Source organism: Macaca nemestrina, chromosome X, assembly GCF_043159975.1.
Source record: "Macaca nemestrina isolate mMacNem1 chromosome X, mMacNem.hap1, whole genome shotgun sequence".
In the NCBI taxonomy this organism is placed as follows: Eukaryota; Metazoa; Chordata; class Mammalia; order Primates; family Cercopithecidae; genus Macaca; species Macaca nemestrina.
Window position 1 is genome coordinate 120,378,674 of NC_092145.1, and position 284,661 is coordinate 120,663,334.

The following is a 284,661-nucleotide window of genomic DNA, read 5'->3' on the forward strand; positions in this document are numbered from 1 at the left end:
AGAAATCAGCTGGCACCACCTATTCTGTCACTTTCTCCTCCTGCTGGAGCAAGGGCCTGGGGCTGGAGATATGGCAGCCACTGCTAAGGCTGGAGGAGGGGAAAGACAGAAAGACCCTGGCTCCTTCTTGGCCTTCGTGGACCACCATTCCAGACCTGGACTGTATTAGCCTGACTTCTCATTGCCTGAGATTATATGATTAAGTCCAGTTAAGCCACCACCATTGTTGGGTTTCATGTACAGGCAACTGAGTGTCGTCTTGTGTGATTCAGAATTATGTAAGTCTTCCTTTACCCACGTGACAAAATGCCACCTTCCCAAGGAGCATGGAAGAGGACGAAGCCTCAGAGGACTTGAACAGTGGCCTGGGCTACAGATCTGAGTCAGGGTGGATGAAAGTGGTTTTAGGACAGCTAAATGACTGTGGGAGGACTGCTCCAACCTTATTTTAAATTTTTTTATTTTTTAAATATTGAGTTATTTTTTTAGAGATGAGGTCTTGCTCTGTCACCCAGGCTGTAATGTAGTGATGCAGTCATAGCTCACTATAACCTCAAATTCCTGGGCTCAAGCGATCCTCTTACCTCAGCCTCCTGAGTAGCGGGGACTACAGGTGTGTGTCACCAAGCCCAGATAATTTAAAAAAATTTTTTTAGAGACGGGATCTCATGATGTTGCCCAAACTGGTCTCAAACTCCCAGCCTCAAGGTATCCTCCCACCTCAGCCTTGAGAGTAGCTGGGATTAGAGATGCAAACCACCACACCAGGCTCAAGAAATACTTTAAATGAGAATATCCGTATCTCTGCCAATCTTAATTCTCATAGTAAAAATATTCAGCATCCAAAGAATTGTCAAGATAATTAACCTGTTTAATTCCTGGAACAGTAAGAACTGCTTTCTGTTACAAGACATAGAAACCTCCACTTATTGGCCTTTGTTTTTTTGTTTTGTTTTGTTTTGTTTTTGAGACAGGGGTGTCTTGCTCTGTAGCCCAGGCTGGAGTGTAGCGGTGGGATCCCAGCTCACTGCAGCCTCCACCTCATGGGTTCAAGCCATCCTCCCACTTCAGCCTTCCAAGTAGCTAGAACTATAGGCACATGCCACCACACCTGGCTAATTTTTGTAATTTTTGTAGAGATGGAGTCTTGTCATGTTGGCCAGGCTGGTCTTGAACTCCTGAGCTCAAGCGATCCTCCAGCCTCGACCTCCCAAAGTGCTGGGATTACAGGCGTGAGCCACTGCACCCGGCCCCTGGCTTAACTGTTGATTGGAGGATGGATTGGTTCACATGACCTAAAAGTCCAGAGGTATATCTCGCTTCAGGCAAGCTTTGATCCAGCGACACCATTAAATCCCCAATGGCCTCATACCTCCTCATTTCACTGCTCTACCTTCCAAGGCTCAGGCTTCATTCTCAGGTTTGCTACCTGAGGCAGACACTATTGATGCCCTGTCCCTTATCCCCTAGGCCTACTGGAGTTTGCCTGCAGTTGTGATGGACAATTTGCTGTACTCTGACAACTTGCTGCCTCAAGCACCCACCTCTCTCTGATGCTCTGCCTGAATGCTTTCTTCTGCGTCAGGGGAAGTGGTTCTACTGAACGCGGGGAATTGATGCTGGGGAGACATCCCCTCTCCCTGCAGCTACAAAAGTGACTTGCATTATATCTCTGTTGGACAGCACTGCTGTAGATTCTATAGCAAACTACAGCCTGTGTGCCAAATCTGGCCAGCTGCCTGTTTTTGTAAATAAAGTTTTATTGAAAAATAGCCACACTCATTCTTTTGTTTGTTTGTTTTTGTTTTTGTTTTCGTTTTTGTTTTGAGATGGAGTCTCGCTCTGTCGCCCAGGCTGGAGTGCAGTGGTGCGATCTCGGCTCACCGCAAGCTCCGTGTCCTAGGTTCATGCCATTCTCCTGCCTCAACCTCCCGAGTAGCTGGGACTATAGGCGTCCACCACCACGCCCGGCTATTTTTTTGTATTTTTAGTGGAGACGGGGTTTCACTGTGTTAGCTAGGATGGTCTCAATCTCCTGACCTCGTGGTCCGCCCGCCTCGGCCTCCCAAAGTGCTGGGATTACAGGCGTGAGCCACCGTGCCTGGCTCATTCTTTTATATATTATCTGTGGCTGCCCTAGAGCAGCAGAGTTGTATAGTTGCGATAGAAACCATATGTCCTGTAAAGCCTAAAATAGTTATTCTCTGAACCTTTGCAGAAAAAGTTTGCCAATCCCTGGTAGAAAATATCGACCTTAAAAATACCTCTAGGCCAGCCAGGCAAGGTGGTCACGCCTGTAATCCCAGCACTTTGGGAGGCCAAGGCAGGAGTTTGAGACTAGGCTGAGGCCAGGAGTTTGAGACCAGACTGGCCAACATGGCAAAATCTTGTCTCTACTAAAAATAGAAAAACCTAGCCACAGGCATGGGGGTGCACATTTGTAGTCTCAGCTACTCAGGAGGCTGAGGCACAAGAGTCACTTGAACCTGGGAGGCAGAGGTTGCAATGAGCTGAGATCGAGCCACTGCACTCCAGCCTGGGCAACAGAGACTCTGTCTCATAAAAAAATAAAAATAAAAATAATTTTTTTAAAAACGCCAGGTGCAGGCTGGGCGCCATGGCTCAAGCCTGTAATCCCAGCACTTTGGGAGGCCGAGGCGGGCGGATCACCTGAGGTCAGGAGTTCAAAACCAGCCTGGTCAACATGGTGAAATCCTCTCTCTACCAAAAACACAAAAATTAGCCAGATGCCGTGGCACACACCTGTAATCCCAGCTACTTGGGAGGCTGAGGCAGGAGAATCGCTTGAACCCAGGAGGCGGAGGTTGCAGTGAGCTGAGATCACGCCATTGCACTCCAGCCTGGATGACAGAACGAGGCTGCATCTCAAAAAAAAAAAAAAAAAAAAAAAAGGCCAGGTGTGGTGGCTCACTCCTGTAATCCTAGCACTTTGGGAGGCCGAGGCAGGTGGATCACCTGAGGTCAGGAGTTCAAAACCAGCCTAGCCAACATGGTGAAACCCCATCTCTACTAAAAATACAAAAATTAGCTAGGTATGGTGGTGAGTTCCTGTAATCCCAGCTACTTAGGAGGCTGAGGCAGGAGAATTGCTTGAACCAGGACCCGGGAGGTGGAGGTTGCAGTGAGCCAAGATCACACCACTGCACTCCAGCCTGGGCTACAGAGCAAGACTCTGTCTCAAAAAAATAAAATAAAATAAAAATAAAAATAAAAAATCTCTAGGCTGCAAAATTATTACTGGCTTTTAGAAAAGAAGAAAGTTTGGGGGTTTTGGAGGAATATATGAAAATATATTTAATAATTGCATGTGCACATGTGACTAATGTGTACGTGTGTGTATTTGGGGTGGAAAAGGGAAGATGGCAGCCATGTTGAAATTAATGCATACAACAACGTGGACGCTTCAGTAGGACTTTGAAGTCCCTGCTTCCAAGTGGTGGCTGATGCAATGTGATTTTTTTCTTTTTCAACTTTTATTTTAGATTCAGGGGGTACATGTGCAGGCTTGTTTCCTGGCTCTACTGCACAATGCTGAGGTTTGGGGTATGAATGATCCCATCACCCAGGGAGGGAGCAAAATACCCAATAGTTAGTTTTTCAACTCTTGCGCCCCTCCCTCCCTCCCTCCCCGCTCTAGTAGTCCCCAGTGTCTATTGTTGCCTTCATGTCCGCGAATACCCAATATTTAGCTCCCACTTATAAGTGAGAACGTGCAGTATTTGTTTTTCTGTTCCTGCGTTAATTCACTTACGACAATGTGATTTTCAACTAAAATAAAAAGTGTTTCTAACAAGCTCTTAACAACTTGCCAAACAGGTATAAAAAATATTGTTATTGGGCTCGGGGTGGCAAAGTAACTTTTCGAAAGTGACACAGCTTGTAGGTAATGGAGTCTGGTCTCCAGTCTTCTTTTACAGAAAACCATCTTAAACCTCCAAAGAAACAATTGAAAACGTTACTAAATAAAGTAGAGGTGATAGAATGTGGCTACTATTTTAGCCCGCACAGAATATCATACCTCTTCTTTTGATACCACCTCCATCACCCTTGGGGAGTGAAGTCCAGTCATGGGGCTCTGGTATGGCTGGCAGTAATGACATCCCCAGCTAACCCCTCAGGAATTAACACATCCTGAGGGGTTAACAAGGAGCATAAGCTATAGTTATCCTCCTTCCTGGACAGAGCTATTGTCTCAAGGGGTTGGCCTGTCATCCAAGCTTGGCCAATTGAAGAACTGTCCCAGAATTTTCTTTTCTTTTTTTTTTTTTTTTTTTTTTTGAGATGGAGTCTCGCTCTGTCACCCAGGCGGGAGTACGGTGGTGTGATCTTGGCTCACTGCAACCTCTGCCTCCCGGGTTCAAGCGATTCTCCTGCCTCAGCCTCCCGAGTAGCTGGGACTACAGGTGCCTGTCACCACGCCCAGCTAATTTTTGTATTTTTAGTAGACACCATATTGGCCAGGCTGGTCTCGAACTCCTGACTTTGTGATCCGCCCACTTTGGCCTCCCAAAATGCTGCTGGGATTACAGGCGTGAGCAACCGCGCCCAGCCGATGTCCCAGAATTTTCTAAAGAGGAAGTGGAGGAGTAGCTATGAGGATGACATCCTGGGTTCTTTTGCTGTTGTTGTTGTTGTTGTTGTTGTTGTTGTTGTTGTTGTTGAGACAAGGTCTCCCAGGCTGGAGTGCAGTGGCACGCTCATAGCTCATTGCAGCCCCAAACTCCTGGGCTCAAGTGATACTCCCACCTCAGTCTCACAAGTAACTGGGTCTATAGGCACACGCCACCATGCCCAGCTAATTTTTTTTTTTTTTTTTGTAGAGACAGAGGTCTCATTATTTTGCCCAGGCTGGTCTTGAACTCTTGGGCTCAAACAATCCTCCCATCTTGGCCTCCCAACATCCTGGGGTCTTTATTCCACTTACTATTGCCCTGTGACAAATTATGTCAAAGCACAGCAGCATGAAACAACCATTTTGTCATGCTCCTAGATTCTGTAAGGATCAGGAAGCCTTACAGGGCACACAAGGAAGGCTTGTGTCTGCTGCCTAATATCTGGGGCCTCCGCAGGGAGGAGCTGAAGGCCAAGAGTGATTGGCTGACCAAGGGCTGGAATCATCTAGAGGCCTCTTCACTCACATGTGGTGGTTGATGCTGGCTGCTAGCTGGGGCCTCAGCTGGGGCTCTGGGCCAGAACACTTTCATGTGGCCTCTCCATGTGGCCTGGGATTCCTCACAGCATGGCAGCCTCAGATTTGCCAGGATGCCAAAGGCAACATTCCAGCAGACAAAGCAGAAGCTGTTTCATCCTTTATCACTTAGCCTTGAAAGTCAAATGGTGTCACTTCCACTGTAGTCACCGGCCCACCCAGATTCAAGGGCAGAGAACTCAGACCCCACAATGTGACTTGGAGTGTCCAAGTCACATCGTAAGATGAATATCTGGGATACAGGGGAGTCTCTTACTGCCATCTTTGGAAAATGCAATCTGCCATTCTCTTGGTAGCCACGTCCTCTGTAAGAACAAGGCCAACTGCCTCAGGGAGACGGTATGGAGAGAGGATCTGGCAGGTGTGTGGTCTCCTGTGCCAATACCTGAGGCCCTGACTCCCAGACTCACTCCTCAGATTTTAGAAACTACCCCAGAACATCCCCAACCATCTGACCCAAAAGATTTGTTTTTTGCTTAAACAAGCTTAGGTGGGTTTCCAACACTTGCAATCATGAGTTCTGACTGAAAAAAATAACTGTTGATTTTGAAACTGAGAAGATTTAATTCATTCATTCATTCAACAAATAGAAAGGAAATATATAACAAGGTAATGTGCTAAGAACTAGGGAGGGAGACAGCACAATGAGTAAGACACAGCCCTAACCCACAAGGGGTTTGCAAGCTGTATTAGTCTGCTCGGGCTGCCATAAGAAAATACCAGGCCAGACACAGTGGTTCACTCCTGTAATCCCAGCACTTTGGGAGGCCGAGGTGGGTGGATCACTTGAGGATAGGAGTTCGAGACTAGCCTGGCCAACATGGTGAAACCCCATCTCTACATACAAAATTAGCCAGGCATGGTGGCATGTGCCTGTGTTCCCAGCTACTTGGGAGGCTGAGGCAGAAGAATCGCTTGAATCCAGGAGGCAGAGGTTGCAGTGAGCCGAGACTGCACCACTGCCTGGGTGACAGAGTGATACTCCATCTCAAAAAAGGAAAGAAAATGCCAGATTCAGGGGCTTAAACAACAGACATTTATTTTCTCATCGTTCTGAAGGCTGGAAGTCCAAGATCAAGGTGTCAACAGAGTTGGTTTCACCTGAGGCCTCTCTCCTTGGCTTGCAGATGGCCGCCTTCTCGGTGTATCTTCACATGGTCTTTCCTCTGTGCAGGCACCCCCCGGCATCTCTCGTGTTACCAAAGTTTTCCTCTTATAATGACAGCAGTCATATTGCATTAGGTCCAGCATTAACAGTCTCATTTTGACTTAATCACCTCTATAAAGTCCCTATCTCCAAATACAGTCACACTCTGAGGTTAGGGCCTTAACATATGATGTTTGAGGAGACCCAATACAGGGTTCAAACACTGGTAGCAGCATATAGCCATTCTTATATTTCTGATAACCAGCCAGGATCCACAGGCTATTAGGGATGATAATTACAGGTGATTGGAGTATCGTTCAACAAATATTCACTCCCCCTCCCCTCCCTCTTGGTGTGTCTCCCTGTCCCATTGACTTTGGGTTTGACTGCGTGACTTGCTCTACCCAATGGAACATGAGCAGGTGCATTACCAGCATAGGCTATACATGTGCTTGCACAGTTTGGCCTGCTTTTTGCTTTCCATTGATCTTCCAGAAGAAGAGAACGGTCCAGGAAGCTGCTGGTCCAAGGCAAAGGACGGAACACGTGGAGAAGACATGGACTCAAGCCACAGAGTGCCGCCAAACTCCGCTGAGAGCAACGGAACCCCAGCAGACCTTGACACCAAGGAGCAGGAATTCCAAGCTTGAAGTCACTTAGTTTTGGTGTGTTTAAAACTTTTGTTATGCAGCATTATTGTAGTAATACTAATTTAATAAGTAATAAAATAAATGACGAGGGCCAGGCGCAGTGGCTCACATGTGTAATCCCAGCACCTTGGGAGGCCGAGGCAGACAGACCACTTGATGTCAGGAGTTCGAGACCAGCCTGGGCAACATGGTGAAACCCCGTCTCTACTAAAAACACAAAAATTAGCCGGGTGTGGTGGTGCGCGCCCATAATCCCAGCTACTTGGGTGGCTAAGGCGGGAAAACAGCTTGAACCCAGAAGGTGGAGGCTGCAATGAGCCAAGGTCGTGCCACTGCACTCCAGCCTGGGCAACAGAGTGAGACTCTCTCTCAAAAAAATAAAAATAAAGGGAAAAGTGACTATACCATATAGACAAAAAGCTTTTTTCTATATGCTGAATTGTATTTTATGAAAGATTTTAAATAGACAGAATTCCTTTTTTTCTAATGGCTTAACAGACGAGTCATAAATTATTTTGATTCTCTAACATATTTGACAGGGAAGGGAAGTTTTTCCCAAGCACATTGCATATGTTTTTACTCTCAAGAGGATTACTACTATTCCTAAAGCAGCAGGATCGTGCTAAGTGCTGACCTGGGATCCCAGGAAGTGCAGTTCATGCCCAGAAACCTTAATACTAGAGTTACCCAAGGACCATCAGGCACATGAGGTCATGCGCTAAGAATTTTTTAAATATGTGAAATAATCTAGACTAATTGTGTGATTATGCTGGTGATTAAAAACCCCAGTTCACATATTGTCAATCTCACGTATGAGTCCATACATATTTCCAAACTGAAATTTCTCAGAACTTGTATAGCTCTGGGATGTCCAGCTTCTCATTTCTAATCCCATGAATCTGCTCCCCAAATCGGAGATGTGTCTTACACCCAACAGGGTTCAAACACTGGTAGCGGCATTTAGCCATTCTTATTTTTCTGATAACCTGCCAGGATCGAAGATTTATAATCAACTGCATGGTATTTTGAACATTAGTTGAAATTACACTTTATATGGTCTCTAGATCATCTGTTTTATTTCATTTGGGTTCGCCCGTTTCCATTGCATCTATAAGCAAAGGTCACGACCTCTTTTGAAAAGGGCTCAACGGAAGAGAAAATAGCAAGTCTACGTGTTGAAGTAAAAGAATTTGGTTCATAAAATAAAACTAAGGCGACAGAAGGCAAAGGGAGTTTCCGCTGTTTGAAAAGGGGCTTTCTCAGCACAAGCTTGGAAAAAAATGTTGATGATTTATGCAAATTAGAGAGGAAATGCGCCCCGAGGGATCTTGGCACAGAAGCTCAAGTCGGAATTCTGGATTCGAGGCTGGCTGTGTCTCTGATTCACTCTGTGACTGGGGCTGAGCCATTTAACCTCTCTGTTTCTAAATACCCTCATCTATAAATGCAGGCTAACAACGCTGTTCTTCCTGCCCCTGAAGGGGAGGCAGTAAAAATGAATGAAATGTCGGGGAATTACTTCTAAGAGCCATCGATTAGAAAGAGAGCATATGGTCTTAATGAGAGCTTGTTTCTACCACAAATTTTTCCCTGCTCCGTATGATCACTACAGCTAGAGTGCTGCAGAAATCAACCTCTCTCTTCAGCTCTCTTCACATGCCGCTCATAAAATCACAGAGGTCTTTAAAACAGAACTCCTGCCTGCCCTGGGTGTGTATTACGAGGCCGTGGCTCCTGGCTCTCTTCTATGCAGAGCCACGCAGCCCAGATTTGTCGAGACGGTGGGGATTTAAAATATTCTGTCCCATTGTCAGACCATGTGTCGGAACATGTGTCAGATCACGTGTCTTGATCGTTGCTTCAGAAAATATGGTCGCTCACACCTTCATGGGAAAGGAAGCACCTGCTTGCTGCCTAAAGTCCTCTTTGGAAATGGATGGGAATAAGCAATAAAGCTGTAGCGAGACCAGTTGATGGATGGAGAAGTAGATCTATAAATGCGGAGTGGGGAGGAAGAATGCTCATTTGACTCAACCATTACTGTGTGCCAGGGTGGTGCGGGGCCGCTTATCTATTTATTAAGTAGCTAAACTGGGTTCAACACTGAGGATACAGAAGATTATAGGACAAGGTTCCTAGTACAGAAAGTAATAGACATCATCCCTGGCCTCAGCAGCTTGCAATCTAGTGGAAGAGAAAGATGGGTAACAGCTGACAAGCTGAGAGCATGATTTTGTGATGTAATGAGAGAAAGGACAAGTGAGAACTCTAGGAGGGCTTCACAGAGGTGGTGACACTATAACTGAGGATCAAAGGATAAGCAGGAGATCAGCAAGGGGATTAAGACAGAGTAGGCGGCCAGGCTCGGTGATCCCAGCATTTTGGGAGGCTGAGGCGGGCAGATCGTTTGAGACCAGCCTGGACAACATAGTGAAACCCGGTTTCTAAAAAAAAAAAAAAAAATTAGCCAGGCACGATAGTGTGCACCTGTAGTCCTAGCTACTCTGGAGGATGAGATGGGAGGGTCGTTTGAACTTGGGAGGTTGAGGCTGCAGTGAGCCGAGATTGCGCCATTGCACTCCACCCTGAGTGACAGAGCGAGACCCTGTCTAAAAAAAATAAAAAAGAAAGAAGGAGCAGGCTGCTGGGCATGGTGCCTCACTCCTGTAATCCCAGCACTTTGGGTGTTTGGGGGGCCGAGGTGGAAGGATTGCTTGAGCCCAGGAGTTGGAGAGCAGCCTGGGCAACACAGCAAAACCCCGTCTTTACAAAAAACTTTTTTAAAAATTGGCCAGGCATGTTGGTGTGAGCCTATAGTCCCAGCTACTCGGGAGGTTGAGATGGGAGGATTACTTGTGCCAGGGAGTGCAAGGCTACAGTGGGCCATCATCATGCCAATGAACTCCAGCTTGGGTGACAGGGCAAGATCCTGTCTCAAAAAAAGAGAGAGATTAAAAAAAGGAGCAAGCATTCCAAGCAGAGTGAAGAGCCTGTGCAAAGCCCTCGAAGTGATCTGTGGTGCCCACCCATTTCCCTCCATCCACTCTGGAAGGCACCTGGAAAGACTTCCCAAGTACAACAAGGACTTCCAGCCACTCCATCTGAGGATGTTCTCTTGACTCAGAAGCATGCTCAGCTAGACACCGTGTGTGGGGGCAGATCCTAAGTGCTCAGCTTCCCAGAGATAACCCTCAACTCATGAGGAATGAGGGCAGTGGTGTGCTGGGGCAGCAGTACTAGCTCTGAAGAACCGGATTGTTAAATATTTGGAAAATTTGCCAGCCAACTGCTAAAACTGATAGCCTGGAATCAGCCCCAGTAGCAATATTTATACCACAACAATCAGCAAACACTACAAATTGGAACTTTTAAATTCTACCAGAAAGCTGGTTTACTAGCACGCTCCTGTGTGGGAGTTGGTGGATAAATACTCCTGCTTCCTCACCCCTTGCTGGGACAGTCCTAAAGGATGTGCTACACAGGACCCCAGAAGGTCACCGGCAGGATTGAACCTCAATTGCCCACATAGGTAACCTGTTCACAAATGCACCCTTTACTGGCCTTCCTGCCTGCCCTGTCTCAATTCCCATTCCCTCACTGTGCTTCCTGGGATCATCTCACTTATGCTCAAAAACCCTTGGCTCAGAATCGGCTTGTAGAGGTACCCAAATCAAGACAGGCATGGAAGTGAGAACATGGCACATTAGCAGTGAGCAGCAGAGTGATCATGGGGGCTATAAGACCACTGCACAGAGGATGTTAAACTTAGTCAAGGTGTCTCAAGGTCTTGAAAGAATTTAAACAGGGAGAGGATGGCAAGATCAGCTGTGCATTTTAGGAAGGTCACTCTGGGGGCTGTGTGACAGATGGATGCAAAGGGAACAAGACCGGAGACAGGAGAGCTAAAGACTAGGTCAGTGAGAGTCCAAGGAAGAAATGATGAAGGTGTCAGACAACCACAGGAGATGCCATCCACACAGAACATGAAGGAGCTGTGCTTGCCACAGCACTGCTTGTGGATAGAACCCTAAGCATGCCTGACACTATAGGAGCGGACACCTGAACAGGAGACTGGGAAAGGAATCTGGAGGGTGATTAGAAGGACAGGACACAAGGAGAACAGTGTGAAGGAAGCCAGAGAAAAGACAGTGTCAGGGAAGAAGAGTGACCAGTATCACAGGCCAAAGAGAGGTGGTTGTGAGGAGCAAGTAGGTAAGGGTTTAGTATCTGATATAAATTTCTCATTGAATCCTCACAATAGATCCTCTACATTAAATTCAGTGACCTTGATGAATCCATGTATTATTTTTTCTGACAAAAATGCTATTCAGAATGAATTCATTTATTAATTCTCATAGTTGAATTGTAGGTTACGTTTTCTGTGTGCACAACCATACCATCTGCAAATAATGACACTTTCATATCTTCCTTTCCAATCAGGAGGCCTTTTATTTCTTTTTCTTGCTTTATTGCAGTGGCTATGACCTCTAGTATAATCATGAATAGAAGGAGTAATAGCAAGCATTCTTGTCTAGTTCCTGATCTCAGGGGGAAATTTTTCAATATTTTACCTTTAAATGTACTGTTTGTTGCAAGTTTTGCTTCTTACACATACTCTTATCAGACGTAGGAATTTCCATTCCCTTCTAAGTTTGCTAAGCGCTTTTACCATGAACGAATGTTAAATTGTATTTATGGCTTCTGTGTGACCTTAGAAAAGTTACTTAAAACTGTAAACTGTAAAATGTCCTACTGCTTTGGTGTTAGAAATATCTGGTTTCAAATTACAGCTGTGCCATTTTCTAGCTGTGACTCTGGGCAATTTAATTAAGCTTCCTCTTATAGAAAATAGGGATAATTATAGTAACTCCCTCATAGGAATCTGAGACTTTTCATATGTTCAAGAGCCCAGAGGCTGGCTTTGAACCAGGACTAAGGTTTAACATCCAAAGCCCAGGCGCTTAGCTCTCAGATACTCTGCAGAGGCTGATGTTCCCCAGAGCCTTTCCATCTCCTGGTCCTCACTCAGGATTTATTGGAACCCTTTCGATGATGAATGGGAATGGATCTGAACTCTCCCATCCACAGTCACACTTTGCCACCCAGGACTAAAGGCACAGACTTTATGAATGATCAGTCCACTGTGATAGCCAGTGTCCAAAGATGCCCCTTCACCAATGACCCATGCCTGTTGGTATTCACACCCTTGTGCAATGCCCTGATTTTAAATATGGGTGGGCTTGTGACTCTTTTGTAACTAATCAAATCAACAGAAAAAATACTGAATGACGTTTAAGGCTAGCTTCTGTCTTGGTCTTTCGATTCACTCTGCAAGATCTGGGCCACCATGGAAGATGTGCTGCTACCCTAAGATCACCATGCTGGAGAAGCCACTGATGGGCACCACACTCTACAGTTCCACCTGGGCCCAGACTTCCAGCCTTCCCCACCAAAGGAGCACACATGTACATGAGGCTGATTTGGCCCCGTCCAGACCACATCCACCACCTGAGTACCACTGAGTGACTCCAGTTGACCCTATGTGGAAGAGAAGAATCATTCATCTTTGTCCTGATGCAATTCCTGACCCATAAGACCATGAGATATATTGACATGGGTGCTATTGTAAACCACCAAGTTTTGGGATTGTTTGTTGGGCAGCAATAGATAATTGGAATATCTACTTTATAGGTTTAGTCCATAGTCTAGAAATGCACTAAGCAAACCTGTCCAGTGTTCAAACATATGACACCCATCTTATGCAGCCCTATTCTACCTACTGAAGTTAACCATATTCAAATAAACAGTATTTAAGTATCGGGAAAACAGTGCGAGAAGGAAGTCATTTCACTCTAAATGTCCTGCATGTTTTTGTGCCTTCAATCCTTCTATTAACAAGAAGGGACCGGGTGCAGTGGCTCACACCTGTAATCCTAGCACTTTGGGAGGCCGAGGAGGGCAAATCACTTGAGGTCAGGCGTTCGAGACCAGCCTGGCCAACGTGGTGAAACCCCGTATCTACTAAAAACACAATATTAACCAGGCATGGTGCCTATAATCCCAGCTACTCGGGAGGCTGAGGCAGAAGAATCGCTTGAACCTGGGAGGCGGAGGTTGTAGTGAGCTGAGATCGCACCACTGCACTCCAGCGTGGCAACAGAGCGAGACTCTGTCTCAAAAAAATAAAACAAACAAAACAAAACAAAACAAAACAAAACAGACAAACCTCATCGCAGTTGATAACATTGGTACTATTATGCCCAGTAGTTTTTTAAGGCTGAGGAAACAAAGCTTCAGAGAGAATAACTAATTTGCCTAAAGTCACATAGCTAGTTAAATGGCAAAGTTAGGGCTGGAACTGCAAGCCAAGCTCTTTCTTTTTTATTTTGGTCTTGGTTAGGAAACTTTTAGTCGGCAATCAGGGAAATCCATTCATGGTAGCACAAGGAAGAGAATGGAACTGACTGGAAGAACACAGGAGCAAAAGTGCAGCCAGGCCTCCCAGGGCCAGGACCCAGGCACTGAAACCGTGTCAGGAGCCTATGTTTGCCCCCTCTCTGGAGCCACATGTTTCTGAAGGAGCCCTATTGCACTTTGGCTTAATTTTTCCCTGCTTTTCTGCAGACTGGCTTTCCCTGGCCTGGCATACATAGACTCAAACACAATGACTCTGTGATCAGAACAGACTACATAATCTGCAGAGCCCAGAAAAAAATTAAAATGCAGGGCCAGCCAGGCACTGTAGCTCTTGTGCCTGTAATCCTAGCACTTTGGGAGGCTGAGGTAGGAGGATCACTTGAAACCAGGAGTTAGAGACCAGTCTGGGCAACACAGTGAGACTCTTGTCTCTACAATAAATAAATAAATAAATAAATAAATAAATAAATATTAATTAGCCAGACATGACAGCATGTGCATATAGTGCCAGACACTCAGGAGGCTGAGGTGGAAAGATCACTTGAGCCCAGGAGTTCAAGGTTGCAGTGAGCTATGATAGCACCACTGCACTCTAGCCTGGGAGACAGAGCAAGACCTTGTCTCAAAAATAAATAAATAAAAATAAAAATAAGCAGGGCCCCAGGCAAAGAAATCAATCTCCCCTTCTTCCAGGCCCACTGCCCCAATCTATAGCAGTCAGGCAGCCTCCAAGAAATCACAGCCTTCGTGCTGGGACACTGTGCACCTGGCGCAGAGGTTGGGGAGAGGCCCCTGCCAAATGTGTGTGGCCTTGCCAGCCTGGGGAGGGAAGGCTACCACCTTGTCCCACCCCAAGATGCCATGAAACATATCTGACCATGACCCTGATCTTCCCAATTTTAGCACCGAGGACCCTGCCCGGGACAGAGGGCAGTAGCAGTCCCAAGGCTAGGGTGGTGTGTGGGAGTCTGGGCAGGGCACAGGGCCTTCCAGGAACTGGGGAGTGGGCATCTGAGAACCCATCTCAGGGAGGTGAGCCAGGAAGCAGCAGGAGGTAGGTCCCTGCATGAGCAGAAGCACCAAGATTCTGGTGTATGCCTCGTTGTCTCATCAGACTTTACTTACAAAACATAGACATCATTTTACCCAGAATTTCTTTTCTTTTCTTTTCTTTTTTTTTTTTTTGAGATGGAGTCTCACTCTTGTTGCCTAGGCTGGAGTGCAGTGGTGCGATCTCGGCTCATTGAAACCTCCATCTCCTGGGTTCAAGTGATTCTCCTGCCTCAGCCTCCCAAGTAGCTGGGATTACAGGCACATGCCACCATGCCCAGCTAATTTTTGTATTTTTAGTAGAGACGGGGTTTCACCATGGTGGCCAGGCTGGTCTAGAACTCCTGACCTCAGGTGATCCACCAGCCTCGGCTTCTCAAAGTGCTGAAATTACAGGCGTGAGCCACCGCGCCCAGGCTTTTTTCCCAGAATTTCAAGATGGTAGCTACAGAGCAATAACCCCAAGCATGGAACCCATGTGACTGCACGGGTCCCTTGCCCACGGAGCCAGCCCTGTCCTGACTAACCAGCCTTCTCTCTCCCAATTCACCGCTTCCAGGAGAAAAAACAGAACTAGCTCATCTGGTGGTAGTTACAGCTACATAGAAGCTGTCGGCATCCCAACCCCCAGCGACAGGGGTGTGAACCAGGACTAGACCCCAAAAGGTCTCTGCTGAATCTTCTCCACCCACATGCTTAATGTTCTCATACTCTCTGTGAGACTAGGAGCAGAGGTGGCCAGTTGCCTACACCAGTATTCATTCCCCACTCTTCCTTCGTAATTTGAGATAACAACGTACCCAAGCTAAAAGACGACATTTCTCAGTGCCATGAACTGAATGTTCGTGTCCCTCCCAAATTCGTATGTTGAAATCCTAACCCCAATGTGATGGTATTAGGACATGGGGCCTCTGGGCGATAATTAGATCATGAATGGTATTAGTGTCCTTATAAAAAAGACAGGAGAGCGTTTGCTTCCTCTCCCTGCTCTCTACCATGAGAGGATGCAATGAGAAGAAGACCGCTCCAGCAGGCCATCAACAGACACCAGATCTGTCAGCACCTTGGGTTTTTTGTTGTTTGTTGTTGTTGTTTTTGAGACAGAGTCTCACTCCATCACCCAGGCTGGAATGCAGTGGCGAGATCTCGGCTCACTGCAACCTCTGCCTCCTGGGTTCAAGCAATTCTCAGCACCTTGATCGTAATCTTGGACTTGCAGAACTGTGAGAAGTAAATGCTTTTTTTTTGTTTGTTTAAATCTCCCACACTGGTAATTTGTTGTAACAGCCTGAACTTACTGAGACATGCAGCCTCTTTCTTGCAGCAAGAGGTGGCCAGGCCGGGCACAGTGGCATATGCCTGTAAATCCCAGCACTTTGGGAGGCTGAGGAGGAGGATCGCTGGAGCCCAGGAGTTCGAGGCCAGCTAGAACAACGTAGTGAGACCCCCGTCTCTATAAAAAATAAAAAATTAGCTAGGCATGGTGGTCCCAGCTACTTGAGAGGCTGAGGTGGGGTGATCACTTGAGCCCAGGAGGTCAAAGCTGCAGTGTGCTGTGATTGCACCACTGCACTCCAGCCTGGGTGACAGAGCAAGACCTTGTCTCAAAGAGAATAAAGAAAAGAGAAACAAAGAGGTGACCAATGAGATGTCAGTGGAAACCATTGGGTGGGACTTCTGGGAAATCTTTATAAAAGAGGCTGATGCAGCTGGGAGCGCCCCTTTCCCTCTCCTTGCTGCTAGGACTTAAAGCAGTGAGTGGAATGATCAGATAGAGGAGATGAGTTTGGGAAGGGGTGGGGCTCAACTGTTTATTGAAGAGTCCAAAAGGATCTGAAGGGTAGTTGGATGAGGAAGAGGACAGGATAGGTATTAAGAAGATAGACCGTGCAGGATTTGATGATAGGGGCTGTATCCTCTACCCTGTTTTCTTGTGTGCCAAGAAAAGTAGAATGTAAGCTCCATGAGGGCAGGGGCCATGTCTCTTGCTTACCATTGCATGCCTAGTACAGTGCCTGGCACAAAGTGGTCAATCAATAAATGTCTAATCAATGTAGAATGAAACATGCTCCATACATCCCTTGGGGGCTTTACTCCTAATTGGAAGCAGGTTCAAGGGGTCAAGAACATCCATACCTCAGGGGCCCCTTGGACCCGGGGAATAATTCCTAAGTATGGTTTCTCTTGCATTGTGTGCACCCATCATCCCCACACCCAGGCCCAGACTGGAGTTTCTCAGGGCCTAAATGAGCCATAGGAGTACCTGCCTGCACTGAGTTTTTCCCAACTCTGGCTCCCGTGTGGTTCGAAGGCCAAGTTAATGTCACTGTTTCCACAACATCACTTCCTCTGCAGCGTGAGAAAAGAGGAAGAACACTCGCTATGTGACTCTCCTCTTCCCCCAGGGAAAGCACAAAGCTGTTGGAAACAATAAAAGCAGCCCAGTGTAAAGGGGAGACTTTTGTCTGTGCAGTCAGGGGTTGCTGCGCCTGCGACTTCCTGCAGGGATATTCGGCAGCTTTGCAGATAAATAAATGCTCACATTCAGAATGACCAGCCTAGAACACTTTTATGAGCCTTTTCTCCTCCCCAGGCTGTACACAGATAATACATCAAATTAGCATCCCGAACCTCTGGTTCAGCATCACTTGACACCAGCCCCTCGGCATGAGGGGTGGGTTTTGGCAAGGCTGTTCTCAACTACAACCCAGCAATGTGGGATTGAGGCTTGTGACCTCCTTGGGAATCATCAGATGCTTCCAACCTGGGCTGGCCACAAGTTGAGGTCATGAGGTCTTGCTGGTCACTCCAGACCAGACTGTAAAAGAGGCAGCAGAGGCTGGGTGTGGTGGCTCATGCTTGTAATCCCAGCACTTTGGGAGGCTGAGGCAGGTGGATGACCTGAGGTCAGGAGTTTGAGACCAGCCTGGCCAACATGGTGAAACCTCATTTCTACTAAAAATGCAAAAATTAGCCAGGCATGGTGGTGCACACCTGTAATCCCAGCTACTTGGGAGGTTGAGGCAGGAGAATCGCTTGAACCTGGGAGGCAGAGGTTGCAGTGAACTGAGATTGCCTCATTGCACTCCAGCTTCAGTGACAAGAGCGAAACTCTGTTCCCCCCCAAAAAAAAGAGGTGGCAGAAACCCCAGCCTTATAATAAAGATTGGGTTGTAACTTGGAGAAAATACACATTTTCATTTCTCCATTGATAATCATAGGAATGTGAGCAAAAATATGTAACTATGAGGATGGGGAAAGAAAAAAAGAAGGAGTGAGGGAGGGAAGGATAGTAGTCAATAGATAGTGAATGGATCAAATTGGAAAGGAAAAAGTTCACTTTCAGGTAACCTGAAGTGGAATTTGGCCTCATTTCAGGTTGCCCAACTAGTAACACAGGATAACTGGTAAGGTTTAGAAAATGAAGTAGGGAGAGGGGAGATTGTCTAAACTTTGTACTACTTACTCCCAATATATGGTATGAAAATCTATTCTATTGAGCTATCTAAATATAAGTGTTTTTAATGCATCCTTTCTTGGGCCACGAGGAGGAGTAGGACAGCACAGAGCACCAGTGGCAGCTCTTCAAATCACAGATGTGGTCCCACTGACTGGGATTGCGGAGCTGTCAGTTAAAGTAGATGACTGCCTACACTTCGAGATGCAACCTCACAGCTGGTGAGGGTTGAAGCCAGCTGCACAGGGTGGTCCGTGAATTAAAAAATAACCACAGAGCTATAAGCCATGCTCCCCCAAACCCCCACCAGCCGATAGAAGGGAAGCCAAAGAAGCACGTTTGGTGGGTGTACCCTCATCCCCTGTTGCTTATGTGTTCAGAATCATGTCAATTGCAGTTCCTGGCTGCCTGACCCTGAGCAGAATCCTACAGAACAGTAACAGGGTGGGGAAAAAATGGCCGGGACCAAGTAGAAGCTGCTTTGGCTATGTGTCCCCAGCAAGTTCAAATGACTACCAGGATGGTTGGCTAGCAGATAGGGGTAGGAGGTTAATATATTTTTGAATAAGAGTTTCCTGTTACCTGCAAACACTCAAAAAAGAGCTAGAGGTTTTTATTCTTCTTAGGAAGAACAAGGGTTCGGGCTGTTTTCTCTCATCACTTGTCATCAATGATTCTGTCAATCATTTATTCTGACAACCATTCATTCCACAAATATTTATTGAGTGCCTACTATATGCCAGCCACAATGTTACACACCAAATATACAGCTCTCAAGCAAACACTGGGTTTTGTAGACAGGTTTGTACTATTGATACCAAGGTATGCACTGTAACATACTTACAGCATGTTTAGCCACCCTGAACTCAAGAGACTTGGGTTCAAATCCTAAGTCACTTACCTAGCTGAGTAACTGAGCTTTACCCAGTTTTACACGATTGACCTTTCCCTATGCCTCAGTTTCTCACTCTGTAAAGTTTGAGGGCTTGTGAAGAACTTAGCACAGACCATGGGAGTGGGAGCTACCATTATTTAGCACAGTCCTCCCACCCCAGCTCTGCCTGGTGCCACAGTCCACCGCTTGGTGGTATTTCCGAAGCTGGCCAGGCCCTCTGCTGCTGACCCTGGAAGTCGGATCACACTAGACAAGGCTGCATGTGCGGGGAGAAGGCGGGGCGGGGGGGGGCTCCTTTGCACGCGGCTGCTCGCGTTTCCCCAAGGCCTCCAGAGAGTCTAAAAACTCACCTCGGAGGAGGGGAAAGAGCGTGAAGTGGCTCTTTCGATCTGAGACACCCCCTCCCGGAGAACTCGCCCCCTCCCCCCAAGCCCAGTGCGGAGTGAAATCTTAGAAGCCGCGGCTGCTGGGTTTGAACGGAATGCCGGAGTCAGTGGAAGACGGAGCTGGTCGGCCCGAAGGTCAGCGAGTTGTTTTGAGTTCTCCTACCCGGAAGGTAGGGGGTGGGGTGGGGAGCAGGGAGTAGAGGACGCCAGGGCCCCCGAGAGACCCCGCGTCAGAGCAAAAATTGTTTGTGCTCCGGAACAGTCAGCTCAGCGGAAGCCGCGACGGGGGCGGGTCACGTGCGGCGGTGGCGGCGCAGCTGGCGGGGGAGCCGGGCTGGGACAAGGGCCATGCCGGGCGGGGGTGGCGCGGGGCGGCGGCTCTCGCAGCCGAAGGTGGAACCGGCTGACTCTGCTGGGAGCGAGCGGCTCCCCGAGCCCGGAGCGAGGGAGGCGCGCTAGTTATGGAGGGACCCGTGTGGGAGCCAGGGCGCTCGGAGCTCCGCGTGGTGCGGCACGGGCGGGACGAGGAATCGTGGGGGGGCGGGGGCAGGGACACGGAAGCGGGCTCCCTGGGCGAGAGCGGAACCGACGCGGAGGCTGCGCGGGCGTCTGAACCCCAAGAATGGAGGCGCCGCTCTTGTAGTCGCCGGCCTTGTTTTCTTCTTGAACGCAAATCCCGGAACGACCGGAACCGCCATCCCCGCCTGCGTCCCAGGGGCGCCCCATTACGCATGGGGGAGGGTGGGTCCCGCGGGGCTACTCCGAGAGGGGATCCGTGAGGCCGAGGCCGGGGAGGGCTGCGAGGTGGCTCGCGGGTGTGCGAGCTGGAGCGGGGCTGCACACCACACAAACAGTCTCCCCTTCCCCAGGAAGAGCGGGCTAGGGAAGACGCGGGCTAGCTCTGGGGGCTCACCAGGAGTGTGGGTGCCAGGCGGGGACCGCAAAGCGGGAGGGGGTGCTGCAGAGAAACCATCGACTCCACCTGGAAGACATTGGCGGCCTCGTGGCCGGTGGTGAACGGTCTCACGCTTCCCCAAAGTGGCGCGCGCTACTCCAGCGTGGGAGGGAAAGGACACAAACTTGGCCATCTGCCAGAACCCTTGAGGACGCCTGACTTTGGTGTCCCCCCGCCCCCCGCAGTGGCCCGAAATGTACTCTCCCTCCCATAGTCCACGAGGTTCAAGTCCGAGGCCTGGAAAAGTAGGGTCGCGTGGTCTGGCCTCGGATGGGAAACCCACCCACGTTATTCTCAGGTGCCACGCGGGGAAGGCGCGGAACAGTTTTCTTGCAAAGTTTCCCGCCCCTCACCCCAGTCGAGGAAGGGCGGCTCTTCCGGAGGTGGGGGCGGGGAACGGCCTCGGAGCAGGGAGTGGTGCTAGTTCCTCTTCCCCGCGATCGCTCGGGCAGCCGGCGCGTTCGCGTCCCCAGACGCTGCACCCCAGTTTGCTGCAACGTCTGCTCGGAGTCGCGGCAGCGGGTGCTGCGCGGAGTCTAGGACGACGCGAGACGCCATTTGCATCCCCCCTCCCTCCTGCAGGTTGGCGGGGGCGGCGGTGTCGCCCGCCGCGGAAGCGTATTCCTGGCAGTGACACTGATTAGATGCTGTGTCGATACGTGCACAGAATCGGGGTGGGCCTTCACCTCTCCTCTGCGCACACACTTTCTGTTGGAAAAGTTGCGGGTTTTTTTTCTCCCCTTCTCGCCGCACAGCTGCTGTCTCCAGGGCGGAATTAGGCGACCACGTTTGCTCAGCCCGAAGGAGAGAGAATCGCGCCGGCGCTGGGAGGCCGCCGGGCCCGGGCCGCGAAAATCCAGCCCTGGCTTTGCGTCGAGCTGCTGAGTGCCGCGCTTACGCGCGCGGGGCCAGCCGGGGCCTGGTTTCCATCTGCCCCTTTTGCCTCCGTGTTAAGTTCGCCGGGGAAAACCCAACGATCCGTGCAGAGCCCCTCGGAGGAGAGTCCCCGCCCCACCCCACCCCCAGCCCGATCCCGACCGATGGAAAAAATGACAGTATAGGTTAGAACAGGCTGCCCGCGAGTATTAATGCGGGCGGCCTCCGTTCCCGGTGCTTGGGGAGGATGGGCGCTTCGCCAGGAAACCGCCGAAGGAGGAGCCATGAGGGCCGCCTGCCTCTTCCCGGGCTAGAAAACGTGGATTCTCAGAGGAACCAGACAAATGTGGTCAGACAGCTGCAGGAACTTACCCCATCTAAATACAGGTTGCCCATGTATATTCCAACCAAGATCATTTTTGTTTCAATCTAATATACGTTGAGTCAATCAGAAATACTGTGAGAACTGGTCAAACGATAGATAGGAAACTTGCTCTTTGCCTGCTGTTAAATGTATGCTCAGGAGGTGCGGGGCTGAGCACTACCGGCGCAGCCAGTCTGTGTCCTCAGGAGACAGGGTCCCCTTTGCGTTCCACCTTCAAAGACCTTAATAGAACTTGAAGAGAGGATTTATTTTAGTTGTAGTTTCTATTTGGGGGTTGCTTAATCCTTGCAAACTCCTGCCTGGGGTTGTTGGTCGTTAGTAGTAGATGGTCCTGCGTTTTGGCTTTTACAGTCCACGTTTTTCTCTTGGCTTTTTCTTTTCCTGTGTACACGCTGCTGGGTGCGGGGAGGGGGCTGCCCAGACGTGTGCTGCCGCCGCCCTCGGGCTCTTACTTGCGCACCACGCGGCCTCGGAGGAGGGGAAATGTGAACTCTCCGGGTGGCGCTCGAGAACTGGAATTCTGATATAGGGCTGCGGGTTTGTTCCGGAGGCTGGCTGGGAGCGGCTTGTAGGGGCCGGAGGCTGTGAAGGGGAAGCCCCAGAGGTGACCCTGAGGCCTCAGGAGCAAACCTGGAGGCGCCCGTGTTCTTTGTCTTTCTCGGGGCTGGCAGCTTGGCACGCACAGTCCGATAAGGATCTACTGAGAGCTAGAGCGCACTGCCAGCACATTTCAGTGATTAGGCAAACGCCGGTAGCCACTTAAGGCAAAGGCCATTTGCGTTGTCTTTGAAAAGGAAAAGGCAGCCTCACCTAATGAATTATGGGTGACCCTGGAGAGGCCAAGCAGGGGAGGCCGAGGCCTCCTTAGGCTGTTATACGCCGCAACTCCTCCCCTTTGTGCCAGAGTCCCCATTTCAAAGGTAATGGGAAGCGTTTTGAAATTAGAAGTCTGACGGATTCTGTCTACAGAAGTGGTATTTGCATCTGTGCGTCAGTAAAATGTGGCCCGCCAGCAGCCCAGGGACAAGGCCTGCCATACGCCAGCCCTGGACCAGTGTTAGACCAAAGTACATCCCAGAGGACATGGCTTTTGGCCAACTCCTCGGAGAACTGATTTAAAGAGGTGGCCTTCAGCCATCAAAAAAGGTGGCCTGGAAGAGTAGGCTGGAGGTCCTGGAAACCGGCGCTCTTCCCCAGGGCTGCAGGGAGAGAGTGGGTAATGCTGCCTGAGCCCTGACGGAACTTGCCATTAATCCAGTCTAAATGAGCACCATTAAAGAGGACTCTCCCTCCTATCCACCACCACACACACAAGCCTTTACGGGAAGGTCTAGTGGAGACAGTTTGAGGGCATTTGGCCTTCACTTTTCAGTGGCCATACAATAGTGTCCTTTCCACCCTGCCAAGACCACTGGCTCCATGTAAACCTCCAGGAACTTTAACCTGGACCTTGTTCTTTACTCCCTCCCCATCCAAAGGGAGTACCAGATTATAGCAACAAGCACATGTAGTATTGTTCTGGAGGCAGCGTTCTAAGCGCCTTATGTATGGAGGGAGGCATGTTATCCTCAGAACAGCCCTACGAGGTAGATACTAGTATTGGCCTTGTTTTACAGATGAGGACTCTGAGGTTCCGAACTGTTAAGCGGTTTGCCCAAAGCCGCACAGCTTGGGATAGGGCCTGATTGACCAGAGGGAGAGAGAGGGCTGTGTTGCCTCTCTAGCGTTTTATAATGAAAGTGAGCTGTTTGGGAGGTGTTTCGAGAGGACTGCCTGGACCCCAACCTTCCAAAGGAAAATATGAAGAGATCAGAAGGCCCAACATTTGGCCTTTATTTTGCAAAACAAAGGTCTGTAGAGTTGTACAGTGGCATGTTACTGTGACTCTTCCGCGGCAAGGAAGAGGTCAGGGAAGGCAGTGCAAAGGCCCCCCTGGCCCACCTAGCCGCATAGCATCCGGCGGTCACGTCCGCCGGAGGTGACTGGGGACTGGGGACAGCCGATTGCCGAGGAACTCCTTATCGCCTAGTGTCAGTGCTCCCGGGTGCCGGAGCTAAACGTCCGCTTGCGGGGGCGGCTGGTTCACACCAGTCCCCTGGCTCCCGACGCGCCCCAGGGCTCCTCCGGCGGAGCTGGCTAGATGCCCGGCGGCGGCTCCGAAGCTCCGGGCTCCCCGCCACTTGCCCAGCCAGCCCGAGGCATGAAGCCCCACGGCCCAGGATTGGAGAGCCCAGTTCCTCAGTCCAGGTTGGGACTGCTGGTTCTGGGTTGCTCACGATCACTCTTCCCTCAACACCCGTCCGGCCGGGGCGCGCGCGCAGACACACAAACACAAACGGCTTCCAAGCGCGCAGCCCGCCTCCCGGGCCTCCGCTTTTCCTTCCTCCTCCCCACTCGGGCGCTTCGGAAGCCCGTGGCGGTTGTGTGCTGCGCCAGGGAAGAGTCCGGGTTGGGGAGACCGCGCTGCCCTCTTCCCCCGAAGGTCTGCGCGCACGCTAGTACCCTTGGGAAGCACAGTCAGGCTTGTGGGTTCCCATCTTAGCGAGAAGTGACGGCTGCTGGCGAGGACCTGTTCGCTCCGTGTTTCGCAATGGCCCGGGGATCATAGGAGAGGGCCGGGCGGTGGGGCCTGCGCGTGGATGAGGGTGGCGGTAAATCCCCTCTCCCGCGAAGGTGGCTGAACCTCCGGCCACCGCTAGTAGGGGTCTACCCTGCTCGTCTTGCATTGGCCGCAGCTTGACTCCCCTGCGTGCCGCGGGCCGGTGTGGGTGTCCCCACTCCCTCAGGCCTTTACTTTCAGCTCGCGAAACCCCATGGATCCGCGGCTGGGCTGGGCAGCGCAGACGCCCAGCTGCCCTCGCCAACCCGGGGCCCGGAGGGGGCCAGGCTGGCCTGGGGGCTGGGCGGCCCTGCTGCACTTGCCGGTGTTGAGAGAGGCTCTGTGAGCCCGAGCTGGCCGCCGAGCCGAGGGAGAGGGCGCATCAGTCCGTGCGCCTCCAGGCAGAACACACGCCTTTCCCGGAACCTTGAAACCCAGGGGAGCCGCTGCCATCTTCGCGTGACGAGCAGCGAGACGCCGGTGATTAAGTGTTTCTTTCCGGCTCTCTCCCCGGGTTGCGGCTCTCCTCCTTTCCACAGGGCTGGAAGACTAAAAACCTGGGGAAAAACCACACACAACTGCGCTCTGGTCTCGATCGCCATGTAAGCACTGGTTTCCTAGGGTGCACCCACGCGGGGCGCTCCCTGCCCCCCTACTCCACGCCTGGCCGGGGGTCGAGGGCTGCAAACCTCGGTTTCCATCCGCTCTAGCTCAAATCTCGGAGTTTAATGGGGAGGGGGGCACACATTGCTGAAGCCCCCAGACCCCCATTCTCCTTACGCCCCCCCCCCCCACACACACCATGGGGATTAAACCTAAACACATGAATCCACCACCCACACCCGGGACTAATCCAGCCGCGCCTCCTGGGATTAACTCGGCTCACAGGTCCATAAAACACTTCCGGCACGGCCAGAGGGTCCGTCTGCAGAAACACTTTAAAAATTGTCCTCCCGGGTCTGGAGTCAGAATTGACTGGGTGGAGGGAAGTGAGTAAACAGACAGTTGTAAGAGACAATCCGTGAGGTTTGCAGGCTGTGGAAAGAGCTGCCTAAAATATGGGTTGTCGGGGCTGTCTTCCAGCAGGAGGGTGGCCCGTGTCCTAGCAGACAGATCCCAGAAAAGGATGCAATATGTTCTAAATGACATTGACCTGGAGGAAGGAGGGTGTAGGCAAGAGCAGGCAGGCTTCACCTGGTTCAGTGAGGAAGACTAGCTTCCAGAAATTTGTGGGGGCGAGTGGCCAGTCTCTTCATCTGTAAAATCAGAACAGTAACACCTATTCTACCCACCTCGGATGGGTTTCTGAGGACCAAAATGTGAAGGCACTTTGTAAATGCCGCTCAACCCTTCCGCTTCACTGTGGTCAATGTTCCGTCTCTCTTAGGTAGAAAAACCAGTGACTTGCTGATTAGAAAACAAAGTAAAAATCAGCCCTTTCTCAAATCTACGCAACAATGTTCGAGATGAAGGGAACCCAAAAGCAACCTAATATTTTTAACCTTCTTTTACATCATTTCAAGATAAGTTTCTGAAGTAATGAGAGAATGTTTGAAATGTTCTAAGAAAAATCTGTCAAAAACTGGGGGTTAATGGGGAAGAAAGGGAGGCTTTAAATTGAGTCAAATCACATTTTAAGAATAAGGCCGGGCGCGGTGGTTCACGCTTGTAATCATAGCACTCTGGGAGGCGAGGTGGGTGGATCACCTGAGGTCAGGAGTTCGAGACCAGCCTGGCCAACATGGCGAAACCCCGTCTCTACTAAAAATACAAAAAATTAGCCGGGCAAGGTGGCGGGCGCCTGTAATCCCAGCTACTGGGGAGGCTGAGGCAGGAGAATTACTTGAACCTGGGAGGCGGAGGTTGCAGTGAGCCGAGATCTTGTCACTTCACTCCAGCCTGGGCAAAAGAGCTAAACTCCGTCTCAAAAAAAAAAAAAAAAAAAAAAAAAAAAAAAAAAAAAAAAAGGAGAAAACCGGAAGAAGAATATAAATTCATAGTAGCTTCCTGGCTATATCCCCTTCTGTTAGTCTGGAGAGGAGATGCCTTTGGTAGCCACTCCCCCAGTCCCAGGACCGAAGGCGGTCTTGACTCAGGTTTGGTCTGCGAGGTACAAGGTGGGTGGTGGCGTCTGGGATGGGGACAGTGAAGAAAGGCGATCATTCTGCTTTAAATGAACATCAGAAGACCCAGGCCTGCTACTGCGTCTTGAAGGCCTGGAGTTGTTAAAACTGTGTGGGAGGGGGTGCCTCCTGACCTCCTTCCTCGCAGATGGGCTCACGCAGCGTGACCGGCCCCAGGTGGTGCCCAGGCGCGCTGGGGATGGAGGCCCAGGCTGCGCGTTCACCCTGCCTCACAGATAGCGAGCAGGGGCCTCCGGCTGGACCGCCCACCGGCCTTCCTCTCCCTTCCCTGGCCTTGGGGCCTTGGACCAGGGTTAACCCTGGTCCCGCCTCCACGCCACTGCCCCTCGTGCAGCGCCCTCCCCGCCCTGGCTCCCGGCCCAGATCCCGAGGCCTCCCTCGCCTCGCAGTCTCGGTTCTTCCCCCTCGTGATTCATTTAGCAGCGGTGCAGAAAGCCTGTTTACCTCCGCAGCCCTGGGCGACTCGATCTGCGTAAAAAGCCCCAACGCCAGCGCCGACCAGTAGGGGGGGATTGTCCTATAGATTATTTCTCCTGGTTTTTGTTTTTGTTTTTTTTAAACCAGAAGGCTTGGTTGAAGAGGGGGTGGGGTGGCGTGTTGCTGCTGTTTTTTAAAACACCGTATTTGAAAGAAACAAAAGCCACACAAAAGCCGTTTAGGAGGTACCAAGACTGTTTTTACATATAAAAAGTGCAGCGAATACCAAGGGGCCCCCAACAGTGATAAACTAAATGGTTGGCCGATTTCGACAATTAGCAGTTAATCTGTTATCTGCGATCAGCAAACAAGTTTTGAGGCTCGAAGGACACCGAATTCCTGTTTCCAGTCGACAGCGTTGTACTCGAATCCGTTGAGCACATCAGATGCTCCCGGTTTCTCCTAGAGCGAATCCAGCTTTAGCAAACATGGGTTTCCCAGGTTGGAGGACCGACTTGAGACAGAGAAAATTCTTGGGCAGCTGAGGAGCTTCTGCCTGCATCGCCCCTCGAGCCCGAGCTCGTCTGTTTGGTTCAGATTTCTCCAAATTGGTTTTCATCCCCTGATTTCGCGGACCTCCTAATTTTGAACGTAGTAGGCCTCCGATAGATGTGTACTGAATGGCAGAAACTAAAGTGAGGCCCTCGGCCTGGAAGACGGCCTGACGCACGGCCTCACCCTTGGAACCCCATTCGGGTTCCCAGAGCCCCCGGGCCGCCGCAGCCTGCGCGCAGCTTCGCCCTGCGCGGGCCAGGGCGGGCGGGGGAGGCCAGGAGGCACGAAGCGCCTGGAGCCTGCACGATGATAAATATTGCGCAGACAGCCCATAAATAATTTGCATTATGTTCAGCTGACAACGCGGGGCGATTAATTTTAATAGCTACATATTTGCCTGGGCTGCTGCTTTCGTAGGCCCTGTAATGAAAGGCGAGAGGCCGCCCTGGCTCCGTGCTCGCCGTCCAGGAAGGCAGCCGGGGGTGCGGGAAGGCCCGATGTGGCGTCTCTTCCAGGCAGCCCCCCGGGGAGCCCCTTCCCCTGGGACCCCCTCTCGCCCTCCGTGCCTTGTAGAGGTGAGGTGTGCGCGCACCGCCGGAGCACCCCCGAGGCCTCGAGCAACAGGAGCCACCATAATGACACACTGCACATTTGTCTGTGTGGGGAAAGCCACTTGTGGACTGGGAGACCCTCCACGTGGCTTTGTGCCCCACCTGGACCAAGTCCGGTGTTTCAGGTTCCACTTAGGCTGGGAGGGGGGTGTTTGCCGCCGCCAGTTCGCCAGTGGGCCCAAGCTCGGCCGAGGCTTCTTCGCCCTCCCGAGGCAGAGGCAAGAGACAAAACAAAGCCCGGCTGCCCACGCGTCCTCTCCGCGCGTGTAGGGTCCTGATTTCTCCCTCCCAGGAGCTGTCCGGCGCTCCGCGGAAGGCCCCCCTAAAATGCTTCCTGAGCTCCTCTATGCAAAGGACTGCACATATAAAGGACGGAAGAAAGGGTCTGGAGGAGCTCTTTAAAAGAGGGGGCAGGGAAGGAAGCGCAGCGAGGAAGGACGCGGCCGCCGCGGTCCCGTTGTGGCCGGGTGCGCGCGTGTGCGTGTCTGTGTGTGCGTTCCGATGACAAAGCCCCGCCGCCGCCAGCAAGCTCCTGGCTGCCAGAGCTCTGGTGGGGGAGGGGAAAGGGAGGAGAGGCGACAGCGCTAGCGTAGGTAGCGGGGAATCGAAGCTTCCCAGGAGAAAGAGTTCATTCATGAGCTGTAGGAGGCCTCCCGGCCCGGCCAGGTGGAGCCTCCTGAAGCCAACACCTGTGTATTTTCCTTTTTTGAAACAGGCGAGCCCATCGATCATTACCATATTTTAATTGCCTTTCGTAAAGGTCATCTCTAATTATGGGTTGCGAGGAGGGTTGGCCAGGAGTCCGTGGCCCTTTATTATCTGTGTGGGTGTCGCCGCAGAGACAATGCGCCCAGCTCTTATCGAAATGCCAATCCGAGGGTGTCCGTGCGCGCCTGCGAGGCGGTCACGACGTGCTGGATCCACGCAGACCAGGCTGCGTGCACAATAAAAGCCGAGCAGGCGGCGGAGGGCCGCGCAGACCCACGGGTTTTCTTTTTAGAAACAGTGGTGCGAAGAGACTTGACAATAATAACACGCAGCAGGATTAAATCAGGGCGGGAATAAGAAAATGTATTTTCGTTTCTAGAATCGCGGACTGTGTTTAACCCATCCGATCCTTCCCTCCCCAGAGCGTTTTGTGCCCACGTGGAGTTTTGCGCAGGGACAGGTGCCGGGCACAGAGTGGCCTGGGACTGCCCGATGATGTTCCAGGGCAGACACGTTATGTTCATATTAATCTCTTCCCTTAATTCAGCATGGTTGTCAGTTACAGTGACGTGAAACATCCTTAACGATGTCTGTTTTACGGGAAACAATACCTGGCTAGTTGAAAAGGGGAAAGCAAACGTTGAGGTTTTTTAACTTTTGAAAGTCTGCATTTCCTTAGTTTTTATCACTTTCAGAAACTCTTGTGGCAAAAGCTTATTGTAACTTTCTCCGAGGGAGAAGAGCAGTGGAGAAGGTAGATGGAGGGTCAGGGGTTCTTGGGAGGATATTTTGGAGATGGAGGGAGGTAGAGATCAGTGAAGAGCTGTGGGTCGGGGGTGGTCAGCAGCCACTCTGAACTTGATTTTCTCAAAGGAGCCTGGCACTTCTGAGCCACGATGCTGTTTCTGGGAGTCCAGCCTGACAAAGCCAGAGGCTGGGGTCAGGAGCCTCAGAGAGTTGGAGAGTTTTGTACTGGTCCTGCTTCCTGCCTGCCCCCACACCTGGCCTCCTGGCCTCACCAGCAGCCAGCTCTGCCCTGAGGAAGGCAGAGCCAGATGACTGGTCCAACCCCCCAGAGACCGCCTGGCTTTCTCCTCCCCTGTAATCATAACCAGATGCACTTAAGCGCCTTTCATCAGAGGAAGCCCAAAGCCCTTTAACAGGCTTCAATAAAAGCCTTCCGAGGGCCTAACCAGCCTGCTCAGCGTTGGGGCCCCTGTGCCCATTTCCCAGCTGAGCCAGCCTGGGGCTGCAGTCAGGGTCTAGCCTCTACCCTGGGGCCCCAGAAGCCAACGAAATCTACTCAACTAAGGCAGCCTCTCCAAGCAGGTAAGGTGCCAAGATTCCTGCCAGGTGTGTGGGTGCAGACCTCGTTAACAGGAGGAAAGAAAGGCATGGGAAGGAAGCCAGCAGCTAGTGCCTATCTTAAGGAAGGACAAGAAGGAGCAGCCTGTGAGAAGGAACCAGAGGGGCTAGGAAATACAGCCGGGGTGAAGGGGCAGTGATGATGGAGATATTCAGAAAGGCTCCCATGGTACCTCCACCAACCCAAATTCAGAGGTCAGAGCTGCTGTCCCACTGTGTTGCAATCTGTCTCCCTTACTAAACTGTGAACTCCCCAAGGGGAGGGACTATCTTATTCACCTTTGCAGGCCCAGCCCGGGACCTGGCACAAAATAAGTAATCAAAATGGGAGATCACAAGCTATGACGGAAAACTCTGAATCAAGACACATCTAGGCTTAAGATGGGAGCTCTGCCCCCAGTGGTTGTGTAGCCTATCTGAGCCTCAGTTTCCTTATCTGCAAAATGGGTATCAGAATGCCTACATCAAAAGATTGGAGAAAGATTCGATGAAGTAGTTGCAGGTGAAGTACCAGGAAGATGATAATAAAGTTTTCAATAAATACTGTGCCCTAGCTGGGTGTGGTGGCTCGGGCCTGTAATCCCAGCTACTCTGGAGGCAGAGGTGGGAGGATCGCTTGAGCCCAGGAGGTCGAGGCTGCAGTGAGCTGAGATTGTGCCACTAAGTGACAGAGTGAGACTCTCTCTCAAAACAAAACAAAGCAAAACTAGACAGACAGACAGACAGATAGATAGATAGATAGATAGATAGATAGATAGATAGATAGATAATCTCATGCCCTTGCTCTAGAAGGAGTGAAGAGAGGATTTGGGCTGATATTGTTTGAATTGTAAGTAGGAAGGTTTGTGTTACACCCTAGCTAGGCACAGGTCTGGACTGGGATTTGGATCAGAAGAAGGAATTGCTTCTAAACTGTGTGAATTGAAGCCACAGGACCCCACTGCACTGTCCAACAGGGCAAGTAGCCCCAAAGCTGTGACCTTGGGAAGACATGCCAGCCTTGGTCTCAGGCTCTGGGGAAGGGGCAGGTCCTAGACCCTTGGACTCTTCCTGCACAGGGCTGGTTGTGGCTGGGACCTAGTTGTGCACTGCGGGCCAGGCTGCTGGAGATGAGTGGCTGGCAGATAATCCCAGTTGGTGCTGGCTTTCTGTGGTCAAGAGGAGAACTGCCCCTTCAGCCTTGACCTCTGCTCCAGTAATCATGGCTGTATTTTATTTTTGGCCGGTTCATCCTCTGGCATTTGGCAGGGTGGGGAGGGGAAGGAGGGTTGCCTTCGTCTCTTTGCTGTTCCTTCTGGTCTGCTCAGTAGTTCCCTACCTCTCACCCCCTCACCCCGCCCCACACAATGTAGCCTGGTTTTCTCCCCATTGCAAGCTGCTTTATCATTTCTGCCTGTTCCCTGGCTGCTCTGCTTGTTTGAGAGTAGGGGTAAGACCTGGGCTCTCCCCATTCTCCTCCTCGGTCCATCACATTCCAGATATCTTGCAGCCCCTCCTCCGGTCTCCCTGAGCTTGGCACTTCCCCAGGAGGGCAGCCTGAGGGTCAGGGTCCGTGGGCCGCCTGGGCATCAGGGGCCTGTGAGTGCCTGGCTCAGAGAAGGAGGAAAGGGTGGGGGACAGAGGCCAGCTGCACTGCTGCCCATTCCTAGCTTTGTGAATGGAAGCTCATGCATTTGGTGTGTGACACAAGTCTGGTAGTTGGGGTCAGAATGAAAAGGTGTGGGATTTGTGGGGGAATTGGGAAGAAACTGAAGTAAGCTAACAGTTCTTGCATAATTCATCCCTCCCTATCCTTGAGATGAGCACCTTCCAGGAGAGGCAAGAAAAACAAGAGAGAAAAGAAGACAAGAGAAGGGAGAGCAAAACCAGCCTGGCGGAAATGCTTTGCCCCTCTCCTTTCCTGCCTAGGGAACTGGCTCCCTTGTGCAGCCAATGTAGGTCAGGAGGGGATAACAGTTAGGGTCCTTTACCCAGATCCTTCAGGGAAAATGTGAGATCAGATTTGAGGAAGACACAGGTCACTGTCCTACAGGGATTTCAGAAAGAATAAGACATTGTGTTATCGAAGGTGAGGGATTTGGGTTTTTATCAGAAATTTCCTTTAAAAAAAGAAAATTCCTGCCCATCACACTTTTGTTTTTAACCCAGTTCACCTTCTTCCGTGGATTTAGCAATATGTTATGAAATTGATCTCCCCTATAGCATGTCAGCTGCAAGGGAGCTCAGAAACAATTTAATTCTGCTCCTGGAATCTGTGGGTCCTGAATTTGGTGGAAAGACTCAACAGCTGGAGGCTGGAAGCATCCGGAGGCATCTTCACTTGCATGTCTGGCTGTTGGCTGGGACCTCAGCTGTGTCCCATAGCATGACCACAGGGTTCTCCATGTGGCATGGGCTTCCTCACAGTATAGTGCCTTCGCCTTTAAGTTACAAATCGGCAGCTCAGGGCTCCAGAAAACTGGCATTGCAGTAAATAAGGCGGAAGCTGCATCACCTTCCCCCCACCTGCCCCGAGACGGAGTCTTGCTCTATTGCCCAGGCTGGAGTGCAGTGGCGCCATCTCGGCTCACTGCAACCTCCGCCTTCCGGGTTCAAGAGATTCTCCTGCCTCAGCCTCCTGAGTAGCTGGGATTACAGGCACACACTACCATGCCTGGCTAATTTTTGTATTCTTAGTAGAGACGGGGTTTCAGCATGTTGGTCAGGCTGGTCTCAAACTCCTGACCTCAGGTGATCTGCCCGCCTCGGCCTCCCAAAGTGCTGGGATTACAGGTGTGAGCCACCGTGCCCGGCCGGCTGCCGGATTACAGGTGTGAGCCACCGTGCCCGGCCGGCTGCATCACCTTTTCTAATCCACCCTTGAAGTCTATATTCATTGGTTGTGATTGTGGTCACAAACCCACCCAGATTCAAGGGGAAGGGACAGAGACCCTACTTCTCACTTGGGAGGAGAGTCAAAGAACTTGTGTCCATGGCGGGGTGGGGGTGGGAGGTGGGAAGGTGGTAGGGGAAGCCATACCAGGCACCTTTGAGAGCTAAGCTTAATTAGCAGTGGCTCTAAACTAGTCTACATTGTAATAGGGGTTTCTACCCTCAAGAGGCCTCATAAATTATATGGGGAGCAGGGGGACTCAGCTAAAATTAGGCCATGGTAAAAGTAATAGAGCCTATAAAGCAAATATGGATTTTAGGAAAAATAGAAAATATATCGAGACAGCTGTCTCTATGATCTTGTCCAGTGTGGGAAGAACTGAGGGAGAACTGAGTGGTGGGATCAGATGGGTTTCAGGCTCTTCTGCATTGAAAGGAAAGCAGGTAAAAGATTAGCATTCTATCTGCCGCCATCTTTAGCCTACTGTCTTGGGGAAGATCTGGTAACCCTTCATTGCTCCCAACAACATTATTTTCACTATTGCCTTACAAGTCACCTCCCCCTCTACCACCAGTGTACAGCTATCTTTATATGGTACAAAGCTAGGAATGTAGTCAATGCATTTCCTGAAGTGTGTTTGGAAAAAAAAAATTAATACTTACTATTTGTGCCCTCCCCGAGGTGTGGTTTTAAATATCCAGCATGGATGGTGTTGTGACTGAAAGGGCCTGGGTACATCTCTAGGGCCCCAGGTTCCCATTATCCTTGTCTCTAACCCCTGAATGGAGAGTTTGACTTCTAATTTCATGCTAGGGGTTTCACAGGCAACATAATTGTATTTGCCTCTGCCTTTGATCTGCTATTTGATCTGCTATTTTATTGTGGTTCGACTAGGAGACAAAGATAGAAACGTGGTGGAAAACATGATTTCGTTTTGCTTGGGAATTGGCAGTTATTATTTTCTGTGGCTCCCTTAACATGACACATCTTCGCTAAATCCAAAATCTCATCATTTTCCCATTTTTGAAAATCCAAAAGGCATGTGTACCCTCTGGCCTGCTTTCCTCTTCCCTCCTGAAGATTTCATTTTCAGCAAGACTTTGGGGGCATGACGTTCAGATGTTAGATCTCAATGCAGATTGGAGCCCTGAATTAGTGTAATACACCTGGGTGAACTCTGCCACACCTGCCCCTTTCCTGACCTCACCGCGACTTCCCAGAATGTATCTGGTTCACCCTAGCCTCCCTTGAGGTGATTTTGGGTCTGCAGGGCCAACTCCTATCCTGGGAGTTGCAAACAAAGAAACCCAGATCCAGCAGGTGGGTCAGAACTAAGCGACATTCAGGGGGTGGCCCTTGAAATAAGCTGGCTTCTCAGGCAGGGTCACTGTATTACATTGTACAGTTTGTGTACTGCACAAAGGTCCCCAGCCAAAACACAGACTAGGCTACTGGCAACTCTGTTCTCAGGGCAAAGGAGAAAGAGATTCTGTCTCTGATCCAGAAGAAAAGAGAAGGTGACACAGGACAGACAGGTTAAAAGGGTCTCTTGGGAGCACAATGGATCAGCCTGACTGGGCCAAGCCAGTGTTGACCCAGCATGTTGGCGCAGTAGGCCTATATACACCCTCTTTGTTTTGTTACCTCTCATCTGCAGGTACTGGTTCATAAGTTATTGGGTCCCTCCTAGGCTTTATTTGGAGTATGGGTGGGAGAAGGACAGGAGTGTCACCCTGCTTATGTGTCTTGTTTAGCCAGCAAGGTGGGATTTGTTTTTTATTTCATAAATCAAAGGGAGTTTGATTTATGAATATGAAGATTTTAAGGCATGCTGTTCACTGCAGACCGTTATGTACTTAGTGTAGGTGTTTGAGTGTAAGGAGTAAGACCCTAACAGGGCTGGGTGCGGTGGCTCACGCCTGTAATTCACGCCTGTAATTCCAGCACTTTGGGAGGCCGAGGCAGGCGGATCACCTGAGGTTGGGAGTTCGAGACCAGCCTGACCAACTTGGTGAAACCCCATCTCTACCAAAAATACAAAATTAGTTGCGCGTGGTGGTGCGTGCTTGTAATCCTACCTACTCGGGAGGCTGAGGCAGGAGAATCTCTTGAACCCGGAAGGCGGAGGTTGTGGTGAGCCGAGATCGCGCCATTGCACTCCAGCCTGGGCAACAAGAGCGAAACTCTGTCTCAAAAAAAAAAAAAAAAAAAAGGGCCGGGCGCGGTGGCTCAAGCCTGTAATCCCAGCACTTTGGGAGGCCGAGACGGGCGGATCACGAGGTCGGGAGATCGAGACCATCCTGGCTAACATGGTGAAACCCCGTCTCTACTAAAAAATACAAAAAAAAAACTAGCCGGGCGAGGTGGCGGGCGCCTGTAGTCCCAGCTACTGGGGAGGCTGAGGCAGGAGAATGGCGGGAACCCGGGGGGCGGAGCTTGCAGTGAGCTGAGATCCGGCCACTGCACTCCAGCCTGGGCGGCAGAGCGAGACTCCGTCTCAAAAAAAAAAAAAAAAAAAAAAAAAAACAAAAAAAAAAAAAACAAAAACCCTAACAGCTGGTACAATAGAGTTTGACATCCTTATAAGCTACCTGTGAACTAAAATTCACACTAATGTGTGATGGATGAGGATAAATTGCATTAAGAAGTGGAGAATCGGCCGGGCGCGGTGGCTCAAGCCTGTAATCCCAGCACTTTGGGAGGCCGAGACGGGTGGATCACGAGGTCAGGAGATCGAGACCATCCTGGCTAACACGGTGAAACCCCATCTCTACTAAAAAATACAAAAAACTAGCCGGGCGAGGTGGCGGGCGCCTGTAGTCCCAGCTACTCGGGAGGCTGAGGCAGGAGAATGGCGTGAACCCGGGAGGCGGAGCTTGCAGTGAGCTGAGATCCGGCCACTGCACTCCAGCCTGGGCGACAGAGTGAGATGATGTTTCCAAAAAAAACCCAAAAACAAAGAAACAAAAAACAAAAAACCCCAAAAAACAAACAAACAAAAAATTAGCCGGGCATGGTGGCATGAACCTGTAGTCCAGCTACTCTGGAGGCTGAGGTGGGAGAATCGCTCCAGCCGGAGAGCGAGAGGTCAAGGCTGCAATGAGCCCAGATCGCACCACTGCACTTCGACCTGGGCAACAGAGTGAGACCCTGTCTCAAAAAAAAAAAAAAAAAAAAAAAAACAGGGCCGAGTGTGGTGGCTCACACATGTAATCCCAACACTTTGGGAGGCTGAGGTGGGCAGACTGCATGAGCTCAGGAGTTCACGACCGGCCTGGGCAACATGGTGAAACCCCGTCTCTACTAAAATACAAAAAAAAATTAGCTGGGTGAGGCGGAGTGTGCCTGTAGTCTCAGCTACTCAGGAGGCTGAGGCAGGAGAATTGCTTGAACCTGGGAGGTGGAGGCTGCAGTAAGCCGAGATTGTGCCACTGTACTCCAGCCTGGGCAAGAGAGCAAGACACCATCTAAAAAAAAAAAAAGAGAGAGAGAGAGAAAAAAAGTAGAGGATCATCTGAAGAAATTCCAATCAAAATTAACTCCAAAACGGAGCTTTTCTAGTGTCAGTAATGGGCTGGTTGAGGAGGTCTTTGGGAGCCTTCTTTTTGTTGATTGACTGATTTTTTTTTTCTTTTGAGACAGGGTCTCGCTCTGTCACCCAGGCTGGAGTGCACTGGTGTGATCTCGGCTCACTGCAACCTCTGCCTCCCGGGCTCAAGCAATCCTCCCATGTCAGCCTCCCGAGTAGCTGGGACCACAGGTGTGCACCATCACACCTGACTAAGTTTTGTATTTTTATTAGAGACGGGTCTCACCATGTTGCCTAAGCTGGTTTTGGACTCCTGAGCCTAAGTGATCCCTCCACCTCGGCCTCCCAAAGTGCTGGGATTACAGGCATGAGCCACTGTGCCTGGCCTGTATTTCTTTACAAAGTCACACTTGCCCAAAGTTTATGAAGCCAAATAGTATGTAAAGGCCTGGTACAAAAAAAGCAGTCCCCTGTGGGCACCTCCCTCTTTACCTGTTTCTTCTGGTAGATACTATCACCATCATATTTCTAAATAACATATAGATGTGGCCTTCTTTCAAGTAATTCATGCCAGCTGGGTGAGGTGGCTCATGCTTATAATGCTAGCATTTTGAAAGACTGACGTGGAGGCAGGACTGCTTGAGAATAGGAGTTCGAGACCAGCCCGGGCAACACAGTGAGACACTGTCTTGATAAAACATAAAAAAGGTGCCGGGTGTGTTGGTACATGCTTGTAGTCAAAGCTACATGGGAGGCTGAGGCAAGAGGATCGTGTGAGCCCAGGAATTGAAGGCTGCAGTGAGCTCGTACCACTGCACTCCAGCCTGGGCAGCCAAGCAAGATACAGTCTCAAGAAAGAAAAAAAAAAAAGTAGGCTGGGTGTGGTGGCTCACCCCTGTAATCCCAGCACTTTGGGATGTCGAGGCAGGTGGATCACTTGAGGTCAGGAGTTCGAGACCAGCCTGGCCAACTTGGCAAAACCCTGTCTCTACTAAAACTAGAAAAATTAGCTGGGTGTGGTGGCGCACGCCGGTAATCCCAGCTACTTGGGGAGTCTAAGGCATGAGAATTGCTTGAACCCAGGAGGTGGAAGTTGCAGTGAGCCGAGATCGCGCCACTGCACTCCAGTCCAGCCTGGGTGACAGAGTGAGACTCCGTCTCAAAAACAAAAAAAAAAAAAAAAAGGAAAAAAAAAGTAATCCATGTCAACCATCTGATCGTGGAGGGGGATTTCAGATCTCTGTACCATACTTTCCCTTCTCCATTCTTGCCATAGCACTAGAGCACAGTGTCTTACTAAATTCATATCCAGTGTTTACTTTGTAACCACGTATATATCATTCATTGCTGAGCCAAATGAGCTTCAGTGATTGCAGTTCCTTTCTTGTAAGATTTTCTGTTTCCTGGAGTTAGTAATTGCCTCATTTTTATATTTGCCTAATTTTCTTTGACCTATGACTACTTTCCCCATACTTTCCAACCTCTGTACAATTAATCTCAGGACAATTTTCTGCATGTCCAAATCTTGAAGACCATCTGCAAATGGGCTGATCTTTTTTTGTTTTGTGTTTCTTTTTTTAATCCCTATTTTCTTTAAATCTGAAACCTTTTTCAAAAAGTTTCCAATCTTCCATTTAGTTTTGTTTTCTGAAACTTATGAAATGCTGTGGGAGTTTTTACTGATTTCAAATGGGGTATCGTGTTTTGGTGGAAAATTGTGTCTCTCCCACCCAGCTAATGTCAAGAGCTGAGAAATGAATCCAGAGTTTCTGATATTTGATATTTTGCTTAGCTGAAATAAACTTTCATCATTTTTCCTAAACAACAACCTTTCAGAAGTAATGACTGTTAGTCCCGGGAACCCTGGAAATATTCAGTATTTGTACCCTCCCCTCTCCCCGCCGAACTGATTCTACATTTTTAGAAATAAAGGTTATTTTAAAAATAATTGGCCTTTACCCAGACCGTTTACTGCAAGATTCATGCCCTTTATTTACGTTCACCTCACGGTGCCTTTTATTTGTGTTCAGTCATTTACAAGTATGCCTTTCCAACTAGATTGTAAATTACTTGAGGGGGCCAGAGGTGTCTTTAAAAAATTCACTTCTGTACTTTTGGATCCCCCTAGGTCCTAACACAGCGCCTCGCCCTTAGCAAGCTCTCCATAAATGCATGTTAAATTCAAAAAGTGGACAAAAAAAAGTTCCAGTCTTTTCCAATCAGGAGCCCTAAACCGTGGTGACTCTCAAATCCTCTCTGGCCCCAAGAGCGCCCTGTGAACGGTGGGTAGGCCTCGCCCCCCACTCCCAGCTGCCTCCGCAGGTTGCTGCTGGGGACCGAATGCTGGGGTGCGCGGGAGAGGCGATAACACGTTGACCATCGCGGGAGTCCGGGAACCAGAGGTTGCTTCTCAGGATTAAGATCCGTTCCAGCGTTTCGGGGAGGGGCGACACTACAGGCCTCGCTTTCACCAGGGACGGCCGCCCTATCGCCCCCGACCTGGGGTCAGCGTGGTCCGCAGCGGGGAGGGGGGGGCCTCGAAAGGGAGCGCTCCCCGGCAGCCCGGGAACAGCCGCGCGGCAGCCCCGGCCGGGCCTGCGGCTCCGCGGTCCCACCGCCGGGGGCAGCGCCTCCTGCGCAGCCCGGCCAAGATGGCGGCCGGCGCGCAGCCGCCCGCGTCCGGGGGAGAGGCGGCGGCAGCCCAGTGTCAGCCGGGGAGTGCGCTGTGTCCTCCTTTACTCACGGGGACCCCGAGGGCCCGGTCCTGCCACTTCGTCCTGACAGGCCCCCTTCCCGGAACCCTACCTGGAAGGGCCCCGGCTGGGATCGGGACGGCCTGGAGGATGGCCGCCTGGCTAGACATGGTGGACAGGGGACCAGAGGGGACCACTGGGTGCCAGCCCCACACCCAAGCCATTTCCTCCAGCCCTGGGACACCTCTGGTGCGCAATTCGACGATTTTAGTAACTGCAGGTGGGCTTCACGCCCCGTAAAGACACAGGGTTCAAAGCTCTTGAAATCAGGAGTGTCTTGGAAAATCTGCTGCTTCTGGTTGTGAAACCCACGGTATTCTCTAGTAAAGGCTACAGAATATGTGCGGTTCCTCACATTTGCTGTGACATCGGTATGCGCGCTGTGTAGGCTGCCTGCCTCCTAGGACACTCCAAAACCTGAGGTCCAATTTACCAGAAATGGCATTGATGAATGCGGTGCATTCTAAGTGATCTCCCGCTGGGCTCAGATTGGGAGGTCAGAAGGGCCCCTAAAGGGAGCAGCTGATGCAGGTAGAATCACAATGGTAGAAACAGAGAAGTACCCAGAAACGCTTCCCCATTACCCTTTGTAAACTGGGTTGACACCTCCCACTGGTTCAAGGTTCCATCCAAAGTTTGCATGTTGTTTATCAGCTCAGCTTGAGAGGCAGAATGTGAACTTTTTGGTTTTGTTTTGGTGAAATAGTCTTTCTGCATGACATTTGCACCAGCTTGTTATTCTTATGGAAAACACTTCCTCCACCTACCCTGGGCAGCAGCCACACCAGCCTTTACTTCCTTGTGCAGGCCCTCTTTTAATTACCTCTCTCTTGCTCCAGTTTAGGCAGCCTCCGGCACTTTGTTCAAGTATAGCAATAAACCCAAGACTGGGCCTAATCCTCTGTGGTCCTGACCTTCCCCACAGCGGGCCTGGAGTCTGGAGGGCCTTCCTGCTCCCCTGATTAGGGCCAAGAACGCAGCTTGATGTGTTTTGTGTTTTCTCCCCTCTGCACACTTGGTACTTTTCAGAGTGCTTCACTAAAAAATCAGATGCAAGAAAAACTTCAAAGCAGCCCTTTGGAGCCAGGCCTCCGTGAGCTGGGGTCACCCGACCACCAAGCCAACCATTCGACTTCTAAACTGTAGCCAGGGCCAACGGGTTACCGCTGACCTTTTGCACACCGAATTCCTCTCCTAGCGCTAGCTCGGGTGGCCAGGGAGCCTCAGCTGCACCCACCTCCTGCCCGGTCCAGTCCCGATGCCCCTCCCGGGAGGCGCGGTAACCTTAAACGGCAGGACAGGCGGCTGGCCGAGCTGGTTCGGTGACGACTCCTTGGAGACAGCGGCTTCGAGGAGCAGGCCCGGTCTGCAGCGCAGCTGAACGAGTTAAGCTGCCCCAGGCGTGAGCGGACCAGGGTGGGGCCTGGACAGGAGAGAACCGGCGGGGGGCCCTGGGCCGCGTCAGCCCAAGGATTTCCAATTTGCAGGGGGAAAGGTGAACCTGACTCTCCCTTCCCGAAGGGCTTCGTGGGGGGCCCAGAAGACCTCTGTCAGGGGTTGGGGAGGCGCCTCGAAGCGGGGCCCAAAGTGAGGCTGCAGAAGGGGGGGTTGTGGGGGGAGGCGGTGCGCCCTCAAGGCCACCTGGTCAGTAAAGGCGCTTCTGCGCCGTACGAGCAAGCAAACAGCTGTAGCATCCGCCCCTCGGGCTCCAGCGGCCCACGGTGCAGGCAGGCAGGCAGGGGAAGAGTGGCTCTGCGCGCAGCCCCGGGTGCCCTAAGGCCCATCCGCTGCTGTGCTGCCCCAGCCCTTCGCCCCCTCCCCAAAAAAAACCCGGCCGCGCGGGCCAGAACCTAGGCTGCACGGGCTCCTGACCCCGGCTCGCCAGGCTCAGCCCAATCCGACCCCGCCTCGGCTTCACAAAGGCCAGTGCGGCCAGGGCGGACAAGGAACGGCCACGACTCTCAGATCTTTAATTACGCTAGGAGTCCCTACCCTTCCCCCCAACCCATCGCCGGCTTCCAGCCCTTTAATCAATTTCACGATATTAAATATTAATTTCCTGCCAGCCACGGTTTCTCGGAGGAGGGGGAGGGGATGGGTAGGGCAGCTCCGAGACTGGGATGGCTTTGCAGGGTGTGACCACGATAGCAGGGCGCGGAGGACGCGCGGACTCCTAAGTGACCTGTGCCCGGGAACTCGGAGCCACTGGGTTTTCGCTCTGTAGCTGGGGAACTTGGAGAGTTATGAGCGCCTGGGTGCAGGCCTCCAGGAGGGGCAGCGAGGTGCGTGGAGAGTCCGGGTCTGCTGGGCGACCGCCTCCTGCTCCGCGCCCCCCCACCCCAGCCGCGAGTCAGCCTCACGCGGGCCCGCGGCGCGCTGCGATGATGGATCGCGCCTGGCGGGGGTGATTTGGTGTTGATCGCACATTATCACTGGCAGGTTGGACTGGTTGCTGATGGACGACTTCTAGCGGCGGAGGCAGCGGCGTCTTCAGACGCCGCGCTGGGAGTCGCTTGCTCGGCGAGGGTATTCCCCCCCGACACACCCCCTCCCTACTTCCAGGCGCCAGGAGGGCCTGGGAGTCCGAGTGTGGTCTCCTCGCGCCCAAGGCCGCCCGCTCCCGTCTGGGTCCGGGTGTGGGCTGTTGGCCGGGTGAGGAGAGGAGCCAGGACGCCTCTCCCACTTCCTCCCACTCCTCCTTCCCTTGCCGCCTGCTCCCCACCCCCTGCCTGCTTCCCCACCGCAACCTGGAGGCCCTGGGTCACTCCGCGGGTGATATCCACGCCGCCTGACCCTGGCCGCGGGGGTGCGGACTCTTCCGCCCCGCAGCCCCCGACCCTCTCCCCCGGTCGCAGCAGCCGCGGCACTGCGGTGCGCCCCTTCTCGCCTCTTTTTCTAAAGTGCCTGCAGATACAAAAGCGGTTTCGTAATGCCTTCCGTCTGCGAGAGCCGGAGGACCTTGGCTGACCTTTCGGAAACTGATTGCAACTGCCTGTTAACAGCCCGTACTGACCGCACTGAGCGGAGCGGAGGACAATCATTTAAATGACAGACGGCGAGGTGGCCCCGGCTCAGTCGAGCGGCCTGGTTAAGCCCGCCCCGCCCCTCCTCCGGCCCACCCCCCCGCAGCTACTCCCCCAGCCCCGGGCGCACTGCGGCCCGCGGCGGGGCTCGGGCAGGCGGGGAGGACGCGCGCGCGCGTGCGTGTGTGTGTGTGTGTGTGCGCGCGCGTGTCCACGATTACCGGCCGACGGGTTAACCCTTTCCCGAGCAGCCGGTCCCTTTGAGGCCGGGCGCTGCCGGCTTAATCTGCCATCTGCAGAAGAGGAATAAAAGGGCCGTCTCCGCCGACTTTCCCTAATGGGTAAACTGTACCCTCTTAGCGTGACCCAGGCTGCGTCCCTGCTGCTGCCAGGGAAAGATCCGGACCCTTGGCTCTTCTGCCGCGGCCCTGGGTCCCCTCCCTGCACTCCCCTTCCTCTGCACAGACAGACACAAGGAACAGCACGAGGGGTCCAAAGGCTCCCAGAGACTCGCGATGCAGTGGACGTGGGTGTTCCCGGTGTTTCCTATTTTGGAAACTGGAGAAAGGTGGGGTGGGGGGGGAACGTAGCGAAAAGCCGGAGTGGGGGAGGGGAGGCTGGTGACAGGGCACCTCGGGCTTCGCTCGCTCCCTCTCTCGGGAGAGATCGCCAGCTGCTCTCCAACAGGCAGCGCCCTGAAATCTATTTAAAGAGAGGGAAAGGGGAGGAGAACAAAGGGGGAGGAGGGGGACGGCGAGAGGAGCCTGGGCGAGAGCGAGCGAGCAGGGAGGATCCGCCGCTCCGCGGGCACATCAAGCGCTCACATCTGTACACTCCGCGATCGATGGGGAGAATGGATAATATTTGTCAGCTGCAGACCTTTCTCTTCCCTGGTTCCTGGGGAGGGGAGGGGGCGAGGAGGGGGAGGGGCGGGCAGGCCAGGCGAGAGAGGCCGCCTCAAGGACAGCGCGCTTCCCGCTGCAGCCACACGGAAACCCAGAGCCATGAAAGCCGGGGGATTTTTCTCTTATTATCATTATTAATTATTTTTTATTATTCCACAGCAGCCAGCGAACGCTCGGTGGCGCCCCTCCCCCGCTCGCCCGCCGCCTCCCTTTGTTGATTCTCAGATGCGAGCGCGGCGGGCCCGAGCCGCCGCCGCCGCCGCCGCAGAGCACGATCTGCTCTTGCGCCCTCGGTCGCAGCTGCGGCCCAGGAAGCCGGGGCTGCGTCCCCGCCCCCTGCCCCCCACGGCGCGGCAGCCCTCGCACCCCCTCCTCGCCTCCCGCCACGAGGCCAGCCCTGCCTCTCCACTGCCTCTCGCTGCAGCTCCGAGTCCCCAACGCAGAGCAGAGGCTCTGGCTGCAGCGGCCCCGAGCCTCCGGCCGCGCGGGGTCCTTTGCCACCCCCAACCCCCGCAGCTGCACTCTGATGCCGCCGTCCTCACACATGGTCTTCATTTTGCACACTAGCGGCGTGCTTCCTCTCAGCTCCTCTCCTCGGGGCTTTTCGGAGCGAGGAGGGAGGTTTAGAGGAAGTTAGAAACCTAGCGAGCCCAGGGGAAGGGGGAAAACCCTCGCTCTCAGTCTCAGCTTCCGAGGCAGAGGGAGCGCCCCGCGGGGGGTGGAGTAGAGTTTGGGTGCCCTCCCCTTCCTTGGATGCGGGAAGGGCTAATTTAGGGGTGGCGGTCGGAGGAGCGACAGATTTGCTTTTGCTCATCCACTTGCCTGCTCAGACTGGCCTGGGTAGCCTTGACCTGGCACCCTCGGAACGGCAGAACCCGGATGGGAGCAGATCCGCCAAGCGGTCATCAAACAAGACCAAAGACATCTCGGCTGTCCCCCACCCTTGGGCCTCGAGCGAGGGTGGGGGTGCCCCCTGGGCCTTGGCTTCCCCGCGCACCCCCAGGTTGGAAGGCCAAAGCCGACGCCTCACAGACCCGGGGTCCGGGCACCCGTCTAGGGCGGAGATGTGTAGAAAGCTCTAGTCCGAGTTTATTTGCGGCCTGGCTACCCCCTCCCCCCGCCGCTGTCCTGCGATTCTGAGCCAGCCTGCGGCGGCGTCCCCGACTGCTCCGCGGTCCTGGGCAGGGCAGGAAGCTGGCACGGCCGCCGGCTGGGCAGGCGCCACTTGGCCGGGCAGGCTGCTCGCTGGAACTCGCGCGGCACCTTCGCGCCGTGTCGGGTTCCTGGGTCTCCAGCCCGGTCACCCTGAGCGGTTTTACCCTCCACTTTGACCATCGGCCTCCCGCAGAAGTCTGTCTTCTCCCGCCCTCTCGGCTTTTCCCTTCCTCATTCTGTCTCGGGAGCTCCCTAACGCAGTCAACTGCCCTTCCCGAGATTCAAAAAGAAGTTTTGTGTTTCCCCGGGGGTAGCCGCCTAATGCTTCTCTTGTTTTCCGGAACAAAGCAGACATTCAGTGAGGAGGGGGCAGGCGCTGACTCCCTCCCCGCCCCGCAGCACCCCGCACTCCTGCAGGTTCGGAACGCTGGGTCCCCGGCCCGGGCCCGGGGGGTAGGGTGGGGACCCCCTTCCCCTAGGCTTGGCCACAAAAGCCTCGCCCGGTAGCCCGAGAGAAAGCGGCGTGGTGTTTGGGTGAGGTTCCCAGGCCGGGCGGGGAGGGCGTGCACGCGGCTGTTTACAGTGTGCCTGTGCTGCTGGAAGCTCACCCGCCGCCGCTTGACAGCGTGGGGCACCCTCTGGCTGCCAGCTCAGAGGAGATGCGCAGCGGCGAGCCCTCCGGCACTCCACCCGATGCTTCCGCAGCGCCAGGGCCAGCGCTGGGAAGCTCCAGGTCTCCAACCTCGAGTTCCTTCGGCCCACATACCCCTCCCCGTAACAATGGCCTGGATCGGGTAGTATATCAAAGGGACGGGGTGGGAAGAGGTGAAGAGCGCACAAGGGACTCTCGAGGCTGTCGAAGCGCCTGGGTTCTGAGCATACCCCCGCCCCCGCCTGTCCCCTTGCAGGACTAAATTCCCCCGCCCGAGTGAGCGAAAGACAGATACTCTCGTGACTTGGAGTTATTTCTCCCTCCGGATAACCCCCTGCAACCCCATTAGCCCCTACCCACCCTGCCCAGTGGATTTCTCTCCACTCCACCCCGTGGGGACCGCTGCACTAGCTTTGCCCATGAGTGCCAGGCCTTCTCGTCGTCGCAGCGCTGCCTTAGATCCCGCTCCACCTCTTCCCCTCTCCTGGGCCTGTGGCCGGCCCCTGGCGCCTCCAGCGCGGCCTGAAACTTGATCCCATGTCGAAAGGACAGTGTGTAAACACCAGGCGCGCTCCGAGAGCCCGCGGGAGGGGCCGAGCGAGGGCCGCCGGGGCAGCTCCGAGGCCCCGCGCCCCCGCCTGCCTGCTCGCCCGGGGCACGATCGGCGGGGCCGCCGTCTCGCTCTCTGCCTCCCCAGTTGGCTCAGCTAATTGGAGCCGCCGCCGCCGCCGCCGCCACCGCTGCGGCCTCTTGTTGAATTTTCTAGATCGCAACCGTTCAGTCGTGGCTGCCTGCCGTTCCCCTCCCCCTCCCACAGCTGTTATCTCGGCCAGCAACTTGTTGGTGGTGGGGACCGGTCTCACAGCTGACCCTGGCCTCAGGCTCCGAGTTCACCCCAGCAGTTCCAGGGGGTGTTTTTCTTCGAGACGTGTGAAGGGAGGTAAAGTCTTAAGGGAACAGTGAGGCTTCGGGCCAGAATCCAAGGCTCCGGTACTAGCCAGAGGATCCTCCCGGCAGAAAGCCATGGTCCTCCCTGTCTTACACCAAGAGGTAGTGACAGTCCCGGAGGGGCTCCAGGAACAACTCTGCTGGCAACTTCTGTTCATTCCAGGAAAACATTACAGAAGGGTGAGGTGATGGGAGGCAGAAAGAACCCCCTCCCTCCTACTTGCCCCAAATCCCCCTCCACACTTGGGCATTTGGGACTAGGTGTGTAGGTTCCTCCTGCAGCAGAGTTCACCTGCGCCTTGGGCCTAACCCACCCACATGCCACAAGGATGCTTTTCCTCTTGGTTTGGAGTACCTGGTGGGTCCAGGGGGTACGTACCACCCTTAGTGGGTTCTGGAGGTACAACTCCCCCACGCTAGGTCAGTTCTAAGCTTGTACCAGGAGGCCCCCCTGGGCCTTGGTCCTCCCCCGCCATCCCCAGCCTTAGCCTCCTTTCCTCTTGGCCAGCTGTCTCCTGCTCTAGCCACACATCTATGCTAGCTGCAAAAGGTCTCACCTGTATGGATCTATAAGAGGCCCAGAGCTCAGCCCCATGGCTGAGGTGGGAAGATGTGAAGCAGTTTGCTAGTGCAGGAATCACAAAGATATGTTGATGATGCCAGAGCAGTTCCTGGTCTCCAGCATTGCCATAGAACGGCTTTTCCTCGCGGTAGAACTTTCGCTAGTGGTTTCACAGGCTCAGGGCCCAATCTTGTGAAAGTAGCTACACTCCCCAGCCCGGAAACACATAAATACACATAGGCAAACTCCCAGGAGGCTGGGTGTAGGAAGCACCATCAAGGGGATCTGTAGCAGCCAGAGAATGTCTGCTTTTCCTGTGACGGTTCTGAGAAGGGCGCCTGTTCCCTCCCTTTGATGGTTCTCTGACAACTGTTAGGGAACAAAGAGTGGAGGCCACAGGCTCATTAACTGTCATTTTCCACGTCTTTCCTCCACTTCTAACTTTTACCCAAATTACTACTTTAGAGTTTTCCTGAGGTGTTCTCTCCATCTATTTATAACCAGAGCAAGATTTCCAACTCAATCCTTATTGATTTAAACTATGATAAAAAATGAATCGACAAAATTATTATTATAATTTGGTATCTAAGATGACATTTCAGTAGGTCCAAGTTCACATAGTTTTTGGCATCTAAAATCCCCCAGGCCATTCCAATCAGATAACCTAAGTGTGTTTCCCAATGTCAGTTTCTCTTCCCTTTCCACAGTGGAAAAAAACTGAATCCTGTCAAAGATGTTTATTCTCCTTCACTCCTACCCCATCAATCTGTGAGAACCTTGTTTCTGTTTAGGGTAAGGTATATTTCTATGTTTTGATAAAGAAGAGAGTAATGTATGTTCCTCTTCAGGCCTGAAAAGATAATTATGCATCCTGGGAGCTTACTTTTCTCCTGGCTGTTTAACGGACAATCTGGATTCTGGCTCTGGAGCAGGAATCCTTCGATGTCCCAGCCTTCTCCTCATCCCCTTTCCTCTGTCACCACTCAGTCATCACCAGGCCTTTAGGCAGGTCACACGGCCTGAAGATTTCTGTTCTGAAGGTTCGGAGTGCCTCAGAAGACTCTGCAACTCAGAGCCTGGTATCATGCATTCACATTTTTTTTTTTTTTTACTGTGCAAAGCATATTCGGAGCCATTGGGATTCCTGTTCCATCTCTCTGAAAGCTTATGCCAAGAACTCCCCATGGGGCCTATGGTGATGGATGTCATGAGGCCCAGGAAGGAGCCATCATGGTGGAAAGAGTTGAGTGCCTGCATGTAAGACTCAGATTCGAACCAAACCAAAGTGCAAACAGCAAGGAAAAAAAGCAACTCCGCGCACCTGGCTGGTACCCTGCTTGGAAACAAACCGTACCTCCCCACTCTCCCATCTCAAAGCTAGTAGAGCCTAAGGGCACACCATTCCTTTGGCCTCCCTTTAGCTCGACTTGGGAATGGCGCAGTTAAGCATATCAGGAAGCTGAGATGCATCCACTACTCCTCTCTTCCCCTGGCGCTGGGCTCAGCTTGGCTGAACTTGCCGTTCCTGTCTTTTTAGAAGAGCTGGTTGTGTTCCCGAAGCAGGATCGCACTGTGCTGCCTCCCCAGGGGTCCTCAGCTATTGATTTTTAATATCCGTATTCAATATTGTGTATTAAACATTGAATCCATGCACAAGAGGATGTGATGCAAATCACCAGCCGTGCCTGAGACTTTAATAGTTGTTTTATTGCCCGGAAACCACAGTTGGACGCAAGGCATCCTGCAGCCGAGGCTGGGGGCGGGGATGACAGGCTGAGAAGAGGGCTGAGCGGAGCGGAGCAGAGGATAAGAGATCTCTGAAATCGGCACTGCTGAAGGCACAGCCAGGCACTAACAGCTCCCCCCAGGCAGGCGGGTGGGGGGCCGGCTCCAGGCTGCCCTGGAAAGAGCAGGGGCTGTTGTATGAGACCCGGGCAGAGGAAGAGGTGTGGGGCTGTGTTCTTCCTTCCTGGACTTCCCTAACTGGACTGTGCATTCCTGTCCGGCAGTCCTTCCCCTCCACGCAGATGCTCACCCAGACACACATACACAACGATGGAACAGGAAAGTTAACTTTGGGGCAGGAAACCCCAGGCCTCGGGCTTCTTCCACCACTCTTCGCTCCGTGACCTTAGCGCAGACCTCTCTCAACCCGCTGGGCCCCATTTCTCTTCTTTGCCAATGGCGGTGATGCTATCTGCCCTACTTCCCTCACAGCCCTGGTGGTGAGGCTGCCGCGGCACATGAGATAATATTCGGGGAAAAGGCTTTTGTAAACTGTCAGGCCCCACGTAGGCAGGCTGAGGGATTAGTGCTGGCTTTCCCTTTATACTCCCTCTCTCCTGCAGGCTGTGTCTCCTGGCTGCCTTCTTTCTCTCTCAGACATGGGCCCCCTCCCCCATGAAGGGCCCCCTCTTCTGCTTCCTCGGCCACCTCTGCTTGATCTCCCAGGCTTCCTGCCCTGCCTGGACTCTGCATTCAGGCTAGGCAATCAGGTTTGCAGGAGGCCCAGCAGGGAGAAAGGAAGGGTGAAAACGACTGAGTGTGTGGTGGGGGTGGTTGCAGCAAGTGTGTGCAAAGCCAACAGCCTCGGGAGGGAGGAGAAGCACACTCGGTGGCTGCGGCCGTGGGTTGCGGAGCCCGCGGGGAGGGGCCGTGAGTGGGGGGCGCTGATCGGCCCCGTGTGCGGACAAGCGGGAGAGGGGTCGAGGGGAACCTGAGTCTGGGAGTCTCTTCACGTTACACCGTTTCTGGTTATGGGAAGTCCAGCCTGAATCCCGATTGCTGGAAGGCTAGGGTGTGGGCAGTGCCTTCAGGGTATTGCAGTTGGGAAAGCCACATGGAAATGCGGTGGAAAGTGGCAGCCCTCCAGCGCCGCCAAGTCAGATAAAAAGTTGCCCGAGGTCCTGAGAGTGGAGGCACCAGCTCTCTGATGGCCTTGTAGGCGCCCTGCGAACATTCCGAGCTCCTCAAACCCGATACCTTTGTCCTGGGCTCAGGGAGGGGGCGGAAACTAGAAGGGCCCGGATTCTTGAAGACCACCCCTGGGGACCCCACTGTCTGCTGGGAAGGCCCCAGCCGACTGTAGGCCGAAGCCCTGGCAGGAGGTCATGCCAAGAGTTTGTGTCCGCGTCCTTAGGTGTGAGAATGGGGCTATGCCAGGCTGGGCCTGGCTGCGCACGCCTCCTCTTCGGGACTCGGGCGGCTGCTGCTGCCTGCGTTTTCCGGTCTTCGGCCGAGCCTCCCTGGGTCTCTCCTCCCGCTTTGTCTTGCTGCCAGCTTCTCGCCTGTCCTTGCCAGTCTCCTAGGTCGGCGGGTCGCGCTCTGCCTCTCTGTGTGCGTCTTTGCGCACATGTGGCGGTCTTCCTGCAACCTGGGTCAGCTCGGCCTCTTCCCGCGGGGTACTTGGCTTTGCCTTTGGATCGCTGCGAGAGTCCACTTCTTGGGCTCCCCTCCTCCCCACCTCGCCTTAGGCAGACGCATCCCGGGCGTGGCGATCCCCCAAACAGAAATATCCCCGGGTTTCTGGTTTAGCTCCACCAAAACAAACTCAAGAGGGATTGGGGTATCCTTTACTGCGTTTCTCTCTGCTCTCAGCCCTAGGCCGAAACTGGAGGGGTTTTTTGTTTTGTTTTTAATGAGACCTACTTTGCAGAGTTGAGGGGGAACATTTCTGCGGCAGACCTCGAGGTCTGTGGCGCGCTCCCAACTTTCAAGACTGTAAGCCGCCGAGAAAGAGAATTTGGGTACATGATTTTGCTGCTGATATGGGCTGGGACGAGGGTGTCCAGAGTGCACGTGCATGTGCGGATCGCAGGGACTCTCGGTGGATTAGCCGCCAAAAGCGGGGGAGCGCCGCGTATGGACGCTAGGGCTGGGGGCCAGCGGGGACCTACAAACACCCCAGGCGGCCGAGCAGGTGAAGGAACCATTCCGAGCCCGTTCCCTCCTCCCGGGCCCGCACGCCGCCGGCCATTGCGGCGGAAACACGGTCCAACTCCTTGAAAGTAAACTTGCCGCCCGGGGCGAGGGGCGCGAAGGAAGGAGGGGGCTGACATTGGTGTCTGCGTTGGGGAGGCCAGGAAGGCTTGTGTCAAATTTCAGCCCCTAATGACATTCCGTGGCGAGGTGCCAAGGCCCTGGGAACGGCGGCGGGGGTTCTGGGTGAGAGTGACCGCGCCGCGGGGCCCAACTTGCGAACCCCGAGGCGCCCGGAGGGCCGAGGGAGGCCGCGGGGGCAGGCGCGGCGAGCGGGGAGGGGGCGCTCCTAGAGCCTCCTGAGCCGAGCGGAGCGCAGGCATCTTCCGCAATCCATTCATGCACTGAAGCGCGTGCAGAGCTGCTGATCGCTGCCATTGTTACTCGCGGGCGGTGTGGGAGCTGAGCCTCCACTCTGGCGAGAGATAAATGGCCTCTGACAGCCCCTCCTCGCCAAGAGAGCTCCTCGGATTTCACCGCGCGGCGGCTCTCAGGTCTGTGCCTCGCTCGCTTCCCGGTGAGAACCTTTAAATCAGCCTCCCGGCCTTCCCTCCTCCCGGACACTGTCCCCCGCCCGCTCAGGCCCCGGCAGGGCCCCGGGCGCGCTGTGTGCAGTCTCGGGGGCCTCTCCCCACCTGGGGGTTAAACACGGTGGGGGCGCAGGGGGGACCTCAGGACCGTGGGGGGAGGCGCCGGGCTCCCCAACCCCGGCTCCGTGCCTCCGCGGGAGCGGAGCCCCGCGCCCCGCCTCCGCGCCCACAAGATGGATCAGGCTACCGTGCGGAGAGCGGGCTGTAAATATTTAAAAAGTCTCTCGCGCGCTGGCGGTAATGGCTTTCGCAGTCGGAATGTGTGCTGGGGAAGAGGAAGGGCGACGTGTACTGTATTGCAGGGTGGGGAATTGTTCCTACGCTTCCCCTTAGGTCCGGGGTGGGCTACATGTTCAGGCTTCCCGATTTCCCGCCCTCCGCCTCTCCGCCGCCGTGTCCCACGATAGCATCGAGAACGCCAGTCGACAGGGAACTTGAGCATAGCCGGGAGACAGAGGCCCGGTCGAGGTGACCCTGGAGCCACCCTCCCCACCCGGGTCTCCCAAGCTCGTAGGTTGCGAGTGGTCCCAGACCCCTAATCCAGGTCCCCTTCTCGCTGCTGCACAGGGGAGGGCGGGAAACGCACAGATTGGAGCCCCCTGAGTTTGGGTGGTCGCAAAAGCCTGGGCCGGGGTTTCTGCAGAGGGGGCCTAGACCCTGTGTGTGCCTTTGCTACCCTCCCCAGCCGCTCTTAAACCTTGATCCGCTCTCCAGGAGACCCCCACCCCTATCTGAATCTGAAAGTAGCTTTGTGGCTGCTGGGACCGAAACCTGGGAGGAGGCAGCACGGAGAGATTGGGGTGGGGAGGGGGTAGCCTCCAGGCTTAGTGGAGGTCACACGTGGACCTAAACGGGGACTCTTTTGCCTCTCTGGTGAGTGTGGGCCTGGGATCTTTAAGGCCGAGCCCTGCCGGATGGAAGAGGTGGGGGAGGGGGATTCAGCCTTCTCGACTCGGCTGGGAGAGGCTTAATGGGCCCACCACAGGGTGTGTGCCGGGTGAGGTTGTCGCCTTTGCCAGCGGCCACTCCCTGGCGGGGCGGGGGAGCCGAGTTGCCCAGAGCTGGGGCGGGCCGGGCGCCGCGTGTTCGCGCGGAAGGTTCCAGGGGTGTGGACCCAGGCCGAAGCTGTTCCCCTGCGCCTTCCACCCCGCCGGCTCTGGGACCGGCCAGAGTGTGGGTGCTGGCGGCGTGTCAGGACGCGCTGGGCTGCTCTCCGCGTTCGAGCGCTGGGAGCTCCCGACTCCTGGCAGCTCTGTGCACTCCGTTTCCAGGGGCTTGTGTTGCGCCCTTCTCGCTTGTTTGTCTCGTGTGAGTCTCGTAAACCGCCCTGATTTATTACCCAGACTAAATGCTTAATTTGTGAATATGAAACAGATTAAAAGGGGCGGGGGGAGGGGGGTTGAGGTCGGCATATTTTAGCAATCAGACCAAAGCAGCCCGGCAGATGTTTCAAATTTGTCGACATTTTCAGGCTCATGTGGAAAGCCAGCCAGAATGGTCAAGAGGTCCTTTCTCCTTCCTTCAACCTGAGAACTTGGCAGTGATCAAAAGGAGGTGATTAGTAGCTACAGAGAAAAGACACCAGCAGGCAAGGAGTTAACAGAGATTGAGCCGTTCACCTCCAGGATTGGGATTTGGAGGGGAGGGGGGTCACAAAGGCAAGAGGAATCCTGGCTAAAAAGGGGCAAGTCCTGGAAGCCAACTCTGAAGAACAAAGTAGAGGGTCCATTAAAAGTTAATTCAGTAAATAAACTTCATTGGTGATAAAACATATAAGAAAGATGGAAACTCCAACTTAAAATAGCCAAAAGATAATAAAAATAAATCGCTTTTATGTGGCCTGGACATGTACATATGTCTTTGGTCAGGTCCCGGCAATGATCCACCTAACACAGGCCTCTCCCGAGTACCCTCTCCCTTTGAAAATCCCACATGTACAGCCAGTGTTTCTTGGCGTTTGTGATTTTGGGGCAACTTCACACATCAAAGGCGAGCACCTTTTTCTTTTCAGCTCCCTGATTCCAGCCACCCAGTGAAGCAGATACAATTTCTATAAATTGGCCACCTTCTCCAGGTTTCGGTTGATCATCACCATATGAGATTATTGAAAGTCTAATGTCTTATTTCACTTTTTCCAAAGAGTGAGAAGGGGAACAGTTTATTGAAAGTCAGGCCACGTGAAGACTCTTGTGTTGTGCAATAGTAATTTCCATTAGCCTGGATTTATCAGCCTCCTGATACTGCCACGTGTCTCCTGCAGGTTCCTTGTACCACCTTCCCTCTCCCCCTCCAGGTCTCACCATCTGTCCCCGTTAACAGGTAGAGTTCAAACCAGAGCATTCCTATTGGGAAGGAGAAAATGGCTGATGACCAAAAATTAGGAAACAAAAGATTTGTTGTTGTTGTTGTTGTTTGTGAGATGGAGTCTTGCTCTGTTGCCCAGGCTGGAGTGCAATGGCCTAATCTCGACTCACTGCAACCTCTGCCTCCTAGGTTCAAATGATTCTCCTGCCTCAGCCTCCTGAGTAGCTGAGATTACCGGGCACGCGCCCACGCGCCACCACGCCTGGCTAATTTTTTTGTATTTTTAGTAGAGACGGGGTTTCACTATGTTGGCCAGGCTGGTCTCAAACTCCTGACCTCGTGATCTGCCCACCTCGGCCTCCCAAAGTGCTGAGATTACCGGCGTGAGCCACCGCGCCTGGCCAAAAGATGTATTTTTTAAACATATTTGTTATAACTCAAGAATCCCCTCTTCGGCCTTTGTTTCCTACTCCAAAGTTTTTTGTTCCCCTTTGGCCTCGATAAGATCTTTCGTTTTACTAAAGTTGATTATGGTTCCTCTGTCTTGTCCCCAGCCAGACAAAGGCTTAGGGAAAGTCAAAGGACGTGTTAATTATATGTTTCTTGTAAACCGACTTTTCATTTCCCCCTAACACATTTAGTTGGCTTGGTGTTTAGTTTAACACTCAATTGCTACAAATATGCTGCTTAAAAAGGCTGCTTTTATTAAAACAAATAAATGAATTCAAAGACCTTTCTAATTTCAACTCGTGTGGGCTAGAAACAGAAGAGAAAACCGAAAGCAAGAGAGAGGGAAAGGAGTCAGGGAGGGGAGAGAAAGGAGACCAGGAAACACACACACACACACACACACACACACACAGCATTCCTCCTGCCATCCCTCCGGAAGCCGTGTTAAACTGGTCCATACAATTGTCCCTGGCTGCCCCCTGCAGCTCGCCAGTCCTCCTGGATTTTCCATCACTTGGTGCCTAAGGCGATCATTAGCTGAGAATGGGCAACCTCCTCTACCTGCCGGCAGCTCATCACTTACCAGCCAGGGGAGGCTGGCCCCATTTGCTCAACCCGAGAGGGGTCCTTGGTTTTTGCCCCTGGGTGCATTGGTGCCTAATTAAACTCTATCCAGGGCAACGTGCACTAAATATACGTAGGCTGAGAGGAAGCTGGGAGGAAAAAGCAGTCATTACCTAGGAAAAGAAAGAATCTTCGGAGAGAGAGGAGGAAGGACCCCTGCGATGGTGCTTTCTGTTTACCCTCAGCAGAGCCTTGGAGTGCATGTTCACTTGGGTGCTGAAATCAAAGAGAAATGGAAATCGGGGAAAAAATCCATAGCCCACACAGACCTGAACAGGGCCTATGTCACCACAGGGCAGGAGGGAGGTCTGCTGTAGCTCCAAACAGACAGTGCTGGCTGCAGAAAAATGACTCAGGTGCCCTTGTGGCATCGGAGTTATTGCTTATGTGCCACGGCCCCCTCATGCAGGAGCTGGAGCTGTATAAATGGCCATGGGGACAGATAGGAACAGCTGTGTCAAGAGTCCAAGGACTAGATGTGTGTTGTGAAGCCAGACAGATGGTGGAGGAGCAGGGGAGAACCCTGAGCTGAAGACTAAAGACCCTGCTAGCACCTGGGCCCAGGCAGGATCGAAGTGACCCAACCTGGCGCTAAAATGTCAGCCGGTAAACAAGAATGTGTGCAGATGTCATACAAGAGCCACCAGGGCTTTAATTGAGCCCCATTTAACTCAGTGGAGGAAATCAGTTGAGAGGGTGAAAATACTAGCTCAGGGTGACATGTTAGTGGCAAAAGTGAGACCAGAACCCAGAGCTCCCAGCTTCAGAAAACAGCCAGAGGAGGAAAGTGACTTCTGGTTAGAGAAAGATCCAGAGTGCTCTTGGTCGCTGAAGAGGCCTGGTATTTCAGTCATTTGGCATTTATTAAGCACTTGCTGTGTGCAAAGCACTATGCTGGGCATCAAAGGGGGCTACCAGCACTATGAGCCCTCCAAGAACTGAGCAGGGAAGACCCTTCCCTTTATATGTGCCTGGTGACAAAGGCCATGAAAGACAGTGGGTGAAGGGGCTGGGGAATGGGAGGAGGAAGCCAACCATTTTGGGTTCCACTTTTGAAGATAGCGGCTTACAGGTGGGCATTGAGGCCAGAGGGCAACCTGTAGCAATGGACCCCTCTACGGCCTCCCTGAGCCAAACCCTATCTGGCTAAGCGTCTGCGCCTGTAAGATGATTGTCCTCCCCATGGTGGGAGTGCCAGAGAGGTCATCTTCACTTCCCCTTCCTTGGAGGGCCTGACTTTGTTGCCCTAGGCAGACCAGGAAACTTATTCTAATGCGAACGAAGGAGGCAACTTTTCTAGCTAGGAAAGCACACACTACAGCTCTCTCTCTTGCCCTGAAAAAGCAGAAGAGCACAGCTTATCCCCAAAAGCTCCTGGACAAATGTAGGCTCTCTGGGGGAGCCGGTAAGGGAATACTGCCTCCCTTAACAAAACAAACCTGAGAATCTCCAAGGTTTAGCACTGCACATGGAGTCTCCCAGCAGAGAAGGAGGCTGGCTTAAGTGCCCCCTGCATTCCACCTGCCCCTTGGGGCGCTCTCAGTGTGATCACAGGTGCCCTTCCTCAAGCCATCTGGCCTGGACCCAGTCTCTGCTCTTGGTTTCCCTAAGCAGAGGCGAAACACGCTGGAACCTTCAAAGCACATTCCTAAACACTAAGAGAGAGCTGTGGGGAAGTGAAAACAAAGAGGCCGAGGAGCGCTGGAGCAGTTCAGCTTCCAGAGTCTGTGGGCCAACAGGGCTGGCCCAAGTTCAGTCAGACTTACTGGCTCTGGGCCAGCCAGAGCTGGCAGCATGCCCTCTTCAGCCCACTGCTCAGGCCCCGTCGCCCCCCAAAAACCTGGGCACACCCCAGAGCAAGTCTAAGCCCCAGGAAGCCCTGCTGCCCCTTGGCAGCCCTCTCAGACCACCCCCTCCCCCTTCTGGTTGTGGGTTGCTAGTTCCAAGAGCCAAGGAATGGCTTCCAAAATCCCTTCATCCAGAGTTTCCCAAGAGTGAGTGGGTTGCCAGTGGGTCAAGACGGGGATCCCCCAGCCCCTGAGAGTGAACCGGGGGTGACCCAATTCCTTGGCTGGCAGCTTCAGGCCACGTTGGGCAATTGTGGACACTTGGTCACTGTTTAACCTTGTGCAACAGAAAAATACCACATTCTGTGCTGAGAATCACTGCTCACTTGTCGTAAGTGTGACATCCATGCTCCAAGGGTTACCCACACATACGAATAGAAAGGATATTGGACCACATGGTCCTTCGTGGATGGTGAACACAGCATAGTCAGTGATTCAACAAACGTTCGCTCAAGCCTCTCTTGTCTGTCCTGCACTGTGCTTGTGGCTGTTGGGGGTGGCTCGGGGAAACCCCCAGTTAACAGGACCCAGGACCCTCCTTAGAGGACATAAAGTCTCCCCAAGAGAGATAAGCCCCATGGAGCTGAAAACTTCATTGTGCTTACACTAAAACCAGGAGAAAGAGCAATCCCTGGTATTACTCCTCAGTCTTAGTTTTTCACTTTGTTTTGTTTTGTTTTGTTTTTGTTTTTCTAATGGGGTCTCCATCTATCTCTTGCCGAGGCTGTAGTGCAGTGAGGTGATCACAGCTCACCGTAGCCTTGACCTCCCAGGCTCAAGTGCTTCTCCTGCCTCAGCCTCCCGAGTTGGTGGGACTGCAGGCACGTGCCACCACACCTGGCTCATTTTTCTTTTCTTTTCTTCTTTTTCTTTGTAGAGACTAGGTCTCACCATGTTGCCCAGGCTGGTCTCAAACTCCTGGGCTCAAGTGATCCTCCCACCTCAGCCTCCCAAAGTGCTGGGATTACAGCCATGAGCCACTGCACCCCACTTAGGCATATATAAATATATATATTTAAGCCAAAGGGCTGATGGTGTGTTTCTGACCACTTTACACATAAAGCTGGGAAACTAAAGACTCCCTCAGACTCCCAGTGGCTGACCTGCTGAATGGGACTTGGGAGCTGGGAGTTCCATGCTTTCTCGCCAAAGGGTCCGCCCAGGTGACATCAAGTTCACGGCAGGTGTTATGGGTAACACCTGCACTTGGCAGAAAATTCTAAGGCTATAAAAGGATGTTTGGTGCCTCTCCTGCCCGCATTTCTCAGTCACTCAGTTTGCCTCTCTGAAGGCAACCACTGCTCCCAGTTTATTGCTTACCCTTCCCAAGATAGTCTATTAAGGCTGATTCTTTTTTTTTTTTTTCTTTTTTTCTTTTTATTTTTTGAGACGGAATCTCGCTCTGTCACCCAGGCTGGAGTGCAGTGGCACAATCTCAGCTCAATGCAATCTCCACCTACCGGGTTCAAGCGATTCTCCCGCCTCACCCTCCCAAGTAGCTGGGATTACAGGTGTGTGCCACTATGTTGGGCTAATTTTTTGTATTTTTAGTAGAGACAGGGTTTCACAGTGTTAGCCAGGATGGTCTCTATCTCCTGACCTCGTGATCCACCCGCCTCGGCCTCCCAAAGTGCTGGGATTACAGGCATGAGCCGCCACGCCTGGCCTATTAAGGCTGATTCTTTTAAATATATATATTAATTTTATTTTGAAAAAAATCCCAAACCCACAGAAAACTTGAAAGAGCAGTACAACGAACACCCATATATGAAGGCAGGTTTTCAAAGGCACTATATTTATTCAACACGCCTACCCTTGGAAAGAATTCAAAACCCCTTCAAAGATCTGAATTAGTTTAACTTTATCTTAAACTGTTACTTAGGAGTACTTTTCCTTAGTAGACATGTTGCCTGCTTGTTCATCCCCCTCCTCCCAGCCCCCAGCACCTTATTTGTGTGCCTTGTGCATAGCGGGCATTTCCTAAAGCTTGCAGGATTAAATAGCGAAGACTATGTCGTAGTTAGTATGGGGGAGCCAAACTGCCTGGGTTCGAAACCTGGCTCTACGACTTGACCAGCTGTGTGACCTGAGGCAGTTACTCTCGCCACCTGACTTTCCCCATCTTTGAAATGGAGGTTAATGATACAATGTATTTAATGATGTTGGGAGGATTAGTTGATGGAAGTAAAGCATGTAAAATAGTGCCTGGGCCAGGCACAGTGTCTCATGCCTGTAATCCCAGCACTTTGGGAGGCCGAGGCGGGCAGATCACCTGAGGTAAGGAGTTCGACAGCAACCTGGCCAACATGGCGAAACCCTGTCTCTACTAAAAATACAAAAATTAGGCAGGCGTGGTGGTGGGTGCCTGTAACCCCAGCCAGTTGGGAGGCTGAGGCGGGAGAATCGCTTGAATCCAGGAGGCGGAGGTTGCAGTGAGCCGAGACGGTGCCACTACACTCCAGCCTGGGTGACAGAGCAAGACTGTGTCTCAAAATAAATAAATAAATAAAAAAACAGTGCCTGGCATCTAGAAAGTGCTTAATAGGTGTTAGGGACACTTGAGACTGAAACACATTTGATATTAACTTTGCTTTGGTGATTGCATGTAAGTCATTTGGCCGAGTTGATGGGCTCCGAGTTTTCCTTGGTAACCGTCAGAGACCCAAGAAAACCAGGAATGTGACTTCATAGTCGTCTCTCTAGTGAGAGGATTGCCCACACTCAGCACATAAGTAGCAGGGGCTTCTTGTGACCAGTTTCCACTCATGGAGAGTTTCTAGCTGTGCTTATTAAAAAAAATATTTGAGGCCGGGAGTGGTGGCTCACGCCTGTAATCCCAGCACTTTAGGAGGCCGAGGCGGGCAAATCACCTGAGCTTGGGAGTTCGAGACCAGCCTGACCAACATGGAGAAACCCCGTCTCTACTAAAAATACAAAATTAGCCGGGTGTGGTGGCGCATGTCTGTAATCCCAGCTACTCGGGAGGCTGAGGCAGGAGAATTGCTTGAACCCGGAAGGCGGAGGTTGCTGTGAGCCAAGATTGCGCCATTGCATTCCAGCCTGGGCAACAAGAGCGAAACTCTAAAAAAAAAAAAAAAGATATTTGGAGGGAACGTCTTCCCCCATCCACTTCCCTTTTATAGCCCGGCTAGTTGCTGCCCTGCTAATAGAACCATCTTCGAAGAAAGAGCTAGCATTTGTTGTACCCACAGACCGGTAAGAAGATCTTCTCCCTCAGGGTGAAGCCTAGGCTCATGAAAGCCTGAGGTCAGAAAGTCAAGAAGGGTTAGACAGAGCAAGTAGGTGCAACCCCAGAAACCTCCACTGTCTGGCAAGTCAGAGAGAGTCTGACAAAGTTGTCTGGAATGTTCTTCACATAGGAAGCGTCGAATGGTGGATGTCTTAAGAGCCAGAGGCAAGAAAGGACTGGGAAAGATAAAGGAATTTGTTTATTTTATTTTAAGTTTTATTTTATTTTATTTTTGAGATGGAGTGTCACTCTGTCGTCCAGGCTGGAGTGCAATAGCTCGATATTGGCTCACTGCAACCTCTGCCTCCTGGGTTCAAGTGATTCTCCAGCCTCAGCCTCCCGAGTAGCTGGGATTACAGGTGTGTGCCACCACACCCGACTAATCCGACTAATTTTTGTATATTTTTAGTAGAGACGGGGTTTCACCGTGTTGGCCAGGCTGGTCTCAAACTCCTGACCTCAGGTAATCCACCCGCCTTGGCCTTCCAAAGTGCTGGGATTACAGGCATGAGCCACCGTGCCCGGCCAGGAATTTGTTTAAAGGTATACTTTGCTCTGTGCTATAAAATACTGCACCTAATGTTAGGCTTTGACGGCTATAATATGTGACCTTGACATTGTGGCGTATCTGCCATATAATTTAATTAACATGTGATGCTGGCACAATGCCAGAGAGTCAAACATTCTGACAGCTCTTGGAAGCCACATAAGTCCCTTTGAAGTTCCCCCCAGTGAACTGACACACAGAAACCTCCTATGGTTGAGGACAGCCCCTGATGCGGTATACGGAAATATAGCTGCGTGGTGGTTATATTGGATGTCACTGGCAAAGCCACCTGCTGGTTTGCCACAGTTCTGGAGGTCTGTTGTGGTTTCTAAGGGCCAAAACCATCAAGAGTGGCTCCTTGGGGAAGAAGAACTCATTCTTCATCAGGAATAAAATTAGGAGGTCTCCTGTTTGCAGATTTTGCTCCACAAAATGTTTTCTTCAGGCCGGGCGCGGTGGCTCACGCCTGTAATCCCAGCACTTTGGGAGACCAAGCTGGGCAGATCACGAGGTCAGGAGATCGAGACCATCCTGGCTAACACAATGAAACCCCGTCTCTACTAAAAATACAAAAAATTAGCCGGGAGTGGTTGCGGGCGCTTGTAGTCCCAGCTACTTGGGAGGCTGAGGCAAAAGAATGGCATGAACCCGGAAGGCGGAGCTTGCAGTGAGCCGAGATTGCGCCACTGCACTCCAGCCTGGGCGACAGAACGAGACTCCGTCTCAAAAAAAAGAAAAAAAAAGTTTTCTTCTTCCTCAACTTTGCTTACTGCAAAGTCATTAAGCTGCACACAGGAACGTAAATTAGATAAGAGGCATATGAACCAAGGAGAAAAAAGACCCTATACATCTATTGTGCACATAATTATTTAACACCCACTATACGCCTACCAAAGCTTTGGACATTTATAGCAGGAACAAAAACAGTATCTTGGACATCATAAAACTACATTTTACTAGGGAGAGAAAAAGTACATGAGCAATAAAAATATATAATATTGCAGGTTGTAATAAATACTCGGAAGAATTAAGAAGGGTATGGGGCTAGAGAGAGATGGAATGTTCTTTTATGTAGTTATTTCAATCTACAGCAGGTAGAACAAGTGTTCTTTTAGATGGTAGGTTGTGCAGTATGAGTCTTGGATTGACAGAGTAACGTGCTCAGGCAATGTATCAATAAGCTCTTGCCACAACACTGTTGTATCACAAACCACCTCAAAACATCAGTAAGCACTTATTTCTTACATACGTGTCCGTGGGTCACCTGTGGTTCACTGGTCTAGAATGTGCTCAACAGGGCTTGACTCCAAGTGTGGATTGGATCTAAAGCCGCTACACGTGTCCCTCATCTTCTGTGGACAAGTGGGCTACCTGGGACATGTTCTTCTCGTGACAGTGGCAAAAGTGCAACAGGGTAGAGTGCAAATGCGATGACTCTTAAGTCCGGAACTCAAAATTTGCACGCTGTTACTTCTGCCTACGTCTTTTGGCCAAAAGAAGTCATGTGACCTGACATCGGTGGGATGAGGAGACATGCTCTACCTCTAAAGGGTGTGGACACAGGGCGAGGTGAAGCACTGGGAAGAGTAATGCAATCTGAAACAGATGGTTCAAACCAAAACTATGTATCTCTAGCTGTGACATTTATATATACAAACACATATATCAAATGATAAAACGACCCTTGTTGAAACCTTCTGTTTTAGATTAAATTTGAATAAATCCATGCAATAATTACATTACCCACCCCGAGATGGTTTATGATGTCACCAGAGGCTTCTGGGTCATTGCCGCCAATCTCAGGAAACCTGGGAAGATGGACCACCGGCCATCCCAATGCTGAGAGACAAAAAGGCCATGAAGGGCCGGGCGCGGTGGCTCACACCTGTTATCCCAGTACTTTGGAAGGCCGAGGCGGGCAGATCACCTGAGGTCAGGAGTTCGAGACCGGCCTGGCCAACATGGTGAAACCCAGTCTCTGCTAAAAATACAAAAGTTAGCCAAGCATGGTGATACGCGCCTGTAATTCCAGGTACTCGAGAGGCTGAGGCACGAGAATCACTTGAATCCGGGAGCGGAGGCTGCGGTGAGATGAGATTGTGTCACTACACTTCAGCCTGGGCGCGAGAATGAAACTCTTCCCCCCCCCACCAAAAAAAGAAAATAAAAAAGCCATGATGGAATGGAGACCTTTCTTCCTACAGGGGCTTCCCTTGCAGGGAGAGTACAGATGGGAAAGATCAGAGGAGACCCCAGACCGAGCAAGTTTCCTTGCTTACCTCTAAGCATGTCTTGGAGTGGCACAGATGTGGCATAGGATCCAGGAGGTGTGACTAAAAGCTAGACTTTTAACTGGTCTCGCGGGCTGTGCAGGACACACCTTCATCTGTTGTATGAAGCTATGTGAGCTGGTCAAAGACTCCCTTTCTTCCTTGCAGCTCCTTTCCCCCCCTCAGTTCTGCCCACCTTTCTCTTGCTGTCCTTGAATAATGTGGGAGGGATTCCTAAGTGTCTCTGCAGAAAGTGATGATTTCTAATTTCGGGCCTCCTTTCAATGAATTCCTCCAGGGCTCTGCAGTCAGCCAAGTACTGGAACCTAGCCCTTCCCTTTAGGAAGGAAAGCTCTTGGTTCAATTGATTCCAATGGTTAATGGAATCTCGTCACCGTTGCCCAGAGTGATTCTAATCAAAGGAATCCACTGTCTAAAAATTCAAGGTAGCAGCATCAAGGTTTACTTCTTGTAAGCAAAGAGACTGGGGCACTGGGGCAGATATGTTTTATGGTGGGACCCCATGGGGATTCAGTCTCTAATTTGGGAGGATTCTGGCTCCTATCTCCAAAGGTGTGTGAGTTGATCCATCTTCTGTAAGTAATCCTAGCCTAGACCTGGAAGGGGGACTGCCTTTTTTAGTTTTTGGTATTTGGTGTTTTCCTTTTTGAGACAGGGTCTCATTCTGTCACCCAGGCTGGAATGCAGTGGTGTGATCATGGCTCACTGCAGCCTCAACCTCCTGGGCTCAAGTGATCCTCCCGCCTCAGCCTCCCAAAGTACTGGGATTACAAGTGTGAGCCACTGCACCTGGCCATGTCCTTGATCTATAAATGACAGTAGCTTTTGGAAACTGAGAAAATAAAACTCTGGATCAGGCTTCAAGTCCCCTGACCCCTCTTTGCTCTGGTCCTGGTCTTCCCCTCTCCTCTGGTTCCATAGCTGCCACAGAGCACACCCCTGGGGCAGCCCAGTGAGTCCCTCTGCCCACTCATGCCCTCCTGCTTGTTCTGCCCTCAGAGGGAGCCTCAGCCCCTGAGCCCCCTGCCTGGAGTGATCCCCCTGCTCACCCTGACTCCCAGCTCCAGGCCCCACCTCCTCTGCGGAGCCCCTCCCAAATTGCTAGGGAGTTACATTTTAGTCTAATTCTCCCAGATGCCTTTGTGCTTGTTGTCACAGCCACAAAACTTATCATTTGGTTGCTCTGAAACGACTTTACGCCTTATCTGCTCGCTTCAGTTGTAAGTTCTTAGAGCACAGGGACCACAGAGCCTAGCAAGGTGTTAACACACACGAATGTACTTACTGGTTGGATGGCCTCCCATCAATTTCTGTCTCTTAGTGGTGGGGGAGTAGAAAAGACTTCCCAGATGTTAGGGCCAAGAAAGTCGAAATTGAGGCCAGGTGTGGTGGCTCATGCCTGTAATCCCAGCACATTGGGAGGCCGAGGCGGGTGGATCACGAGGTCAGGAGATCGAGACCATCCTGGCTAGCACAGTGAAACCCTGTATCTACTAAAAATACAAAAAATTAGCCGGGCATGGTGGTGGGTGCCTGTAGTCCCAGCTATGCGGGAGGGAGGCTGAGGCAGGAAAATGGCATGAACCCAGGAGGCGGGGCTTGCAGTGAGCCGAGATCGCACCACTGCACTCCAGCCTGGGCGACAGAGCGAGACTCCGTCTCAAAAAAAAAAAAAAAAAAAGAGAAAGAAAAGAAAAGAAATTGAAGCAGATGACCTCAGATCATGAAGGATTTTCTGAAACTGCTATATTTTGAAGAAAACCTTGCCGGTCCCCTCCAGTTTTCTGTAATAACCTGGCTGAGCAGTGGGTTTCACTGTACAGTTCACACACTAACTGCCTCAGGGTCACCTGGGGTGCCAGTTCAGAATTCGGAGTCCTGGCCCCATTCCTGAAAATACTGACTCAGTAGGCCTGGGGTGGGGCCTGGAAATCTCTATCTTTAACACGCCACTGCTGACTCTGACGCACAGCCAGGTTTGGAAACTAGTCGAGTCTGAAAAGAATGTTCTCTTCTTGGAAGTGAGAAAATGTCAGGGGGCACCGTGAGAAGGGGCTATGATTTGGATTCTGAGAGACCAGGTTTGAGTTTCAATTCTGCCACTTACCAGGTGTGTGACCATGGGCAAGTTATTCAGCCCCTCTGCACCTCAGTTTCAAGTGGGAACACCACAGATCTGTTTTGATGACTAGTGCCATGCAACAAATTACCCCAGAACTTTGCCACGTAAAACAACTCTTTGGCCGGGTGTGGTGGCTCATGCCTGCAATCCCAGCACTTTGGGAGGCCGCGGTGGATGGATCAGTTGAGCCTAGGAGTTGCAGACTAGCCTGGGCAACATGGGGAGACCCTGTCTCCACAAAAATACAAAAATTAGGGTGAGAGGATTCCTTGAACTCTGGAGGTTGAGGCTGTGGTGAGCTGAGATCCCGCCACTGCACTCCAGCCCGGGTGACAGTGATACTGTGTCAAAAACAAAAACAAAGAAAACAACTCTGATTTTGTTCACAGTGCTGTGGGTTAGGAATTCTGGAACGGACTCAGCTGGGCACTTCTCACTTGGGGTATCTCATTCGGTTGCAGTCACACATCAACAGGGGCCGCAGCCATCGGAAGGATATCCAAGATGGCACACTCCTGTAGCAATCAGTTGATGCTGGCTATTGGCTGGGAGCTCTGCTGGGCTGTTGACCGCAGCACCTATGTTGTGAGTCTCTGCCATGGCAGTAGACTTCTTCCTGACTTCTTTCAGAGCGAGTGCCCCAAAAGAGCCAGGAGCAAGCTGCATGGCTTCTTCTGGCTTTGCCTTACAAGTCTCAGAGTGTCACTTCTGTTGTGTTGAAAGCAGTCACAAGCCCACCCAGACTTCGAGGAGTAGAGACAGAAACCACACCTCTTGGTGGGAAGAGTGTTGAATAACTCGCGGGTGTGTTTAAAACCACCACAGTATCTCATGGGGTTGTTATGAGGAGTCAGTGAGATGATCTTGCCGAAGTGCTGGACAAACATGAGTTCCCCTCCTCCTTCTAATTTGAGGCCTGGAAGCTCACAGGGTAAAGCCAGTGCCAGGCACCAGGTCTCCAGTCGCTTGCAGTTATTCATGTCTACTGGGCCATAGGGACCGTTTTTCCTTTTCTTTTCTTTCTCTTTCTTTCTTTCTTTTCCTTCCTTCCTTCCTTCCTTCCTTCCTTCCTTCCTTCCTTCCTTCCTTCCTTCCTTCCTTCCTTCCTTCCTTCCTCTGTTTCTGTTTTCCTTTCTTCTTTTCTCTTTCTTTCTCTCTCTCTCTTTCTTTCTTTCTTTTTGTTCAGAGTTTCGCTCTTGTTGCCCAGGCTGGAGTGCAATGGCGTGATCTTGGCTCACCACAACCTCTGCCTCCCGGGTTCAAGCGATTCTCCTGCCTCAGTCTCCTGAGTAACTGGGATTACAGGCATGTGCCACCACGTCTGGCTAATTTTGTATTTTTAGTAGAGATGGGATTTCTCCATGCTGGTCTCGAACTCCCGACCTCAGGTGATCCGCCTGCCTCGGCCTCGCAAAGTGCTGGGATTACAGGCATGAGCTACTGCTACTGGCCTGTTTTGCAAAGTGGTGGGATTATAGGCGTGAGCCACTGCGACTGGCCTGTTTTTCTCAGTTTCTAGTCATTTCTAGTCCCTTTGGATAGTAAATGCAGGGCTGCAGTGCGAGCACCTTCTCATTCTGACCAGCTCAGCTCTCTCAGGAGGTTGGGTCTGTAAGATTTGTGGTTCACTGTCACCCCCATATCAGCCTTACCCATGTGCCTGATCTCAAGTGCAAGCTCACTGGGCTCTGAATAGGAACACCTGGCTGACTACTGAGTGTTTTCAGGTCAGACAACCTGGTTTGGGGCCCAGGAGGGTCAACTGTTGCAATGGTGGCCTGACAGGCAGCTGGAGAAAGAGAGCAGCTTCGGTTGGCGTGGGTCTTCTGTCTCACGGTCATGCGTGGGGCCCCTTCTCTGACCTTGCTTTCTTTACCTCAGGTCTGAAGACAGTGGAGGAGCTGAGGAAAGGTCACATGGAGACCACTGGGGCCAGCAAGCCAGCTCCCCAGGGAAGGTGGGGGGTGACTTGCATGACAGATGCCTCAGGATGAGGGGCATGAAGAGGGCGGCTGGGTTCCAGGGGCTGCCAGAGTGGGTAGGATTTGCCAAATAGGGTACCCTGGGAAGGCAGGACACAAGAGGGAGGAGCCATTGTGTGCCTGCTGCAATTCACTGGCATTTGTGGAGGGGGTCGTTTGCCCCTCTGGCCCACACCCTTATTCCTGAAAAAGGCAGTTGGGCCTGTGTTTAGCACTCCGAGGAACCTGCTCTCTCTGGTCCTCTTCCTTTTCCTTCTGGGGCTCCTGAACCTCCCCACCGACATGACTCCCCTCATTACCACCAAGACTCACATGCAGCAGCTGCCTTGCTCAGAGCAGACGGGGGTAGGCTTGGAGCTGCACAGCGATGCGACACATGATGGGGCTCCTTCTTTGTGCCCCACGCCAAGCCAAGGGCTAAAAATGGTCACACGTCTCCATGATCTCGTTGACGAACTCATACCACCAGGCTGAAGGAGTGATGTGCAGGTCAGCACCCTGGAATCCCTGGCAGAGCAGGTCTCAGAGGACCAGGAAGGCCAGGGGAAACCTCCCAGATAGAGTCATTAGGCTAGGTCATAGTGCAGGCTGCCCTCCCCTCACGTCACCATGCCTCAGTTTCCTCATCTGTAAAAGGAGAGTAACTAAGTGCCCACCTCATAGTGTGGCCACGAGGAGGGAATTGGGGTGCACCCTTAATCAGGCTGCTTTCCACCTGTTGAAGATTTAGATGAAGAGAGACAGGGAAGGATGGCAGGTGCATAGGGAGTTGCTGGGGCAGGGGAGGCAGAGCCACGGAGGAGAAGGCCTGGAGGGTGGTGGAGGAGGTGCCTGCTGCACGGGTGAAGTCTGTTCTTTTTTTTAATTCTATTTTTGGACGGAGTCTCACTGTTGCACAGGCTGGAGTGCAGTGGCATGATCTTGGCTCACTGGTTCAAGCAATTCTCGTGCCTCAGCCTCCCATGTAGCTAGGACTACAGGCATGCGCCACCACGCTCAGCTAATTTTTGTATTTTTATTTTTATTTTATTTTATATGTATATTTTTTGAGATGGAGTCTCACTCCGTTGCCCACGCTGGAGTGCAGTGGCGCAGTCTTGGCTCACTGCAAGCTCCGCCTCCCGGGTTCATGCCATTCTCCTGCCTCAGCCTCTCCGAGTAGCTGGGACTACAGGCGCCCGCCACCACAGCCGGCTAATTTTTTGTATTTTTAGTAGAGACGTGGTTTCACCATGGTCTCCATCTCCTGACCTTGTGATCCGCCCGCCTCAGCCTCCCAAAGTGCTGGGATTACAAGCGTGAGTCACCGCGCCCGGCCTTAATTTTTGTATTTTTAGTAGAGACGGGGTTTCGTTATGTTGGCCAGGCTGGTCTTGAACTCCTGACCTCAAGCGATCCGCCTGCCTCAGCCTCCCACGCCTCCTGGGATTACAGGCATGAGCCACTGCATCCGGTAAGGAGTCTGTTCTTAGAGGTAGAGCCACCACTCCTGCTCCTGAGGAAAGGACAGTGAAGCAGCTTTCGCCCATACCCCAGCCCCCACCTACCTAAGGCCCCGCAGCTCCTCCCTCCCTCCGTCTGGACTGTTTCCCCTTCTCCCTAAGACATTTCCTGGAAGCTCTCGCCCACAGTTCTCCCTTCTCCTTACATACCTGGCCTGACCCTGAGGCCTGGCCCCCCCCATTATGTGACCAGCTTTTCCTGTTTCTGCTCACTTGGGCTGAGATCCCCGTTCTCCTCTGTCACCTTCCTTAAACATCACACCTGGGCTAAGAGGAAAGACTGTCCATTTGGGAGTCTATGCACACTAGCTCTGTGACCTCAGGAGAGCTGCTTAACCTCTCTGAGTCTCAGTTTCATGATGTGCAAAATAGGGTAATTTAGTTGTGACTAGTGCCTCATTTTCACCGTACTTCCATGAGGATTGAATAAGGGAATGCATTGAATGTGCAACAACTACATAGTAGGTACTTAATAAATGGCAGGTATTTCCATGGATTCTAGGCCTGTGTATCCAGAGAGTATTTGATTAATAGACATCTGCATGCCTGTAATCCCAGCTACTCCGGAGGCTGAGGCGGGAGGATTGCTTGAGGCTAGCAGTTCGACACCAGCCTGGGCAACATAGTTTTTTACAAAAAGCCATCTGAGGGTATGACTTGCATAGGGGGCCACTTATTATTGGAGGGCCGATATAAGGAGATATTCCTTTTCTTTCCCCTGATGATTCAGGCAAGGTGGCCCCTGCTCCCTTTTATCTACTGAGTTACATCTATGCTATGCCCTAGAACTGGAATCAGTAAGCACAGATGCCATTGGAGATTTTCCCCAATATTCTTTTTTTTGGAGACGGTCTCACTCTGTCGTCCGGGCTAGAGTGCAGTGGCATGATCTCGGCTCACTGCAACCTCTGCCTTCCGGGTTCAAGCGATTCTCCAGCCTCAGCGTCCTGAGTAGCTGGGATCACAGGTGCGTGCCACCAAGCCCAGCTAATTTTTGTATTTTTTGTAGAGACGGGGTTTTGTCATTTGGCCAGGCTGGTCTCAAACTCCTGAGCTCAAATGATCCGCCTGCCTCGGCCTCCCAAAGTGCTGGGATTATAGCTGTGAGCCACTGCACCTGGCCTCTAACCCAATATACTTTGGTTGTTGTTGTTGTTGTTTTTACTTTTATTTTTTTGAAACGGCGTCTCGCTCTGTCACCCAGGCTGGAGAACAGTGTCGCGATCTCGGCTCACTGCAAGCTCCGCCTCCCGGGTTCACACCATTCTCCTATCTCAGCCTCCCATGTAGCTGGGACTACAGGCGCCGGCCACCACGCCTGGCTAATTTTTTGTATTTTTAGTAGAGTCGGGGTTTCACCATGTTAGCCAAGATGGTTTCGATCTCCTGATCTCATGATCCACCCACCTCGGCCTCCCAAAGTGTTGGGATTACAGGCGTGAGCCACCGCGCCCGGCCACTTTTTTGTTTGTTTGTTTGTTTTTTAGAAGGAGTCTCACTCTGTTGCCCAGGCTGGAGTGCAGTGGTATGATCTCAGCTCACTGCAACTTCCTCCTTCCAGGTTCAAGAGATTCTCCTGCCTCAGCCTCCTGAGTAGCTTGGACTACAGGTGCATGCCACCACTCCCGGCTAATATTTGCATTTTTAGTAGAGATGGGGTTTCACCATATTGGCCAGGCTGGTCTTGAACTCCTGATCTCGTGATCCGCCCGCCTCGGCCTCCCAAAGTGCTGGGATTACAGACGTGAGCCACTGCGCCCGGCCTCTTTCCCAAGATTCTTGTTGCTTTTTTTTGAGACAAGGTTTTGCTCTGTCACCCAGGCTGGAGCGCAGTGGCACGATCATAGTTCACTGTAGCATCAAATTCCTGGGCTTAGGGGATCCTCCCACCTCAGCCTCCTCAGTAGCTGGGACTGCAGGCGAGAGCCACCACTCCTGGCTAGTTTTTAATTTTTTTTTTTTTAAGACAGGGTGCCACTATGTTGCCCAGGCTGGTGTTGAACTCCTGGGCTCAAGTGATCGTCCTGCCTCAGCCTCCCAAAGTGCTGGGATCACAGGTGTGAGCCACCGCCTAGTCAACAGACTTGCTTCTAAGACTTTTGGATGGAAACTCTTCTGGAGTATGTTTCAATGAGATATATCAGTTTACTATTGCTGTATAACGAAACACTCTAAACTATAGTAGCTTACAGCAACAATTTCTTCTGTCACAATTGGGTAAGTTGGCTGGGCTGTTCCTCTGCTGGTTACACCTGGGTTTACTCATGCAGCTGCAGTCAGCTAGCCAACAGCTGTGGGCAGATCCAAGATGGCCTCATGAACAGTGTGGCAGTTGGTGCCAGCTGTCAGCTGCAGTGAACTGTCACTCTTCTCCCTGTGGCCTCACATCCTCAAGTATGTGAGACTGGCTTCCTTGCGTGGCAGCCTCAGAACTGCCTGAGAGTGCGAAGCAGAAAGCTACAAGGTGTCTTAAGGCCTTGCCTCAGAAGTCACACAGTGTCACTTCTGGTGCATTCTATTGGTCAGAGCAAGTCATTGTGCCAACCCAGATCCCTGAGGAAGAGATGGAGATTACACCCTACATTAGTCTGCTGGGGCTACCATGACAAAGTAACATACACTGGGTGACTCAAACAACTGAAATATATTGTCTCACTGTTCTGGAGGCTGCAGGTCCAACAACAAGTTGTCAGCAGGGTTGGTTCCTTCTGAGATCTCTCTCCTTGGCTTGAAGATGGCCGCCTTCTTTGTTGTGACTTCACATGGTCTTCCCATGTGTGTGTGTCTGTGTCCTAACCTTCTCTTTTTTTTTTTCTTTTTTTTTGAGACAGGCTGGAGTGCAGTGGTGCCATCTTAGCTCACTGCAACCTCCGCCTCTCAGGCTCAAGCAATCCTCCCATCTCAGCCTCCTGGGTAGCTGGGACCACAGGCACACGCCACCACACCTGGCTAATTTTTGTATTTTCAATAGAGACAGGGTTTCGCCATGTTGGCCAGGCTGGTCTCAAACTCCTGTGCTCAAGCCATCTGCCCACCTCGGCCTCCCAAAGTACTGGGATTACAGGTGTGAGCCACTGCGCCCAGCCAGATGATTCCTTCTTCGTTGTTGTTTTCGTTTTTTCTTTTTTTTCTTTTATTTTGAGACGGAGTTTCGCTCTTGTTGCCCGAGCTGGAGTGCAACGGCACGATCTCAGCTCACTGCAACCTCCGCCTCCCAAGTTCAAATGATTCTCCTGTCTCAGCCTCCCGAATAGCTGGGATTACAGGCATGCGCCACCACACCCAGCTAATTTTTTGTATTTTTAGTAGAAATGGGGTTTCACCCTGTTAGCCAGGCTGGTCTCGATCTCCTAACCTCAGGTGATCCGCCCACCTCGGCCTCCCAAAATGCTGAGATTCCAGGCGTGAGCCACCACCCAGCCCCAGATGATTCTTTAGTGACTTCTTCTGTCTGCCTGTAGGCTGTGAGACATGTGCCCTCTAGGCTTACCATTAACTTCTGTGAACACACTTAGCTGTGACAGCTCTCTGGGAAGTCACCCACCCCCATATTAGTTATCTAATGCTACATAACAAGTTGCCCAAAAGTGTAGTGACCTAAATCAACAATAAAATGTATTCTATCTCTTGATTTCTGTGTGTCAGGAATTCAGATAAGGTACAGCAGGGATGGATTGTCTCTGCTCACAATGTTTGGGGCTTCAGTTGGAGGAGTTGAAGCTGGGATGCTGGATGATACATTTCCATCGTGGCTCATTCACTTGGCTGGGGGTGAGGGAGGAAAAATGTAGTGATTAGAAGAGACTGAAGAGGGCCAGACGTGGTGGCTCATGCCTGTAATCACAGCACTTGGGGAGGTCGAGGCAGATGGATAACTTGAGGTCAGGAGTTCGAGACCAGCCTGGCCAACATGGTGAAACCCCGTCTCTAGTAAAAATACAAAAATTAGCCAGGCGTGGTGGCGTGCACCTGTAGTCCCACCTGCTAGGGAGGCTGAGGTGGGAGAATCACTTGAACCCAGGAGACAGAGGTTGCAGTGAGCTGAGATCTCGCCACTGCACTCCAGCCTGGGTGACAGAGTGAGACTCCACAGTCAATTTCTCCCATAATCAACCACCTTCTCCAGGCAGCTGCTGGAGCTGCTGCCCCTAATACATCACTCCCTGGCACACAGCAGACTGCAGGGACCACCTCATCTGCCTTTGCCACCTATCTTCCCACTTGTTCAGCTGCCCTTGAGCGGACTGCTTGGATGGCCTTCCAGAACAGGACAAAGCAGGCTGACCACGTCTGCTTTTATCCCCGCTTCCCCACCCTCCCACCCCTGACGCCACACACGCCCCTCCCTCCTCTGTCTGACCCGACACTCCCCACCAGATGCCTAGAGTGTCTTTCCCAGGGCGGCCTCCCTTAAGGGTATGTCTTACTTATTTTCATAGCTCTGTACATATATGTAAGGGGTGTTTCAGAAGAGTTTGTGGGCCAGTCACAGTGGCCCTGTAATCCTAGCACTTTGGGAGGTTGAGGCAGGTGGATCACTTGAACCCAGGAGTTTGAGAAAATACAAAAAAAAAAAAAATACCCAAAAACTAGCCAGGTTGTTGTGGTGTGTGCCTGTAGTCCCAGCGACTCAGGAGGCTGAGGTAGGAGGATGGCTTGAGCCCGGGAGGTCAAGTCTGCAGTGAGCCATGATCTCGCCACTGAATTCCAGCCTGGGTGACAGAGTGAGACCCCCGTCTCAAAAAAAAAAAAGTGTTTGTGGAATATAATTGATTTTGGAACCTTTTTTTAAAAAATTATAAGGGCTAGGTGCCGTGGCTCACGCCTGTAATCCCAGCACTTTGGGAAGCCGACGTGGGCGGATCACTTGAGCCCAGGAGTTTCAGACAACATGACAAAATCCCGTCTCTACAAAAAATACGAAAATTAGCTGGGCATGGTGGTACATGCCTGTAGTCTCAGCTACTTGGGAGGCTGAGGCGGGAGTATTGCTTGAGCCTGGGAGGCGAAGGTTGTAGTGAGCCAAGATCATGCCACTGCACTCCAGCCTGGGTCACAGAGTGAGACCCTGTCTCAAAGAAAAAAAAAATTGTATATAGAGATGCGGTCTTGCCATGTTTCCCAGGCCGGTCGTGAACTCCTGGCCTCAAGTGATTCTCCTGCTTCAGCCTCCCAAAGTGCCAGGATTATAGGCATGAGCCACCCTGCCTGACCAGCAGTTCAAAATCTTTATGGTCCCCTTAAGTCCGTAGTTCACCATATTCCCCTGAGTTCTCCCAAATCCCAGAGTTGCAAAGAGGCCAGTGGGGATTCTGAAGGTTTCTCCTATCATAGCTTCTCTGGTGCTCATTCTCCCCATGAGCGCATGTCTGTAATCCCAAGGGCCCTGGCCCTTTCCCAGGATTCATTACATGGCGGCCCTTTCTCACCATGTGGCATCCTTAAAAGCATGGGGTTTGAACATTGAGACTGAGTTTTGCTTGCTATGGATTAGTGGAATGGTAGTGCTGGGAGAGAGGAAACATTTCTGCTTCCTCTGAACCCTCTTACGCGCGCGTGCGTGCACACACACACACACACCAGGAAACCTTCTCTTCCCCCAGCCCACGTCTCCTCCCAGTCTGTGCTCTCGCATTTCCATAGCCAGATAAATGGAGAAAAGACACAGCTGCAGATGTAGCCACCCCAAGAGAAATCAGAAAGCGTGGAAGAAAACAAGAAGGCCAGGCGCAGTGGCTCACACCTGTAATCCCAGCACTTTGGGAGGCTGAGGCAGGCGGATCACAAGGTCGGGAGTTCCATACCAGCCTGGACAATACGATGAAACCCCGTCTCTACTAAAAATATAAAAAACTTAGCCGGGTATGGTGGCACATGCCTATAATCCCAGCTACTAGGGAGGCCTGAGGCAAGAGAATCGCTTGAACCCGGGAGGCGGAGATTGCAGTGAGCCGAGATTGCGTCACTGCACTCCAGCCTGGGTGACAGAGAGAGACTCCGTCTAAGAAAAAAAAAAAAGAGGGGCCAGAGGTCAGGAGTTCGAGACCACCCCGGCCAACGTGGTGAAATCCCATCTCTACTAAAAATACAAAATTACCTAGGCTTGGTGGCGCATGTCTGTAATCCCAGCTTCTCAGGAGACTGAGGCAGGAGAATCGCTTGAACCTGGGAGGCAGAGGTTACAGTGAGCCGAGATGGCGCCGTTGCACTCCAGCCCGGGTGACAAGAGTGAAACTGTCTCAAAAAAAAAAAAAGTGTGCTTAACTGACTACTGCACCCCTACTGACTATATACCACACTCCCCTCCATACTGCTCTGTTGGAGGGTCCCTGAGACCCTTTCTCAATCCTTGTTCTCACTCCCCGCCACTGCACACAGAGTTTGATGGCAAGCCGAATATGGTATCTCCTTGAAAGTGAGAGAAGCAGTTGCATTTAGAAGGGGAATTCACCTAGCGGGTTAAGGAAATGGCCCAAACGGAGATCTCTAATCCCCATGCCCCTGTTTTGAAGTTGCCATTTGACCCACAGCGGACATCTCTACAGAAAGGCCAGTAAGTGCCCCAGACTCCCAGGCCTCCGAGCTGCCCCAGGGCCCAGGAATGAGGTGAGATGCGATAACGTCTCTGCTGTGGCCAAAAACTTCCATCATGCCAAGCAGTTCCAAACAGTCTGGCTCGTCAGGCAGGCCCAGGGCAGTGGTGGGTAGCGACAGTGTGATGCTCCGCCTTGCCCCAAAGCTTAAGCCTTTGATGGCAAAAGCACACTCCACTTGGCTCTGTACTGAGCTGACTGCCTGAAAATACTATAAAAAACATCTCTCCCCTGGCAGTGAGAGATCTAAGCCCCAGTGACCGGGAAGTTTAAATCTTCGGGACGGGTGACCGAAGGCTGCTAAGAATATCCAGCCACAGGCCTGACCACAAACCAGTTAACGCCCCGAGTGGCAGCTTCCATGGTCCTTAGGGCATGGTAAGAAGGAGCAGACTGGGCAGCCAGTGCTTGTGGAGTCCCTCAACTGGAATTGTGCAGACACAAAGTAAGGAGTAAAATAACATTAAAGAAAACCAACCACCTGATCATGCCCTCAAGGAATAATCTGAGAAGGGAAGACATTTACCTACCACGAGGTACTTACTGTGCGTTAACAGATCAAAACGAGGACAACCATGCAGAAGGGAACAGTCTCTGAGACACCAAGTGCCAACAAGGGACCCCAGGCTGGCTTCCCATAGCCAGATAGGGTAGTTCTTGTGGCCTGGCAGCTGGCCGCCTGACAGAAAGTCAGGCAGGCCCAGGGTACACATTCTACCCTCTAGCCCTCAGTTTCCTCATCTGCAGAGTGAGGGGTTTGGGAGTCCTGTTTCATCGACATTTTGGGTGTCTGAGGCCCTCTGGGACTCTGACGCATGCACCCCTGGCAAAGTGGACATGTGCACCGAGGGCCACCATTTTCACAGCATTTCCAGGGGTGCCCAGCCCCGAGTAGACAGCCCCAGATCTCAAGTGAGGGCTCTGAAGTTTTGGTATAGAGGAGAGAGTGTTCTTGGAGGGCTGGAAGCGGCTGGGAAGAGTTCATGGAGAAAGCAGGATTGAAGGATGGGCAGAAATGAGATGGCTACACCTTCATTCAATGAATGCCACAAGCTTCAACTGTCAGCAAGCCCAAGGGATGGATGCGATGACAGAGAGACCAGAGAGGGTCTGGAGTCGTGTGCAGCACCGTTTCCAGCTGGAGAGACAGCCCATTCTGCTCCAGCCATGCGGGCTGTCCTTCTCTTCCTCAGATAGTCCACGGTTGGTCCTCCTTCAGGGCCTGTGCCCTTGTTGCTCGGTTACCTGAAATTCTCTTTCCCCCATACTTAGGCAGCTGGTTCCTTCTCAGCTCAAAGTCAGTTTTTCAAGGAGGCCTCCCAAGCCATCCTGCCTAACGCTGCCTTCCCTCCCACTACTCTCAGCACACTGCTCTGTTTCATCTGTGTGGCACATGTCATAATCTAAAGTTAACTTGGGCCGGGCGCGGTGGCTCAAGCCTGTAATCCCAGCACTTTGGGAGGCCCGAGACGGGCGGATCACGAGGTCAGGAGGTCGAGACCATCCTGGCTAACCCGGTGAAACCCCGTCTCTACTAAAAAATACAAAAAACTAGTCGGGCGAGGTGGCGGGCTCCTGTAGTCCCAGCTGCTCGGGAGGCTGAGGCAGGAGAATGGCGTGAACCCGGGAGGCGGAGCTTGCGGTGAGCTGAGATCCGGCCACTGCATTCCAGCCTGGGCGACAGAGTGAGACTCTGTCTCAAAAAAAAAAAAAAAAAAAAGTTACCTTATTTGCTCTGTTTATGGTCCATCTCCCATAGGATAAGGACCTTGTCAGTCCTGTTCTCCACGGTGCCCTGGCACCCAGGACAGTGCTTGGCACAGAGTAAACAACTGCCAAATTCGCAATGAACCAAATGAAGTAATTATAGCCTTAACGCTAGATGGCTGTGCACTGGGGAAGCCTGTGGTGTAGGGGAAGGGCAGGGTGGTTTGAGAGGGTGAGGCTGAGCGACTAAACTGGTCTGGATGACTGTTTGGGGAAGGTATCTTGGAGGAAGTGCTGTTTGAACAGAGTTGTGAATGACTAAGTGAAGCGGGTGGAGGGATTGCAAATATAAGCCAGCTCCGGGCAACGCCTGGATGTGGGAAGGGGCTGGAAACTGAGAAGCCCAGAGCCAAGGTCTGAGGGGCAGGGCCCAGTGGGCTGGCTGAGGGCTTTCATCTTTATCTCAATAGTGAAAGCCACTGGAGCACCCTCACTCTGGCTGTAGGATCAACCCCCGCCCCTGCTTTTACCTGTCTGCTCATTCTTCCTCTTTTGCAATCTGAACACCCTAGAATCCTGGTTGTTCCTTAAACACAGCAGACAGTCTCCTACCACAGGGCCTTTGCACTGGCTGTGCTTCTGCTGCAATACTCTCACCCCAGAAATCTTGGCTTACTCTCTCAGTTTCCTCATCTGCAGAGTGAGGGGTTTGGGAGTCCTGTTTCATCAACATTTTGGGTGTCTGAGGCCCTCTGGGACTCTGATGCATGTACCCCTGGCAAAGTGGACATGTGCACTGAGAACATGTGCTCCGTTGAGTCTTTGCTCACATCTCACTTTCCCAAGGAGACCTCCCCTGGGCACCTTAATACTGCAAATCCTTCTCCCCACATCCTGCTACTTTCCTGCTCCCACTTTTCTTTCCATGGCATACATCACTGTCCACCATCCAAGGTAATTTTGTGACCTCTTACCTTTATTGCTTATCACCCATCTCTCTCCTTCTGGAATACAAGTGCCCCGAGGACAGGTATTTTGTTTTGTTCCCTGGGGTGTGTCGAGAGCCTGGAGCAGCACCTGGCACCCAGCAGCAGTGGATATTTGCGAGTGTGGTTGTGGCTGGTGGCTGGTGGCTGCTGTGGGGGCCATGGACTGCAGAGGGGTAGGAGCAGAGGAGGGGGCCCAGTTAGGAGGTCATTGCTATGGCGTAGGTGAGTTGTGCTGGGTGGTGCAGGGCACTGGATGTGGGGGAAATGGATGGACTCCTAAAACTGCACAGAGGAAAGAAAACGGATTTGGTGAAGGGTCAGGTTTGGGGAGTGAAGGGATTGGAGAGGTCAACGGTGATTCTCAGGTTTCTGGAATGTGTAACCAGGTGGTTGGTGGGGACCAGGGAGAATAAGCAGTTTTAAGCGGAGGAAGGGAGAAGGGGCATTCCTGCAGGGGGACATGCATGGGCCACAATGGGGAAAGGCTGTGTCTGTTCTGGGCATAGTGAAATATCCAATTTAGGTTGAAATGGAAGTTCCTGCAGAGAAGGTGAGGAAGACAGGGTGGGGGACTAGCCAACCCGTTAATGCTGCTGACTCCACGCTTTCACTCTGGAAGCCTGGGCCGTGCCTAGGACTGCCGTGATGAAATGCTGCCAAGCCTCCACACCAACACGGCGCATCTGCCTGGCGCATCACTCTCACCCTGCTCCTCCTCCCACCCCAACTGTGGAGCAGTAAGTTTGCTTCTATTCACATGATTTTATTAACAAAATTTGCTTCCTTGCTGTCTCTAGAAGCAGCGCACTGCCCTCTCCCCTATCCCCCGACTCGGCTCAGAGCACCCCCACACTCCTGCTATCAGGTCATCTGCCCAGAGTGTGATTGCAGTTTTAAGACTGATTCCTCCCCGGTTTATTGGTTTTTTTAGTTGCTATTTTTTATTTTCTGGAAGTACAGCACACAGAGAGAAAAGTGTACAAATCCTGAGAGTACATCTTGATGAATTTTAACACGCTGAGCACACCCATGTAACCAGCTTCCAGATCAACCTGCAGTGTTCCCCGCCCCCAAGGAGCCCCGCTGTGCTCCCTGTCTCCAAGGATAACTCCATCCTGACTCCTCTTCTTTTTTTAATGAGACACAGTCTCACTCTGTCACCCAGGCTGGAGTGCAGTGGTGCAATCACAGCTCACTGCAGTCTCAACCTCCTGGGCTTAAGAGATCCTCCCTCAGCCTCCTGAGTAGCTGGGACTACAGCACGCCCAACACACCCAGCTTATTTTTGTAGTTTGTGTAGAGATGGGGTTTCAACTATGTTGCCCGGGCAGGGCTGGAACTCCTAGGCTCAAGCGATCCACCCACCTCTGCCTCCTAAAGTGCTGGGATTACAGGAGCGAGCCACGGCACTTGGCCCATCCTGATTTATAACAACTCAGATTAAAACCTTTGCCCACTTTAAAACTTGACGTACGCCAAGTGCCACTGCACTCTAGCCTAGGTGACAGAGTGAGACCCTGTCCCCCACCACCACAAAAAAAAAAAAAAAAAGAAGAAGAAGAAAACACCCAAACTTGATGTAAATGGAATCCTATTGTTCATATTCTTTTGAGACTGGCTTCTTTTCATTTGCGAGGTGTTTTGTGTGCTTGCATCTTAAAAAACAGAGTCTCAGGCGGAGTGTGATGACTCACACCTTTAATCCCAGCACTTTGGGAGACCGAGGTGGGCGGATCACCTGAGCTCAGGAGTTTGAGACCAGCCTGGCCAACACGGCAAAACCCTGTCTCTACCAAAAATACAAAAATTAGCTGGGCGGTGTGGCACATGCCTGTAATCCCAGCTACTCGGGAGGCTGAGGCAGGAGAACTGCTTGAACCCAGGAGGCAGAGGCTGCAGTGAGCTGAGATCGCACCACTGCACTCTAGCCTGGGCAACAGAGCGAGACTCGTCTCAACAACAACAAAGTCTCCCAAGCAGCCTCCCACCTGAGGTGAGGGATCAGGGCCCAGCCTCAGGAGGCCCCTCTAGCCTGTGGAATACTCAGTAGAAGCGCTAGGGGGTCAGTGGAGACTTTGTGTGGGGCAGAGGACAACATTGGTGTTTTAAGCAAATGACATGCTAAGCATTGTGTTAGATGCTGCCTGGATACAAAAGTGGAAGATGTGGTTAAGAGGGGGTGAAGGGAATATAAGACTGGATCTAGAGTCGGCCAGGTTGTAAAAATGTCTTGGGCCAGGCACGGTGGCTCACGCCTATAATCCCAGCACTTTGGGAGGCCGAGATGGGCGGATCACCTGAGGTCAGGAGTTCGAGACCGGCCTGGATAACATGGCGAAACCCCATTTCTACTAAAAATACAAAAAAATTAGCCTGGCATGGCAGTGGGCGCCTGTAATCCCAGCTACTCGGGAGGCTGAGGCCGGAGAATAGCTTGAACCTGGGAGGCAGAGGTTGCAGTGAGCTGAGATCGAGATCGCACCAACGCACTACAGCCTGGGGGATAAGTGCGAAACTCCGTCTCAGAAAAAAGTAAATAAATAAAATAAATAAAAGAATGTCTTGAACCGCAAGAAGAGGAAAGGAAGTGGAACCTCACACCTGAGGGGAGGACAGAAAGGTCAGAAGGGTTGTGATTCCCCGCCTCCCGAAAAGATCCCCTCAGTGCTACCCTGAAAGTCACTTTCCTGAAAGGGGGCGGTCCTTGCTTTGGGGGAAGAGACAATTTCAGTTGTATTATCTCAGTCTTTCAGAAAGATTTTCTCTGTGCCTGTGTGTGTTAGAGAGAAGGGGGCGGGGAAGGAAAAGGGGTGAGGGAGGGAGCGGGGAGAAAGAGAAAGAGTGTGAGCATAGTGTACTTCCTGGGAACCTATCTCTCCAATAGTAGTTCTAGGAAGTCTCATGCCAGAGGGCAGTAGTGCTGGTTTCTGCCTATGATGGTGCCCTTGGACGTCAGAAAGAGGAGGGAAGCCTCAGGGATTGGCAGAGACATTTGAGAATTTCAGAAGCTGAAATCCAGAGAGGGTGAGTGACTTGCCCAAGGTCACACACCAAGAGAGCCAGCATTAGAAAGGGGATCAAGTGTCCCCTCCATGGTTTTTCCATGATCGTGTACCACCCTTTCACTTTACAAAGAGCCTAGTGTTGCCACCAAAATAGCTGAATTACCTCATTTTTGAAAGGCGTTATGAATTCACTTCTATTATGTGGAATGGGGCAGAGATGTTGTGAGCAGGAATGACATTATAATTCATGTTCCACTTCTTCTATTTATCTTTGCTGGGTTTTGTGTATCTTTGGAAGCAGCCTTAAATCATTATTGGAACAAAGTAGGGAGAAAAATAATAATATGTAATTACAAATGAGGAATAGACCGTATGATCCTATTAATTGCCTTCCCTGCAATCTTTATTTTTGGTATTTTCAGAATAATTAAAGGCTTAGGTCTCGATTGGTGGAGGTGGTGGGTTAGCACTGAACTCTAAACAGTAACATCACCTACTCCAGGAATGGCCCAGTGCGATCTGACACCTGGGACGCTTTCAGGGCAACACCAAGGGCAGTGCTCCAGTCTGTATTTACTTTCTTCTGAGGAGAAACTCTGGCAGCAGCTGGAAAATAAACCCCAAAGCAAGGAAGAAGCCGAAAAGAAGAAATACTCAAATACGAGGCGCATTAATCATCGGCGTCAGATCTAGAGCAGAGGACAATGGTTGGTTTGAAGAAAGACTGAACCTAAATTATCTTGGAGACTGATCTTCTCTCCTCCGCGTTCCCTGTGCCTGCAAGCAGGGGTCCCGGTGCAGCCACTGGCATGGAACCGACGGGGGCATCCACTGGCTGACCAGCATGCTTTGTCAGAGGACAGGTTAGAGATGACCACCTTCTGTCAGTGGATCATCCATAGCTTCTGCTTAGGAAGCTACAGAAGAGAAAAGGCCTCTCACGGGGACCTGCAGGACAAATTCATTGCCCATCGTGTCCTCAGGGGACATCATTTGCATGCCAGGGTGCAGTAAGGCCACTGCTTTCAGATCCCAATGAAGCACCCATGAAGCACCCAATTAGCATGAACTTGTGCAATTGGCAGAGTAATGAAGCTGACCACAGGTGCCTGGAAAGTCTGAAATTTAGTTGCCAGTGTTGCACCGTGATGGCAGGGGCCGTGATGGCATGAATAAGTCTGGGCTTTGGGAATGGGCAGTGAGCGTCCAGGCAAGCAGGCAAATTAATTATCCTCTAAGCCTCAGTTTCCCCATCTGTGAAATGGGGATAACAGTACCTTTATTATAGGACAGTTTTCTATATGACATGAGATTATTAATGTGTATAAAGTGTTTAGAACTGTGCCTGGCAGAGAGAAAGCCCTTAATAAATTCTAGCTATTGTTCTTCTAGGAGCTGAAGAATGTTAGTGACTCTCTTTTCCTCAAATCCCAACAGCTCTTCTGCTTCAGAAGAGCTGTGTGATGAGTTCTTCCCATGTTACCCCTTCGTGAACTACCTTTTCCCATGGTAAGGGCAAGAGTAGTCTTTATGGAAGCTCAAAACAGGGAAAAATGTCGCCCAGGAATATGAAAGGGCAAGGTAGCTTATAATCTCGCCAGACATTGAGCCATAATTTAGTATTGGTGGAGGTACAGGTATTTTTCAAACAATCTATTTGTTCTGGGGAGGAAGTCCTTCCGTTGAACTTCTTGGCCCCACACTTTTTATTTATTTATTTATTTATTTATTTATTTATTTATTTGAGACACAGTCTCACTCTCTCACGCAGCCTGGAGTGCAGTGGTGGGATCTCGGCTCACTACAGTCTCCGCCTCCTGGGTTCAAGCCATTCTTGTGCCTTAGCCTCCTGAATAGCTGGGATCACAGGCGTGCACCCCCACACCCAGCTAATTTTTTTATTTTTAGTAGAGGTGAGGTTTTGCCAAGTTGGCCACGCTGGTCTCGAACTCCTGACCTCAAGAGATCCGCCTACTTCCACCTCCCAAAGTGCTGGGATTACAGGCATGAGCCACCGAGCCCGGGCCGACCCCACACTTTTTCAAGGCTTACCTGGAAGGAAGGCAACTCTTCATTCAGATGATCAATTCTTAGGTTTCCATGGTGAACACAACAGATGAGCTGAGGCCTGCTGATCCCAGAAAGAAAGAAACTCCTTTTATGATACTTACTGCAGTTGGCGAGTTACCAGGATGGACCCAGAAGGATGCGATTGCAGAAGCTATGTAGGATCTGATCCCAGAAATAGTTTAAGGTTTGGGGAAACAGTGCATATGCATGACAGACAAACAATATACCCTATGGGAAAGGGCCTAGGTTTGGAGTCAGGTAGAATCCCTGTAGCCACACTCTGCTAGATTAGCCATGTGTTTTGGTGGGACATCTCTAAGGGCTTCAGTTTCCTCAACTGTAAAATAGTGAATAGTAATACCTAAGCCATAGGGTTATTTTGGGGTGTGAGTGAGATAACTTGGAAAAGTACCTGATAAAGTAACTGAAACGAACAAAGGTCCTTAATAAACAGTGGCTATTTTAATCACATAGGAATTATTGTTAAAAGACTTGCTTTGCTATCAAAAGCAGCGTAGGGACAGAGTTACTGTTACAGGTCAAATGGCATGGAATTCAGAAAACTCCAATTGCCCGTCAGCAGTGAGAAGAACCTACACTTCAGGTTTCTCAGGATCTCAAGGAGAAAGACAGTCTCAATCTTCTGCCACTAAGGACCAAATGATTGGCAATAGGCAAAGTACTCTGAGAAGACTCTGGTTTGGGTTTTGTCTTGCTTTTGGCTTTCTCATCTCCTGGGGATGATATTCTGCAGGACTTAGTTAAGGATAGGACTCCCAAGGCCTCCCTATCAGCATGCACACTAGGTCACTTGGCTTCTCCAGCAGAAACAGACCTGTACACAGGTCTTCCATACTCCCACGGGCCTCCCCAAAAGACAGTGGCTCCCCCAGCCTCATGCTTCACTTTCCTAATTTCTTCTGCCCCAATCCTCACCAGAACTGCAGAGCCACTCCCCACCAGTCCAGGTATCCCCTTTCCTATAGCACCCTCCCCACAACTGTCTTGTTCTCTTGAACCTGGTTTCTTCTCTGGCCAGGATATAGAATACTGATTCAGTTAGCAAAAATGTATTAAGTGGTCAGCTGCGGTGGCTCACGCACTTTGGGAGGCTGAGGTGGGCAGATCACTTGAGGCCAGGAGTTCAAGACCAGCCTGGCCAACATGGTGAAACTCCGTCTCTACTAAAAATACAAAAAGTAGCCGGGCGCGGTGGCTCAAGCCTGTAATCCCAGCACTTTGGGAGGCCGAGACGGGCGGATCACGAGGTCAGGAGATCGAGACCATCCTGGCTAACCCAGTGAAACCCCGTCTCTACTAAAAAATACAAAAAAAAACTAGCCGGGCGAGGTGGCGGGCGCCTGTAGTCCCAGCTACTCGGGAGGCTGAGGCAGGAGAATGGCGTGGACCCGGGAGGCGGAGCTTGCAGTGAGCTGAGATCCGGCCACTGCACTCCAGCCTGGGCGACAGAGCGAGACTCTGTCTCAAAAAAAAACAAAAACAAAAACAAAAAAAAAGTAGCCAGGCTTGGTGGCACACGCCTGTAATCCCAGCTACTCAGGAGGCGAGGCAGCAGAATCACTTGAACCCGGTAGCAGAGGTTGCAGTGAGCCGAGATCGCGCCACTACACTCCAGCCTGGGTGAGAGAGTGAGACTCTTATCTCAAAAAAAAAAAAAAAAAAAAAAAGTAAAAAAAGTATTAGGCATGCAATACTTCATTTATTATCAGATTATTATTTTTTTCCATCAATACGTGCTGAGCACCATGCTACACACTGGGAGGATACAGCCAGAAACAAAATTCTGAGAACATTATGGATATATGTACATTGCTGGACATTGATGCAAGCTTAGCACTTGGTGATGGTACACCGTACCGTTATGGACGATCCAGTCTTGCTGAGGGAGATGACCTCCCAGGGACCAACCTGCAGAGCCTATTCAGGAGCTGATAGCAGGCCTGTGTGGTTGGCCTTCAGAGGGTGAGCTAGACAGTGACAAGCAATGAAGTGGCCTTGTTAAGGCATTTAGATTTTGTTCTAAGTGCAGTGGGAACTAGTGGGGTAGTAACATTCAACACTTTTTTTTTTTTTTTTGAGACATGGTCTCCCTCTGTCACCCAGGCTGGAGTGCAACGGTGCAATCATGGCTCACTGCAGTCTGGACCTTCCAGGCTTAAGCAATCCTCCCACCTCAGCCTCCTGAGTAGCTGGGACTACAGGCGTGCACCACCACGCTTGGTTAGGGTTTTTTTTTTTGTTGTTGTTGTTTTTAAGTGGAGATGAGTGAGGTCTTGATCTTGTCTCAAAATAAATACATAAATAAAAATAAAAGATCTTTCTAGCTGCCACGTTGCAGGTAGACTAGACTGGAGGATAGCAAGAGTGGCAGCACAGAGATTGCTAGAATAATCATTCTGTGTAATAATCCAGGCCCAAGATGGTGGCCTGGCCTCAGGTGGCTGTAGGAAAATGGGAAGTAGCAGGCTTACTGGATGGACTATTTGGAAGTAGAATAGGTTAGCTTTGCCAGTGGACTGGAGGAAGGTGAGGGGGAGATGAATGAGAATGGGTCAAGAATGGCCCCCTAGGATTCTGCTTTAAGCACCAGAGTGGGTGAGCCATTTTCTGTGATGGGGAAGGGAGTTAGAGCAAAGAGCAGGTTCTAAGGGAAAAGCTCTTCTCTATCTAAGAGACATTTGTCCTGCTCACCACTGTTTCCCTAGCACCCGTACAAGGCCTGGCATTTATTAAATGCCCCCAAATATTTGTAAATTAATTCCTCTTTTAAGAATTCAGTTGTGGTTGGGCGCGGTGCTATACTTGTAATCCCAGAACTTTAGGAGGCAGAGGCGGGTAGAATACTTGAGGTCAGGAGTTCGAGACACATGCCACAAGGCAGTGTGGCAAAGTGATTAGGACGATGGACTCTGAAGATAGGACTGCCTGGATTTGAATCCTAGCACCACCATTTTCTAGGAATGTTCAGTAACTTCTCTGATAGTTTCCTCATCTGGAAAAAATGTACATAATAACTCTGCCTACCTTATAGGGCAGTTGTAAGGATTAATAGTTAATTTATAGAAAGCATATTGAAGAGAACTTGAACCTAACAGGTGTGATGTAAATGCTTGCTATTGTTACTAAGCTGAACATAGATGCCAAGTTGAGATATCAAGTTTGAAGTTTGATATGGGGATTTGGAACTAGAAAAAAAACAAAACAAAAAAACAAATGTAAGAGTCATCAACAAGTAGGTGGTATTTAAAGCCATAAACCTGGATGAGATTGGTGGGGAGGAGGGGGAGGATCCAGGCCCAAGGCAACTGGTAGAGCATAGAAAAGCCCACAAAGAAATTGAAAGAGGTTCTCAGCTAGGATGAAAACCCTGTGAGCAAGCAGCTCAAGGGAGCAGTGGTCAAGGCGTGTTAAATGCTCCTGGGAGGCCAAGGAAGGCAACGACTGAAAAACAATGCCACGCCCCCCCACCGCCCCCACTCCTGGCAACAAGGAAGTAACCAATGATGTTGAGCACTTTCTGCAGAATGGCCAGGGAGGATGGAGGGGCTGAGGAGTGAGATAAATGACCATGTGTCTATACAGTGAAATTCCACCAGGCTGGAAATTGACAAGGCCCATCTACATGTGCTGGTAGAAAAGTAAGATATAGAGATAAGTTTCATAGGTGAGGTACAGAACAGATTGTGCAGTGTTTTCCCATTTCTGAAAATAGACCAGAGGACACGCATGTGTACAAAGAAAATGGAGGGAAGGGGGCACTCCCCAGCAGTGTTGGAAATCTAATGCACACACAAATATGTGTCTATATTCCCCCCTACTTTGTTTTTACACAAACTGTAGCAGACGGTACACACTGCTCTGTACCTTTTTTTTTTTCCCTTAACTGTAGACCTTGGGGGTCTTTCCATATCAATACACAGAGCAGATCTTCTTTATTATTTTAACAGCTACAGAATATTCCATTGTATGCATGTGCCATCAATGTCACTGCCGGCTCTTTAGGTTGTTTATAATCCTATGCTGTTATAAACAAAGCTGCACTTATCCCAGTGTCTTAAAACAACTTCAAGACTAGCTGATTTTTAGAGTGAACTTGAGGTAAGCCCGCAGAAATTCCACATGGATGGAGACACCTCTTTCAATAAGTCCAGCTGGGAAACAGATAAATAGGGAACCAGCAAAGGAGATATGAAGTTAAGAAGGGCCATTCTGAAGATGGGGGATGCTTCAAGCAAAAAAGTGTAACAGGGGGCCTTTCAAGAAAGGGTATGGGGGTGAGGCTGGAGGCACCCAGGAAAAACCTCTAAGAAGGTGATATTTTAGCAGGTGTGAAACGATGACTTAAAACAGTGTGAGATCCTATGTTGGGCGCTGCGGGAACATCAAGATGGATGGACAGACACTGGCCTTCCGGAAGGTTCAACTCCAGCAGGGAAGCTGGGCTGTTAAACAAATTGGCTGCAATATTGTTAGAAAGTAGTTGATTCTTGGCCGGGCGCGGTGGCTCACGCCTGTAATCCTAGCACTTTGGGAGGCCCAGGCCGGTGGATCACCTGAGGTCAGGGGTTCGAGACCAGCCTGACCAACATGGTGAAACCTGGTCTCTATTAAAAATACAAAAAAATTAGCTGGGCGTAGTGGCGGAAGCCTGTAATCCCAGCTACTTGGGAGGCTGAGGCAGGAGAATCACTTGAACCTGGGAGGTGGAGGTTGCAGTGCGCCGAGATCACGCCATTGCACTCCAGCCTGGGAGACAGAGTGAGACTCAAAAAAAAAAAAAAAAAAAAAAAAAGGTTGATTCTCTTAGAGGTACAGGATCTACAAACTTCCCACTGTGGTCCCTGCTGGTGAAGTCTGCTCAGAGTTCCAAGAAGTTCCCTGAGTTCCTCATAAGACAGGAAGCTGGGGGAGAGAAGCATATTTTGCCTGAAATGTTAAGATTTTTTTTCCCCATAGGGATTCAATGACATGCATGCCCTGGAAGGTTTCAAAAATTGGAAATAAATAAGTAAAAATCCCAAGAAGAATTTATATTCCTGATGGCTATGCTGATGGTCTTGTAAATTGTATATTTAATCAAAGGCACTCAAATGTCTTTTTTTTTTTAAACTATTGAAGAGCTATTTAAATGTCAACATAAGTGATTCCCTCCCAAATAGTGCTGTTTATACATTACTTCCCCTAATAGACCATAATGATTCATAAGGAGGCATTTCTCGCCTCTAAATTGTAGGCCTATTGAAATATAAATTAAGATGATAAATAATTTGACCTTACCTGAGAGTACTAAGTATTTACATGTGTCAAATACGAAATTACCCTGAACATCATGGTCCCTAAAAAGGCAGCCTTCCTCTCCCGGGTGAATTCACTAAATGAAACGGGTTTATAAATTTCCCTTAGAGTGTGGAGAGAGAGGGGAACACACAAAAGAACCGGCCCGGGGACCCGTCCCCACCCTCCAGCCTTCCCAGGAGGCCCGGGGGGCCGCGGAACCCACTCCCCGGCGGGGAGAGGCGGGTGCAGACCGCCCCCGCGCGCTTCCCGCGCTCCCCTCTCCCCCTCCTTCCGCGACGCCGCTGGAGTTTCAAAACATGGAGTTTCCACAGGAACTTTGCCAGGCCGAGCTCGCAGCCTTCCCGGGCTCCCCGCAGCGGGATTCGCCGAGTCGGCGGCGCCGCGCGGCCTCCCCGCCCCCCCGCCCCCCACGCCCTCCGGGGAGCCGATGACCCGGAGGCCTCGGGCAGCTCCGCAAAACCGCTCGGTGGCTGTAGAACCCGGGGAGGCGCGGGGACTCCGGAGTTCTGCACCCCCGCCGACCCCGCCCGGGCCCCGGAGGGTGGCAGCCTGGCGCCCTCCGCAGGGTCCGCGCCGAGTCAGTCCGCTGGCTCTGTTTGCTTGGCTCCGCCGCCCAGGGCCGGGGCCGAGGAGCGGGGGTCGCCGGCCGTGGCGAGCGAGGCTGGGTGCCTGGGCAGCCGGCTCTGGAGTTTTGTTTTGAAGCCCGGCGTGGGGGAGGGGCAGCACCTTGTCAAGGAGAAATTTCCTGTTCGCAAGACTCTGCTTGCAGAGTTTCTCTCCTGCCCTTGACCTGACAAGTGGATCTCGACTGCGCGAGTCCCCGAGAGTCTAGCCAGCCGCGCCAGGAGCGCGCGGGGGTGGGGACACCCGCGCCGTGGCGCCGAGGCCCGGGGAGCCCGGCTGAGCGGGGCCGACGCCTGCCCTCCCGGTTCCCGGGCGCACCCGGGAGCGCAGAGCCGAGCGGTGACTAATCTGCGGCTCCGGGCCTCTTGGCGCGCAGCCCGGGCTCGCCTCCCGCCCCCTCGTCTCTCCTCCCTGCCGCCCTCCCAGCCCCACCGCGCAGCGCTCCGCCGAGCGAATCGTGCGGGCCAGCGCCGCCGCCGCGTTCCCGGGAGTGTGGGAAGCGGGTCGAGGCGGGTGGCTCGGGAGCCGTCTCCAGTCGGCCTCCTTCGACCCGGGACCGAATGTGCATGTGTTAGCTTTCCCTTAAGCACTTTGATCGGCGTTTTCTCCTCGCAGCCGAGGAGCCAGAGCGAACCGGGGCTTTTAACCCCCTGCGTGCCGGCCCCATCGTGGGCTCAGGGAGGAGGGTGCCGCTGGGAGATTGGTCGATACGGGGTGCGATCAGTTTGGTTTAGCAAGCCTGAGCCAGGAGGAGCCCGGCGGGATCCGAGGAGCTTGCCCAAGCGCGGGACGCTCTCCTGTGGAGAGCAGGCAGCTGAGGCCCGAGGCGGCTAGTTAATGTTCAAGCCCTCCCAGGGGCAGCGCCGTAACTCGACCTGCCTGGCCAGGCTAGGTGCGGGCTGGAAAGGCCCGGCGGGCGGAGGGGCCCAGGAGGCCGTGGCGGGACCAGCCTTCACGCACCCGGTTCGTTGGCGCGTGGATGGCTCCTAACCCGGAGGGGGGGGCTTTGCGCTCGCCCCGCGGACTCGGCTCTGGCCGCCGCTCCCTCCCCTGGCCCAGGCCTCGCCTGGGAGTTAATGATTGATTTACTGGCTCCGCGCGGCCGGCGCCCTCCCAGCTATTTGTCCAAGCTGAGGAGTTGCTGGCGAGCAGCGCAGAGGCCAAGAGAGCGGGGGTCGCCGGGGAAGGGAAGCCACGCTGCCGATGGGAAGGAGAGGCCACTAGCTTAGCTCCCACTTGGCGGCTCTAGCTGTGTCGGGGCGAACCCTCAGGAAGCCGGGCCCGGGCGAAGGGAGCATTGGGAAGCTCCACATGTAAATGGGTTGGCAGCTGGCGATTAGGCCGCCCGATTTTATGAGTCATAAAGGGCCGCCCGCCTGGCCCTCAACCTGCTCGCTGTGGATCCGGCGCGCTTGAGGCCCAAGTGGTGGACCATTCCGGCCGCGCAGAGGGTCATGCTTCGGGGGGCCCAGGCCGCCGAAGGAGTTGCGAAGGACTTTCTCGCCTTTCTTGTAGAAGGCAACACCAACACCCTAAATCAAACCGCTCCAACAACCGAACGCTCCACACAGACACATCAATAAGGATTTCGCCTCCCGCGTACGAACGCACAGAAACACTTGTCCTATTTTTATGCAAATGACACCACACAAATAGATCTCGCAAGCCCGGGAGAGGGGCGGGAGGAGGAGGGGAGCCGCCGCCCCAGCCAGGGGGCTGTGAGAGGGGAGGGACGCCAAACCCGCACCCCAGGGCCCGCGCCGGCTCCGGCGCAGCGGGGCTGACACTGGCCAGGCGGCCCGCCCCGCAGGCAGTGGCTCCCTGCCAGCGCCGCCAAATCGGCCGCGTCCCCAGGCTGCCTGCAGAGGCGGATTAGGGAAGGAGCGAAGCGAGCCTGTGACTAATCGCGGGGCCTCGGACCGGAGCACCAAGGCCATGTGCGACTGACAGGACCGACACTAGCAGAGGACACGGCGACGCCTCGCTTAATTGCAGGCTTAAAAAAATGCCGCCTGAGCAGCTCTGGCGCGGAGAGCCACGGCTTGCGCGTCGAGCTAGGGAGCGCGCGCGGGGGGGGAGCGGGGGTTTCTGCTCTCTCGCCCCGAGGATGGAACGTTTGGCGTCTCCTGGACCGAGGGACCTGGCCCTCGCGTCCCCCACTCTGCTGGGTCGCCCCGCCCCGCGTGCCGAGCAAGTGTGGCTGAGCCCGCCAGGAGACTACGATCCAGCCTCCAGGGCTGTTTCTGACCCGACCCTTTCCCCGTAAAGCCGACGTTTCCCCGCTTTCGCCCTAGATCCTATACAGGAGGGGGCTGCGCAGTTGGGGGTGACAGATTCCAACAAATCCTTAAAATAAAAACCGCACGCACGAAAGAAACACTTTCTCTTCCCTCCCCTTCCTTCTTCACCGACTGATACAAAGCCCCGAATGACCAAAGGGAAAAAGAGAGGTAAGTCGGGGCTGCAGGGAGAGAGGTCATCGAGTGCCAAAACCTCCGGGCTCACAGACACGAACCCTGGGCTCTTCACCCCTGGTCACAGTCTCTGTGGCCCAGACCTTCCTGGAGCACTGGGGCCTCTCGGGGGCGTAGGGAGAAGCGTTGGGAGGCCGGCGGCTCTGTTGGGGAGGGGGAGTGGGAGGGAGCGGAGAACCCAGCGAGAGAAGTTTCCACCACGCTCCGGTCGGCTGCTGCCAAAATCCCCGGACCCCTCCCCGCCTGCACCGCCTTCCGTTGCCACCACAAGTTTGGTTTAACGAGAGCTCGGGACAAAAGCAAACGTTTTCTATAGATCCCGAAAACAAAGGGGAAAGAGACGCCCGGGGCCGCGGAGAAGCGGCTGCTAGCGTAATGGTGCCAGGCCGAAAGCAGAGCATTAGAACTGCAAAAGCCGCGCGGGCGGGAGGAAGTGCGAGGCGGGAGGCGGGAGCGCGGGGAGGGCGGGAGGCGGGAGCGCGGGCGGGGGAGGGGCGCTGCGCCATGTTTCCGTGTCACCCGCCGAGTCGCCGGCTCTGGGCTCGGCCGCCGGCTTCCGCCTGCCTCCGTAACAGCAGAAAGCGTGCGATTAGCAGCCAGACAGGCGGAGACTCCAGGCCCGCGGGGCCGCCGCACACGCCGCCCGCGGCCCGGGCCCGCGCCCCCCCCGCCCGCCGGGTAATCATCCTCCTCGCTGCAGCGCTGTGTGCACTCTCATTAGAGCAGGGAGGCTTTTCTCTGTGCACTCGCTCGGCTCCCGCTGGCAAAACAACGCCTTCCCCGGCCGGGCCCTGGGCCAGGAGAGTCGGGGAGGGTGGGACGGAGGTGGGGGGTCGGTGAGGCAGGGCAAGCCTTGCAGGTCAGCTCCGCCGCCCGATCTCCTCCGGACACGGAGGAGACCGGGAGCGTCCATTGGCCCTCCCCTAGGTGGAGTGGCAAAGTCCGAGCCCCGCAGCCGACCCTACGTCCCTACGTGGGTAGGGGCGGGAGTGCCGGTGCCGCCATGACCTACTCCCGTCCCCCGCCGGAGGCTAGAGTAGGGCTGAGGGGGAGATGAGTGTGTCTGGTTTGGAGAGCGGGGGCGGACACTGGGAAGGCTCCCAAAACAGGTTTTGCCCCATCTGTTTTACGAACGACCTCTTCAGGCCAGAAGCCGGATCCCAGGGGTGGCGGCCCTTCGACCTTCGAAAGGAGACCCGGGCCCGCAGCAGGCCCTCTGGCTTCGCGCTCTGTCGCCCGCAGTGGGTGGGAGACGGGGGTGGCCGAGGCTTGGCTGCTCCTGGCCCTGAGCTTCGCAGCCCTATTTTCGCATCCGCGATCTCCGCACACAACACTAGGCAGCCTCTCAGAGCACCACGCGCCCAGCTGCAGGGCCTGGGAGCAGGTGTTCTGCCCGGCCGGAGTGGCGGCTCCGCGCCCCTCCCGTCCCAGCTGCGGAGCTGCGAGCGGTGCGGGAGGGCGTGCTTATGGTGGTAGCAGAGGGACAGGGACATCTCATCGGACCGCAGGAAGGGTCCTCCCGGCTTACACCGGGATACCGCAGGGCCCGGGCGGTCGCCTGGGACGAGGAGGGATCAAGGGTGACGCGCGGCCAGCCCTCGTCTGGAACTGCCCTGGGGCCAGCGGAGGCCGCTCGGGGCGGCGCGAGGGCTTCCGGTTCCCGTGACTGCGGCGGCGGCGGCGGGGCGGTTGCGAGGAGCACCCTCCCCTAGCTGCCGCCGCCGCGCGGCTCTCGGAGCAGCGCCCTAGGAGCCTCTCTGCGTCTGGCAGCGCTGCTCTCGGCTTGCGCTGGGATGGGGGCCGCGGGGTGGTCCCGGCCCAGCCCCCATGGGGAGGGGCGGGGAGGCGGGGGCCGGAGACCCTGCGGGAACGGCCGCGCGCCTCCCAGCCCCCCTCCTCGCCGCCGCCGCTGATATGGCGGGCACGTGAAGCGCAGCTCGGCGCCCCGGCGCCAGCCAGGGAGCGGCCTGCCCTGCCGGCTCAGCTTACCCGCGGGCCCAGGAACGCGGAACCGAGCCTGGCCGGGCCCCGCGAGGCCCGCACCCCCGCCCCCAGCTCGCTGCGGCCCGGCACCCCCTCCCCGCCTGAGCCCGGCCTTGGGGCCGCGCCAGGCGGCTCGCCCGAGGGGAACTCGGGCTGACTAATGGGACGCGTGTGGGCCTTACGTGAGGCCGGGCTGTCAGCGGATGCCCGCTTGCTCGGAGCTTAGACCGCGGCCAAGCTTTTCGGGGAAGGGCGAGAGGAGGGGTTTCCCCGCTGGGCGGTTTCGGCTCCCCAGGGACAATCCGGCCGCGGCAGGCCCCAGCCTTTGGATCTCGAAGCCTGGCCTGGAGACGGTAGACTCAGCACGTGCCCGACGCCACAGTGCCGACCCGGTTGGGGACGGGGTGGGAGCCTCGGGGTTGTGAGCTGGAGGTGGGCAGAGGCTAAGTCAGCTTGGTCTGGGGCGCCCGCCTTGAGGTTTGCGTTCTGGGGCTAGCCATTGGGCCGGGGGGGAATTTGCAGGGCGCCCTGAGGTCGTGGAGTCCAATACCAAAACCTTCCTCAACAAAGTCTTCCGGAAACCCCTTCGTGAAATTCCTGTGCCGAAAGAAGGATTTCTAAAACTCCCCGAGGGTCCGGTTCGGCTGGGAGCTTTCGGGTTCTAGGGAGTGTGATTTCCTTTTTCTCTCTTTATAGGGGCCTATAAATATCAGAAGAGTTTCTTCTTATTTCGCATTAACAACCACTTCATGTTGACATAGTTATATGACCCTCCCAAGTATAACTACCTGTTTAGTTTCAAGACACTGAGTGCGATGGCGAAACACAAACATCGACCAGTAACTAAGAGAAGGAAAACCCGGCCGCGAGCTTGGGTTGGATACAGGATAAATCCTCATCACGCATCCCTGGTTTTATTCAGCCTAATTACACTAGTAATCCTGCCCCCCACAAGAAAGCCTGAAATCCTGCAGTCGAGGTGCGACTTGTCCTGGGGAGCCCCGCCAATGGGGAGTGGGTTGTCGGTGGAGGGGAGGTGGGTTTTATATGTCACTTCCAAATGAAAATGTTTTCTTTCTTTCTCTTTCTTCTTTCTTTTTTCTTTTTCTTTTTTGATGCAGTTTTTGAAAAGAGCGTTTTTGCGAGATAAGAAATGACCGATCAAAATCGCTGAGGGGAGGTTGTAAGCAGCCGCTTTGCCCCAGCTTAGCGTTATCTTATCTTTCACACTTGCATGGAGGAAAAAAAAAAATTGGCTTATCTTTATCCCCACCCCCTTCTCGCCTTAATTGCTAAAAAACACTGGTGTGTTAAACCGGGAGGAAGGAGGTCTCTGGAGTGTCAGTGGAAAAGGAAGATTCAAAAATGTGGGCTCCCGGGGGAAGCAAAGGTGGCAGAATTTATTCTTTCCCCCAGGCCTTTCTACTACAACACAGAGGGTGTAGTCCACGGTGGAAGGCTGGATGGTTCTTTATTATTATTATTTTAAGAACAAAATCTGGGGTTGGCCTTGGGTCGTGTGGCTTCCCCAGGCCTCGCTTTCTGAACTTCTCCCCTCCATCTCTCAAAAGCTGCTCGTGGGTCTGCGTTGAGGCCTCTCACTCTGCCTTCATCCTCCCTCCACTAGACACATCCTCCTTTTGGAGGGGGGGGATGCAAGGCTGGGACGCATAGCCTGCTGGAAATCATTAAAATATATGCGAGTGTCTGCAAACACACACTTTTAAATCATGGCGTTTCCCTTCCACGCTGGTCTATTTAAACTCCAGAGCGAGCTGGATCTCCTCCCTCTCAGTCGTTTGTCTGTGTCACCGACAGGCCGCTAATGGCCGGGCTTCCAGGCGCTGTGCATTATGCATTAGCCTCCTCCCTCCGCCGCACACAGAAGGTTCTGTCAGGCCGCACCACACAAACCACCCGGAGCCCCCCCACCCCACCCCCCGCACTCAGGGCCTGGGGCTGCGCGGCTGCTAACGCGCTGGAAACGCAGGGATGGAGAGGAGGATGAGCACCGAGAGCAGAGTGGTTCGGAAAGTGGAATGGGAGCGGGTGAAATGTGCCGAAGATTACGCCGTTTGGAATCCCCAGCCCGTTGTCAGCCCCAAAACTTTGCTCCTGGCTGCGACCTTCTCGAGGCAACCATCCCACGCCGCTCACCTCTGTGACCGACTTTGTTGGGGGCGGGAGGGCAGAGGTATTTAGAGACAGATCAGCACCGTGTTCCCTTCCGCTGGTCGGTACCCACCTTTGTGCTGCAGGTGAGGGGCTGGCAGAGCCTTCTCTACCCCTCCAGTTCGGGAGTGGCACCGCGAAGGGGTTGGGGTGGTGCGTCTTCGCAGGGACCCGGTGGGAGTGGAGGAGGGAAGCTGGATACAAAATGGTAGGGGCCGGAGGCAGACACACTGGGTCCGAAGGCGAGTAGTTGGTGGTTCCCCGCCCCCGCTCCCGGCGGTTCCCACTCACTGCCCCCAGCCGGGTAAAATATCCGCAGGAGGCGCCTTGCTAAATAAGCAGCCGAGGCGGGACGTGGCGTCCGGGTTTATCTGCTGGAGCATCCGGCCCAGCGCGGCAGCGTCGAGGGCTCTTAAGCCCTTGCCGAGCGCAAGAGGCGGCCGGCCTCCCAGAAACCTCCCTTATTTATGCCCATTTGGTCGACACCCAACCACCCTGCGGGCCCCCGTAGTATAGATGCTAGTTCACCCACACGTGCCTGCGTTTGGGGAGCTCAGGGCCTGACCCAAATCGACCCCAGACTAGAAATTCCAAATAGTTGCTAGGAACCACGGAGAGCCTGCCCTTAGGGCCTTCCTTCCCCAAACACCCAATAACCCTCCAAAGGCCAGGAAGAAGAAAGAGCAGTCATGTTCAGCCTGGCGACCCTTAAGTCCAGCAGTCTTCTGCCCTGGGAGGCAGCTACCTTTAGATGTTTCCAGATGAGTGAAATCCTGGGAGGAGGATGCGCCTCCTGTTGTTACCTGGTTTGAGTTTCGGGGGAAAGCCAGCTGTGCCTTGTGCTTGGAGGATGGGGCAGCGGATCTTTTTAAAAGTGCCATTGGATAAGCCCAGAATTCTTGTACAAAGTGACCAGAAGACTGTAAGTGTGGGTGTGTTTTTAAAGAAAGTCTACCTCACATTATGTAAAAATACATTATCTGTACTCATCCAAGTCCCACCTGTTCCAGTACCGCGTGTCATCGCCCTGAGAACAGCCTCCAAGGAGGGCCATCGGAGGCCTACAGAGCTTTATGATGTGGATCCTACACATACTTTCTAAGTGAATCTTGCACACAAGGTTAGAAGGCCAGCGTCCCCCCCAAACACAGGATGCCTGGCTTTTCCCCTAGGCCAGGGTGGAGCTGGAGGTGTGTGGGAGAGGCCCTAGCGGGTCTTGCAGAATCAACCTGCCTTGAGAAGGGCAGCCAGGCTCGAGGCCTGCTCCTAGAAGCGCCAGCTCGATTGCCCAGTTGCAAGGCCTGGTTAGCCTGAGGTCGAGTGGTTTGTTATAATCAGGAGACCCTTCCATGGCGAGGGAGACTGGTGGCGGAGGGGCAGCCCCCGCTGCTCCACCTGCAGCACCTCTCATTTCGGCACCTATTTCTTTATTTCTCTGTGGGCTACACGGCCTCCCATCTCATGCACTCCCTTGCTCACTCACTCCTCCTCCTCTGTTTTCATTGAAATCCTCCCCTTGCTGAGTGCTGGGTATAGCGGCCTGACCCCTGGGTCAACTCCCGAGGGGCTCGTGGGAGGGCAGGAGAAGGGCCAAATCGCCGGCACACACTGCAGGCCCCGCGGCATCCCCAGCTCTCTGAGCCCCTTCTTGAGTGGGGACACAAGATAGGACTGCCCTTCGACAGCTTTCGCTTGTTTTCCCCAGAACAATTCAAACTAGTCGGGCCAGTAGGTGTAATCTCCCCTCCCCCCTCTGCCTTATAGCGCCTCGGGGAATCCCACATTTTAATTCCCAGTGAGTCACGAATCCCCCCACCACTCGTGCCTCTTAGGACTCCCTTAATAAGGTATTTTTAAAATCCCACGGAGTTGAAAAATGTATCCCTAGGAGATGAAGGAGAAACCCTTTAATCCTACCAGCCTACCGTGGAGGCAAGATCCCTAAAAAAGGTGGGGGAGGATGTTGCAAATTAAGTCAAAGGCGAATTTACTGGCCTGTTTGTCTCCAGCATCAAATTTCCCCCCAGTCAGCCCTCCCCGCGGCCCCATCGCATTTACAGCACCCCCATCCCCCATTCATTTTAAGTCTAGGACTTTCTTTTTTTTTTTTTTTTTCTTGAGACGGAGTTTCGCTCTTGTTGCCCAGGCTGGAGTGCCATGGCGCGATCTCGGCTCACCGCAACCTCCGCCTCCCGGGTTCAAGCGATTCTACTGGCTCAGCCTCCCGAACTCTAGGACTTTTAAAGTTAGACAAACAGGCCTCTTTGTCGGCAGCCCTGGGAGGCCGTAAGACTCCGAGAGGCTGCAGGTCCCGAGCTCGGTTCCTGGATTTTCTAAAAGTTCTGGACGTTTACATGCGACTTCGAACTCTGAGAAAAGCCTGTGCCTGGGGGCAGAGTTGGGGAGATGAGGGGAGGGGATAGAAGGTGGCTGGGCACCAGGCCATGGCCTCTGCGGTTCGGCCTAACCGAGCCGGAAGAGCCTGGCACGGCTCCACACTGGCCCAGGCCAGTTCTCGCGTCCAACCTGCAGCAGCAGAGCGGCCTCCTCGCCTGGAACCACGTTCAGAGTTTCCCCACAAATACCCAACTTCAGCCTTCCCGGTTATTTTTGACTTGTTTTGAATAAAAGGAGTCGCTTCAAAAAGGAATGTTGCTACAACACACAACCAGAGGCCTTTTCTCCAGCTGTGTCTGTAACTCGCATGCGTTCAATCTAATAACTTTTAATGTCTGGTCCTAAAATGTCTTTATAAAAAATAGTTTTACAGCATAATAGTCCAGGTGTCTTTCTGCTTGTTACCGGAGATTAAAAAAATGTGTGGGTTGGCTTGCAGAGATATCCACCCCCAGAAAGACCAGGAAGAAAAAGGCGTGCATTCCATTCTACAGGCGCTGGTCCTGGAAGCGTTCGCGGCCCAGCCCGGCTGGGCACTGCTCGCGGGGGCACTTGCTCGCCTGTCTTTTGCATCAGTTGTTATAAGCAGCTCTGGAGCATGAAGATTTAATTCTGCCGAAGTTTCGGGTTTCAAACGGTAGAGATGTTTCACTTCTGCTTTGAGAAGGGCTGTTTTTATAACTATGTGCTGAGAACTAAAACAGAATGAATAAAATCGCACCTAATACCAGTCCCACAGTCAGTAGTGAGTCTAATTTTTAAAAGGGAAAATATCTGCTAGCTGGAGCTGATTTTGGCCCTGACCTTGACTTAGTAATCAACTTGAGATGCTTTTGATTATTTTTGGCATGGGGACACTCCAGGATATTTTAAAAACTTTCCGTGTGGATTTACAAGCCACCTCCATTTCAGATTTATGTTTCATGGAGCCTGCACCATCTTGTCCTTAGGCAGAAAGAGACACCCCACCCCCTTCCCAGTATAAAAAGACCCTAGCGGGCAGCCGAATGGGGTCACCTTTGGCCGCGAAGTCCGGGCCCGCAGTCTGGGCGCGGTTAGTCCGGAATACCCCCTCCCCCACTCCTACCCCTTCCCGCCAGCTTCACCAACTAGGGCTTCTCGGCTCGCCCTTGAGGCTCTGCGCTCCGGGGAGGCCGGAACCTCGCTTCTCCGCTTCCCCCTCCCTCCCGCCGCCCCCCGCCCTCCCCCCGCGCCCAGCGCCGCGCCGGGTGCGCTGGAGAAGCTCAATACGTGTCAATTGAATTGAACTGCTGCGGGCGCAGGCTGTACGCCGCCGCCGAGCACCGATCAGCACGACGTTACCGAGTGGAAATTTATGGGGCGAACGGTGTAAGCCAAAAGTTGCTCCCTGCCAAGGAAAATAAAACGCGGGAGATAATCTCCCAAGGCCGGGGTGAGGGGCCAGGGCAGCCCCTCCAACCATCAGAGGTACAGACCGTGAAAATGCTCGAGAACCGGGAGAAATACAGGCGGATCTCCGCTCTCCGACCGCCCCCCACACCTCCCGGTGCCTCCACGGGCTGCTCCCCCCTTCCCCCACCTCCAAACAATTCCCACACAATTGAAACGTCCGGGGAACTCGGGCGCGGAGTTCAGGCGGAACGGCCACCGTTGCCTGGGGTGGTGTTTTCAGGTAGCTTTTAACACCGAAATGGGAAAGGGCTCCTCTGGGAGGAAGGGGCGAACTGGGGTGGGGGTGGGCGCGGGCGCGCACAGGCCACGCTCCGCTGGGTCTCGGAGGGGACGAGGCCGGGAGAGCGCAGCGCTGGTGGCAAGAGGCGGCGGCAGCGGCTGCTGCCGCTGGGGTTTGACAGCTTTGGCTGAGCGGAGTGCGAGGCGCTTTATGGTAATTGCGGTCCTCCACTGGCCTTCTGGGTAGCGAGGGGAGTCTCGGCGCGCGGCTGGGAGAGCCGCCCCCGCCGCCCCCATCCCCTCGGCTCTGGCTCTGCCGGCAGCCCTCGCCGCTGCCGCCGCCCAAGTCGGTCTCCGGCTCGCCCAGGACGTGCGCCCGGGCCGGGCGTGCGCAGCCAACTCGGCCCGAGCTGGGGAGGGGAGGCCGAGGGACGAGGGAGGGCGCCACCCAAGTGGTCCAGGGTTCGGATCCGGAGAGGCCAAAACGTGCCGGGCCGTGCATCGATGACGGCCGGGGAAACTCGGGCAAACCTTTCCTGGGGAATCACCCCTCCCGAAACCCCACCGCGGAGGCGCCGCAGCGGAGGGTGAGCGGAGACTGGGGTAGCTCAAACTTGCGAGAGCTGGAGGCGGCGGCGGGCGGGCGGCTGTCGCCCGAGCGCTGCGCCTGCGGGGGGAGGGGAGGCGGCTGTTGGGAGGGAGGGAGGGAGGGAGGTAGGGCGGGCGGGAGGGAGGACGAGCGGAGGGAGGGGGAGGAGGAAGAGGAGGGAACCAAGGAGGGGGGACGCGTTGGGATCGCGGCGTGCGGCGGCAGACGGAGCCTGGGCTCCCAGCGGCAAGGTGAGGCAGAGCTGCGCTCCTCGCTGAACGCGGGCCGAGCTCGGCGGCTGCGGGGGAGACGCGCCGGAGCCCAGACCGCGACCGAGAGCGGGAGCTAGGCAGGCGGCGGCGGCGGAGGGGGAGCCCGCGAGCCGCCGGGCGGAGAGCCCAAGCCGCGCTGTCGCCGCGCAGGGACGACTTGGCCAACACTCACACACACTCACACACACCCAGCCCGAGCGGGCGCTCGCTGCGAACCGTCAACATGGCGCTGGGGCTCCTGCCCGAGCGCGGGCGGCGGCGGCGGCGCGGGAGCTGCTGAGCCCGGCCAAGCCCAGTCCAGCTGCAGGAGCCCAGAGGATCGCACAGGGCTGTCGCCACCTGCCTGGAGGCTGCGAACCCGCCCCGCCCCGCCCCCACCCGGCCCAGAGCCCACCCCTCGGCGGGGCCGACCCCGAGGGCAGCCGGCTGGCAGCAGACGGCGAGGGAGTCGAGCGAGCGCGGCGCCGCGAGCGGGCTGCGGGCAGCCGGGGACTGCAAACTTTGCTGCTCGCCGCGCTTCTCCGGCCCGGCTCCTTCTCCGCTCGTTAACGTCGCCGCCCCCCCACCCCTCGTATCTCTCTCCACCCACCCAACCGCCCCCCGCTCCTCCTCGCCGCCTCGAGTCCGCTTGGGGGAAAACTTCAAAGCGCCGGATCGCAGGCTCCCTGCCTACTCCCCGACTGGGGATTTCAGGTCAGTGCCCGGAACACCTTTCCCCCGGGAGGCCGCGGACGGGTGGGCGGGCGCGCTGAGGGCTGCAGTCAGCCCACTCCCCCGGGGCCCCCGCCCGCAGCGTACCCCGCGAAGCTTTTGCCTCGCGCTTCCCTTTGGCTTCCTTGCTCGCTTTCGTTTTTATTTCATAGCTGTAAGTTATTAAAAATGCAGCCAACTTAAGCGGTCCCGCGTGGGCACCAGGGAGGGAGGGGGCGCGGCTGGGGGCCTGGCGCCCCCCCGGGGGGCCAGGAGGAGAGCAGGGAGTTCGCGGAGTGGAAGTTTGCAGCCTGTGTGTGTCTGTGCGCGGGAGCGCGGTCGCCGCTGAGCGCCGCGAGTCGGGCGGAGTGGGGGGGGAGGTGGGCTGGAAGCTGGGAAGCTGGGTTCGGCGTTAGCTCGCGAGCAGGAAGGGGAGGGCGGCGGGTTGCCGTCTGCTTTCTTTTTCGACTCGGGAAAGAACTGTAAAAACCCCCAGCCGCCGCCGCCTCGTCTCGCCTCTCCGGGGGCCGGTCGTTCCTCCAAGTGGAACGTCGGCGTGTGCGTGCGCGAGGGTGTGTGGCGAGTGCCTCGGGCTGAGCCGAGCTCGACCTGCCGCCGCTGCCCCGCAACTCGGGAGGGGAGTCCCGTTTTTTCTTGGCTTGCCCCAAAGCGCAAATCACGTGGATTTAAAAAGAAAAAAAAAACAACTAAGAAATCGAGCAGAGCGTGGGGTTCCGACTTGGCCCGGCCGCCAGCCAGGTCAGACGCTTTGTTTTGTAAATGTTCTTTTAAGATTATAATCTGCAACCCCCCTTCCCCGCTCCTCTCCCTCCGCGTTGTTCCGGGTAGGTTTTAAGTTATGAGCCCCCAGGCGTGGGTGTAGAATGTGCTTGTGCGGGGGCGGCGGCGCGGAGGGAGGCCGGGGGCGGGCGAGACCTGGGCCCTCCGCTGGGCGTTGGGGAGTCTGGTGGGTAACCCTGATGGGCGTGTGAAAGTCTGCGGCCGGAGGAAGTTGGTCCCACTCGGAGGGCGTGTGGCACGGAGGCTCCAGGCGAAGAGGAACTTGCGCACCGGGGCACGATGCTCGGCCAAGGCGGGGAGGGCGAGGCGCCGCGGGGCCCGCGCTCGGTGCCGGCGGGCGGCTGCGCTGCAGAGCCTCCGCCAACTCGGGGGCTCGCGGCGGCGGTGACGAGCGCCTGCTGTTTACGGAGCAAGCTTTGGGGCGCCGTGTGTGGAGTAGGGCGGCCGAAGTCACGCGTGGTCCCAGCAGGCTTCCCGCCTCTCGCACGCTCGAGTGGGCACGTCCCGGGGTCCCGGAGACGGACGAGTCTGGCAGCGTGTAGGCCGTGGCCGGGCGAGGCGTAATTTGCTGTTAATGAATCTTTTCCAGAAAGTCCGCGATCTCCAGCTAGAGGCTGTGAGTGCCCGCGCGCCAGGGCGCGCGCCGCCAGCGTCTGGAGGGTGGGGGTGGGGGGAATGGAAGAGCGAAGAAGGAAGGAGGAGGGTTATGTGTATTTAGAAACAAACCTTAAAAAGAAACCAACGCGCTTCAAATAGGTATTCGCACAGCCTCGCTGCGTCTAGACTAGACAGCTCGGGGTTTTAGCTGTGTTTTCCCCCCCTTTTTTCGTTTTGAGAAGAGGCTAGGGGAGGGGGAGTGTGGTATTTGGTTCTAGGGGTAGCCTCTTGGAGAAAGATCCTTAAAATGGCCTGGGAGTAAAGACTAGGAGGAAATGGCCCACCCCAGAAGGTGGTGGGTGGTGAGTGCAGACAGACTTGGGTATTTCTAGCCATCTGACACTTCCTGTGGCACTGGAAACGGACACCGCGGGCCGAAATCAATCCTTACGAAGTGTTGGGTTCGGTTTTGCCAACAGAATTGCTTGCGTGGAAGGCATTTTAATTGTCAGCCTCAAAGACTCCTGTACGTGGACACTTAGGGAATACGCTCGTTCCTCGACCCTTTCCACTCCACCCTCGACCTGTTATCTGGTCTGGGTTTTGCAGTGTTGGTTTTCGTGTTTATTTTGAGCACGGTTTCAGCGCGTAGAGCGGAGGGGGGCGGGGGAGAAGGCGATGATTAATATGCCATCCAGGTTTAATCCAAGGCTGGCCTTCAGTGTGAGGGTATACACCGCCACGCACACGAATTGCCTTGGGGTGTTTAGGGGAGCGCGCGGGTTTCGGGCAGCAGGCGCCCGGCCGGCAAGTCGCGGCTGGGGCTCGGCTGGCCCCAGCGCTGTCCTTTGAGGCGCTGTCACCAGTAGGTGACTGAGAGTTAATTAGGAAGTGTTCTCCGGATCAATGGGCTGCACAGCTCATTAGCGATTCTCTCCAGCCCTTTGCAGGGCCGTCCTGGCCTCCGCCTCCCACACAGGCCGGGGCCCCGCGGTCCAGGCTGCGGGGAGCGCCGCTGGGAAGTGGGGAGGGGCCGGTAGCGAGGGACGGCGGGTAAGCGAGTGTAACTTCGCGGGGCGGCGCGTTGCGTGCAGCGCCTGGAGGCTCGCGCAGCCCGCTCTTTCTTCCTGCCCGCGGTCGCCTCCACTGTGTCTTTAACTCGCTCCCGCTCGCGTCGCTGCCTGGCTGCTCCTCCCCGCCTCCCTCGCCTATCTCTTGTTCTCTAAGCACGACGCCTGTGCTCCCCGCCCAGTTTGGGATTAGACAAGATAAAAATAGGACTGCCCAGCGCGCGGAGCTGTGACTGTGCCCCGGCAGCCGGGCTGGTGGGAGCGCGGGGGCCCGGGGCTGGGGAGGACCCGTGGAGCGCTCGGAGCGGCCAGCCCCTGTGGGCCCCCTACCCCCACCCCGCAGGCGCCGTCACGCTCCCCGGGTTCTGTCCGCCGTGAACCGTGCGGACCGGGGGACCTGGGCAGGGTCTCCGCGCTCTCGCGGGTGTTGTTGGTGTGCCGGTGATAGATCGGTCTAGACAGGCATGCAGGCTCCCTCCCGGCTGAAGGACTAGAGGGGGGCGCGGAGACGGCAGCAGACTCCGTGAGCTGCGAGTGAGCGAGCTAGCCTCCGGGCCCAGCGAGCTGGGTGGAGGGAAGGCCGTGGGGTTTCTCTTAACCCTTTGAAGGCCGTGGTGGGGTAGTGTAACAGGGAAAGCGGGGGGCAAAGAGCCTAGTGGAAATTCCTGGAGGCAGAGTAGCTCGCACTGGGGAGGAGCTGTGAGTCTGGGCCTAGGGTTTTCCTTTCTCTTATGTGTGCACGGTCACATCCTGGTGCATCGGGCTCGATTTTTCCACAAACCAAACGCAGCTGCTAGATGATCTGGATTGACCAGGTAGTTCTCAGTCGGCGAGCTGTGAACACACACAAAGAACACCCTCACTTTAAAAACTGAGTTTGGAAGACAGATGTAGACTCAATGTTCCCAAAGAGAATTCATGAGGGTGTTCAAGGACGGGAAGGTCTGCACATAGCTATAGTCGGGTGGGGCCTCTGACCATGACTGCTGCAGACCAAGGACCAAAGCCTGAAATGCCCCGCTAGCATGTACAGGTATGCACTGAAGAGAGCAAAGCGGTCTTTGAGTTGTCTCTATATAAATAGACACACTTTTAACCATGAACTTGTGGGGAGTTAGATATGTGCAAGGAGACAGCCTTCAAAGAGGAGTTGGACACTGATGTGTTATGAGATCCATCATTTGTGTATATATATTAGGGGCTAATACTAAATTGGTCTAAAATTTTAATACACCTTCGCAGACATTTATCTAGTTCTTTCTAGAGCTCGAAATGGGCGGATGGGTTACCCTATACATAAATAACTTATTACTAACATTCCAATCTCCTCCTCCCTCCTCTTCCTTTCTTTAAGAGTTTGTGGTCTTAAGGGATCCTCTGTTTACAGTTAAACTGCAAACCCATATTGGTCTGGCCTGGGAAAGAGCCATGTTACAGGCAAAGCAAGAAGAATGGAAGTAGTAGGAATGCTCAGATTAAGATGTGCTCCTGAATGACATGTGCTGAGACAAATCAAGACACTTGGGCTCCGATGCCCTAATGGAACAAGAGATAACATAAGAGATAAAGAACTGGCCAAGGGGAATGTAAACATGGGTATGCAAATACAGAGATGTATAGCGATATTCTGAGAGAAAAATCCCAGACTTTGTTGAGCTGGAAACGGGGGCAGAATTTCTGTAAGTGCGTTCCAGAGACAATAGCCCATTTAAAGGTGTGAAGAGGGTCACTTGGAAACACAAAAAGCATTCATATGCATACATCCATGCTTAGATACACAGGCTGAATGACAAACACTCCTCATTGCCTCACGAAGACTTTCCTGCCGAGTGAGTGAGACCGACTTGGGTATGGAAGAGTGGGCCACACAACCACATTCACACACTTATTCACAGGGAAATAATGTGTCTTTGGCTTGAAGGAAACTGATGACCAAGCTAGCAGCCTAAGGATGGATGGCGTGCAGTGAACTAGGATTACCTCTGGTTATAGTTTATTTCTCTTCTAGGGGTGAGGTGGAGTGGGCAGCGGGTTGGTGATGAGCAGGTAGGAGCCTTTCTGAAGAGATTTTGAGCTCCTGATCTTGAGTGGCTGGATCGTGCAGCCACAAGAGGGGTAGCTTTCCACTTTGTGGTCAGGAGGAATGGCTGTTGCACTGCTGGGGTCCAATTTGCTAAGGTGGAGCAGGGCCCCAGTGGGCTGGGAAGGAGAACAGGAAGAAGTGCGGCCTCTGGGAGGAATAAAAGGGAGGTATGCTTGCTTGCTTCTTTTTTTTTTTTTTCTGGAGGAGACCGTGGCGGGGACAGCCTGTGTTGGGTGGATTATCAGGCGCCTCGGTGACCCCAGACGCGCATGTGAACTCCGGCTAGGGTATGGCTTGCCCGCGGCGTCGATTTGCTGCCGTCCCTCTTTGTCTAAGACCAGCCGGGAATTCCAGCTTTTATTGGGAAGACCGCACTTGGGTGGGGCCCGCGCCAGGCCGAGTGGGGCAGGGTCGGGCCGCGCTGGACGGGAGGCTCGGAGCCGGTAGAACGGTCCTCCGGAGCGGCGGGCAGCCCTGGCAATGCCACCCCGGTGGTTTTCTCGAGGGCACCGGGCCCGGCGGGGCGGAGAACTTCGTGGGTCCATCTCGGCCGCCCCGCCCCACCCCCTCCCTCCGGCCCGAGGCCGAAAGGAGCTCAGAAGGCCCTTTGTTAGGCCCCGAGGTCACACTCGTGCCCCAGGGGCCGCCGATGGGTGGGAGAAAGTAGTGCAGCGGGTCAAGAGAGAGCCTTCTTATTGCCTCGGTGCCCCAGCCCATCTTCTGGATCGGGCCCGGTGGGGGCCTCGCCCAGATCTGGGTGGGGAGGCCTGGGCCGGCCCTGGCCCGCCCCGGCTTCTTTGCCAGTGTTTATGGCCGACGGGATTCCGTCTGTTTGCAAAACCGGACGCGCTGCTGAGGCCTAGGTGGTGGAGCCAGGAGAATCCGCCGGGGCGGGAGTAAATGGTCTCCCCGCGGCCGCCCGGGTGGTAGCCGAGCCGCGTTTGTCGCACGCACTTGGCCGGGGGCGTCCACTGGTCTCCAGCCCTGCCCGACGGCTTTCTCTGGTTGCCCTCAACGTGTCCCTCAGGAAGGGATATCTGACTTTTTGTTGGGTGGAGTTCATTAACGATGCCTTTCTGCGCTATTTCTGTAGAAGGCCCCCTTTTGGGGCGCAAGCTCACCTCCAAGTGTTTACAATCGAGGGTCTCAGAAACTGGGGTCTTCACTCCGTCATTGTTATAGAGCTGTGTCTCCCCAGCCGGCACCCACGGGCTCGGCTTTCCATGATTAGAGAAGCGGGGAAGTCCACTCGGAGAAGATACTGACAGCATAAAAAATAATTTGTGATCTAAAAGACAGTTTCCAGTATAATCTCATTATGCACCACAGACTCCCGATGTTATTTTGTGGAAGGCGGACAATGATCAATTTACATTGACCCGGGGCTGGGCGAGCTTTTAGATGGTAATTGCCATATTGATTTGCATGCAAAAAGGAGACCTGCTAAAATTAAAGACCGGAAGCTAAATTAAACTAAATTTATTGTCTAGGTGCAAACCAGGGGAACTGTTGGGGGATGGGGTTGAGTCAGGTCAGGGTGCCAGGGGCGGAGCGGGTGAGAGGCCCTGGAGCCTCGGAAGGTCGCAACTTTGGAAGCGATCTTTGCCCTTGTGATTTCATGTGGGGAGGGGGGATGTGTTTAGGAAAAAAGTTATAAAAAGACAATTTTGCATTGAAGTCACTAGGATCTTTCAATGCTAATAGGAACTAATAGGGGGAGGAGAGGTTTATAGGGTTATAGGGGTCTTCCAGCACCATTTCCGGCGTCCCCCCTCCATTTCTATTGTTCTGCCTGGCCAGGCGCTCGCAATCGTGCTAGGGACACCAAAAAGCTCTTGCATTTGAAGAGTTAAAAAAAAAAAAAAAAAAGCAGCCCGTCCCCCCTTCCCGCCTCGCTCTCTCCCCCCCTCCCCCTTCCCGGAGCGATAGACCTTTCTGAGAGAGCGCACCGCGGGCAGGCCAGGACCGTTGGCGCTGTAGGGAGTTCCTCCCCGGACGCTGCGGTCCCAGGCTTGGCTGGACGGCCATCGCTTCGGGAAGCCGTCCTCTCCAGGTGGCCAAAGTAGGCGGGTGTGGGGTGGGGTGGAGAAAGGCGTCTGCCCTGGCCGCAGTCTAGCGGTGCCCGGGACTGGGGGGGGGAATCGCCTCCCCGGAGGGGTTGGGAGGGCCAGGCACGCCCCGCCCCGCCCCGCCCCGAACTGGGTGGGGGCCGGGGAGGGCTGGAAACCCTGCCCGTTCGCCACGGCCGGAAAGTTTAAAAAAGAGAAAGAACGCCACTTGCAGAGGGCTGGCCTGGAGCCAGGGGCGGCCGGCCTGCGGGGGCGTGCTCAGCTGGCTAGCGGGGTGAGAGCCCCGGCGCCGCCGTCTCCCCTCAGTCCCTCCCGCCGCCGAGGCCCCTGCACACCCGGTCGCACTGCGGAGCCATTTCGCACATCCGGAGCTTCAGCGTCTGGAGGAGTAACCAGTCCAGGGCCGGGAAGTCCGAGTGTCTGGTGCCCCTGCCCTTCCCCATCGAGCAGAGCCGGAGGTGGCTTTGGCAGGCTCCGCGGGTGTAGGTAGTTCCCGGAGCATCTGAAAGCCTGGGGCAGACCCGGAAATTGGGGATAAGATGGGGAGGGGATGTTGGGCCCTGAGGTTTGCCGCCGGGCGCTTCTGTGAAGAAAGGTTGGGGAAAGGACGAGATAGTCCATCCCCCGGCTTGCGCTTTTGTGGGGACTCTGGGTGGCCCAATAGAACATCTTGCTGGCGTCTTCCATCTTAATTCCCTCTGCCACACTACTTTGTTCCCTGGGGTTTTTCCTTTAAATCCTAGGAAAGGTAGATGGAGGAGCTTCCTCCAAATGGCTTTTGCTCTATCTAGATAATTTGATTTATTGCTTTATGTGGCAAAACTGGGGTGGCAAGCCTAGGTCCTAGTACCAGTAGTCAGCACTTTTCCCAGAGACCTGAAAGGAGTCGACCCACCTACCCCTGTCTATTCTGGGGTGCTGGAGGGATGGGAAAGGGGAGGCTTGTTGAGTGCATTGGCCTTACACCAGCGTATAACAACGTAGGGAGATTTGTAGGATGTAGGGGGAAATGGTGAAAGACTTTGAGTGGACCAGGAGATGACTAGATATAGGAGAAACTGTGTTCGAGGCTCACTGTAGACCAAGTAACGTAAGTGTTAAACACTCTTTATCTCGTTCTTGGGTACATAAGGCCTAAGGAAGCTTTTCAGAGGAGACAGTATGTGAAAATCAGGATTTCAAATGGCACAATTAGACCAATAATTGGCTCCTCTCCGCAACTCCAGGACTGAGTTTGACCGTGGCCCATTTTTTACTAGCTGTGTGACCTTGGGGGCAAGTTATTTACGGCCTTTGAGCCCCAGTAAGTTTTTTCATTTGTAAGACTAGGAATAATTATCCACCTTTAGGATCTAAATAGAATACTTGGCGCATAGTAGGCCTCAAGGATGAATAATTGCTTTGAATGACTTGTCATGTTCCTATAGGTTGCTCCTCCATTCCCTGCTGCCCCTGAGACCCCCTGAGACTTGCTAGGTCTGTGTCCTGGGACCCAAGGATGCAGATTTAATCTCCCCTACGAGGGTATTCTAGGTCCGTCTTCCTGGGTTCCTCTTTCCCTTTGTTACCGTAGTTTGCATTCTGCCTTTTAAAGGATTCCATATGAAAAGACTTGCTTCTCCCCCGCCCCCCAAGTGGGATCATTATATGGTTAGGAACTTATTTCAGAGCCAGTATCTGGGTACCCTTTGGCAAGGCTTCCTGGCATTATTTCATGGGGGGAACGATGGTGTCTAGAGGGGCAAGACCTGGTTGGAAGAGGTGAGAGGGGGTGGCCTGGTGCAGAGGCCAGAGGTGCTGTGGTTTGTTTGATAAGGATTAAGTCCGGATGTTATGAGTGCTCAATGTGGTTTTCAACAAAGTCTGCCAGGGATTGCTTCTTTTATATCGATATGTATTTTAAAAAATTACTAGCATGAGAAGAAAACCAGACCTGTATGGATCCAGGCCGGTAGTAAGCTACTGTGATCAGGTTTCCTACTCGACTCCCAGAGGGAAAGTCAGTGTTTGATTGAAGCTACACTTGGTTCTTGACTCTCAGGGGATGCCTGCTCTGAAACAGGAGCCCTCCCTCCCTTTCTCTCCTCCTCTCCCCCTCCTCCTCCCTCTTTTTCCCTTCTTCCCCTAAAAGCCTTTGTGCTGAAAGAGCTTCAGTAGGCACGAATCCCTGGTCCCTCTCTAAAGAATGCCTTACAGCCTTTGCTGACATTGTTTTGTGAACAGTGGGTTTTACCAGGCCAGCAGTTTCCCCCCGATTTTAGCCCACGATTTTAAAGGTAGTCTATGGACAAGATGCGCCTAACTGCAATGATTGCCTCAGTGTGTAGCCTGGGCCGGGCTTGGAATCTAGAGACGCCTTAACCTTTGCCCTAGGGGCCCTCCTGGAGAGGGGGGTGAAGGTGGGGAGCTCGAGGACTGATTGTTTTCGAGGATCTGTTTGTTCTCCAGCCACCGAGGCTGAAGGTGGAGTTGGGCAAGTCTGAGTGTATGTTCCAGCTTTGGGTCTGATTTTAAACTTGGTTTAATTGGAGAAACTCCTAGGCATTTAACAGTTCTGTACAAATGCAAACTTGAAATAGCTCGAGGCCTACGTCATTTAGGAAAGAATAAATGAAGTACAGAAATGTCCAAACTATGTAAATCCTAGCGTTGTCTGCCCTCCCATAAACACATGACAAGTGCCAAGGCATTTCCAGTCAAAACACCAGTGGAACCAGCAGCCTCCATCCTTTGTATTTATTATTTTATTAACAGCATTTTACACAGCATTTAACAAGCACAGCCTGCCCGCTTTGCACCAGGACTCTAAGCAGGCAAAGGGGTGGAAAATGGATGGAGGTGGTGGGGGAGTAGTGGTTGCTAGAGGACATCAGCTAGAGAAATCTCATCAGATGGGTAGGGAAAGCAGCACTGGGGGTTTATTTCTACTGGCCACAAGGAAGACAGACATAGTGCTTTGGAGGAAGAAATCCTCTCTCCCATCCCAGGAGGAAAGTTGTACCGCTGTGATATGTCTGGTCTCAGCTTTGATTCCAGAGGGTAGAACAGGGTATGTTTCATGATACTCTGCCCATCGGTTATTGGTGATTTTCAAAGAATAAGTATTTGTCTGCTATCGTTATTCGATATCCTGGTGGAAAGTTTATAACGAAAAGTAATGCCTTTCTTAAGTCATAAAATGAGCCTTGTATGCTTATTTAATTAAAATCTATTTAAGGACCGATTAGGCGTGTAATTTGCACTAATAATGACGATTATGGAAATGTTCAACTTAACCAAAAATCATAAAGGAGACATTTTGATCAGTGGGGCGGCCAGTAAGTATTCAGTGAGTTGGGCAATTTCCGAAAGACAGGAAGCATTCCTCTGAGGGCTGCAGAAAGCGCAGACCTGTCTGGCCTCTGTGACATGGCATGGAGAGGGGCAGACCTCCCTGTCCCGGCCCCAGCCTGGCCAGACCCCACTTTGCTGAGCATGGAAACCAACCCTACGAGTCTCCGTAACCTTTATTCTCATGATGCTTCCCTGAGCTTCCAGAAGGAATAAACTCTCGGAGAGGGCTGATGAGCCACACGGAAATCTCTGCGAAATGGCGGTGCTCTTTTGCTTTAACAAACAGCGCTGACAAACGCATGCTTCCTTGGCTAGCCTTGGCTGGAGCCTGGAGGGGTAGGGGGAGAAGGGGTCCCTTGTTCCGGAGAAACCTGCCAGCTGCTGGGCTTGGTGCGAAGGCAGACACAATGCTGCTGTTGTTGGTTTGATCTCTAACTGTGGATTGTTAGTCTGGCTTTAACTATGTGGTAAGGGGGGAATGTGAAGGCTGTTTACAGCGAGTGCAAATAATGTGACAGCTGTTGGCGCGCGAGCAGCGCTGCGCCTCCTCAGCACTTACACAAAGCGCGCACTATGCAGGCCCATGGACGAGCTGCAGAGGTGGCGGCCACTTTCTGGCCAGCGCATCCCCAGATGAGAGAAAGCTCCACGGCACACCCACCCCCCATCCCCAATACACATCTTTATGACTTCCCAGGATTGTGGTGGGGTGCAGGATGGTTTGTATGTTGTGGTTTAGGGAACTTGTGGTGAGGCAGAGGTGGCGGGAGAAGGCCCACGGGGCTGTGAGTGTCACCGTGTTGGTGGGGTTTGGCCAGGATCCGTTGAACTGGGTCCTCAGCTGTTGGTGACAGAGTTTTTAAGATTTGGGAAAATAACTTTCAGCCCTAAGTAAGCTTATTGGAAAGAATGTGTTATTAACTGAAAGCTTTCTGGAAATTGCAGAGGCTCTGAAGGCCGTTGTTCCCCTCTGAAATGGCCCTGTTATTCAGACAAGTTAGAGACAGGCGGGTGCTGTGTTCTGTGCACTCGGCACTGTTTCCAGCTTGGAAATGCAAGTGTGCAGGTTCAGTACCCTGAAGGGGGTGTATTTTGGGGGGAAGGGAGGTCAGATTGGCTTTTGATTACCCACATGCCTTAACCTTTTCTCCCAAGCCTTCCCGTTTTCAAGAACACATTTGCCTTCAACTGCAGTACGCAAAGGTGCGTCCTGAAGCCTGCCCACAGCACCACCTACTCTGACTTCATCAACTAGATGCCCACAGCCACAGGCTTTCTCTTGAGTTCCTGGTACCCTGCCAGGCCCTGCAGAGAGGCGCCAGGGTGGGAGGGAGAGCAGTTGGTGGCGGCAGTTACCCACTAGGCCAGTCCTGGAGGTTCGTGGCTGGCCCAAGCAGGTGGACTTAGGATGGCAAAGAATGTGGACCTGCCTCTGGACCGTCCTGGGGCAAGCTGGGTGTAAAAATTCACTCCTCTCCCCCGTGAATCCCAAGGTTGAAGCCTTCCAAGCCCTGGCACCTGCCTGGTCCTCCCTGCGTTTTGGAACATCATTTAGGGCTGACTTAATTCTATATTCTACCCTTCCGCATGACTTTGGCCTCTGGGTGTACAGCCTACAGGGTATCTGCAAATCTAGTTCATTCTCTCCTCCCCCCGCCCAGCACCGCCCCCTCCCCAAGTCTACTCTCTAAGTTTTAACATGGACTTCTACATCTAGTTGGGTTTCCGATGGGGAGCTGGGAGATGCTTCTGGAGTGAGACATGAACTTCGGTGCCAGTTCTATAAATTGGTCTCTTTTTATGACGTGTGCCATTTTCTGTAGGAATGTTGCTTGCAAAACGAGTTTCGCCTTGGAGGAAAGGCGGAAAGATAAACAAGCCTGCAACGCCAAAACACTGGCAGTCTTTCCCTCCTTCCAGCTCTCTTAAAGCAGCCGGGCTGTATTTCCAGGATTAGACTTGTGCATGTGAGGAGGGACTCGCGTTGGCTTTTTTTCCCCCAAGCAAATGCAAATTAGAGAAAAATAATTTTCTTTCAACGATATGCAATGTATTAGTCACTTGTTATCGTGCTCCGAGGCAGGCCTCATTTGCGCGTCTGCCAGCTCGCTCACATCTGCTCGGCGCTGTTCGGGGCATTTTAACCTTGGCGGTGTCGTGTCTAGTCCCACGGATCAAGGAGGAGCAATTAAGCCCTGAACAGCTACAAAAATTCATGGGGCCCCATCTATACCGCAGTTGTTCCATGGCTTTGTTTTGGGTGCTCTGAGTTCCATGACTGAGTAGCAGACATGGGATTGCTATTGTTCCTTGTAAAGAAAGTGGGTGCCCCTCTCCTTCTCTGACCCTCATCCCAGCCTTTCTGGGACTCCCAGGCTCTGCACAGTCAGCGAGAGACTCACTTGCAGATCGCAGGACCCCTGCCTTTTAGGCATCTTTTATGCATTAAAAGTTCCTTTGTGCTTCCTCTGTATACTAATGATAGCTGTTGTTATTAGCCTTACGGTATAGCTTGTTCCCTTCGGTGGTGGGGGGGCGGGGATGGCGGCGAAGGCATTCCTGTTTTACTCCTACAAAGCCCTGGTGAAAACAAAAGTTCATTGACACAGTCTTTGGAGGCGTGGTGTGGAACATTTATTCTGGATTTGCCCCCAGGTTGTGTAGACTCCCAAGTGGGGACCCAGTTCTGCAAGGACTAGACCAAAGGGGGCAAGTGGTTTCTTTTTGCGTGGAGTGGGGAGAAGAGTAAGGAGGGATTCCTGGCTTTTGACTTGGGTTTCTGTTGCTGGGTGGCCTCCTGTGAGGGGACACCTGTTTCTAAATTCGCCCTCTCTTGAATACACACGTGGTTCCCTGACTCCCCCTGTGGCAAAACCATGAAGGAAAGTGAAAGGAACAAAAAGCTGGTGGGGTGGCCTGGACAGATTGCCCTGGGAGAAGGGCAAGTGTCCCCCATTGGCCTGTGAGAGAGAGGTTGGGGACACCTGACCCCGGGCCATGGGCTCTGCCTGGAGGAGGGGAGTGTAGCGGGCATTACAGGCTCGGCAGCGACCCTTAGGGGTCAGTCCCTGCAGATTACACCCCGGACCCCAATCCCCGAGATTCGCACCCCTCCCACGTTACAGTAGGCGACACTTGGCTCACATCTTTGTAAGGGGAAGCGTCCAGAGCAGCAGCGTTCTAGTATGATCGGAAGGGAACCCAGAACGATTGCGAGGAGGGGTCTGCCGTGCCCATTCCCCCGGTGGACTCGGCGGCATTTCCCGGGAGGTCTCGGATTCTCCCTGCGCCCACCCAAAGTTTCCTTTCGTCAGATTCGTTGATGGGGACAGAAGGTGCGGCGGGGCCTCGGGAAGGGGCACCACGGAGAGCGCGCCAGATCTTAGGGTCCGAGGGGTTACTTAGGGTCGGGAACTGGGGAGGTCGGGCCGCCTCCGGGGAGCCTGCTGGAGTTCCTGGAAGGCTCGGCGGGGGCGCGCCGCGAGGGCGTGGGTGTGTGCCGTGGTGCGGCCCCGCGCGCTGGGACCTCCGCCGAGGAGCGGCGAGGAGGAGCGGGCGAGCCCCGAGCAGCACGGGTGTGTGTGGTGGGAGAGAAAATCCCTTTGTTGCCGACCGATCACGCTCCGGGCTGAAGCGCCTCAGCCCGGGGAGGGGGCGCCCCTCCCCCTTTCTTCTTCGCCGGGGCCAAGTTCGCTCCCAGCCGATGTGGCTCTCCGCTCTGACCCCGACGCCCCGGCAGGAGGCCGGGAAGGTATCTGGGTGCTCGAATGGTCCGGGCCAGCGAGTTTCCCCTTCCCCCTCCCTCTTACTAGTGCAAAACTTGGAGGTGTGGGCGGGGATGCCCTTGCAGGCTACGGCTGTGGCTTGGAGTGTGCCAAAAGGCAGCACCTGGGCCGGCTGGATCACTTCCCTCACCCCCAATTCTCTCGGGGGAGGGGCTGGGACCAGGCCAGCCACCTCCCTCGACCACACTCCTGGAAGCCTGCGGTTTTGCCTCCCAGGGACCTGGGGGGCAGCCTTGGGGTCTCTTACTCCCCAGCAGACCTGGAGGACCCATGCCACACTGCACATCCGGAAGAGCTTTTTCTTCTCATCTTCCACCCCCACACACCCCACCCCCACCCCTCACATCCTAAAATAGGAACTTCTTCACCCGTCCCTTCCTTGAAACCCGGAGCACAGCGCTGCTGCTGTGACGCAGTCTGTGTTTGGAGCAACCCCAGGAAGGGCTGGCGGGTGGTGAGCTTTGGGCTTCTGTAAAATCTACACAGTTCTGCTGAAGGTCCCTCCCTGCTTTGACCCCCTCTCTGTTGCTGCCTCTGTCTCCCCCTCAGGATGAGGTGGTACTGCCCCAAAGAAACAGCGATGTGATTCTGGAGCTTACTACACAGTATGTTTAGTAGAGTCAGATGCTATTTAGTGAGGTTAAACGTGGCCAGCACCAGCTATTGCCAGGCAAAACTCAAGTCCATAGTGCAGCTTAATCCTTTGGAAAACACAATGCCAAATATTTACAGAGGGGACCAAGGTTGGAGAGGTTCGGCCACCTGCCCAGAGACACGCGGTGGGTAAGGGTGGGAGCCGGGAGGCTGTGGTGACCATGTTCTCTACAGAGAACCAGCCATGCAGTAGCGAGACCCCTCCCCTGAAGAGTCCTGGGCCAGAGGACCCCAGCACACTGGCTGGGAATGCCTGCCTGGCCACCTGAGCTGGAAGCCCTTGCTTGCGAACCTCTCCAGTCCTTCTGGCCATTAACTGCTGGATAGCTGCCGGTGGGGACAAGGGGAACCTAGTGAGAGAGATCCCAAGAAAAGACCCTGAGATGGGCCACCCTCTCAGTGCCTGTGTGGACAGCAGGGAGGCGTGAGCAGAGGTAGTTTGGTGGCCATGCTTTCCATATTGTCAGTGCTACTTGACAAGTGTAATACGCAGACTTTTAACTGGTCGCCGCCTCAAGGGTGGGGGCAGTGGAAAGTGGCCTAGTGCAGGAGGGGGCGGCGGTGGGGGGAAAGGAAAGGGGCCAAGACTTGGGACCTGTGGTCTGCCCTCACATCTTTTCACAGAGGGTGGGTGTGCCCCTACTGAAGGATGCCGAGGTTGGAGTGATGGCTTATGATCTTGGTCCCTCGACTCCCTTCTGCCAATCAGGCCCTTCTCCCCAGTGTCCAGGCCAAGCTCAGTGCGCTCATGATAACCCTTGGCTGTGGAGCGAATGACTACTCAAGAGTCTGTCGAGGGTGACCCAAGCTCTCCTATGCGTTCCATTTCCTTGGTGCTAAGAGCTAGAGACCACGCAGTGTGCAGTGTGCATGCCTGCTTCTCGCAAGCCAGCTCTCTCCACTTGGCCCTGGATGTTCCAGCAGGCAGCTGGAACAGTTCCCAGTCTGTTCTTTAGAGACCCACATTCTCCCCATCTGACCTCTTCTCAGCCCTCTTTCCCCTTCATCCCTATCCAGCACCTTTATCCACTTCTCTCCACTACTAGAAAAAGGGGTTAAAACCCAGATCCAAGGTGCAGCTTCGCAGCTCACAGTGGAACAGGTTGGTGCTTGTAAAGTGCTTTTCATGAGTGACTTCACACATCTTGGCACTTCTGGAAGCATAGCCTGCATTTGGAAGAAGTGGGGGGTGGAGGTGGGCATTGAAAAATAAAAGCAAACGAGCTTCATCTATAGCTGCAAAGCACCCTGAGGCACTGTTTGTCATTGAAATCAGATCATTTGCCCTCTCCACCGTATTCTGCTGCCAAGGGTCAGCAACATCAGTTTCGAAGCACTTGGCCTTAGAGGTATAAAAAAAGGCCCCAGCTATTTCAACAGCAGCTTCTAGAAGTTCAATGTCCCTATACTTTGCCTCCGAGTCTCTTTTTGTTTCTTACCGCAATGTCCCCTTCATTGTACATGCCAGAGAAACCAGGGTGGGGTGTAGGTAAGGGTGACCCCTGTTCTTCAGTAGAGGTTTGGTGTGAGCTGTATGGCCTTTGCAAAGGAGGCCCCTGCTTTTGTGGGTTTGGACTGCTCTTTGTCACCCAGGAGGAGGGCCTCCTGCGAGCCAGAGCCGTTGCTCATTGGCCCTTTCCACTCCTCCATCTTTGGCCAGGAACCCGAAGAGTTAAAAGTCTTTAGCTTGTTGCAATGAAATTATGGCTGGCAGTGGCGCCGCTGTTTGTTCAACAGACCTCCACTTTTAAACAGTTCACAAAAAGTTCATGGGGCAGCTAAAGATTATAAGTGTGTGTGTGCGCGCGCGCGCATGTGTGCACAAGTCCATAGCAGGATCCAACAATGTGTTCCCCCCTTTTGCTTTTATGTTCAGCCCCATCCTCCACCCCTTTCCTCCCAAAACACATACACACGCAAACACACACATGACAGTGAACCGCTCTGCTAGCCTCAACCCTCCATCTGACCCTGTGCATTTGAGAACACTTCGTTCTGATGGCTGGTATCATTTATCTCTGCGCCATAAATATGGAAAACCCCGAAGGAGGAGCCCTGGAGAAGGGGAGATGCTTTGAAAGCACCCAGTAGGTCCAGGTGCCTGTAAACCGCAGTCACATTTCTGCTAAGTCCAGGTGGCCTTTGCTGAAGAAAGGCCCTTTGAAGGGAAGCAGCCGCTGGCCTTTTCGGGGCTGGGCCTCAGTATAATGATTCTGTTTCCCAAGAAGGTGCCAGGAGGTCCTTTGCACGAGGTGTCTACTTAAGGGAGGTGGGTAAGAGGCAGGTTTGTTTGTTTTTTTTTTGAGTTTTGCTCTTATTGCCCAGGCTGGAGTGCAGCGGCACGATCTCGGCTCACCGCAACCTCCGCCTCCCAGGTTCAAGCGATTCTCCTGCCTCAGCCTCCCTAGTAGTTGGGAAATGCAGGCACGCGCCACCACGCCCAGCTAATTTTGTATTTTTGGTAGAGACGGGGTTTCTCCTTGTTGGTCAGGCTGGTCTCAAACTCCTGACTTCAGGTGATCCACCCACCTCGGCCTCCCAAAGTGCTGGGATTACAGGCGTGAGCCACCTTGCCCGGCCGGAGGCAGCTTTTTTAAAGGGGAGGCCAATTTTTAAGAACGGGGACACCAGAAGATGGAGGCTCATTAGGCACACACTTCTTCCCTCATCCTTTTCTTGGGGGTTTGATTGAGTGACTCTTTGGTTCATGATGTAATGTCTGCATTTCATCATGGCACAGTGAGGGGATGGCATGGTGCAGTCCCACTGCTGTAGCCTGATGACGGGGACACACTGGCACCCGGGAATGATGCTCCACCTTCTCTGTTATCCTACCCAGGATGTCCTCCTTTTGTTAGAAGGGGCAGCAGGGGCCGGAGAGGGGACACTGCCACTACATTGAATGTGCCTTGTGGTCTGCCCAGCACTAGTGGTGGCCTTCCCCACTTGATTTGTGTATTTGCAAGATGGAAGAAAAGCCCACGAACCCTTATAGAACCTTCCCCAACAGCCGAGTCAGTCTTTTGGGGGCGCTATGGCTAGCCCACTGGAAGAGCTGCTGTCTGGAGACCCTTCCTAGGGAAGTAGCTTTCCAGAACCCCATCATGCCTGATGCCTCTGCAGATTTCTGCCTTTTTCTTGGACCCTTTCTCTCTCTTCCAGCCTCATTGTTGAGCTCTAACTATACGTGGTGTGTCGGTGTATGTAGATTTTGATTAACAGACGTTCTTCTATGGATGGGGGCCCATGGGGGATGCTGGTGGACAAAAGACCTAGTTAGGACAAAGAAATGAGGAAGTACAGACCGGCTTTGGGATTCCATCCCCCAGGTGTCCCCCTAACCCCCACCCTCAGTCACTCTCACAGAAAAGTCCCCGGACCTGGTGCCTCCAACCCAACCGACCTGGCAGTCTGCTCCGTGTGCTAAAGTGTAAAAGCAAGCATTTGCATATTTTTTCCTTCTAACAAAGGAAATGTGTCGACTTAGGGAACATTTGGGCTTTCGGAAACTGTGTGGGTGGGTGTGTGAGGGAGGAGAAGAAAGTTCCCCTGATGATCTGCACACCAATTATTTCACACCCAGGTTTGGGTCCCGTGGAAAAATGCCATGGCCAGTCCGGACAAGGGACACTGAGATGTGTTTGTGAGCAGGGAATTGCCGAGGGCCATCGGTCCCAGGCATTAAAGGCTCCCCTACTTATTAACCCAGCATTTAACAGCAGGATATGGGCTGAAGCGCAGTCAAAAGAAACGGCTCAACCTCCAAAGAGCAATTAAAATCCTGCACGAGGATAAATCACGCGCCGTGATAATCCTGTTAATAAAATGCAGCTTGTCCTGACCCTTCACTCATGCAGCAAACTAGAATGTGATGTGGGTGGGGGCGGTGGGCAGAGGAGGTAAGAGGGGGTGGGAGGTGGTCTGAGCTCCTCTGCCTTGGCAACCTCCCCCTCCCAGGAGGTGGAAAATGGGTGGCTTCTGCTGGCTCCCCATGTGCCAGCGGCTTGGAGCCCATCAGCCAGGGCTGCTAAGACTTCTGTGCTCGCTAATGATTTCTCGTCCCCAGCGAGCAGGCGTCATTGAATTACTCAGCCGCCTCCCTCTGTAGCTTCCAGGCAAAACCACCCGGGTTAGGTGCTTAATCTAATCCAGGGCTCCGGTGGGACAGGTCACCAGCCCACCGATTCTTTTTCACCCTCAATCTGTAAGTTGCACACATGACAGCCTTGGAAATTCAGCCCTAGAAACGCAGGTAGTTTGAGACCTGGACTTGCTGCTCACCTCGCTATTGTGCCTTTCACCCTTCTTGCACCCTTTTGGCCCCAGGAAAGATCAGTTGTGTGCCTCCCAGTGATGCAGCATCCCTGAACCTATTGTCAGAGCCTCCCCTTGTTGAATCAAGTCTTCTCTACCTTCTTTAACAAGTGGCAAGAATGAATGACCACTGTACACTTTGAGAGGAAAGGGGGTGGGCGGGTGCTGTGGTGTGTCCTGAATGCATTCTGTGCCTTGGATGAGGCTGCCTGTTTCGAATTAAACTTCTTCCCCAGCCCCAGCACCTCCTACCAGGGAAGCTGCCTGCCCCTTCGCTGTCCCTTCGAGTCAGGTGTCTGTCCTTGGCTCCCAGACCACTGTAGACAGCAGGCACAGCCTGCCTTCCCGATCTGCATCCTGTATGAATCACCTAGAAAGAAGCGCCCTGTTTGGCTCTCCTTTACTGAACCTCCTGGGATTTTTTTTTTTCTTTCCTTTAAACAGACTAGACGCTTGAAGCAAAGCTGCCATCCCAGAAGACGACATGCTCTCAGCAACCCCCCTGTATGGGAACGTTCACAGCTGGATGAACAGCGAGAGGGTCCGCATGTGTGGGGCGAGCGAAGACAGGTGAATGCGCCCACCTGGGCCAGGCCTGAGGGGAGAGTGGGCACCTTCCTCACGCTCCTGAGTGGAGCCCATGTCCATGCTGAAGCCCCCCTCACCTTCTCACAGCCACCGTGGGCCCAAAAGGGGTGGGAAAGAAAGAGCTCCTGCCTAGTCGGCCGCTCTTGATTTACAGTTCTAACAGGCAACCTGGCTCAGCGAAGCATTGCCGCCCTTTTAAAGATTAGCCCCTAAAGCGGCCTTTCAGTGCACTTTCGTCCTTAATTTATTATTTCATATTTATGAAGGAGAATTAATCCCAGTCTATATGCTGCTTTAACTCTAAATGTCAGGAGTGTGGGCCCAGGTGGAGCAGCATTCGATGTGCTTTTAAAACAAATAGTTTGCTCAGTAATAAATGGGGAGAGAGCCACCCTTTTCCTTCATTGAAGCCCAGGATCTCTCATTGTCCTCTGCGGCGTGTTCCAGGAGGCCACTGGCACCTGCTTTTGGTCGCCAGACAGCTCTGTTATGCTTCCTAATCAGTAATTTTGGAGTGTGGGGTGGAGGCAGCTAAGCAGTAGATGATTGAAGCTGCTCTTTGGGGTAATGAGGGAACTTTTCCTCTGCTGCTTGTCAGCGATTTTTGTCCTGGGGATTTGGAAGTTGGCACCAAGCACTTTCTTTATCGATGCTCTCTGATAACAAGTCCCAGGGCAGCCGCAGCAGCCTGGCACAGATGTGCAGCTTCCTCTTCAGCCTGGAACAGCTGACATTTGTATGATACTAGCGTGTATCCCCCTGTCATTTTGACAAAGGCAGTCAAATACGGCTTTTTTATCACCATGGAAACCGGTTTCCATGGTTAGGACATGGTCCCTAACTTTGTTTTGGGAAAAGTTTTGAAAGCCTACCGTCCTGGGTAAAACGGAAGTGGTTGAGGCCACCAGCCCGTAGACTCCAGCCTTCCAGCCCCGTTTGGTATTTGGCTGTGTTACCACTTCATGTCTACCCTCCAGGAGAGTTTATAAGGGTTGGCTGGGACAGCCGAGCTCCAGTTGGCCTACTTGACCTCTAGAGAAAAAGATCTTGAGGGAGAAGTGGTTTTGCTTAATTTCTGGCTTACCTACCTTGGGGACATCATATTTGTGATTCATGAAAGCTTTGCATTTCCTTTGTTTTTCCTGGTCAAGTTGAATCACCATTTGGGGGCAACTTTCAATATGGGCCATTGACAGCTGGTGGGGACGGAGGGTTAAGGACAGTTTTAAGAATTGGGTTAGTAGAAACTGGTCTGTTCTGGGGAGATCTGTGAAAGATAGATTTAGTGAGGAATGCTTTCATGAAGTTGGTATATCCTTTTAAATAGGAAAATCCTTGTAAATGATGGTGACGCTTCAAAAGCCAGACTGGAACTGAGGGAAGAGAATCCCTTGAACCACAGCGTGGTAAGAGATTAACAGCTTCTGTTGATGCCATATCTGCATATCAGTGATCTGTAATCAATCGTATTAATTTGCAGGCCTTTAAAGGGTGGGGAATGGGGTAGGGGTGGCGGTTCAGAGCAGGGCTGAGTCGGAGGCCTCTGCGACAGGACAAGGCCCCCACCCAAGCTCTTCCTGTCTTGCCTTCCTGCCTCGCCACACATGTCCCTGTCCCCTAGTGACTGGTGGGATGTGTACTCTCTTTTCTTCCATAAGCTGAATGCCACATCAGCGTTCCCAGCTGGATAAATTTCCAGCCTCCAAATAGCCCCTTAGGGTTTACCTTTCCAGTAAAATAAGAAACACAGGACCGTCACTTCAGACACAAGGGAGAGGAAGTCAGAAGACACAACCACAGTTTGACCCATGGCCTCTTTATTGATTTAGAAATGAGGCTGCTAAAGTCTTCTGTTCCTGTTGTCCCATCGAAGATTGTTTCTTGTTCTGTTAAGTCATGCCTTCCTGCACCCAGGGGAAATGAAGTGAACACCCACCCCCAAGCCTAACAGGCCCAGGGAGGGTTAGTGTGAATTCTGTACCCCATGAGGGTGATGCTGAGAGTTTTGGAGTTGGTGGCTTCTCAGTTGTAGCAAATAACTTTTGCTGAGAAGGTAAAAATCTTTAGACTTTTTAATTTTTATTTTTTAATTTCGATTTTTCTAGAGACGGAGTCTCGCTTTGTCACCCAGGCTGGAGTGCAGTGGTGCAATCTTGGCTCACTGCAACCTCCACCTCCCGGGTTCAAGCAATTCTCTTGCCTCAGTCTCCCGAGTAGTTAGGACTACAGGCGCACACCACCACACCCGGCTAATTTTTTTTGTATTTTAGTAGAGGTGGGGTTTCACCCTGTTGCCCAGGCTGGTCTTGAACTCCTGAGCTCAGGCAATCTGCCTGCCTTGGCCTCCCAAAGTGGTAGGATTACAGGCGTGAGCCACCGTGCCTGGCCAAAATCTTCAGACTTAATAGATGACTGAATTAATGTATGGGTCTCCAGTCCAAAGGGACCAACGTTTTCCCTGCTTCCAGGATACTAGTTGAGAGGTGAGAAGGCAGGCAGCAAAGGGGTTTGGATAAAGGGAAGGGGAAACAGATCCCCACCCCCTGAAGCCAGTCTTTAACCCTTTCTGCTTGAATGTTAAGGCTGATGGCACGTTGAACTAGTTGGCAGTGTCTTCGGGTACTGCTGCCTTGAAGGAGTGCCCCAGTAACACCCGTGTTGTTCTTCTGCAAAGGTGGATGCGAGCACGGCCCATAGAATCGATGGCCTGGCAGCACTGAGCATGGACCGCACTGGCCTGATCCGAGAAGGGCTCCGGGTCCCCGGAAACATCGTCTATTCTAGCTTGTGTGGACTGGGCTCAGAGAAAGGTCGGGAGGCCGCCACGGGCACCCTAGGTGGCCTTGGGTTTTCTTCGGAAAGAAATCCAGAGATGCAGTTCAAACCGAATACACCCGAGACAGTGGAGGCTTCCGCTGTCTCTGGAAAACCCCCAAATGGCTTCAGTGCTATATACAAAACACCGCCTGGAATACAAAAAAGTGCTGTAGCCACAGCAGAAACACTGGGCTTGGACAGACCTGCCAGCGACAAACAGAGCCCTCTCAACATCAATGGTGCTAGTTATCTGCGGCTGCCCTGGGTCAATCCTTATATGGAGGGTGCCACGCCAGCCATCTACCCTTTCCTCGACTCGCCAAATAAGTATTCACTGAACATGTACAAGGCCTTGCTACCTCAGCAGTCCTACAGCTTGGCCCAGCCGCTGTATTCTCCAGTCTGCACCAACGGGGAGCGCTTTCTCTACCTGCCACCACCTCACTACGTCGGTCCCCACATCCCATCGTCCTTGGCATCGCCCATGAGGCTCTCGACACCTTCAGCCTCCCCAGCCATCCCGCCTCTCGTCCATTGCGCAGACAAAAGCCTCCCGTGGAAGATGGGCGTCAGCCCTGGGAATCCCGTTGATTCCCACGCCTATCCTCACATCCAGAACAGTAAGCAGCCCAGGGTTCCCTCTGCCAAGGCGGTCACCAGTGGCCTGCCGGGGGACACAGCTCTCCTGTTGCCTCCCTCGCCTCGGCCCTCACCCCGAGTCCACCTTCCCACCCAGCCTTCTGCAGACACCTACTCGGAGTTCCACAAGCACTATGCCAGGATCTCCACCTCTCCTTCAGTTGCCCTGTCGAAGCCATACATGACAGTCAGCAGCGAGTTCCCCGCGGCCAGGCTCTCCAACGGCAAGTATCCCAAGGCTCCGGAAGGGGGCGAAGGTGCCCAGCCAGTGCCCGGGCACGCCCGGAAGACAGCAGTTCAAGACAGAAAAGACGGCAGCTCACCTCCACTGTTGGAGAAGCAGACCGTTACCAAAGATGTCACAGATAAGCCACTAGACTTGTCTTCTAAAGTGGTGGATGTAGATGCTTCCAAAGCTGACCACATGAAAAAGATGGCTCCCACAGTCCTGGTTCACAGCAGGGCTGGAAGTGGCTTAGTGCTCTCCGGAAGTGAGATTCCGAAAGAAACACTATCTCCTCCAGGAAATGGTTGTGCTATCTATAGATCTGAAATCATCAGCACTGCTCCCTCATCCTGGGTGGTGCCCGGGCCAAGTCCTAACGAGGAGAACAATGGCAAAAGCATGTCACTGAAAAACAAGGCATTGGACTGGGCAATACCACAGCAGCGGAGTTCATCATGTCCGCGCATGGGCGGCACGGATGCCGTCATTACTAACGTTTCAGGGTCAGTGTCGAGTGCAGGCCGCCCAGCCTCTGCGTCACCCGCCCCCAATGCCAATGCCGATGGCACCAAAACCAGCAGGAGCTCCGTAGACACCACACCATCCGTTATTCAGCACGTGGGCCAGCCCCCGGCCACTCCTGCCAAGCACAGTAGCAGCACCAGCAGCAAGGGCGCCAAAGCCAGCAACCCAGAACCGAGTTTCAAAGCAAACGAGAACGGCCTTCCACCAAGCTCTATATTTCTGTCTCCAAATGAGGCATTCAGGTCCCCACCAATTCCCTACCCCAGGAGTTACCTCCCTTACCCAGCCCCCGAGGGCATTGCCGTAAGTCCCCTCTCTTTACATGGCAAAGGACCTGTCTACCCTCATCCAGTTTTGTTACCCAATGGCAGTCTCTTTCCTGGGCACCTTGCCCCAAAGCCTGGACTGCCCTATGGGCTGCCCACCGGCCGTCCAGAGTTTGTGACCTACCAAGATGCCCTGGGTTTGGGCATGGTGCATCCCATGTTGATACCACACACGCCCATAGAGATCACTAAAGAGGAGAAACCAGAGAGGAGGTCCCGGTCCCACGAGAGAGCACGCTACGAGGACCCAACACTCCGGAATCGGTTTTCCGAGATTTTGGAAACGAGCAGCACCAAGTTACATCCAGACGTCCCCACCGACAAGAACCTAAAGCCAAACCCCAACTGGAATCAAGGGAAGACTGTTGTCAAAAGCGACAAGCTTGTCTACGTAGACCTTCTCCGAGAAGAACCAGATGCTAAAACTGAGACAAACGTGTCCAAACCCAGCTTTGCAGCAGAGAGCGTTGGCCAGAGCGCTGAGCCCCCTAAGCCTTCAGCTGAGCCGGCCCTGCAGCAGCACCGTGATTTCATCGCCCTGAGAGAGGAGTTGGGGCGCATCAGTGACTTCCACGAAACTTACACTTTCAAACAGCCAGTCTTCAGCGTAAGCAAGGACAGTGTTGTGGCAGGTACCAACAAAGAGAACCTAGGGTTGCCAGTCTCGACTCCATTCCTGGAGCCAACTCTGGGGAGCGATGGCCCTGCTGTAACTTTTGGTAAAACCCAGGAGGATCCCAAACCATTTTGTGTGGGCAGTGCCCCACCAAGTGTGGACGTGACCCCCACCTACACCAAAGATGGAGCCGATGAGGCTGAATCAAATGATGGCAAAGTTCTGAAACCGAAGCCATCTAAGCTGGCAAAGAGAATCGCCAACTCAGCGGGTTACGTGGGTGACCGATTCAAATGTGTCACTACCGAACTGTATGCAGATTCCAGTCAGCTCAGCCGGGAGCAGCGGGCATTGCAGGTGAGCCCCCCCCACCTGAATTTCAGTTACTTTACCGGTTGTCAGTTTTTTAATGTGTAAAGAGGACTGGGGGAGTATGGTAGGGCAGGGCACCAGGCAGATTTGGTGAATGAAGCTTGTGGTAATTTGAATGTATGCAATGTGGCCAGTAAGAGAACGTGAGCGGTAGCACTGAGGCGTGTCTGGATGCTTTAAGTTATTCTGTAGATTATAAGGGAACTCCACTCAATTGCTGATAACAGATGTTTTAATTATTGTGAAGGGTATCTAAAGACTGCATGACGTTTACCTATCAATTGCTTTGATTTCTCTGCCTGTAAGATAACAAATATACCTAGAAGTGCTGCTTAGAATGCCTTACTTGATACCTGGTGATGTGTAGCAGCCGCATGTCTGTGGGATTCATGCAAATTTTTCACCAAAAAGAAAGGAAAAAAAAAAAAAAAGGTTGCTTAAAGGGATACAGTGTGTATTTAATTTGCTAGTGAATTATGGTAGATGTTGTATAGGAATTTCCTTAAGATATTTTACTTTTAATTAAAAGATGAATAAAGCCAAATTGTTTTGCAATGTTAAGAAAAAAATTGGTTTATGCTTATAAAAATGGATGAAGTTATCTAAATGATCCATTGAGTGCCCATTTTAATTACATAGATGGAAGGATTACAAGAGGACAGTATTTTATGTCTACCCGCTGCTTACTGTGAGGTCAGTTCTTCAAATTTTTATTACTAGAATCTTACATAAACCTTTTGAGTTAAATTTCATTTCCAAATATACAAAGGGAAGTTTGTGGGCCATGGTCGTCTTTATTCATTGTGTATTTTGTTTCTTTTCTGTTGTGTTTTTTGTTTTGTTTTCTTTGCGTTGTGTTTTCGTTTTGTTTTATTTACCTTCAAAAGAGAATGTCTGTCTGTATGCAATAGTGTATGTGTGGATATACATACACACCGCATATATATCTATATACACATGACTTTATGAATAAAGAATGTGTGACTACTTACATATAGATACTCTTAAGTTTTATCTGTTAAACTTTAAAATATCTGAGTTACATCTCATAAATTGTGGTTGGTTTTGGGCACTTTTCTTTGAAAATACTTTCCTTTAAGATAAGGCAAATGAAATAGCTTTTATGGTAAGGTGTTGTTTTTTTTTTTTTTTCCCATCTCCATTCTCTTTCTAGCGTGCAATGATGCGCTTCTCAGAGTTGGAGATGAAAGAAAGAGAAGGTGGCCACCCAGCAACCAAAGACTCCGAGATGTGCAAATTCAGCCCAGCCGACTGGGAAAGGTTGAAAGGAAATCAGGACAAAAAGCCAAAGTCGGTCGCCCTGGAGGAGTCCATTGCCGACCAGAACGAAAGTGAGAGATGTAAGTAAACCTGAGCAGTTTGCTGTGTTGGCGTCTACTCGGAGAAATGGGCTGCTTTTGCCATGCATGGAGTGAAGGGCCGACTGTCCTTATGAATGGTGGCAACCAGAAATGAGGCGTCTGTGAAAGACAGTTTCCTGGGACACATCTTTTTTTCCAAAGAAGCACTGGTTCTAGAGCTGATAACAGTCCAATGTAACACAATGTAGCAGAGGTATGACAGTAGCAAATTTGGTACAGGGACAGGTTGTATTTTGTAGCAGTGGAATGACACTTCCCAGCCATCTCCTGCCCCACCCCTGTGGTGACAGTCTGATGTGGAATGGAGAGTCCTTATATTCTCCCTCCAAAGGCATAGATGTTGTTGAAGTAGAATGAACATAGAACATAGAATGAAGTAGAATGAAGTCACCATAAAGAAGAGCATGATGATTTACCATAGGGGGTGGGGGAGAATTGGAGAATTGGCCACAGAATCCAAGACAGCCTGGCATGCATTAGGGGGCTCTTCTCACCGGACAGAGGGCAACTTGCATTTTGGAGGGGAAGTGATGTGAAGAGAAAGCTAGTATCTTCCTCAGGACACTCCCTTTGGTTCTTACAGCAGGTCCCGTCCCCACCGCTCCCCCAACCAACAGGGTTGACTTTGGGATTTGCCCAGGAGTCTTCCAGGGTGGTAAGGTGTGTCGGTAGCTTTTTTAAATGTGCAAGCTTGAAGCTTTAGGTCTGCTTGCAACATGAGAAACCTCATTGGGCGAAGGGGAATTAGGGTGTCTGGGTGAACTAACTGGAGGAGTGGGTGCAAAGTCCTCCTGAGACAGGACACTTGAAAGTGTTGGGTATGTTTGAGAGCTCCCCACCATGGGCCATCGGAGGTTTGACATTCACAACGCAGTTCATTGGTGCCCGACACAGTTTGGGAAGAATGTGTGATCAGGGAGAGTGTGCTTCTTGCTACTTGGAGCACACACCCCTCCCTCCACTTCCAGCTCATCCCTGGGAGCAGACTAAGGCCACCTGCCAGGATCCTGGGTAAGCTAAACCAGGACTGATTTGTTGTAAGTCATTGCTGAAGAAGGTAGTTTCTGTTGCTAGTAGGTGGTGGCCTTACTCAAGTGACAGGGACTCAATGTACCTGAAGTTGTTCACTCTTCCTCGAAGGGTGGCTACAGGGCGGCGGCAAGTCCAAGCCACTCTTGGGTGAAGTGGCAAAGAAAGCCTTGCCCCTCCCTGATGATTGCTGCCAACTCGCAGCCCCCCTTCTGAGTTGCCTCAACACCAGCTCTTGGGAAGGTTGTCAGAGGGACCTGGGAGAAGTGGGCAAGGCCGAGTTGAGGGGGAAGGTGCTTCTAAGAGAGGGAATGCCATACATGAGAATCCCTCTTTGTTCTGAGTAGATGGCTGGGGGCCTGGAGGAAGGGACAGGAACTTAGCCAGCTTCCAGCCTTCTTGCCCTTGCTCTGGTTTTTGAGTAACGTGGCCAGACCCTCCATTCACATCTGAGTAACTCGGTGTGGCTAATGGGGAGCAGGGCTCGAGCCCCACATGATTTAGAAAGGCCTCCCTTTCCCCTTCTGTAAGTCCCTCCAAGCTTCGTACCAACAGGCTGGTTCTTGGAGCACCCGGGGCCTCGCAAGCCATAAGTCACCACGTAGTGCTCCTCAGGTAATGAGCCATGGCAGGGAGAGCAGAAAAAGGGGTGGGGGAGGGTGAAGGCTCCTTTTTAAATACTGGGGCCAAGGAAGAGCTGGGGCACCATTGGTTTGTGGTTGATCGAGAGGAGAAACCTAGAGGAAACATTGTCCTTGCTGCTGCCACTGCCATCTCATCCAGGGGACAGCAGGCGCTGGATCCGTTCCGCTGCAAATTCACTGAGCCATCTCGGCCATCACGTCTCTCGTGGGTGTCATTGTGGCCCAGAGCCAAGCTGTGAGCATATGGAAACTGGGGTGGGGATTTGGGGCAGGCAGGGGTCACAAAGAGGGTAGAGGATGCCACCCCAAAGCCTTTCCCTTCCACTCCTGCAGCATCAGTAGCTTCTGAGATGGCAGGTGCTGCCTGTATGGCCTCAGCTGCCTGCATGTGGGTGCATCTTGTTGGGAGGGCTTGTTTAGGAAAACTGAATTAACTGGACAACACCGTGGTTAGGATTTTCATTGACTCTTAGTGATAGTATGGGTCGCTGAATTTTTCATTCAGAAATTGAAGGTTCATTAATAGGAATGATCAGTGGCATTTTGAAGACGGGGTAGGGAACACAGAGGTGTTGGGCTCTTCCTTTTTTTTTTTTGGTTTTTTTTTTTTGGTTTTTTGTTTTTTCAGCTTTATTAATTTTACTGATTGATTTACTTTTGTTGATACATATTAGATGTGCATATTAGCCCTTCCTTCTTGAATTTGGGTGTCTGTCTCCCTTGGCAGCTACTTGACTTGTGTGGACCTAGGACTCACTCAGTGGCAATGCCTGAGTGGGAGCTGGAGAAAGCATTGAGTGAAAATGAAAGGGTTTCATGGGACTTCTTGGCTCAGGAAACTTCTCTTCCAGGACAGCAGCCCCTATGTACTTTGTAAACTACTTTGAGTTTGGGCAGACAGATGACTACCAATGCCTGTGCTGGAGAGGGTAGAAGTTATAATATGGTTGGCCTCTGTTGGAGGTGATGTTACCTGCGAGGGAGTAGATGTCATGGGCAGTCCTCAAAAATTTCAGTCCTCTGCCATCTTGTTTAGGGCTTACTGGGCATGGTTATAACAGTGGTGAAGTTGCTTTGTTGCCGCGGTGACTTGTAAATGTTGCCATGGCGATGCTTCTATGAGGTATTGCAATGGCATAGCCATGGTAAATTATGGGATATATGTGCTGTGTCTTACAAGACCATGATGCAGGGAGCAAGTGGTAGACGGTATAGGACTCAACTGTGTTCACATCTGCCTAGATCTCATGACCAAAGGCACATGGCGTTCCACTCATAGAAGGGCTGTAAGTAACTGCAGTGGAAGAGGACCCTGATGGTTAGGACCCCTATCTATCCCTCCATCTCTGTCTATCCACCCATCTCCTTTGCCCTCAAGAGTAATTTCTGTGGGTACTGGTAAGAATAGCCCCATTTGAGGGAGGTCCAAGTGAAGTGTACAGGAAAGTGACATGATGGGCCCCCATAGCTGTTTGCCACGCATATCTTTGGCAGTCAAGGTGGGTGTTCTTCAGGATTATTACTGGCCCATGGAGGGAAACCCTAGCATAAGGTTTGGGGGCCTTCACTGAGCGGAATTGGGATGTTTGCATTGAGAGGCTCAGGGGTTGGAGGAAGGAAAATAGGCCTTGTTTGCAGAAAGATCCTCTTGAGAGCGGACAAGAAGCATCTACACTGTGTGTGAGCAGGCATGATTGCGGTGAACCCCAGATGCAGCAGTGGAGAGCTCCTGATAATAGTTCTGGACTATTCAGGAGGCAAAAGGGGGCCCTCTCTGGCTGAATGGGGAATGGTGGGGACTTGGAGGAAGCATGTGTGTTTCACATCCCTTGTCCTAGCCTGCTGGCCTCCCATGAATAGGGAGCAGAAGGTGGTGTGTGCAGGGGAGCCCTCCCCACCCGCACTGGGCAGCTTTTCTAGATGGGAAGCCCCAGAGAAGACAGATGGCAAGACCTCCCCATGTCAATGGGGGTGCTCCCTAGCAGAGCAACTAGGTCCCCAGTCAGTCACTGCCTGTTGATGCCAGTCTGTGAAATAAGTGATCACATGTCTTCTAGGTGGTTTTCTGTGGACAAAATATACTGGTAGTTTGGGCACAAGGCCAGGTAGGTGAAATATAAACTCATTTCACTATTAGGAAGTTTGCAGTGAAGGTCAAAACTCCAATGGAAAACTTTCTCCCTGAGAAAGATGCCTTAGACTTGGTTGAGATTGTTACAAATACAGGTGGCTGTGTGAGACCTGGAGTTCAAATGGAAGCTGTGGAAGTCAAATCCAAAGCACTAGGGTTGAGAGATTCTTAATCTGATGGGGGTTTGATGGGGGGTGTCTCTGGGAAGGGTGCCAAGACAGGGCAGTTCATTCTGGGTGGGGCCCCACACTGGCTAAGCTGCTGCCTCATTTTGACCCAGGAAGGCATGGTGACGTTACCCAGTCATTTCTGCTTTCAAACCACTTGGCTCGAACCGTCTCTCCTACCTAGAGGGAGGGGAAATGAGTACACTTTAAAAGTATAAAAGTACACTTTTAACCTTGACATGTGGCGCTTCGTAACGCAGTCTTTACATTTTTACATTGTACCCCCAGTTCCTCCCACAGGGCTTTCAGGGGCGGCTGATTGACCCCAGAAAGTCAAATGGTATATAACTAGGACAGTCAGTTCACGTCTTAAACTTTCATAAATATCAGGGCTAAAAATCAAGTTGGTCTGGGGATCTTAGCGGCCTTTTGTAAGTAATTTCTCCAGCCTTACCCTCTGCCCTGCCGCACCGTGTTTATGAAGCCCACCGGGGGAGGTGGCTTGCAGTAATAGTCCCACTTTACAACTCAAGGGGGCCAAACTGTAAAGTGACGCTGTTACTGCCAGAGTGGTTAAGAGACAGAGCAGCCCACACTCTTTGCATCCCCAGGCTAGGCTGAGCGCAGCAGTCACCACTTCTGCATAGTGTAAGGTTTGGGCAGCTTGTGTGTTTTCTTCTGCTGCTGCTGTGACAGAATACCACCTTGGCCAGGTTTTTGGGTGTCCATCCAGTGCCGGTTGTACCTACGGAGACCTGGGGTGGTATTCCGTGGTGGAGGCTTGGATGCCGAGTCCCAGGCCCAGCCATCCCTGTCCATACAGTGCTCTGTCGTGAGTGAGGATGAGGAGGAACGGTTGGGGACATTCTACCATTCCTTTGCAAGAATAGATGCAGCCCCATCTGTTCCCCCTTAGAACACCCTTGAAGAGGAGGTGAATGGGTCCTCACACCATTGAGAGCACAGGCTAGCCAACAACCCCGGTAAAGCTCACCCCCACAGCTGACTGCCGTGAACCGCTGGGAATGCCCCCGAGAGAAGCGGGTGAGCAGGGCTGGTCAGGAGTGGGAGTAATATTTGAAGTGGGTTGGGGAGAGGAAGAATGAGATCAGCGGATGAGGTGTGTGCTTATTTCATCTAGAAATTGACTTGTGTGCCTAGCTCAGAGTTACCAAGACACCAGACTCATAACCCTGGTGATGAGAGGGATCATTTCAGCGGGCCAAGGGCTGACACCTTAACCTCGCAGTGGTCATTAAGTAGTTATCGTTTATATTCATTGTGTATTAGAAAACTTGTGACCAGCAAAGCAGTTAATGAGCTATTTCTTGGGCTAGAGCAAAAGTAGGAAGTGATGTTGGGCTGAGGTGATTCAAGGAAAAGCCCCATGGCCCGTGATAGGCCAAGCACAGGGGTCCTGGAATGAGCGGTTTTGCAGGCGCTGGCCTGGCATGGGAAAGACACACCAACAATGAGGGGATGTCTGTAGATGCTTGCTTGTGACAGAGGGTGTGAAGAGGAGTGTCAGCTGGGATGGCCAGCATCCCCAAGGGGGTTCCCCTGTGTTGGACAGGAAATGAGAACAACCCAACCCATTGGTTTCACATCTGTGCATCCAGCAAATCGAGTTCTTTGAAGTTTTCTCTGAACTCGTGTATGTGTTAGGAAACCTTGCCTTTGGCTTTGCCAGGCCCCTCTTCCCAGCAGCCTAGGTCTGCCGGGATTCGCTGCCTCCCTCTGGCCTGGACTGTAGGCCCAGAGCCCCCCAGGAGTGAGGATCACTGCTGCCCATCAAGGACCTAGGCCTTCTTTCAACACTCTTGTCTCCTGTCCCTCTTCATCTCCCCGGTTGGCCTAGGTGAATATTGGTGTTATCCCTTTGATAGATGACATTTTGGGGATATTTGGTCGTTTTTATCCCATCAGCCTACCATTTGTTTCAAAATAATGACCTCAGTAGATGTTCCCATGAAGATTTTTAGGTCAGCCCCAGCTTGGTTGCATCTTCTGCTAAAAGGACTATAGTGCTTTAAAAAACCTAGCGTTGACGCCCCATCTTTCTTGGTTCCCTCTTGCCCCCAACCATAAGAAGGGAGAAGGAGAAAGTCACGAGTGTGACATGCATCTCACTCTGCTTTACTTGTGTTCAATGTACCCTTCCTCTGGAAAATTCTGTTTCTGAGGGTTTTGTGCTATGTGTGAGGACACCAGTCTCCAAAGAAGCAGCTGTCAATAGCCGATTACCTTGGGCACGGTGGTCCCACGTGCTCCCCAAATCCTGCCTTCTCATGGCGACCTTCGGGCTTCATTAATGCCCTCTTGTCTCCCCTCCCCCAGGCGAGTATAGTGTTGGAAACAAGCACCACGATCCTTTTGAAGCCCCAGAGGACAAAGATCTTTCTGCGGAGAAGTACTTTGTGGAGAGGCAGCCCGTGAGCGAGCCTCCCACAGACCAGGTGGCCTCGGACATGCCGCGCAGCCCCACCCTCCGGGTGGACAGGAAACGCAAAGTCTCAGGTGACAGCAGCCACACTGAGACCACTGCGGAGGAGGTGCCAGAGGACCCTCTGCTGAAAGCCAAACGCCGACGAGTCTCTAAAGGTGAGCCCTGTCCGCTTCGCCCGCCTACTGGGGGGTGGGCCTGTGCATGCGGCCACAGTGGATGGACAGGAGATGTGGATGTGCGGCGCGCTGCCCCTGTAGACAGAATCGGTGAGGGGAAGCCGTGGGCCGCAGCAGTGGAGCGGACCTCTCCATTCCCACACTGCCTCGTGAGATTCCCACCCTGGAGACCCCGGGGGGGGAGCCACCCACACCTCCCCTCCCCCAAAGCCAGAACCCGATGGCCAAAGACTATCAGGCCCCCTCCCAAAAGCAGAGACCAGTGACCACACACCCCCTCCCCCACCCTATTAGTGATGCGTAAGACAGTTTGTTCCCCCCCAGGGGGCTTTTTGATTAATTTGTAGTTATTTCTCCATTAGATGACTGGCCTGAGAGGGAAATGACAAACAGTTCCTCTAACCACTTAGAAGACCCACATTATAGTGAGCTGACCAACCTGAAGGTGTGCATTGAATTAACAGGGCTCCATCCTAAAAAACAACGCCACTTGCTGCACCTTAGAGAACGGTGGGAGCAGCAGGTGTCAGCAGCAGACGGCAAACCTGGCCGGCAAAGCAGGAAGGAAGTGACCCAGGCCACTCAGCCTGAGGCCATTCCTCAGGGGACTAACATCACTGAAGAGAAACCTGGCAGGAAAAGGGCAGAGGCCAAAGGCAACAGAAGCTGGTCGGAAGAGGCTCTCAAACCCAGTGACAATGAACAAGGTATGCAGGGGCCACCCCTTGAGTGTTCACCCTGCTCCTGGAGGGTGGGTCATCCACTCTCTGTAGGAATGGGCTTTTGAGGGGACCTTAGAAGGCCATAGCAATTGACTTCAAGGAGGATGTGGCAGGCAGGGAGTTCTCTCTTGATGTCCTTGCCTGTGGTTGTACAGGAAGGAAGTCTAAGCACCCTCATTCCAGCCTCAGGCTGTCTCCAGTCTCTGGGTCCTGAGCACCCAGACCCAGTGGGTAGGGGTCAGGAGAGCAGGAAGAGCTGGCTTCTATCCTCTCTTCCAGGCCCTTTGAAGCAACTTGCCACTTGGCGTTTTGTGGGTTAACTTAGGTGCCGTTTGAATGTGGTATAATTAAAACATTAATGCTTTGAAAACATAATTGGTATATCTTTAAAAACTGAAGCTGCTCCAGTGATCAGTGTTAACAATGGGCTTTTCTTCCTGCACTGGCTACAACTGTGTAACGCCCACTTCTTCTCCTGTCTCTCACCCACCCGCCACCCCATCACCCCCTCCGTATTTAGGCTTGCCTATGTTCTCCGGCTCTCCGCCCATGAAGAGTCTTTCATCCACCAGTGCAGGCGGCAAAAAGCAGGCTCAGCCAAGCTGCGCACCAGCCTCCAGGCCGCCTGCCAAACAGCAGAAAATTAAAGAAAACCAGAAGACAGATGTGCTGTGTGCAGACGAAGAAGAGGATTGCCAGGCTGCCTCCCTGCTGCAGAAATACACCGACAACAGTGAGAAGCCATCCGGGAAGAGACTGTGCAAAACCAAACACTTGATCCCTCAGGAGCCCAGGCGGGGATTGCCACTGACAGGGGAATACTACGTGGAGAATGCCGATGGCAAGGTACCTCTTGACCCCGGCTTCCCTCTAGGGCCTGTGCGAGCACATCCCCGCCTGCCTGCCTGCTTCCCAGCTTGTGGGGACAAAGCTTTCCTTTTCCTGGACTCCTCCCCCATACCACACGTCACTCCCCTGTCCTAGAGGAGCATGTCTTCTGGGTGGCAGTGAAGTTTCAGACTAGTAAGAATGAAACCCCTTCCCCTAAACTCTCCTTTGGCAGGCACCCCCCAACCCACCAAAAAAGATAAGGAGTAAAGTGCCTCTCTCCACGTAGGTTTGTCACGTGGAGGGGAGGAGGGGAAGCAGCGGCTGTTAGAAGGACATGGGCTTAACCGTGTGCGCTGCCTGGTTTTATGATAGGTGACTGTCCGGAGATTCAGAAAGCGGCCGGAGCCCAGTTCGGACTATGATCTGTCACCAGCCAAGCAGGAGCCAAAGCCTTTCGACCGCTTGCAGCAACTGCTACCGGCCTCCCAGTCTACACAGCTGCCATGCTCAAGTTCCCCTCAGGAGACCACCCAGTCTCGCCCGATGCCACCGGAAGCACGGAGACTTATTGTCAATAAGAACGCTGGCGAGACCCTTCTGCAGCGGGCAGCCAGGCTTGGCTATGAGGTGTGTCCCTGTGGGCGCTCCCCGGGGCTGTGGGCTGGGGGGTGGGGCCCGCGGGCTGCGGTGGTCAAGGGGAGGGACACGGAGAGCAGAGCTCAGCCCCCTCCGCATTAGGGGGCAGGGCCGGTGCTCCAGCAGGATGTTTGTGTTAGCCCCACTCTCGCTGCTGTCTCTTTGGTGGCTTGTTCAGTCGCGGTGTGGAAAGAAAGGCCTCTCTGATGTTCAGTTCGTGTTCAGGCAGGTAGGCTGCTGCTGCATCCTCCAGTCTCGCTCACTTATCTCTGATATAAAATCTGACACAACCCAGGGCTTGGCGACTGGGGGAATTTTAATGAGCCCTTTTGGATTCTGATTAGCAAGGGGGAGAGAAGTTACTAGCTCTATCTTGGACTGTTTGTACTGTTTCAGGTGGAGGGGTGGCCGTGTAGGGGGAGTAGGCAGGAAGTAGCTGTGCAGGTCACAGAGATGGGGGGGTGGGGCAGACCTAAGGTCTCTTTCTGATAGAGGGGGTACAGTAGCCTCAGGGCTGAGGGCTCTGGAGGAGGGACTGAGATTTTTCCCTCAACTCACTGCTTCTCCCCAGGCCCCGTGCCCATCCTCCTCCCAGCATGGTCCATGACAATGATAGCTTACATTAACAGAGCCCCTAAGATCCAGAGTAACTCATTTCACCTTTTCATCGTCTGTGTGCGGTAGTAACTAATATTATTCCCGCTTTCAGATGAGGAAACTGAGTCCCAGAGATGTTACATGATTTGAACAGATAATCCAGCAGCCTGCCTCCAAAGCCCAGTCTCCCCCCATCCCGCCAAACTCGGCTCCTCTCCAGGACTGGCTCCCATTGGAATCATGCTTTTCACAGTTCAAAACCTACGTCTGCCCCTGTGCATCTCCCCACCACACACTTGTCAGTTGAGATTGTGATGTAATAGCCCACAAGGCAAAGACTTTTTTTTTATGCTGGCGTCAGCTCTCTAGGAGTCGTGGTAAAAATAAAATGCGGTTCAGCAGGCTGAGTGTGAAGTGTGGAGAAGCACTCGGGCGACAGGATCCATGCCGGCCCATGCTCAGCTGTGGGCTCCCGGAATTCAGCCAGAGCCCAGGCTCGCGCACCTTAACCAGGCTGCAGTCTGCTGTGCCTTGAGCCTTTCCTGATGGGGTGACCCAGCTGCCAGTCTCCCTTTGACCCAGAGCCCACTCTGGGGCATGATTGTGTGGGTGGGAACTGGGATGCCGGCTCACACCTGTGGGATGGTCCTTTGAAGCACTAGCTGGGTATTTTTGGTTGTATGTGCCTTTGTCTGTTCATACCAACTTGTTTCTTTTTGGTATCTCTGGATTGTCTTTGAGAGAACTCTTTAGAAGGATTTGGAGATTAGCTCAGTTACTTGCAGATTAAACCCAAGTGGCAGCCAGTTGTTTTTGCATAAGCTGAGAGCAGCAGCACCTATGAGGACAGGGTAGATGCAGCGTGCCAGGCAGGGCCACTCATTCCTACACATGGTTGAGAAAATGGACTTGTGCTTCCAGCAAACACCAGAGGTAAGGGAGGGCTCCAGGGCAGCAAACTCCCTGACCATGGGTGGTGCTGTGGGGGCGGTAGGGCTCCTGGCCTGGTCTTTGATCTTGGCTTCATTTCTGCCAGTCTCACCTTTCTGAGCCCAGATGCTTCAAGAGACCCTTGTGGGTGCTCTAAGGAACAGTTTCCATTTTGGTGGTTTTCCTATGGCAGGTGGGTCTGAGGCCTGGACTAAGGAACACTGATCCATGCTTTCTTAGGCTACCAGGCCTTTGGTGCAAGAAGCCTTGAGAATGTTTATGGAAGGACAACTTTTCCGCTTCAAATGTAAATGTCATTATAGAACTTTCTCAGGTCATCAGTTTTAATGCTGAATGTTTTAATTACTAGATAAAAGCTTTCAACTTTGAGTTCAACTTTCTGGGATTTATTTAGTCAGAAATTACAATGTTAGGATGATAGTCCATTCAGATGTGGCAGTGTAAACCCTTTAAAATAAAAGAATAGTTTGCTTAACAGGATAAGGTGCGGTATGAAGGCACAGCTTTGGGAGGGGTTTCCCAAAACCCCTCTTTATCATTGTTGTCTTCTGCTTAGCTAAAAAGATACCATATGCAATAAAAAGGCTGCTCAAGCTTTGTTTTCTCTTAAGCTGGTTCTTGAGGTTTAGAAACACCCTCTCTTTTCAGATCTGTAATAGACCACCTGAAAGGCCAGTTACAGTTGAACCTTTGCCTGTCTGTTCTTAGGCTAAAATGCCAATGTGGAACCGCGTGCGTGTGCATTTAGTGGTGATGGTTAAATTTTCTATGAATCGAATAAATCATGTTTTTAAAAAAGTTAATGAGGCATTTAATTAATTAACAATGTCAGGTTTATGGCCTTTATGGTTACATTTTGCGGTTAATGGCATTCAGCTTATAGCTGCTTAACAGAGAATTGTCCAACAAAAACAGTTTGATTTTGTTTGGGAATGGGCGGGCTGCCCTTCAAACACTCCCATTTCCAGCGTGGAGAATAAACCAAGTAATGTATTGGGTAGACAGACTTCTCTGGCTTCTTCATTCTCTCTGTTGGTGACAGCAGTTGCCACCCATTTAAGATCCCATCACCCTCCCATCTAGGAGAGTGTCATTAGTCTGCCTGACCCCAACAGAAATGTGCAAGGGATGCTGGTCATGGCTGGATTGCAGCCTTCTAGCCAGGGCCCTTGACTGGGCCTTTGGAAACTTCCCAGCCGACCCGTTGCCAAAAGACCTGAGTTACAGGTCTAATATTTTGTGTTAATTGAATTTGGGGCCTAACCTGTCTGGGCCTCAGTTTCCTTAAGTGTTGAATGAGAATCATAACCACTTTTCCTTCCTGAGATCTCACAGGTCACTGTGGGATATGACATACACATTTGGGAACATCAGAAGTGTTATGGTGGCCAATGGCAAAACGTCTGACCGGGTTGTTGGTTTACTGTTGCTTTGCCTGCCATTCTCCAGGGTAACAGTTACTTACCCTTCAGCCTCGACATCTTTCACTTCTAGGTTCCCTCAAATCAGCCCTAGTAGTGATGAAGGTTTCCAGGTGAAGGCCATAATTGTCAGAGCAAATAAACCCTGGGTTGATAGGACACCAGGCCAGCTGCCGGGATCCGGGTAGATTGATCTGTGCACAGCAGTTGGTGGCGCTTAGAGCTGATCCCTGAGTCACATGACAGGGCCTCTCCCTGGCTGGGCACACAACTCATTAGCTTGCAGCCGTCCACTCGAGTCTGGCTAGTGAGGGCCTCCTAAAAGAGCAGCAGCTTCATGCGGTATCCTGGATACCAGTGCTCGGGGCAGGTGGCCTGGGAGCTCAGAGGATTGTGGGCTTTCTGGCAGGTGAGGGCCTGAAGCAAGAGACGCTTCTGTGGGCATGCCTTCTCTCTTCCTCCCGTTGATTTGGAATGGAGCTGCTGCAGTGGCCTGAAGCGACAGGGTGTGGGTGGCCAGGGTTATCAGCGTGCAGCCTTAGGTTCACAGGGGGAGCATCTAGAACATTCTAGTTAGTGTTCAAGTGAGTGATCACCTTTGACTGATGTGTCCTAGAAAGGGCATAAAAGAATTTTCAGAACTCACCTTACGTTTATGGGTGGCTCAAATGCTGCCTATTTTAGGTTACGGATGAGTTACTTAAGAGTTGTCACAAAGGAGAGCCTGCTATGACCCATCGAGCTCCCCCCTTGCCAAGTAGAATGTGTGTTGGGCTACCCCACATGTTCTGGCTTTCCCTCTAGTCTTCAGAACCTGACAGCTCTCTGCTGGCCATGACTGCTAGGAAAACAGTGTAACCTGTTGTCTGCTGGCAGATACTGTTCCATGTGTTTGAACACTTTCTTAATGAAACATGGACTACATTACTGCTTTGCTTACTGGGAGCGGTTCATTTTAATGTATTAACACGCCAAAGAAGTGAGATTAATAACAGTGATTCTCATGCAGACTGTTGATGCGGAACACGTTCTGCAAAGGGGGAAGGGTAGGATCGTCTTACTTCGTTCTTGAAATGTGTAGGTTGTGGTAAGTGGTGTATTAGATTCCTGTCATTAACTTAAGTAAATATGAAAATATATTGATTCAGCCCCAAGTGGGGCAGAGAGTGAAGCAAAAAGAGGGTGGGGTTATTGGAAGCATTGATGTCATTTGTTGATGATGTGTATGATACCAACAGAAGCACTGCCTCCCAGGCTCCGACTCTGGGTCTTTCCAAGGGGCATGAGGACCAGCCTAAACTCTTGCACATCCTCCTCTCTGTGAAGTTGAGAAATGTTCTCCAGCTCATTTAATTGTTCATTATGCCTTGATTGGCCTTGCTTTTATCTAAGCTTGTGTCGCCATCCACTACTACCTATTGGATGAATCGATTGAGTGAGGATGTCCTTGAACTTATTCATGCGTCGTCTGAAACATTAGCAGCCAAATCCCTCTGTACTCACTGTGCCAGGCACTGAGCTAAGGGCTTGTGTGGGTCTTTAATTAGTTTCTTAGCAGCCCCTGGTAGGCTCTGTCACTCTCCTCCGGAGGAGGAAAGGAAGCTTTGGAGAATTCAGAGCATAACTTGCCCAGGGCCAGGCAGCTGGGCAACAGACCTCTAAATGATGCTGTCCCTGTCATCAGGCGCTTCGCACATGTGTTTGCCCCTCGCCAAGACATCCACAGCCTGCCCGAGAGGTAGTGGCTTCTCAGGCCTGAAGGTGTATGTCTTTGAAAGCTACAGAGAGGTCCACTTTACAAGGTCATCGTGCAGTGATCTGATGGCATTCCTCCCTCCCCTCCCCTCCCCGCCCCACAGGAAGTGGTCCTGTACTGCTTGGAGAACAAGATTTGTGACGTAAATCATCGGGACAACGCAGGTTACTGCGCCCTGCATGAAGCTTGTGCCAGGGGCTGGCTCAACATTGTGCGACACCTCCTTGAATATGGCGCTGATGTCAACTGCAGTGCCCAGGATGGAACCAGGTCAGTGATGTGTCTTGTTCTCAGCCTGGCTCTGCTGAGACCAAGCTTCCCTACCTGTGCGGTGGCGGTTCTCAGGGTATGCGGGAAATTCCAGGAGGAAAGACAGAGGGCGACTGCAAGCACACTGACCACTGGGTCCTCTAGAATTGAATGCAGCAGACCTTTCTGGCAAATGTAGATGTAAAGCTCCCAATTTTGGTCAGTCCTATAATGTTCCTATGAACCAAAGCTTCTGAAAATGTTGAGGCCTGCGAGAATAATTGGGGGTGTTGCCCTTTAAGACCCTGGACTCTTCATCACCATCTATGAAGTCACTGTATTTAAAATATATTTGAGCCGAAAGTACCAGGAGTACACACACAGGGCCAGCTGCCCCTCCGCTGGTTCAGCAGGACCTGCCATTGCCACCCACGTTCCCAGCCGTGGCCCTCACCCTGTCCTTGACCCTGGTTTATTGGTCAGAGACCCAGGTCTGAGTCAGCCCGAACATCTTCCTGGTTGTGTGAGTGGGATGCTGCCACGAGGCTGGGCACTGGGGGTTTCCTGAAGGTGACAGAAATAGCCAAACGGAAATGTATTTGGTCTTTCACACTTTGCAAATAGCATTCCCTCAGATTGGGCAGAGACCCATCTTCTCCCCGCCAACCCCAACCCCCAGCTCCATGGACACAGGTAGGAGGCCTCTGTACCCTGCTGAGAACACACCCCACCAGGCCTGTTTCTTCTCCCGACTGTTCCCTTGGCTTCTGGGCCAGAGGTTGATCACTGATCTGTGTGAGGTCCTGGGATCAGGCTTTCAGGAGAGTCTCTGCTAATCTCTTCGCATCTAGTTTCTTTTAAAAACAGAGGTGGGTTTTTTGTTTTTTGTTTTTTGTTTTTAATCGTGTGACAATTGCTTGTTGTATTGGCTTCCATGATGATGGGATCTCTTTTTTCCCCTGTAAGTTACCTTCACATGGTCCATGACTACTTAAATTTGTTGAAAATGTTTTCATTTTGGGCTTGACTTCCTTCTTAGGCCTTGGATTAAGATAGGGTTTGCAGGCCGGGTGCGGTGGCTCACGCCTGTAATCCCAGCACTTTGGGAGGCCGAGGCGGGTGGATCACGAGGTCAGGAGATCGAGACCATCCTGGCTAACATGGTGAAACCCCGTCTCTACAAAAATACAAAAAATGAGCCGGGTGTGGTGGCGGGCGCCTGTAGTCCCAACTGCTGGGGAGGCTGAGGCAGGAGAATGTTGTGAACCCAGGAAGCGGAGCTTGCAGTGAGTCGAGATCGTGCCACTGCACTCCAGCCTGGGCGACAGAGCGAGACTCTATCTCAGGGAAAAAAAAAAAAAAAGATAGGGTTTGCAGCTGGGCAGTGGCTCTCTTGCCTGTAATCCCAGCACTTCGGAGGCCAAGGCAGGAGGATCACTTGAGCCTAGGAGTTCAAGACCGGCCTGGAAAACGTAGTAAGACCCCGTCCCTACAGAAAATAGAAACATTAACCAGGTGTGGTAGCACGCGCCTATAGTCCCAGCTACTGAGGAGGCTGAGGCAGAAGGATCACTTGAGCCCAGGAGATCGAGGCTGCAGTGAGCCATGATCCACCCCACTGCACTCCAGCCTGGGCAATGGAGTGAGACCCTGTCCACCCCCGCCTCCCTAACCTCCTCTCCCCACCAAAAAAGATAGATTTGGGTTTGAGATTTAGGCCTGAAATAGTCTCTTCATCTGCCCTGTAAAGGGTTAGTCATCAAAATAACAGTGATTCATTGCTTGACCTTGAGCCAGTCACTGTAGCTCAGTTTCCCTATCTGTGCAGTGGCGGTGACTGTGCACACCTCTTGGATGAAATATTGTTCTTAGGAGGCTCAGTACACAAGGTACACATGCACCCAGCTTTGCCTGTTGCTGTTAAAGGAGACAGCTGCTTTATAAGCAAGTGTGGCTTGTGTGAGCATAATTCTATTGCGCCTCTCTTCCTAGGCCTCTGCACGATGCTGTTGAGAACGATCACTTGGAAATTGTCCGACTACTTCTCTCTTACGGTGCTGACCCCACCTTGGCTACGTACTCAGGTAGAACCATCATGAAAATGACCCACAGTGAACTTATGGAAAAGTTCTTAACAGGTATGACAAAGTTCAAGAAATGGTCTTATTCAAAAATTAGATGGTAACTCGATACAATAGATGATTGGAATTTGACTAGGCAGAAATCACAAAGGCCAAAACTGTAAAGGAGAGCAGCCGAGTGTTTGAACTTTTGTGTGGTTTGACTTTATTCTAGTGAAGCTAAGTCATCTATTCACCCTAATGTTTTAAAAGATTTCCTAAAGTTATTCTCATTTTCCACACATGCATTCTTAACTTAGGTATGGCTCATAGGATTACATCCTGAGTCTGGGAAAAATGACTCAAACCTTCCATACATGAAATTATTTGGACAGGTTTATGGTGTTAGGTCATCAGATAACCCATTACTTAAGCCCCGGGCATGACAAAATCCCTAAAGCAGAAGCACAAGGTTTTCATGAGTGTCAGGCACCTGCATTTAAATTCCTTATCAGGCACTTCCTGCCAAAGAATGCCACTAACTCACTGGTGACCCGCCCTTGTTTACCTTAAATTACGCTCACTTGTTGAAAGAAGCAGCTTAGTTAGGCTATCAAAGAAGAGATACATAAGTAGGCTGGACACAGTTGGCTCACGCCTGTAATCCCCGCACTTTGGGAGACCTAGGCAGGCGGATCACCCAAGATCAGGAGTTCCAGACCAACCTGGCCAACATGGTAAAACCCTGTCTCTACTAAAAATACAAAAATTAGCTGGGCATGGTAGTGGTGGGCGCCTCTAGTCCCAGCTTGGGAGGCTGAGGCAGGAGAATCCCTTGAACCCGGGAGGTGGAGGCTGCAGTGAGCCGAGATCGTGCCACTGCACTCCAGCCTGGGCAACAGAGCGAGACTCTGTCCAGAAAACAAAAGAGATACATAAGTGTAATGCTACTTTATTTTGCTGAGAAAGAGGAAGACAGGAAATGACCTGCCAGCCTGTCATGAATTTATAGGAAAAAATGCCACGTGGCTCTGCCATCATTTTGTTCTCGGCAGTAGGTTTTATCTTGTTTTTTTATTTTTCTCTCTCTCCAGATTATTTAAATGACCTACAGGGTCGCAGTGATGATGACACCAGTGGCACTTGGGACTTCTATGGCAGCTCTGTTTGTGGTAAGCTGCATTGTTTGCTCTAGTTCAGTAGGAGGTGAACAAGTTCAAGTCCATTTCTGTCTGGTATGGGTGAGGGAAAGCCGGTGGTGGGCACTGGAAGCAGGACTCACTTGGGAAAGAATCTTGTTAAAGTCCTTGTTGTTGTTGACAACTGTGGGCATCGTGCTGTGTAGTTTACTGATTCCTTCCTCTCTTATTTGCCCTCCATTAGAACCAGATGATGAAAGTGGCTATGATGTTTTAGCCAACCCCCCAGGACCAGAAGACCAGGATGATGATGACGATGCCTATAGCGATGTGTTTGAATTTGAATTTTCAGAGACCCCCCTCTTACCATGTTATAACGTCCAAGTATCTGTGGCTCAGGGGTGAGCATGGCTATCATGTGGTTGAAAACTAGCTGAGGTGACAGGAGTTAGAAATGCCCTTTAAGCAGATGAGGGTGGGTGGGTGAGTGAACTCCTTAACTGTCCATGAACCTCACACAATGCAGTAGATATTTTCCAGAAAGGGTACACATCAGCTTCCTTATACCCAGTGTGGTGAGGGGTGGGGCACAGCATGGTATAAACCTGCCTTCGTCACTAACACCAAGGCTTGTCACTCCCCAGAGAAGTGGGTGACTGGAACTTTATGGAAGGGTCAGCACCTCGAATACTTCAATCCTTAGACACTTTGAGAAGGTGTCCTCCATAGGACTCCCTGCAACAGGCCACTATAGAATGTTTTGAGATGTACTGGACTACACTGATAAAACACCTTGTGTAAGGTTAGGACAATCATTGTACATGACACTTAGGATATTGGTGTGTCATCAGATTTAGTTAATCTCCTCTGCCCCCTATGGTTGAGCCCCTATATGCCAGTGACCAGTCGCTTTGGGTGTACTTGTCAAGAGACTGCTCTGCTGTGTGTTGACAGAGCTGCTTGATGAGTAACATCCTCTTCAGCCCCAAAGCTATAAACATGTATGCCATTACAAACAGTGATGGAAATCACAAAGTATGGTAGGTTGTATGCAAGGAATGTAATACTTTCCTTCTCCAAAGTGTCACTCCCAAAACAATGGAAGGATGGGAGTGGACATGCCTGAATGGAAAGGAGAGACAGCCTTGTGTGTTTATAATGCTGTTAGTGAGGGTCTGAAGAGAGAAGAGATCAAAGAAGTGGGGATACAGACTTACTCCCCCAGTGACTGTTGATAACAGGGCACTTGGATAGGCTTGACCCGAGTTGTGGTCACAGCTGAATGAACAGGACTTTACCACCAGAAAGGGGAGAAATGGGGCTTATTCAGATGGTCCTCCCTAGATGGACAGATGAGTCCAGAGTTCCTACTGCTAGAAGTAGTTACTCTCCCTCACCTTAAAAAAGAATGGCGATCAGAGAGTAGGTATGGTGAGAAATGAGGAGTGGGAGCAGAATGAAAGGACATAGCTAGAGGCTGGTCCAGTCGGGCTGGTAGTTAATATTGGGAGCATTTTTCATTTTACTGAAAACTCAAAGCATTTTCCTTTCTGTTTTGTAGGCCGCGAAACTGGCTACTGCTTTCAGATGTCCTTAAGAAATTGAAAATGTCCTCTCGCATATTTCGCTGCAATTTTCCAAACGTGGAAATTGTCACCATTGCAGAGGCAGAATTTTATCGGCAGGTTTCTGCAAGTCTCTTGTTCTCTTGCTCCAAAGACCTGGAAGCCTTCAACCCTGAAAGTAAGGAGCTGTTAGATCTGGTGGAATTCACGAACGAAATTCAGACTCTGCTGGGCTCCTCTGTAGAGTGGCTCCACCCCAGTGATCTGGTCTCAGACAACTACTGGTGAGCAAGCCAGACCCACCGTGTACAGTGTGTTATAGTGTTAATCCTTGTGCATATGTGTCATAATACGACTATTTCTGTAAAGAAAGGACACTATTACATATGAAAATATCTCTTCTTTATATAAGAGAAATTACTCCAGTCAGAAGGACTTAGAAACATGTTTTTTTCCTTTTAAACTTTTAAGTCAGTTTTTATGAAGTTGTTATAATGTTTCTTTACTTTTCAGTGCACACATGCTTTGGGATATGTTTGTTTTTACTTGGAACATTTGTTTCTTTTCTTTTTTAAGGAGAAAAAAAATGAGTAAAAGAAGCTCCACACTTTGACTTAATTTCATACAAAGCTCTGATGACAGAGGCCATGACTGTGTAGAGTGGTCAGAACTGTGTGGTTGGTTTGAGGGAGCGAATTTGGGGAAGGCACTTGGTGATATAACTTTGTTTTGTTTACAGAGTACCTGCTCGGGCCAGGTATATGCTATTGGATGTAATCCAGTAGTGTGTAATATAAATTCAAACCATATCCACACACAACAACTAATTGTATGAAACTTTTATATCCTAATTTAAAAGCTGTGAAATTAGTTTTCACGCATCAAACCGGATTGTTTATATGTTTAAACATTTTATGCTCTTATTTAAAGAAGACTTTGAGCTATTTTTTTCTGTACCCTGTAAAATATTGAAAACTAACATAATATGTTGAGGTTGCTCGGAAATGTACATAAAACTAAAATTTTCTGAATCGTGTGTTTATGTTTGAAATCTGTGTTTTAACTTTGTAAGTAAATTCTCTGCCTTTGTATTTATATTTTACAAAAATTTTCTTAAAAGGCAATAAAACTGTTGAGGAAAGGAGAAAATTGAAGTACCTTGTGTCCTATGTATTCCTAAAGCATTATTGTTGTCCCTGATTCTTCTTAAATGGTGCTGGTGATGTATTCCCTATAGGTAACTTTAGAGCAATTTATAGTCTCTAGAAACCAAAGCGGACTGGAGGGTTTTGGAGGAATTATACTCAGAATATAATTTGGGGTCCTATTCTGAAAGCCCAATTCTTGGACATATTCCTGTCTCTTAGAACCTTCTCTTTCCTGTCTTCCTTTGATGCTTATGGAGGCTTTTGCATTGCCTTTGGCCTTGACCTATTTCAGTCCCACGTCATGGCCAACTCTCTAGGAGTGTTTTTTCTGAAACTAGGCATTTGTTATGTCACTTCTGCAGCCCTTCTGTTGCATGGCCTGAGAGTCAAGGCCTATAGAGCCAAACTTTCCTCTGTTCTTGACTTTTCCCAGCAGTATCTGCATTGGGCACTATCAGTTGGCCCTTGATTGCCATCTCACTTGCTTTTGTGCCTGTCCTTCACTATAGAGGCTAGAAAGCTGAAAACTACTCGACTCCCTTGCAGCTAGCTTTCTGAGTGCATATTCAGTTTGGAAGGCAGCATGAGGTAGGGGCACCTTCCTACTACAGTGGCTGTGGATAAGAAAATTTGAAGAGACATGCCAGCCGGTTGGAATGACTGACCAGCATTCCAGTGTCTGGTTTTCAGCTTCGTGGGTGATGAGATACAGTAGTGGTTGTGGCAGTGGCAGCTTTCTAATTCTTGGATGACAGCCTCAGCAGATTGTTCCTGAACCCTGTGGATCCAGAGTTGTCCCTGACTCCTATTCCCCCAGCCCTTCCAAAGACCTATTCATCTGGGTACTTTTGTCAAATCCATTTGTGCACCGAATGCCCTCAGTGCTTTCTGATCCTGCATGGAACACTAGGACCGCGAAAGCAGAGGAAAAAGGCTGTCAGGACACTGTATTTGTCAGGCCAGCAAACACTGTGGCCCAACAGGAAAAGTGAGGCATTGTTGGGAATGAAGAAATTCCATGTGAGGAATGCAAGAGTCCTTTTCAGGGGAATGTTGGCTACAAATGAAGTTTGAAGTGTATCCTGAAGGCAAAAGGCAGCCTACCATCTTATTTACTAATTTTTCTGATAATAGAAAATGTATACCTTTTTATTTAAAAAGTCCAATCATGTCAGAAATAGACATGTTTCCTATTATCCCCTCCCCTCCCCCACTCATGTTAACCACTATTAACAGTTTGCTTAATTTTTGTTTTATAGGAAGTCCCCTCAAAAAGCAGAGGGGAGTGTTGAAGTGAAAAAAACAGATAACAAGACCAGAAAAACAGATAACAAGACCAGTAAAACAGACCTGTAGAAATGATTTAAGCAAAAGAGGACTGGTAAACCTGAACTACCATCAAAGCTACGAGAGATCCTACACACCCAGATTTAAAAGATAATAAAAACTTGAGGGCATCTGGCTCTTTGTATTGGGGTTGGAGGCAAAGGGAGAGCCCAAGGCCAACTGAGGTTTCCATCTTGGATGAAGGTCATTCTGTTAATTAAGCTAGGAAAACAGGTGAGAGCCACAAGATTAGGGTGTGCAGAAGAAGCAGCTTGGTGCAGGAGACATTTAAGGCTGTGGTTCATGCAGTTGGAGGAGCTAGTAGACAGAACAGTTAGTGCAAGAACTGTCAGGGTGGTTGGAAACATGGACGTAGAACTCACTGGGGGTATAGATGAGATCCCCATGGCTGAGAAAGGTTTGGATGAAAAGCAATGCCCCACCCCTGCTTAGGAACTCTCCATGGGTAATAGAGCTCACCGTGAACATAGAGTAGGCCACAGATATGGACCAGATCACACTCCACAGGGAGAGGGACGCATCACCAGAAGGCAGGGGAGCTTATTGTGTGTTGAGAGGAACTCAGTATGGGTATTTCAAATGCTCTCCACAGGTTTGGAGCAATCATGATCCAAGATCACCTCGGGCGTTGAAGAGCTCTCCACAGGTGAAGATGTTAAGACAGGTATAAGTGAGATCCCACTGCAGGTAGAGAGGCCATTCCAGTAGAACTCCTGGAGGGAAGGGAGCTCACTGTGGGTGTAGAAGACACCACAGGTATAGATGAGATCGTATTGGCCGTATAGAAACACCATGGGTTTAGAAGAGCTCACCAGAGGTACAGAGCAGACCTTTATAGGCCCTCACTTGGGCGTCCAGGAACCCACCAGCAGCGTAGAAGGGTTTCCATGAAGGTCAACGTGAGTGCAATGGAGCTCACCACGGGTAGACAGCAGAAGTGGTTCATTCCAGTTCTGAAGGTGTCCCTTAGGATCAGGACATGCTTTCCTTTGCCCTGTCCTCCCTCTTCATGGCTAGAATGTGGCTGTTCTAGTTATACCTGTCACAACCTACTGTCAAGAACCAGGGGCTTCCTGCAGGAATGATTGACCCGAGTCTATGGCAGAGAACATACAAGGTGAGTGAGCCTAGCCAGTACTGTGACAGACTGGCTCCATATGGCCCCTGGGGTGATAAGAAGGACCCAGCATTACCTCTACAGTATTATAGAAAATGTGCCAGTCTGGGCAACGTGACGATACCCCATCTCTAGTAAAAATAAAAATTAGCCAGCCATGGTGGCACATGCCCATAGTACCAGCTACTGGGGAGGCTGAGCTGGGAGAATCTTTTGTGCCTGGGAGATCAAGGCTACAATGAACCATGATCAAGCTACTGCACTCCAGCCTGGGCCACAGAGTGAGACCCTGTCTCAAAAAAAGAAAAAAAAGGCCGGGCGCGGTGGCTCAAGCCTGTAATCCCAGCACTTTGGGAGGCCGAGACGGGCGGATCACGAGGTCAGGAGATCGAGACCATCCTGGCTAACACAGTGAAACCCCGTCTCTACTAAAAATACAAAAAAAACTAGCCGGGCGTGGTGGCGGGTGCCTGTAGTCCCAGCTACTCGGGAGGCTGAGGCCGGAGAATGGCGTAAACCCGGGAGGCGGAGCTTGCAGTGAGCTGAGATCCGGCCACTGCACTCCAGCCTAGGCGGCAGAGGGAGACTCCGTCTCAAAAAAAAAAAAAAAAGAAAAAAAAAGTAACTTGAATCCAGTAATGAGGAAACAGACACATTCTGGAAGACAAGACAACTGACTTGGATTCCCCCCGCCCCCCTGAGACGGGGGGAAGTCTCGCTCTGTTAACTCAGGCTGGAGTGCAGTGGCATAATCTCGGCTCATTGCAACCTCTGCCTCCTGGGTTCAAGCAAGCACACCTGGCTAATTTTTGTATTTTTAGTAGAGAAGGGGTTTCGCCATGTTGGCCAGGCTGGTCTCAAACTACTGACCTCAAGCGATCCGCCCACGTCCGCCTTTTTTTTTTTCAATCCATGCCATGAAAACAAAATAAGCAGGAGGGAATGTTCTAGATTAGGGAAGATTGAGGAGAAGACAAATGAAATGCATGAACTTTGATAGAATCCTAGATTGGGGTAAAATTTCCTATCAGACACTTAAGGGACTACTGGTAAAATCGGTAAAAATCAATCTTAATAAGATACAATTTATATCAAATCAAAGGCATCCAGTTCTGAGTTTCAGCAATTTTACATACATGTAACTACCACTCCCAATCAAGCATCTAACATTTGTCAGCCCAGAAAGTTCCCTTGTGCCCTTTACTTTCAACACCTCCCTGACCCCAGGCAACCATAGATGTGGTTTCTGTCACTATAGAGTCAATGGGGAAATCGAAATAAAGACTGTAAATTAAAGGGTATTATTGAATAAATGTGCATTTTCTTAGGAATGATAATGGCATTGTGGTCATATAGGAGAATGTTCATATTCTTGAGATATATGTATGCTAGGGTGCTCAGGGATGAATTATTGGAGGTCTGTCATTGACTTCCAAATGGTTCAGAAAAGAAAAGCACAGAAAAATATTAATATGTTTATTATTATACAGATAAAGCATAGAAAAATATTAATAATTGGGGAATCCAGGTAAAGGGTATATTAAATCGTTCTTTCACCATTTTTTTTTTTTTTTGAGATAGAGTTTCGCTCTTGTTGCCCAAGCTGGAGTGCAATGGCACGATCTTAGCTCACCGCAACCTCCACCTCCTGGGTTCAAGCGATTCTCCTGTCTCAGCCTCCCCAGGAGCTGGGATTACACGCGTGCACCACCACGCCCGGCTAATTTTATATTTTTAGTAGAGACGGGGTTTCTCCATGTTGGTCAGGCTGGTCTTGAACTCCCGACCTCAGGTGATATGCCCACCTTGGCCTCCCAAAGTGCTGGGATTACAGGCGTGAGCCACTGTGCCTGGCCTTTTTTTTTTTTTTTTTTTTTTTTTTTTTGAGAGTCTCACTGTGTTGCCCAGGCTGAAGTTGAAGTGCAGTGGCACGATCTCAGCTCGCTGCAGCCTCGACCTCTTGGGCTCAAGCAATCCTCCCACCTCAGCCTCCAAAGTAGCTGGGACTGCAGGCACGTGCCACCACACCCAGCTAACTTTTGGATTTTTAGTAGAGATGGAGTTTCACCATATTGCCTGAGCTGGTCTCAAACTCCTGAGCTCAAGCAATCCATCCACCTCAGCATCCTAAAGTGCTGGGATTGCAGGCTTGAGCCACTGTGACTGCCCATTCTTTCACCTTTTACATAGGTTTGGAATTTTTCGAAATAATGTTGAGGGAAAAAAATCATAATTTCCATCTCACACTTTTTTTCAATACCTCATTACTGCTTCCTCAGAGAAGGGTGAAACAAAGACAGGTTAAAACATTTATTACCTTGTCACTCTTCTCCTTTTTCTAAAAGTAATATTCTGTCAAAAACACAGGGCCCAAGAGGTTTGGCAGCCTCTCCCCTGCAAAACTTGGGTTCAGAGTTCAGGGTTTGGATTTGGGTCTGTTTGGGGTGGATTGGGGCGGGGGTCTCTTCTCCTCACTCTGAAGTCATCGTCTCTCCGAAAGCACTTTGATTTAGATAAGTGGAAGGATTTCTGAGGGTGGATTCATCAGCCAGGTCTCAACCTCGTTAAGTACCTGTGGCCAGACAGCAGGAAGGAAGCCACTGGCTAGAGTGGCAGGGCCGGCTGTGAGAATGCCCTGCTGTCCTTGCTCTGCCACCACCGCACTCACAAAGAGGTCTCACTTCCTGTGGCTCCTCCTCAGCATGCAGTGGGCATCACGGGGGCAGTGAGGTGGGTTCATTCTGGCAGGATGTGCATCTTTGGCTTGAGGACTCACCATCAGCCTGGCTACTTTTCTTGGAGCTACATTGCAGACTTTGAATCTTCCTACACACCCCTCCTTCCTTCTCTCCTTCCACAGGAGTCAGACCTGCATCTCAGTGTGAAGGTCCTCCCCACCTTTTCCTGCTTTCTCTCCCAATGGATGTTACCTGTCTAAGCCCATCTTGGCCTCTGCTTCTTGTCCCACCTAAACACGCACACTTTTTCTCTGCCACATGTCCAATAAAAGAGGGCTTAGAGCCAGAGTTAGCAGGGGCTAGATGTGCTTCTGGAAGCTGGTGTTTTCCCTCAGTGTGTCTCTCTCCTCCCTCCCTCCCTCTCTCCCTCCCTTCCTCCCTTCCTCTCTTCCTCCCTTCCTTCCTTCCTTCCTCTTTCTTTCTTTTTTCTCACTCTGTCACCCAGGCTGGAGTGCAGTGGTGCAATCTCAGCTCACTGCAACCTCCACCTCCCAGGCTCAGGTGATCCCACCTCAGCCTCCTGGAACAACAAGCACACACCACCACACCTGGCTAATTTTTGTTTTTTTTCTTTTGTAGAGATGGGATTTTACCATGTTGCCCAGGCTGGTCTCGAACTCCTGGGCTGAAGCAATCAGCCCTCCTCGGGCTCCCCAAGTGCTGGGATTACAGGTGTGAGACACCGTACCCAGCCCTCAGTGTCTGTTTCTATTAAAAGGAAGAAGAGGGCCGGGCGCGGTGGCTCAAGCCTGTAATCCCAGCACTTTGGGAGGCCAAGACGGGAAGATCACGAGGTCAGGAGATCGAGACCATCCTGGCTAACACGGTGAAACCCCGTCTCTACTAAAAAATACAAAAAACTAGCCGGGCGAGGTGGCGGGCGCCTGTAGTCCCAGGTAGTCTGGAGGCTGAGGCAGGAGAATGGCGTGAATCCGGGAGGCGGAGCTTGCAGTGAGCTGAGATCCGGCCGCTGTACTCCAGCCTGGGCAATAGAGCCAGACTCGGTCTCAAAAAAAAAAAAAAACAAAAAAAAAGGAAGAAGAGGAATAGGAAAAGGAAGAAGAAGAGGAAAAGAACAGCAAAAGGTCTACTTTGGATGAATGGTCAGGTCAGGGAAGGCTGCTCTGGGGAGGTGGCCTTTGAGCAGGACAAGTGGATAAATTGCCTTGTAGTCAAACAATAAGATGCCATACCCCAGCTACTCCAGTCAAGACACATAAATGTCACAAACATGACATTGACCAAAATAGAAGGTAAATTGCAGAAGAATGCATGTAATGTGACACATTTATATAAAATATTAAAGTAGGCAAAAATACCATTATACTGTTAATGGGTTTCTGACTAATTAGTCAAGATATAAACCCAAGAAGAGGAGTGATCTCTACCAAATCCAGGACAGTAGATACATCTGGGTGAGTGGGCAGTGGAGGGCAGGAAATGGTTAAGAGAAGGAGAAGGAGGAGGAGCCAGGCAGGGGAAAGAGGAGGAGAGAGGGAGGGAGGGAGGGAGGGAGGGAGAGAGGGAGGAAGGAAGGAAGGAAGGAAGGAAGGAAGGAAGGAAGGAAGGAAGGAAGGAAGGAAGGAAGGAAGGAAGGAAGGAAGGAAGGAAGGAAGGGAGGGAGGGAGGGAGGGAGGGAGGGAGGGGAAGGAGGGAAGGGGGAAGGGAGGGAGGGAGGGAGAGAGAGGGGACAAGGAAAGGCAGAAAATGCCAAGATATGAACTTTGGTACCAGAACATTTTTTTCAGTGTAGCCTGAGTGGTACTTAAAATAACAGAAGTAAACAGCGGTTCTGGTCTCCAGAAACATCCTATGTTTGCAGTCCTAGAAGGAATATTGTAAGAGTTTGCAATTATTCCTTAACTGGCTGGCTTTCTTTTACAGATTAATATTGCCGGGGAGTGGGATCCTGACCCTGAACACACTTAGGAGGCAACTGAGAGGCTCGCTGATTGACCCAAAACTTATTTCTGCTTCCACCACCCCAACCCCAACTCTGCTAAATTTGCAAGGTCCATACAAGTCCTGGCAATGTCCCCAACTAAAGGCTTCAGACTAAAAGGGTGGGACTGAGAAGGACAAGTCCCAAACATTAGGAAGTCAGTCTAGTTGTTCTGTTCCACTACTTGATTTCAGCTCTCCAAAAGCGAGCAGTCCTCGTGGTCTAGTCCCTGGGGTGATGATTGCTTATGCCTGTGCAAGGTTGGCACTTTTAGGGTATTCAAATTTAAGCAAATAGGCTGGGTGCGGTGGCTCACACCAGTAATCCCAACATTTTGGGAGGCCGAGGCGGGAGGATCACCTGAGGTTAGGAGTTTGAGACCAGCCTGGCCAACAAAGCAAAACCCTGTCTCTACTAAAACTACAAGAATTAGCCGGGCATGGTGGCACGCACCTGTGATTCCAGCTACTCAGGAAGCTGAGGCAGGAAAATTGCTCGAACCTGGGAGGTGGAGGTTGCAGTGAGCCGAGATCATGCCATCGCACTCCAGCCTGGCCAAGAAGAGCGAAACTCCATCTCAACAACAGAAAAACAAAAAAACAAATGTAGGCAAATAATAGGTAGGTTCCTGTCTCTCCTTTCATTCACCTTTCTCCCTCCCCATCTCTCACTTAATCCCTGACGCCTCTCTATTCCAGTTACAATGGCGGCATAAGAGTTATTCCAAAACTTCATGGCTTTTACTGGCATAAGGACAGACATATAGGCCAATGGATTGAATAGACTAGAATAAAATAGAGAGCTCACAAATAAACCTTCACACATACTATATAATCAACTAATTATACAGTACTGATTATTGACAATACTGTCAAAAATCAACTGACTTTTGACAAGGGTACCAAAATTATTTAATGGGGAAAGAACAGTCTTTTCCACAAATGATGTTGGAAGAACTGGATCCACACACAGAGAATAAAGTTGGGCCTCTACCTCACACCGTCTACAAAAATTAACTCAAAATGGGCCAGGTGTGGTGGCTCACGCCTGTAATCCCAGAACTTTGAGAGGCTGAGGTGGGTGGATCACAAGGCCAGGAGTTTAAGAACAGCCTGGCCAACAAGGTGAAATCCCATCTCTACTAAAAATACAAAAATTAACTGGGCATGGTGGTACGTGCCTGTAATCCCAGCTACTCAGAAGGCTGAGGCAGGAGAATCACTTGAACCCGGGAGGCAGAGGTTTCAATGGGCCGAGATTGCGCCATGATCGCGCCATTGCACTGTAACCTGGGCAATAGAATGAGACTCTGTCTCAAAAAAAAAAAAAAAAAAAAGGAATTTGAGAGTAACCTGGCCAACATGGTGAAACCCCATCTCTACTGAAAATCCAAAAATTAGCTGGGTGTAGTGTTTGGCACTTGTAATCCCAGCTACTTGGGAGGCTGAGGCAGGAAAATCACTTGAACCCAGGAGGCAGAGGTTGCAGTGAGCCGAGATTGTGCCATTGCACTCCAGCCTGGGCAACAGAGCAAGACTCCGTATCAAAAAAAAAAAAAAATTAAAACAGATCAATGACCTAAGTGTAAGAACTAAAACTATAAAGCTCTGAGAAAAGAAAAATGGGAGTAAATCTTCCATGAGGCAACGGCTTTTTTGATATGACATTATAACACTCAAACCTCAAGCAACCAAAGGAAAAATAAACTGGACTTTCTCAAAGTTAACAATTTTTATGCTTTAAATGAAATCATCGAGAAAGTCAGTCAGACACAGTGGTGTGTACCTATAGTTCTAGCTAGTCAAGAGGCTGAGGTGGGAGGATCACTTGAACCCAGCCCAACCTGGGCAACACAGTGAGATCTCTCTCCTCTCCTCTCCTCTCCTCTCCTCTCCTCTCCTCTCCTCTCCTCTCCTCTCCTCTCCTCTCCTCTCCTCTCCTCTCCTCTCCTCTCCTCTCCTCTCCTGTCCCCTCCCCTCCCCTCCCCCTCCTTCCTTCTTTTCTTTTCTTTTTTTTTTCTTTTCTTTTCTTTTTTTTTGAGTTGGGGCACTCTCTCTGTCACCCAGGCTGGAGTGCACTGGCGTGATCTTGGCTCACTGCAACCTCCACCTCTCGGGTTCAAGCAATTCTCCTGCCTCAGCCTCCTGAGTAGCTGGGATTACAGGCATGTGCCACCACGCCTGGCTAATTCTTGTATTTTTAGTAGAGACAGGGTTTCACCATGTTGGCCAGGCTGGTCTCCAACTCCTAACCTCAGGTGATCCACCCGCCTTGGCCTCCCAAAGCGCTGGAGTTACAAGCATGAGCCACCACACCCAGTCCCTCTTTTCTTAAAAAACAAAGAAAAACAAAGACAACCCACAGAATGGGAGAAAAATATTTGTAAATCGTGTATCCGGTAAGGAACTTATATCCAAAATATATAAATAACTCTAGGCCAGGTGCGGTGGCTCACGCCTGTAACCCCAGCACTTTGGGAAGCCGAGGCGGGTGGATCCCCTGAGATCAGGCATTCGAGACCAGCCTGACTAACATGGTGAAGCCTGTCTCTACTTAAAATACAAAGTTAACAGGGCATGATGGCTGGCACCTGTAATCCCAGCTACTAGAGAGGCTGAGGGAGGAGAATCACTTGAACCTGGGAGGCAGAGGTTGCAGTGAGCCGAGATTGCGCCACTGCACTCCAGCCTGAGTGACAGAGTAAGACTTCATCTCAAAACAAAAACAAAAACAAAAACTCTAGGTCAGCCACAGTGGCTCATGCCTGTAATCCCGGTACTTCGGGAGGCTGAGGTGTGAGAATTGCTTGAGCCCAGAAGTTTGCGACCAGCCTGGGCAACACAGAGAGACCCCATCTGTAAATATATATGTGTGTGCGCATGTGCATAACTCTTACAACCCAATAATAAGACAAATTAAGTCAACCAATTAAAAAATGGGTAAATGATTTAAATAAACATTTTTCCAAAGAAGATAGATAAGTGGCCAATAAGCACAAGAAAATATGTTCAACAACATTAGCCATTAGGGAAATGTAAATCAGAACCACAATGAAGCAGCACTTCACACCCATTAGGACAGCTCTAATAAATAAAAAAGACACATAATAACAAGTGTTGGTGAGAACATGGAGAAATTGGATACCTCATATATTGCTGGTGGGAATCCAAAATGAAGCAACCACTTTGGAAAACAGTTTGGCAGTACATTCAACATGTTAAATACAGACTTTCCATATTACCCAGCAATTCCACTCCTAGGTATACACTCAAGAGATATGAAAACATATGTCTACACCAAAACATGTGCATGAGTGTTCAAAGCAGCATTAGCCATAAGAGCCAAAAGGTAGATACAAATCAAATGTTCATCAACTGATGAATAAGAAAAATGTGGCCAAGTGTGTTGGCTCAAGCTTTTAGTCCTAGCTACTCAGGAGGCTGAGGTTGGAGGATCACTTGAGCCCAGGAAGTCGAGGCTGCAGTGAGCTATGATCACATCACTGCACTCTAGCCTGGATGATGGAGTGAAACCCTGCCTCAAAAAATAAACTAAGAATAAAATAACAATGGCCAGGCATGGTGGCTCACACCTGTAACCCCAGCACTTTGGGAGGCCAAGGCGGGCGGATCACCTGAGGTCAGGAGTTTGAGACCAGCCTGGCCAACATATAGTGAAACCCCATCTCTACTAAAAAAAAACACAAAACTTAGCTGGGTGTGGTAGCACACGCCTGTAGTCCCAGCTACTTGGGAAGCTGAGGCAGGAGAATGGCTTGAACCCAGGAGGCGGAGGCTGCAGTGAGCTGAGATCATGCCACTGTACTCTAGCCTGGGTGACAGAGCAAGACTCCGTCTCAAAAAAAAAAAAAAAAAAAAAAGAATAAAATAACATAATAATTTTTTTCTTTTTTTTTCTTTTTTTTTTTGAGACCGAGTTTTCACTCTTATTGTCCAGGCTGGAGTGCAATGGCGTGATCTCGGCTCACCACAACCTCTGCCTCCCGAGTTCAAGCAGTTCTCCGGTCTCAGCCTTCCTGAGTAGCTGAGATTACAGTCATGCGCCACCACGCCTGGCTAATTTTGTATTTTTAGTAGAGATGGAGTTTCTCTGTGTTGGTCAGGTTGATCTCAAACTTCCAACCTCAGGTGATCCGCCCGCCTCAGCCTCCCAAAGTGCTGGGATTACAAGCGTGAGCCACCGCGTCTGGCAATAAAAAAACAGTTTAAAAAGAAAATGTGGTGTAAACATGCAAAGAATATTATTTGACACTAAAAGGAATGAAGTTCTGATCTGCGCTACGACATGGGTGAACCTTAAAAGCATCATGCTGAGTGAAAGAAGCCAGTGAGAAAGGATCACATATCGCGTGATTCCATTTATACGAAATCTCCAAAATGGGCAAATCCGCGGAAACAGAAAGTAGATTAATGGTTCCCAGGGGCAGTAAGAGGGTGGAGAGAAGGAGGATTCTGGACCCTTTTTGGGAAGTCATGAAAATGTTCTCCAGTTGGTTGTGGTGATGGCTGCACAACTCCGAATATACTAAAACCATTTAATTGTACACTTTAAATGAGTTAATTTTATGGTATGTGAATTATATCTCAATAAAGATTTTTAAAAGGAACTTCGTGTTTCAAAGCAAGAACATTAATTTCCTAGTGAATCTGCAGTTTGAACAGATCTCCCTTGGGAGAGCTCACCTATGCTCCACTTGGCGTCAGCTGAGATGGTTCAAGGGCTGGAGCTGGAATCCTCTGGAGGCTGGTTCATTCATTCACTCACATGTCTGGTGACTGAAGCTGGGTATGGGCTGGGACTACAGCTGGGGCTGTCAGCCGGAACACTTTCACTTTGTGTGTGGCCTAAGACTCTTCTCTACCTGGTGGCTGGGTTCCAGAAAGGATAAGCATCCATAGAAGAGACGGGGGCCACTCAGAAGCTGCATTTCCTTGATTTATTTTTTATTTTTGGAGATGTGGTCTCGCTCTGTAACCTAGGCTGGAGTGCAGTGCTTCGATCATGACTTGCCACAGCCTCAAACTCCTATCCTCAAGTGATCCTCCTTCCATAGCCGAGTAGCTGGGAACACAGGCCCACACCACCACGCCTGGCTAATTTGTTAATTTTAAGAAGAGACGGGGGTCTTAGTATGTTGCCCAGACTGGTCTCAAACTCCTGGCCTCAAGTGATCCTCCTGCCTTCGCCTCCTGAGTAGCTAGGATTACAGGCATCAGTCACCACACGCAGCTGTGCTTCCTTTTATGACCTACTTTTGATGGTCACACATCATCCCCTGTTTGTTAGAGGGCAATAACTGAGGGCAGCCCATAATCAAGAAGAGATGAGGCCGAATGCGGAGGCTCACGCCTGTAATCCCAGCACTTTGGGAGGCTGAGGTGGGTGGATCACCTGAGGTCGGGAGTTCGACACCAGCCTGACCAACATGGAGAAACCCCATGTCTACTAAAAATACAAAATTAGCCGGGCGTGGTGGCACATCCCTGTAATCCCAGCTACTTGGGAGGCTGAGGCAGGAGAATCGCTTGAACCAGGGAGGCAGAGGTTGCAGTAAGCTGAGATTGTGCCATTGCAGTCCAGCCTGGGCAACAAGAGCAAAACTCCGTCTTAAAAAAAAAAGAAGAAGAGATGAATTAGACCCCACCTTTTGTGGGAAGAATATCAGAGAATTTGCGCTCATGTTTTAAAAACATTACACTTATTACACTTGCTTTTCCCCATACGCATCACAAATATTTACAGAGGGGAACCCAGACAGCACGTAGAAACCAGGGTACCCCACTGAAATGCCTGCAGAGACCACAAGGCCACGTAAATAGGCAACTTGAGCGAACAGATCCCCTGCATCTGTCTCGCGGTTATCCCCGAGGATAGCGGAGACAGACTCTGCTAAACCGAACAGCATGTGCCCTGTTTATAGGAACCGGGCACTGCTTTGCCCCAGCCCATTGCTGCAATGGCACTCTGGGCTGCCAGGTCTTCGGACTTTTCAGAAGTCAGTAATGTAAACTTTGATGTGAACCCTCACAATTATTCATGACACTGATCAAACACTGAGAAAGCCAAACAAAACCATCTCCAAAGTAGGTTAGGCCTGGGGCCACCAGACTGTAAACTTTCGTGTCAATCTATGGAGAATTTTCCACTCATGAAAATATGGAATGAAAGTTCACAGAAATGTGCTCGTCCTTGATCCAGATTATTCACACCTGTGTAGGGGCAAGGCGCTCATTTCAAGAGCCTCCATCTAAAATGCTCCCTAGAGAAACAGTACAGCGAGTTCATTGAGCGTCAGGTCTTGGTTAATTACCTGGTAAATTAATAAGTGAATCCAGTGTAGAACATGAATTTAATTTTTTTTTTTTTTTGAGACAGAGTTTCACTCTTGTTGCCCAGGCTGGAGTGCAATGGCATGATCTCAGCTCACCACAACCTCCGCTCCCCAGGTTCAAGCAATTCTCCTGCCTCAGACTCCTGAGTAGCTGGGATTACAGGCATGTGCCACCATGCCCAGCTAATTTTGTATTTTTAGTAGAGACTGGGTTTCTCCATGTTAGTCAGGCTGGTCTTGAACTCCCGACCTCAGGTGATCGGTCCGCCTCAGCCTCCCAAAGTGCTGGGATTACAGGTGTGAGCCACCGCATCTGGCCAAAATGTTTTTAATTTAAAATTTTTTCATTCTTTTTTACACAAATAAACTACCAGCTCGTGAAAGAGAGAAGGAAAAGGCAAGGTTTTGGTGAATATCCTTTCAATTTTCTGTTTCGATGCATATATCTGTTTTGCTTTGTTTTTTAATATTGGACAAGTGTTTCATACCTAGCTTTTGAAGTTTAATATATTGGCCGGGCGTGGTGTCTCACGCCTGTAATCCCAGCAATTTGAGAGGCTGAGGTCGGTGGATCACCTGAGGTCAGGAGTTCGAGACCAGCCTGGCCAACATGGTGAAACCCTGTCTCTACTAAAAATACAAAAAATTAGCCAAGTGTGGTAGTGGGTGCCTGTAATCCCAGCTACTCAGGAGGCTGAGGCAGGAGAATCGCATTAATCCAGGAGGCAGAGGCTGCAGTGAGCAGTGATCGAGCCACTGTACTCCAGCCTGGGCGACACAGTGAGATTCCGTCTCAAAAAAAGAAAAATTAATATATCATGAATACCTTTCCAAGCCCATAAATATACTCCTCCATTACTATTTTTTTCTTTTTTCTTTTTCTTTTTTTTTGAGATGGAGTCTCGCTTTGTCCCCCAGGCTGGAATGCAGTGGTGCGATCTTGGCTCACTGCAACCTCCGTCTCCCGGATTCAAGTGATTCTCCTGCCTCCGCCTCCCGAGTCGCTGGGATTACAGGAGCCACCACCACGCCTGGCTAATTTTTGTATTTTTAGTAGATACGAGGTTTCACCATGTTGACCAAGCTGGTCTTGCACTCCTGACCTCGAGGGATCTGCCCACCTCGGCCTCCCAAAGTGCTAGGATGCCTGGCTCTTCTTTTTTTTTTCTTTTTTTCGAGATAGGGTCTTGCTCTGTAGCCCAGGATGGAGTGCAGTGGTACAATTATAGCTCACTGTAGCCTCAAACTCCTGGGCTCAAGTGATCCTCCCACTGAAGCCTTCCAAGTGGCTAGGACTACAGGTGCGTGCCACCGCACCCGGGTAATTTAAAATTTTTTTTTTTTTTTTTTTTTTTTTTTTTTTTTTTTTTGAGACGGAGTCTAGCTCTGTTGCCCAGGCTGGAGTGCAGTGGCCGGATCTCAGCTCACTGCAAGCCCCGCCTCCCGGGTTCACGCCATTCTCCTGCCTCAGCTTCCCGAGTAGCTGGGAGTACAGGCGCCCGCCACCTCGCCCGGCTAATTTTTTTTGTATTTTAGTAGAGACGGGGTTTCACCGTGTTAGCCAGGATGGTCTCGATCTCCTGAACTCGTGATCCGCCCGTCTCGGCCTCCCAAAGTGCTGGGATTACAGGCTTGAGCCACCGCGCCCTGCCCTAAAAATTTTTTTGTAGAGACAGATCTTGCTATGTTCGGGCTGGTCTCAAACTTCTGGCCTCAAGCCATCCTCCCATCTCATCTTCCCAAAGTGTGGGATTTCAGGTGTGAGCCACTGCGCCTGGCCTTTGTTATTATTTTTGATGGTTAACATGGTATTTGACTATTCCAGGATTTATTTCATCAGTGCCCTGCTTTACCAGTCAGGAATAGCCATGGCTTTGACTGCAAAAACAAAAAAGTAAACAACAAAGACCATCAGAACAATCATAACAGTCACAAAAACATGAATGAAGTTGGGCGCGGTGGCTCACGCCTGTAATCCCAGCACTTCGGGAGGCCAAGGCAGGCGGATCATGAGGTCAGGAGTTTGAGACCAGCCTGGCCAACATAGTGAAAAACCGTCTCTACTAAAAATATGACAAATTAACTGGGCGTGGTGGTGGGTGCCTGTAATCCCAGCTACTTGGGAGACTGAGGCAGGAGAATCGCTTGAACCCAGGAGGAGGAGGTTGCAGTGAGCTGAGATTCCGCCACTGCACTCAACCCCAGATGAGAATGTGAGACTCTGTCTCAAAAATTAATTAATTAATTAATTAATACACGAATGTATGCTAGTGGCTTAAATGAAGTAGAAGTTTAGTCTCAGTCCCATTGGAGGAGTTGAGAAGAGAACAGTACAGTGTTGGTGTGGTAAGTAGACCATTCAGGGAACCCAGTTCCTTTGAGCTCTTGGCTCTGTCTCTCTCAAAGCACATGAGCTTTTACCTCATGGTTCAACAATGATGCTGGAGCTCTGGCCATCATATCCACATTCCAGCCAGCAGGGAGGAGGAAGGGATCAAAAAGACACAGCTACCTCTTTTAGGACATTTCCCAGAAGTCATCTCCAACAACTCCATCTACAGTCATGCACCGCATAACATTTTGGTCAACAATAGACCACATGTACAATGGTGGTCCTGTAAGATTATTTACTGTACCTTTTTCTATGTTTAGATATGTTTAGATACACAAATACTTACCATTGCATTACAACTGCCTACAGTATTCAGTACAGGTTTATAGCCTAGGAGCAATAGGTTACACCATAGAGCCCAGGTGTGGAGTGGGACATACCATCTCAGTTTGTAAGTATACTCTATGATGTTCACACAACAAAATCACCTAATGACACACATTTTTCAGAACATATTCCTGTTATTAAGCAACACATGACTGTATATCCCCACTGACCAGACCTCATATCTAGCTTCAAGGGAAGCAGGGAAATGTAGTCTTTTTTCCAAGTGTCCTGTGCTGTTTTAGAAATCCTAGTGGCAGGCTGGGTGTGGTGGCCCACACCTGTAATCCCAGCACTTTGGGAGGCCGAGGTGGGTGGATCACTTAAGGTCAGGAATTCGAGACCAGCCTAGTCAACATGGCAAAACCCCGTCTCTACTAAAAGTACAAAAGTTAGCTGGGCATGGTGGTGAGCGCCGGTAGTCCCAGCTACTCAGGAGGCTGAGGAGGCAAGAGAATCGCTTGAACCCGGGAGGCAGAGGCTGCAGTGAACCAAGATCGCACCACTGCACTCCAGCCCGGGCAACAGAGCAAGACTCAATCTTAAAACAAAAACAACAACAACAACAAAAAGAAGTCCTAGTGGCTGAAGTGTGGCCTCTAAATATCATTTTCCACTGAAAGCATCAGTACTCTTTGGAGAACTGGCTGATTCAAGATCAGGGTCAGGAAAAGTACAAGCTAAGCTGAAAAGGCTCAGGTGCCAGGTGTGGTGGTGCACGCCTGTAGCCCCAGCTACTCGAGATGCTGAGGCAGAATTGCTTGAGTCCAAGAGTTCTAGTCCAGCCTGGGCAACATGGAGAGACCCTGTCTCAGAAATGAAAAGGGGGAGGGACCAGGAGCCAACCCAAGTTGAAGGGGTTTCCACTGGCTAAAGATAGTACAATTCGAGCATCAATACATCAATAAGAACAACTGCAATGAATTGAAGCATATTGCATATGTTCAATTTCATGAGTGGTGACGAAACTGAAAGGGGGGAGGGGAAGGGAGAGGGAGAGAGAGAGAGAGAGAGACAGAGACAGACAGAGAGAGAGAGAGAGAGAGAGAGAGAAACCCCATTTGTCATTTTGCAGGATACCTGGGAGCAAACTGATTATTTTGAAGGCTGGCTAATAAAGAGAAAGAACCAAGCATTTATTTTTCCTTTCTTTAGGCTAACCAAGCAGTTGATGAAGAGCCATTGTATTTTATAGAAGTATCTTAGCTAATATATGAAGTGATAGAAGATCACCATTTGGCAGCTCCTGATGAACTAGGAGTCCAGGCAGTAATTACCAAAGGGCCTATGTTGCAAAAACAGAGAAACAACTTCTTTTCTTTTTCTTTTTCTTCCTTTTTTTTTTTTTTTTTTTTTTTTTTTTGAGTCGGGGTCTTGATCTGTCACCAAGGCTGGAGTGCAGTGGCGCAATCACAGCTCACTGCAGCCTCCACCTCCTAGGCTGAAGGGATCCTCCCACCTCAGTCTCCAGAGTAGTTGGGACTACAGGCATGCACCATCATGCCTGGCTAATTTTTGTATTTTTTGTAGAGACGGGGTTGCACTATGTTGCCCAAGCTGGTCTTGGGCTCCTGGGCTCAAGTGATCCATCCATCTCAGCCTCCCAAAGTGCTGAGATTACAGGTGTGAGCCACCATACCCGGCCAGAGATGACAACTTGATGGAAGATAACAGCATCTATGATGTAGTCTTGCCAGAAATAAAAATGAGAATTCAAATCCAAATGTGAGCAAACCTTGCATTCTAAATACCAGTTTCTAAGAAATACATGTCAGCAGAACATGTCAACCACCATGTTGAGGAATGCCATCAGCAAAACCCAGCTTCGAGAATGCTCTCGAGACAAATGATCTGGCTTCTTCAACACATCAATTTACCCCAATGCTGGGTCGTAAATTACCCTTTTCACTTTATTATAAGAATGCTAGTCCCCTGGCAGGGTGTGGTGGCTCACGCCTGTAATCCCAGCACTTTTGGAGGATGAGATGGGTGGATCATTTGAGGTCAGGAGTTCAAGACCAGCCTGACCAACATGGTGAAACTCTGTCCCTACCAAAAAATACAAAACCTAGCCAGGTGTGGTGGCATGTGCCTGTAGTCCCAGCTACTCAGGAAGCTGAGACAGGAGAATTTCTTGTACCGGAGAGGTGGAGGTTGCAATGAGCCAAGATCATGCCACTGCATGCCAGCCTGGGCGGCAGAGCAAGACTCTGTCTCAAAAAAAAAAAAAAAAAGAATGTTAGTCCCCTGAGTCCTGGATCCTTTCCCCACACTCACCCCACTACCAACACCCTGACCCTTTCTATGGCTCATCAGGGTCATTTCCCACACCTAACATGTAGACTAAAGATCAGACACAGCCGCAACCAGGAACAAAGGACAAGGACACATGGTTAGACCTGAAAGCTCATGAGAGCCCTAAAGTCCCCACTTTCTGGACTAAAATGTGGCTTAGCCTTAGGCCCTTTAGTCCCTGACAGATCTGTCACGTGGGTCTTCTAGAAACTTCTGCCTTCCCTCAGATTCCTTCCTTTCTCTGCCTTTCCCCTCTCCTCTGTCCCTGCCCTGCACAAAACCCCTGTTCTCCACCAAAATCTCCAACCACTAGCCCTGCCCTCTTGCCTTTGCTTCTAGACTTCCATTGGGCCTGTTTTTTGTGTTTGTTTGTTTGCTTTGAGACGGAGTCTCGCTATTGTCACCCAGGCTGGTGTGCAATGGCTCACTGCAACCTGATTCACTGCAAGTGATTCTCCTGCCTCAGCCTCCCGAGTAGCTGGGATTACAGGCACCCACCATCATGCCCAGCTAATTTTTGTATTTTTAGTAGAGACGGGGTTTTGCCATGTTGGCCAGGCTGGTCTCGAACTTCTGATCTCAGGTGATCCACCCACCTTGGCCTCCCAAAGTGCTAAGATTACAGGTGTGAGCCACCGTGCCAGGCCCATTGGTTAGGCCTGGCTCTGTCTCACTGCGTGTCCCCAGTCTAATGTCAGACTGCAAGGTCTTAGCATATTGAAAGGGAGAGGTATGCCCTTGGGTAGGCTGAAGGAGTGGCTGGGAGGGAGGTGTGTATAAGCGTGGCCTTGGTGGGCCAGGTGGCTGGGTATGGTGGGGAGAGTTGCGTGCTGAGAAAAACTCTCTGGAGGCCGGAAGAGCCGCATTTTCCACACACTAGGCCCAGTCTCCTCCCACTCCCCTTTATCCAATTCCAGCCTCTCCCCGCCTATGGCCCATGTGACGCTCTGCAGTTCCCAGCTCAAGACTCCCTGTTTCCTGAAATCCCCAGTCAGACGTCCCTCCACCCCTTTACACGTCCCCCAATCCCAGCTGTCAGCTCCCCTCATAGTGTATTCATATCTGAGGCCCTCCAGGTCATCCTCCAAACCAACCTGGGTTTGGCAGACACCTCCCTGAGAACTGCCCTCCTCTTCCTCCCCCAGTTCCAAGCCCCCAGAAAAGCCAAAACCCAGGCCATTCTGGGCCGGGCAGCAAGGCTGTGTGGCCTCAAATACACACTCCCACAGCCCCTTTTCCCTTCAAATTCCTGCACGGCACCACCACCACCATCTCTTCCGCGCAAAACTTTCCAAATGTCACCTTCTCCCTCAAACTGGCCTCTTAGCCCTTTTGGAAACCCTTCCCAACCCTGCAGTTCTAAAAATACACAAAACAAAATCAAGTGAAATTTAAGCCACCATGCTTAAAATGAAGTTTCTGGAAACGGAGGCGGGGGTGGGGTGTCTTGGCTGATTTCTTTTCAGGTCCGGGAGCAGCACAGGTGCACTCTATTTCTGCCCTGGTGTGTTCTAAGTTCCCGGAGGACAGCCACCAAGGCCTCCTCAACCCTCTGCACACAATGGCCCCTCCATCAACGATGTGGGCAGACTTGGCCTGGGTTCCTTAATTACCGGTTTAAAGAAGGGAGACAATCCCGTCTCTCAGCCCTCCGCCACTCTCTGTACATGCTCTATACACTGGCCACTTTGTATCCCAGGCAACCTACCTGGAGGAATTTGTATTGTCTGTCACTAAATTGCAAGATCTTTCAGGCTGAAGAGAGTTCTCTTTGTATTCCCTCAGCCCTAGTACCAGGCCTGACTCAGGGACAGCCCTGGTTAAAAGTGCAGAAATGGCCGGGTGTGGTGGCTCACTCCTGTAATCCAAGGCTGATGCGGGTGGATCGCTTGAGGTCAGGAGTGATTCAAGACCAGACTGTGCAACATGGCAAGGTCCCCATCTCTACCAAGAAGTGCAAACATTAGCTGGGCATGGTGCCTATATTCCCAGCTACTCAGGAGGCTGAGGTGGGAGGATTGCTTAAGCCGGAAAGGTGGGGGGTTGCAGTGAGCTGAGATCGCACCACGGCACTCCAGCCTGGGCGACAGAGCAAGCAAGATCCCATCTCAAAAATAGTAATAATAAATAAATAAATAAAGTGCAGAATTGTACCCTTCCCCTCTCAGCAAAGAGAAATCACAGGGAATCACTGGTCCCTCTGAGAAGCATAAAGCAGGAATGCCTTCACTTTTATTTATGTTTGTTTGTTTGTTTGTTTACGAACTAGTTAATTAAACTATCCAGCATCTTTCTGGAAAGAAGAGGCTCAGCCATTTCAGAATTGAGGTCCCCACGCCAAGGCAGCAGTGCCTTTGACCTTGGGAGCTGTGTGCTGTATTTGCCAGCTCACCAATACCTAGAACGTTTCCATTCTCTTCTCCAGCTGGATTTTGGGCTGCTCTTTTCACACTCACCTCTGTTCTTTCCAGTCCTCTTGCATCATCTCCCAAGTTTATTTATTCTCCTCTTTTTTTTTTTTTTTTTTTGGAGACAGGGTCTCACTCTTTCACCCAAGCTGCTGCTCAATGGTGCGGTCACAGCTCACTGCAACCTTGACCTTCTAGGCTCATGCCGCCCGTCTCAGCCTCCCGAGTAGCTGGGACTACAGGCATGTGCTACCATGCCTGCCTAATATTTTAAATTACCATTATTGTTTTGTAGAGGCAGGATCTCACTATGTTGCCCAGGCTTCTGTCATTTTAATTGGGCAATCCACAAAGCAGACAAATCTTTCTTGAAAGCTGTAATACTACCCCACCCCGACCCACCCCACAAGAAAAGAAAAAAAAAGATTTCCTTGGATTGTATTGCTTGGTTTTAAAACAGTTAAAAAGACACGACTTATCTTGCATTGGAGGCTGCTGATTTTATTATTTATTTATTATTTTATTTTATTTGTTTTGAGATGGAGTCTTGCTCTGTCTCCTGGGCTGGAGTGCAGTTGCTCAGTCTCGGCTCATTGCAACCTCTGCCTCCTGGGTTCAAGCGATTTTTCTGCCTCAGTCTCCCAAGTAGCTAGGATTACAGGCACACACCACCATGCCCAGCTAATTTTTGTATTTTTAGCAGAGATGGGGTTTTACCATGTTGACCAGGCTGGTCTCGAACTCCTGACCTCAGGTGATCTACCTGCCTCGGCCTCCCAAAGTGCTGGGATTACATGTGTGAGTCACCTTGCCCGACGTATTTTTATTTTTTTTATTTTTTATTTTTTTGAGATAGTGTCTTGCTCTGTTACCCAGTCTAGACTGTAGTGGTGTGATTATGGCTCACTACAGCCTTGACCTCCTGGCCTCAAGCAATCCTCCCTCCTCAGCCCATGGAGTAGCTGGGATTGCAGGTGGGAGCCACTGTGCCCTGCTTGATTTTATTTTTTAATTAAAAGGAAGAAAAATATGGCTAAGTCACACTACCACCTCAAACACAGCCTAAGTCCTGGGGCTCTGCACAATCGTGTGACTCTGCCAAATTCATAAATATCTGTGAATTGCAGGGTATCAGGCAAAGATGGCTACACGCTGGAGGATCCACAATGCCCATTCCTCAGGAACTTACATAAAGGACTAAGTCAGACAGGCCCCTGTCCAAAGCTAATTTCGCTACCTGCTTGTAAAGAAAGGGCCCAGGGGAATGGAGAGCCCAGCACTCTCAATGGCTTGGTGTGTGATTTTATATTAGTTTCCTAGGGCTGCTGTAACAAAGTGCCATATTTATGATACTTTGTTATTGTCTCAGTTATTGTCTCTTCGTTCTGGAGTCTGGAAGTCTAAGATCAAGGTGATGCTAGGGTTAGTTTCTTCTGGGGGCTGTGAGGGAAAATCTGTTCATGTCTCTCACCCCGTTGTTGGTGGCTTGCTGACAATCTTTGGGGTTCTTTGGCTTGTGGAAGCATCAAGCTGATCTCTGCCCTCATCTTCTTCTTCTTCTTCTTCTTCTTCTTTTTTTTTTTTTTGAGACAAAGTCTTGCTCTGTCGCCCAGGCTGGAGTGCAGTGGCACCATCTCTGCCTCACTGCAACCTCTGCCTCCCGGGTTCAAGTGATTCTTCTGCCTCGGCCTCCCAAAGTGCTGGGATTACAGGTGTGAGCCACCGCGCCCGGCCCTGCCCTCATCTTCATGTGGTCTTCTTTCTGTGTGCATATGTCTCCAAATTCCCCCTCTTTATAAGGACACCAGTCATATTGGATTAGGGGCCACCTTACTCTGGCATGATCTCCTCTTAACTCATTGCATCTGCAACCTACTATTTCCAAATGTGGTCACATTCTGATGTACTGGGGGTGAGGACTTCAACATGTGAGTACTGGAGAGACACAATTCAACTCACAGCAGATGTATTCTAGAGAGGTGACAAAATACATGGGTCTTGAAGGACAATGGCATTTCAAAAGCAAAGCCTGGGAGAAGGGCCCTTGTAAGCAGACGCAGGAGGCAAGAGACAGAGGCAGTCAATAGAATACAAGTCGCAGAGCTGCTTGCACCCTGATATTCACTTTATTCCAGAACTACTTATTGAACACTTACTAGGGGTCAGGCAACATATTGGGAGCTGGGGTACAATGTCAAACACAGTTCCCAACTTCCTGGAGCTTACCGTCTAGTGGGAGAGTGAGTGGAAAAAACACAGACTCCTTTTCCTCTGCTCTCACACCATAACAATCAGCACAGAAGAATTCCGAGACCAGATGTGTGGGGCTTTGTCCCCACCAGCAAGCAAGCAATCAGCCCTGCAGTGGACACCAGTTGGGTGCCCTCCAATTCAGTTCCAACACTACTTACCCAGAGACAGCGTCAGATCCCACCGGGTCGAGGGCTCAGTCCGCAAGACTGCTCCCTGCCCCCACTGCCATGTCAGATGTCAATTGCAAGCTCCAGGTTGTTTTACCTACTGGCTGTACATCAGGATTCCCACGACCCCCTCCTTGGGTACAATTAATTTGCTAGAACTACTTTCAGAACTCAGGGAAACACGTTTACCAGTTTATTATAAAGACTATTACAAAGAATACAGATGAAGAGATACATAGGGTGAGGCATGGGGTTAGGTGTACCATCCTCCAGGAACCTCCACATGTGCAGCTATCCGGAAGCTCCCCAAACCCTGTCCTTTGGCATTTTTATGGAGGCTTCATTATGTAGGCGTGATTGATTAAATCATTGGTCACTGGTGGTCAACTCAATCTTCAACCCCTCTCCCCTCCCCAGAGGTTGGGGGTAGGGCTGAAAGTCCCAACCCTCCAATCCTGTCTTGGTCTTTCTGGTGACCAGCCCCTATTCCAAAGCTACACAGGGGCTGCCAGACAGCAGTCATCTCATTAGCATACAAAAAGATACCATTGCTTTGGAGATTCCAAGTATTTTAGGAGTTGTACGCCAAGAGATGAGGAGAACACCAAATATATATTTCACAATAGCACAGGGAGAAGATCCCAGGAAACGTTGGATTTGAGGGCAAGTGGCAAGAAGCAGAAATGAAACAGTAACACCTTTTTTCTGCATCCTACAGATGGGAATGCGAGCATGATGGCTGCAGCTCGGGCAGCCACATCATGCCTAGGATGCTGGAGCAATACAAGACCAGGTCCCTGATATGGAGTGCCCTATCAGCCCTATACATCTTTCAGTGAAAGAAATCAGCATCTCTCTTGTCAAGCAATTATTGTTATAGGACTTCTATGTCACATAACCAACCCTAGTACTAATTGACATAGTAGACATACGCACACAAGGAGAAGATCACAAGTTAACTTGAAAATGAGTAGTAGGAAAAAATAAATAAATAAAAGTAAAGGGAATAATGATCAGATCTACCCTTCAACTGGGATCTGGGTTCAAATCAGTTTCTTCTTCTGTAAACCAGAATAAGAATAATGCCTGCCCCACAGGATTGCTGTGAGGTTTAAATGAGATCATATGGGCTGGGCACAGTGGCTCACGCCTGTAATCCCAACATTTTGGGAGGTCGAGGCTGGAGTATCACTTGAAGCCAAGAGTTCAAGAACTGCCGGGGCAACATGGCGAGACACTGCCTCTACAAGTAACTTTTAAAAAAATAGTTAGCCAGGCATGGTGGCCTGCAACTATGGTCCCAGTTACTCAGGAGCCTGAGGCAGGAGGATCACTTGAGCTCAGGAGGTGGAGGTTGCAGTGAGCAGTGATCACGCTGCTACACTCCAGTCTGCGAGACAGAGCGAGACCCTGTCTGAAAAAAAAAAAAAAAAATGCATAGAATAAAAGAATAGGGTTACGGGCCGGGCGCGGTGGCTCAAGCCTGTAATCCCAGCACTTTGGGAGGCCGAGACGGGCGGATCACGAGGTCAGGAGATCAAGACCATCCTGGCTAACACGGTGAAATCCCGTCTCTACTAAAAAATACAAAAAACTAGCCGGGCAAGGTGGCGGGCGCCTGTAGTCCCAGCTACTCGGGAGGCTGAGGCAGGAGAATGGCGTGAACCCGGGAGGCGGAGCTTGCAGTGAGCCGAGATCCGGCCACTGCACTCCAGCCTGGGCGACAGAGCAAGACTCCGTCTCAAAAAAAAAAAAAAAAGAATAGGGTTACAAAAAAAAGCCAATTATATTGAAATACAGTTATCGAAATACTAGAAAAAACAGCTGGGCACAGTGACTCATGCCTGTAATCCCAGCACTTTGGGAGGCCAAGGCGGGTGGATCACCTGAGCTCAGGAGTTCGAGACCAGTCTGGCCAACATGGCGAAACCCCATCTCTACTAAAAATACAAAAATTAGCCAGGCATGGTGGCGCACACCTGTAATCCCAGCTACTCGGGAGGCTGAGGCAGGAGAATCACTTGTACCTGGGAGGCAGAGGTTGCAGTGACCTGAGATTGCACCACTGCACTCCAGCCTGGGTGACAGAGCGAGACTCCATCTCAAAAAAAAAAAAAAAAACAACAAAAAACAACAAAAAACAAAAAACTGAAAAATCACATATTTGTGATGTAATCATTGTGGCCACAAATTCTTTGATACTTCTCCCATTAAGAGGTTGGTAAGAGGGGAGGTGTCTCCTCCCCTTGTATCTAGGCTGACCTTAGTAAGAGATTTACTTGACCAATAGAACATGGCAGAAGTGACATTCTGGAACTTCAAAGCTAGGTCAGAAGACGCCTTGCAGCTTCTTCCTTGTTTGCCACAGCACTCTTTTGGGGACTGTAAGATATCATGTAAGAAGTCTGTTTACCCAGAGGCTACCATGCCAGAGAGCTCATTTGAAGAGACAACAGAGAGAGGCCAGGAGACTGCCTAGAGGGACAGATCCATGGAGATGCCCAAGGAGCCTCCAGTCATTTGGGTCATCCCATCTGAGGCTTCTGACTGCCTGGAGCAGATAGGAAACATCCTGCCAAGCCCTGTTCAGATGCCGGTTCAGGAGCTAAAGAAATGATTGTTGCTGTTTTCAGCCATTAAGTTTTGGGGATAATTTGTTACATGGCATAGATAACCACAACACTAATAGATGTGCAAAGATCAATTGTGAATTAAATAGTAAGCTCTAATGGCAGGCCTGATAAATATGATTTTGAATTAGTGGTGAGTGCGATCAGTATGTTGAGATATTAGCATCAACTGTAATAGGATATGAAAATTCTGCGCTTTCGAATGGTGACAGTCATAGGTGCTGCTAAAACAACTGTATTTGTTGCTTACATGCGTGACCAAGGGAAATGCAGAATTGCAGTTCAAGGTTAATGAAAAGAAAAATACCAGTATTTCCCATCCAAGTTCACAAGTCCCCAAAACTCTATCTACAGATCACAAGTTAGGAAGCCTTATTTTAGAGAGAAATCAGAGCATCCCTTTGATGACTGATTCTGTCCTTAAGAATTCAGTGAAGCTGCCTTTATGGATAGCTGAACAGACCATATTTTTTATGTGTAACCAGAAGCTTTAAAAATACCCCACCTTTCATGCTCCTCCTTGCTCCCTGATGTTCTTTGGAAGCTTCTATAGCTCCTTTTCGAGTTCCTTCGTGTTCTCTGCTCCTCTCCAGCTCCACCACCCAGCAGGCCACACCCCCCTGCTTCTGGCCTGGACCTCACTTTGGGAGGTTCTCTAAGCCTTCAGTCCTGCCTGGTGCTACCTGCCACCCACCCCACTGCTTGGGCTTGGCTTTTTTTTTTTTTTTTTTTTTTTTGAGACGGAGTGTTGCTCTGTCGCCCAGTCTGCAGTGCAATGGCGCAATCTCAACTCACTGCAACCTCTGCCTCCTGGGTTCAAGCAATTCTCCTGCCTCAGCCTTCTGAGTAGCTGGGATTACAGGTGCGTGTCTCCATGCCCAGTCAGCTTTTATATATTTAGTAGAGATGGGGTTTTACCATGTTGGCCAGGCTGGTCTCAATCTCCTGACCTCAATTGATCTGCCTGGCTCGGCTTCCCAAAGTGCTGGGATTATAGGCATGAGCCACCACGACGGGCCATTGAGGGAAATTTGGAGAGTACAAATGTCACTCTGTCCCCTCCAGCTCTGACACCCTAGTGGACACTGGTGAGCATGGGGAAGGACAGTGCTTGCCAGAGGCTGGCCCCTCTGTCCTGGTCACTGTTAGTTTGCAACTCTTCCCTTACAGTTCCCTGGGGCTCAGTCTGTTCTGGCCTCTCTGGTTTTGCTTTTGTGCTTCCCCTCTCTCTGAACACCTTCCCTTATCCACCCCCAAGGCTAAGGTGGACTTATCTGTGAAGACAAGGCTTGCCTCACCGCCTCCAGGAAGCTTTTCCCGTGCTCTCCACCCTAACCACTCCTTCTTCATTGGCCCACCCACTCTATTGAAAGGTGGACTTTTTTTTTTTTTTTTTTTTTTTTAGCACATTTTATTGAAGTACTGCACATGTACATAAAACTGCAAGTATTCTAAGTATATCGCTCAGACTGGGCTTGGTGGCTCACACCTGTAATCCCAATAATTTGGGAGGCCAAGGCAGGTGGATTGCTTGAGCTCAGGGGTTCAAGGTCAGCCTGGGCAACATAGTGAGACCTGGTCTCTCTTAACAACAACAAAAAAAAAATTAAGAAAAAGGTGAAAAAAGTGTATGGTTCAACAGACTTTCCTAAGTAAGAGACTTGTTGCAATTGTACATAAGCCACACCCAAATGAAGGAACAGAACATTCCCAGTCTCCCAGAGGTGCTCCTTGGGCTGTCTCCCATCACTATACCCCTCCCCACAAAGGGTAACTATTTTCCTGACTTCTAACTGCATAGGTTAGTCTGGCCTGGTCTCACACTTTATCTGCATGGAATCATGCGGTCTGTGCCCTTTTGTATTTTATGTATCTATTTTTGAGGGAAAGTCTCACTCTGTCGTCCAGGCTGGAGTTCAGTGGTGCAATCTCGGCTCACTGCAACCTCTGCCTCCCGGCTTCAAGTGATTCTTGTGCCTCAGCCTCCCGAGTAGCTGCGACTACAGGTGCCTGTCACCACGCCCAGCTAATTTTTTTTGTATTTTTAGTAGACACGGGGTTTTGCCATGTTGGCCAAGCTGGTCTTGAACTCCTGACCTCAGGTGATCTGCCCTCCTTGGCCTCCCAAAGTGCTGGGATTACAGGCGGGAGCCACAGTCCCCGGCCACTGTGCCTTTTTCTATCTGGCTTCTTCCACTCAATATTATGTTTATGAGATCCCTCTGGGTTGTTGTGTGTAGCTGTAGGTTGTTTCTTCTCATTGCTGCTGTGCAATATCTCATTGTGTCGACACCGCAGTTTCTTCTCGTGTTCTGCTATGGGTGGGCATTGAGATAAAAGCCAGCTTGAGGCCATTACCCATAGTGCAGCTTTTTGGTGAACATGTTTGTTGATGAACATGTTGTCGTGCTGGACACCTGTTGACTCCAATAGGGATGGTACCATGCCCTAGAGGCTGAAGAAGAGACTTGGAGCTAGCAAACGAGTCATAGGGCTTATTGAGGACTTACATACAGGGGTGGTCCAGTGACTGCGGGCTGGACAGGACAACTTGTAACAAGCTTGTAATGCCACAATTTGTAACAAGCATGCTGTTCATATGGCATTTTCACTTAGCACCCGCCACCTAGCACCCTCCACCTAGCAACCTCCATCCAACCCCAAACGAAGGGCCTCGATCCGCTGTACAGCCTGCATTCCAAGGGATGGGCTGGGGGTTCAGATGTCCTTCATAGATAAGGAATAAATCTCAGGTTTGGCCACTCCCAGATTCCTTAGTTCGGAGCTCCAAACACACATTCTTCTTAGACCATGACCCTTCAGTCTAAGAGTGCTTAAGCTATGCTTAAGTTAATTGCTGTCAGGTGTGATGCTATACAGGTATATACAATTCTCGGGGCACATATGCTGACTAACCTACAAAGACTTATTTATGTATTTATTTATTTAATTTGAGACAGGGTCTCACTCTCTCGCCCAGGCTAAAGCGCAGTGGCACAATCACGGCTCACTGCAGCCTTGACCTCCTGGGCTCAAGCAATTCTCCTGCCTCAGCCTCCCGAGTAGCTGGGACTACAGGCGTGCACTACCACGCCTGGCTAACTTTTGTATTTTTGTGTGGAGATGGGGTTTCACTATGTTGTCCAGGCTAGAGTGCAGTGGTATGATCATAGCTCACTGCCGCCTTGACCTCCCTGGCTCAAGTGATCCTCCCACCTCAGTCTCCCAAGTAGCTGGGACTACAGGCATGCACCACCATGCCTGGCTAATCTGTGTGTACTCTTTGTAGGGATGGGGTTTTCACCATGTTGGCCAGGCTGATCTCAAACTCCTGAGCTCAAGGCATCCACCAGCCTCAGTCTCCTAAAGTGCTGAGATTACAGGCGTGAGCCACTGTGTCCAGCAAGCATCTTTAACAATGGGCTGTGCCTTGTATGTTTTTTGTTATCTTTGGTTTGTAGTTTGTAGTAGCTGCTTAATAGTGTTCAAATAAATTAATACTGAATGCTGACAAATTGCTAGGAAAAAAGTATTCCTCTTCTGGCCTTCGTATTGTCTCATCTTTCTACTCCTAGTTAAATTCACCCAGATTTTGGACTTTTACTACGTATACTTTTATATCAGTTTGTTACATTTTTATTATATATTTACTCAAATCCTTTGTGGAAGTACCTGACACACACACACACACACACACACACACACACACACACTCACACACACGATTTCCCTTTTTCCATCTGAGCTCACAGAAGGAGTGGGACTAAGTAATTTGAATATGGGATGGTCTACCTACTTCTTTAGCTAGAAGACAATGTCTTAGCTAGAGTGCAATGTCCCTGCTCTTGGGACAGGAAGGAACCTGAGTCATTTAGGTCACACTCCAAATGTTTTACCATTTCAGTTGTTGAAAAATACCAATGCAGATAGAAAGGAAGTTATTTTATCTTTAAGTAACTCTTCAGGGCATGCCTATGGGAGATTCACTCCTCCAGAACTTAATCATCCTAGTTTTGCTCTTCACACCTTTGGGGCTTCTTATAAGGTATGAATGTGTGTTTGGTTTCGTTCTGGCTCTACCCACAAGGATGGTTCCTTTATTTAAGTTAAAATGCTAATGAATTCTTACAAAGCTCTGACTTTCAACTGCAAAGTGATCAAAAGAACTATTTAAAACTGTTTTACTCTTTCTGCAAGTTTACCGTCACTGTTATTGCTGGAAACTTTATTTTGCTATACATGTTCATGCTTTTCTCTTGCTCCTAGCAATGTAATTTAGGTTATTTCTAAAGGATTTTAGAAAATGGTTCTCAAGGTTGAGAAAAATAGGTGAATGTCTTGCTTTGGAGGTTGGAAAAGGGATAGCCAATCCCCTGAGCAAAATAGAACTGTGTTCAGTGTTATTTGGTTTAGAGCTATGCCCAAATGCAAGATTGACTTCTGTATTATTATCGTTATCTATTGTTGTATAACAAGTCACCCCAAAATTCAGTGGCTTGAAACAGCAAATATTTATTATCTCAGAGTTCCTGTTGGTCAGGAATTCAGGAGGAGTGTAGCTAAATCATACTAGCTCAGTCTCTCATGAGGTTACAGTTGAGATGTTGGCTAGGGCTACAGTCACCTGAAGGTTCGACTGAGGCTGCAGGATCTGCTTCCAAGATGGTTCACTCACAAGGCTGTTGCCAGAAGGCCTTAATTCTTTGACACATTACTCACTCCGTAGGGCTACTTAAATGCCTCTTTGACACGGCAGCTGGCTTCCCTCAGATAGCAAGGAGGAAGCCACAATGCCTTTTATATTCTAATAATGGATGTCAGTACAATCACTTGTGTCACATTCTATTCATTAAATGTAAGTCACTAAGTACAGCCCACAACTCAGGGGAGGAAAATTAGTCTCCACCTTTTGAAGGGAGGAGTATCAAATAGCTTGTGGACGTATTTAAAAATCACTACAGGTGGTAAATAGGTTACTGGAATCCAATCAAGAGTTGCGACAGCTAGGCTAGGTGTGGTGGCTCATGCCTACAATCCCAGCACTTTGGGAGGCCAAGGTGGGAAGATTACTTGAGCCCAGGAGTTCGAGACCAGCCTAGGCAACATAGTGAGATTCCATCTCTACAAAAAATTTTTAAAAAATTTAGCTACGTGTGGTGGCACTCGTCTGTAGTTCCACCTACTCAGGGGCTGAGGCATGAGAATCCCTTGAGCCCAGGACATCGAGGATGCAGTGAGCTGTGATCACGCCACTGCACTCCAGCCTGGGTGAGAGACCAAGACCTTGTCTCTAAAAAAAAAAGTGTTGCAACAATACGGGTAGTAGCTACATATTTTCCTTTCCACCCATTAGATGACAGAGCTGAGAGAGAGAAGAGGTTAGAATGAATCAGGTAAAAATTTACTTTGGGCCAGGCTTGGTGGCTCATGCCTATAATCCCAGCACTTTAGGAGGCCAAGGCAGGTGGATTGCTTGAGCCTAGGAGTTTGATACCAGCTTAGGCAACATGGTGAAACCTCGTGTCTACAAAAATACAAAAAATTAGCCAGGGGTGGTTGTGCATGTCTGTGGTCCCAGCTACTCAGGAGGCTGAGGTGGGAGGATCACCTGAGTCCAGGAAGTTGAGGCTGCAGTGAGCTGTGATTGTGGCACTGTACTCCAGCCTGGGTGTTGAAGTGAGATCCGGTTTCCAAAAAATGAAAAGAAAAAAAAGATTTACCTTGAACTGAGCACCTGAGCTTGAGAAAAACGTTCCACCTGAAGGATATGACCTTGGATCTTCAATTGTCATAGCAACTATAAACAGGATAAAAAGAGCTCTGTTGATCTGTCTGGGGTATAGGAAAAGCCTCCTTGAATATTTACAGGTCCCATATCCCACATCTTGGCTTCTAATTTATAGCTGGCTATAAATATTATCTATATGGAATGATAACCTATTGACCATTTTTTTTTTTTGGGACGGAGTCTCACTCTGACGCCCAGGCTGGAATGCAGTGGCACGATCTCAACCTGCAACCTCTGCCTCCTGGGCTCAAGAGATTCTGCTGCCTCAGCCTCATGAGTAGCTGCTGGGTGGGATTACAGGTGCCTGCCACCATGCCTGGCTAATTGCTGTATTTTTAATAGAGACTGGATTTCACCATGTTGGCCAGGCTGGTCTTGAACTCCTGACCTCAGGTGATCCGCCTGCCTCGGCCTCCCAAAGTGCTGGGAATTACAGGCGTGAGACACCGCCTCCTGCCTGACCAATGTTAAAGGATACTTTTCTTTTTTTTTCAGACAGAGTCTCATGTTGTCACCCAGGCTGGAGTATAGTGGCGTGATCACTGCAACTTTCACTTTCCAGGCTCAAGCAATCCTCTCACCTCAGCCTCCAGAGTATCTGGGACTACAGGCATGAGCCAGTGTGCCTGGCTGATAATTCTCACCAAAAAGGCAAAATCATGACTTTCATACAAATATAAAATGAGCACATGTCAAAGATTTTGTTTAATTCATTAACTAAATGAGGGAATGGGTAAGATAGTACAACTAATTCAAAGAGGAATTCAAAGAACAGCCATATTTATGCATCAAGAATATTGAAATAAATTTGCATATGGATGAAAAACTGGCTTTTGGAGTGGGGGTGGGGGTTCTCCTCTCCCTAGATAGAAGTTATTTGCTTGTCTAGAGGCAAGAAGTATTCACATTGCTATTAGTTATCTACACTTCCAGAGTTGTGAAATAGCCTAGTCAAAGACAAAGACTTATATCCCTGTAGGCTCAGACAATCTACCCCTCTACCCCCACGAAGCATTCCATTGGAAAAATAGCCGGTAATCTGTTTTGCTTATTCCAAAGCCTTAACGTTTTTCTTACATCAAGTAACCTCAACTCCCTTGAGATGGCAAAACACATTCTTCAGAGGGTGTCCTTTTAACCTTGGGAAGGTTGAGAATTGAATATGGAGAAGATGAAATGAATCAAATATACTGTAATGATATTTTAGTGTTAAGTTCAGGAACAATCTATGTCTGTGATTTAATTTCCAGTGTTTATGACAATTTGTGTGTATTAAAGACTTTGAGGGCTGGGCACGGTGGCTCACGCCTGTAATTCCAGCATTTTGGTAGGCCAAGGCGGGTGGATCATGAGGTCAGAAGATTGAGACCATCCTGGCTGACACGGTGAAACCCTGTCTCTACTAAAAATATAAAAAATTAGGCCGGGCGCGGTGGCTCAAGCCTGTAATCCCAGCACTTTGGGAGGCCGAGACGGGCGGATCACGAGGTCGGGAGATCGAGACCATCCTGGTTAACACGGTGAAACCCCGTCTCTACTAAAAAATACAAAAAACTAGCCGGGCGAGGTGGCGGGCGCCTGTAGTCCCAGCTACTCGGGAGGCTGAGGCAGGAGAATGGCGTGAACCCGGGAGGCGGAGCTTGCAGTGAGCTGAGATCCGGCCACTGCACTCCAGCCTGGGTGACAGCGAGACTCCGTCTCAAAAAAAAAAAAAAAAAAAAAATTAGCCAGGTGTGGTGGTGGACGCCTGTAGTCCCAGCTACTTGGGAGGCTGAGGCAGGAGAATGGCAGCAACCCGGAACGCGGAGCTTGCAGTGAGCCGAGATCGTGCCTCTGCACTCCAGCCTGGGCGACAGAGGGAGACTCTGTCTCAAAAAAAAAGACAAAAAAACAGACTGATAGATTATCCTTATGGTTCCACCTTAAAATTGTGTAACATTTGTGATTTTAAGGTAAAATGAATTGCAATTTGACTTGGATAGCAGAATTGCATTATTTAAGATAACTACATATTCAGAATATTTCAGTATTTAGTTTATTTAATTTACAAATGTTACTGCTTGATCCCAAGAGTTCGAGGCTGCAGTGAATTATGACTGTGGCAATGCACTCCTGCCTGGGTGACAGAGCAAGGCCCTGTCTCCAAAAATAAAAAGAAAGCCCTCCTGAAAAGTGACTGTTCTAATTTTATGTAAAAATAACAAAGTTAATAAATTGAATTTGGCCAGGCGTGGTGGCTCATGCCTGTAATCCCAACACTTTGGGAGTTCGAAGTGAGTGGATTGCTTGACCCCAGGCATTCCAGACCAGCCTGGGAAACACGGTGAAACTCTGCCTATACAAAAAGTACAAAAATTCGCCAGGAATGGTGGTGCAAGCCTGTAGTCCCACCTACCTGGGAGGCTGAGGTGGGAGGATCACCTGAGCCTGGGTGGTGGAGGCTGCAGTGAGCAGTGATTGCACCATTGCACTCTGGTCTGGGAGACAGAGTGCGACCCCTGTCTCAAATAAATGAATACATAAATAATAATAAAATAAACTCAATTTTAAGACTTGTAAAAGTCTAGATTTAAAAATTTGGAACTTTGATAAGTTAATAACAACTTAAAACCCAAATGTAAGTGGTCTTTTTCTATACACACCCACACAAATTTATTGGGATAGCAACCCATTGATGACTGGGAGAAAAGAGATGTGGAAGAAAGTCAAAGTGGGCTGGGACATGAAGCAAGAAATGAAGTCACATATTCTTTTTTTTTGTTGTTTATTTTGAGGCAGACTCTTTCTCTGTCGTCCAGGTGCTGGAATGCAGTGGTGCCATCACGGCTCACTGCAGCCTTGACCTCCTGTGCTCAAAGGATCCTCCCACCTCAGCCTCCTGAGTAGCTGGGAGTATATGCAGGCACCACCATGCCCGGCTAATTTTTTGTTTGTTTTTTGTAGAGATGGGTTTTCGAGATGTGGCCTGGGCTGGTCTCTAACTCCTGGTCTCAAGGGATCTGCCTGCCTCAACCTCCCAAAATGCTGGAATTACAAGTGTGAGCACCATGCCCGGCTAATGTCACATATTCTATTTTCTTTTAAAATGAGATATGTAGTAGTTTTAAAAACAATAGCCCCTCAAATCTCTGATACACTTTATATTGAGAAGTGGGAGGGAGGGTTCTATGTCCTCTCCTCCTTGAGTTTGAGCTCTGTGACTACTTGTGCAATAGAATATGGCGGATGTGGGCCAGGTACAGTGGCTCATGTCTGATTCCAGCATTTTGGGAGACCAAGGCAGGAGGATCACTTGAGGCCAGGAGTTTGAGATCAGCCTGGGCAACATATTGAGATTCTATTGCTACAAAAAAAAAAATTTTTTTTTAAATAGCTGGGCGCGGTCACACGCGCCTATAGTCCTAGCTACTCAGGAGCCTGAGGTGGGAGGATTGCTTGAGCCCGGGAGGTTGACGCTGTAAGCGAGCCACCATCTTGCCACTGCACTCCAGCCTAAGTGACAGAGTGAGATTGGCAAAAAGAAAAAGAAAAAGAAAGGAAAAAAAAAAAAAAGACCGGGCACGGTGGATCACGCCTGTAATCCCAGCACTTTGGGAGCTGAGGCAGGCGGATCACCTGAGGTCGGGAGTTTGAGACCAGCCTGGCCAATGTGGTGAAACCCTGTCTCTACTAAAAATATAAAAATTAGCCAGGCGTGGTCACGCATGCCTGTAATTCCAGCTATGCAGGAGGCAGAGGCAGGAGAATCATTTGAATCTGGGAGGTGGAAGTTGCAGTGAGCCCAGATCATGCCACTGCACTCCAGCCTAGGCAACAAAGCGAGACTCTGCCTCAAAAAAACAAACAAACACACAGACAAAAAAAAGAAAGACTAGAAAAGAAGAACTTGGGCCGGGCGCGGTGGCTCAAGCCTGTAATCCCAGCACTTTGGGAGGCCGAGACGGGCGGATCACAAGGTCAGGAGATCGAGACCATCCTGGCTAACACGGCGAAACCCCGTCTCTACTAAAAACACAAAAAACTAGCCGGGCGAGGTTGGCGGCGCCTGTGGTCCCAGCTACTCGGGAGGCTGAGGCAGGAGAATGGCGGGAACCCGGGAGGCGGAGCTTGCAGTGAGCTGAGATCTGGCCACTGCACTCCAGCCCGGGCGACAGAGCGAGACTCCGTCTCAAAAAAAAAAAAAAAAAAAAAAAAAAAAAGAAAAGAAGAACTTGGCGGATATGGTACTGCCATAGAGTGCATAGAGTGTTGTCTGAGTGGGTGTGATCAGGCATGTTAGGTCTAATTCCGGATTTATAGTCCAAAACCTTGTCCAAAGCAACAGAGGCCAAAATAGCTTTGGGGAATATCTAAGCTGGGTGGGGGAAATCCCCCCAAAAATCTGCTTCCAGGCTCAGGCCTTAAGTAACTGACAGCTTTCATTTCCTCTCTCTTGGGATGCTTGGTACCCAGCCACCATGCTGTGAGGAAGCCCAAATCACCCTGTGGAGAGGCCCACATGGAGAACCCACAGTCAGCAACAACCTGCCAACAATGTGTGTGAGCTATCTTGAAAGTGGAGTCCCAGTTGAGCTGTCCCAGCTGACAGCTTGGAGCACGGGTGAGTTGTCCTGCCAAGCCCTGCCCAGACTGCAGATTTTTGAGCAAGATAATTGTTGTTTTAGATTTGTTGTTTTAGACCACTAAGCTTTGGGGTGGCTTTACATAGTCATAGATTAGACATAGTGAAGTGCACAGATCTTAAATGCTTAGCCTGATGAATTTTTACATATGTATAAAACCATGTAACCATTAACCAGGTTAGATATAGAATATGTGCATCTTTCCAGCAGTTTCCCTAGTCAAACAGCTTCTTTGAAATGCTGTACAGGCACCTGAACTATTCGTTCACAGTTCTGGGCAGTTCAACATTTATTTTTTCTCAGCGATGTTTCCAAACTTAACTGAATTAGAAACACTCTCTTCAGCATCATCGGTGAAATAAAAATAAGGTCTGGTGTGTAGGCCAGAAAAGAACGAAGGCTCTAATGGAAGACAACCAGACTTCAATCTGTAACCTCTGGGAAGGAGGTCGGCAGGAAAATGAGTTGATCTGCTCTTAAATCTCCCATCAGCAAAGTCACCTCGTAAAATTCAAGTGCATAGGGTGCTGTCTTAATACCTGTGATCAGGCCTGTGAAGGCTAATTCGCTATTTACGTCCTCAACCCTGTCCAAAGCAACAGAGGTCAAAAAGGCTTTGGGGAATCTTTAAGCTGGGGGGAGGAGAGCCCCCAAAATCTGCTTGACCAACTGCTTTACTTCAAACTGTGGGTTGATTTCCATTAATCACACTTGGCCCTGATTACCCTGGAGCAGCCTTTCTTCCTCTGGTCTGGAGCAGGAATTTTAAGGGGTTCCTGACAAAGCGGGTCCGAAAACGCTAGGTGAGGAGGTGTCCATCCCCAGTCCTCTCCTGCCTGGAGACGCAAGTTCCACGCTTGCTTGTGATCTCCCCAGGTAGGAACCCGAGTTCCTCCACTAAATAGATTTTCCTTTTGTTGTCACATTAATTTGCAACTCATTAATAGTGACAGAAGTGAGGTACTGCACCGATGTCATTTGCATATTCATGAGTGACTTATTATTAAACAAATAAGATTTTCCTATCTTCGAGAGCACCCAAAGTAAGGCTGAACAGTACATTACACCGGCCCCGATGCTTTATTCTCTCTTTAATATGTTAATACATGCAGTTGATTTCTTTAAGTAAATACGCATCTATAAAACAACACGTACTTTATGAAAAAGAAATCATTTAAATAATAATCCATTAGCAAAGTTGGCAACAATTTAAGAGGAACAACCCATTAATACCAACGCGTGGGAATCAATTTGCGAATTTTAATTCGGTTGGGTGGTGGGTTACCGACGACCAAGGAGGAGGACCTGCGAGTATGTGCGTGCTTAGAAAAATATTTCAATAAGTCTCCGGACATCAGGACTCGAATCCTTTGCGTTTCAGGTGCCGGCTCCCAGTAGGTCGAAAACTGCCTGAGTCCTCACGCGGATCAGCGTTTTGCCGGCATCCTCTGGAGACTGTAGTCTTGGGGCGAGAGCAGGCCCGACCGCCACGTCGACCCCGTGGCTTTTACGGTGCCCATCGGTTCCCCTATCGGCAACGGGTTAAGCGGGGTGGGGGTGGGGCAGGGCCTGGTCTCCTGGCGAGGCTGCCCCACCGAGCTGGGACTGGTGCCCTGCCCTCCCGCCCCCCTCCCCCGGCACGGGTTTAGTCACAGCCGGTTCTTTCCAGCTGGGGTCAGGGTGGGCTCCCCCCGCGGCGACGAGGAGCGCGGGGCCAACCGCGCGCCCTTATCTCGGCCGAGTCAGACACTCGCCGCGCGGAATCTGTTGACATTTACTATTGTTCGCAGGAGTCCGGAGCGCGGGGCGGGGGCGGGGGCGGGGGCGGGGGCGGGCGGGCCGAGGAGAGGCTAGGCCAGAGAGGGCGGCGAGTGTGGGGCCTGCGGGCGGCGTGTGTGTGTGCGCGCTTGCTTGCTTGCTTGCTTGCTTGCTTGCTTGCTTGCTTGCGGAGGGGGGGAGGGGCTTTCTTCACGGAAAATAAAAGTGGCCGGCGGGCCCGGAAGCTTCCAAGCCAGCTCGCCGGCCCACGCCGGGAATTGAGGTGGTGGTGGGGGGTGCTCAGGCAGGAAGATGGGCAGCCGGTAGTAGTGGGGTCCTCGGGGGTCGGGGTGGGGGCGGCTCCAGCCGCACGGCCCCCAGTGACCCGCAGGACACAAGTGCATTTGTGCCGAGCCGTGGCGGGGATTAAAGTGCCATACGGCCCGAGCAAGGGGGGCGAGGCGGGTGGAAAACAACTCCCCGCGCGCACAAAGCGCGCATTGTTCCAGCCACCTCCATTATGCCGCGCTGCAGCCAAGAGCCCGTTTCGCAACTGCCCTCCCGGCACTGGAGCGCGCGCGCGCGCGCGCACACAAACACACACACACACACACACACACACACACACACACACACACACACAGGAATTCGCCCCGGCCGAGGCCGGTGGTGGGTGCGCTCAGCCGGGACAGGGAGGGGCCGTCGGGGCGCGGGGCGCGAGGGGCGGCGGGGTGGGGTCTCGCAGGCGTCTTTTTCAGCTCGGCTGCCTGTCTATTCAGGACTGGGCTTTTTAATGTCTTCTCTTCCTAATCGCCTCCCCAGCACTTTTCCGTTTCTCTGGCTCCTCTGCCCCAAGCGCACCCTGGAGACTGGAGCTCCCCGGGAGAGGCGGCGACGGCGGGGGTGGGGGGTGGAGAGGGCGCGCTCTCAGTCGCTGTCACCCGAGGATCGCAGCCCCATGCGCGCAGCGCTTGCCTGCTCCGCTGAGGACACGTGCGCGGGAGGAACGGGGAAAGCATTCCGCCTTTCAAGGAGAGGCTCCCGGAGCGTCCCCTCCCCGGGCTCGCTGGCACTCCAGGATTTCCCCCGGTCCGGAGTGGGAGCTGTGGAATCCCACACCGCGTCGCCTGGCCTGCCTGCCCTTGCGTGCCAAGTGGGCCAGCTCGGCCACCCCCACTCTAACCACTCCGGTGCCCGGGCCCTGTCCTCAGCCCCCTTCGGCTTTCATGGCACTGGATAGGCGTCCCGAGAGGAATGTAAGGCTTGCCAGCCTCTTAGGACCCTGTCCTCCCCTGGCAGTGGAGCGGGAGGTGGGGGAGGGGTGCATAGAACCAACCCCATCCCCCTCCTCCTGTCGCGCCCTCCTGGTGGGCAGGTGGGGAGCGAAGGAGCCGGAGCGCGGCGAGGTAGCGCGGTCTGGTTTCCTTTACGTTTACAAGCTATAAATAAACTTCCCCTTGGGCGGATGCGCGCTGTGTCCAAGGGCGGCTTTCTGCCGAATCGGGCGGGTGGTTTACGATCTGGGCCGGGATCTGGTCCTAGCGCGGCCTGAGCCTAGGGTGGGGCGCTGGCTCCCGGAGAGCTCAGAGGTCGGCCAGGAGTGGCCGAGTGAACCTCCTCTTCCTCGCGGGGCTAGGGCGCCTCTGCACTGAGGCCCGAGGGTGGGGCTGGATGATTTATGAGCGGTCACCCCACCCCGCCTCTCCCGTTTCACTCGTTTTCCTCGTCTTCTCTAGCTCAAACCCGGTTCCTAAAGCCTCTATCCCCAACCCTGCCCACCGACCATTTGGCAATTTCAGGCTGTTGGAGCGCGGCTCCGGCTCCCGCCCCGGCGGGACGCGTGTGCACAGAGCGTAGGTGAGGCCCCGGGTGCTTTCGCCAACCGCGCTCCTGCCCGGGGCGAGGAGCCGCTAGCCGAGTCCGACCAGGCTGGGCGGCCGAGGGCGGCCTTGGCCGGAGAGGCTTGGAGGAAGGGCTGGCCGCGCGACTCCGGAAACCACGGGCCTGCCGGGTGGATCCCTGACCCTTAAGGTCACCGGGCACGGGGAAACCGCCAGCCCACACCAGAGCAGAGGCTACTGCGCCATTCGGGACCAAGCCGCAGGTCTCCACATGGCCTCTGCCCTGGGGTGTGCAGTTATGCAAAGGAAACCCAGAGGTCGCGATAGAAGCCCTTTAGCGGGGAGGCCACCACTAGGCCCAACACTGTGTCCTCCACCAAAGGGGTGCCGTTTCGCTCGGCCTTGGTGCTCACTCTGCGAGCGACGGAGGCAGGGCATCCTCGAGTCTCCCGCACACGTGTGCGTGTTGTGTGTGTGTGGGGAGGGGTGGCTAGTGTACGTGTATGGGCTTATGGGGACACTAAAAGGAGTGGGGTGCTTTTGGCAGCCGCTACGTTTCTTTTCGCTGAGACTTGAGAGGCCAGGGAGCAGAGGCGGCCAGCCGAGTGGGCGAGAGCCCAGCCTGACGTGGGGAGGAGGCGTCTTCCCGTCCGGAGGCTCGGTAGCGTGCGCCCCCTTCTCTCCCGCCCCCTCCCCGCGCCGCGCCGCGCCGCGCCGGCCGCAGCCCGACAGGCTCGCTCCTCTGCCGGGTGTTTGTTTAACCCTCAACCCCTCCGCGGCAGCTGCGGGCAGAGGGATTCCTGGCCGCGCTAATCCTGGGGCTGGACCCCAACCCTGGTCGTCAGGAGCGCCCTTGGCTCTCCCGAACCTCGGGCCGGAAGGTCCCAGGGTGCCGGCACCGCAGCCACCCAAACGGGCCTGGGGGCCGTCAGGGGTCGACAGAAGGGGACCCTTGGCAAGGTCCCCATTGTTCCCCCGGGGCTGGGAAGCTGACTCACGCTCTGAGCACAGAGCGATGCGGAGTGTTTTCTCGGTAGCCTTTACCCGAGTGCTTTATTTAGACAGGCTTTATTTACAGTACACATGTTTTCGGCTCGTTATTCTGGAGGCGGGAATGGAAACTGGGCAGAGCAGGAGTTCTCCCCGTCAGCCTCACGTTTGGAAGGAGTTGAGACTCAGCCGAGTCGAAGGATCCCACTCCCGCTTGCTGTGTTCTCTAGGGAGATAATGTCGAAGAAAACAGTGAAGGGGTGGGAGTGGAGGGCGCTGGGGGACACACAGTGTCAGCCTCTCCCGTAGTGCCCACGCTTCAAAATGCTCATGCCCATTTTAGAGGGTTCAGAGAGGGCAAGGGCCCCAGAAGGTCACGCAGACAACAATCGGTTGTGTGAAAAGGGTCTTTAACTCCATTTCTTGGGCTTCTTCCTCTCGGGTTTAGACCTGCAGGGTTACCCAGGTCTTGGTCTCTCTGGATTCCGGGAAGGGTCTTTCATGGAGGTCAAGGCCGGCCAGGCGACTGGAAGGCCTCTGGTTGCCAGTCTGCAGTCAAGCATCCTTTTTGGCAGCGGCTCAGTAAGTGGGGTGGTCTGGTTAGGGACTGCAGGAAATTGTCTGAGCTAGATTAAATATTTTACAAAACCTTCGGGGGGCCTACGGTTGACTTGAAGCTGGCAATGTTAAACCAAACAAAAGTTAACGAGTTCTCTCCTGACTTTTTAGGTACAGTTCAGAGAAAACGGTGGGTAGCGCTCTTTGGAGGAAGCAAGTTTAATGGCGTTTCCTTTCATTTTTCTCCACATCATTCTCTCTGCTGCTTGCAGGGCCTCATAGCCTCTCCGGGGCTGGGGTGGCAGAAAGGCCTCTTCGGGGTCCCTCTTTGAAAGGGCTGCAGCGGACTTGAGCTCCTGCGGCCACGAATTCCATGCTTCTGACTCTTGCTTGGAGTAAAGTGCAGCCTCACCGGAAGTGCATGGCCCTAGGAACTGCACAGGACACAGTGCAGACACTCGAGGCCTTTTCTGGCCTTCCCCTAGGGCAACACACGGGGGTGGGAGGAGAAAGGCCTACACTTCAGGACTCACGACCTAATAACAGCCTTTTCCTGGTTTTCTCTCCCTCTTTTGAGTCTTTAGCTGCAAATCCTGTACTGCTTTCTGAGGATTGTCCTCAGTGTTTCCCTCCCTGAATCACACACCCTTTTGTCCCTGCCCCCTGGCTTGAGTGTGACTGCTCCCTTGCATGATGCCCACCCCATTCTCGTATTCAAGTTGCAGTGTAGAAGCTCTCCAGGCCAGAACTGAACTGCGGCCCTGCGAGAGAAGGAGGCAGCTTGACCTTTGCAGGAAGGGAAGAGAAGGCAGATTCACAGCTCCCAGCGCTGCAGGGAGACACAGAGATGCAGGCGTTGCCACAGCCCCAGCAGCTCTAAGGGGAGCCTGTAAGAGGAAACCAGCTCCAGGAGGCGAGGGAGCTTCTGTCCGGTGTGTGTGCCCCAGTGAGATGCACAGGCCGAGCAGTGAGAGAGGAACTGCCTGGGGGAGCTGTGGCTGCTGCCAGCTCAGTGCAGTGTGGGGGTGGGGTGAGGGCTCAGAGAGGCTGGGGGGCTAAGGTTAGGGCTGCCGTGGAGGATGGGGCCTCTGTAGAAGAAAATAGCTAAAGGAAGCTGCTTTGAAGAGGCCAGACCACATGGGTATGGCTCATCAGATGGGGGGCAAGGTCCCAGCAGCTTAGGAAAGTATGCACTAGGAAAGATAGATTTGCCAAAGGACACAGAGTCTGGAGCTTGGTGAGCTTGGTTAGGTTATTAAACATTAATTTTTGGGGGTGGTATCTTTGAGACAGGACCTTTCTAGGGAAAATAGAGAGCCCTATACTTCTAAATCCCAGGGGACCCCAGGCACAATGACCTACTCAGCTCGCAGCCCAGGCCCACCTAGGGCTTGTGTCCGGGCAAGGGGTTCCAGAGCTTGCAGCCCACGTAGGTCCCTTCCCAGGCTCTGGGGTAGGGGGTGGGCAGTGAAGGGGTGAGCCCGCTGTATATAGAGGCAGCTGACATTTGAGGGTGGAGGTGGGGAAGGTGCTGCCTCAGCTTTGGCGCTGGAAACCATTGTTTGAGTCTGCACCCAGCGCTTCTCCAGCAGGGCTAATTCTCCACGTGTCCAATTTTCGTGTCTGAAAAAAAGCAGCAGCACAGAAACAAAACCATATGACAGGACTGGGCTGCAAACCTTGAAGAATCGAGAGGGTGGGGGAGGTGGCGGCTGGGAAGGAGGAGGGTAAATGGTGTGTGTGTGTGTGTGTGTGTGTGTGTGTGTTGGGGGGGTGGGGTGGCGCACAACTCAAAGTTTCGGCTATTTCCTTCCCGATCTCACCTCCCGGCGTGCTCATCTGATGCAGTTCCAACTCCCTCAAACGATTCCGCAGCCCTAGCGCTTGCGGGAGTGTGGAATTACAGTCTGGAGGAAGCGAGGCGCTGCCGCAAGAGGCAACGCACCGAACCCGGGAGTGCAGAAGCGCAGGCCGGCAGCAGCGCGACCCCTGGGCCGCCTCTGGGCCGCGGTCAGCCCCCTGCGGCTCCGTCCTCCTACCGGCCCCGAGCGGAGAGATGGGTCAACGCAAACCTTCTGCAGAGATGGGGGGAGGGGAAAGAAGGGGGACAAGGCTTTTCCCAGAAAGCGGAGGGGAACTCGCCTCCTTCTCCGGGGTGCGATGATGCCCCCACCCCTCGCGCCCCGACCTCCCTGAGATTCGTTTCCTTAAAAAATAGCCAAAGGCCAAACATTTAGCTACGGGTTGAGCCTTCCCCCCACCCCCACCCGGTGCCCTCTCTGAGTTCTCTAAACCCACGAGGCACTTTAGGCCTGGCGTCCCCCGCCCTCCCCCGCTTCCGCCTGCGCACGAGCCAGTGGCGGTCACTTCTGCGACTCTTTGGAGGCCGACGGCCGGGAGCTTTGTTCTCCCGGGGCTTCCCCCCTCCTCCCTTCCCCTCCCCCCTCCTCCCTTCTCCTCCTCCCTCCGAGTCATCCCGGTCTCCACACTTTATCTGCGCCCCCCCTTCCATGTCCGCGCACACAAACAACCCGGGCGCATAATCTCATTAGCATAGGCCTCGGTCTGGGTGACCGCGAGGCTCCCTGCGCGCCCGCGCGCAGCGCTCTGTTTCGCAGCAAGCCGGAGTTTCCACCATGCATGCGCCCGGGGCGGGGGGCGGGGACGTTCCGGGTGACAGTGAGGCTTTGGGGCAGGCCGGGAAGAGGAGGCCGCCCGGGGCAGCGGGAGCCGCGGGAGGAAGGCCCCTCCCAGCGCCCAGTTGCCTTGGTCCCCGGAGCAGATGGCAACTTTGTCTCCTGGTGTGCGCTCAGCGACTTTCAACACATTCAAAAGGCAGTGCTCAGGCTGTCGGGGAAGCCTCGCTGACATTCAGAACCGATTAAAGACCCGAGACGGTGCCAGGCGCAGTGGAGAGTTATGAATTAATCATGGGGGTTACCGATATCTGAGGCTCCCCAGGGCAGCCCCTCTATTATAAACAGCCCCCACTGCCTACTCCTGACCCGCTCCCCTCCCCCTCCCCCGCCGCAAAGGGGTAGCCGCGGCGTCTTTTGCACTGCCCCAATTAACAGCCACGCGGTAATGTGCAAAGTGTTTGCCCTGCCACCCTCAGTGCGGTCTCAGGCCGGGGCGCTGGGCCTGCCAGACTCTCGCGGAGCAGCTCAGTCTTTGGGACAGGCCCGGAATGAGCTCTGTGCTCTGACCCGGGTGTGGGGTGGAGTGATGCTCATTCTCTGTCTCTATCGCCCAGGCTCGGCTCCCTTCATCACCGTAGAAGGAGGCCCTAGATAGCGGGCGACGTCGGGGACCCCCTACAACCTGGGTGCTTGTTCCGGGTCCCCAGAGCAGCTACAGGCTCCTGGTTTCGCGCTGTGGCTCTGGCTATGTTCCAGATATGGAAAAACGAGGTTCGTGTGTGCCGTGAAACTCTGCCAAGTCCCTGGGCCTCCTAGGAAGAACCCCCATGTCTGGAGTCACCCTAAATGACCCGCACCCCCGGGAATCGAAGCACACATCTCGACCACCGAACTTGCCGTTCTGCGTATTGTTAAATCACGCACACCGTTCTAATCTCCCCTATTTATTTCCCAGGGCTGCCTGGCCACAGATTTCTGCAAGACGGAGCAGGCTTCGGGTTCCTCCTGCTTCCAGAGGGGCCATAAAAAACAGATGGTCTCATTAGGAACAATTTATGCATATATATTTCGAAGAGTTCAGCAGAGCCGGCGTAGGTTTGCAGCCCCTGCGTCAGGCAAGAGCAAAATATCACCACTTGCAAATGTTTCCAGTTTGCAAAATAATGGCCTATCCAAAGTAGCTAAGCAACGAATTACTCAAACACTAGAAGGTTAGATGCCAATATTATCACATTCGTCCTGTTCCTTAAACCGTCCTCCTCCGCGGTCTTTGGATTTCGGAGGGAGGCTCCTGGGCCTCACACCCCTACGCCCGCGGCTTCCTTTCATGACTATTTCCAATCTCCAAGTCAAATCACTTATTAATTATAGAGGCAACTCGAGCAAACCCAATTACCCGTAGGCAGCCCTTCCCAGATGGGAAGTCTGTCTCACACGGCTCCCACGGTGGCCCAGTTTCTTCTGGGGAGGTTTCTTTTGCGTCCGATTTCTTTTTGTCAGTGGTCCGCCAGCGGCCCTGAATGTTTCCTCTCCCTGATTCTTCTTCCTAGAGGCAACTCCATTTTCTTACCCTGTTCCCTTTCCTTCCTCCAAGGAGACATCCCCGCCCCTTAGGAGCTGCTGCCTTCAGGCTAAATTTACCGCCGCGCCAAGTTTAAGCCTTAGGCGTTGCAGATCTGGCGTAGGAATGGCGGAAGCAGTAGACAGAGCCCTATTCATTTGCAAAGGCGGAAGGCAGAGTGATTCGCTCAGTTGGCTGCCCCTCGCCTCGTCGGTCCTCCCTTCAGACGTAGCCCGTGGCTTGGGCTCACCTCGGTTTGTGAGATGTGTCCTAGGACTCTGCGAGGCTTACCCCTGGTGGGAAAAAGCCCACTTCACTTTTAATGTCCTCACAGTTCTGGCCATATGGTAATAATAATGCTAACCACCAGGACTTTGTGCTAAGCATTTGACATATACCTGTATCTTCTTTAAACCTCGTAGTCACACTTACACGAATATCCCTCCCATTTTGTGGATAAAGAAACTGAGGTTAAGAAACTGGCCTCAAATCACACAGTTAGTTGAAAATGAAGCCCTTAATCCAAAGCCTGTGTTTGCATTCACAGCGCCAAAGACACCTTCCAGAAGAGTACAAACCATAGGGGGCAGTTGGGGGGCTGTTTGCTTGCAGCAGAGGACGCCTGGGAGCGCAGAGGCCTCGGAGGTTGCAGTCAGAAGGTCTAGGCGTCGAGCTGCGAATAGCAAAGCATGCCGGCGGGACGCCAGAGAAACAGGCGCACTGGGGATTTGGGGCGCTAGGGGAGCTGTGCTGGCTAGGGGCAGAGTTTTGGGGTGAAGCGCGGCTGCTAGAGTCTTGCAGCCCGTGGAGATGGGTACTGCCACCCTTTCGCGACCGCGAAAGTCGCTTCCTCGGCTGTGGTGCCCTTGGGACGCGCTGTGGGGTGCGGTAGGCTCGCCTTGGCGATCTTGAGGGTGTGCAGGGTGCGGGGAGCCTCGGGAAGGTCCCCAGGGGCAGTTGGCCTCGGCCGCGCTGCCACGGCGCCCTCGCTAAGATGGAGCCAGCAGTTTCGCGGAGGAAGGGAGGGGAGGAGAGGAGAGGAGAGGGGAGCCGAGAGAGGGATGCGCGGGCGAGCTGGTAACCGTCTGCAGCGAGGAGTGTAATTGCCCCTGTGACCGCGGGCGGCGAGGGCGGGGCGCTCACCCGGCCTCCTCCCTCCGACTCCGCCGGCGGCGCGGAGGTGGTTTTTGGCTGAGAAGGCGCGGAGCACCTCCAGGGCCTGGCCGGCTCTGCGCTAGGCGAGGCCACTCCTAGCCCTCGACGCTTGGACAGCTGTCCCCGGCGCTCCAGCCTGGGGCCTTCTACAGCGCGGGGCCCACTTCCCTCTGCCCCCAGGCCAGTTCAGGCAGTAGCCTCCCTCTTCTTTAGGGTGCGCCCTGGCCGGGGCCTGGGGCTATCAGCTGCACCCCGGTGACCCCGCTGCCTCCTTCCCTGGAGAGCGGCGTTGAGGGGGCGAGGCGGCCACCCTCGGATGCCAGGTGACTTATGTGACCCTCCGCCCCGCGCCCTGGCCAGGGCGCACCCTGAAGCCGGTGCGCTTCGGGTCGCCCTGGGCCACCACAGATCAGCAAGGCCGACTTCAGTTGCGCGGCACTTGGCCGTGGGTCCCCGGGTCAGAAGGCAGAAGGGCCGCCGAGGCAGTCCGTGCGCCCCCGGATCTCCCCCACGCTTTTGGCTTGTGAGCTTTGTCCTTTGGTGGGGCTCCTGGCCACGGGCCGAACGGAGGGGGCCGGGCCGGAGGTGGGGAGGGAGGCCGGGGCCGGCCAGGGATTCCGGAGTTTGTAACCCGTGTAGTTTCTGGCTTTCACGGCTCGTTTGAAATCCTCCCACAGGAAGATGTCTGCCAAGGAGGCCTGCGCGGCTCGGAGCCCCGCGCGGCCACCCGGGTGTGTGAGTGTGCGGTGTGTGTGTGTGTGTGTGTGTGTGTGTGTGTGTATGTGCGTGCCTGCGCCCGCTATTCCCGGGAGGGGAGGGAGAGCCAGCGCCGGCACTTTCCCGGCGGCAGCGCTGCGAGAGTGGCTTGCAGCTCAGGCCCTGGCACCCAGGGCTCGCTCGCGCCCCGGGCTCGGCCCCGCCGGCACCCCGCGCCCCTCTAGCGCTTTCCTCCCTGCCCCCTCGGCAGGAACTGTTAACCCAGGCAGGTGACGGCGCCCCGGCGCCCGTTGTGCGTTGGTCTTTATACCTCGTGAGTTCAACACTAATGAGTTATGGGTTGGCCCACGAAAACATAATGTGTAAATTAGGAATTTAATGATGTGTAAGATTAAAAGCTGCGCAGGGTTGCATTTATTTAAGGCTGCCATCTTGTGTTCGCAGAGAAATTACTTGAACGACATTGACCCCCCTCGCCCAGAGGACTGGAAATGGCGCGGGGGCGGGGGTGGATTGTGGAGTCCCAGGCAGTGGGACTTGAGGCCCCTCGGGGCTGTTGTAGGGTAGGAGGGAGGCCTGCGGGCGGGCTGGGGCTGACTTTGGGTGGTTCCCTTCGTAGGAAGCCTGTAGAGCGGCAGATTAAGACCCCTCCTGCCCCATCCTCTTTCCTGGGTCCAGGATTGGCAAGACTCAGGGGGGTCGTCAATTCCTGGAAAAGTTATTGCTCCAACCTGTCTTGGTGCCCTTCGTACTTTGTAGGGATTGTTTCCAGAATTCAAAAGCACCTGTTTTTATACAGTTATTATTATATTATTGTCTTTCACCCATTTCTCTTTAGTTGCCCAAACCCAAGCTGCAGGGGTTGGGTCTACCCTCAATAAGATAAAACCTGTCCCGTGAGCTAACCAGGGTTCCCCCAGATCCAGACAGGCCAGGACTCTGGATCCTGAATCCTCGGGTTTACACAAATTTGTGTCACTTTTTGTGGGATATTTTCTTCCTTTTTTGCAAACTCAATGGGAATGTGAAAGCAGAGATTCCCTGCTCTTATGCTCTGACATTGGGGCCTGCATGCCTGGGCACAGGCCAGCAACCACCTCCACCTTTGTCATGTTGATCCGCGATGATATCTCTGGAACTAGGGAGATTTGTCTCCTGCAGTTTTCTAGCAGCAAAGGCTCCTGTCACTGTATGTGCCTTGAGGCTTTCTCACAGGTGCTTCTCAGACCCAGGGGAGGTCTGTGATGCCATCTTGGGAGGCCAGACCAGAATGGCCACCAGGCCAGGCCTTCCGTCTGGTTCCGATACTAGGGTGACTTGCAGATGGGATGCCTCTCATGGCCACGAGATCTGAGACTTCTCGGACAGTCTCTGGCCAGCCCTGCAGCAGCTGCCTTCCTCCCTCAGGGACTGCTTTCTGCTTGGAAGAATGAGATGGCCTGGGGTGGATGGAGTTGTAGTGCTTTGGGGGGTCGGGCAGGCATCAAAGCAGATGAAGAAAGGATCGGTTCATGAACTTTTATTTAAGGAATGAAGGCTTGTCTTGGTAAATTATAGAGTACCAGTGCCCCGAGGGACTTTCAGAGGCTTCCAGTGTGTGTTTTCTAGGCCTTGAAAGAGTTAATTGGAGAAATGCTGCTCCTGGTTTGTCTGTTTGCTCAGGCCCCACACTTATCTAACCAATCGCTGAAGGGATATAACTTTAGAAGTTTCATTCTCTTTCCCACTTGGCTGGGAGTTTCAGAAAACCCCTGCTTAAGTAATCATGATAATCCTTTCAAATTCCTTAGGGTCTGAGGCCATTTGGTGTTCCCACTGGAGTCTTGTTAAAAAAAGACAAGGAGAGAAAAAGCATGTAATAAAGAACACTGCAACACATCTCCCTGAAAACATCCCCCCCTGACATGGATATGGTGCTCAGATAAACTTACCTTGTCCCCAGGTTTCTGAGAAATGCTACTGCCAGGCCTGGATGTTGGCCAGGAAGGGAAAGATCAAAGGGAAGCCAGGTGAGAGACCATCTTTTCCCTCTTGGTGGAAACATGAAGGGGACGTGTGGCCTCCTTGGGGGCAGGTGGAAAACAGATGTCATTGCAGGGAGCAGGTCAGAGTGGTAGGCCTTTGAGATACTACTGATCAGATACCAGGACTGCTGTTCTCAGGAAGAAGGTGTGTGGTTTTCTGAGCTGCTTCAGCCAGCTCTTTCTCATTGGTGTATGTTTTATGATGTCCATGAGGGGGTCTTTCAACTCTGGACCTCCCCTCCTCCACCCAGATCAGCCTGTCGTGGAAAAATGCTAGTTCCGTTCCTGATCCAGGCTGGAAGGGCCCTGGACATCCCAGCCTTTTGTGCAGCCCCGGCCTCCTTCAGTCCAAGAGGATTTTGTTTTCCCCAAAGAAATTCTTCACTGAGCTATCACAGTAGGCTGGTCAGAACCTGTTCCCATTTCTGGTGACATTCTCTGGGGTTTTGTTTAGTCCTTTATGCACCATTCCCTAGGAGGCTGCAGGAGGAAGTGAAAGAACGCTTGGCTGCAATTTTGTAGGTCTGTTCTTGTCCTGTTCTGCAGCTGAGCTATTCCTGCACACTTAGGCAGGCCTCCTCCCCTCTCTGTACCCTGTTGAGCTGAGGGGTGCGGAGGGGGATGATTTGCAAGGGCCTTTTCAGCTTAGACATTCTCGTATTCTCTTTGATAAGGCCAGATGTAGCTAGGGTTCTAATCCCCAAAACTGGATGTAGCTGGGTAGAGGCGAATGGCAGCTTTTGATGGATTGGGAGGTTTTGGTACTTATGGCTTTTTTGGCAACTCCTCTGTGGTAGACAGCCTTGGCTTTGCTTGTTTAACATTTGGCCCCCCTTCTAGATTCAGAACCCACACTTTGGGGGAACCACTGCTCTGTGACTCTCAGTCCCTGTGCTTTGTGGGGAGGGAACCGACTCCTTCTCCTGGCTGTAAGAAGTGGGATGAATGGAGCATTTGAACCTGCTCCCTCACCCCACCCTGGGTCACAACAGTTGGCTCAGAGGTGGGTGTGGGCCCCAAGGGGGTCCCAGAGAGACAATTTCAGAACTTGCTCGCTCTTTCTTTCTTTTCTTCCTTCCTTTCCTTCCTTTCCTTCCTCTCCTTCCTCTCCTTCCTTTCCTTCCTTTCCTTCCTTCCTTTTCTTTTCTTTGCCTGGGCTGGAGTGCAATGGCGTGATCTCGGCTCATTGCAACCTCCGCCTCCCAGGATCAAGTGATTCTCCTGCCTCAGCCTCTCGAGTAGCTGGGATTACAGGTGCCTGCCACTATGCCTGGCTAATTTTTTGTATTTTTAGTAAAGATGGGTTTCCCCATGATGGCCCGGCTGGTCTCAAACTCCTGACCTCAGGTAATCCACCTGCCTTGGCCTCCCAAAGTGCTGGGATTACAGGCATAAGCCAACGCGCCCGGCCAGAACTTGCTGTTTCTAGTGGAAAAGAGAGTTGCACTTCCTACTGGGGTTACCAAAAAGATAGGCTATAAGCCTGGGATGACTGGCAGCCTGAGAACGGAGCCAACAAAGACAGAGTAGAGGCCGGCAACAGATTCTTCATTGTTTGAGCCCCTGGATCCAGCTGAACCTGAAGCTAGCCCTGTCCCCGGATATTTCAGTTACTTGTGCCAATAAATTCCCTTTCTTTACTTACATCACTTTGACTTAAGTTTTCTGTCGCTTGCAGTTGACAGAGTCTTGATTTACCTGCCACCTCAGGGAAATGTAGAGATTTGGAGAAATGAGATCTAAGAGGCATGGAACCTGGATGAAAAGCCAGATCTCTCTGTCTACCACAGTGCATAGCTCAAGAAGCTTTGTCATTATTTTAGTTGTTTTTCTGGTCCTTTTACATCTTTCTGAAGGACCCACCCAGAAGGGAGCCTGGTGTGCTGGGGCATCTTTTATCCTAGTTGGTGCCAAGGAGAATGTTTGCTTTTATTTCTGGTGGAGCCTGTTCAGGATTTCATGCTTTGCTTTCAAACCCTTTCCTAAGCTGTTCTCCTAAGATGAAGTTCTCTTCTTTTGGTTTTCTGTTTTGTTTTCTTGCCCTCTTTCCAAGGACATATTCTTGACTTCTATCCATTATCTTACTTTGATTTTTTTTTTTTTTTTTTTGAGGTACAGTCTCGCTCTGTTGCCCAGGCTGGAGTGCAGTGGCGCCATCTTGGCTCACTGCAGCCTCTGCCTCCTGGGTTCAAGCAATTCTCTTGCCTCAACCTCCCGAGTAGCTGGGATTACAGGTGTCTGCCACCATACCAGACTAAATTTTGCATTTTTAGTAGAGATGGAGTTTCTCCATGTTGGTCAGGCTGGTCTCGAACTCCTGACCTCAAGCAATCCGCTCACCTTGGCCTCCCAAAGTGCTGGGATTACAGGCGTGAGCCACCATGCCCGGCCATTTCTGTTAATTTGATCTTCTATATTCTACTCAGATCTGGATCTGAATACAGTGCTTAGCACATAGTAGTAAATGCCTGGTAATCATTAGTTTGTCGTGGGGTGAATTACATTGCTTCCTTCTCCTTGTCCACCATACATTAGCAACTTGTCTCCCTTCTTTTGAGCAGTTCCTAATGTCCCCAGAGGGGTGTTATCAACATCTAGGAAAGAGGTGGCCATCTTCCCTGGCTCTGGTCTAGATAAATGAGTGTGGTCCCCCTCTCCTCTTTACCCCACTGCAGCCAGCCCTGTCATGATGTAAAATATGACAAGTCTTGGACCAGGAGATAAGAGAGCTGGCGTCAGGCAAATACTCTAGTTAGTCTTACTCACACCCATTCCAGCTCCTTTCTGCCTTCTTATCCTCTACCACAGAGGCTACGTAAGTGAAATTCTCAAGTCCCCAGGCTCCTTTAGAGCTAGTAGTAGCCATGTGATTCAGTGCTGGTCAATTAGAGGTAAGCAAAAATCACTGGGAAGGGTTTCCCTTCCCAAATAAGGCAAAACCTTCAATGGAGAAGACTATTTTTTTTGAGACGGAGTCCTGCTCTGTTGCCCAGGCTGGAGTGCAGTGGAGCCATCTCGGCCCACTGCAGCCTCTGCCTCCCAGGTTCAAGTGATTCTCCTGCCTCAGCCTCTTGAGTAACTGGGATTACAGGCACCCACCACCACGCGCAGCTAATTTTTGTATTCTTTAGTAGACATGGGGTTTCACCATGTTGGCCAGGCTGGTCTTGCACTCTTGAACTCAAGTGATCTGCCTGCCAAAGCCTCTTAAAGTGCTGGGATTACAGGTGTGAGCCACTGTACCTGGCCAGAAGACTTTTTTTTTGAGACAAGGTCTCACCCTGTTGTCCAGGCCAGAGTGCAGTGGCTCCCTCTCGGCTCACTGCAACCTCCACTTCCCAGGTCCAAGAGATTCTCCAGCCTCAGTCTCCTGAGTAGCTGGGATTACAGGCGCCTATCACCACGCCCGGCTAATTTTTGTATTTTTTTGTAGAGATGGGGTTTTGCCATGTTGCCTAGCTGGTTTCAAACTCCTGGAGCTCAAGTGATCTGCCCGCCTTGGCCTCCCAAAGTCCTGGGATTACAGGCATGAGTTACTGTGCCCAGGCCCTAGCGTTCTTAACTGATATTCCTGGACTCTGTTCCCAGTTCAGCTCTTAACTCACTATGTGGTCCTGGGAAAATGACTTCACCTCTATGGGCCTCTGTTTCTTCATTTGTAAAGGGAATATTTGTGAGTACTTGTTTTAGAAGATTTTTTGACTCTAATATATTCTGATTTTTTTTTTTTTTAAGACAATGTCTCACTCTGTTGCCCAGGCTGGAGTGCAGTGGTGCAATCAGAGTTCACTGTAACCTCGAGTTCCTGAGCTGAAGTGATCCTCCCACCTCAGCCTCCTGAGTTGTTGGGACTACAGGTGCATACCACCATGCCTAGTTAATTTTAAATTGTTTGTAGAGATGAAGTCTCCCTATGTTGCCCAGGCTGATCTCAAACTCCTGGGCTCAAGTGATCCTCTCACCTTAACCTCTCAAAGTGTTGGGATTACAGGTGTGAGCCACCGTGCCCGGTCTATTCTGATTTTATAAGCGTAGCTTTCTGTGTTTTTCCATTGTCTCTACTTTGTATTTAGGCCTTATTGTCTGAGGCTGCCATCTGGTCTCCTGATGTCCAGGTCTGCTCTACCGTCCACATTTTACACGTTACCACAAGATTAACCCAAAGTATAGGAGGACTGCTTTGTCATGCTTGAAAATTGCTAATGGCTCTTGCCCACAGAACAGAATTGTGAGCCTTTTGACATTGAAAGCCTCTGTGAATTGGCTCAGTTTACCATTTCCTTAACTGGTCTGTTCCATGCAGCACGCCTTAAATCTTCCGTGAGCACACCTGGACTCATTGCCTGGAATGTTGGTCCTGAGCCTACATCACAGACCAACTCTTTCTTTAAGGGTTATCTCAATTTCTTCCTTTTCTGTGGAACCTTTCTTGGTTCCCAACACTCTCCCTAATCCTAGAAGTGATTTTTTTCCCCTCTTGAATTCTCAGTATTCTGTGTAATTCACTTGGGCCTTAAAATACTCTCCTTTTGATGAACTCGAGTTCCCAACTGTAGCCATGAGTTCTTGATTATAGGGCCCAGGTACATGACACGTAGTGTCTGGTATACAGTAGGTGCTTAGCAAATGATTCATTGTCAGAGATAAAGCATAAACCAAACACCATTGCTAATTCAGGCAGGCATATGTGTGTGTAATTACTGTAGCCAAAGGCACGCATACATCCTTGAAGTACTGGTATATTTGGAAGTTGATTTGCAAGGTCTCTGACACCATATTGGTGAGAGGCCAAGTCTTCTGCAGAAACAAGTTGGTAAAGGCTCTATATTTAAACATAACCTGGAGTGGATGTAATAACTATCACTGCAAACCAGCTGCGTAACAAATGACCCCAAATCCCTGTGGCTTACCACAGACACTCATTTCTCACTCATGGATGGCTGTGGCTTCTCTCCTTCAGGCTTTGGGTTGGATTTAGGTCAGCACCATCCATCTCTCATTCCAGGGTCGGTCCCAGGTTCAAGTAGCAGCAGCTACCTTAGGGGAATGTTCTTCTCATGGCAGACAGTGGGAGTGTAGGAGGCCAGGCCCAACAAAGCAAGTACATCAAAAACCTCTAATTGGATCACATTTACTGTTTTTTTTTTTTTTTTTTTTTTTTCTCCCAGACAGGGTCTCCCTCTGTCACCCAGGCTGGAGTGCAGTGGTGCAATCTTGGCTCACTGCAACCTCCACTCCCCCAGGCTCAAGTGATTCTCCCACCTCAGTCTCCCAAGTAGCCAGGACTACAGGTGTCAGTCACCACGCCTGGCTAATTTTTGTATTGTTTGTAGAGACAGGGTTTCGCCACGTTGGCCAGGCTGGTCTCAAACTCCTGAGCTCAAGCCGTCCTCCCACTTCAGCCTCCCAAAGTGCTGGGATTACGGAGATGAGCCACTGTGCACAGCTGGATCACATTTACTTGTATTCCATTGGCCAAATTAAGTAATAGAATTGAATCTAACGTCCATGGGGCTGGGAAGTATACTTCTTCCACGGAGGGGTCGGAGTAGGGACAGGGAAGTAAAGTTTGCTGAGCAACCATACAGTCTGCCAGAGTGCACGAGCAAAAACCAAGATTCCAGTTACGAGGGCTGGAAGCCAGAGGGGTGGTCCCAACCTGCTTGGGACCACATAAGGAATTCCAAAAGGAAGAGGGGCCCGGTAAAGATTATCAGCAGGTTGCCAGTGAAGAGGAGCTGGAGGCTGGCATTGGAACCCGCCACATACCCTTTATGGCTTGGATGCAAATCGCTCGTAGTGAAGCTGCACACTGCTTTAAAAACATCCCGGCTCCGGCAGAAGTGCTAGGTTCATCCAGGTGCTGTTAAAGCCCGAATCTGCTGTGGATATTGCAAATCAATTTTTCCACCTCAGTGATTTCTCCGTCTCTCATTCCACTGTTCCTTCTTAGTGGGGAAGAATTTTGATTCCCATTTTCTTATTATGAAATATTGCACTGTGGGAATGCATAGGCTTTTAAAGGAAATCACAATTCACTTTCTGGAGTGTGGAGTCTTCTCTCCTGGGTGTTTACCATTTGGGTCCTTCGAGAGCAAGAAGAGAGAGAAGCCAGGAATCTTGTCTGCACTGGAGGGAGTAGCTGAGGTTCTGCTGGAGTGATCCCAGGTTTTCCTTTCTCTTTCTCATGGGAACAGATTTCACGGGGGAGTAAGGCAGCCCCTGAGATGACTGTATTGCATCTCAGAGTCCCGGGGAAAGAGAGACCTGGCCCTCTGACCACTGACGAGCACGCTCCCTCGCTCCTCTTTGCTTTCGTGCTGCATCTGGGAAATGCCAGGCTTGTTTCTGAAGCTCTCAAGTGGGAGCTGGCGCTTGCCAGACGATGAGAGCTGATGACACATGTCTCTTCCCAACTCCCTGGTGGGAGTATTTACACCACAGAAATCAGCAAATGCTACAATCGGGCTTCCCCCCACCCCACACGCCGGAGATTCAGTTGTTTAATATTTACCGGCACATTGCTGCTGCTGAGGGAAAAGTCCATGGCCTTGAAACCTTAGAAGAGTCTTTCTTAAGGTTTCTCAGAAGCCTGCCGTCCTCCTTGCAAAGGCAAAGTGAAAGTTTGTGAGATGGAGGTGGGTGGGGTGAAGGGATGGATATAGGAGAACCAAGGGGTGTGTGTGTGTGTGTGATTGTGTGTGTGTGTGTGTGAATGAAGAAGTCCCACTATCCCAGGTTTGTCCGGCTCTTGATACAAAAAGGAAGCCTTCAAACACTTTTTATTTATTTATTTAGAGATGGGATCTTGCTCTGTCACCCAGGCTGGAGTGCAGTGGGGCAGATCACAGCTCCCTGCAGCCTGGATCTCTTGGGCTCAAGTGATCCTCCTGCCTCATTCTCCCGAGTAGCTGGGACCACAGGCGTGCACCACCACATCTGGCTCATTTTTAATTTTTTTCTAGAGATGGAGTCTTGCTATGTTGCCCAGGCTGGTCTCAAACTCCTGGGCTCAAGTGATTCTCCATCCTCAGCTTCCCAAAGTGCTGGGATTATAGGCATGAGTCCTTGTGCCCAGCAACAGTTTATTTTTAAATTTAGCCAAGTCCCATTTGAGGCTGATTGGCTGCCCTGGACAGAGGTAGACTTGTTTGGGGAAGAATAGGAAGAAGTGGCCAGATCTGTAGGGGCCACCCATAGCCATCTTTTTCTATTGAGCACACGTTCATCATCCATCACCTGGAAAGGCTATAAATCTACCCAGCATTGGAAGGCTCCAGAATGAATTGGGTGAAATTAAACATTGGCCATGTGAGAGGGCTCTGTTGGCTCACACCCCTTTATCTTGAGTCAGGACTGTTTAGGGTTTTGCCGACACACAGTGAGAGCCCGAGAAACGTTTACTGAATGAATAAGTGAATGAATGAATGAGTGAGCAAGTGAGGGTGGAAGGAGCCTCAGATGACTCCGCTCCTTTTCTTTTGTGTTTTCATTCAGTAAATATTTTTGGATCTGTGCCAGGCGCCGTGCCTCCATGGATCCCTGGGCCCCAGATTGCACAGTGTTGCCTGGCTGTGGCTTGCGGCCTCACCTACGTGATCTAAGGGTAGGGCCTGGGTTTTCTACCTCCCGGTCCCCTGCCTGGCCCACACAAAGGCCTTCATCAGTTCCTGCTGGTGCTGCTGCCACCCCCGTTGATCCTTTGGCATGGTGTTGGCAATCTCCTAAGGAGAAAGGAATAATGTTGTCTTCTGTCACGTAGCAAAATAAAAGCTTTTGGCAAGCATGAAGACTGGGAGGCCTTTGCTGCCACACGTATAATTAGAACTTTGGGCTAAACCCATCCCTGAGGAGTGAAACATTACATTTTAAGGCACATGCGTATTTATTTATTTAAATAAAGCAGTTCCCTTCATTCCCTCTGATGACATCACTGCTGAAAACAGCACCCAGTTCTTCACCACTTTAAAGGGGTAACATTTTGCATGCCTTATTTTACTTCAAACCTTCTGAGCCATGACGAGAGTATTCCAGACCTACGCTCGGGGCCCTTGGATGGGCATTTTTCTTCAGGTGCAAGGATCATTACAAGGAATGCGTTCTTAAACCAGGCCAGCTCCCAGCACACCATTTCCACATATGGATATTAATTTATGTGATCACTTGAATACAAACGCTCAGCTGTCTCCATAAGTTATAGAAGCAATCATCCCAGGGAGCATCGGAGACACCGAGAGTCAATTCTTGTGTAATAATTTCATATTCGAGCCAGGGATGCCAAATCACAGCCCCTTTGGATAAAATGTGAGCCTGTGGAAACACTCCCCTCCCCCTTTTTATTATTGTGCATTTTATTTCTCCATAAAATACATTTATGCCCTGGAAAAACAAACCAACCCGGGGGGCCAGGCTGATGATGAGATGCAGGGTGTACCTTGTTGGTGCTGCTGAAGCTTCCATCCTGGCCGCTAGCAGGCACCATGGCAGGGAGGGATGGGGCGCTGCTGAGAAAGCTCTCCAGGAGCCCAGAACCTGAAGGAGGGAGAGACATGAGAGATCCATCCAGGAGCCTTGGAATGGAAAGACGTTACATTTGCCCCCACCTCCATCTTGGTAGGAAGCTTCTATTCCCCCCGCCCCCCCCCTTTTTTAAACCCAGCATTACACGCCTGTAATATCAGCACTTTGGTAGGCTGAGGCAGGAGGATCACCTGAGGTTGGAGTTCAAGACCAGCCTGGCCAACATGGTGAAACCTTGTCTCCACTAAAAATACAAAAATTAGCTGGGCGTGGTGGCATGTGCCTGTAATCCCAGCTACTCAGGAGACTAAGGTGGGAGGAGTGCTTGAGCCCAGGAGGTGAAGGTTGCAGTGAGCTGAGCTGGTACCACTGCACTCTAGCCTGGGTGACAGAGTGAGACCCTGTCAAAAAAAAAAAAAAAAACAACAAACCTGAAACAGTTTATGATTCACATACCGTATGATTCATCCTTTTAAAGTGTACAATTCAGGGATTTCCTTTAGTACATTCAGAATTGTGCAACCATCACCACTTTGGTTTTTTTTTGTTTTTTTGTTTTTTTGTTTTTTTTTTGAGATAGGGTCTCACTGTGTTGCCCAGGCTAGAGTGCAGAGGTGCGGTCATGGCTCACTGTAGCCTCAACTCAAGTGATCTTCCCACCTCAGCCTCCTGAGCAGCCGGGACCATACCCAACTAATATATATATATTTTTTTTTGTAGAGAAAGGGTCTTGCTATGTTACCCAGGTGGGTCTTGAACCCCTAGGCTCAAGGGATTCTCCCACACAGCTGGGACTACGGGCACTTGCCACTGCACCCATCACCACTTTTTATCACCCCAAAATATACCAATTAACAGTCACTCTTAATTTGCCCCCAAACCCCCAGCCCTAGGCAACCTTTAATCTACTTTCTATCTCTATGGATTGCTCTATTTTGGACATTTCATATAAATGGAATCATGCAATTAAGGCATTTTGTATCTGGCTTCTTTAGCTCAGCACAGTGTTTCCAAGGTCCATCCGTGCTGTAGTGCGCATCAGTACTTCATTCCTTTTTATGGCTGAATCATATTCCATTGTATGGACGCACCACATTTTGTTTACCCATTGATCTATTAGTGGATATTTGGGTTGTTTTCACTTTTTGGCTATTGTGGATAATGCTGCTATGAGCATTTGTATAAACGTTTTATGTGACTATATATCACCTGGGCTGGAGTAGAGTGGCACGATCTCGGCTCACTGCAACCTCCGCCTCCCCAGTTCAAGCGATTCTCCTGCCTCGGCCTCCCCAGTAGCTGGGATTATGGGTGCCTGCCACCATGTTTGGCTAATTTTTGTATTTTTTGTAGAGACGGGGTTTTGCCATGTTGGCCAGGGTGATCTCGAACTTCTGACCTCAGGTGATCCACCTGCCTTGGTCACCCAAAGTGCTGGGATTACAGGCGTGAGCCACCGTGCCCGGCCAGGATGTATGTTTTCATTTCTCTTGCATCTATACCTAGGAGTGCAATCATTGAGTCATATAGCAACTCTATGTTTGACTCACTGAGAAACTGCCAGACTGTTTTCCACAGTGGTTGTATTATTTTTCATCCCCACCAGCAGTGTATGTGAGCTCCAATTCCTTTCTTTCTTTTTTTCTTTTTTTTTGAGATGGAGTCTCGCTCTGCCGCCCAGGTTGGAATGCAGTGGCACGATCTCGGCTCACTGCAACCTCTGCCTCCTGGGTTCAAGCGATTCTCCTGCCTCAGCCTCCCAAGTAGCTGGGATTGCAGGTGCTTGCCATTGTGCCCAGCTAACTTTTTGTATTTTTAGTAGAGACGGGGTTTCACCATGTTGTCCAGGCTGGTCTCGAACTCCTGACTTCGTGATTCGCCCGCCTTGGCCTCCCAAAGTGCTGGGATTATAGCGTGAGCCACCGTGCCTGGCATCTTTCTGTTTTTTATTTTGAAAATTGGGGTAAAACATACATAACACAAAACTGACGGTCTTAACCATCTTTGGGTGTACATTTCAGTGACTTTACGTCTGTTGACAATGTTGTGTAGCTATCACCACTATCTATTTCCAGAACTTTTCCATATCTCAAACAGAAACTCTATACCTATTAAACAAAAATTCCTCGTTCTCCCTTGCCCCAATCCCTGGTAACCTCTATTCTACTTTCTGTCTGTGAATTTGTTTATTTTCGGGTTCCAAGTCCTTTTACAGTTTTCCTGACAGATGTCTGTATGAGTTCTGCCTGAATACCTTCAGTGACAGAGGGCTCAGTCCTTCGGCAGACATCCCATTCCAGTATCAAAATCATGTGGTTAAAAAGGTTTTTTAAAAAAATAATTTCTGCTCCAATCAACTCCCATCAGGTCCATCTACTGACCTTAGTGCCCTCTGGATAGAAGACGTGGAGAAGAAGTTGACTTCCCTACCCACAAGATAGCTTGTGAGGGAAAACCCAGGCTTTCCTTTTTTAGACAAAACCGAGGGCCTCCAGGACCTAGCTTGGGAAAGACAATCTCTTAGCAGGGTGAAAAGTGAACAGTTCCGACCTTGTGCCCCCCCCCCCAGAGTCCCTTGTGCCCCCCCCCCCAGAGTCCCCTTCCCGTAGGGGACCCTCATTTTCAGCTCCTCTGATACTACAACGCTGGGTCCCCTGCATGGACGCACTCTTCCCTCATTGGCTCCTCCTTGCTCAGCTGAGACCACTAAATAGGGAAGGAGGGAGAGGACAAAAGGGAAATCGACACAGAATACAAAAAACATAAAAGCACCCTGGCTTACAAAGCACAGGGGTCACACCCAGCCCCACAGAGCCTGCCCAGTACCGTCCGCAGGCTCTTTCTCTCTGCCATCTATATTCTTTCTTTCAGAAAATCCTATTATTAGTCACATGTTGGACCTCCCAGAATGATTCTCTATGTCTCTTATCTTTTCTCTTACATTTTCTGTCTCTTTCTTTATGCTCTATGCTCTTGAAGCGTCTCTTGATTTTTTTTTTTTTTCTGTCAGGCCTTCAATCGATGTCATTCACTCTGTCTCCATGTTTTTAATTTCCAAGGGCTCTTGCTTTCTTTCTAATTGTTAGCACTGTCTTCTTGTTTTATGGATGCAGTAGCCTCACAAATTTCTCTGAGGGTACTGTGTAAAGCTTTCTTCTTTTTTAAACAGTTCTCCTCTGTGCTTTAAATTATCTCTGTTTCTTCCAGGATCAATTTTTCTGTTGTTCACCTTTGTCTTTCTCTTTTATGTTGCAGGCATTCTTTAGATGAGCAACCATGGTGGCTGCGACTTCCTGCGGAGCAAGAGGAACATGGACCATAAGCGTCATGTGCACGGGGGTGGGGAGCGCTGGTGGGTGAGCTGGGGTCTCCCAAATGATGGATTGTTGGGGAGCTTTCTTTCAAGGCACTAAGAAACACACAGGTGGTTCCAGTTCTTGGAAAATGTGTTCCAGTTCTTCAGAAAACTGTCTTTCCCATTTTTGTTGTTGCGGTTATCAGGAAGTGTAAGCATAGACTCCAGTGGTTGACTAAGAAACCAAGAAGTGGCCGGGCTCGGTGGCTCACGCCTGTAATCCCAGCACTTTGGGAGGCTGAGGCAGGCAGATCACTTGAGGTCAGGAGTTTGAGACCAACCTGGGCAACATGGTGAAACCCTGTCTCTGCTAAACACACACACACACACACACACACACACACACACACACAATCAGCCAGGGTGTAGGGTACAGGGTGCATGCCTGTAATCTCAGCTACTTGGGAGGCTGAGGCGGGAAAATCACTTGAACCCGGGAGGTGGAGGTTGCAGTGAGCCTAGATTGAGCAACTGCACCCCAGCCTGGGCGACAGAGTGAGACACCATCACAAAACGAAACCAAACAAGAAACCAAGAAGATTGCTCCTGGCTCTTCTCTGTGTCCCCCTCCTCCAGGCAGATGGAGACGGTGGTAGGGTAACCAGCCAATCCAGCTGAAGGCCCCTGGTTAGTCCAGTTTCCAGCCACACTGCACAGTCCTTCCCTCAGGGACCCCCCAGATCTTAGCCAGGAACCTCTTCCTCATATCTCCCTGACTGGGAAGTTTCTAGCTGTGGCTCTCCCTGCTCTGTTCACCTGTCGCCACCCTTCCTTCTGTTCTCTGTCTTCCAGAAACATGTTGAAATCGCTCATCTGCTGACACCTCCCCTTCCTTACTGTGGCTTTATACTTTTTTTGTTCCTTTACCATCCTATTATAGGGATCTTGGGAGGGAGAAGGGAGATAAATGCATGTGCCCCAAGTATGTAAAACAGATAACATGCACAGTGCATTTTGCACAGTATCTGCTCCACAAATGTCAGCTCCTCTTAAAATGATGACCTGCTATTGTCATGTCCAAGGGTGTGTGGAGGCAGGTGTGGGAGTCAGTGGGTCTGTGAGGTCTCAGTCAGTGCAAGAGGATAGGGAATGGAAGATGCAGGGTGTGGTCTCTTTCAGTGGTTTCTGTGTCCTCCAGCTGTAGTTTCTCCTCTTACAACATTTATTATTTAAAATTGATTTCTAATTGCATTAATAATAAATGAATATATGCCAGCATAAAAAAAATGTAAAACATTGAAGCTATCTCATGCCAACTCCAATCTCTTGCACCCTTCTATCTTAGCTTGGGTCCAGGAAGGAGGCTCTGACATAAGAATATGAGTGCAAGTCATTTATTTGGGTGGTAGCATCAAGATGCACCAATGAGGGGGACAAATAAATGACCAGGGAAAAGGAAGGGAAAGAAAAGGAAGGAAACCCATAAAGGAGGGTGTGTTAGTCCGTTCTCACACTGCTATAAAGAACTGCCCGAGACTGGGTAATCTATAAAGGAAAGAGGTTTAATTGACTCGCAGTTCCACAGGGCTGGGGAGGCCTCAGCAAACCCAATTATGGTGGAAGGGGAAGCAAACATGTCCTTCTTCACATGGTGGCAGGAAGGAGAAGAATGAGAGTGAAGGGTGGGAAAAGCCCCTTATGAAACCATCAGATCTTGTGAGAACTCACTCACTATCATGAGAACAGCATGAGGGTAACTGCCCCCACGATTTAATTACTTCCCACTGGGTCCCTCCCATGACATGTGTGGATTATGGGAACTACCATTCCAGAAGAGATTTGGGTGGGGACATAGCCAAGCCATATCAGAGGGTTATCAGGCAAGTTATTACTGTGGCCAGGTGGAGCCCGGTCTAGCTGGGACTTGTGGAAGTCAGCAGAAAGCTGACCCACCCAAGGAGCATGGAGCCAGGGCATTTAGCCACCATGCGTGCTTTCCTGTTGGGCTCATTGATGGGGATCTTTGCCATGGCTCCTGAGCCCACAGCTTGTATGGTTCAATTCACCCCAGACATTCCTCTTAGAGGTGAGAGGGTGCCAGTGGAGATCACTGATTGGGAAAAACACGTTATTTATTGTATCTGTAATACATATATGTATTTATAAATATATTTGTCCAGATAAAGATCTGGAAAGATATTGTAGAAGGCAGAATTCCAAAAAATGGTCCCTCAAGATTCCACACCCTAATCCCCAGAACCTGTGAATGTGATGAGATTTCACTCCTGTGACTGTGTTATATTCAGTGGCATGATTATACAGATGGGCCTGATCTAATCACAGGAGCCCTTCAAAAGCAGAGAATATTCTCTGGCTGGTAGCAGAACAGGAAGATTGGTTGGGAGCAGTGGCTCAGGCCTGGGATCCTGGAACTTTTGTGGAGGCCGAGGTGAGAGGATCACTTGAGCCTGGGAGTTGAGACCAGCCTGGACAACATAGTGAGACCCTGTCTTAAAAAACAAAAACAAAACATGCAAACAAGAAACCAGAAAGGCAGAAGGAGAAGTCAGAGAGATTTGGAGCATTAGGACTAGAAGTGCTGGTCCTGGCTTGAAGATGTGCAAGAACCTGAGAGTGGCCTCTAAAAGCAGAGAGCAGTCCTTGGTCGGCAGCCAGCAGGGAAATGAGGACTCCCATCCTGCAGCCATGAGGAGCTGAATTCTGACAATAGCCTGAATGTGTTTGGCAGTGGGGTTTCCCCCGGCCTCTCCAGATGAAAGCCCAGCTTGGCTGATACCTTGACTTTGGCCTTCTGAGACCCATTGCAGAAAACCACCCAGACTTCTGACCTACAGGACTGGTAATAAATAGGTGGTGCTTTTTTTTTTTTTTTTTTTTTGGACGGAGTCTCGCTCTGTCACCCAGGCTGGAGTGCAGTGGCGAGATCTCGGCTCACTGTAAGCTCCGCCTCCCGGGTTCACGCCATTCTCCTGCCTCAGCCTCCCGAGTAGCTGGGACTACAGGCGCCCGCCACAACGTCCGGCTAATTTTTTTGTATTTTTAGTAGAGATGGGGTTTCACTGTGTTAGCCAAGATGGTCTCGATCTCCTGACCTCGTGATCCGCCCACCTTGGCCTCCCAAAGTGCTGGGATTACAGGTGTGAGCCACCCCACCCAGCAATAGGTGGTGTTTTAAGCACTAAGTTTGTAGTAATTTGTTATACAGCAGCAGACAGAAAGATACCTATACACTAAAGTGTTGATGGTGGGGATACCTGGGAGGTGACAGTGAGATATTTTTATTTTAATATTTTTGATGGTCTATATTTGCTAATGTTCTAGAACAGTGTGCTTGTTCTTCTGTTATATTAAAAGGATCTTTTTTTTTTTTTTTTTTTGAGATCGAGTCTTACTGTGTCCCCCAGGCTGGAGGGCAGTGGTACCATCTTGGCTCACTGCAACCTCCGCATCCTGAGTTCAAGTGATGCTCATGCCTCAGCCTCCCGAGTAACTGGGATTATAGGCCCCCGCCACCAAACCCGGCTAATTTTTGTATTTTTAGTAGAGATGGGGATTCACTATGTTGGCCAGGCTGGTCTCGAACTCCTGACCTCAGATTATCCCTGGGCCTTGGCTTCCCAAAGTGCTGGGATTACAGGCGTGAACCACCATGCCAGGCCTTTTTTTTCAGACAGCTTCCCACTCTGTCACCCAGGCTGGAATGCAGTGACGTGGTCACAGCTCACTGCAGCCTCGAATGCCCAGGCTCAAGCGATTCTCCCACCTCAGCCTCCTGAATAGCTGGGAACACAGGCTTGTATATTCATCTGGCTAATTTTTAATTTTTTTGTAGAGATAAAGGTTTTGTTATGTTGCTTAGGGTGGTCTGGAATTCCTGGGTTCAAGCGATCCTCCTGCCTCAGCCTCTCAAAGTGCTGGAATTACAGGCATGAGCCACTGTGCCTGGCCTGAAAGCGAGATTTTTTTTTTTTTTTTTGAGATGGTGTCTTGCACTGTCGCCCAGGCTGGAGTGCAGTGGCGCAATCTCAGCTCACTGCAAACTCTGCCTCTTGGGTTCATGCCATTCTCCTGTCTCAGCCTCCCAAGTAGTTGGGACTGCAGGCGCCCGCCACCACACCCGGCTAATTTTTTTTTGTATTTTTAGTAGAGACAGGGTTTCACCGTGTTAGCCAGGATGGTCTCGATCTCCTGACCTTGTGATCTGCCCACCTCCCAAAGTGGTGGGATTACAGGCGTGAGCCATGGTGCCCGGCCTGAAAAGGAGATTTTAAAAAAATCTTTCAGAAAACTGGGTGGAAAGCACTCCCTTTCATCTTCTCCCTTTCTCCTGAACCTACCACAGGTTCTTCTTTACCTCTTCCATGATATTTGCTGTATCTTGTACCACATATATTATTATTAACATAATATTTTTTATAATCACCTTTTTCTCTTAAAAAGGAAGAACCCTAAATACTTTAGCCTCCTCCTGAGCAATAATATTCATGAAGTTACGCGTTTGCTGTTCCATTTGTTTCTCCTAGCACATCAAAATACATAATTATAATTATTAAAAATACAAGTTTGCTGGGAGTGGTGACTCATGCCTATAATCCCAACACTTTGGGAGGCCATGGCGGGTGGATCAGTTGAGGTCAGGAGTTCGAGACCAGCCTGGCCAACATGGTGAAAACCTGTCTCTACTAAAAATACAAAAATTAGATGGGCGTGGTGGTGCACACCTGTGATCCCAGCTACTCGGGAGGCTGAGGCACGAGAATTGCTTGAACTCGGAGGTGGAGATTGCAGTGAGCCGAGATTGCAGCACTGCCTTCCAGCCTGGGCGACAGAGCCAGACTCCATCTCAAAAAAAAAAAAAAAAAAAAAGGTCTATCCCAGCAAGGTCGCCCCACACACAAACATACATATATATATCTATATATATATACACACACACACACAAAAAAAATACATAGACACACATGGGTCCGTGTACCTCCATTGGTATACAAAACAGGCTCTGGGAATGGCTGATCTCATATAATCCTTTTGATGCTTTGGTTTCAGTTGAAAACAAAAGCCTGGGAAGGAGGGTTGGCTCATGGGTGCCTGAGAACATCAGATGCAGCCCTGCCCATAAAGCCCAAAGGCAGGGGAACACGGAGGCCTGGCTCCTGTCTAGGGCTGTGGAGGGGAAAGGACCCTACAACAGGAGGAGGTAAAGCCCAGATTCGTGTTTCTGTAAACTGCCCTGCCCATGGGTGGTGGCAGAGCTGGGGTTCGGCCCAGCCCATCTGATTCCTCAGCTGGGGTTCATGCCATTTTGCCTCCCAAGGAAAAGACCAGAAGGAACTGGGCATGAACTCAAAGACCAGGGGATGAAACAGGTGTGTGTGTGTGTGTGTGTTTATGGGTGTGTGTGTGTTTTACCTGAAGGAAGGAGGAAGCAGTGGGGAAAAAAAAAGGCAGAAATTTGGGTTTTCATATTCCTGGGCCTCATGGGAAATTCATACCAGAGCTTTCCTGGTTAAAGTACCCACCAAATGGCCGGTTACTTTATCTTTGAAATGAGAATACTGAAGGTAGGTTTTGTAGAATGCTGGTAGTGAAGTTAAAAATACTTCTTGCTAAAATCATATTTATGACTACATTCATGGTTCAGAGTATCTGGATATGGAGAATGACTGGTCACTGAGGTCCTCCCTTTTGTCCTCACCCCTTACAGTCTGTTCTGGAAACAACAGCCAGAGGGATCCCCTGAAACCCGAGTCAGATCCTGTCCCTTTTGGCACAGAATCCTCCAGAGCCTTCCTGTGTTATATGAGTGAAAGTCAAGGGTGTTAGGAAGGCCCTGGCTGGTCTGGTTCCTACCCCCCTCCCTTCTCTGAGCTGAAGGCCACTCACCTCCCCTCCCTTCCTCCCTTTCAGCCACATGGGCTGCTTTGCCATTCCTGGAATACACTGAGCTCACTCCTCCCTCAGGGCCTTTGCACCGGCTATTCCCTCTGCTGTTATGCGGTTCCCTGGCCTGCTCTTTCTGTATTGTCTGCAGGGCTCCCTCCTGCACTGCTCAAGGTCTTCGTTGAAGTGTCAGTTTCTCAGTAAGTCAGTCCCTGGTTATTCTTTTGAAAACTGCAACCTTTCCCCAAACCCCCAGCTCCTATATTCCCTGTCTCCTTTTCTCCTTCCCATTCACCACCTTAAAACTACATGTTTGGCTTATTTATTTGTTTGCTACCTTTCTTTCCCACAAAAATGTAAGCTCTTGACTGCAGGGATTTAAAAAAAAATCTGTTTTGTTTACCACAGTTTCCCAGGGCCCACAACAGCGAGTGACATATAGCAAGTGCTGGGTGATTATTCGTTGCATAACGAATGACTGAGCCAGCGAATGACGGGTTGGAAGGATTAAATGAGACCATGCGTGCGAGGCACGGAGTGGGGGCACAGTGGCCTGATTTTCTGAGGGTATGGCCTCGGGCTCTTGCCTGCCTTGGCCCATGGATCCCGTTTCTCTCCCAGGACTCCTTGTGGTTTGAACGCCAGTGGCCACGCTGACAGAGCAGCCCTCAGTTGGCCAGGCTTTTGCTGGATTTTCAATAAGTGATTTCCCTCCATGGACAGAGCAAGAATCATTTAAAATCATTCATGAGAAACTCATGGCTGTGATTTCTGCAGGCGGCTCTGCAGGCCACGAGAGCCTGCAAGGGTTTGTGGGGTGAGCAAGGGGAGGTGACAAACGGGGAGCGAAAAACATTTAGCTCTCTTCTCTGTGACCTGCCGCCTCCTCTTTTTTTCCTGAGACTTGGGTCATAAGAGCTGTTTGGGACAGGAAAAAGCTGCTAGGGTGAATGTCGAGGCACAGCCATGCTCCGATCTGACGCATCTCGGACTTTAGCCCCCACAGTAGGGGATGTGGTTGTGGCGGACCCAGCTCCCCACTGCCCTGCTCTGTCTTCCCAGGCTGGGAAGCTGCTCCCTTAAGGCTCAGCCTGGAGCTTGGTTGCCTTGGTTCCCTAGCTACATGGTTGTGGGGTGGCCCCTAGGGTTCATCTCTGTAGCCCCATGTACCCCGCAGCCCTCGCTAGTGGTTCAACCTGTGGGATTGGAATTTTGCCAGGGAGCATCTCTGCTCCTCCTGGTGGCTTGCCTTGACCTGCTTTTTGTAGCAGACACTTTTGGTGCCCCACCCGCCTGCCTGTAGCCTGGCCTCTGCGCTCAAACACCCATGCCTCTGCCTGAGGGAGTTTTGCTGGCTGTGCACTCTTCCTGCACGCAGGGCAGGCCAGAAATGCAGCCCTGACGGGGGGATCAGCAGATAAATATTCCAGCTGCCTCATCCTTCTGTTGGGAAAACTTTGAGGCGTGTTCTACGCCGTCTCCCAGAGATCCCCGGTAGGATTGAGCCCCAGTTGCCCACAGTAACAGCTGCCTTGATTACATAAGCTTTCTTGGCTTCCTTCCCTTCCCTGCTGGCTTCCTCGCTTCCTTTCCTGGGATCATTCTGATTGGGGTGGAATAGCGATGGTTGCAAATTCTTTGTCATCCCCCGCTACTAAGAGGTCGGGTGTTGTTATGGATTGAATTGTGTCCCGCAAAAAGATATGTTGAGATCTCAATCCCCAGTACCTGTAAATGTGACTTCGTTTGGAAACAGGCTCTTTGCAGATGTAATCGAGTTAAGATGAGGTCATACTGGATTAGGGCGAGCAGCCCTGAATCTAAGGACGAATGTACTTATTAGAAGAGGAAATGTGGGCACAGAGACACACAAACACAAAGAGAGAAGAAGGCCATGCAAAAAGGCAGACACAGATGCAGAGACACACCACGTGACTGCAGAGGTGGTGACGGGGTGATGCTACTGAAACCGAGGAATGCGAAGGATTGCTGGCAACCACAGAAGCCAGGAAAGAAGCCTGGGACAGATTCTTCCTCAGAGCCCCCACGGAGGAACCAACCCTGTTGACCTCTTGGATTCAGACTTCTGGCCTTTAGAACTGTGCGAGAATGAATTTCTATTGTTTAAAGTCACTCAGTATTGGCCGCGCGTGGTGGCTCATGCCTGTAATCCCAGCACTTTGTGAGGCTAAGGTGGGTGGATCACTTGAGGTCAGGAGTTCGAGACCAGCCTGGCCAACATGGTGAAACCCCGTCTCTACTAAAAATACAAAAACTAGCCAGGCGTGATGGCGGGCGCCTGTAATCCCAGCTACTTGGGAGGCTGAGGCAAGAGAATTGTTTGAACCCGGGAGGTGGAAGTTGCAGTGAGCCGAGATCGTACCACTACACTCCAGCCTGTACGACAGAGCAAGACACAATCAAAAAAAAAAAAAAAAAAAAAAAGGCCACTCAGTCTGTGTGGCACTTTACTAAGGCAGCCCTAGTAAACTAACAAAGTGTCTTTCTCCATTCCCTTGAACCTGGGCTGGGCTTGGGATGGTTTTGAGCAATAGCATGTGGCAACATAATGCTGTGCTGGTTCTGGGCCTAGACCTTGAGAGGCATGGTGGCTTTCACTTCATCTGCCTTGCAACCCAGTCGCTGTGCTGTTGGGGGAGTCCAGGCAACTGCATGGAGAGGCCTGCATAGCCCCCGTCAAGCTGCCAGGCAACAGCCTGCGCCAACTTGCTAGCTCTTTAGAAAACAAGCCTTCCAGCCCCACTTGAGCTGCCCTAGCTGATGCTGAAGTTGTAAAATTGTAAGCAAATAATGGCTGTTGTTTGTTTTAAGCCACCAAGTGTTGGGGTGGTTCATTGCCCAGCAATAGATAACTGAAACATGTATGCACTATTTGCACTGGAATCCTTGTCTTAATGTATTCCTCTGGGGGAACACTCCAAAAATCTTATTCTGCTATGGTCTGAATGTTTTTGTACCCTCCAAAACTCATGTTGAAACGTAATGGCCAATGCAATAGTGTTGGGATGTGGGTCCTAATGAGACGTGTGTAAGTCATGAGGGCTCCATTCTCACGAATGGATTATGTCATTATAAAAAGGGCTTGCAGGAGTAGGTTCCTCTCTTTTCTGCTCCTCCACTCTGTGAAGACACAGAAAGAAAGCCCTCATCAGATGCCAGTGCCTTGATTTTGGACTCTCCAGCCTCCAGAACTGAGAAGTGAATTTTTGTTCATTATAAAGTACTCAATGTCAGGTGTTCTGTTAGAGCAGCAGAAAGCTAAGATGTCTGCCATGTTCCTTCTTGCAGATTGAGCCCCCCCTTCAAATTCAACCTAGTTCTTCCCACCCTACTTTTTCAGGCCTGATCCCTCTGGACAGCTCTCTGCTCTCAATTGCCCACAAGCTGACACCTGGCTCCCTTGCCTCAACTGGATGTTCCCTGCAGGTCTTTCCCAGAGGTAGGACTGGGACTGTGTGCCAACATGCACACAGTCCCAGGCTGCCCTCCAAGAGCCAGCCTCCATGTATTGGTCAGGGTGGCCCTGGGGGAAGTTGATCTCTGCCCATTCCTGGTTCACAGCCCTACTCCATGTTGGTGGATACCCAGCATGCCTTCCACACCCACAGTCCAGCATTATCTCAGAGCGGCCATTGTGGATCCCTGTCTATTGCCACATTTAACCCTGTCAGTCACCTCTCCTGAAAACCCCATGAGTTGCATTTCTTGGCTGGCACCTATAATGAGAGAATGTCCTTGTGGGCTTGTGGAGGGCATGGTGACTGACTCTTTGACACTTATCACCCCTCTGCGTGCTCCATCTATTTCTCTTGCTGGGGACTGGGTTGGGAATGTACTTGTGGCTCAACCCTGACCAATGAGTGGGGGTTTACTGGATGGAGGCTTTGGGGAAATAGTGACTCACTCTGAAGAAAGGTCAGAGTCTAGTCTACCCTTTTTCTTTTCTTTTTCTTTTGAGACAGGGTCTTACTCTGTCGCCCAGGCTGGACTGCAATGGCATGATTTCGGCTCATTGCAACCTCCTGGGCTCAAGCAACCCTCCCACCTCAGCCTCCCGAGTAACTAGGACTACAGGTACACGCCACCATGCCCAGTTATTAGTATTATTATTATTTTTAATAGAGACGGAGGTCTCACTATGTTGCCCAGGCTGGCCTCAAACTCCTAAGCTCAGTCGATCCACCCACCTTGGCCTCCCAATGTGCCGAGATTACAGGCGTGAGTCACCATGCCTGGCTAGCCTACACTTTTCTTCCTCTGGACTTGTGTCTGCCTAGATGTGTCCTCTGGGATGGCTGTGAGCACCTCACAATCATGCTAAGAGAAACCAGTCTTAGCATGAGGCTGACAGGAGGCCAGCTGAGTGCGCAAATGGGGACAACCAGGTCCTTGTTGACATCATTGAGCTGCTCAATGTCCTCTACCTGGAGTCAGCCCACCAATGCACTCCATGTTACTGACATCAATTTCCTTAGTATTTGAGCCAGTACTTTTCCAATTGTGGATCAGAACCAATTAGTGGGCTATGAAATCAATTAAATGGCTCACAATCACCAATGAAAAAATTGAGCTAGAATAGGGAAGAACAGAATGGAAAATATCAGAGTATGTCACATGTAGTAGTGCTTTGTGAAACTTTTGTCTAGTGCATTCAGAGCCAAAGTGGAAACTGTATTCCTTACTGTGGGTCATGGCCAAAGAGTTCTAAAGCCACTGGTTTAAGCCAGTTTGAGTGGAGGTTTTCTGTAACTTGTAGTCAAAAATATCTATGACATCCGTTTTCCCATCCCCCACCCAATGACACAAATTCTTTTCCACCCTAGCCCCTTTCTTCCTGACAGTAACCCTCATTTCTGCCCTAAGTCTTTGTTCACATTCTTCCTCCCACCTGCAGAGCCCTTTGCTTCTCTCTCCTCCCCCATCCATCCTATCCAATCCTTCCAGTTCCAGCTTAGGCTGGCTGGGCCTCTACCTTGATATTTGTAATAGTTTAGAGTGTGTGGCTTTGGAGCCACACTCCCTGGATTCGAATTTCAACTCTGCCACCTCCTAGCTCTGCAATCTTGGACAAGTTAGTGAACCTCTTTGAGCCTCAGCTGCTGCATCTGTAAAATGGGAATAATAACAGTATCTGTCTCAAAGAGTTATGAGGATTTTTTCTTTTTTCTTTTTTTTTTTTTGGATACAGAGTCTTGCTCTGTTGCCCAGGTTGGAGTGCAGTGATGAAATCTCGGCTCATTGTAACCTCCGTCTCCCTGGTTCAAGTGATTCTCGTGCCTCAGCCTCCCGAGTAGCTGGGATTACAGGTTGTGTGCCACCACGCCTGGTTAATTTTGTATTTTTAGTAGGGACAGGGTTTCACTACGTTGCCCAGGCTGGTCTCAAATGCCTGATCTCAAGTGATCTGCCCGCCTCGGCCTCCCAAAGTGCTAGGATTACAGGTGTGAACCACCGCATCCGTCCGAGTTATGAGGATTTGTAAGCACTAAAACAGTGCCCGGCACAGCCAAAGTGCTTTATAAATGTCTGTGCAATAAATTACTGAACTGAAAGTTATCAAAGGGGAGGGAATCCCCAATTGCATGTGTCTGCACCTGAATCAAAGCCACCTCCAGGGCTCTTGCCTCTCCCAAGGATTGTCCTTGGGTGTTGCCGCTCAGCCACTCCTGCTCTTTTGGGGTCTTATTTTCTTTAATTTTTTTTTTAAGAGGCAGGATTTTGCTCTGTTGCCCAGGCTGGAGTGCAGTGGCATGATCATAGCTTGCTGCAGCCCCGACCTCCTGCACTCAAGCCATCTCCCCACCTCAGCCTCCTGAATAGTTGGGACTATAGGCATGAGCCACCAAGGCTGGCTAAATTAAAAAAAAATTCTTTGTAGAGACTGAGGGGCTCACTATGTTGTCCAGGCTGGTCTTGAACTCCTGGCCTCAACTGATCCTTCTGCCTCAGACTCCTGAGTAGCTGGGCTCATGGGTGCAAGTCACTGTGCCCGTCTCTTCCAAGGTCCTGAATTTCTCTCTAGGTTCCTGGGTGGCCTTGTCCTCAGTCTTTTCTCCTCCCTTTCCATCCCTCTTCCATTTAGCCACTCTCCCACTGGATGGCCATACCCAACTCCAGCTGCCCACGGCTCAGAGCCACCTCTTCCACCACAGCTTCAGCCCAGGAGTCTCTCTTGCCAACCTGGGTGGGGACCCTCTCAGCCTTCTCAAGCTGATTTGCTGTAGGCCCCATCTTTTAAGCCTCAAGGATTTCTCAAGGGGGATGCAAGAGCACTCGACTGTCAGTTCATTGCTAGGAAGGTGACATGCAGGATCCTTTTTTGCTGCCTAAGGTTTAAGATGTACGGCAATAATATCGGTGATAGTCAGAAAATACTAATGGCACCTCTGAGCAGCCAGCGAGCCTGGCGTGGGGCTGACCCGCTAGCCCTGGCTGCAGGCTGTATACAGAGCCATCTCACTAGAGCCACACAGCATCCTGGCAAAGTGGGTACCATTATCGGTCCTTTACAGATGAAGCAACTAAGGCACAGAGAGGTGGGGAGGGGTCACTTTTGAAAGGCCACACAGCCAGGGAGAGGCTGGGGGTGGGGAGGAAGTTGGGGAGCCTACGAGACAGCTCCGGTTTGACTTTTCCCAGAGCCCTCTAGATCCTCCTGAAAGTGGGGAGCCCACTGTTGCATTCCAGCACCTCCTCACCTGCTCTAAGCCCGGCCTGGGGCTAGCTGGGTGTTGCTCTAGGAATTCTGATTACAGTTGGTCCCTCCAGAGAGGGTCTGTGTTAAGGAATTGAAGGTTTCAAGCAAAGAGAATGTTCAGATTGTTTATGGGAATCTTTGCCATTCAGGCTTATTTCATAGGCCCTGTGCTTGGGCAGCTGTGGAAATATTAGACTCCACGGCAAAACTTGCAGGGCTGTCAATTCAGAAATGGAGAGGTAAAGATGAGAATAAAAACACAGCCCCATCTCCAGTGAATGTCAGAAATCTGATGGGCAACCAGGCACTTGGAATCCTTACAATGCGAATTCGGAATGAAAAAAAAAATACTATATATCTGTGAGAACAGGAGTCTCTCGGTCCCACTTTTAATTGCACCTGGAAAGGGGCTTAATATCTCAGCCAATTTCTCCATCATCTTTTGCAAATCTTGGGCTGCTCAGGTCCCGGGGGGTTTGTGTAATAAAACGGGATGGTTAAAGGGCATGTTTCTGCATTAACGAATCTTTCTTCACTGGCTGGGCCTAAGCATTATGTAAATGTTTACTGTAATTAAGAGATGAAGTTGTCACGGTGCAGTATTTCGGTTGCTGGTTTGGAGTTCCTGCCATGAATAGTCACCCAAAAGGAAAGGCCACAGGAAGAGGCAGAGAGAAGAAAAGGTGGAAACATGTGCATTATATGTGCTTAACTCTGGGAATAATTGCTTGGTTTTAACGTGCTCTTAGCCTGTGATGTAAGTGAGAGCCAGGGCCACATCACAGGAAGGCAGGTCTGGGCTCAGCTGTGTAGACTTGCCTTCCTGTCACTGCTGCAGTGTGGCGGCGACAGTTATATCACTGCCTTGGGCTTAAAGTAGGATTTTTCTTGCTCCATCCCAAAGAAGGGATGATACAAGGAATTTTGGAAACTGCATTTGTTGTATGTGTTTGGATTTTTTTTTTGAGGGGCTTGGTGAAGGATTCCAGCACCTAAAAAAAATGGAGGTGTATTTTTCATACAGTAGAACACATATCTCTTTCAAAAAAATAGCCTTATTGACCAGGCACGGTGACTCATGCCTGTGATCCCAGGACTTTGGGAGGCCAAGGCGGGCACATCACTTGAGGTTAGGAGTTCGAGACCAGCCTGGCCAACATGGCAAAACCTTGTCTCTGCTGAAAATACAAAATTAGCTGGATGTGGTGGCGGGCGCCTGTAGTCCTAGCTACTTGGGAGACTGAGGCAGGATAATCACTTGAACCCGGGAGGTGGAGGTTTCAGTGAGCTGAGATTGCGCCACTGCACTCCAGCCTGGGAGACTGAGTGATACTCTGTCTCGAAAAACAAACCAACAAACAAAAAACCCCCAGCCTTATCTAGGTATACTGGATATACAATAAACTGCACATATTTAAAGTACACAATTGGAGCTGGGCACGGTGGCTCACATCTCTAATCCCAGCACTTTGGGAGGCTGAGGTGGGCAGATGACCTGAGATCAGGAGTTCGAGACCAGCCTGGCCAACATGGTGAAACCCTCTCTACTAAAAGTACAAAAAAATTAGCTGGGCCTGGTGGCACAGATCTGTAATCCCAGCTACTCGGGTGACTGAGGCACCAGAGTCGCTTGAACCTGGGAGGAGGAGGTTGCAGAGCCGAGATCGCGCCAGTGCACTCCAGCCTGGGTGACAGAGCGAGGTTCTGTCTCAAAAAAAAAAAAAAAAAAAAAAAAAAGAAAAGTATACAATTGGATTAATATATGCATACAACCGTGAAATCATCACCATCATCAAAATAATGAACATATTCATCATCCCCAAAGTTTCCTTGTACCCCCTTCTGATCCTTGCTGCCTCTCCCTGTCCCCTATCCCCAAGCAGCCACTGATCGTTTTCTGTCATTTGCATTTTCTAGAATTATATGTGAATGGAATCATGCAGCATGTACTCTGGCTTCTTTTACTGAGTGTAATGACTTTGAGATTCATCCAGGTTGCATGCATTGTGTTCGTTCCCTCTTGTTGCTGAGAAGCATTGCATTGTACGGATATACTACAATTCATTTATCCCTTCATCTGTTGCTGGATATCTGGGTCGTTTCCAAGTTTTGGCTATTACAAATAAAACTGCTATGAACATTTGGGCACCACGTTTATATACATATACTTTCTTTTCTCTTGGGCAAATACCTAGGGGTGGAATGGCTAGGTCATAGGATAGGTGTATGTTTAAGTTGATAAGAAACTGCCAGACTATTTTCCAAAGTGGTTGTACTATTTTGCATTCCTATCAGAAATGTATGGGCGTTCCAGTTGCTCTGCCTGCCTGCCAACTTTTGGTGTTGTCATTCTTTTTGATTTTAGTGATTCCAGCTGGTCTCTGTGTGTATTTTAATTAACATTTCTTTTTAGGTCCTTTAAAACTTTATAAGGCAAGTGAGTGTATACATATGTAAAAATTATCAAGTTGCACATTTGAGAATTCTGCATTTTACTGTGTGTAAATTATTTCTCAATAAAATACCATAAAAATTTTACAGGGAGAAGATTCCCTTGAAATTAAATTACCATCTATTTATAGCTCTCTAAATGGCCTTCCCAACCAAGTCAGGGACAAGCTCTGATAACAGGCTGTTTAAAAAATGCTTGCTAGGATCACCTGAGGTCAGGATTTCAAGACCAGCCTGTCCAACATGGTGAAACCCCGTCTCTACTAAAAATACAAAAATTAGCCAGGCATGGTGGCGTGCGCCTGTAGTCCCAACTACTCAGAAGGCTGAGGCAGGAGAATCTCTTGAATCTGGGAAGCAGAGGTTGTAGTGAGCTGAGATCGTGCCACTGCACTCCAACCTGGGCGACAGAGCGAGACTCTGTCTCAAAACAAAAAGCTTGCTAGCTGGGTGCAGTGGCTCACGCCTGCAGTCTCAGCTACTCAGGAGGCCAAGGAGGGAGGATTGCTTGAGCCCAGGAGTTCAAGACCAGCCTGGGCAGCATAATGAGACCCTGTTTCTACAAACAAACAAACAAACAAACAAACAAACAAACAAAAATTTAGCTGGGTCTGTAGTCCCAGTTACTAAGGAGGCTGAGGCCAGAGAATCGCTTGAGCACAGCAGGCTGAACTTGCAGAGAGCCAGGATTGCACCACTGGACTCCAGCCTGGGTGACAGAGCAAGACCATCTAAAAAAAAAAAAAAAAAGAATGACTGCCACGAGCTGGTGGCCAGGTGAGGCCTGGTAGGTGCGGTTCGAGTCTGGAGAGGCAAGCCGGGCCGCTAGGCTGGTGCCAGCACAGGTGAGTCATTCAGTTTCCTGGATCCTGGAAAATTATGCCTTGGGCATTTTTTTGAGGCTGTTCTTTGAAGTCATAAAGATGAAAGCTTTGCAAGCCATGGCCACTCCCCATCGCAGATGAAGGTGGCAACCTGCTCTCAGCAGACAGGGGAGGAGGCCACTGCCCTGGAGTGGGGGTGGGGTACCACTTCAGTTCACCTTGTGGAGCCAAGCTCCAGACACTTCTGCCTTTCCCAGGGCCTCAGCGCGAGGATGATCCAGACCTTCTGGCCTTCCCTTGTGCTTTGATCATTTCTGAGTTTGCCTTTCTACCTCTGTGCCTGCCAAAAAATTCACCCCGGCAGCCTAGTCACCTGGATCTGGGCTTCCCACTCTCAGGCTGCACTGGCACCACTCAGGGGCATTTGGAAATGAATGGGTCCTTGGGTTTTTGGTAGTCACAATGTCAGAGGGCCATTCTGGGGTTAGTAGTCAGGGACAGTGTGTGGGGCAGTCCTGTGCCATGAAGGAACGTTCCTCTCCAAATGCTAATGGTGCCCCAAGTTGAGAAACAAGTTAGTTTTAATAGGTAAGAATTAGTTGATTGCTTAAGTGGTAGATATTCCTGTTCTTTCAATATCTCGCATTCATCTTGGGATGTCTGTCAGTTCCTGATCCTTTGGATTTTGTTAGTTGCATCTATACTGTACTGCTGCTGCTGATTAAGAAATACGACTGGAATATCAACAACAGACAAAATACTCAGAGGAATGGAAACCTTCCTGTATTAAGGGTTACACTTATGCCTTACCCCATTTCTAAATTTTCTCGCACTTGAACACAGAGTATTAGAGATGTTTAAAGAATAGCGTTGATTTCAAAAGTAAGAAAATAATTTCCTAGTCTTATATCATATGAATTTTCTTTGTTTAGAATTCATTTTGCACCTACTCTTTCAAGTAAGCCTAAACTGCTTTGCTGGTCTTGGCACGGGGCTACAGAGGGTGCTGAGTTGGAAGAGTTCTGGTTGGTGTGACCCGTGCAGGTCTGATGACGGTGCAGAGAAGGGAGCTGCAGTTTTCTGACATTAAATATTAACACTGGGTATTAATAATGAAGGCTGACAGTTCCTTTCGCGGTGTTTCAGAGCATGTCTCTCCCCAGTCTGCAAGCCCAGCAGGCCCCCGGTCCTTCCCCTGCCTGAGCAATGTGGCGGGAGCCCCCTTTGCTTTGAGGTCAGGGAAGGTAAGGAAAACAACCCTCTGTTGTCACCCAGAGAGGCAGGATTGCCTGCCCAGGCCACTGCGCACACAGCTCCTAGCTCATTGTCTTCCATGTCGACAGGAAAGCAGCTGGGGGTGGGGTGGGGGGAGGTGGAGGGAAAAGCAGGAGGTGGATGCTGAAGGTGGAATGGACCGTGGGGCTGGGAAGGAAACCACCTCAGCCTCAGAGGTCCAAGGCAAGGCTTCTTGCCTAAAGAGAAGAGGGGCTGGAAGTCCTCCAGGGGGTCGTCACTCCCCGGGAATGCTTAGATACATCCTAACACCTCCCCAGTGTGGCCCCCATTCCCGCTGCGTTATAGCTTGGTAGTTCTAGCTACAAAGCTTTGTAGAGCCTGCAAAGCATCTCCCTCTTCTGGGTCAGGAGGCCTCAGACTGGTTTAGGTGGGTGGCAATGGCCGTGACACACAGACTCTGTCCATGCAGACCTTGGCCAGACAGAATCTGGTTATGCAACCCTGGGCCACATAGCCCCTGGCCGTGCAAGCCCTGGCCTCACACTCCCTGACCTTGCTGACCCTCACCTTGCTCCCTTCCCTGCATGCTCCAGTGTCAGCCCTGCTAGCCGCCAGACCTGCTTAGCCCCGGTGGCCTGTGGACAAAGGAAGGCCAAGGCAACCTTGAACTTCCACTCAGGGAGTTGAGCCAGCGGAAGCCTGTGCTTGGAGCTGAAAAATTAAACAACCAAAGATCTTTCACACAATAAAATGTACAAGGAATCACATGTGACATAGCCCTGTTTTCCACACTCCATTTATGGATGGTTGTGCATTCACTTTGCTTTAATAAAACTGTGTTCTCCTGTATGGACATTTTTTCCTTTTCCTCCCCTCTCCCCAGGGGGTGATGCTGGAGCGTGGGAAAGAAATATAGAAGATAAGAGCAGAGAAATAGATGTGTGTCGGAATCTGCATTTGACTCTGGTGAATTTAAACACAGTCCTTGGAGTTGGTTGGACTTTGCAGACATCCGGGAGAGATCTAGTCCACATTTTTTTTTTTTTTTCCCTCACTCTGTCACCCAGGCTGGAGTACAGTGGCGTGATCTTGGCCCACTGTAACCTTTGCCTTCCGGGCTCAAGCCATCTTCCCACCTCAGCCTCCCTAGTAGCTGGGACTATAGGCGTGTGCCACCACACCCAGGAAATTTTTGAATTTTTTGTAGAGATAGGGTTTTTCGATGTTGCCCAGGCTGGTCTTGAACTCCTGGGCTCAAGCAACCCTCCCACCTCGGCCTCTTAAAGTGCTGGGATTATAGGCATGTGCCACCATGTCTGGCCTCTAGTTCACTTTAAAGGAGGGGCCAGAATTTTAGGTACATGTCTCCACTTGGCGCTAGTGCCTTTCTCTGAGGAAAAAGGCTTACACGTGAAAGAAGAAACTCATTCTCTGAGGAATATAGTCATTTTCTCTGAGGAAAAAAGGTCAAATTCAGAAAACCTTCAGGACTTAAGAGCTAGTGGCCCCTTGCCAGGTGGAGCTGAGACTCTGGCCAGGCTCTCTCGGCTGGCTTTTCTTCCCACTCAGTAGCCTCCTCAGCTTCTGTCTGACTTTGCCCTGCGACAGTGCAAGCTGGGTGAAATGAAAGAGGAGGTGGGGCTAGAAGCTTCCATCAGTAGTGGTAATTAAGTGGGCTTGTGGTCACCTCACACCTCTCATTTGAGGCCGTATAGGTACCCCACAGACATTAATTAATTAGGATTCCTGTGCCTCCTGTGGGGTTTGAACAGATGTCTGATTCCAGGGGTGCCACCTTCTTGATACCATGGCAGAGTGAGGGTGGTTTGGTTGGACGGTGAGGAATGCGTCATACCACCTGACCTGTCACTGCCAGGGAGGCTGGGGCAAATGGGGATTCACTCATTAGAAACACTCATGGGAGTTCTCTGGAAAAACAGTTGTTCAGTATTCCCAAGCCAAAGCTTTATTCCCAGAGTCCTCCTCTGTGGAGCACATCCGGGGACTGCTGGTGAGTTTGGGCTCTGAATAGAGATTACTGCCTTCTAGCCTGAACTCTCCCATGCAGCATGACCATGGAGGGTTGAGTCCTTCCTTGGGGTGGAGACCCATGAAGGGGGAAGGAAAAGGTTATTTTCACAAGCTCAAAAGTTAATGAGTAATGGTTTCTGGAATTTCTCCTCTGAGAATATACCCTATACCCTAGTCAGCTCTGGGCTTCTGGCTTCTGAATAATTGTTCTCAGTAATAATATAGAACAGCTTTGTAATAATACAGCCTTCTGTGTGTTCAGGAAAGCAGCAATTTATTCTAGGCAAGACCAAAAAAAAAAAAAAAGTTTGTCTTTATTCATCCTGATACTTGCCCACCCCAGAGATCAAGTAGTGAGGAGGCCAGTTAATAAGCTCAGGCTTTCTGGAGGCCTTTAATGAGTGCCTATGGCATGCCCAGAAGTTGGGGGAGGCACCATGAGGGAGACAGGAAAAAGAAGCCCTAAGGAGTGAGAATATTTCTATGAAGATAAGCCCTAAATTCCTTAGAATGTGCTTTTGAGAAAGATACAACAGCTTGATGTTAGGCATCCATTTCAACCTCTTGTAGATGGCTGAATCACATATTTCCCAGACTCCCTTGCAGCTAGGGTTCCAGGTATAAGGAGGTTCACCTGATCAGATGTTTTGTGTGAAACTGGAGTTTGGACCTCAGTTAAAGAGAGAGAGGATCACACTTTGCTACTATGGGTCATCACAGAGGCCACATGGTTCTCAAGTTGGCGGGGATGGCTTCCAATTGTGTCAGGGCTCCCTGGTGCTGGCAGCTCAGTTCTGTGGGTGTGGCTGTGGGGGACTTTCAGCACCATGTGGGCCTCTTTAGCTCTCCAAATAATCCTGTTAGCCCCTTAATACCCCACAAGGAATCCCTGTCTGTTTCAACTAGCTGGAGTGGATTTTATTCTCTGCAACTGACCCCTGACCCCTAACAGCTCTGCTCATTTAAGCTTTTACTCCCAATGCCTCCAACATCTTCCCCATGGCTCCACCCTACCCTGTCTCCTCCTATGCCATCCTTCTCGTGTAGGTGACTCCTACTTATTCTTCACGATGCAGTTCAGATATTGTCTCCTCCATGGAGCTTTCTCTGATATGTGTAACCTCCCCATCCTTTGTGCCCCATACCGTCCAAAGCTTCCCATCACAGTGCTTCTCACGTTAGATTGTCATCATCTTTTTCTTTGCCTTCCTCTGCCACTAGACTGTGAGCTGCTGGAGGGTAAGAACAATATTTCCTCCTGCTGTCCCTGGTGCCCAGCACAGTTCCTTGCATAGCACAGTAGGTACTCAATAAAAAGTTCTTGTTGAATTAGAAGATATCGTATGGCAAATAGTCAAATGCAAAGTTGTGTGGCTCAAAACTCAATACAGTAAAGGGAGATAGCAATGTTGCTTAGAGCAAATGGCAGCATCACCAAGGAAAAGAAATTGTGGCCCAGAAGCCACCACAGCTCACTTTCTGGGTCTGGTTTCCTCACTTATAAAACGAAGGGTGGGTCTTCTTTAGTGTTCCCTGCTGTGCATTCATCTGAACACTAACTACTTCTTTAAGGCATTACTAGAGAAAAGAAGGTTCCATGAGCAAATGGGTTTGGGAAATGCTGGGTTGAGCAGAGTCGAACAGGTTTCTCTACTACAGGTCTTCTCAGGACCTTTACTACGCTAATGTGTGTTGTGACTCTCCTCAAGGAGGGTAATGGTATGCAGTGTTGTCTCAGTTGTCTTTTGCTTCAACAATGCTGCAAAACAACCACAAATGGTAGGGCCTTCAACAATGCATAGTTAGTGCTCCTGTGTCTGGAGTCACCTGGGGTTTGTGTGGGCAGCTCTACAGCTCTTGGTGAGGTATGCTCATGTGGCTGGAGGTTCATCTCAGCTGGTTCTGGTTGGGATGAGTAGGGCAGGTCTGCTCTGTTCCACCTGTCTATCAGCCTCTAGCAGGCCACCTTGGCATGCACTCCTGGTGATGGCAGATGCTCAAGAGAACCTGTCCTAGAGTCCCAGCTCACTGCAAGCCTCTGCTTCCCTCATGCTTGCTTGCATCCTGTTGGTCAAATCATGAGGCAGTGTCAAGGGGTGGAGCAGGTCACCCCGCCCATGACGGGAGTGCATTGCAAAGTTCTTTGGCAAAGGGCGTGGATTCCGGGAGGAGTAAAAAACTGGGGACATCAAGGTGCTCTACCATGAAGTGTTTTCCAAAGTCTCCTGACCAAGGAATGCCTTTGTTCATATGACTGGATCTCACAATACATGCTTCGGGGAACACCAGCCTAGCAATCCTTAAAGTCATTTGCAGTTCTGATTTTCTGATTCTGCGCTCTGAGTAGTTTCAGGAAGGCGCCGATAGCAAACCTGGATCATTCTGATTGGATGGAATTAGACCAGAGGTGGTGGTAGAACTTGAGTCTGACAGTCCATTGTGGGAAGTTCCCTTCAGAAGGGTTTCCTGCCAGCTCGCCCTGTGATGCCCGTCTTCTTCACCTCAACCTACGAGTCTTGCCCGGCCCTTGGTGGGGGTGAGCAGAGCCCTCCCGGAAGCATTACTTCCTGAGAGGCATAGTTCTAGGAACTGTCGGGCTGGACCGGGAAATTCATTTTTCCTGTGTTTTGTTACTCCAGGAAGACTTTTTCTGGAGGCTTGACTTTGGGACAGCCTTTCTTGGCATTGGCATGGTGCCGTTGGCCTTTCCCCTTCTCTCTAGGCTGGGAGCCAGGTACCGGCCATTGAAGACTCAATCAGGGCTTTGGGGGTTGGGGTTACCCGCACTCCCAACATATCTGCATGCCCACAGTGCCCAGCTATCCCCACGCCCCAGGGGTGGATAGCAGCTGTCTGCCTGCCCTGTTCTTTGCCTGCTGGCTGAGCTGAACATCATAACTCCCCTGATGTCACCTAACTGCCAAGTCTGTCTAAATGACAACTGGAATCCCCTGCAGGACAAGAGCTCTGTGACTGAGGTGGCCTCAAGCACCTACCTAGCCCCTCTTTATTTTTCAGACTTGAATCCATCCAGCAGCCCCGCCTGCCTTCCTGCTAGGCGCGGTGGAAATGCTTCCTGTTTATGACTGTGTCTTATGAATCCAGAACTCAGAGAGGTGGGGCTTCCGACCTGACACCAGGGGCTACTTCAGTTTCATCAAAACCCACCCGACCCCCTTGTAAATGCCCTGTGGCTTTGGGAGCGGCGGTGGGTGGGCTCCGGGCTGGGGGAGGTCGGCAGCTTGGGTTCCCTGTGGGACGCATAAATTTGGCCTCGTTAAGAAAACCTGCAGGGATGGTTAGGGTTGAAGGTGATCAGGTTACAAAAGCACTCCAGGCCTTGATGGCTTCACGGGAGGCCTGGGACACACAAAAGGCCCTGCGGCCAGAGGCCCAGAGGCGAGTGAAGGTGGAGGCTGAGGCAGAGCAAGCCACTCCCACCAGGACCCTAAAGTGGCCCACTCACCCCAGAGGACATCCTTCACATTAAGCAGCTTGGAGAAGAAATACCTTTTTCCCTTTCTGGGTGAGGAACACCTGGAAATTTACTGTTGTGATTTTATCAGAAATAAATGCAGCAAAATTTGTGCATAGAAAAAAATACTAAAAGGAAACACAGGGCTACTTTACCCATAGAAAATCCTTAGCATTCAATTATAGGTAATTCATGTTTCTTTTTTATGTTTTTTTTTTTTTTTTTGATAATTTCCAAATTTTCTACAGTGGCCACATACTATTGTTAAATCTGAAAAAAAAAGTGACAGAAAAAAGAATAGAGGGAATGTACACTCATGTTTTTGGGAAATAATTGTTCTATAATGCTCTGTACTATATGTTCAATAGAATCTCAGTTTTATAAAACGAAAAGTATATAGAGAAAGGATGAAAGGAAACACATAAAATTGTTGTCAGTGTTCATCTCTAGACATATCGTTGATTTTCTTTTCTCTTCTCTTCTCTTCTCTTTTTTCTTTTCTTTTTTTCCTTTTCTTTTCTTTATCACAGAGTCTTGCTCTATCACCCCTGCTGGAGTGTAGCGGTGTGATCTCGGCTCACTGCAACCTCTGCCTCCCAGGTTCAAGCGGTTCTCCTGCATCAACCTCCTGAGAGGCTGGGATTACAGGCACGTGCCACCCTGCCTAGCTAATTTTTTTGTATTTTTAGTAGAGACGGGGTTTCACCATGTTGTCCAGGCTGGTCTCGAACTCCTGAATGCAAGTGATCCACCCACCTTGGCCTCCCAAAGTGCTGGGATTACAGGTGTGAGCCACTGCCCCCGGCCAGGAACACATTACTTTTTGAAATTAGGAAAAAGTAATTGAAAATGAACGTATTGGGTCTGGGCGTAGTGGCTCACGTCTGTAATCCCAGCACTTTGAGAGGCCAAGACGGGAGGATCGTTTGAGTCCAGGGGTTCGAGACCAGCCCAGGGAACATGGCGAAACCCCATCTCTACAAAAAATACAAAAGTTAGCCGTGCGTGGTGATGCACTCCTGTAGCCCCAGGTGGCTGAAGTGGGAGGATGGATTGAGCCCCGGGAGGCAGAGGTTGCAGTGAGCCGAGACTGCACCACTGCACTCCAGCCTGGGTGACAGAGTGAGACCCCGACTAAGAAAAAAAAAAAAAAAAGAAAAGAAAATGAATGTCTTTTTCTTTCTACTTTTATCCCTTCAATAAATATGTATTGAGTGCCAACCATATAGGAGGCATTCATTGACATTGGGGCTATAGAGCCCGTGTCTGGCCTCCCAGAGCTGACAGCCTCAGGGTGACAGTCATTAGGCGACCTAGGAGTGTAGAAGCTTGCCATCTGCCATGAGTCCGTGACATGGGAGATTGGGTCGGGGAGGGATAGCTAAGACGGTGTAAAGGCCCTGACTCAGTCTGAGGTGTTGGTCTGAGGCACCTGCTTAAGAAGTCTGTCCTGCAGAAGCCATATTTGCATTGAAATTGGAAGGGTAAGAAGGGGTTAACTAGATGAGCACTATGGGAAGGGCTTTCCAGGCTGGGGTTTTAAGCCAGGAGTGAGGTAATGAGTTGTACATTTCAAATAACTGCAAGAGAACAGTGTGCGGGACAAGGAAGACTAAAAGCAGAAAGACCTGTTAGGCCTGGATCAGGGTTGAGGACAGGAGGTGAAGGGAAGCTCTTGCGCCTGGAGACCCAGTTGCATTTAAACATGCAAGGTGGGCTGGGCACGGTGGCTCTCGCCTGTAATCCCAGCACTTTGGAAGGCTGAGGCAGGTGGATCACCTGAGGTCGGGAGTTCAAGACCAGCCTGGCCAACATGGCAAAAAGCTGTCTCTACTAAAAATACAAAAATTAGCTGGGCATGGTGGTGGGTGCCTGTAATCCCAGGTTCTCAGGAGGCTGAGGCAGGAGAATCTTTTGAACCCTGGAGGCGGAGGTTGCAGTGAGCTGAGATCACACCATTGTACTCCAGCCTGGGTGACAGAGCAGGACTATGTCTCAAAAAAAAGAAAACAAAAAAACATGCAAGGAGCCGGGTGAGGTGGTTCACACCTGTAATCCCAGCACTTCGGGAGGCCGAGGCGGGCGGATCACAAGGTCAGGAGATCGAGACCACGGTGAAACCCTGTCTCTACTAAAAATACAAAAAATTAGCCGGGCGCCCGGTGGCAGGTGCCTGTAGTCCCAGCTACTCGGGAGGCTGAGGCAGGAGAATGGCGTAAACCTGGGAGACGGGGCTTGCGGTGAGCCAAGATTGCGCCACTGCACTCCAGCCTGGGCGACAGAGCGAGACTCTGTCCCCCCGCAAAAAAAAAAACCAAAAGAAAAAACATGCAAGGTTGCTTCTCGGTCACTAGTGAGTGTGTGCCCGGGTTTTTTTTTGTTTTTTGTTTTTTGGTTTTTTTTTGCCACCTCATAGTTACCTGGTTCTTCCTTGCCAATTTGGCCCCAGCTGGTTTGAGTAGAAGGGGAAGAGGCCCCCTGTAGCAGGGAAACTTGCCTGAGCTGTAAACCTGGGAAATGACTCAACTCACAGAGGAGGGACACAAAGGCGATCCTGGCCTCCACAGCATAGACGGCAGAGGTGGTGGCAGCAGACGTGCTGTGTTTCCCGGAGTTGTCTCCTCAAACTGCATTTGGAAGAGTTGACTTTCCCCAGGCTACCCCACCAATCCGGAAAGGTAAAAGGCACAGGGGTGAGTGAGCACAGAACATTTTTGAGAAGGTGGTGTTCATTAATCAAGGAGCTACAATATGTAGTGTGCCACAGTCTCATTATTTGGTCTCTGACCTTTATTGACATATTAAGTGCAATCTCACACCTCTCCCAAGAGAGCTTTTGGAAGACATTTTCTCCAACACGAGGGCTCGCTGCAGCCTTCAGCCTCCCAACACACATTGGCTTCTCTCTGAGAGCAAGCTGAGTTCATCTTATGAGCTGCCTTCTTCCTCCCATGCCTCCTGGGACTTCGTTACTCAATGCCTAGGTTGTCTGCTTAGAGCAAGGGGTCTTCAAATCCATATCTGTGCTAGGCAGTCTCTACATATGTAGGCTGAATAAATATTATGTCCTGGATGTGGAAATATGACTGTTTTCTAAATGTCTATAGTGCTGCTGTGATGAGTAAAATATGTCATTACCAGGTCGTCCAGAATTCTGAGTTGCTTTATGTCACCATGTACTGTTCTTAGCATATACTAAAAGTGCAGCAAGAAGGGGAATTTTTGGACCTTATAAAAAGTGGGCCTTGGGTATGAGAAGGTTGGGAAGCCCTGTTCAGAGAGCCGATCCCTTCTGGTTGGGGACTGTGCTCTTACTGTGAGTCTGCGTGTCAGGTCAGCCAACAGCTGTGGTCTGGAAGGGTGTTCAGAGATGCCAGCTGGTTTTCTGTGGGTGGGGCCCCTTCTACGACAACCCAGCACCTTCAAATGTCCCCGGCTCTTGGCTGGCAAATGCAGATTTTGGATGCTGTCTCTAGACTCTGGGACAGGGTTTTGCAATGTCTTTTGTAGCATCCAGAACCTCTGCTGGTGATCCCAGGCTTGAAGGAGAGAAGGGGTTGGAATCAGATTCAAGGATGTTCACACTTGTCTCTGAAACTCTCTAATCTAACTGGTGATGGGGACATTTTGGTATAGGGTTTGGAGCTATTACAGTGAATTTGGTATAGGGTTTGGAGGTATTACAGTGAATAAGGGGGTGTGGATCACATGGCATCCCGTACTTCATCCAGATGTTTTATTCAGCAAAATAAGCTTCAGCAAACATTTATTAAAAAAACCTGTATGTATTGGTGCTATGCTTGCATTTTTGGTCTATCTGACATGGCAGACACTGTGGACTGGCTGTACACACTGCCTTCTCCCTTGTGCTCTTCTATTATAGAGATTGGAAAGCACAAACATGCAATCTTCCAGACTCCCTTGCAGTCTGGTGGTGCCCACATGACCCAGATCCAGCCAATTCGTTATAAGCAAAAGCTGCAGGGCAGGTTTTTTAGGAACCTTTTGACAAAAGGCCATCTCAGCTGGCATGCCCCTTCAGCTCCTTATACTTTCCCCTCCCCCTATCATCCTGTCTGGAATGCAGACTTGATGCCAGGAGGCGCAGCAGCTATATTGTGTTCATGAGGACAAAAGCCATATGTTGAGGATGCTAGAGAAGGAAGAGAGAAGAAATCTGGTCTTTAGAGATATTGTAGGGCTGCCATACTAGTCTGAGATCACCATCCTCTCCATTTCTTTTTGTACGAAGCAAGCAAATCCTCTACTTGTTTAAGCGATGGTTTGTTGTGTTTTCTGTCACTGACCAAATGCTCATCTAAAGGACACACACAATTTTTTCCTTAGGACAATTCAATGGGATAGAATTAGAAACTCTGTTTCATAGATAAGGAAACCAGGGCTCAGAGGGTTCTAATAATCAAGGTCAGACAGCTAGTTAGTTGTAGAGTTGGGTTTTGAGTGCAGGACTGTTTGACCGTAAACCGTTTCTATACTGACTTCTTCCATGCAGTGGAGAACCCACTACATCAACCCAGTGGTGGACACTAGTATATGGAGCAGGACACCAATGTTGGACATAAGACCCAGAGGCAGCAGAGAGAATTTTCCTTATTATTGGGGTTGGTGTTCTTGCCATGATCATAAACATTCTCACTGACATGGGCTGAATTGTGTCTCTCCAAAATTCATATGTTGGAGTCCTAACCCCTAATACCTCAGAATGTGACCTTATTTGGAAACAGGGTCTGTACAGAGATGATCAAGTGAAAGTGAGGTTAGTGTGGGCCCTAATCCAATATAGCTGGTGTCCTCATAAGAAGGGAAAATTTGGATACAGACATGCATACAGAAAAGATGATGTTAAAAGACATAGGGAGAAGATAACCATCTAAAGCCCAGGAGAAAGACGTGGAACAGATCCTTCCCTCACAGCCCTCGGAAGGAACCAACCCTACTGACACCTTGATCTTGGACTTCTAGCTGCCAGAACTATGAGAAAATACACTTCCATTGCTTACCACCCCACAATTTCTATTGTGTATCACTCTGGTTGTGGTACTTGGTTTTGCAGCCCTAGCAAGCAAATCCACTCTCCTAGGCGAATTTCCCCTGGTTATATTGATCCTTCTTCTTTCTTTGTATATCAGTCAGCTATTGTTGTCATCATTCTGTGTAACAAACCACCTCCAGAATCTGTGGCATATGACCCCAAGCATTTAATTATACTTGTGCATCTGCTGGTTAGCTAGCTTTGGCTCCAGGCTGTGAGTTGGATTCAGGTCTGTTCCTTGTGTCTCTCATTCTCACAAGACCATTGGACCACCTAGGGCACTTTCTTCTCATGCTGATGGCAGAAACATCAGAGGCCAAGCCCAGCTGCACCAGCACATTTCAAGCCTTTGCTAACCTTAGAGTCTTCTGACATCTCATTGGACAAACTAGGCCTCATGGTCTGGCACAACATCAATGGGGAAGGACAGTATGCCCTGCCCCACAGAGGGAGGGAGAGGAGGTGACTATTTACTAAACTGTAATTGAAATGACCACCCTTTCTAGAGGTGCTCTGGCCTTGGAATAAACCCTTATAGCCTTTTTCCTACTTATCTTGACCCAAGACTTCTAACTTTTTCCCATCCTATATATGCTTTTCTTATACTTCCTTAAGGCTCTTTCTTTCCTACACTCTGTACCAACTAGAATGATTTCAACTGCACACGACAGAAAATCCAGCTCAGCCTGGCTTAAACAATAAAGGGGATGTAAAAGCTCAAGTAACTAAAAAACCCAGCAGTATGTTGAGCTTCAGGTGTGGTGTGATCAGGGCTCCAACTCCATTTATCTGACAATCTCTTGGCTGTTTTTTTTTTTTTTTTGCATGTCACCTGACACCTTGTCTTTGTTTTTGATGCTATAACAGAATACCACAGACTGGGTAATTTATGAATAACAGGTTTATTGGCTTACAGTTCTGGAGACTGGGAAGTCCAAGATCAAGGCATCATCAAGCTTGGTGTCTGGTAAGGGCCCAGTCTCCACTTCCAAGATGGCACCTTGAATGCTGCATCTTCCAGAGGGGAGAAACGCTATTCTTCACAAGGCAGAAGAGTGGAAGGGAGGGGCCAAACCCATTCCCAAAGCCCTTTTTATCTTGGAATTAATCCATTCATGAGGGTGGAGCCCTTATGATCTGATCTGATCTTAAAGGTCCTTCCTCTTAATACTGTTACAATTGCAGTTAAATTTCAGCATGAGTTTTGGAGGGGACAAACATTCAAATCATAGCCCTCCTTGAGACAGCTTCCTTCAGGGTCCATATATGATTATAGCACTACTTGTGACACAAGTAAAAAACATGAAAACTACACAGCTTGCTATCAGTAACAGAATGAATCAACAAATCATGTGGCATATTAATGCAATAGAGTAATAATGACAATGAAAATGAGCAAACTTTGCCCCTCAGGACAACATGGAAACTTTCAGAAACATCATGTTGAGCAAAAGAAGCCAGAGACAAAGGAGCACTGCTATGGGCTGAATGTTTGTGTCACCCTCATTAATTCATATATTGAAGCTTAATCCCAGATATGATGGTATTAGGAGGTGGGACCCTTGGAAGGTGATTAGGTCATGAGGGCTCTGCCTTAATGAATGAGATTGGTGCCCTTTTAAAAGAGGCCCCTGAGAACTCCCTCAATCCTTCTGCCATGTGAAGATGCAGGGAGAAGGCATCATCTATGAAACTGAGAATGAGCCCTCACCAGACACAGAATCTGCCTTGTTCTTGGACTTCCCAGTCCCCAGAACTGTGAGCAATACACTTTTGTTGTTTATAAATTACTCAATGTATGGCATTTTGTTACAGCAGCTGGAATAGACTAAGACAAGCGTATACTGTATGCTGTATGATTCCATCGATACAAAGTTCAAAACCAGGCAAAACTAATTTATGATGTTGAAAGGTCGAATAATGGCTATTCTTGGCTATGCAGGAGTCTCCAGAAGGGGCCCCAGGGCATTTCTGGAGTGCTGGTCTGGCTCCATTGCTTCTTTTTTTTCCTTCTTCGTTTAGAGACAGTGTCTCACTCTTGTTGCCCATGCTGGGGTGCAGTGACACAATCATAGTTCAATGCAGACTCCAACTCCTGGATTCAAACCTCAGCCTCCTTTGCTTCTTGATTTGAATGCTGGTTACACGGGTGTAAATTCACTTTGTGAAATGTCATCAAGCTGTACACTTGTGACATGTACACTTCTCTTTATGTACATTTTGCTTCAATTAGAAGTTTCTTGGCCAGGAGTAGTGACTCATACCTGTAATCCCAGCACTTTGGGAGGCCACGGTGGGTGGATTGGTTAAGCTCAGGAGTTTGAGACCAGCCTGGGCAATGTGGAGAAACCCAGTCTCTACAAAAAATACGAAAATTAGTTGGGCATGGTAGCATGTGCCTGTAGTCCCAGCTACTCGGGAGGCTGAGGTGGGAAGATCTCTTGAGCCTGCGAGGTGGAGGTTGCAGTGAACCGAGATTGCGCCATTGCACTTCAGCCTGGGTGACAGAGCCAGACTCTGTCTCAAAAAAAAAAAGTTTCTTTGTAAAAATCTCTTAGGCAACTGTATGGAGAATGGATGTGTGGGAAGGGTAGAGGAAGGCAAACTTGTGGGGAGGCTGACGTCATAGGTCAAGTGAGCAATGAGGCAGTAAGATGAAGGCAGAAAGCTTTTGCTCACCTGGGCTACAGGTGAGAAAAGAGGAAGAGGAGAGGCAGTGAAGAAGGTGAGAAGGTAAGGGAAATGCAGACTGCTTAGCGCCACTGATGGGCTGGCCTAGGTGTGCAGACCATCAGAGGTAGAGGCCCCAGGAGGTGCTCAGGGAGAAGCCATGGATGGCATGCTGCCCCTCACAGCCAGTGTCTCCTGGGGACCTCATGAGAGAAGCAACACTTGACTATTTTTTTTTTTTTTTTTCCGAGACAGAGTCTCCCTCTGTCTCCCAGGCTGGAGTGCAGTGGTGCGATCTTGGCTCGCTGTAACCTCTGCCTCCCAGGTTCAAGTGATTCTCCTGCCTCAGCCTCCCGAATAGCTGGGACTACTGGTGCATAACATCATGTCCGGATAATTTTTGTATTTTTAGTAAAGACGGGGTTTCACCATGTTGGCCAGGCTGGTCGCGAACTCCTGACCTCAGGTGATCCACCCGCCTTGGCCTCCCAAAGTGCTGGGATTACAGGCATGAGCCACTGTGCCTGGCCAACACTGGACTATTTACCTGACCTCGAATGGCGTTTCCTTCTTGGAGAGTTTCCATCCCCATCATCAGTTACTCCATATCCTGTTGACACTTGGTAAGGTTATTATTTTTTTTCTTTTTAGATGTGGGGTGGGGAGGTGTCTCACTATGTTGCCCAGGCTGGTCCTAAACTCCTGGCCTCAAGCGATCCTCCTGCCTCAGCCTCCTGAGGCCCCTGGGTTACAGGTGGGAGCCACCACCCCAGCTTATCTTATTTGTTGTATGAGTATCTTATTTTCTGTCTTCACCCCTGGAATAGAAGTTCCTTGAGGGAACACAGTTATTTATAGTTTTTCCTGACACTGTTACATCACTAGTGGCTAGAACAGTACCTGAAATATAGTAGCTGCTCAGTTAATATTTGTTGGAAAAAATAGTTCAGTGACGAGCAATATTGGGTGTTCTGTGAGCACAGAGAGTGGGCCTGGTTCTTCTTTTGGGAGCCCAGTAAAGGCTTCCTGGAGGAGATGACAGGAGCTGAGCTTTGATGGACCAGGAGGTATACAGTTAGTGGGAAGGGATTTGTGCATTTTGGATGGAGAGCTTAGCAAATGCGAAGGTCCTGGAACCTGGCCCATGGGACCCAGCCAAAGCGCCTCCGCTAGGTGCCCAGAGTGACCTGTTCAATGTGTGTCGGAGTGGGAGGCCCATAGGGGAGAGATGAAGGTGGAGGGATGGTGTGGGGGAATGACTGTCAGAGCTGGAGCACACCGGGCTCTCTGGCCTTTCTCCTGAGGGGCATGGAAAGTCCCATAAATAATATTAAGCTGATATTAAACGAAGGGGTCAGATAAGCTTTTTTCAAAAGGTCATTTCTTGCAGATGGAGTGTTTTTCCCACGGGCAGCAGGGATGGAGGGCGGCCCTGGCAGCAAGGCCTTGCATGCAGTCTCCCTCCCAGCTCCCCTCTCGGGCCCTTATTAAGCTGCAGACACATCTTCTGTTCCAGCAGCTGCCACAAAGGTCCAGGCAGTATGAAGGTCTAGGAAGCAATGTCCCAGGCTTCCCGGGGATTGGCCAGGATGAAGTTCATCTCTGTTTCACCCAAGTACAGAGAGAAGCCTAGGAACATGGATCTTACCCCTCAACAATAATCCTCTACGTTATTAAGCCAAATGGGTGCCGTCTGGGTGAAGTCTGTGCTGTTGGGGGCTTACTTCACAGCCTCCTGGGACATGGGGTGAGGGTAGGGCCAGAATGGCCCCAGGTTGCAGGTTGTTGAAGCTGGTGATGAGGTCACAGTATTCCTTATACGATTCCCGGGACTTTTGCATGTGTCTGAAATTCTTCGTAATAAAAAATTTAAAAAAACATCACCCCTGCCCCCCAACAAAATCAAAACTCCCCCTCCTCCATCTTTCCCTGCTATATGTTTTCAAGAAAAAAACCGCATCATGTTGGGCACACTGCATCCCAATAACTTTAAAAGCAATATCTTTTGACCATAATGTCAGGATAACAGCAAGATTATTAGCAACTCACACAAGATGTGAAAGCAGTAATCTTGTTTTTCAACTTATTGTAGTGACTTAATGGTCATATATTTTATCCTGAAGCGTGGAAAATGAATATTGAAAGTGTATACTCCAACACAAAAGCTATTATTTTTAACATTCAACTTTATGTAGAGTACAAAAGTGTCGACTTTCATAAGGCAAGCAGGGAGACTAAACTTTATTGTTGCGGAGGATTTAGGAACAGACTCTAAAGTCAAAGGCAGTGCCTTTTGCACCCAGCTGAATACACCTAGACTCCCTGAGACTGAGTTTGGGGTTGTGAGGAGATACAGTGGCAGCAGCGTTTCTGCAAAGAGCTCCATGTCCTCTGTGATGAGATCTCAATGCCTGCTTTTGGATGGACCCTTTGTGAAAGGGCCACCAGTTAGTTCTAACATGGCCACCAGTTCCAACATGGCTGCCAATGAGGGCTGTTGAGTGCCTACCAGGGACTACTGTCATTCTCAGAGTTCTGAGGGTAAATTGCTGATTCAGGCTGTGAGGAGCCACTCTCCTAAAAAAGAAGTCCAGTAGGCCTGTGCTCATAGGTGCAGAGATATATACTCTTTTTTTTTTTTTTTTTTTGAGATGGAGTCTCGCTCTGTTGCCCAGGCTGGAGTGCAGTAGTGTGATCTCGGCTCACTGCAAGCTCTGCCTCCCGGGTTCACGCCATTCTCCTGCCTCAGCCTCCTGAGTAGCTGGGACTACAGGCGCCCGCCACCACGTCCGGCTAATTTTTTGTATTTTTTTTTTTTTTAGTAGAGATGGGGTTTCACTGTGTTAGCCAGGATGGTCTCGATCTCCTGACCTCGTGATCCGCCTGCCTGGCCTCCCAAAGTGCTGGGATTACAGGTGTGAGCAACCGCGCCCGGCCTGAGATATCTACTCTTGTGGATGCTCCAAGAGACTGAAGGGAAGAGGCTAGGCTGAGGCTGTAGAATGAAACACAGCTAGCCAAGGCCTGGCCCTGTGGGTTCTGCTGCTGGTTGAAGGTATGTAGAAGCCACAGCCAGGGTTTTCCTAGAAGTGGGCCATCTTAGGAGTGAGGAGTGCTATAGGAGTGTTGAGGTCCACAAACACTGGTGGGTTTGGGGGAGAAGGGGGCTCCTGGGCTCCGCAGTCAGGCTGCGGGTGGTACATCTAGGTTGCCCCTGTCTGCAGGCTGCCTCTTGGATAGGCTAGTGGGCAGCCTGGAGAGCCCTGGCGTGGGCATGAGGGCAGGCCTCAGTGCAGGGGCTTCTGGGAACAAAGTTCAGAGGGCTCATAGTTCCTGCTCCCTCAGGTGGACACCTGGGGTGGGGAGTAAAGCCCTGTTCAGGGCTTTGAGGGAAGAGAGAAGTCTTCGGGAGGCTCATAAATACATTGTACCATGGAATTGTGGGTATGGAACTCAGGGCCCATTAATAGCGTGGGAGGCTCCTACTGTGAGCTGGCAAATCCCAGTGCACTCACATATCTGGGCCTCAGACATGACAAAGGCCTGAGGTACTCCTTGGCCCTGTCCCCACTCTGCCTGCTCTCAGGAAGCCATTCCTCTCCCAATACGTGTGCCCCAGCTGGGCCTCCGGGACAGTGGTTCCCACAGAAAGGCAGCTCGCTGCTGTAGCTTCCCAGTCCTCAGATTACTCACCTCCCTAACTCAGTCACTTCCCTCAGTCAGATCACATCACTCTCTTGCTCCAAGTCCTCCTGTGGCTCCCCATTTCCCTCAGATTAAAGCCCAAGTCCCTACTTTGACAAGGCCTTCCCTGATCTGGCTCCTCTAACTCTCTGACATCGTATCCTGTTACCCTGCACCCCGGGCCCCATCTGGCCCCACTTGTTCTCATTGTCATTCCCAGAACACACCAAGCACATTCCTGCCTCAGGGCCCTTGCACTGGCTGTTCCCCCTGTCTGACATGCCCTTCCTGCAGAAATCCTCATGGCTTGCTTGCTTAAGCCTTCTTCCCATGGGGCCTCCCCCAAACAACCTATTTAAATTGCAATCCCCCCAACCCCATTCTTGTTTCCCCGTAGCCGTTATCATCACCTTCTATCTGACATATTTGATGTGTTCTTGTTTATTGTCTATTTCTCCTTATTGAAATAGAAATTCTAGGCAGTCAGGGGCTTTTCATCTCTTTCATTCACTGTTCCATTCCCAGAGCTCAAAACAGTACTTGGCACATGGAGGCACTGAGTAAATGCTTGTTGAGTGAATGAATGAATGAATGAATACATGAATGAATGAACACACTCATCCTTGGACCTTTGGGCTGTTACTTTTCATTGGTCCCCTTTCTATGAGTCTCAGATGTACCTCATCCTTGGGCAAGTCTTTTCCTGCCTTTCTTCTCTGCAAGGCTTTTTTTTCTGTGTGTGTGGTTTTTTTTTTTTTTCTTTCTTTCTTTTTTCTTTTTCTTTTTCTTTTCTTTCTTTCTTTCTTTTTTTTTTTTTTGGAGACAGAGTCTTGCTCTGTCGCCCAGGCTGGAGTGCAGTGGCGCGATGTTGGCTCACTGCAACCTCCGCCTCCCAGGTTCAAGCAATTCTTATGCCTCAGTCTCCTGAGTAGTTGGGACTACAGACGTGTGCCACCACGCCCGGTTAATTTTTTGTATTTTTAGTAGAGACGGAGTTTCACCATGTTGCCCAGGCAGGTCTTGAATGCCTGAGCTCAGGTGATCCTCCTGCCTCGGCCTCTCAAAGTGCTGGGATTACAGGTGTGAACCATCACGCCTGGCCTCTGGAAGGCTTCTTGTCTGAGACTTGTCTGTGCTCACTGCCCTGGGTCTGACTCCTTCTCCATTGAGCTCCTGATTCTGCTCTGGGCAGGCCCCGGACAGCTGATGTGCCCAGTATCACTCCCCTCCCTTCATCCCCTTGGTCCCTGCCCAGCGCTGGGCCCTCGACCTCTTGCATAATAGCTCTTCTCCAGGTTCCTGTGTGCCCCATCCCTACATTTCTTTCACGCTCTTGCCCATGGCTCAGCCCCTCCTATTGGCCTGAAGCTGTCTTCTGCTGCTTCTGTTTCCTGGTGCTCTCTCCCTTTAGAGATCTCTTCCTTCAGTCTCCTCAATCCAAAATCAGCGAGAAAAAGCCCAATAGTCAGGTGCATGGATTAGTTAAGGAAGAAGAAAAAAGGCAATAAAAGAGGAGAAAAAGAATAAAGTCCAAGCCAGGCGTGGTGGCTCAAGCCTGTAATCCCAGTACTTTGGGAAGCTGAGGCGGGTGGATCACTTGAGGTCAGGAGTTCGAGACCAGCTTGGCCAACATGGTGAAACCCTGTCTCTACTAAAAATACAAAACTTAGCCAGGCGTGGTGGTGTGTGCCTGTAATCTCATCTACTCGGGAGGCTGGGGCAGGAGAATCGTTTGAACCCAGGAGGTGGAAGTTGCAGTGAGCCGAGATTGTGTCACTGCACTCCAGCCTGGATGACAAAGCGAGATATTGTCCGGTGCAGTTTCTCCCCTGTGGTGTCACCTCTGCTGATGGCCCAATCATTCTCCTGGGCATTCAAGCTGCAAATCACCATCATCATTGGTGTCCCCATCCCTGAGTGGTAATGTTGGATCACCTCTTCGGTGGCTCTGTGACTGTCCTCTCTTGGCTATTCTTGTGCCAGTGTGCTACTTCAGACATTGCTCACCCTTCCCCTGGGAGACCCCAAAAACTGTCAGATGGGGCCCTCTGCAGCCAACATGAGCCTGCTGGAACCAAATTGGACCCAATTACCCTGTATTAGTGGGAGTCTAGCCAAGAGAAGAGAAACCACTTCAGATATTTAAATATAAGGAATTGAATCCTGGAAACTGGATTCACAGATGCTTGAGAAGCTGAAAAGCCAAATAGGGGGCAGCGAGGTCCCCTATAACCTAGAGGTTAGCTATGGCAGCTAGCATCCCTTAGGGTTGGAGGGACAAAAGGGAAAGGAAGCCTTAAGGGGACGTGGGAGCTGGAGTCAACTGATGGCAGCTGGAACCACAGACAAGATGCAGGAGAAGAAACTGATGCTGGAGATGCTGCCCAAGGCAAAGGGAATGGGGAGAAATACCCTGATTTCTCCCACTTCCTGCCCTCTGACTCCCACCAGTGTCCCCCATTGGCTGAACCTTGATAGAGGCCACTTGCAAAGGAGCCTGGGAAATGTAGTTTCCTGCTACACCAAGCAGAGCAAGAAAAGGGAAGGAAATGGATCTCAGAAGAGAAAAATGACCGATACTGCCTGGCCAAGAAGCCTTCTGTAGTTCCCCTCTATCCACCAAATAAACTCCAGACTCCTCAGCCTGACTTTCTGCTTGCTCTGGGAACTATTCCCGTTTGCTTTGCTAAGCTTGTCTGCCATTGCCCCTGTGTGCTCTCACTAAAGGTGGATGACGCTGGGACCCTGCTTCTGGCATCTGCCCACCTCTGGACCTTTCCTCACTCAGCATCCTGTACCCAGAGTGCTTTTCCTTCCAGCCAGGCTTGTTGTAATCTCGCCCAGACTTGTACGGCCCAGGTGAAACGCCACCACCTTCATGAAGCCTTCCTGACCAGCACTTCCAGCCCCACCTCCACACAAACAAACGTTCTTTTTATTCTTTCTCAGCACTTCCTGCGTTGATGCCTCGCCTCGCTTCTTCCTGTATCACAGTTATTAATGGGCTTGTCTCAGCTTCCCATTAGACCGCAGGCTTCCTAAAAGGCTTGTTCAAAATGAAGCCTCCACGGCGCCTTGCACCTAGAAAGGGCTCACTGCATTTTAGTTTAATGAATGAACAAATAAGTCGCAAGCAACACATCAGCAGGTTGCAATGCCCAGTCAATGTAGGGGAATTAATTTTGACTTTGGCAATCCATGCCTTGGGGGATGTGACAAGGCCCCGGGAAATGCGAGGTGGGGAGTCGCTCAGGGCGGGGAGCAGATGTTCACATTCTGCTTTGTTATTACTTCAGGTTATTGGTCCAGGTTTTTTCTTTTAGACAGAAAAGAATCCGCCCATGTTTTCATGTTGTTCTCATTGAAATACACCCACAGGCATTGAAACGAACCTGCTGGTGAAGTGCAAGGAGAGAGAGGGTAGCCCGTTTCTTCACTAAAGTTTGGAGCTGCAGCTTGTGGGCCGGGACTCCCAGGGGCTCCAGTGCAGGAAGCGGAGGGCAGAATGAGGGAGTCGGAGAAACTGGTGGTGAGCATCTCCTTAGGTAAATGCTCGGAGCAGTGGGGGGTTGGGGAGAAGCTTTGGCGCTGGAGCTTTTACAATGTGACTGTGAATTCACGTTTGTAGGAAGCCTTTTTCAAAAGCTTTCCTTTTCCCCTCAGGGAGTTGCAGAGGGTGAGAAGGGTGCGGTGTCGAGCTGGGTGGAAGGCAGAGGTGGCTCGGGCTGGGAACCCCTATTTCAGGCTATTCATTTGTTCGGTGGTTCAGTTCCTTCCTTCCTTCATTTGTTCATTCATACATTGAATAAATGTGAATTGATGATCCATCAGAACGATAAGACTTTTGGAGCCAGTAGTCTAAGCCCTGTATTTGGAAAAGGAAGGCTCAGAAAGGTGTGCTCCAAGTGACCTGCTCCACGTCACACAGCCAGTTACGAGCTGTGGTAAGATTTGAACCTTCATCTCGTGCTTCCCAGTCCGGTGATCCCAGGGCTTTATGGGGGCTGCTAAGGGGACCCCGGTGGGCCCTTGCCTGGCACACTTTGTTTTAAGCTGGGTTCTTCCAGTGGGTGAAGAAATGTGGCTCCCTCTGAACTCACAACGGAACCTGTCCTCAGTTCCCTGCCCCTGGTGCAGTGCAGGTCTCTGATGGAGCTGCTGCACAGACCGCACTCTGCACTCAGTGTTTATAAAGCCGTGGCAGCTTGGGGTGTGGACAGGAGTGACCTATGCTGTCTAAACAAACCGCGAGCTTCTGGCGGCCTGCCTGCCTGCCAGGGTGCATGTGACATTCTCTGGCCAAGCGAGGTTGGTTCGACTGGAACTCCTGGCTTTGCTCCTTTTGAGAGTGCAGCAGTGTGTAAATGCAGGTCTGAGCCCTTTAGTGCCCCAGAGGGAGCAGAGGCTGGCTATCATCTAAGATGCAAAGGTACGTGGTTTCCCAGCATGTTACTGCCAGCTCCTTCTACCTTCTCCGGGCTGTTCCTTCTTTCTTTCGTTTCTCTTAATCACCAAGGGACAAAGAAGAGACCTGTCGTCCAAAAAATCCGAGCAGATTTCACCTAGCAGAAACCACAGGAACAGGCAGATTTTAGAAAAATGAAGGCCTAGCTGCTGCTTTCAAAGACTCTGCCCCTAAATAATGCAACTTCGGTTTGTCATCCCAGATGTATGTTTGAAAAATCAGGCTTAAGTATGTCATTTTAAATGGCTTTTTAAATGACACAGAAATTATGCTATTTTTAGGTCAAATATCTTGCAGAAGTTGACATTTTAAGGTTTGGCTATGTGTGAAAACATCCAAAGGGAAATGTGTGCTTTCTCTTTTTTCCAGAAACAATAAACTGGATGAGTGGCCTTAGTTTATGTGTGCACGTTCTTACCTCTCTTGTATTTGCATCTCCAGTGTTTATTGGTGTGATTCTTCAGGCATACACTCAACATGGCAGATGTCACCTGAAGGCCGCCCTTTGGAGATGAGGTCCCCACAAATAAGAGCAGGTCATTAGACTAGAACCGCCTTTGTTCCCTTAACTACGGTGTTTTCTGTCTCCACACAGAGCACACTATATATAAAGCCATAACCATTCAGAGTCACACATGGACTATATAAAGGCACTGCTGAGAGATGAAAGATGTTTTTAACCCCTTCCTCTCAGGCGTCTGTGGCAGCTGCAAGCACTCAGTTTTAGAATGTGCCAAGTTCTGTTCTGGGCTGCTGTGGGGTTGTGGGGGTGGGAGTGGTGGAAGAGGAGGAGGAGGGAGCTGTGAATGAAGCAGCAAGGTGAGAGGAGTGGTTCCTCCACCCCAACCCTCACCCCCTCTTTCTTGCCTCAGTTTAGAGCTGCTGGGAATCCCTCAGGGATAAGGGCGACAACAGAGAAGAAGTGTAACAGCAATGGACAGGACTCGGGCTGTAGAGACAGCCTTCCGTGATTTTAGACTGGGTCCCTGTAACCTGCAGTCTCTTCAGGGATGTTAGGGCACTTGAAACCACAGGGTAAAGGTGGCACCGCTTCCTGGAGGATCAATTGTATTGGATTTGAAGTGATTGTCAACGTCGCTTTTCTATACAAACAAGCACAGGGCTCTCTGATAGAATAGAATGTAGATGGACATGAACAGCAATGCCAAACACGGCACATCAAGACGTGCCCATCCTGCTGAGGTGCCACTTTGGGCTGTACCTTGACACCCTTAGAAGGCTGTTAACGCCTTTTGGTGACAAAGATTGAGAAACCCTGCCCCAGGCAGCGTGCGGTGGCTCACGCCTGTAATCCCAGCCCTTTGGGAGGCCGAGGCAGGCAAATCACAAGGTCAGGAGTTTGAGACCAGCCTGGCCAATATGGTGAAACCCTGTCTCTACTAAAAATACAAAAATTTGCTGGGCGTGGTAGCAGGCGCCTGTACTCCCAGCTCTCAGGAGGCTGAGGCAGGAGAATCGCTTGAACCTGGGAGATGAAGGTTGCAGTGAGCCGAGATTGCACCATTGCACACCAGCTTGGGCCATAGAGCAAGACTCCATCTCAGAAAAGAAAGAAAGAAAGGAAGAAAGAAAGAAAGAAAGAAAAAAGAAGGAAAGAAAAAAAGAAGGAAAAAGAAAGAAAGAAAGAAGGAAAGAAAGAAAGAAAGAAAGAAACCCTGCCCTAAATAATATGCTAAATGCAGTATAACACGGAAGTGCTTTAGTGCAAGAAACAAGGCTGGAGTTGAAGGCCTGGCTCTGCTGCTTACTAACTGTGTGACTTGGGGCGAGTTACTCCACCTTTGTAAGCCTCAGTTTCTTCCTCTGTAAAATCAGGCTGAGACCAGCTTCTTCCTTAGAGGGTGTTTGTGAGGATAAAATAAGAAGATGTGCTGGAGTGCCTGGCCCCCGGCCCCTAGAAATGGCTCTATGAGAGCTAGTGATTATTTGGGTTCAGTTGTAGGATATGTGGAAATACTCGATCTGTCAGCCTTTGCTCAGATGGGAATATGCTGTGGCCGAAGTGGGAATTGGCCAAGTCTGCTTGACTGGAGGCTGACATTCTCGTGGCCATCTCTTTTCCAGAAGTGCAGGAAGAGAGAATGGTGTGGGCCTACTGGTCCCAGTATTTTGCCCAGGTGCCTACCCTTGAGAACTCCCAGAAACATGCTCCCCCATTTTTTGCTGACATCCCTGTGGGAAATTCCTTTGGCAATGGAAACCATTCAGTTTGAGCCCAGTCCCTGGCAGGACCCACCATAGCCACTGGGTTTGTGTAACAGCTTCGCTCCTGTGAGGGCACCACTGTGGGGGTACAGAGGATGCCCAGATGGGCAGTGCAGAAAATACTGTCACAACACGCCCTGGGCCCTTAGAGGCAGAGTAGTAAAAACAGCTCAGGCTCCCTTACCCCTGGACTCTGTCCACATCCCACGGCCATGCTGCTCTGCCCATTTCTTCTGCATGACCTATACGGCTGCTTCTGAGATAAGCCATGTTCTGCTTCTGAAACTTGCTGTCCTTGATAATATGTCCCATGCAAGTGGAGAGAGGGGTGGGGGAGCCCAGCTGGACAGGTGTGAGGAAAGGGGAAACTTCTGGTGGAAAACTCTGCCCTGCACTGGACACTGTGGTGCTTTGAAATATATATCCATATGTTTTTTGATACTCTTCCCCTCAGGAGGGAAGCCAGCAGCCATATAGTGAATGTACTCAAGTGGCCTGTGGGGAGCCCCACATGGTGAGGACTGAGGCCTCCTGCCAACAGCTCCATGAGGGAGCCATCTTGGAAGCAGATTCCCCAGCCCCAGTTGAGCCTTCAGATGACTGCAATCCTGGCCCACACCTTGGCTGAAACCTCATGAGAGATCTTAAGTCAGAACCACGGAGCCTAGCTACTCCCAGATTCCTGACCCACAGAATCTGTGAGATAATAGCATGTGTGAGTTTAAGCTGCAAAAATTTGAGCTAATTTATTATGAAGTAATAGATAACCTTCTCCTTGTCCTTTAAGATGTCATTTGAAAGTTTCCAAGGCCAGGTGTGGTGGCTCATGCCTGTAATCCCAGCACTGTGGGAAGCCGAGGCAGGTGGATCACTTGAGGCCAGGAGTTTGAGACTAATATGGAGTCTGGCTAATATGGCAAAATCCTGTCTCTACCAAAGAAAAAAAAAAGTTTCAAGGACTTCACTGATGTCTTTCCTTTATTCCTGGCTTATGATGATGTTGGAAGCTTGAAAAAGAAGATGAGAAGATGTGTGGTTTTGGAGTAGGGCAGTAATGCCATGGGCATACACGCCAAGCATTTTCTACTGGTTATGTCACATAAGCATCTCAACCACGCTGTGGGAAGGTATTAATAGTCCCATTTTATAAATGAGAACACTGAGGCTTGGAAAGGTTAAGATCTTTGCTCAAGAATGCCCAGCTAGATTTGCAGCCTGGTTGTTGAGGCAGCAAGCCTGTATTTCTTGATTGATAACAGGCTGTCTCTGTTTGGGAATAAAGCAGCTGGGTCAAGGTTTGAGTTTTGCTTCTGAATAACCCCATGGTGTTTAGCAAGTCACTAATCTGTGGGGCCCTTTTTCTTCTTGAAAGGACCTCTTTCCCATTCCTTGTAGCCAGAGGGGCTGTCAGTTATAGTGCCTCACCCTCCTGTGGCCACAGGAATGGAGCATGTGTCTCTGGCCTGGCCAATCAAATTGTCCTATTCCCCTGATTGCACTGATTGGTTAAGGGATGAGCGTGTGATTCTAGACAGGCCAATGAAAATCTTCCTCAGAGTATCTCGGCCACAGCCAATGGGGAGGGAGGCTCTTTTTTTTTTTGTGCTGGGACTGCTAAGGTGGGAGGATGTGAATCTGGTGCTACCTGGGTTGGCAGGTCTGCCTGTCTACAGTGTCAGGTCGAGCCAAGCCATGGAGGAAGGCAGAGCTCTGGATCCACTTGAGCCTCTGAATCCGGCTATCCCTGAAGCCATTCCTCTCCCTTGACTCCTTGGTTACAAGAGTCAGTAAATTCCTACCGCACTTCTTTTTGTCCTTTTTCTCCCCCATTGGTGTCAGCTAATTTGACTTGGCTTTGTGTTGCTTGCAATACAGTGGGCAAACGTGGGAGTTGCCTTTAGCATCTTGGAGCAGCAGAGCGTAGCTCCTTTACATGGTGACCAAGCGTGGCAGGTGCTGTTGGTGCCCTGCTGGCCCATGCTGGGGATCATGGCAGGCTGTTCCCTTACAGGCCAGTGGCTTCCTTCATAGCTCTGCCTGAGGCGTTCTCTGACTCAAGGACCATGCTTAGCCTGCATATGGTGGGGCTGGGGTGGGCTGAAGTAGGCAATTCTAAAATGCCAGGGAATTAATATCCCAGCAACGACCCTCTTCCAATGAGGAATGGAGGTGGATGGATACCTACCCTGGCTCCTTTGCCTCTGGGGACAATCTAGTGGCATGCTCTACACAGTGTCTCTGAAAGTCCCCAGAAGGACTGAGTCAGTCATCCCCAGTGGGAACCCGCTGAACAGAGTACCTTTTGTTGGCTTTCCTCTCTGTCCTGTCTCCTTCCCTACACTCTCACTTGTGATTCCTGGGGTCACCTCCTAAATGAACCTGTACTCAAATCCTTATATCAGGGTCTGCTTTGGGGGGAGCCCTTCTAGGATGTCAGTATCTGGAATTTTGATTTTTCTGGAGCTGACTGATCTGGAGATATCTGTATTAATTGGAAAGGCTGAAATGGCACGATTCAGTCTCAGCAATTTAGTAAGTTCAATATCTCCCATATTGGACATGGGTTTAAGACAAGCAAGAATATGAGGGGTCTGAGACTCCACAAAAATGCAGCAGCCATTTTTGCAGTGGAAGTTGGTGGGGCAAATGGGGTTGGAGCATTTGGGCAATTTGGGGTTGTTTCAGTTTGGTGCTTGGCAGGGTACCTGCATTCTCCCACGCGCCTAGGCTCCAGAAGCATCTTTGTACAGACAAGAGCCAGGAGCACTTCAGATTACAGCCGGAGACATGCCTGGTTTCCAGCCGTTGGTCTTGTTTGCCTTTCCCTCTGCCTTTGTTATCGCTCCTTCTTTTCGCTACTCTCATTTAGTTATGTTTAAACACGTCCTGTGTCGCCACCTCAGCGGAGAGGCTGGAGAGCCTGTGACAGTGTGGCTTCCACTTCGTCTCCCCCTGCAAGGCCTTGAGCTCCTAGGCTCAGTGACGGTTTTCCCTGGGCCCCAGCGAAGAGTTGCATCTGTTGGTGGGGGCATAGTTGGCTGGCACAGCTCAGCCTCGCGTCTGCTTTCTCTTCTCCCCGGCAGCTCCCGGAGACTCCCAGTGGGTCCTCCCTGATCCTCCTCCCCTTCTTCCCGGTCACTTCCGCAGTGGCATCTGGGCCACAGACATTGTTTTCCCCTAATTGCATTTCAGCTGAGGAGAGCTACGCTAATAGAGGGACTGCAGGAGAGGGGCCTGGCGGAGCTTGGCAGAGTGGCTGCAGCTTCTGCACAGGACTTTGAGAAAAAAGAAAAGGTTCATAAGGGGTACCACTGCCCCCTTCCCACTCTAAGGGCGTGTGCCACTCTAAGGGGAAAGGGGCAGTGGTACCCCTAATAAACCTTTTGTGGTACCCCTACTGAGCCTCTTTTCTGTATTTTTTCTTTTTCCTTGAGATATAAAGATGAGCTTCCAGTGTACTAAATGTGCAGCTTGATAAATTTTTTTTGTTTGTTTGAGACGGAGTCTTACTCGGTTGCCCAGGCTGGAGTGCAGTGGTGTGATCTCGGCTCACTGCAAACTCCGCCTCCCGGGTTCAAGCAATACTCCTGCCTCAGCCTCCCTAGTAGTTGGGATTACAGGAGCCCACCACTACGCCCAGCTAATTTTGTTTTTTTTAGTAGAGACGGGGTTTCACCATGTTGGCCAGGCTGGTCTCAAACTCCTGACCTCAGATGATCGGGCCACCTTGGCCTCCCAAAGTGTTGGGATTACAGGCATGAACCGCTGCGCCCAGCCGATAAATGTTTACATATGTCTATACCTCTGATAAAAATCATATTAGAGAACTTGCCCATCATTCCAGAAGGTTCCCTGGTGCCCTTTCTTGTTAGTACTTCCACCCGCAGAGGCAACCACTATTCCTCTATCACCATAGACCTGTATCACCATAGACTGAGTGCCAGCTTTTTAACTGTAAAATGGAATCATCCAGCACTGTTTGCTTCTGTGTCTGGGTTTTTTTGTTTTTTTTTCAAAGACTGGGTCTTGCTCTGTTACCCAGGCTGGAGTGCAGTGGTACAATCACGGCTCACTACAGCCTTTACCTCCTGAGCTCAAGTGATCCTCCCACTTCAACCTCCTGAGTAACTGAAACTATGGGCGTGTGCCACCATGCCCAGCTAATTCGAAAAGTTTTTTGTAGAGAGCATCTTTCTTTATTGCCCAGGCTGGTCTCAAACTCCTGGCCTCAAGCGCTCTTCCCATCTTAGCTTCCTAAAGTGCTGGAATTATAGGCGTGAGCCACTGCCCCTGTCCTTGGGTCTAGCTCCTTTTACCCCACATCATCTCTGTGAGTGTGAGTTGTGCTGTGTGTCACAATAGTCTTCCTCCCGTTTTTTGTTGAGGTTTTGTTTTATTCCATTCCTCACCACCAATGGGCTGAAAGTTAAGGCCCTGCAGGGGATACAAAGCCAGTGACATGCAGATCCGGTTTTGCCCCTATCCACAACCCAGGAGGCAGGCACCTTCGCTCCCAACACCGGGAGGCCCATCTATCAATTCCGCCAAACCCCGGCTCAGGAGGTTGATGCAGCCGTGGCATCGGATTCCTTGTCTATTCCAAGCTGCCAGGGCCAGTAACCTTGGGTTGGAAGCTTTGCTGACTTCTTAGGATGCAGGAGGAGCCTGGAGCAGTCCCAGTTATGGGGTGGGGCTTGGAAATAATAAGTTGTGATTTACAAACGTGCCTATGGTGGCAGAAGAGAAAAGTCACTGAGGTCTGGTGACTCTTCCACCACAGAGAAGCCTTTCTTTTCCTTCCTGGATTCTTATGGTGGCCCCTGACAGCTGCCCCGTGCAGAGTCTCCTTTCCTTTGATTCATCAGCTCGCTGCCGTCAGCCCAGCTCCCAGGGCCTGCTTTTGTTCTGCCACTGCTTGGCTCACAAACCTTCAGTGGCTCCCTACTCCCTGCTCAAGCCTGCACTCCTCCTGACATTGAATTAAGAACCTCCAGAGGCTGAACCGACCGGCTCTCCCTTTCTGCTCTGCCGTTACTCTCGGGTGGAAGCTACCTCCCTTTTTGAGCAGCTGAGACTCTGAGCTGGGATTTTGTTGGCGAGTGTGATCTAGTTCGTTCTCTGCTTTTGACCTGCTGATCTTAGGAGCTCCTCTTTTCCATTCCACTTCTTCAAGAGGAGTCTGGCTAGCCCAGTCTGCCATGTGTAGCCTTGGTTCCTAGTATCACGTCATGCACCAAGAGGCCTGCTCCAGATCCAGCCATCATGACTTCACTCCAGGCCGTGAGAGGGAGGAAAGGGAAGGAGGAGGTGCTACCTCCCTTCAGGGTTAGTAATAATAATAATAATAATAATAATAATAACAATAATAATAATAATAGCAGCAAATCCCTATGCATCATTTACTGTGTGCCGATTGCTGTTTCAAGTGCACTTGGGCTAGGTGCGGTGGCTATAATCCCAGCATTTCTGGAAGCTGAGGCCGGAGGATCAATTGAGGCCAGGAGTTCATGACCAGCTTGGGCAACATAGTGAGACCCCATTTCTACACAAAATTTAAACAAATTCACTAGATGTGGCGGTGTGTGCCTATAGTCTCAGCTACTCAGGAGGTTGAGGTGGGAGGATTGCTTGAGCCCAGGAGTTGGAGGCTGCAGTGAACTCTGATTGTGCCACTGCACTGCAGCCTGGGTGACAGAGTGAGATCCTGTCTCAAAAGCAAAACAAAACAACCCTTCCCTGCAAAAAATAGAAACAAAAAAACAAAACCCCAAAAAACAAAAACAAACAAACCAAACAATCCCCCTGCAAAAAGCCCCCAAAAAACAAAGAAAAACCAAGTGCACTTAATTCTCATGTAACGCTATGAAGTAGCTCCTATTATTAGCCCCATTTCACAAATGAGGAAAGGAAGGCACAGAGAGGTTAAGTAACTTGGGCAGATCACATAGCTAGGAAGTGGTTGAGCCAAGATTTGAATTCAGACAGTCTCATGCCAGTGTCTGGGCTCACAAGCCCTCTGTTGTGATCCTCACTTCCCAGGAGTGATAGTACACTCCTGGGATAATACACTCCTTTTACAACTCAGTGACCAGAACTTGGACCCTACCTACTTGCAAAGGAGCCTGTAAATGTAGTCTTTGTTCAAGGTGGCTATATACGCAGGTAAAATTTGGGAGTAATCCAACTGAGGAAGAAGGCAGAGCAGATCAGTCTCTGACCCAGATGGCTATTGTCATTTACTGCATGGCCTTGTTTATTCAGTTAGACCACAAGCTTCTTGAAGTTGGGCTCCTAGTTCTCAAGAAGGTGTCTCATGGGGACCCTGAGTGGGAAATGGCCTCCTTTTCTTGCTGTTGATTTTTTTTTGAGATGGAGTCTTGCTCTGTTGCCCAGGCTGGAGTTCTATGGCGCCATCTTGGTTCACTGCAACCTCCGCCTCCCAGGTTCAAGCAATTCTCCTGCCTCAGCCTCCTGAGTAGCTGGGATCATAGGCATGCACCACCAAGCCTGGCTAATTTTTGTATTTTTAGTAGAGACGGGGTTTTACCATGTTGGCAAGGCTGGTCTCGACCTCCTGACCTCAGGTGATCTGGCCATCTCGGCCTCCCAAGATGCTGGGATTACAGGCGTGAGCCACCGTGCCCAGCTGTTGACTTTGAATCCGAAGCAGCTCCTTCTGTGACCCAGAATAACCCCACGGCAAGGATGACTTCATAATCAGTGAGCTGATAGTCTGCGTTTCATTTCGTTTCTTTTCTTTTTCTTTTCTTTTTTTTTTTTTTTGAGATGGAGTCTTGCTCTGCCACCCAGGCTGTGCAGTGGCATGATCCGGGCTCACTGCAACCTCTGTCTCCTGGGTTCAAGTGATTGTCTTGTCCCAGCCTTCCAAGTAGTTGGGACTACATACGTGTGCCACCATGCCCAGCTAATTTTTGTATTTTTAGTAGAGACGGGTTTTCACTATGTTGGCCGCGCTGGTCTTGAACTCCTGATCTCAGGTGATCCACCTGCCTTGGCCTCCCAAAGTGGTGGCATAACAGGCATGAGCCACTGCGCCCGGCCGACAGTCTGCGTTTCTGTGTGAAAGGTCCCATGTATGGAATGTCAGTAGAGTGTCTATGATGACCCTTTTCATTTTGAAACTGTCTCTTGACTTGGCTTCCAGGACTCCACTGTGTCTGGGTTTCCCTCAGGGGCCTCGGCGGCTCCCTCTTTGTCTCTCTTCCTTGACCTCCTCCTTGGCCAACCTCTATGAGTTGATCTGTCGTAGGGCTCAGTCCTTGGGCCCTTGTGTTCCTATCTTGGCCTCTCTCTCCCGATGATCTCATTTCCTCTCATTTATTTTTGAGGCAGAGTCTGGCTCTGTTGCCCAGGCTGGAGTACAGTGGTGCAATCACAGCTCACTGCAGCCTTGACCTCCTGAGCTTCTGTGATCCTCCCTCCTCAGCCTCCTGAGTAACTGGGACCACAGGCATGTGCCACCACAACCAACTAATTTTTTTATTTTTCTGTAGCGATGGGGTCTCCCTATGTTGCCCAGGCTCTGTCATGGCTTTTAAAATGCTGTCCATTTACTAATAACTGGAGACCAGACCTCTTCCCAGAATTTCAAATGCCACAGCCTATCTGCCTACTGACATCCCATGCGGTGGTTTCACTGGTGTCACAAACTCCACGTGTCCGAAGTGGAACACCTGATCTCCACACCCCCAGCCCTAACCTACTTCTCTAGTGTTTCCCACCATAGTCGATGGCTTCTCCAGCCCTCCAGTGGTTCCTTCTAGAAACCTGGGGGCCATCCTTGATACCTTATTCAACTCAGCTCTAATCCCTGACCATCTTACCTGCAGCAAATCTCTCAAGCCCATTCACTCATCGCCATAGCCATTGTCCCTTCCTCATCCAGTCCCCCTCCTCTCTCTCCAGAACCACTGTATCAGCCAGTCACTTGGTCTCCTACATTTACTCCTCCAATCCATTCTCCACAGTGCAGCATGAGAGACCTCGAAAAACTGATAAGCAAAGGCACATCTGATCATTCGCTTTCCTGCCCACTGCTCTTCAGTGACTCCCCAGTGCATGTGCATAGCATGCCCACGTGGCCCATAAAATCTAGGTGCTCTAGGTCCTCCCTGCCCTTTCAATCACATCTTCAGCCTTGTTCCAGTTACAGCTGCTGTAGAGCAAAGCACCCCAAACTTAGCAGCATAAAACCACCACCATTTTCTTATGCTCACAGATTTTATGGGCTAGGAATTTGCACAGGGCATCATGGGAACAGCTTATCCCTGCTCCATGATGTCCAGGGCTTCAGCTGGAAGCCTCGAAGGCTGGGGACTGGGGCCATCCTAAGGCTTGTGCGCTCACATGACAGGCACATCACGCAGGGTGACTTGAAGACTAGGGCTGCTGATTAGAGCACCTACGCTGACCTCTCCGTTTGTGTTGGGCTTCCTCACAGCATGGCAGCTTCAGAGCAGTTATATTTCTTTAGTGGTGGCCCAGGGACCCAAGCACCTATGTTCCAGCGAAAAAGGTCCAAGCTGATTTTCCTTTCTGACCTAGCCTTGAAAGTCGGCCAGGCACAATGACTCACGCCTGTAATCCCAGCACTTTGGGAGGCTGAGGTGGCCAGATCACCTGAGGTCAGGAGTTCGAGACTAGTTTGGCCAACATGTTGAAACCCCATATCTACTAAAAATACAAAAATGAGCCAGGCATGGTGGCACACACCTGTAATCCCAGCTACTCGGGGAGGCTGAGACAGGAGAATTTCTTGAACCTGGGACGCGGAGGTTGCAGTGAGCCAAGATTGTGCCACTGCACTCCAGCCTGGGTGACAGAACAAGACTTTGTCTCAAAAAAAAAAAAAAAAAAAAATCGCATGGTGCCACTTCCACTTGGATTCAAGGGAAGGGGACATAGACCCCCACTCTTCATTGGAGGAAGAATGCCAAAGTCACATTGTGGAAGAGTGTGCTTTCAAAGACACCCCCTGCCACATGTCCCTTCCTCCTTGCTCTCTTGGGCCCTGCTACTCTGGCTTTTTTGTTAGTCTCCTCAAAGTTCCAAACTTTTTCCTTCCTCTGCCACTCTGCATCTGCTATTCTCCCTTTTCTCCCCCTGGCTAGCTGTAGCTCCTGGCTGAAATGTCAATGCCAACCACCATCTGAAGCAGGTCCCTGTTCTATTCCTCCATATTCCTCCATTGTTTCCATGACTATTCCATCATACTTTCCATAGCTTCTAATTGTAGGTGCTTTTGTATGTTTAGTTGTTGAGTTTCTGTCTCCTCCACCATAATGTAAGCTCCACCAGTGTGGGGACCAAGCCTGTTCCATTCACTGCGGTGTCACCAGAGCGGAACATGGGGACTGGCATGCAGAGGAGAAACCTTTAGAGTCTTCAGGCAAGTTTTGGGGAAGAACTGTCCACAGGCTATGACCAGTTATGGGGGGCACTCTACACCTGGCCTATCTCAGGGGATGGAGTGGTTTTTTTGGGGGTGTAATGGGGAGGATGAGCTGAAAAGGAGATGATCACACGAGAGGCAGTGTCTGTCTCAGTTCTGGTCTCTCCCTCTGTGGTTGGTGATGCCAACACACCCAGGCAGCCTGCGCTGTGCCTGCTCCCCTCCCCAGCCCCTCTGCACCTTTCCATCGGGCTCATTCACTTTGGCCTCCCTGATCCACCATCGCTTTGTATCCATTGGATCTCCTGCTAGGCACACCTTTCTTATTCCTCTACTAGTAAACTCCAGAACTTTCCTGGCCCTCCCAAGGCTGCATTAGGCTGCCCTGCACCTTCCTTCCTTATCTATTCATGCATATGCTCACTGGCTTGGAGGCTTTTTGAAGACAAGGTCAGGACCCATGGCAAGCCCCATAAATGGTGGGTGATAGATGGGCCACACTGTCTGGGTGGTGCTCAGGCCCTCAGCTCTGCTGTGGGCGGGACCTTTGTTTTGGAGATCAGTCCTGGGCCCCCTGTAGGCTTTGGGTGGGCTAGGTGGGGGAGGAGGATCTGGAAGCCAAGTCAGTCTTCCAGTGGGGGGCCTGGCCTTATTAGAATGCCTTCATCTTGACTCAGACCGGAAGTCGCTCGTTCCTGCGTAATTGCGTTAAGCTTTTATGACGGGGATCTGGGCGGCTTGCAGCAGCATTTTGCAGGAGCAGACTGCATTCCTGGTGTCTGGGTTTACCTTCCCTCTCAGTCTGTGGCCTGGAATGCTAGGTCTGTGGACAAGTCCCCTGCCAAGCCCAAGTCTAGCTGTGGGGTCCTCCTGCCTGGCAGTGTACCACTGGCAGTGTGACTTGCCAGGGGTATGTTCATGATTGACTGACTCCTGCCTGCTGGGCAAGAAGGTGGAAGCCTGAGCCAGAAAGATGGCCAGATTCCCCCTTTTCCAGCTGACACCTGGTTTGGGGACACTGACCCAGCCTGCAGGAACCTCCTGGCACACCACTGACTAGGGGGCCCCAGGCCTCTTGACCTGGGCATCACACCCAGGTTCACCCTGTACTTTTTCTCCAGGTACTAAGATGGTTGTTTGCTTCACACACACAGCTGGTGTGTGTGTGTGTGCGTGCGTGCGTGTGTGTGTGCGTGTGTGTGTGTGTCTATGCAGAGGGCCTTTCTTTTTATCTTTCTTTCTTTTTTGTAGAAACCTGTTTCTTGCTATGTTGCCCAGGCTGGTCTTCAATTCCTGGCCTCAAGAAATCCTCCTGCCTCAGCCTCCCAAAGTGCTGAGATTATAAGCATGAGCCACCACATCCAGCTCCTTTCTTTCTTTCTTTCTTTTTTTTTTTTTTTTGAGAAGGAGTCTCACTCTGTCTGGAGTGCAGTGGTACGATCTTGGCTCACTGCAACCTCCGCCTCCTGGGTTAAAGCAATTCTACATGGTGGAACCCTGTCTCTACTAAAAATACAAAAATCAGCCTGGTGTGGTGGTACATGCCTGTAGTCCCAGTTACTTGGGAGGTTGAGGCAGGAGAATTTCTTGAGCCTGGGAGGCGGAAGTTGCAGTGAGCTGAGATTGTGCCACTGCACTCCAGCCTGGGTGACAAAGCCAGATTCTGTCTCAAAAAAGAAAAAAAGAAAAAAAAAGAAAGAGGCACGCACATGCTGCCTGTGAGGATTTAAGCTGGGGCAGCCTCTTTGGAGAACAATTCTACCATATCTGTGCATTTAAATGTGGTCATAGCCTTTGGCCCAGAATTTCTACTTTTAGGTCTGATTCCTTCAAACCAACAGGAGCAGACAGGCATATATCCAGGGACGTTTACAGCGTCATTGTTTTATGACAAAAATTTGGAAGCAACCTATATGTGCAGTAGAAGGGGATGGTTACATAAATAAGCAACATCCATGTCATGAAATACTATTAAAAAGAATAATATGGACTGAGATAGAATGTCCTTCCAGAAATGAAGTGAAAAAAAGCCAATTGCAAATCCATGTATATAGCCTGAGTTCATCTGTACACAATAATCCCTGTGTGTGTTTAGTAGCGCAGAGAGAAAGGCCATGAACCCCTTTGGCCAGGCTGCAGGCGTGGTCTTTTATGATGGAGTCTCACTCTGTTGCCCAGGCTGGATTACAGTGGTGCCATCTTGGCTCACTGCAACCTCTGCCTCCCAGGTTTGAGGAATTCTCCTGCCTCAGCCTCCTGAGTAGCTGGGATTACAGGCATGCGCCACCACGCCTGGCTAATTTTTGTATTTTTAGTAGAGATGGGCTTTTACCACGTTTGTCAGGCTGGTCTCGATCTCCTAACCTTGTGATCTGCCCGCCTTGGCCTCCCAAAGTGCTGAGATTACTGGCATGAGCCCCTGCACTGGCTACTTTTTGAATTAAAACAAAACAACATTTTCAAAAATTTACAAAGCAATGCATACCCTTTGCAAAAGGCTAAGGAGACAGGGAGAAATAATTATAGTTGTTGTATTTATTGATTCTGTTACAAGTTGCATATCCCTTATCCTAAATCCTGGGATCAGAAGTGTTTTGGATTTTGGATTTTTTTTTTTATTTTGGAATATATGCATATGCATGATGACATATCTTGGGGTTGGGGCCCAAGTTTAAACACAAAGTTTATTAATGTTTCATATACACCTTACATGAATAGCCTGAAGGCAATTTTATACAATATTATTAATAATTTTGTTCACGAAACAAAGTTTTGATGGTCTTTTGACTGTGAGCCATCACGTGGGGTCAGGTGTAGAATTTCCTACTTGTGGTGTCATGTTGGCATTCAGAAAGTTTTGGACGTTGGAGCATTTCAGATTTTTGGTAAATGCTCAGCCTCTACTAACATGTGCCTGGCACTGTTCTGAGATCTTGATATGTATAATCTCACTTAATCTTCACAATATAGCACACTGAGAAGAATGATGTCCCATTTTACAGGTGAAGAAACTGAGTAACTGAGAGACTAGCTAACCTGCCCTAAATCACACAGCTAGTAAGAGGAGAGCTAGGATAGAGGCGAATCAAAGTCACCCATAACCCCATTTTTCCTAGAGATGGCCACTGTTAAGATCTTAGTATTTGATAACCGTGTTATGCATATACGTGAGGGTGTTTGTGTATGCACATATACGAGGACCTTTAATTACAGATATGTGACCAAATCTCATCCCATGACAATTTCCTCCTTCTTCCTCTTTTTCCTCTTTCTTGGTTTGGCTTTGATTGGGACTTTTTCCCCTACTTTTGGGGGATTTTCCAGGACACCTCTGGAGAGTCTCCTCTGTGCAGATCGGGAAGCCAGGCCCTTGAGTAAAAAAGAAGGCCTTTGCTGAAGCAGAGGAAATCAGGAAGACCACCCGATGGCAACGTTCTTGGAGGGAAAGGACCCCCAGAGGTGACACGCAGGTAGGAAGCACGAAAGTTGACAGGCCATGGAGGTTAGTGGGTGACTTGGCCAAAGATGCTACCCCTGGCTTCTTCGATGCTGCAGGGACCAGGCCTGTGTTCAGTTAGGCTGAGTTGAACCCCGTGACCATTTTGAAAAAAGGGCTGTGGACAGAGTAATAGAGAACGTGTTCTGGATACAGAAGCCCGGAAGTCATCTCAGCTTTGAGGAGGGCTGGCCAGGGGCCAGAGTTCAGCGGAGCACTGGCCCCGGGCTTGCCGAGCATCCAAGATCTCTAGGCCTGCCCTCGACCCCCCAAGCCCTTGTTCTCACTCCACCCCACCCCACCCCGGCCCCTCACCTTCCATAGCTGCACACTCCTCATTGTTCAGGAACAAAGGCAGTTCAGATTTTTGAAAAAGAAGAAGAAAAAATAAACTCCGCAGAACTCTTCCTGCTTGTAAGTGAGCGGTTGACTCTGGCCCCCGAGTTGGGGAGTCATGCAGGCCCCGGTGGTGGTGGTGGTGGCGGGAGGCGGTTGGGGGGGCGGGCCCTGGGACAGCTTAGCTGGAAGGGAGCGGGGGCAGGGAGGTGCAGCAAGATGGGAACCGTTGGTGATTTATGGCACCAATAAGCACAATGGCTGAGTCTTGTGGTTTCCCCTCAAGATGTGTCTGAGCGCAGCCCCCTCGGAGCATCACCTGCGTGTGCTGAGGTCAGGAGCCCAGCGTCTCTGCACTCCACTAATGGGTGCCCCTCCCCGCTGGGGGCTCAGGGAGAGCCTCTACCTAGGTCTGAAAGGAGAGGGGAAGAGGTACAGGCATGATGTGGAATGTGGCTTCAATCAGGAAGGTGCAGGGGGACGAGTTGGTGAGCAGAAGGGTCTGGCTTCCTCTTAGGGACAGAGCCCAAGACGCATAGACTGGGAGGGTATTTTGGAGAATCACCCGGTGAGTAGATTACATTTTGGCAGCCGTCTTGCTGCTTTGAACTTCAGCCAGCCTGCCCCGGATTGTCCCAGGCTCGAATTCTGGGGTGCTGGAGGTATCAACATTTGTTGAGTGTCTACTATGTGCTGGGCACTGGGCTAAACCCTGAACACTTCACTTCTGTTCTTTAAACTTTACAATGCCACCCTGCATAAGTATTACTATTAGTTTCATTTTTCAGATAAGGAAAGTGAAGCCCAGAGAGCTCAAATAGCTTACCCAAAGTCCACAGCTAGTAGACAGCAGAACTGGGATTCAAACCTAAATTTGTCCACATCTAGAACCTTTGCTTTTAAATGCCACCCCTGAGGGATCTCGAATTATCTTAAGAACCAAGGAACCCTAGTATGCTTCAATGCTTAAGGATTGAGTTTACTAAGGGGCAGGCTTTGCAGAGGCGGTTGGGTGGGGTGGGGGACAAAGAGGACACGGAAGCAGGTCTCCAGAAGCCCTCCAAAGTGAACCTAGACTACTCTCTAAACAGCAGACTGTTTCCAAAGCCTGTGCAGTCTGGGGTCCACTATGACCAATTGATCTGCTGGTAGGCAATTGGCACACTCACCTTGAGGACTAAGACATTTTTCTTTCTGAAAGTTTGACTGCAGGGCTAACTCCATCTGGCCTGTTGGCTTCCAGTGCTGTTCCTGACTACAGAGAGAGAGAGAGAGAGAGAGAGAGAGAAAGAGAGAGAGAGAGAGAATGCAACGTTGACCTGTAAGCTAGCAGATGTCAGAGTTCTGGCTTTCTACCATGGACTTCAGCCTTGGCCGCTTTCAGCTGTCAGGGTCACTCAGAAGCTCATCTTTTTTTGGCCATTTGTTGGGCTAAGAGTGACCAGGCAGATGGTTCTCCTGGGCACAGGTGACTGTCCTGCCCCTTTCCCCTCCCCCACCCTCCAGTAGGCTCCTGTGTGTCTTACCCCTCCCTCCGCAGCCAGGCACTGAGCAGAGATGTTTCGCTCTCCTCTAGGAGCTCAGGTGCTAGAAACAGCACAACCTTTGCTTGAGGGAAACGCGGAACCAGCCTGAATGGAAATGTCAAGAATCCCAGTGCCCGTTACTTCCCTCCTGCTAGTGCCATTTTAGCAGCTTGAGCCTTCCCCTGTGGGCTTGCTGGGGCAGGTCAGGAGAGTCTCCTGTCAGTGCTGGGCCACCGGCTCCTGGCAGGCTGGAGAGACCTGGCCCTGCAGGCAGTCTGCACGGCCGCCTAAGAAGGCTGTTCCCTGGCTGCCTGGGCTCCTCCAGGCAGTACCAGCACACTCTCCGGTGGCCCGAGTGAGGTCCTCTCTGTGTGGGGAGTTACAGGCAGGCCCTACTGACTGCAGGCCCTTTTTTTTTTTCCATTCACTGGCTGCTCTCTGCACCCCAGGTCCACACCGGGCAAAACCTTGGCATGATGGCACTGGGGGGTGGAGGGTTGTACAGTCACAGGTTCTTCCTGGGAGGGCCTGGCTGGAGGAGAGTCACTGGACCCCCTGCAGTTGAGTCTGTTCCTCTTGGAGAGCTTAGTGATGTCCCCACAGTCAGTGGCCTCCAGAATGTGGAAGGGAAAGAGCCATGGAAGAGGCTGCCCGCCTCCTGGTGATGGCTCAGAGAAGGGGCGCTCCCCAGGGCCTGGCCACCACCAGCCACACGAGCCCCAAATGGACATATACAGGTTTGTTTTTCATCCGTGACTGAGAGGTTTTCAGACCCCTTTGGCACGAAGATTTCCCTGGCTCTCAGTAAACCAACACTCTGGGGTGTGACAGACCTAAGCGACTGGCATATACAAGACCCAGGCTATACAGAGCCACCAGGAGGCCCACCAGTAGGCAGGCTGGCAAGGCTGGGTGACAGCATGAGTTTTGGAGTCCGATGGAACTGGATTCAAATTTTGGCTCCATACTTTTGTGAGTTATTTTCCTTCCCAGCTCCCCAGTCTTCTGGTCTGGAAAATGGGGACAATAGGAGATTCCTTCCAGGGTTACTGGGAGACTTCAATTGGATAGCACTTGTAAGAGCTGAGGCTGGGCCCCTGTAATCCCAGCACTTTGGGAGGCCAAGGCAGGAGAATTGCTTGAGCCCAGGAGTTTGAGACCGATCTCAACATAGCAAGACACCATCTCATGTTTTTTTTGTTTTTAAATTTTAATTTTTTTTTTTTTTTGAGAGGGAGTCTCACACTCTCTCCCAGGTTGGAGTGCAGTGGCGTGATCTTGGCTCACTGCAACCTCCATCTCCTGGGTTCAAGCAATTCTCCCACCTCAGCCTCCCGAGTAGCAGAGATTACAGGTGTCTGCTACCATACCCAGCTAATTTTTGTATTTTAGTAGAGATGGGGTCTCACCATGTTGAGCAGGTTGGTCTTGAACTTCTGACCTCAAATGATCCGACGGCCTTGGCCTCCCAAAGTGCTGGGATTACAGGCGTGAGCCACCATGCCTGGCTGTCATCTTTTTTTTTTTTTTTTTAATAGAGCTGGGCGCAATGCCAGCCACATGGCAAGTGCTCAGGGATGTAGCTGCTGTGACTCTTTCTGGGTGCTTTGTCTCTCATCCTTGGCAAGTACTTCCTCCTTGCTCTTCCTTGTTTGCCCACCATCTTTCTTCAGGTGCAAGGTGTTCTCAGGCAGCCACAGATGTTGGGAGAGAACTTATCTGATAAATTTATTCTTAACCGGCAACAGGGTCTGAAAGTGTTAGTGTCGGGAGTATTTGCTTTTTTTTTTTTTTTGAGACAGGGTCTTGCTCTGTTACCCAGGCTGGAGTGCAGTGGCTCGGTCTCGGCTCACTGCAACCTCCACCTCCCGGGTTCAAGCGATCCTCCCACCTCAGCCTCCCAAGTAGCTGGGCCTACAGGCGTGTGCCACCACATTCAGCTACTTTTTTGTGTTTTTAGTAGAGACAGGGTTTCACCATGTTGCCCAGGCTGGTCTTGAACTCCTGACCTCAAGAGATCCTCCCACCTCGGCCTTTTAAAGTGCTGGGATTACAGGCGGGGGGGCCACTGTGCCAGGCCAGGTGTTTGCATTTTAACCCACCTCAACCTCATGGGTGGAATTTATTCGTTCAATAAACATTTACTGAGATATTATCTTAGACTAAGCTATTATCACTAAGCCCTCACCATGTGCCCAGCAGACTTGTTATCTGATGTCATCTTTATAACCAGCATTAGGAAGAAGATTTAGTAATCTTCCCATTTTACAGATGAGGAAGCTGAGGCTCTGAGTCCTGAAGTCTCATAGCTGTGCCCAGATCTAACTGATGCTAGCACCTACTTCTAAGCCACAGGCTCTGAGCTGAGTCCTGGGGCTGCAAAGAGGAATAAACCCATCCCTGACTGCAGCGAACATCCTGTCCACGGTTGGAGACAGGCAAAGAAACCCGATTCCTAATATGCAGCAATAGCAGTAGACATGGGGTTTTGTGGGCACAGAATAGGACATACCAAGGGGCCTTTGGGAACATATGGCTGGGAGCATTAACCCATGTTCTCTATGTGGATCCAAAGTCATACAGAATAGAATTTATTCTCCCATCTTCTGAGGGATCAGCCCACCCATCTAGAATCATTGCCAGAATAGCCTTTCTTTCTCTCTCTCTCTCTTTTTTTTTTTTTTTTTTTGAGACAGGGTCTTACTCTGTTGCCCAGGCTGGAGTGCAGTGGTGTGGCTCAAGTGATCCTCCCACTTTAGCCTCCCAAGTAGCTGGGACCACAGACACGAGCCCTTATGCCTGGCTGATTTTTTTTTTTTTTTATTTGTAGAGATGACGTCTCGCTATGTTGCCCAGGCAGATCTTGAACCCCTGGACTCAAGCAATCTTCCTGCTTCAGCCTCCTAACATGCTGAGATTACAGGCGTGGGCCATTGCACCCGGCTGAACAGCCTCTTTCAAATGTCGAATTACTTCAAGGGCATACCTTAGAATCAAGAGATGTTTCTCTATGTTGCCCCCAACTTCCTTTTTTTTTTTTTTTTGAGACAGAGTCTCGCTCTGTTGCCCAGCCTGGGGTGCAGTGGCCTAATCTCGGCTCACTGCAACTTCCACCTCCCAAGTTCAAGCAATTTTCCTGCCTTAGCCTCCTGAGTAGCTGGGATTACAGACACCTGCCACCACGCCTGGCTAATTTTTGCAATTTTAGTAGAAATAGGGTTTCACCATGTTGCCCAGACTGGTCTTGAACTCCTGACCTCAAGTGATCGGCCTGCCTTGGCCTCCCAAAGTGTTGGGATTACAGCCATGAGCTACCATACCCAGCCCCGCCTCCCCCAACTTCTTTTTGTTGTTGTTGAGACAGTGTCTTGCTCTGTCGCCCAGGCGGGAGTGCAGTGGCACGATCTCGGCTCACTGCAACCTCTGCCTCCCAGGTTCAAGCAATTCTCCTGCCTCAGCCTCCCGAGCAGCTGGGATCACAGGCGTGCACCACCATGCCTGGCTAATTTTTGTATTTTTAGTAGAGACAGGGTTTCACCATGTTGGCCAGGCTGGTCTCAAGCTCCTGACCTCAGGTGATCCGCCTGCCTTGGCCTCCCAAAGTGCTGGGGTTACAGGTGTCAGCCACCTCCCCAGCCTCCCAACTTCTTATATATGCCTCCCAAGATAATTGAGGCGTATATACAAGGCTATATGTATATGATTATATAAAAATGTGTTCTTTTTAAAAAAGGCAAGTGATAGCATTGTGAGTGGACAGTACAACAGGAGAACAGTGTGTATAGTAAAAATGAGGTCCCCCTCCTGGCTCTATTTTCCTTCTTGAAGGCTACCCCAGCTGCCAACTTCTAACACAAGGTTATACACATATGTCCTTTTTAAAAAGGCACATGATGGCGTATCATAAACATACCATAAAATTCCCTATTTCCTGTTTTTTCACTTAACAGTGTAATCTCACCCAACATTCTGCACCAATATCTATAGTTCCATTGCATTCTCTTTAATGGCAGCGTAACATCTTTTATGGGTATGCCAGACTTTGTTTAACCAGTCTCCTATCAATGGATTTTAACTCAGGTTGTTTCTGGTCATTTTAGTTACAAATCATCCTGTCATGAAGATCCCTTTACATAGGTTTTTACTCACATATGGTATACCTGTATACCTTTGTTGGAGAAAAGGGTATGCATTTTAACATGGAAAACCATTAACATATACCTGACTATGTCAAATTCATGCCTAAAATCCCATCCAAAGAAATTAATCACTAAAGGTGAAATCTTGACCATCAGCAAGGGACACCAGTTCCTCAAGTATAGCCTGCCTGCCCGCCTTGAGAGTGGCCTCCCCTTCTTTCCAGTTCCCAAGCCTGAGTACCAGTGAGCAGAGGAAGCTGGGGTACTCTGGCTCCTGAACCCCTCTGAGGAGGGCCCAACTGCGTTCTCTGTGGGCAGAAGTTCCCTCTCTAATCAGTTTTCCCACTGCATTTCATTGGCGGCCAAGAGAGGCTTTCATAACTCTTGCTATCTTTACAATATGTCGTTCAAATTTAAAACATGCTAAAAGGGAGAAAATATTTATAGAATTTTGCTCTGGAAGAAAAAAAAAACCCTACTTTTAAGCCCAGCCAATGACATTTCTGGAAACCACAGAGGGAAAACAGCAACAAGTCACAGAAGATAAAATGGACTCTAATTACACAACAGATCTCTAATTTAAGCAACTAGCTGCATTCTTCTGTGTTTTTTTTTTTTTTTTTTTTTTTTTTTAGATGACAGAGAATAAAAATACTGGTTTACCAGCTTATTAAAAAAAAAAATCATCCAACAGTTCCTAACCTTCTCTTCTGCAAGATGACATGCATCTGTTCTTGAGTACACATGGTGGGCCTGCTGGCCTCAGTGAGGGCTATAGAAAAGCGTCCCTATGGTGGGGTTTCTTGGCCTGTGAAATAGTTTCCCATGGGAAGAACAGGGATCCTGCTGCCTGAGTTATTTAAATCTTGGAGTCTTCCTTCCTTTTCCAAAGCTCTGGGAGTGTCTCCATGGCCACAGCTGTTGTGGACACCCAGCCTAGTGGCCTGGCTTTGGGGTGGCCGAGGTAGGTCTGTGTTAACTAGTACCTTGCCCTCGCCTCATAATCCAGCCCTCTGAACTGCCACTGGGACCCTAACTGGCCCTTTTCAACAAATACCCCAGGTTTCTAGAATAATTCCTTAGCTACAGGGTGGTCAGCAAAGAGACCAGGGACCCCCTCACTTCTCCCTTATTTCTGTGAATCCCAGCCTGAGCGCTTCCAAACGGGTCACAAAGGGAAGCTTTTCCTAGCTGGAATTTCCAGAAGCCAAAACGCGACTGCAGCCAAAACCTCCCCGTGAACTTCGTTTCTGTTTGGATTTTTATGGAACCGGTTTCTCCCAGACACACATCCTGTGGGACCACGCTCCTTCCCCTTCCCTTATTTTTATGTATGAATGGATTATGTTGGCTGTTTAATGGGTTTGCAGCAAACGCAGGCCACCGAGCGCTTTTAATGAGGTCTCTCGCTGGCCAGCCCGTGGCTTTCAGAGGCCTTGAGAGACCCGGAGAGAGGGTTCCCTGGTGCCTGGATGGGATTTGCTCTCTGCTCTCTGCTTGGGAATCTTGGCTACACCAGCGCTACTCTGATTTGCTGGGGGATTTGGGGAAAGTTCTTTAATCTCCCAGGCCTGTAGTGTAGACCCGAGCTAACACCAGCACTGGGGCCTTAGAACCAGCGCAAGGAATCCTTGTGGAAAACAAAGAATAACAGTGAGAAAGGAGCGAGGGGCCCTGAGGGGGGCTGTGCTCGCGGGGAGAGGGATGGTTTCTCTGCGGGCCAGAGCCTAGACCTCAATTCTCAGCATGGAGTTCAGCTGCAGTGGGCTAGGCCTCAGTTTCCCTGGTTTGCCTTTTCTTAGTCAGCTCTGATGTGTTGATTTGTGAACTTATTATCCATCTGCCCAGCACTCAGAGCCAGCGGGCAGGGTGTGGTGACGGAGGGTGGGTGCAGGGAATGCACATCCAAGGGCTCTAGACAGCCCTGGATCTTCCCTTTGAGCTGTAGGGGCCTGAAGAACAGGCCTTCCCTTTTTGGGGAAGATCAAAACTTTCATCTGGAATTGGGGTGCCTCTCTTCCCAGTGACCCACTTTTGCTGGAAATGAACACGCCTTGGTTCTTGTGATTGCTTTCTGGGCTGGCCAGGGCAGAATGGAGAATCGTGGCCCCTCCTGCCTCACCTCTCAGCCTCCTGCTTTGCCTGGAGATGCCTTGTCATCTGCATTCCCAAGGGGCCCTGTTGTCATCGGCTGCCAGGAGGACTGACAGATGAGGCTTCCCCAGCAGTGGGTCCCCACCCTTCTCCCCCAGGGACCCCTTTTATGAAATCTCTCCCAGGACAACCAGGTTGACAGTGGCTATGTGGGGGAAGGCCAGAGATTCCTTGCCTATTGGATTCCACTGGGGCTGGGGGGTGGGGGAAGCCACTGACGCAGTGGGAGCATCCTCCTAGCCCATCTCCACTCCCAGGCCTCTCGGCTGCATGCCTGATGCTATTCAAATTTGCTCTCCGCAGAACTGCCTGAATGGTCTCTTTAAAATGCACATTGGACTCTGTTATTCCCTCCTGAAAACCGTTTGTGGGCTTTCCAGCGCCTAGAGATGAAGGCCAAGTTCCTTGCGGTGGTTTATCATCCCCTCTCTGAGCTACCTCTCCAGGCTCAATGCTCCTTGCCCTCTGCCGCAGTAACACCAAGCTACCAGTGCGCCCAGTGCACCCCACATGGCTGCCCCCCAATGACTTTCTTTCTTTCTAGAATAATATTGCTCTCCAGCCCCTCCTGACTCGCTCGCAGCCTACTGTCAGGAGGCAGCTTGAGTGTCACCTCCCGAGTCTGTCTATAAATTGTTTAGTCATGAATTCATTCATTTGATTGTTTTTCAGTCAATCAGAGAAATATATAACTGGCAATTACAGCTTTGAATCAGCCTGGAATAGCTTGCCTTAGCCCTCAGGCCTTGCTTGAACCCAGCTAATCGCGAAACTCGAGAGGGGTCCTTTGCGTCAGGGGCCCCACCCTTGCCTCTGCACCCTGCTCTTTGTTTGCCTGGCACACCCACAGATTCCGTACTCCGGTCCCACCCAACCCCCCCCCCCCCCCGCTGTGTCCCGGGTGTAAGGTGTCCTGGTTGCCAAGAGTGAGGGCTGTGCCTCATTTCCTAGTAGTGCAGGCACTTCCCTGCAAGCAGAGGCATCTAACCTGTTGTTTTCGCTTTTAGGCTTGGTCTCCTAGATCTTGGGGTCCATCCACTCTTGGGGTCCATGGGCCCAAATGCATAGCTCTGTCCGGGGCCTCTCGTCTGAAACACAGCTGCCTCTTCAGCCTCATTGCTCCTTCGGGAATGTTCAGCATGTAGAGCCATGAGGTGGGGTGAGGACACCAAGGGGCCGGATAAACAGAAGAGAAGAGATCCAACGACCTGAGGAAGGCCTGCTGTGAGCCACACTTGAAAAGGTGGCCTTAGATGTCCAGTAGACAGCAGAAACTCAGTGCAGCCTGAACCTGCCCCCACACCTGCTCCTCCTTACAGCCTCCTGCAGCCCCAGTGGTCCACTGGGCAGTCCAAAACCCATAGCATCATCACCATCATCTGTTTTTTTTTTTTTTTTTTTTTTTTTTATGGAGTATCCCTCTGTTGCCCAGGCTGGAGTGCAGTGGCGCAATCTCGGCTCACTGCAACTTCTGCCTCCCAGGTTCAAGCGATTCTCCTGCCTCCACCTCCTGAGTAGCTGGAATTGCAAGTGCCCGCCACCACCCCTGGCTAATTTTTGTATTTTTGGTAGAGACGGGGTTTCACCATGTTGGCCAGGCTGGTCTCGAACTCCTGACCTCAGGTGATCCACCTGCCTCAGCCTCCTAAAGTGCTGGGATTACAGGTGTGAGTCATGGCACCTGGCTGCATATGTACCCTTTTTGTGGATCTTGTTTTTTGTCTATTCCTCCTCCCATTGGAATGGAAGCCTCAGTGAGAGCAAATATTTCATTCGTTTTGTTCGCTATTGTGTCCTTAGTGCCTAGAACAATGCCTGGCACTGAGCAGGCACTTACAAAATATTCACTGGATGAAAGCAAGAATGAATGGATGGATGGATGGAGTGGCTGGTAGGCAGATGCTCCACTGGCCTCTATCTTTCAACCTTCATCTGAAGATGCATAATGCTGGTTGGCCCCTGGTGAGAGACTTGCTCACCATGCCTAGGTCCTCTCGGCATGAGCAGACTCCAAAAGTTCCATGGTCAGTTCTGGAATTTGATTTTTTCCTCCTCAGTGGACTTAAGATGCTCCCTATGTGGACAGTAGAGTGACTGTCCACCATATTCCTTTTCCTCAGACTACAAGCCAGCGTTCATGGCTTTCTCCTTGCTCTGCTGTGGGTCATAACCAGCAGCAGTTCTGCATGACTTACTGCTGGAGCTGTTGCTCTTGGAACATTCTAGAAACCTCATGGGCCCTGGTGAGAGATGGAAAAGCTTTAACTGCAATGTTGGTGCCAGCAGCCCTTGGCGCCCTGTAGAGTGAAAGCGAGAGGGCCTTGATTTTTGACCAGCCTTTGCAGGCTGCCTTAGTGGAGACTTTTGCCTCAACCGAGTGACCACTCAAATTTCAAGATGAAGTGCTCGGTTTACCTGAAGGCATGGTCCTAAGTGACATTCACTGAGCCAGGGTGTGCAGTTTGCATGTCCATAAAATGGGGCCAGTGATATTGACCTTACAAGGTCGTTGTGAGGAATAAATGAGCAATATAAATTGCAAAATCTATAAAAGTGTCTTGTTTTATTATTATTGATGGTGCTGACTCCCAAGGGAGAGCCTGCTTTTCTGTAGGATGGGGCACTTGGAAGACTTCGGTGCCTTCTGGTAAGGTCCTGCAGCTTCTGGAAGCCTCCTCTGCTCACATCTGGGACTTGGGCATGGCTTAACATCCAGTCTTGTATGACTGGAGGGTGGCTTCTCTTTTCTGACGGGCTCTTGGAGTCTCTAGCTGGCTCTTGATGTGGAAATGGTGTGTGGGAAGGGAATGACCATTAACCATTTTTAGATTTTTCATTGTTTTCATTGTGTCTTCTGGTGTGCTGAGAGTTTATTAACCAGCGAAGGGACTATCAAATCCAAGCCTGCTGCTTCTCACTGAGAAAACAAAAGGAACACGAGGAAGCAGCCTGTAGGGGTGGAGATGGCACTGGTCTGGAAGTCTGGACGTTCGGGTCTAGGTCTCATTTCTCTCCTCCCCTTTGTCAACTTTAGGCATGGCAGGTCACCTTGCTAGGCCACAACTGCCTGCCTGTAAAGAAGGGAGCTTGGGGTCGATGATCCTGTTCTGAGCTGTTGGTGGTCTTGTAACTATTGCTTTTAAATAATAATCATATCACAGCCGGAAATAAAATTCAGCTGTTGTTCTCTCTTTTCAAAGTGGTTGCCTATCCTTTGGAATTTCTGGGGCATCTCACCTGCAGTCCTTCCAGTATATACCCAAGGCTTCCTCTCTCTCTGCCTGAGGGTATTTTCTAGTCACGGGCATGCCCTTGGCCTGGAAAGCAACAAGGGAGGAACTGTCTCTAGCGTGAACTTTTTTTTTTTTTTTTGGAGAGAGGCAGCGTCCTTCTCTGCTGCCCAGGCTGGAGTGCAGTGGCACAATCAGCTCACTGCAGCCTTGATCTTCCAGGTGCCGGTGATTATTCCACCTCAGCCTCCTGAATAGCTGGGACTACAGGTGCATGCCATCATGCCTGGCCAATTTTTGTATTTTCGTAGATATGGGGTCTCCCTATGTTGCCCAGGCTGGTCTTGAACTCCTGGGTTCAAGAAATCCTCCTGCCTCAGCCTCTCTGAGTGCTGGAATTACAGGTGTGAGCTACTGCACCTGGCCTTAGTAGCGAACACTTGATCAATGGGGGATCCATGGGTGCATCAACATCCCATCTTCCTTGCCCTTTGGTGGGATAATTCTGTAGTGCTCTCTCCCAGTGAGGCCCCCTGAGAGCCTGAGCCCCAGTTGCCCACAGAAAACCCCTGCTCCTCAACACATCTTCTATTGGTGTCCTCCTTACCCATGATCACTTCCTTCTATGGGCTGAAGTGTGTCCTGCCAAATTCATATGCTGAAGCCCTAACCCCAGGACCTCAGAATGTGACTGCATTTGGAGTTAAGGCCTTTGAAGACATGATTAAGTTAAAATAAGGCAACTAAGGTGGAGCCCTAATCGAAATATGCCTGGTGTCCTTACGAGAAGAGGAAATTTGGACACAAAAAGAGACACCAGGAGAGTGTGCACGGAGGGACAATTGTGTGAAGGGACAGTGAGAAGGCAGCCGTCTGCAAGCTAAGGAGAGAGGCCTCAGAGGAATCTGACTCTGTTGGCACCTTGATCTTGTGCTTCCAGCCTCCAGAACTATGTGAAAACCAATATCTTTTCCTTAACCCACCCAGCCTGTGATATTTTGTTATGGCAGCCTGAACAAACTCATATGCCTCCCAAATAAGCTACCCAGTCCCAAATCATTGACCCAGAGTCTGCTTTTGGGAAGAAAGAAAATTAGGACATTATCAATCAGGGCCAAAAGGTTAGTGCTATGTTAACGTCTGCAGGGCCTTCTTTGGGGCCTTAAAGATCCAGTCCCCAGGGCGGGGTCTGAGAGCAGTTTGTAGAGAAACCAGCTAATCCTCAGTTGGCAGAAAAGGAGACAAAGACTCAGAGACATGAAATAAGTCAAAAACATTGTCATATTCACCTTCTCATTCGGATCTGAAGCTGGTTCACTGAGAGGAGGTGGAATCACGTGGAGAAATGTACGCCAGGAGTCGGGGCTGGGATAATGTGCTTTACGCAGTACATGAATACAAATGCTTTTATTCACGTGAAATTGCTTCAGAATGAAGGGCTGCTCGAAAACTGACCCCCAAATGGAGCATTTTGTGTTACAAAATAAAATTGCATCCCTTTGGCTCTGAGAAAAATGCATACTGCCCTCATCTGAAATGTGGTGATAATTATATGCCACATTATTCATCCTGTGTCATTTCTGGTCACATTCAGCATTTGGCATAGAAGCAATTTAGGGTGTGCTCGAAACAAAAGCAGTCACGCAAAAGGCACGGGGATGTATTCCAGGCAGTCAAGGTAAGTGGTACAGTGCACGGAACCTCAAGGTTTGCTTTCTCCCAGGATGACACAACTGCAATTTCAAATGTTTTCTGTGTAGGAGGACCAACTTTCACATGCGTTTTAGGGAAAAGGAAACCAAGTTAAATAATGCCCTGATATCAAAGCAGCAGGTGTGTGTATGCGTGTGTGTGTGTATGTGTATGGGTGTGCTTGTGCATATGTGAGGCCAAGAAAGTCAGGGTTACATGCTCTGGCCTGAGAACACTTGGAGGTGAGCAGAGTACTAGTTATTAGTGTAGTAGTGTTAGGAGACTAGTTATAAGCTATGTTAATTGTCTGTTGCTATGTAACATATTACCCCCAAAACTTAGCAGCTTAAAACAACAAACATTTATTATTCCTCCCACTGTCTGAGAGTCATGACTCTGGAGTGGCTTAGCTGGGTGGTTCTTGTTCACAATCTCTCCTGAAATGCACTCAAAATGTCAGCCAGGGTTGCAGTCATCCGAAGGCTTGACTGGGGCTGGAGGATCCACTTCCAAGGTGGTTCACTCACACAGTGACTGCAGGAGGCCTCAGAAGATCCTTCTCCAAGCTCATTCATGTGGTTCCTCATCACATGGGTCTCTCCATGGGCTGCTGGTGTCCTCATGACGTGTCAGCTCGTGACCTGAGAGACAGTGAGCCAGAGAGAGCCCAAGACAAAAGTCATAGTCTTTTTAACCTAATCTCAGAAATGCTATCCTATCACTTCTGTTCTTTTTTTTTTTTTTTTTTTTTTTTTTTTTTTTTTTTTGAGATAGAGTCTTGCTCTGTCACTGATGCTGGAGTGCAGTGGCACAATCTCAGCTCATTGCAACCTCTGCCTCCTGAGTTCAAGTTATTCTCCTGCCTCAGCCTCCCGAGTAGCCGAGATTACAGGTGGCTGCCATCACGCCCTGCTAATTTTTTGTATTTCTGTAGAGATGGGATCTCCCTATGTTGCCCCAGCTGGTCTCAAACTCTTGGCCTCAAGTGATCCACCCACCTCAGCCTCCCAAAGTGCTGGGATTACAGGCGTGAGCCACCATACCAGGCCTTATTCTATTTGTTAGAAGCCAGTTCCTCATTCCAGCCCACACTCAGAGGGAGGGGACCCCACAAGGGTATGAATACCAGGAGGTAGAGATCATTTGGGGACCATCTTAGAGGCTGCCTGCCACAGGGAGCAGGCCCTTTGTCAGCCTCACTGTCCTAGAAGGTTCTTGGGCCTGAGAAGGTTCCCTATCACTACAAGTGAACGTGGAGAAAAAAAAATCACGTGTGGGACTTGGGAGATCTTGGTTCTTGCCCCGACGTTGCCATTTCTAGCCTGTATCTCTCAGAGAAGCCTCTCGAAGACTCAGTTTCCCCATCTGTAATATAGGGACAATAACGCTGACCCCACTTGTGAGGCAGGGCTAGTTGGATGACATGAGCTGCATAATGCTACAAGGTAGAAGGAATGACAGTTGGTGACCTCGAGAACATTCCCTTCTGTACCTAACCTGCTGTGCCTGCGGAATTGGAAAACCCGGGACTGAGGGCCCAGTGTCTTTCTGCTTATGTGGGTGACAGTTTCCACTGTGGTGCACTTCCCTGGTCACTCCAGCCTCTAGGGGCTTGAGGACCAGAGTGGCAAAAGCCTGAACAGTCATTAAATAACTGACCATTAGCTGGTGCCACTCTGAGGCCCTCAGCCCAACAGTTGACCATCTAACAGTGATCCACAAACCACATCCCTTGAAAGCCAATGCCTGGTCCTTCTCATCTCCTCAGTCTCCGTGGGTCCCCCTGACTCTGTCCTGTCACCTCTTTAATGGCCAGAATGTGCAAGAAAATCCTTTAATAGTTTGGTACTTTCCAATGCTCTTTTCATTTCTGGTTCTAAGTATTTTATATTTCCTCTGCTGAGTAACAAATAAATGAAATTTCCTTTTCGTGTGAGGTCTTGTGGGCCAGAGGTCTTCAGGAGAGGTAGGGAAGGTCCGGCAGCCCCTGTGCAGGACAAGACTGCGGGCCCTGAGTTTGTCTCCTCACTGAGTTGCCAGATTTTACTGGGCAGTCTTGAGCCCCTTTGGAGGGAGGGCTTTGGGTCTTGGGGGCAGTTGCCAGTGACCTTGCTGCAACTCCCATCGTGCTCTGGGGTGTGCTGTCCAGGGCAACACTAAAGAAAGCTGGGAGTGACTTGGGAGGCAGAAGAATCTCAGTTCATCCCCAGTTCTGTTGCTTATTAGCTCTGGGGCCAGATGGCAGCTCCCTCTGGACAGGGCTCTGCCTGCCCTGTTCCCTACTGTATCTCCAGTGCCTGCGATTCTTCTTAAATTTAATTTTTAATTAAAGCACAATTTACATACATTGAAATGCACAGAAGGTGTGCAGTTTGATGAGTTCTGGCAAGTATATGCGTCTGTGTGACTACCACCACCACAATCAAGATCTGGAACATTTCCATCACCTGAAAACATTTCCTTGTTCCCTTCCCAGCCTGTCCTCCCTGGTCAGCATAGGCAGCTCCTATTCTGATTTCCCCAGAGGTTAGTTTGATCTCTTCTTGGAGTTCATATAAATGGATCATACAGCATGTGCTCTCTTGCGTTTGGCTCCTTTTGCATGACATAATGTCTTAGGAGATTCATTCACATTGTTGTGAGTATCAGTAGCACATTCCTTTATATTGCTGAGTAGAATTCCATTGTATGGCTATACCACAATTTGTTTATCCATTCATCAGTGGATGGATATTGGAGTTGACTCCAATTTGGAGCAATTACAAATATAGTTTCTTCTTTAAAACATTATTTTAATTGTTTCTGTTTTTAATAGAGACAAGGTCTTGGGCCGGGCGCGGTGGCTCAAGCCTGTAATCCCAGCACTTTGGGAGGCCAAGACGGGTGGATCACGAGGTCAGGAGATCGAGACCATCCTGGCTAACATGGTGAAACCCCGTCTCTACTAAAAAATACAAAAAACTAGCCGGGCGAGGTGGCGGGCACCTGTAGTCCCAGCTACTTGGGAGGCTGAGGCAGGAGAATGGCGTAAACTCGGGAGGCGGAGCTTGCAGTGAGCTGCGATCCGGCCACTGCACTCCAGCCTGGGCGACAGAGTGAGACTCTGTCTCAAAAAAAAAAAAAAAAAAAAAAAAAAATAGAGACAAGGTCTTGCTATGTTATCCAGGCTGGTCTCGAACTCTTGGCCTCAAGCCATGACCACGCCTCAGCCTCCCAAAGTGCTGGGAGTACAGGTGTGAACCACTGTGCCTGGCCTACAAATGTAGTTTCTATGCACGTGTTCTATGCAAGTGTTTTTATGGACATATGCTCTTATTTTTCTTGGGCAAATACCCAAAAGTAAAATTATTAGGTTGTAGGGTAGTCATATGTTAAACCTTGTGAGAGACTGCCAGACCGTTGTTCAAAGTGGCAGTGCCATTTTACACTCCTACCTGGCATTGAAGTCTTAAGTGGAAGAACGGAGACACCAGAATGCCAAGAGCTGGTCAGGTGTCCCTGGGTCTGCCCTGGCCCCTGCCAAGGCTAAGCTTTCTTCTCCAGGCTTCCGATCTATTGTGCCAACCTCCCGTCATATTCCAGTCAATTCCCTTTTGCCCAAATTAGTCAGAACCTGTTTCTGTTATTTACAATCAAAGAACTGTATGTAACTGATACAGTGCCTGGCACAGAGTAAGTCCTCAACAAACTGCAGTTGTTCTGGTTTGTGTGTGTGTGTGTGTGTGTGTGTGTGTGTGTGTGTGTTTTAAGATGGAGTGACACTCTGTCACCCAGGCTGGAGTTCGGTGGTGTGATCTCGGCTCACTGCAGCCTCTATCTCCCGGGTTCAAGCGATTCTCCTGCCTCAGCCTCCCAAGTAGCTGGGATTACAGGTGTGTGCCATCAAGCTTGGCTAATTTTTGTATTTTTAGTAGAGGTGGGGTTTCACCATATTGGCCAGGCTGGTTTCGAACTCCTGACCTCAAGTGATCTGCCCGCCTCAGCCTCCCAAAGTGCTGGGATTACAGGTGTGTGCCACTGCACCTGGCTGAGGCACCATGCCCGGCTGCTCTTGTATTAGTAGTGCTATAGAGTCTAAAGTGTCCTGAGGGGAGGGAGAGGGGCAGGGCTAGGCTTTGAGATTCTGTATGTGTATAAAGGAGGAAGATGGGTGCAGTTGCAAAAGGGGAAGAACGATGGGGGAAGTGTTCTAAGATACGTGGATATGCAAATGACATTTGGCCACTCAAGTCTGGGGCAAAGGCGCTTCCCATTTGGTACTTTGGTCTCTTTTAATGCAAATTAGAGAGCTTCAAGAGATGACTGCTCTTTGGGAAGGAGAGAGAGCTTCTGAGGCTCCCTGGGTACCTGTTTGGCCATCTTCTCATCCCTCAGCAGGCAGGAGGGGGCACGATGGCTCAGGCAGGCCCCACTCCCTAATGCGGTCAGTTTGAGACTTGCCTTAGTGGTGCCTGCTGGAATGTGTGGAAGCACCTGGTGCTTTTGATTTGTGGAATGAGGAAAAGCCCCCACAACTTTTGGACTTCTTTATTTATTTGTTTATTTTTTGAGAGAGAGTCTCGCTCTGTCTCCCAGGCTGAAGTTCAGTGGCACGATCTCAGCTCACTGCAACCTCCGCCTCCTGGGTCCAAGTGATTTTCCTGCCTTAGCCTCCCAAGTAGCTGGGACAATAGGCACGCACCACCACACCTGGCTAATTTTTTTTTTTTTTTGGTAGAGAAGGGGTTTTACTGTGTTGTCCAGGCTGGTCTCGAACTCCTGGCTTCAAGTGATCCGCCCGCCTCAGCCTCCCAAAGTGCGGGGATTACAAGTTTGAGCCACTGTGCCTGGTCGGACTTCTTTTTACTTTTGTACCAACGTGGCCAACATGGACTCTAATCCACTAGAGGGAAAGCCTACTGTCACCAAAACTTTTTTTTTTTTTTTTTTTTGGCATGCATTTTTAAAAGAAAATGAAGGAAAACAGGGTTTCTTGAGGTTCATTTCAGTCCTTTTGGAAAAGTCGGAAGGAAAGTACTGGGAAAGAGAGGAAATTGCTTATGGACATGTGGGCCCTGGAGTGGGAGTCCAGGGATGGGGTGCTATTCTAGGCTCTGCCACTCAGCCCCTGTGTGACAGATGGAGAGGCCCTCCCCTGTCTGGGTCTCAGTTTTCTCCTCTATGAAATGGGGAGCTGACCAGCAGCATCTCTGGGAACTGACATTCTCTGTGTCTATGTTTGCTGCATTGTGGTCACATTGGCTATCTTTGTGCAGGCTGAATGGTATGGAAAGGGCTTGCTAGGATGGTGGATGCTAGCCTGAGTCCCTTGTGCATTTGAGGGGAACTAGTTGTTCTGAACACAGGAACTACATTCAGCAGAATTTGGGCAGGGCCAGATCTCCGTCAGTTCTGTTATTAGTATCATTACTACCTGCATGTTGACCCACTGAGGTTGTCTTAGAGCAGGTCTGTGGTATAACTCCCTTCCCTGGCAGACCTCAATATCTCTCAGCTTGAGTTGCTATGGTTGACCCAGCACTGAGTCTTGCTCTGCACGGTGGTCAAGCAGTTGGCTGGGGTTTGGTCTGTGGGCTGCTGGCTCCTGCATTTCAGCCACATCTTTTTTTTTTCTCTAAGTTTAGGTGTAACTTACATACAGTGAAATATACCAATCTTAGGTGCTATGGTTTGAGGGGTTTTCTTGTGTAATCCATCCTCCTATCAAGATATGGCTCATTTCCATCATTCCAGAACATTCTTTCATGCTCCTTCTCTTTTCTGATTTCTATTACCATAGCTTAATCTTGCCTGTTCTTGAATTTCATATAAATGCAAGCACACGGCATGCAGTCTTTTGTGCTCAGCTTTTTTTTTCACACGGCATATTGCGTTTAAGATCATCCAAGTTAGGCCGGGCGCGGTGGCTCAAGCCTGTAATCCCAGCACTTTGGGAGGCCGAGAGGGGCGGATCACAAGGTCAGGAGATCGAGACCATCCTGGCTAATCCAGTGAAACCCCGTCTCTACTAAAAAATACAAAAAACTAGCCGGGCGAGGTGGCGGGCGCCTGTAGTCCCAGCTACTCGGGAGGCTGAGGCAGGAGAATGACGTAAACCCGGGAGGCGGAGCTTGCAGTGAGCTGAGATCTGGCCACTGCACTCCAGCCTGGGCGACAGAGTGAGACTCCATCTCAAAAAAAAAAAAAAAAAAAAAAAAAAAAAGATCATCCAAGTTGTGTCTATCAGTAGTTTGCTCCTTTTTACTGCGGAGTAGTTTTCCATTGTATAGATGTACCCCAGTTTGTATATTCATTAACCTATAGATGGATGTTTGCATTGTTTCCAGTTTTTGGCTGCTGTGAATAATGCTGCTATGAACACTCATGTTCAATTTTTTTTTTTTTTTTGAGACGGAGTTTCACTTTTGTTGCCCAGGCTGGAATGCAGTGGCACAATCTCGGCTTACTGCAACTTCTGCTTCCCTGGTTCAAGATTCTTGTGTCTCCGTCTCCCGAGTAGCTGGGATCACAGGCGTGTGCCACCACGCCCAGCTAATTTTGTATTTTTAGTAGAGATGGAGTTTCACCATGTTGGCCAGGCTGGTTTCAAACTCCTGACCTCAGGTGATCTGCCCACCTCGGCCTCCCAAAGTGCTGGTACAGGCGTGAGCCACCACGCCTGGTCTCACGTTCAAATCTTTTTGTGAACAAATGCTTTCCTCTCTCTTGCAGGAGTGGGATAGGTGGGTCTTATCGTAAGTGCATGTATAACTTTGTAAGAAACTGTCTAACTGTTCTCCAAAGTGGCTGGACTATTTTACATACCTCCAGCAACAGACGACAGTTCCACTCGCTTGTCACTCCCGTTAATACTTGGCATTGTTGTTCTTTTTTATTTTAGTCATTCTAGTCAATGTAAAGTGGTATCTCATTGTGGTTTTAACCTTGGACCTATCTTTAGTCCTAGGAAAAGTATTGTTAATTTGAACAGTGTTGAGAATGGCTCCATGCCTGTGTACTTGTAAACTGGCATTTGAAATGTCAGCAGAGAAAAGCTGATCTGGAATTCCAATGAACACTATTGGCTGATTCTTGAAAACACCAATGGGGGTCCTGCCGTATAACCTGTGACACCAATTCCTTTCAGTTTCTTCCTCATCAGCCCTTGTTTTGCATGAAGTCGCTGAAGGAGAGTGAGGTCCACAATCTGCCTGAAACCAGGACAACTCTTCCCTGGGTGGCACGTCCTACCAGGTAGGTATTAGATTAAGTGGTCCATGCCCCATTGAGGAAATGTGCTGGGCCAGTACCCTGCCCTCTCAGAGGGACTTCACCGAAAGGGTCTAAGTGAACACTGTTCATACGCAGGAACAGGCTGAGGTCCTGGCCAGAGGTGCAGAGGTTCTTTGTGTGATGTCCATAATTGACTTCACAGGCATCTGTAAACCCTCTGAAGTTGCATGCACACCTTTGCATGCACATGATTTCTTTCTTTCTTTCTTTTTTTTTTTTCTGTGAAAGAGTTCATTGCCTTTATTGGGTTATCAAAAACAGAGATTGCTAATTATCCCCAAACCTCCATTTCCCCCCCTTTCTTCTCAGTAATAGAACCTCTGAATTCTTTCTGGACACATAACCCATGTGAAATAAAGACTAAAAGTTTTAGCCTTCTTTGCAGGCTGGAAGTAACCTTGTGATGAACTGCTGGCTAAGGGAATATGAATAGACATGGTACGTGCAAGTTCCGGGAAGTGTTTGTAAAAAGAAAGAGATCTTTTTTCTTCCTACTGGCTGGAGTGCGGATGTGATGGCTGGAGCTTGAGTAGCCATCTTAGACCATGAAGTGGCAAAGAGGTAAGAGGGAGGAAGTCTGGATCTCACATGAAGATGGAATCGTCTTATCAACTTTGGACTGTTTCCATAGACTATATCTGTGTGAGAGGAACATACATTTTTCTCTTGTTTAAGCCGCTACTATCTTGGGTTGTTTGGTAGGCAGCCTCTAAGATAGATCTCAATGATTCTCCCTCCTGGTATATATACCCTTGTATAGGCCCCTCCCACATTGTGCCAGGGTTGGCTTGTATGACCAGTAACAAGCATATATCAGAAGTGATGGTGTGTCACTTCTGAGGTTAGGTTATACAAAGACTGCTGCTTCTGTCTTGGGTTTGCTTTCTCTCTCTCACGGATCACTGGTTCCAGGGAAGTTGTCATGAGCAGCACTATGAAGAGGTGCATATAGCAAGGAACTGACGCCTCCTGCCAACAGCCACATCAGTGAACTTGGAAGTGGATCCTTTAGCCCCGGTGGAGTCTTCAGAGACCGCAGCCCCAGACAACACCTTGATTGCAGCCTTGTGTGAATAACTTGGAGCCAGAACCACCAGCTAAGCTGATCCCACATTCCTGCCCCTCAGAAACTGTGTGAGATGATCAAAGTAGGCTGTGGAAGTTGTGGAGTTTTGGAGCAATTTTCTACCTAGAAATGTACCAAGTTAAGTAAGATCTAGGCGGCTCTATTCCTGGGTTCCAGCCCCAAACCTCCAGACATGTGCTCCTTGGCACTGGTCAGACCACATCACCAACTTGAACCTCAGTGTCCTCATCTGTAAAGTGAGACAGTTGCTCTCCCTACTGCTGGGCTTTTTCCAGCTTAAAGAGTCTCAAATTGTGGAGATAGGGAAGGCAGCAGAGAGGTAGGAGGGGCAGACACCCAGAGTGCTTTTCTGTGGCAGGTGTAAAACTATTTTGATACTTTGATGAGCTTTGTTGGGTTTTCTCTGGTCTGGGAAGGTTCACGAGGCTTAGTGAGGATTGAATTGCTCTGCCTAATTAGAAAGACTTTTCCAGAGGGTGGCCTGCAAGTGGGGAAGGAAAGGGGCAGGGAGAGAAGGGGGACCAAAGGAGAAAACCCCATGAACATGGTCGTGAACTGGGGTCAGTGAGAAATTCCCCAATACCAGGATCTGCTGAGGAATTTTTAAAATAATGACGTGTCATGTCAATTTTTACTTATTATGTGCTGTAATCTTTTTTTTTTTTTTTAAGACAGTCTCACTCTGTCACCCACGTCGGAGTGCAGTGGCATGATCTCGGCTCACTGCAACCTCCACCTCCTGGGTTCAAGCAATTCTGGTTCCTCAGCCTCCCTGGTAGCTGGGATTACAGGCATGTACTACCATGCCCAGTTAATCTTTTTGTATTTTTAGTAGAGACGGGGTTTCACCATGTTGGCCAGGCTGGTCTCGAACTCCTGACCTCATGTGATCTGCCTGTCTCAGCCTCCCAAAGTCCTGGGATTACAGGTGTGAGCCACTGCACCTGCCCTGTAATTGATTTCCGTTATTGTAAACTCACGCACACATACACATACACACACACACGTGCATGCACACTACCGTGCCTCGTTATCCTGGAGGCATAGGATAGGGTAGAATTATTATTATTATTATTTTTTGAGATGGAGTCTTGCTCTGTTGACCAGGCTGGAGTGCAGTGGTGCGAGCTTGGCTCAATGCAAACTCTGCCTCCCAGGTTCAAAGGATTCTCCTGCCTCAGCTTCCCAAGTAGTTGGGATTATAGGCACGTGCCACCACACCCAGATAATTTTTGTATTTTTAGTAGAGACAAGGTTTTGCCATGTTGGCCAGGTCTCGAACTCCTGACCTCAATCGGCCGTCCTCAGCTTCCCAAAGTGCTGGGATTACAGGCATGAGCCACTGCGCCTGGCCAACATAGGGTAGATTTTAACGGCAGAGAAATTGCATCCGACAGGCCTGGCTTTGAATCTAGGCTCTGCTGCCTCTTGCCATCTGGGTGACGTTGAATCTATCATTTCCCCTCTCTAAGCCTCAGTTTGACCTTATACAATGACGCTAAAATAAAGTAACCTCTGTTGAAGTTGCCGAGGGGAGAAAATCAGATTCCACTGTCGTGGTCCTCCACCAGATTGAGCTCCTTGTCAGAGCTCAGGGGCTGCAGGCCTCTGTTTGAAAGTGCTGGTGGTTTGCGTTCCTTTGTTTCTTCTCACTGCAGGCCAATCGCGCTTCTGAAAAGGGTAAACAAAAACCTCCTCTTCCTGCTGGGTGTCCACCTTCCCGTCTCTCCCCCAGCCATAAGGAAAGACTGCACTATGTAACACCATCCCTGAGGGGCCTGGGAGCCCAGGCCACCCTGGGAGGGTGGCTTCTGGTGAAAACACAAGGCCCAGGCTGGTGGCTTAGGGGCTGAGGCCTGTCCCTCAGAGGCAGAGCTCTCAGCAAGGCTGCCATGTTCTTGATGCTCTGTTTGCTTTACTAGGTGCAGAAAACCCCAACCAAGCCACCCAACCCCAGTGAGTAACAGTGACCAGGACTTGGCCTGGGCAGGGGTGGGGTGGGTCAGCTGGGCTTG

At 50.7% G+C, this 284,661-nt stretch overlaps 1 protein-coding gene and 1 long non-coding RNA gene across 14 annotated transcripts; one reads left to right on the plus strand and one right to left on the minus strand.

Moving 5' to 3' along the window:
• Nucleotides 1-19,037: 19,037 nt before the first annotated feature.
• On the plus strand, nucleotides 19,038-148,539 carry LOC105499838 (BCL6 corepressor). Of its 13 annotated transcripts, none has more exons than XM_011772652.3 (16): nucleotides 19,210-19,367; nucleotides 119,421-119,546; nucleotides 120,892-120,970; nucleotides 122,239-125,070; nucleotides 125,725-125,778; nucleotides 126,260-126,446; nucleotides 132,776-133,039; nucleotides 133,423-133,767; nucleotides 134,303-134,628; nucleotides 134,986-135,240; nucleotides 140,078-140,244; nucleotides 142,216-142,361; nucleotides 143,378-143,455; nucleotides 143,667-143,823; nucleotides 144,984-145,271; nucleotides 147,395-148,539. In XM_011772652.3, exons 2-16 carry the CDS (start codon nucleotides 119,461-119,463, stop codon nucleotides 147,489-147,491), a joined length of 5,361 nt encoding a protein of 1,786 aa, XP_011770954.1. In that variant the 5' UTR covers nucleotides 19,210-19,367; nucleotides 119,421-119,460; the 3' UTR covers nucleotides 147,492-148,539. The 13 variants fall into 13 exon arrangements, with proteins under 13 accessions (XP_011771035.1, XP_011771047.1, XP_011770954.1 ...); XM_011772668.3 differs by lacking the exon at nucleotides 19,210-19,367 and adding an exon at nucleotides 50,585-50,718; XM_011772660.3 differs by lacking the exon at nucleotides 19,210-19,367 and adding an exon at nucleotides 50,595-50,741.
• Nucleotides 148,540-187,030: 38,491 nt separating this feature from the next.
• LOC105499834 (uncharacterized) lies at nucleotides 187,031-189,803 on the minus strand. The gene is made up of 3 exons (XR_011618249.1): nucleotides 189,481-189,803; nucleotides 188,359-188,486; nucleotides 187,031-188,138 (listed from the first exon to the last, which is right to left on the minus strand). It is a non-coding gene; the product is annotated as an uncharacterized lncRNA (long non-coding RNA).
• Nucleotides 189,804-284,661: the final 94,858 nt, after the last annotated feature.

Bases quoted from the DNA above. Each gene is read 5' to 3' on its own strand.
- LOC105499838 (XM_011772652.3), top strand. From the start codon at position 119,461: ATGCTCTCAGCAACCCCCCTGTATGGGAACGTTCACAGCTGGATGAAC. The intron at 133,040-133,422 runs GTGAGCCCTGTC...TTTCTCCATTAG, and splicing joins ACGCCGACGAGTCTCTAAAG to ATGACTGGCCTGAGAGGGAA. The intron at 133,768-134,302 runs GTATGCAGGGGC...CTCCGTATTTAG, and splicing joins ACCCAGTGACAATGAACAAG to GCTTGCCTATGTTCTCCGGC.